This window comes from Jaculus jaculus, chromosome X (genome assembly GCF_020740685.1).
Source record: "Jaculus jaculus isolate mJacJac1 chromosome X, mJacJac1.mat.Y.cur, whole genome shotgun sequence".
NCBI lineage: Eukaryota > Metazoa > Chordata > Mammalia > Rodentia > Dipodidae > Jaculus > Jaculus jaculus.
The window spans coordinates 67,462,781-67,709,600 of NC_059125.1; the positions used below are offsets into that span (position 1 = coordinate 67,462,781).

Consider the following 246,820-nt stretch of genomic DNA (forward strand, 5'->3'; position numbering starts at 1 on the left):
TGAGAAAGGGATGTAGTTAATTTTCTTATGTTAATGAATTTGATTAGTAAAATGGGATTTAATGTTGATTTATGGATTTCATGCATCTCTTAGGAATTTTGACAACCATGAATTTAGCTGATATCTGTTTTTATAATAGTTATTATTTTATAAATGAGTTTGAAGTGTTACATTGAAAGAAAAATTAACAGAGTGAAAAACCATGTGTGGTTAGAAAACTTATAAAACACTTTAAGAAAGGCCAATATGGGAAAACAGAAAATTCCAGGATATGAAGAATTTAAAGACAGTATGTATTAATAATACATAGAAGAGCTGGGTGTGGTGACACATGCTTTCAATCCCAGCACTCAGGAGGCAGGGGTAGGAGGATCACCGTGAGTTCAAGGCCAGCCTGAGACTACATAGTGAATTCCAGGTCAGCCTGGGCTAGTGTGAGACCCTACCTAAATAAAACAAAAACAAAACAACAACAACAACAGGCTGGAGAGATGGCTTAGCAGTTAAGGCACTGCAAAGCCAAAGGGCCCAGGTTCAATTGCTCAGGACGCACATAAGCCAGATGTACAAGGTGGCACATGCATCTGGAGTTCATTTTCAGGGGCTGAAGGCTCTGGAGTTCCCAGCCCCTCTCACTCTCTTTATATCTCTCTGCCTCTTTCTCTCTCTCAAATCAATAAATATTTTTAAAAAACCCAAAAGTAGTAATAATACATTGAAGATCAGAATATGTCCTGGGAAGAAAATATTAGATTAGGACTAAAGAACTACTAGTAAATCTGATTAAAGGAAAAGATGGAACCAATCATACTTCTTATGTAGTTGTGGAAAAATGACCTTCAATGTTGTACATGAGTAACACTAATGACATTACATAGGTTTACTTACAATAAGTAAACACTGTCTAGGTTGTGTTAACTTCATGCCAGCTAAGTAGTACCTGGATATACAGAGTCTAAAATTGGAGTTGACTGCAATAGGGACACCTGAAAGCTTTGGCAAGATGAGATATTATAGGAGAGCAGGGGCACATTGTTATTATTAACAATTTAACGTGTTTTCAGGCCGGGAGTGGTGGCGCATGCCTTTAATCCCAGCACTCAGAATTAAGTAGGAGGATCACTGTGAGTTCGAGGCCACCCTGAGACTACACAGTTAATTCCAGGTCAGCCTGAGCCTGAGCCAGAGTGAGACCCTACCTCAAAAACCCCCCCCCCCAAAAAAATTAATGCGTTTTCTCATTCAATGATCTGTATTTGTCAGTTTTGCAATTCTGCAATGAAATGCTTGAAGTGTTAACTCTATAAAGGGATGAGATTTATTTAGCTCATAGTCTTGAAGGTTCAAAGGTATAATACCTGCACTGGCTCAGTACTGAGAAGGACTGAGACACATCAAGGTGAATGGTAATGATGAAAATCCTTGTTGGAGCAAGAAGATTCCGTATCAATACAGGAAGCAGAGAGATCTAGTTGGGTCTGGGCTTGCTCCATTAATAGCCATCCTCTCATGAGGACTACCAAGGATTCAAAAGAACTACCTCATATATGACCTCCTATTAGGCCTCACCTCTTAAAGATTCCATCACAGTTTCTGAAACTACCACCTGATAGTGAAATCTCCATCGCATGTTCATTTGAAAGTGACACAATGAGAACATATTCAATCCATAGTATACTCTTTTGAGAATAATAAAAGTCAGAAGTGATTACAACCAATGGTCTTTGAGTTCTTGACAATGGTAGTCATACTCAGGAGGAGAAACAAAGAACTTGAATGAATGAAGAAGAGTCTTTTGTTTCTTTTTGAGATTAGGTCTTTCTGTATAGCCCAAGCTGGCCTCAAATTTGTGATCCTTCTGTTTCTGGGATTACAGGCATGTGTCATCATGCTTTGCTAGGAGCCAGACTTTTAGAAATCATCTAGGAAGGGTTAAATGGCCTAACTTGGGCTGGAAAAATTAATAACCATGCCAAAATAACTGTTATCTCATAGCCAGAGAATTAACTGTATTTACTCTATATTATACATTTTTTTGACATATGGCATATTATTCATTCTATAAACAAATTCATAGTGAATACTTTTTAATAGTCTCATTAATTCATGTTAAGAAAAGTACCTGTTGGATACTTCTACCTACCTCTCAAAACCATGTGGAAGGGTAATGACAACACAAAATTAACTCTATTTCTTTTTTTAATTCAAATTTTAATTTTTTTATTGTTTACAACTTCCATAATTGTAAATAATATCCCATGGTAATTCCCTCCCTTCCCCCACTTTCTCCTTTGAAACTCCACTCTCCATCATATCCCCTTCCCCTCCCAATCAGTCTCTCCTTTATTTTGATGTCTTGATCTTTTCTTCCTATTATGATGGTCTGGCGTAGGTGGTGTCAGGCACTGTGAGGTCATGGATATCCAGGCCATTTTGCGTCCGGAGGAGCATGTTGTAAGGAGTCCTACCCTTCCTTTGGCTCTTACATTCTTTCTGCCACCTCTTCTGCAAAGGACCCTGAGCCATGGAAGGCATGATAGAGATATTTCAGTGCTGAGCACTCCTATGTAACTTCTTCTCAGCACCGTGGTGCCTTCTGACCTTGGGATGACTCAGAAGACTCTTTCTCTTGAGCTAGGAAAATAATCTGCCCATATGCATAGTTCATCACAGTTTACAAATAGTCTCACATTCACTATCTTATTTTTACCTCACCAGATTTCTAAGGATGTATTATTTCCATTTTGAAGAGGAAGGAACTGAGGATAAGACAGCCTAAAGAACAGTGAAAGAACTAATATTCTAAGACAGTTCTTTAGACAACAAATTCAGTTTATTGGAATTGTGTTCGTTTGAATTTTAAAAATAATTTGTGATTTAAATCACATTCCTTACTGTACTATACCTTAAAAGCCTAAAATATGTTACACTACTTCAATGTGTATCAATTTCTAAGAATAAGTAAAAAGTGGTCAAAGTAGAAAAAAGTTAATTATGCCTTCCATTATTTGAATAGACTGAAAGAGACAATAAATTCAAATTGGGGGAAAATATGATCAGATTACCAGAGATAAATGAGTCACCTTGATTCTACTTCAGCATGGTGTTGTGAGAAGCAGCAAAGTTCTAGACTAGCTAATCTGTAGATCAGCTTTGTGAACTGGAATGAAGTACACATTTCCTCTATGTGCCTCAGTTTCCCAAGCAGAGAAGTAAGGGGAATGGAAGGCACTAAAGGTGCTATTTTTTTTTTTTTGAGGTAGGGTCTCACTCTAGCCCAGGCTGACCTGGAATTCACTATGTAGTCTCAGATTGGCCTCCAATTCATGGCAATCCTCCTACCTCTGCCCCCTAAGTGTTGGAATTACAGGCGTGTGCCACCACGGCTGGCTTGAAGGTGCTTTTTTCCTTTTTAAATTTTTTGGTTTTTCGAGGTAGGGTTTCACTCTAGCTCAGGCTGATCTGGAATTCACTATGTAGTCTAAGGGTGACCTCAAACTCATGGTGATCTTCCTACCTCTGCCTCTTGAGTGCTGGGATTAAGGGCGAGTACCACCACACCCGGCTTGAAGGTGCTTTTTATAAACAACGTTTTATTGAAACACAGCAACTTTCATTCATTTATGTTCATGGCTGCATTTTCACTACAAAGGCAGAGTCAAGTTGTTGTGACAAAGATGAGTTTCAATATTGATTGATTGGCTCTTTGTAGCAAGCATTTGTTGATCTCTTGACTAAATTACCTTAGATTACCTCCTGTGATATTTTATACAAGTATGAACTTATTGATTACATGATTTATAATTGCACTCTATGTCTAAACTTGCCCTTTCTAATTTCTGCAGGAGCACTTATTTATGCACAATGTGGCATCTAATACCACTAGCAGATAAAGGCTTTGGTCTTCATTTTTCATGACTATAGTGAAGATGACCATCTGTAGAATACTTTTATACATATATATATATATACATATACATACATACATACATATATATATGTGTGTGTATATGTGTATATATATATAATTTATTTATTTGCAAGTAGAGGGAGAGAAAGAGAAAGAGAAAGGCTCAGATAGAGGAAGAATGGGTGCACCAGGGCCTCTAGCCATTGCAAATGAACTCCAGATGCATGCACCACCTTGTGCATCCGGCTTACATGGGTATTGTAGAATCAAACTTGGGTCCTTAAGTTTTACAGGCAAGTGCCTTAACCACTAAGCAATCTCTCCAGCCCAGAATTTTTTTATAATCATCTTATGCTGATTTCTTTAGCATTTTTGAGGTCAGGTTTCCCTTTAGCCTAGGCAGACTTCTGCCTCCCGAATGCTGGGATTAAGGACATGTGCCACTACACCCGGCTTCTTTTACATTAGTTTTTTTTGTTTGTTTGTTTGGTTGGTTTTTCAAGGCAAGTCTCACTCTGGCCTAGGCTGACCTGGAATTCACTATGTAGTCTCAGGGTGGCCTTGAACTTATGGTGATCCTCCTACCTCTGCCTCCCTGGTGCTGGGATTAAAGGCATGTGCCACCAAGCCCGGCCTCTTTTCCATTTTTTTAAAATTATTTTCAAGGAGAGAGAGAATGTGTGCAAATGAGTATGGGCATGCCAGGGCCTCTTGCCACTACATACAAACTCCAAACAGTGCCACTTTATGCATCTGGCCCCCTCTTTTGCATTTTTAAAAATGTTTTTGTTTATTTTTATTTATTTATTTGAGAGTGACAGAGAGGGAGAGAGAGGGAGGGAGGCAGGCAGAGAGCAAGAGAGAGAATGGGCGCGCCAGGGCTTCCAGGCACTGCAAACCAACTCCAGATGCGTGCGCCCCCTTGTGCATCTGGCTAACGTGGGTCCTAGGGAATCGAGCCTCAAACCAGGGTCCTTAGGCTTCACAGGCAAGCGCTTAACCACTAAGCCATCTCTCCAGCCCCTTCTTTTGCATTTTCAATAAATACTTGAGAAAGAAAGAGGGAGAGAGAATGGGAGCGTCCAGGGATTCCAGCCACAGCAAATGAACTCCAGATTCATGTACCACCTTGTGCATCTGGCTTATATGGGTCCTGGGGAGTCGAACCTGGGTCCTTTGGCTTTGCAGGGAAGTGCCTTTAACTGCTAAGCCATCTCTGCAGCCCCTTCTTTTGCAGTTTTTAAGGAAAAGTTCTCACTATGTAACTCTACGTAGCTCAGGCTGGCTTTGAACACATTATAATATTTCTGCCTTAATCTCTCAAGTGCTCTCAAGTACAGGTATGTGCAGCCATGATCTGCTCCTATTAAAAAATTTTGTTTGATTGCTGGAGAGATGGCTTAGTGGTTAAGCGCTTGCCTGTGAAGCCTAAGGACCCCGGTTCGAGGCTCAGTTGCCCAGGTCCCATGTTAGCCAGATGCACAAGGGGGCGCACGCGTCTGGAGTTCGTTTGCAGAGGCTGGAAGCCCTGGCGCGCCCATTCTCTCTCTCCCTCTATCTGTCTTTCTCTCTGTGTCTGTCGCTCTCAAATAAATAAAAAAAATTTGAAGAAAAAAAATTTTTTTTGAGACAAGGTCTGCCCATTATGTAATCCTCAAACTCATGATCCTCTTGTCTCACCATTCTGAAAGCTGGAATTACAGGCATGTACCACCATGCCCAATCATGTGATCATTTAAGCATGGCAAATGAACCTTATGAACTAGTGGCTGGGGACTCCTATAATTAAACCAGGAGAAAACCTGTTTAAGAATTCCAATTTCTTTTTTTTAATTTTTTTTTAATTTATTTATTTGAGAGCGACAGACACAGAGAGAAAGACAGATAGAGGGAGAGAGAGAATGGGCGCGCCAGGGCTTCCAGCCTCTGCAAACGAACTCCAGACACGTGCGCCCCCTTGTGCATCTGGCTAACGTGGGACCTGGGGAACCAAGCCTCGAACAGGGGTCCTTAGGCTTCACAGGCAAGCGCTTAACCACTAAGCCATCTCTCCAGCCCCAATTTCTTAAATAAATACTACTGACAGACTACAGTGTCAGGATACCCAAAATAAATTTGGTATCATGACTTACATACAACACAGGCTATTTCCAATATGACATATCATATGCATTAATAATAATAATAACCTCCCATTTCCCCACAACACTCAATCCCCAGCTAAAGGCAATCAGTAATCTACCTTTTGCCTCTACGGATTTGCATGTTCTGACATTTTGGAAGTATATATAAGTGTGAACTTTTGTGACTCAAATTTTACCTCCCTCCTTCCTTCCCTCCCTCCCTCCTTTCTTCCCTCCTTGTCCATTGCAATAGCAGCAGCACATGGAAGTTGCTGGGGGTATAGATGCCTTATTGAAAAGCAGAAGTGGGCAAAAGATAGGAAGTTTAGAAAGTTTCTTTCATTTCAGAAGGATGGGAACAATCCTGGCTAGTTCTAATAATGGAATGTGAAGGGTGTCTGGTCAGTCAAGGTCCAAATGAGAAGGTGTTAGTCACACAGTTATGGGAGCACTACAGGCCTGGCTATAGTCCCAGGAACGATACAAGCACATAGGGCAGGTTCCCCGAACAGTCCACATGCTTTTAAGTTATATTTACAAAAATATGCATCAACATTTGAAAAGTTCATGAAATTGACACCTATGTATCATGAGCTGCTAGGCTAAAATATTAAATGAGATAAAATTATGTATTTCTCAGCCAGGTGTGGTGGCTCATGCCTTTAGTTCCAGCATTGGGAGGTAGAGGTAGGATCACTGTGAGTTCGAGGCCACCCTGAGACTACATAGTGAATTCCAGGTGACCCTGGGCCAGAGTGAGACCCTACCTTGAAAAACCAAAAATATGTATTTCTCAATTCTTTTCTAAAGAATATAAAGGTTAATATTTTAAAGCAAATATATACCAGTCCCCATTAGCTAAACGCACGAAGAAAGCAAGCAGCCCAGCTTTCCTAATCCCCTACAGGCCTTGAGCCATGAGTGGCCCAGCAACAAGGCAGTGCCCATGGTTGGGGCAAACTGACCCACAGAACAGAATATTGAAGTACAACAGAAAAGAGGTGTCTTTGGCTACAATTTTCGCATTAAACAAAAGAGGCTAATAGAATGGAAACACATAGCTCTGCCAGCCAGGTTGGGTTAAGCAGGGCACAGGTACACCTTGACAGCTGGTTTCAAAAGTGATGGGAACTAAGCATGAGTGCATACCTACATGAGCTGTGCTTCGGCTGTGTCTTGTTTCTTTGATTGAGCATGTTTACAAGGTTAATCAGTGCTGTAGTATGCATTAGCAATCCATTCTTTTTCTATTATCAAATAATTATATGTAAGCGTGGAGCTTCTGGGTCACAGAATAACTGGATTTAATTTTTTTGAGAGACTGTTTACTAAAGCAATTGCACCACTTTTATGTTCGCACCAGCAGTGTATGAGGGTTCCAATTTGATCATATTCTTGCCAATATTCTCATTAGCTGTCTTTTTGATTACAGCCATCCTAGTGAGCATGAAGTGGTATCTCATGATTGTTTTGATTTGCATTTCCCTAACAGTTAATAATACTGAACATTTTTTCATGTATTTATTGGCTATATTTGTATCTTCTTTGGAGAATTTCTACTTAGCTCTTCTTACTATTTTTGTTGGGTGATTTTTTTGTTATAATAGTTATACAATTTTTACATATTCTGGATATAACCCTGTATGGGATATAAGTTACAAATATTATTCTCATTCTAATCCTTCTACTTTCTTGGCAGGATCATTTAAAGCACAGAAGTTAATTTTGATGATTAATAAATGTATTTTCTCTTGTGTAACTTGTACTGTTGGTGTCATGTCCACAAAGTGATCGCTTAACCCAAAGTCACAGAGGTTTGTTCTTATATTTTCTTCTATGCGTTTTGTGTTTTAGTTTTTAACTTAGGTTTATGATCTATGTGGAGAAAAATTTTATATATGGTATGGAGGATAACTTCATTCATTCACATGCATATATTCAGTTGTTCCAGCACCTTTTGTTAAAGAGAATATTCTTTCATCATGGAACAATCTTGGCCATCTTGTCAGAATTCTTAATAAATGTGAGTTTACTTCTGAAGCTAAAATTCTATTCCAGTAACATTTATTTCTAGCCTTATTTCAATGCCATGTATATCTTTGAGGTAAGTTTTATAACAGGGAAGTGAGGGTTCTCCAACTTTGTTTACATTCCCTAATTGGCCTAGCTGGAATACCCAGGACAATATTGAACAGAAATGGTTAAATAGAAAGAGCAAACATTAAAACCAACTTCTACCAAATCAGAGAGCCAGAGCCTCAGAGGCGCCCAACACTTTATCACTGAAGCAGACCAAAAATGAACCCAACATGGCTCAGGGATATTTTGCGGAAGAGGGGGCGGAAAGAATGTCAGAGCCACATGTTGGGTCAGGATATGCAGAGACATTTATCGTACCAATAACTGTGAGCTAACTCCACAATGCATGACCCATATACCTGAACAAGGAGAGGCCAATGGGGAGGGGGTAGGTCATGGATGAGCCTAATAATGGTACCAAACTGACTGTATTTGCTGAATAGAAAACTAATAAAAAAATAAAAATAAAAAAAGAAAGAGCAAACATTCTTGTTCTACTCCTGACTTAGGAACTCAGTATCTATCTAGTCTATCATCAGACAGTATAATGTTAATGTTCCCCCCCTGCCATGATCTTCATCGGCAATGTGAGAGTACTTAATAAGGCTAGTTTTATTCTTTGTCATTACATACAATTCCTATTCCACATGAGTGAGAATATGAAACATTTTTCTTTTCGTCTGGATTATATCTGTAAGTACATCCACATTGTAGCAAATGGTTGGACCTAAATATATGCAATAAAATTTATCTAGAAAAACTCATGGCTTTATTAACTTCCAGTTATTTCATTAACCTATGCTTGAATTTTTATAATTTATGACTGCTTGCTTTGGGCTTAGGTTTTTTTTTTTTTTTCCTAGCTTCATAAAGCGAAAGGTTAAGTTATTGCTTTGAGGTGTTTTATATATATATGCATTTGCTGCTACGAACTTCCCTGGAATAAGAGCTCTGGCTGCATTCCATATATTTTGTTTTCTTTATTCTCAAAGTATCTTACAAAATGTCATTTCTTCTTTGATCTATATTTAATAAAGTATATTGTTTAATTTCAACATGTTTTGAAGTTTTCAAGTTTCTATTATTGATTTCTAATTTCATTCTAATTGTAGTCACAGAATATTCTTTGTATGCTTTCAACTATTTTAAATTCACTGAGGTTTGTTTTATAGCCTATCATATGCCCTATCCAGAAGAATGTTCCTTACATACTTGAGAGGTATGTTTTGCTAGTTTTGAGTGGGATGGTCTGTAGGTCTGTTAGGTCTAGCTGATAAACTTTTAACTTTCTTGTTCCTACTTGTTATTCTATTATTGAATATATGGCTTTGAAGAATCCCACTACTGTTGAATTGTCTACTTCTTTTTCCAGTTGTCAGTTGTTGTTTTATCTGTTTTGATTAGTTCTAAGGTGCCTGCATTTATCTTATCTTCTTGATGCATGGGCCTTTTAATCATTGGGAAATCTGTTTCAGTTCTTTGAGTTTATTGCCTGGTGTTAGTCCAGCCACTCCAACTCTTGTATGGTTGATATTTGCATGGGATATCTTTTCATATCCTTTTGCGTTTAACCTATTTGTAACTTTGAATATAAGTAGCATCTTACAACACAGAGTTGGAATTTTTAAATATGTGTGTCCACATGCATCTGGAGGCCAGTGGACAGCTTTGGATATTCGTTCCTCCAGACAAGCATCCACCTTTTTAGAGACTGGGCCTCTCCTTAATCTGAAACTCACTAAGCTAGACTGGCTGGCCAGTAAGCCCTAGGGATCTGCCTGATTTTGCCTTCCCTGCACGGGGATTACAAACATACTCTACCATACCTAGCATTTTTACATGTGTTCTGGGGATTGAACTTGCAAGGCAGGCACTTTACTGATTGAACTATCTCTCCAGTCCATATTTGAATTTTGTATTTCAACCTAATCTGACAATCTCTACCTTTTTGATCTCATTGTTGAATTCAATAAATATTATTTTTTAAAGTTTTATTTATTTGCAAGCAGAGAGACAGAGAGAGAGGGGGGAGAGAGGGAGAGAATGGGCATCCCAGGGCCTGTAGCCACTGTAAACAAACTCCAGATGCATGTGCCCCTTGTGCATCTGGCTTACATGGGTCCCAGGGAATCAATGGGTTCTTAGGCTTCACAGACAAGTACCTTAACCACTAAACCTTCTGTCCAGCCTTCAATAAATATTATTGAAAAACTAGGTAAACATTTATATTTGAGTTTTTCGATGTCTCATATTTTTCTTCAACTCATTTATTGTACTTTTAAAACTTTAATTAACTTTAATACATATGCATTATTTATCCTCTAATCCCATACCAGCACCCTCCATTTTCCTCATCTCCTATCCTCTCCACCAAACCCCCTCTTCTTTCCAACTATTTCCTCTACAGAAATTTCGCGTAAATGCTTTGTAGTATTGCATTTTGTCCCTTCAATGATTTATTTTTAAGATGGCATCTACCTTTCCTTTTCATATTTCTTGGCAATTTCATACACACCACCTCCAATTCTCCAAATCTTTAATAATGTCTTAAGTGTAATTTTAGTTATTTTCTTAGTAGTTGCTCCAGGATTTCTAATGTGTACTCTCACTCATCAGAATGCACTTCATATTTATACTGAGTACTATGAAACACAGAAAGTATTATTTTATTTTTTGTCTTTTTTGAGGTAGGGTTTTCTCTAGCCCAGGCTGACCTCGAACTCGCTTTGTAGACTCAGGATGGCCTCAAACTCAGTGATCCCCCCTACTTATGCCTCCCACGTGGTGGGATTGAAGGTATTCTCCACCATGCCTGGCTAGAAACTTTCTTTTTTTATAGCTCCTTTACACCCCAGTTTTGTACTGTTTGACATATTATATGTTAAAAATCAATATATCACTATAATCACCACGTTTTTTTTTAAAAAAAGCTGCATGAAATACACATAAGTAGTGTATCAAACTTGTGATGTTAATTTGTGCTATGTAAGACTGACAGCTTTCTTTACTTGTTCATATGGATTTGCGTTATCATCTGGTATCATTTGCTACTCCAAATCATCTTTGTTTTCACCCTGAAAAGGGGATGGTACACACATTTTAAAAACACATTTTATTTATTTATTATTTATTTATTTATTTGAGAGCGACAGACACAGAGAGAAAGACAGATAGAGGGAGAGAGAGAGAGAATGGGCGTGCCAGGGCTTCCAGCCTCTGCAAACGAACTCCAGACGCGTGCACCCCCCTGTGCATCTGGCTAATGTGGGATCTGGGGAACCGAGCCTCGAACCAGGGTCCTTAGGCTTCACAGGCAAGCGCTTAACTGCTAAGCCATCTCTCCAGCCCTTAAAACATATTTTTATTTATTTTATTTATATGAGAGAGAGAGAAAGGCAGGTAGAGTGAGAATGGGTGTGCCAGGGCCTCTAGCCACTGCAAATAAACTCCACACAAATACACCACCTTGTACATCTGGCTTTATGTGGGTAGTGGGGAATAGAACCTGGGTCCTTTGCCTTAACCACTAAGCCACCTCTCTAGCCCTGTTACACACATTTTTATGCAGTTGCTTTTTAAGTCAAGAAAAGAAAGAAGAAACATACAATTATACTATCTTCTGTAAGTACCTATATGATTGTATTTGCTGGTATTCCTCATTTTTCCTATGGACTTGAATTATTATCTGGGCTGCTTACTTTTTTGTATTTCTTGCAGATCTATTAGCACTGAATTTAAGTTTTGTCTTGGAGCACCTTTATTTCATCTCTATTTTTGGATGATAATTTTGCTGAACATAATTCTTGGTTGACAGATTTTATTTCAGAATTTGAGTATATCCTCACTCTGTTTTCTGGCCTTCACTGTTCGTCATGAAACCTTACCTTTAGGAAACCTGAGGCTTCCAGATGTGATGACCACTGTATTCTTGCTGCCCTACTACGGTAGTGCTTATTATTACCCTTCCCCCACATTAGGGCCATACTCTCCTGTTTTCTTGCACATCTAATTCTTTTGTTTTGTTGAAAAGTGCACATTTAACATGGTACCCTAATGGCAGCCATAGATACTGATCTTTTCTTGGGGGATTTGTAGTTTGCCAAATGCACACATCCAGCCTTTTCAGCCCCCAAGTTGGCTGCTCCCAGGAGAGCTCTTCCTGGTTCTCTCTCTCATTTCTCTCTGCTAAATCTCTGGCTGCTCTGCTGTTTTGCTTGTGCTAGTTCTTCCTAGTTGAAATCCATCAAGATTGATATTGCTTTTCATAGTACTCTCACTGATAGAGTTCTCTATGCTCTGTTCTAAATGAACCCAGTACCCACAGGTGAAGGTATGGAGTTCTCTGACCTAATTGCATGTATTTCCCATTGAATAGAAACTCTGTACCACTGAACTGTGCTAGGGAAGGCCAACTTTGAGTGAAATAGTCAACCTATGAACAAACTGGGGAGGAAAACAATCAGTGCCCCATTGTCCTCAGTCTGTATAAGGAACAAAGCTTCTATCTTACTACAGCTGGAATGTATATCCTAAGAATTCATAAATTGGAAACATATTCCCAAAATTCATGTTAATGGTATATTGAAGCGGAGCATTTGGAAGGTAATGGTGGAGTGACTATAATGGAACCAATGGCTATAAGAAACCTGAGTGCTTGCTCTGCGTCAACTTTGTACTATCCTCCACCATGTTATCATACAGCAAAAAGGACCTCACCAGATGTGGGAGCAAATGTCAGCACCATGCTCTAGAACTTCCCAGCTTTCAGAATCATAGGCAGACTTCTATTCTTTATAGGTTACCTTGTCTCAAATATTTTTGTTATAACAATAGAAAATGGGCTAAGACATATATAAGGGGAAAGGGGGCAGGGCAGAAGACAGGAAATGTAGGTAGCTCTCCCTGCCAGAGCAAAACTGTAGCAGCAGATAGGACCTTGAATTAGAGGGAGTCCTACTGACCCCCACTATCTTAATACCACCATACTTCCTCACAGCAGAATGCTCAGGACAGAACTTCTGGGACAGAGCATATGGAGCAGATCATTCCTCAAAGGCCAGTCTCTTACTATTCTTACCAAGACTTAATATACTGTCTTAAGTGTTAAAAGCCCTTAGGAAAAATTTTACAAGCTTTCAATGGATGCCTTTTCTAAAATAAATCTTTAAAAACCAGTTAAACTGTTGCTTTATTTGGGGAGAGGGTCTTCTGAGCTCCTTACCTTGTCATTCTCAAGTCTGACCTTTAATTTCTTTTTTAATGTAACTTTTCAGTGGAAGTGTGGTACAGCATAAAGAGAAATGGACTGGCTATCAGGAGTTAACTTGGCCTCTAGCAAGCTCAGTGGTTTCACTTGAAGCTTGTTGTCCTCATTTATGGAATGAGGAAATTGTATTAAATGACCTTTAAACTCCCTCCAACTCTGAAATCCTATGGTTTTGTGAAACAGGAACACAACAGAAAATCACTAGCAAGCAGCATTTTACTGTAGCTATATGAGAACAGGAAATAAGGAAACAATTTCCTTAAAAAAAGTGTTCCAATCTGTTTTAAATTAGAACACACACTTCATTTCTATCTCTACCTAGCTAATCAAAATGCTAGTTTAATGTATGGTTTGCAGACAAGACATTTCTCCAGCCAAAGGTTTCTTTTTTGATAATTAGAACTGAGAAACTGGGGACAATTGAGAAACTAGCAACCTTTCACTGGTTAGTCATCAAAAATATGACAGTTTAATACTAAATAAAATCACTATAATGTGCTACCATTTAACCTACATTATGAATTCTGCAAATATTTACTTTCTAAAACAATGCTAAGTTTTCTCCTCCTGACTATGGCTACAAGGCCACATTCCCAGAATACCTATTAATTACTTGCATGTATTTTGACCATGTAAGTGACAAAATATCACTTTTCCCTATGTATTGCAAAAGACTTGTTTCAATCAGACACTCATTCCTAGTCACAAAGACATAATGTTTATTCAGTAATGATTATCCACACAGATTGTTGTAAACAATAGAACTGTGTAAGGGCTTTCTTGCCTGAGTTCTTTTGTTTTGATCAGCTTTAATCAGCTTGTTCCATTCAATATTGCGATTTACCATACAGTTTACATTCTAAATCAGTGTACTCAGAGAAGGGACCTCTGTATAATTTAAGAAAACTACAATTACAGATCTATTTAAATGCTTTCAACTGTGGATTCACAACAGAGTATCTATCTTGCAATAAGAGAATTATGAACATATACTGGCAAAAGTTCCTCCTCAGTGATCTTAAGTTATGGACAAAGTGATCCAGAAATAAGAAATCATACAATTTTTAAATACCTGTCCTTTAAAGCAAAAGATATTTTTTAAAACAGCCATCTTCATGAACTGAAATTGTTAAAATTGAAGGGAAATACAAAATATTTATCTTAAGGTATATAAAAAGTACAAATCCCTGCACAGAAAAGGTAAATGCATATCTTGAGTTTGTCTATGTCCAAATGTGAAGGTCTCTGATTACCACAAGTGACCCTGACTTGAGCTGTAAAAAAATTTCCAAATGAGCCCATCTGCTCACTAAGATATTTCCATGTTTAAGAACCTTTGGTAAGGCGTTTGGCCTAGTTTTATGATTCTAAATTACCTTGGCTTCAAGTTAGTTTTTGTAAACTGGGATTCCCTTATGAAGAAAGTAAAAAAAAAAATAACAATCAATCTTTACAATAAAGGGATATTTGAAATAAAACCCTACCATCCTGCTCCATTTTCAGAGCTCAAATTCTAAAACTGTAGCTTATTCATCCCAATACATTAAAAACCTGGCTTTAACACTGATGTACAAATTTATACACATTATCCTTTTGTCCAAGTATATAATAATCATAATGTAAAATTAGTACATTATAATTAAATGCCCTTTTTTCTTGGCATTTTCTATGACTGAATCATACTAGGAAGCTTTTCTTTCATCTTAATCTGCCTATTATTTCCTACTATAGAATGATTTTAATATAATGTGGTTTTAAAAGAAATGTCTGTAAGACTTAGTTATGGCCCTTAAAATAACTGTTTCCCCCCCCCCCCCGCAGGTAATTTAAGTATTTGTTAGCTGAAAATACAGGTTAATGACCACAATGGCCTTGGGACCACCTGCAATCATATGAAAAGAAAATAGCTTCAAGATTTACCCTGAAAATATTCCTACATTCTTGGACTAAATGTTCCCCATATCAGAAAATAACTTGCTTTGAACACTGTTATTCACACTTGGAAAGAATTATTTCTAATAATTATTTCATTCCTATCTGCTTGTTGATGCAACTATGCTCAATCTTTTCCAACAGCATGCGTAAAAAGGTAGGAAGGATTAACAGAGAAGCAAAATTCTACTTAGGTTTAAGCCATATATCCAATAATATTGCTGATTTAGTCAAAGGAAGTGTATTTCCCTCAGAACAGCGGTTAATACCTATGTGTTCAGCATAAGAAAGATCAATAAAACAAAACAAAATAAACCTATTTTGCAGTTGATGATGGCAGATGTCAGTGTTAACTTCAATATGAAAAGCAAGATCCTATATAACTTACTTTGGTACCAAAGACTAGCTCTGAAATACTGGCCTCAGATCAAACTGCCTTTATATAACAACAGGTATTTGCTCAATGTCAACAAAACAAATATTACTATTTCCCATACTAAATTATCAAACACATTAAAACCATAAAGCAATTAAATATGCATTTTAGGATATTTCCTGAGCAATCAAGCCACATTACATATGGCTATGTGGCCTTTCATGAGATTAAACAAGTTTGTCAAATTGTGTGAGTACTATTAAACTAAGTTCCTATTAAAACAAGAACTTTTACTTTTAAGAGACTCACTATATTTCCCAGGCTAACCTTGAACTCCTGGGTTCAAGCAAACTTCCTGGCTCAACCTCTTGAGTTCTGGAACTACAGGTGTCTGGCATAAGAGAGCAACTTTTTAAGTGAACATGTATTATCACTTTAGTATTATTTTTAGGATTTTAAACATTTGCTTTTTTTCCCAGATAAAACTTGATGTATATTACTTAGGCTCCTTGTTATATTAGGTTTGAAGGAACTTATTAAATTATTGAAAAAGGAAGATAAAATCTTACAAAAACAATTCAGAAGAGTCAATGTAGATTGAGTCCTGACCATCTGAAGATTGTATGTACAGATGGAATCCTATTTACCAAACATCTTAAATAATTTTAAGTGGATACTGAGTTTATACACTTGTATGAGCATGTACATATGTGTGCATACATAGCATCATATTTGTTTTTTTATAATTTCAGAGGGAAAAGCCATGCATTTATGATGGAAATATGAAAAGGCCACTAACTTCCTAACTTTTGAAATTACTCCCAGTGTAGCAACACTCAAAATGACAGTTTCTGAGTTTTTAAAGGAAAAATACATAAACTTTGGTCCAGAACAAAAGTAATGACTCATTTTGGTGGAAAAATAAAATTCTGACCACTAGACAAGTGCTACAATGGTGGTTAAAGATAATATTCCATGTCACATGAGAAGTAAAGTATTTCCTCCAAAACCCACATAATTAGAAATATTTCAAGATTTTTAAGTATAGGTTTCTATAAAGTGAAACATCAAACATATAAATACATGTCTATTTCTGACAAGTTCTAACTTTAAGTGTGTTTGCAACCTATTTTTCATATCAATGAAGTACTTTATTTGGAGGGAGTAGAGAGGAGAAACAATCTACATTGTTTTCATTTTCTTTCTTGTTCTTTAATATTTAAAAAAGATACTCTTCCTACAATTGTTTTCAGCTCAAAGAAGGTTTTAAAAAGCTACATAAATTTGGAAACCAATATGATTCATCTGGTTATGGATATCAAATGGATGTCAGACTTCAAAAAAAGTAATGGGTAAAGTCAAATGATTAACAAAAATCATGCACTGAACACAACCAGGGCAGTAACAAGAAAACAATTTGGGGATAATTATACATAATTATAGATAATTCAACAGATTGTGAAAGATGTAAACTCAAATCCTCCTTTAAATATATCTTATTTAACAAGATTATAGCAAATGGGAATGTACGATTTTTGTTTTAATTAAACAAGTATGCCTCAGTGCAAATGTGTATTTCAAAATAAACCAAACCAAAAAGAAGAAAGGAAAATGTCTCATATGACTTAGCAGGAACAGTTTCCACAGCCTTTCACACTGTTGACAATTTCTTCTTGCAGTTTCTTCCTTTCTTCCTCTTTGGAGATATATTCTTTCTTTGCATCCCATTTGGGGTTGTCATGGTTCTGCACACGGCTGCTCTGGGTATGCCACATGTCTGAATAGATACTGCCCGAGTTAGCAAGCAAACTATGGTGGGTACCACGTTCAGCTACCTTACCCTGAAAAGTAAACACAAGATAAACATGGATCAAGGTCATTTAACTAGTAAAATATCTAAAATACATAATAATTGATAAATTAGGATTCTGAGGACTTTCCATTCAAATACTTCTCTTTCCTCATCCAAAGGACCAATGAGAAAATTGAGGTAGAAATGCTTCTATGTTCAGCTGACAAGTCCTAATTTCATAAACACAACATAAAAAATAAAAACATAAAAAATAAAGTATTAAACTTTAATACTTTATTTTTTTTATTTTGAAGTGTAAAAGGGAAAGGTTAAAATGTAAGAAGGGAGTATTTTCTGTATTCAGCAAATATTCAAATCAAAGGCACTGATATTTATATAAGGATTTAAAGGATTTAGAAATAATATCTTGAAATCTTTCTCATTATATATATAACATATATATATATGATATTTATGAAACAAAAAAGACAATGAAAATGAAGTTCATTTCCTCTAGTAGCTCTTTTTGTCAACAATGGCTATTTTCATGTTTGTGGATGTGGGTGCATGTGTGCCCACAATCAGCTGTCTTCCTAAGTTGCTCTCCACCTTATTCTTTGAGACAGGGTCTTTAGCTGAACTCAGAGCTCCTTGATTTGGCTACAGTACCTAGCAGTGAAGCCTAGTGATTCCCTGGCTCCACTTCCACAGTTCTAGGATTACAGGTATGCCTGCCTGGCTTTTTCACATGACGTACTAGGGATTCAAACTCAGGTCCTCATCCTTGTATTGCACTTTACTCACTGAGCCATCTCCCAAACTGAACAATGGCTATTTAACACAGCACTGAATTGATTTAGTATGGATTTCAAACTCCAATCTATAATTAATTTGTGTCCTGACAAATACTACTGAAAATGTTGTCAGAGGGCTGAAGAGATGGCTCAGCAGTTAAGGTACTTGCCTGCCAAACCTAACAACCCGAGTTCAATTCCCCAATACCCACATAAGCCAGATGCACAGAGTAGCACATGCATATGGAGTTCATTTGCAGTGGCTGAGACCTTGGCATGCCTATACTCTCTGACTCTCTATCTCTGCTTGCAAATAAATAAAATTTAAAAATTGTTCTAGATAGTGTGATGAGTATGTCACACATGCTACCTCATTATAGTTAAAGTTCCCATTATTTAAAAATAAAAGTTGGGAGAGAAAAGGAATTTTGTTACTTTTGTTGGTATTCCTGGTGCTAAAACTTTTACAAAACATACCCATTAAGTAAAATAAATTTGTCTGTGCTTATGACTGAATAGTGAATTTATACATATACACATATAAGTGGCTATACTGCTATTTCATTATTTACTAATTTCTTAATAGGGAAACTAGAGAATAGCACTAATTATCTCTACCTATTCTTCACTCTCCTAATATCACTTGTATCACAAATTCTGGTTCAGTGTTAATTATGACTATGTAAGAATTGTGTGCTATCATGAGTACATTATTTCCTGTTGGATTATGCAGGCAGTAAGATTTTTGGGGGTGTGTTTATGTGTATGTACACATGTGTGGATGTAAACTTTGGCTGTTGGTCCTTGCTGTCCTCCTTGTTTGAGCCAACATCTCTCCTTGTTCACTTCTGTGTCTGCCAGGCTAGCTGGCCTGTAAGGTTTGGGGCTTCTCTGTCTCTGAGTCCCATTTTGCCATAGGTGTGTTGGGATTACAGATGCTTACACTGCTGTGTCTTTTTTTTTTTAATATGGGCTCTGGGGATCTGAATGCAGGTTGTAATCAAGCAAGGGCTTTATCAATTGAGCCATCTCCATAGACCAGTACTAGGATTTTATATACATTTTCTCATACAGTATTTTTTTATTCTTTGTAGACTTAGTAATTGTCATCTTTCTATTTACTTAGTTTTCTATGTTACTATTGGAAATCTCTACAAAGGTGAACAATTATATACTGTATGTATGTGTGTCTGTAAAAAAAATGTATACATTGCTTTTGTCAAAGTGCTTGAGAATGAGTTGCAGAAGCCAATAATACTGCATCTCTAAATATTTCATTAGTTCCTAAAACAAGGACGTATTCTTATATGACTGGACTATGACTACCATGCTCAAGACATTTAGGAATGGTATGATTCTCTTACCTAACATATACTTCATTTTCATACTTCATCAAATTGTCCCAGTATTGAACTTTATTGTTTTTGTTCCCCTCTAGGATCCAACCAAGATCAATATATTGACAGTTTATCGAGTCTACTGCAAGGCAGCAAAGGGTTTGGGAGTAACTAGAGTATTGCCTGGATCAACATGCTGAATTTATAATAGCTTTCAAGCTCTTCTCTATGTGACACTGACATTTCTGAAATACCCAGGCCTGCTTTTAAAAAGAATGCCCATCCGTTTGTATTTGTCTAGTTGTTACAGATTATTTGATCCAGGCTAAGATTTTTTTTTTAAGTCAGAAATATGTGATGATGTATTCTCAGTATATCACAGGAGGAATAGGAAAGTCCCTTTGTTCCATTGCCAATATTAAATTTGATTTCATGGTTAAAAGTATCTAAAAGGGTCTCTATTGTGTTTATTTTTATTTATTTATTTGAGAATAAGTGACAGAGAGAGAAAGAGGCAGATATATATAGAGAGAAAATGGGCGCGCCAGGGCTTCCAGCCACTGCAAATGAACTCCAGACACATGCGCCCCCTTGTGCATCCGGCTAACGTGGGTCCTGGGGAATCAAGCCTCGAACCAGGGTCCTTAGGCTTCACAGGCAAGCGCTTAACCACTAAGCCATCTCTCCAGCCCTAAAAGGGTCTCTATTTATGGGTAATTTACCTCTATAAATAATAAGTAACTTATGGGTTTTACTTTCAAGCCAACTGAATATTCTACTCAATAGATTTCACCATATGGCTTTAGTAACCAGTGAAGATTCTTCACAGAATCAATCATTACAATGGTGGTTGCAAAATCTGATTTTATAAATTTACCATTCCTTCTACATACATTAGTTGGTATTCTTCTTAAAAGTCTTTCCCTTTCCCTTTGGCACTTTTTGTTTTAAAAGTATCACTATGGATGCAGAGATTAGTTTTTTATTCAATGTGTTACAACTCATTAGTGTCATTATTCTTTGTGCTGCTCCAATTATCCCAAATTTGGCCAGTGGGAGCCCATTCAAAAATGGTTCCTATGTCCTTATGGCATGTGCTCATTAATTTCCCTGTCCCAGATCAGGAATCAGTTATTTCTCCAAGGAAGCTTGGTTCCTGTTACTGAGAAACAGTAATTTAGGTCCAGAATGTATGTGCCAGGTATATTCATTCCTGGGCTTTCACTACTTCTAGGCCTTTTCAGTGAATAATCATAATACTTTATAAACATCATGAACTCATATTGATAATTTGCTCCAATATAGTATCATGAGATTGATCTTCTTCTTTCGACCATTCTCATTTGTATCTTTCTTCTACATGAGATCTCTGTTCCTAACAGCAATGTATTTCTCACTATATGTTCAGTCTTACATATAAAACAGTTTCAAGCTGGGCATGGTGGTGCATGCCTTTAATCCCAGGATTTGGGAGGCAGAGGTGGGATGATCATCAAGAGTTCGAGGCCATCCTGAGACTACATAGTTAATTCCAGGTCAGCCTGCACAAGAGTGAGACCCTACCTTGAAAAACAAAAAACACACAAAAAAATCACTTTCAAAATAGCTACTCCCATAATACAACCAACAAAATCAATTTCAAATTTTCTTTGGAATATTTGTCCTTATAATACATTCCTGTATGGGTATACAACTGGAGTAATGTGTTTAAAAGTTACCTGGATTGATTCTATTTTGCTGTGTACTTACCAATTTGATATAGAAGCAATTGGCTTTCTGTTTGCATTCAATATTTACTTTTTGCATCCTTGACTTAAGCCATTAAGAGTGCAGGTAGCCAGCTGTTTTAGTTTCTATTTCATCTTTCCTATTTATTTACTTTTGGTTTTTTGAGGTAGGGTCTCACTGTAGCCCAGGCTGACCTGGAACTCACTATGTAGTCTCAGGGTGGCCTTGAACTCACAGGGATCCTACCTCTGCTTCCCTAGTGCTGGGATTAAAGGCATATGCCACCACACCTTATTTCATGTTTCCTATTTTTTAAATAAGCACATTTACATATATTCTCCTCCCAGACTTCCTTGCAAAAAGTGGCATATTATGTAGTGCTTTGCACCCTACATTTTTTCTCATTTAATCATATATTCTGGAAATCATGCTGTTTCTTTTCCTTTTTCTAATAGCACCTGTCTTTATTTTTATAAATGCTATATTTTCCATGAATTCTATAAATAGTACATTTTAAAAGTTTTCTTATGCTCTTTTGCATTGTGCATTTTCTGCGCAGTTCCTCTTACTCTATGCTTGGGAGATCTTCGTTTATTACCTACTAACATAGAAGGCTGGAGCATCAAGAGGCTGATTCTAGAAGCTGTATACATGAGGATGGCCTTAAGTGGTTGGCTTCATCACAGGATAATCATTTGAATACCTGGCCATTTTGCTGTGTCCGCTCATATAAACATCCTTTTAGGGGCTACTTTTGTTTCCCCAGAGAACAATTCTCCTATTATCTGCTGATGAGAGAAGGACTTGTGACAGTAGATATAAATAAGTGGTTGGTAAGTTTCTTAGAACCAATGGTAAGAAAGGCCTGTGGTCCTACCCCTTGGTATGTTTGGGTTCCAGTAAAACCCTCCCTTCCTTATTACTATGCTCTGTGTTCAGGTAATTTCCTGATAAGAAAACTGCTAGCTTCTTGCTAAGATTGGGAAGGGATAAATACCAGATTGCAGTGATGAGCAAGAGTACTGGGAACTGGTCTTTTTTTATTCCATGCTAGCAACTGAATCCAGGGATGCTTCATCAATGCTAGGTAAATGCTATACCACTTCGTGGAAGCTGTATCTCAAGCCCTCTTTTACTTTCTTATTTTGAGACACAGCCTTACTACATTTCCCAAGGTGGCCTTGAATTTGTGATCCTCCTGCTCATCCTCCCAAGTAGCTGGGATTCCAGGATTGAGACACTAAGCTTGGCTTCTAGTTCTTCCTTATATGAACATTAATTTTGCTACATTCAACCTCATGCTCATCTCCTCTTCCCATACCTTGGTGCCTCTAATTCTTGAGCCTTTTCAGAGGTCTATTTGGTGATGTGAATTAGGTGTCCCCCATAAACTTATGTGTTTTGATTGCTTGGTTCCCAGCTGATGGCAGCCTTGCTGGAGGAGGTATGTTTTTGGAAGCAGGCTTAGGGTTGTTATAGCCAGCTCCCCTTTGCTACAGCTGGGCTCACACTCCTGCTGTTGTCATAGTCTGAGTGCCAACAAAGTGATGTCCAGCCTTCGCTCCATCATCTTTCCTCTGCCATCATGGATCTTCCCCTTGAGACTTTATACCAAAATAAATAGCTTTCCTCCCATCAGCTGCTTTTGGTCAGCAACTGCAACAGTCCATAATATAAAGCATGTTCTTTTGTTATTAAGTTTTCTCCATTTTGGCACATCAAAGTATTCTACCACGTCAGCTATGGTAATCTATTTAACTTTGTCTCCATGTTTGTTGATATTTTTGTCCAGTGTTAATTCTTCTCCTAGTATCTTTTTCCTTGTAGATTTATACTTATTTTTTCCTTCACATTCATATTTGGTAAAAGAGAGATGAGATGAACAAGTATGCCCAGTCTTTCATGTTTAGACAGTTATCCCCTACATATGCCACTTTTTAAAAAAGGTTTTTTGTTGTTTATTTTCATTTATTTATTTATTTGAGAGCGACAGAGAGTGAAAGAGGCAGAGAGAGAGAAAGAGAGAGAATGGGCGTGCCAAGGCTTCCAGCCACTGCAAATGGACTCCAGATGCATGTGCGCCCTTGTGCATCTGGCTAACGTGAGTCCTGGGGAATCGAGCCTTGAACAGGGGTCCTTAGGCTTCACAGGCAAGTGCTTAACCACTAAGCCATCTCTTCAGCTCACATATGCCATCTTAACATGAATATTGTAAGCAAACACTGACAGAACGCAGGAGATGACAGGCTAGTACTTGAATCTAAGGTCATATAATTATGTAATTATAGAGCCAACAAATATTAACATTAAGAGAGCTTGTATATACACAGGTGCTATGGTCATTAATAAATTAGCAATAGCAATGTTGTAAACTAACATTTTCTATTAATAAGAAAGGGCTCTGACAACATGATTGCACAGAACTGGAAAAAAGTAAAAAGCAAAAACATTATACTTTATTTCAGGTTCATGAACATTAATGATAGAATGATTTCCCATTGAAGAATTATGGTATAATCATACTGGAAAAATTGGCTTATTTTATAATGAATAGAAACACTTATTAACAATCTAATAGAAAGGCTTAAAGCCACACATATACAAATATAGTATAAATGTTATAGTACTTAACATGCTACAAATAATAAGTTTTAGTGGAATGCCAAAGTACCTTTCAGGCTGAGGATATATAGCTAAATGGTCAAGAATTTGCCTAGCATGCACTAAGTCCCTGGGTTCAATCCCCAGCACAAGAAAAAAAGTCCTTCTTAATAACTCAAAATATAGAAAGAACATAATTGCTTCCTTTCTCTTTACTTTGAAGCTATCAAAATGAGAAAAAGAGTTAAGATGTGACAAAAATAATCAATCTGACATAGAAAACTGAAAAGTATTAGAAATAATCAAGTACTAGTAATGAAGAGAATATATTCTTAAAGAGAGAAGCAAAAGATACAATTTTCAAATCTACTGATCACAATAATGGCTTTCTGATTCTGATAATACACTTGTATAGTAATTCCCTAAAAAGGAAAATGACCATTTTTATTTTACAGTAATTTTCTTTTAGACATTAAGGATACATATACCATTATATAATTGCATCATTGGACAAAGATTCTATTCAGAGAAAAAAACTAATGCAGATAAAAATGTTTTATGTAGGCACCTTTGAAAACTTGCTTCTATCATGAAGGATTAATGCTTTCCTAATCAAATTTGTTTTTAATACCTTAAAAAGATTGAGTCAATAAAATTTATTTCTTCTTAGAAATTTCATGCATTATTTCCTACAGAAGGGGCTAAACCACAATCCACAATCTCATCTACAGAATATAACTTCCATTCTATTATATACTTACATACATACATGTACATGTGTATTTGTGTTTGTGTGTGTGTATATATAAATTATTGGTTGTTGTTGTTTTGTTTTTTGAGGTAGTGTCTCACTCTAGTCTAGGCTGACCTGGAATTCACTCTGTATTCTCATGGTGGCCTCGAACTCATGGTGATCCTCCTACCTCCCGAGTGCTGGAATTAAAGACGTGCACCACCATGCCTGGCTTCAACTTCTATATATTTTATTAGAAGCAATATTTGAATTTCTTGTATCTATAACAATTTCCAATATTCTCCAAATACTACATCTTAAAGTTCAATTCTTACCTGGCTTAAGACAATAATTTCATCTGCATCAACCACTGTTGATAATCTATGTGCAATGAAAATAGAAGTTCTATGCTTGACCACATCCTTCATGGCACCAAGAATAGTCTGAAAGTTTGAGGACAGTGGGAAAGCAAACAAAAAAAATGCAGAACTACCCATTAGACAAATGTAAATTAAAATATTCATACCTTTCCTAAAGGAACATAAAAAAGGCTAATTACTTAATTTTTTATTATGAACATTTTATACACAAACTAAATATGTAAGCAATTGAGCTATAATATTTAAAAGAAGGGGCTGGGTAGATGGCTCAACAGTTAAAGATACTTCCTTGCAGATTCTGATGGCCCATGTTCAATTCCCCAGTACCCATGTAAAGCCAGATGCACAAAGTGGTGCATGCATCTGGAATTCATTTGCTGTGGCAGGAGGTCCTGGCACATCTTCCCTCCCTCCTTCCCTCCCCTCCCCTTCTCTCCCCTCCTTTCCCCTTCCCTCCCCTCCCCTCCTCTCCCCTCCTTTCCCCTCCCCTCCCTTCCCTTCTCCTCTCCTCTCCCCTCTTCTTCCATCTCCTCTCTCCTCCCCTCCCTCCTCTCCTCTCTCTCTCTCTTGCTTTCTATCTTTCTTTCTTTCTCTATCTACCTCTGTCTTTCTGCTTCTCTCTCATTTTAAGATAGGCAAAATGACTCTGAAATAATAGTCTGTGGGAAGGTATGTATTTTCTATTTAAAACAAAAAACAGCAGGCTGGGGAAATGGCTTAGCCATTAAGGTGTTTGACTGCAAAGCCTAAAGACACTGGTTCAATTCCCCAGGACCTATGTAAGCCAGATGTACAAAGGGCACATGCATCTGGAACTCATCTGCGTGGCTGGAGGCCCAGGCATAACCACCGTCTCTTCCTATCTGCCTCTTCCTCTCTCTCTCTCAAATAAATAAATAAAATATTAAAAAAAACAACTAACAAATAGTCAACTCTAAGCATAGCTAGCCGGATGGAGACAGCAGTGTGGACAATGGGGATATATCCATTGGCTTCCCGCAGATATTTCTAAGCATTTCATTTATTAAAGGTATATTATTGAGAACAGATTACTATGTAAAAAAATAAAGACCTTACATTTAATAAGAAGGACTGACAATCTACTACAGGGCCACTCTAAGAGAAACTCCCAACACCTGTGGAGAGCCCTCTTTCTTCCTGTTAGAACTTAAACTGAGTGCTGCTGGGCATTTTTTTAAAGACCCACTAAAATTTACCATATCTTCTGGAACTCTTCTTTGGGGATCCTTAATTGGTTATGTTTTCTGACACATCAATGCTATGTAACTCAAAATCTATTAGACATTTTAACTTGTGTGAGAAGTAACTTGAGGCCTGTACAATACATTTTTAGGTATAAAGTTCTTTTAAGTAGGTCTTTATTGTTCTTTTTTTTTTCTCCAAGGCAGGGTCTCACTCTAGCCCAAGCTGACCTAGAACTTACTCTGTACCACCTGGCTGGTCTCTAACTCTATCTCCAGTGCTGGGATTAAAGGTATGCTCCACCATGTCCGGCTGTCTTATTATTCTTTTGAATGGGGTTAGTCCTACGTATGGTTCACTTTAAACATAACAAATCCTCACATTAACTCACATTGAAATCTAACTGATGAAATGATGAAATAATGGGCCCTAAAATTTAAGCCCATATGCAACTATTGTATCATATACTTTGCAAAACTTAAAGTACACTTGTACTGTACTTTAGGATTATACCATGGACTAAATAAAAAGGTAGGCAAACAGCGGCAACTGACAACATCCTCCTATCATTAGTTGTAGATTAAGGAGATCTGTTCATGAAATTATTATGGCTATGGACTTTTGTATGTAACATAAATATATTATGAAGTATAATATAGTTGCTGTAGTAGTATGACATCAGTTCCAAAATCTTGCTGTTATATGAAACTTCCTGGGAAACAAATGCAAACCAATACCAGTGCTGAGGATTGGCTGTGCCTGACTTGCACCTCAATGAATTGCTCCATGACAAGTGAAAGGCTTTTCTGTGTCAAAAGTGTTACAAACCCTTACATGGTTTGTATTAATGAGTACAAAATGGCAACAGGAGAGGCTAAAACTCTTTTTCTTTATTAGCCTATTAGGAAATTTGTCTTTGTAAGACACAAGGTTAATACATCAACAGCATAATGTATTACCCATTTCCAACAGGAGACATAATTGTGGATAGACTTAACAATGCATTATCTAGTTCAATGCAACAAAGCATTTTTACCATTAACACCTGCTAAATGGAGGAAAAGGGCTATGCATTTTTCTTTATAGCATCTTACTGAAAGTTGTTCAAAATATAAAGAAACTCCAACATTAAAAGAAAAAAGTTAAAGAGCTCCACATTTTCACTGTCACTCACCTCTTCTGTAATTGAATCTAATGAGGAAGTAGCCTCATCATAGAGAATGACTGGGGGGTCCTTTAAAATGGCTCTTGCAATTGCTACTCTCTGCTTCTCTCCTCCTAGCAAAGAAAAAGTTTAGCTTAAGGAAACAATATAAGAATATTTTGTCATCTTTTTAGGCATGTGAATGTGCATGGTGTGTATGCATGTGTGTAGGCACACATATGTACAAGTGTGCATGTACGTATGAAGGCCTGAGGTTGATGCTGGGTGTTCTCCTTGATCACTGTCTACCTTAATTACTGAAGCAGATTTTTCATTTGAACACAGAGCTCGCTCATTTAGATAGTCTAGTTAGACAACTTGCCCTGAAGAATACCCTGTTTCTGCTTTCTGAGTACTGGGATTACAAGTGAGCAGCCAGGCCCACCCTACATTTACATGAGTGCTGGAGATATGAACCATGGTCCTCATGCTTGCGTGGCAAGTACTTTATTCACTAAGCCATCTCCCAAGCCCTGTTTTTAGTATTTCTCCTGATTACAATCATTAAGTTATACCTTCAACATTCACCTATCTTCCTTTTCACTCTTCATTTCAGTGAGCAGTATAGCCCAAGTTCACAGATGATATACTTTGATAAACTATATTCCTTGGAACTAAATGCAATGCCAAAATGTGATTTCATGTCATGTGACATAAATGCAAATGAGGAGAAATATCAACTTTTGATTCTCTATTCTCACCAGATCCAGGATTATATATGTGTGTGTATACATACATACATACATACATACAAACATACATGACTTTATATTATAGATACTTTGCAATGTGCATCAATCTTAGAAAAATTTCAGTATTAGAGAATCCACAAAGCCAAAAACAAATATAATATCTTAGACTGGAATACTTGAAGACATGAAACAATGAATATATAAACTAGTATGAAAGGTACACATTATCAATATTCCTAAGGATTTTTTTGAGAGAAAGCTTTTATTTTCTCAGCATTCTTCAAGGTAGGAGTATATAGTAGATGCCTTTTACCATTCCTTAATTTATTTCTTATAGGCCTCTACCATGGCAGAATTTAAAAACTAAAACAGAGGTCAAGAAAGGTTGTTTAAGGTAACAAACCAAGTTCCAGCACAATCTAGAGTAGATTAGATTTTACTCCAGTTTGATATTCTTCCTATCACAATGTACAAGACCACATTAATTCTTTTTTTAATTAGTTATGGACATACTCAGTATGTAAACAGCATATGTTGGTACCTTCCTTTCCCTCATCCCTGATCCCCCTTCAAGGGACCCTAGTTGTTGGGGATGAAGGACATCCTAATGGGGATTGTGAAGACCACATTAATTCTTGAATATAGAAATAAGTATTTAGGAAGAATTTACATCTTAGATAGTAAAAATATATTAATTAAATATAAAAAAACCTTTTATCACTGGATATCCTATAGGTCTAAGATCATCATTGTTATATACTTTGGAAGTATAGATGAATATGTATACCCTTTTGGCCTCTCTTCTTGTCAATCAAGCATTAACTTATTTGTGTATGAAAAAGACTTATATTTTTCAACTCAGGTAAAATATTCAGGGATAAAAAAAACTCTTCTCATTACCTACTATATTAAGTACTATTTTATTTTTACTTGTTCAATAATTACTACCTTTGACTTCTAAAGAGAGATCCTTATATTAACATTATTAAGTTTAAATTCATAATAGCCACTCCCCTCTGTCTCATAGGATCAAATTCTCTTTTCAAAGCAGTCATACCAGAACTTTCTTCCTGCCCACCTACCAAACCCAAAGAAGAAAGCTCCTAAAAGAAGTACCTCCTAAGAAGAAGGATCAGTTTTGAAAGGCCTCTCACATTTCAAGTATAAACCAAATCAGTTTTAATTCTGTTCAGCAGTATTTTAGAACTTGGAGAAGAACTGTCTGTTTATTCCCAAGTATAATTAACATAAATGCTAAGTAATAAATGGCTCATTTTGAGAGACTGTTGTAAGGCAATGGGTATCAGGTAAAAATAAATTTTCTTTAGTTATTCCAACCTCCACAAGCAGAGAAAGAAGAGGAAAAAAAAAAGCATTAAAAATAGAGTATGGCATAGCTTGCTAAGGCGCCATCATATAGTGATAGGGCTAACCTACATTATATAATCAAATGAGGATCCCTAGGATGAGCCAAATGGACATATAACTTGAAGATGGACTAGTTAATTGAAAGCTACTAATATCAAGAGTAACGACAAACTATAAAGGTAGACTGGAATGATGTAAGCATCTGCTATTCCAAAGTTATGACCAAATAATTTAACTTGGAAATAATTTTTGCTTAAAATATTCTAAAGCTAAATCAAATCTTTCTAAGACACCAAAAATTCCTTGGCAGCAGGTCTGTAGGAGCCTGTACATGGCAAAGACCTAATAAATGTTGAGTAAATGAAGGGGCATGTAATGAAGAGGAATGGGGATTCACTAAAACTCATGCAGGATATACTTCATTCTATTTGTGCCTTACCCTGATTCCAAATATATTTCCTCCCTAAATTAAAGAATAAACATAATATAGGGCTGGAGAGATGACTTAGCAGTTAAGGAGCATGCTTGAAAAGCCAAAGGACCCAGGTTTGTTTCCCCAGGATCCATGTAAACCAGATGCACAAGGTGGTGTATGCATCTGGAATTTATTTGCAGCAGCTAAAGGCCCTTATGTGTCCACTCTATCTGCCTCTTTCCCTCTCTCACACAAATAGAAAAAAGAAAAAAAGAATAAACATAATGTAGGATGCTTGCATAAGTTACATCAATATATAATTTTGAACATCAGACACTAGTATACTTCAAATTATTTAGGGCAAAGAGATTTTAATGAATCTACTAAATATTTCAGTCATCTTAAGGTGATCATTAAATTTCGCATTCTTGCGCTTAAACACTTAAACAGCAACATATTAGCCTCAAAATTTCCTTGACCACTGAGATAACATGGATAAGAAAATGAACAGTCACATGTAAATAGCTGACCACCTTACCTCCAGGATATAATGATGAGAGATATACACTATTCACTACCACATTTTTTTATCCCAACTCTTGCTACTTTTCCTGATGATTAACAATCTTGGCTTTTGTTTAACATGAAGATTTTGGACTAAAAATTAGCATTGCTCTATCTGAGCTTGTATGAGTAATATAAATATCTCAGACAAATTACTTTGAATAAAATATATAAATGGAAAATTTTAAATCTTTGATCACCTGATAACTTGAGTCCTCGTTCCCCTACTTGGGTGTCATATCCATGTGGCATTCGAAGAATTGCATCATGAAGACCAGCTAGTTTTGCTACTGCATGTACTTCTTCAGGTGAAGCATTGATATTTCCATATAAGAGGTTGTAGTAAATGGTATTATGGAAGAGGACTGCATCCTAAAGCAGATTTATATATACATTTGCATATATGTTCATTACAAAAATTTAAAATAATTGTAAAGAGATAAAGATGCAAAGAATAAAAACATCAATTTTATCATTCTATGTCCCTGTGGTCTCACTCCTTGTGAGATAATCATTACATATGATTTTTGTTTTAATTTCAAACTCTTTTCTATGCATTTATATACCTAAACATACGCTTTTCCCATTACAAGGGAACCCAGTGAATGCATATTTCTTTGCAAATTGCTTTTTGTATTTAACATATGCTAGAGATTATCAATGTATCTAACAGGAACATATTTGATTCTTTTAATAGTTTTATATCTCATAGATAATTCATTTCCCTATTAATAAACACTGATATAATTAACAATTTTGTTTGCTACTATTGGAAGAAAACATCATAATGCATATGACTTTATTACCTGAGTATTTATGTGAGAGGGATTCTTAGAAGTAAACTGATGGGCCAAAAGATACTAGGTGCTTTCTATGTGGTATCACTGCTCAACTGTCTTGCAACTGCAATACATGAGTACATTCTCATCAATGGCATGGGGTTGCCAGTTATCCTTATCTGTAGTATCCCTGCCATTTATAATTTTATTTATTGCTATTTTGAGAAATAAAATGTGATTTTTATTTATATTAGCATTTCCTTACTTATGAAATTTTTTGTTATATTTCTAAGACTTTTTTTTTCAAGGTAGGGTGTCACTCTAGTCCAGGCTGACCTGGAATTCACTATGAAGTCTCAGGGTGGCCTCCAACTCACAGTGATCCTCCTACCTCTGCCTCCCAAGTGCTGGGATTAAAGAAGTATGCCACAACACCTGGCTTCTAAGATATTTTTAATTTGCACTTGAAACATGACACAGGTTCACCTTCCCAGTATCCATGTAATGCCAGATGCACAAAGTGACACATGCATGTGGGGTTCATTTGGAAGTGGGAGGCCCTGGTGTGCTCATTCTCTCTCTTTCTTTGCTGTCAAATAAATAAAAATAACATTGCCATAATGAAAATCTCTCCATATACAGACTTGTGTGCTTACAGCTTTAATTTCTTACCAAAATTTCCTAGAGACTGAATTATTAGGAAAAAAAGAGCATAAATACATTTCAGGCACTTCATATATGTTGCTTATCAAGAAAGCCATTTTTTTTTAAAGCTACAGACTTCCACCAGAAAAGCAAAGATATTTTACATAGTTTTATCCAGATTGGATATTATAAATTTTAAAAGCCTTATTAATATAATTGGTAAAAAAGTGTCCTATTGTTCATCTCAATTATACTGTTAATGTTTCCAATAAGAATAAGAATCTTGTTTTTCCTTTGCAAATAAATTGTTTTATTTTTCAAAAGAATGAGGGTAATCAATTCATAGCCCCCCAAAATGGCAGGAATCAACTTAAATGAATGAAGACACTAAGCCCTATGAGGTCACAACCCTAAATACAGTTTATTTAAATACTCTAGGTTTACATTTCTTAACATACAGTTTTACAGTTCATCTATTACAACCATCCAAGATGCATGCTCAAAATTATATGATTCTGGGCCCATAGCACCCTGTAAAATCAGACGTAGGGTCTGGAATTTCAATAATTAGAATTTCAATAATTTCTCTAGATGATTCATACCCAATAAAATTTGGGATTCCAAGTCCAAGACAGAATAAAGGAGAGTGTTAACACATTGAATCACCCAAGGACCTCTTATAAATGGTAATTCATTGCCTAATCACTTTTGTTTTTAAATTTTTGTTAAGGCAGGGTCTCAGTTTGTAGCCCAGATTGGCCTGGAATTTATGCATAGTTGGCCTCAGGCTTGTGGTTATCCTCCTTCCTCAACCTCCTATGTGCTGTGATTATAGGGTTGAGTCATCATGCTCATATTCATCGCTTTCTTACATTTTTTTCTTCTCCTATAGTCTGATCTGTTCTTCCAGAGATTAGATACTTGTTCCAGGACTGGACTGTATAATAAATATTAGCTGTGACTAATATGTATGTCTTGCTATAACCTAAATATTTTCCCTCCCTCTCTTCCTCTCTTTCTTCCAGGGTTAAAAACTACCCCCTTCATTGGCATATATTGACATCTTGGATTCAAACTGTTCTATTTACATAGCTACCAACCTAACAAATGTTCCCAAACTTGCATTTTTCTGTTTTTAAATACCTGAGGCACCACTCCCACTGCTTTCCGAAGGCTTTCCAGGCTCACGTCTTGTATATTTTGACCAGCAACATAAATATTACCTTTTTGAGGCTCATAGAAACGAAACAACAGCCTCACTATTGTGCTTTTCCTGAAATTGGACATGAAGAAAGGTTATTTAGTGTCTGTTGGCATTAGAGAGCCTCCAGTTTAAACCAGGGTACTCATCTCAATAAGAAAAAAAAGCTAGCTGGGTGTGGTGGCACACACCTTTAATCCCAGCACTCGGGAGGCAGAGGTAGGAGGATCACCATGAGTACAAGGCCATCCTGAGACTACATAGTGAATTCCAGGTGAGCCTGGACTAGTGTGAAACCCTACCCTGAAAACCAAAAAGGAAAAAGAAAAAAAGCTATAGCCAGAAATATCAATCAGTATAGTAGAATTTTATAAATATATTACCCACCCTGACCCACTACCTCCTACAATGGCCACTTTCTTTCCTGCAGGAACTTCAAAAGATACTCCATTAAGGACTTTCTGTCCTTCAATGTATTCAAAATGCACATTATCAAAGGCCACCGTAGCTGTCTGTGGTGTTATCTGAAGAGGAAATGCCACTGCGGTGTCCTAGCAGAGAAAAAACAAGAACATCATACAATACTTAGAGTATAACTACGCAATTTCTTTAATTCACAGAGAGAAAAAGAAAGCAATAGGGAGATAAGAGGTCATTTCTAAGCATGTTTAGAATTAAAACTCCTGCATATTTTGGTTGCTGGGAACCTTCTTGGGGTAAAGAATGGTAGGAAGAATAATGGTCCGGAAACAGAGATGGAGTATATGAAGACAGGCAACTATATGTACTATGTCATTACTAATAAAAGTGAATCCAGTGTAAGTGAAAATAGTTTAACACACTGTTTCTTGGTAATATTCTTTGCTAATGTTGTAAGTTTTTAAACATGGGAGTGAAAGCCTTTTAATACACATGCCATGCCCAATTCCTTCAAGACAGAAATTGCTTCCTTAACAAGGTAATGTCAGAATATTCCCCTAGAACAATCCAGTATTAATGAGATGCTGTTCTCTTGAGAAGGTACTATATGGGTTACTTACTTTAATTCGGGTGTCTACCTTGAGTAGAGTAAACAACGTATTCATATCTATGAGAGCTTGTCTGGTCTCTCTATATACAGTTCCCAGAAAGTTAAGGGGTAATGAAAGCTGAAAAAGCAGTCCATTCACCATTACTAGATCTCCAACAGTAAGGGTACCTAATTATGCAATTGGTGGAAGAAAAAAAAAGAGACTTTTAGATGGATGTTATAAACCTTCCCAGCTTAAGACAGAACTTTATAACCTAGTTCTATGACACACTGTTCAAAATATACATAATTAGCAACTATAAGGATGAAAAAACTTCACAGTATATGAAATCATTAGGTAATATAAACAATATGGCATATACACACTATATGTTGTGTAATATAAAAAATGGATTAAGGACTGAAATAAATATATAAATGTCCCCTTTATTCTCCAAGGCAATAGGTATTTTTATAGTATAAATTTTTTTTTTAATTATTTATTGATTTATTTATTTGACAGAGACAGACACAGAGAGAAAGACAGATAGAGGGAGGGAGAGAGAGAGAATGGGCGTGCCAGGGCTTCCAGCCTCTGCAAACGAACTCCAGACGCGTGCGCCCCCTTGTGCATCTGGCTAACGTGGGTCCTGGGGAACCGAGCCTCGAACCGGGGTCTTTAGGCTTCACAGGCAAGCGCTTAACCGCTAAGCCATCTCTCCAGCCCATAGTATAAATTTTTATTAAAAATACATACATTAAAAATTAGAGCAAACTGATTTCATAACTGAGAATAAGCCTCATATTAATGTCACAGTGAATGAATGAATTCTACTTGAGTGAGGACTCTTAAAGAAAAGAGGGACAAACAGTATTTACTTTTTTTGAGGTAGGGTTTCACTGGAGACCAGGTTTACCTCAAACTCACAGCAATCCTCCTACCTCTGCTTCCGAAGTGCTGGGATTAAAGGTGTGTGCCAACACACCTGGCATTATTTACTTTTTAAGGGCTATGTAAATGGAAAAAAAACTGGAAGACAAATTATAGAGTTATTAGTAATTATAAAAATAAGATGGGGGCTGGAGAGATGGCTTAGCGGTTAAGTGCTTGCCTGTGAAGCCTAAGGACCCCGGTTCGAGGCTCAGTTCCCCAGGTCCCACGTTAGCCAGATGCACAAGGGGGCGCACGCGTCTGGAGTTCGTTTGCAGAGGCTGGAAGCCCTGGCGTGCCCATTCTCTCTCTCTCCCTCTGTCTTTCTCTCTGTGTCTGTCACTCTCAAATAAATAAATAAATAATTAAAAAAAATAAGATGGCCTACATTTTGGTCCTTTAGAAAAAACACTTCTATCAGGTCTACAAGAGAAATTATAAATACTAGCTGCTAAACAAAAAAAAGTGCCTCTTCAAAGAATCAGGTTGTAGACCCATAAAATGTATAAACAGTAAGCCCATTCAATGAGTAAACTAGTGCTAACCAAAGGAACTAAAATAATACATCAAGAAAATATATTCTGATATAAAAAACAATACTCCACTGAGCATGGTGGCACATATCTTTAATCCCAGTACTTGGGAGGCAGAGCTAGAAGGATAGCCATGAGTTCAATGCCACTCATGAGACTACACAATGAATTCCAGGTCAGCCTGGGCTACATCAAGACCCTACCTTGAACAACCCCCTCAACAAAAAAACCCTCTAAAATGTTAAAGTGTTTTACTAAGAATCCTTTATAATTAATACAAATATACATATTCATTCCATTGCTCTTTATTTATAAAATCTAATTGAAATAGTTTCTAAATGTGATAACCACAGATCCATTACCTGCTACAATTCCACGACTGGCAAGCACCATTATAGCCGTTAATCCCACACTGAAAATAGCATTTTGGCCAAAGTTTAACATAGCCAGAGTGGAGGTACTTTTCAATGAAGCACTCTCATATGTCTTCAAAAATCCATCATATCTCTGCGCTTCATATTTTTCATTATTAAAATACTATAAAAATATAAAAATAGTAGCTATGAACAAGTATAATTGGAGTGTAGTCTTTTACATGATTAGAATATAATTCATTACACTTCATATACAGAGATATACTTTCATACTGCAAACTCCATAATAAAAAATTGATTTTCAAGGGCTGGAGAGATGGCTTAGATTCAATTCCCTAATACCCACATAAGGCTTGATATACAAAATAGCAAATGCATCTGGAGTTCGCTTACAGTAGTAGGAGGCCCTGGTGCACCCATCTCCCTCTTCCCCACTCCCGCTTGCAAATAAAAAGAAAAGATTTCAGTACATTAGACTATAGCACTATTCCAACTTGCTTGCTTGCTTGCTTTCTCTCTCTCTCTTATTCCAGCTTGCTTGCTTTTCTTTCTTTCTTTCTTTTTTTTTTTTACAATGGACTGTATTCAATATTCATCCAACATTTACTGAAGCCTAGCTACTTGGAACCTAGAACACCTTCCACTACTTATACTTCCTTCACAAAGTCTTTCCCATGGTCCCTTGAATACTCCAGAGTTCCCATTGCCCTCACCACATCAGATTTTCGTGTCCAGACATCTGCATATTAACTTTCACTTTTCTAATAGGTAGTAATTCGAGGAGAACAAAGATTACATCATAATAATTTTTCCCATTGCAGCACTTAGTATCAGGATTTGTACATGAGAGGAATTTACCAATTTGTTAAGTGAAACAATGCAAAAAAAATGAATGAAAAAATTCAGGAAAAGCAGTATGCTAGGTACTCTGATGGATAGAAAAAGAATCAAGAACTTACATTCCAGCTTGATTCGATTAATGTTCATTCACAATCAAGCTACAATAATATGTTTATCATTTAAAAATTAAGTGAGAGGGTAAACTTCTGATACTGACAAACAGAAACTGGGAAGGAAATACAGAACACTTCTGAACAAAAGAAAAACAAAGAAGCATTATTCCATCACACCTACATTTCCTATCCTAACCTGGTGCTCTTTACAGCATCTATTAAATTAAATGACAGAACAAATCTTTGTGCAGTGTGAAAGGCAGACAAAAGTATACTTAAACAGATTACCTTCACAGTTTCATAATTCAGCAGTGAGTCTATAGCAGCGTTACCTGCATCGTTATCTGCTTTGTTCATTTCTATTCTAAATTTAGTTCTGTAAGACAAAGGGAACAAGCATAAATTGTAAGCTATAAACACATAACTAACTTAAGAACCTTGACTGGCTTTTGGGGAATATCATACCTCCAACGTGTAACTGCAACTGTGAATGCTGTATATGCACCAAGTGTTCCTAGGGTTACCAATGCAAACTGGGCACCACATTTGTAATACTGGAAAAAGAAGTTAAGAGAAGAAACAAGAAGCATTCACTATCTTGTCAAAGGGTTTACAACATATAACAGGAAATCCCAGTCAAAAGGTAGATGTAAGAAATATGATAGGGCTGGAGAGCTGGCTTAGTGGTTGAGATGCCTGCCTGTAAACCCAAAGAACCCAGGTTTAATTCCCCAGAACCCATGTAAGCCAGATGCACAAGGTGGTGCATGCATCTAGAGAGTTCATTTGCAGCGGCTGGAGGCCCTGGCACACCCATTCTCTTTCTCTTCACCTGCTTCTCTCTCTCTTGCAAATAAATATATAAAAAATAAAATATTTAAAAATAAATATGATAGCTGAACATGGTGGTACATGTCTTTAATTTCAGCACTTAGGAGGATGAGGTAGGAGGACTGCTGTTGAGTTCAAGGCCAGCTTGAGACTACATAGTGAGTTCCAGGTCAGCTTTGGCTACAATGAGATGCTACCTTGAACAAGCAAAAAAACAAAAAGCATGACACTGGTAAGTTATATATGTCAATAACAAGTAGACATCCAATACGTTAGGCAATCTACTCTAGGTGACAAGAAAAAAGTCAAACTATATTTGCCACAATTACACCTTTATCAAATGCTGATACTAAAATAGTACAATAAGCCTGAAGAAGAATTAATTTATTATCTGAAGTATTAGAGTTGGTGAATAGAAATCTAGGTGTAATCTGATCATATTAATCAAAGGCCATATACAAAATTCTTTGCTAAATAACTTTGCAAGCACTATTCACTACCTCTATGTGTATGAGTAAACAGTTTCTTACAAAAAAAATGTTAACAAATTTAGACATTCTTTGAAGCTTATGGCAAAATAATGAGACAAACTGCGTACTCTTCCTGGTATTTTAGAATTTACTTTCAAACCCATGGGCACTCAATAGCATAACAGCTTCAAATATTCAATTGCTATTAATGAGAATGTAAAGCTTACAATGAAAAATGTACTACTTACCAAAACACTACTGACAAGCATCACCTCGAACATGATGGGGAGAAGATTAAACACTAAAGCACTGAGGACAAAACTGATACCCCTTGTCCCTCTATCAATAGCCTTAGATAAAGCCCCTGTCTGTCTGCTCAGGTGGAAACCCAGATCCAAGTTGTGAAGATGGAGAAATACATTTTTGGCTATTCTTCGGATTGAATTCTGGGCTACTTTGCCAAACACTGCATTTCGAACTTCATTAAAAAAGGCAGCTCCAGCTCTGGAAACACCATCTAATAGGATATTAGAAACAATACAAAAATAGGGTGTTAAACATTAGAATCATGGTATTGGGAAAGTGTCACATTTTCAGAAATTCTTTGTACAATGAATAAAATCAATTTTTATGAGAGAATATTTACAATAAGAGACATCTAGAACTCATCTGTCCTAATGAATAACCTATCATCATAAATCCTATTGTTTTCCCCTAGATTTCAGATGTTGAAAATTTTTTCTAATTAAGATACTTTTAATAAATAATAGTCCATGTGGCCTCATTATGGATAAGTATACAATATCTGTCGATGATTTTAATCTAATAAAATTGTTTTGAATAACAAATAAAAAATAACTGGAATCTTGAAAAGACATGACCCCACTCATGTCTTTCAAATGAAAGCATCCTTTGTAATGTGTGGAGCCACAATACATTCATACTGTATTCTTTTCAAATTTCATATTTCAACAAAAATATTTCAATAAAGAATTAGTGTTCATATCAATAGTAAACAAATTCTATTCAATATCAAATTAGGAAAAAGTAACTTTGTTTACCAGAAAGGTATCTTATAAATTACAGAATATTTCTATTTGAAGTGGTTGTTATAAATTTTACTATCTCATTTCATATTATTGCCTTCTTAAACATAGAAACCATTACTGTTAATCATGGATTTTTTGCAAAGTCAGTCAAGGAATTCTTTTAACAAAACATCAAAAAACTCTCACATAAAATAACAAACATCCAAAATGCTAAGTTGAGTTTGTGTTGAAAAAGTCATCTGTTCAAATACGGTGAAACCTTCTTGAAGAAAGTCAACACCTGTAGATAGATTAAAGAATCACACATACAGCCAATCAGAACTGCTGTTGCCATGGTTGCAACTGTATTTGGTGCCTCACTCAGGTTCAGCATGTTTCCCGACATCTGGTTGAGGTTGTCTACAGCATATTTAAACATGAAGGGAACCACAATATTCAGGGCCTAAAAACATAAAGACATCAATTACCCATTATACATAAAATACTTATTATAAAAGTATAAACATTTCCCATAAATTAGTAATGTTTAGATATTAACCACTTACTGGAATGAAATGATTCCCCCAATAATTCCTTTATAAAGACAAAATCTTTGACACTGCTGGGAGAGCTGTCATTTTAGGATTCTTACATTACACTGGCATGTTAATATTGTTTCCAAGCTATAAGAATTAGTTAATGCTCCTGCTTCCATGAAATCATTCTTGATTGGCCACTCAAAATTACTTTCTGTAATATGAAATCCTTCAGAGCTCATGGTACTTAGCAGCAAGCTGTTTGGCACTGCAGTTGTTTGTATATATATTTTCTTTTTACTATACCCTTGAGGATCTATATTGTATAACTCTTTTTGTTCTATCCATGTAGAGTATAATATTTGGAATACAATAGGTACAAAATAAATATTTTTAGGTAGATATGTTCAAAGAAAAGGTAAACCTGAAACCAAATAACCAAAGGCATCTCAAAGGCTAAAAATCTACAAGTATCTGTGCTTGATTCACTATTTAAAAACACTGGCAGATCTATTTTCATCACAACAAGAGTCTTTGCTCTAATAAAATACAAAATAAACCCCATCATTTAATAGCAAACTAAGCTTTCATAAAACAACCTATTTCTCTATGTGACTACATCAAAAGAATTATAATATGGAAACCATTATTTAAGAATAGGAAGTTTATCAGACTACCAATATATTTTGAAGAATTAAAATTGGGATATAATACAAGTGAAAACAATTCTATAAAGCCTTTAAAACACATAGAAATGACAGCTCTCACTTCATTACTAGGTCATCCATCTTGGTAAACATAAGAATGTGTTGCCAGCTAGTAATAGATATGTAAATCTTAACAGTCAAGATTTTATGGTAAAGTACACAAGAGCTCTTAGCAACCAAGCTTGTGTCCTAACATTAATACAATAGTATTAAACTGTACAGCAGTTGGTGAAATGCTTTTAATAATATGAGATGCACTGCTTAAAACTTTAAAATTTCTATCTTAAAATTTTTTTTTGAGGGATTGGAGAAATGGGTTAGTGGTTAAGGCATTTGCCTGAGAAGCCAAAGGATCCAGGTTCGATTCTGCAGGATCAATGTATGCCAGATAAACAAGGAGCACATGTATCTGGAGTTCATTTTCAGTGGCTAGAAGCCCTGGCATGCCCATTCTCTCCCTGTCTGCCTCTCTTCTATCTCTTACTTTCTGCTTGCAAATAAATAAATAAATTTTTTTAATCTTAAAAAAAAATTCATTGAGGCAAGCCCAACAGACTGCCTTTTTAAAATGCAAGAGTGAGAGAAAGAGAGAGAGAGAGAATGGGCACACCAGGGTCTCCAACCACTGCAATCAAACTCCAGATGTGTGCTCCTCCTTGTGAGCATGTGTGACCTTGCTGCTTGTGTCACTGTGCATCTGGCTTACATGAGACCTGGAGAGTTGAACATAAATCCTTAGGCTTCATAGGCAAGTGCCATAACCACTAAGCAATCTCTCCAGCCCCAAAGTTGCTATCTTTTAAAACATAATTTAATATAGAATACATGAAAGGTCCTAAATGTATAAATTTCTCAACTCTGATTTTCTTGTAATAATACAACCTCAGGCTTTGGCTTCACTTGAAAGGGTCTTCCTTTCCCTCTCTAGTTCTTCACTTTCCAAAGCCTACTTTGAATCCCTTATCCTTCATACTACTTCTGAAACTTGCAACCAAGATGGCCTTCATCTTCTAATGTACTTTTTATATTTAATACCTCAATATTTATGACTTTTATTATATATTTATCCATTTACTTTGTTTGCATATATATGTACATGGATAATACTGTGTAGTTGAGGAACACAGGTATCATGGCATGTCTATTAAGCAGCAGAAGTGAAATTAAATTCCAGGCCTGATACTTGAAGTCAGTTTTTTCTAGTATGTCATAACTGTATTAGCAGCTTACAAGGTGACCCATATATTTTACTTTTTGTACACTAAAGTGAGTACTTTCAAAATACACTGTATAATTTAAAATTGCAAAGTATTACATAAGTAGTTTAAATAAATTTGAGTATATTTCAGATTTTCTATATCGAGGCCACATTTCCTCACCTGTGTTCCACTATACTTTCTTATGTACAAGAAAAAGTGATAACTACAGCTACCATGCATTTCTCTTAGTCATAGTTATAGTGAGTGATGACTGAAATTACTGTATTACCAATTGTTGCAGTTACCTTCTTGTTACTGACAAAAGCACCTAACCAAAAGCAGCTTGTAGTAGGAAAGGCCTTATTTTGGCTTACAGACTTAAGGGGAAACTCCATGATGGAAGGGTAAAATATGCCATGAGCAAAGGCTGGACATTACCTCTTGGACAACATCAGACTGACAATAGCAACAGGAAAAATGCCAAAACACTGACAAGAGGAAACTATCTATAACAACCATAAGTCCACTGTGGTGGTTTGACTCAGGTGTCTCCCATAAACTTAGGTGTTCTGACTACTAGGTTCCCAGCTGATGGAGATTTGGGAATTAACACCTCCTGGAGGGAGTGTATTGTTGGGGGTGGGCTTATGGGTATTAGAGCCAGTTTTCCCTTGCCAGTGTTTCGTACACTGTCCTGTTCCTGTTGTCCACCTAATGTTGACCAAGAGGTGATGTCCACCATTTTTCCCTGCCATCATGAAGCTTTCCCTCAAGTCTGTAAGCCAAAATAAACCTTCCCCCGCCCCCCCGCCACAAACTGCTCTTGGTCAGGTGATTTATGCCAGCAATGTGAACCTGACTGCCACAACACCTCCCTACAATACACCTCAACAAAGTTCCAATTCCCAAATTGCCATCAGATGGGGATAAAACATTCAGAACACACAAGTTCATGGGGGACACCTAAATCAAACTACTATACCAATACAGTATAATTTTAATTCTCAAAAAAACGTTTTTGACCACCCTGAGACTACAGAGTGAATTCTAGGTCAGCCTGGGCTAGAGCAAGACCCTACCATGAAAAACCAAAAGAAACTGTTTTTGGGTTTGGCCAATTTTAGGAACATCCTTGTAAGTATGTAGAGCATATGAATGTCATCTGTCCTATGTTGTTATTGGCAGAAAAAGCCTAGTGCTAAGAACATAGCAGTAACTCTAAATATAACTGAACACTAAGTTTTCCCATTAAAAGTAATGTTAAAAAGGAAAGAAATATACTGTATATATGAAATAAACACACTAATAAAATAAGAAAATTAGATTATGTGCAGATATTTAGTCATATGTGCAGGTTACACTGTCATTGTGATATTTTAGGGGTATGGTGTGGAGAATGCTGGTTTTCCCTAATATTCCAGCTGCATCAAAACAACACTTAAATCAACCCAGATCAAAGAGAATCATTCATTGAACCCGTTTGTTTTGAACTCACAGGAAGTACGTACATGAAGAAACTCACCTACCCTCCAACCAAGTGTCTCTTAATGATACCCTTATATATCTGTAACTAAATATAATACTGGGAAGTAAGGATTAGGGAAATGGCTCTGGGTTAAAGGTGTTTGCTTGCAAAGCCTGCTGGCCAGGGTTCAATTCTCCATTGACCATAATAAGCTGGATGGGTATTTGTAGTGGCAAGAGACCCTAACAACCTACACACACACACACACACACACACACACACACCAAGCAGCTAAACAAAACAAATCTGATAATTAACATTAATATATTACTATTAAACAAAGAACTCAGTTTTCAACATTTATAATCCAAATTCTTGCATATGTAAGTATGATCATTAATGTGGTTCTATGCATTTTATTACCTATCTAGATTCATATTAACACCACCACAATCAAGACACAGAAATACTCCAGCAGCACAGATGAACTCCCTTGTGCTTCTCTGTATTCATTTCCATCCCACCCTGTCCCACTGCACTTCCTGTTCCCTGGTTACCACTAATTTGCTCTTGATTTCTATAGTTTGGTTACTGAAAACACATGTGTAAATAGATGCTGCTTTTAGTTTCACTTAGCACAATGTTACCGAGGCTCATCCACTTTATTGCTGAGCATTATTCAAGGATGTACCAGAATGTATTCAATAATGTACTACCAAAGGACATTTTGGTTGTTTACACTTTGGGAGTATTATGAGTAAAGACGTCATGACCAGTTCCATACAAATGGACTTGAATTTTTATCTTGCTGGGACAAATGTTCTAGAGTCCAGTTGTTAAATCATAGAGAAAGCCTAACATACAACCTTATGAAATTACCAATTACCATGCTCTACCCAGAGTGGCTGTACTGATTTACAATAACCAACAAAATATGAAAGGCCCCTGAATCCTTACAAACATTTGACATTATCACTATAATTTTATTCTGAAGCTACTATAACAGATATGCAGTGACATCTCACTGTGGTATTAATTTACTTTTCCCTAATGGCAATGTTGATGAATAACTTTTAATATGCTTATGTGCCATTTGTATCTCTAGTTATGTTATTTCTATATTTTATAATTTTCCAGTGATTGAGTTTTAAGAATTCCTTATATAATCTAGTATAAGGTCTTCAATGGGTATGTGGTTTGAAAATATTTTTCCAAGTCTATTATTATCTTTTATCCTAGTAAGGGGGTTAAACTCCTACCCTATGTAATCATACTGAAGAGTTTCTTCTGCCAGGAGTTATGTGGGCTGAGAAACTCCTTTCATTCCTGAAATAATGAGGCAACACCCCTGTCCACATGAAGCAGCGCCACAGGAGGCCTACAGAAGATTTAGGGAGAAAAATCTCAGACCTCATAACATAAATCCCAATTATCCAAGTTTAAGACAAAAATTAATTTTCATAACAAGAACCTTATTAAGATAGCAATTTGAGTAAGAATGTGCAAACAGTAGACACTAACACTAGGATAACACATATAGAACTCTCTTACAAGGACTGCAAAATAGTTAAAATAAAAATACCATATGCTGCCGAAATGGACCATGGAGAGACCTAGTTGGAATCCGGGAGGAGAGCCAGTCCCCAGACAATTAGTCCATCTAATATTGGAAAGTGCTACATGAGCTACCAGGGGAAAGTGGCCAACATATGTCCAAGCAATTCAAGGTCTAAGCGACTCAAAAGCAAACAACCTGACGTGATATTCACAGTGCAATAGTGACACACAGCCATGGTGAGTAACCAACTGCTCTTGAATTGGCTAACAGATCCACTCAGTGGAAAGGAAACCATATCTGGAACTGGGAAACAAGTTAGAATCATATCCTGATAATTATTCTGCTTTCCAGTTTCAAGCTCTTACTAGCCTTAGACTATAAGAGGGCTGACACCCTTTTAATTTTCTCTAAATTAATAATGGTTATCCCATTTAACCGATGCTGACTTAATTCTCCACTGGAGAATCTGCTTCTTTTTCAGATGGGAGCTGGACCTGAGGAGATAAATGACCTAGCGCACTCCACCCCAGCCCCAGCTGAAAGCACAGAGGAATTGGGGACATAAGCAAGAGTGCTGCTTTCTTAGTGAATCTGACAACAGCACAAGGGTGATAGAGATAGACACTGAGGACACTCAACAGCTACCAAACCAGAGATCCAGATGTGCCTAAGTGCCCATCACTGAAGTAGACTTAAAATGCTCCCAGCATGGCTCAGGGAATTTTGCAGAAGAGGGGGTGGAAAAATTGTTAGAGCCACAAGTTGTGACATTATGCACAGAGACATTTCCTCTCCCCCCATAGCTGACTGTTGCCCCCATAATGCATGACCCACAATCTCCATGGGGTTGATTTGCATCCGCAATGAAGAAGGCCTCTTTAGAAAAGTGACAGGGAGAAGAGAAAGGATGGTACCAACATGTGATGTTTACATACAAAATATGTCCATATCTAATATAAAAGGAAAAAAGGCCAGTCTGATGGGTTTGCTTCAAACAAAATAAAAAAATAAGTTTTTTAAAAAAAGAAATAGTAAAATTCATTAAGGAAAAAAAAAGTACCTGAAGGAACATTACTGAATATACTTGGAACAAATGAAATGGGGGCAACACATCAATATATGGGGATAGGCAAGGACTTTCTGAAAAAGGACTCAACTAATACAAAAAATAACTCTTAAGAAATGAAAATGAGGATTACATGGAATCAAAAAGCTTCACACCACGAAGAAAATAATTACCAGAGTGAAGAGACAGCCTGAAAATGGAAGACAATCTTTGCTTGCTGTCATTTGACTAGGCATTAACATCTAGATATAAGTAACTTAAATAATTAAATGCTTAAAAATATCCAGATAATCCAACCCAATAAATGGGCAAAAGAAATAAACAGTTCTCTGGGATAAAGAGATGGCTTTGCAGTTATGATGCTTGCCTTCAAAGCCAAAGGACTCAGGTTCAATTCCCCAGGACCAACATAAATCCAGATGCATGAGGTAACACATGTGTCTAGTTTATTTGCAGTGGCTAGAGGTCCTGGTGTCCCCATTCTCTCTCTCTCATCTGCCTTTTTCTTTCATATACACACACACACAAACATCCATATATACATACATATACACACACACAAACATACATACATGCATGCAAACATACATATGTTTGGTGTATCAAGGTAGGGTCTCACTCTAGCACAGGCTGACCTGCAATTTACCATGTAGTCTCAGGGTGGCCTCAAACTCATGGTGATCCTCCTACCTCTGCCTCCCGAGTGCTGGGATTAAAGGTGTGTGCCAACATGCCCCACTATAAACAGTATCTTTTTTAAAAAAGAAATAAACAGGGCTGGAGAGATGGCTTAGCGGTTAAGCGCTTGCCTGTGAAGCCTAAGGACCCCGGTTCGAGGCTCGGTTCCCCAGGTCCCACGTTAGCCAGATGCACAAGGGGGGCGCACGCGTCTGGAGTTTGTTTGCAGAGGCTGGAAGCCCTGGCGCGCCCATTCTCTCTCTCCCTCTATCTGTCTTTCTCTCTGTGTCTGTTGTTCTCAAATAAATAAATAATTAATTTAAAAAAAAGAAATAAACAGGTCTCAAAAAGATAAAGTACAAATGGTCAATTAATATATGAAAAATAAAGCCCCAAGTGCTTAGTTAGCCATCAGGTGTCCGTGGTGCACGCCTTTAATCCCAGCACTTGAGAGGCAGAAGTAGGAGGATTGCCATGAGTTCAGGGCCGGCCTAGAACTAGAGTGAGTTCTAGGTCACCCTGGGATAGAGTAAGACCCTAACTTGACAACAATACAAAACAAAAAACCTATCTTGAGATTCTATAACACCCAAGTTAGAAGAGCTATGATTAAGAAAATATTGTCAAGGATAGAGAATGGGTACAAAGAAGCCTTACATGGTACATGTGGCAATGTAAATTAGTGTATCCACTGTAAAATCAGTATGGAGTGTTGGAGAGATGGGTCAACACTTAAGACACTTGCCTGCAAAGCCTAATGACCCAGCTTCAATTCCCCTGTGGCCACCCAAAGCCAGATAGTGCATATGCAGTTTCAGGCAGTCCTGGTATGCCATTCTCTTCCCCCCCCCTCTCTCTCTCTGCTTCTTTGTTTAATAAATAATTTTGAAAAAACCAGTATGGACATTCCACACAAAACTAAAAATACAACTATCTTATGCTCCAGCTGTACCACTTCTGAGAATATGCCCAGAGGAATTTCCGTTAGCACACAAGAGATACTTGCATACCCATGTTTACTGAGACACTACTCACAACAGGCAAGTAATGTAATCAGCCTAGTTATTCCATCAACAGATTAAGAGAATGGAGTTTTACTCTACCATAAAGAAGAATGAAGCTGGGTGTGGTGGCACACACCTTTAATCCCAGCACTCAGGAGGCAAGAGTTAGGAGGACTGCCATGAGTTTAAGGTTACTCTGAGACAACATAGTGAATTCCAGGTCAGCCTGAGTTAGAATGAGACCCTACCTTGAAAAAAAAAAAAAAACAAGAATGAAGCTGGGTGTGGTGGTATATACCTGTTGCAGTCCGGTTCGCATTGCTGTTAGAAATCTCCCAACCAAGAGTAGCTTCTGGGAAAAAGAGGTTTATTTGGCTTACAGGCTCGAGGGGAAGCTCCACGATGGCAGGGGAAAACGATGGCATGAGCAGAGGGTGGACATCACCCCCTGGCCAACAGAAGATGGACCACAGCAACAGGAGGGTGTGCCAAACATTGGCATGGGGAAACTGGCTATAAAGCCCATAAGCCCGCCCCCAACAATACACTCCCTCCAGGAGGCATTAATTCCCAAATATCCATCAGCTGGGGAGCTAGCATTCGCAACACCTAAGTTTATGGGGGACACCTGAATCAAACCACCACAATACCTTTAATCCCAGCACTAGGAAGGCTAAGGTAGAGGACCCACTGTGAGTTCAAGGCCCACCAGGTGTCACAGAGTAAGATTCAGGTGAGCCTGAGCCCTGCTTTGAAAAAAAAAAAAAAAAAAACAAAGGAGAAAAGGGAGAATAAATTTATTCTATATGTAGGAAAATGGATGGAATTAGATATCATCATGAAATAAGCCAGGCTCAGAAAGACAAACAGCACACATTTTCTATCATATGTGGTACCTATATTTCTCTGTATATGTATGCATACATACTGTGGTAGTTTGAATAGATGGCCCTCAATATATTCAGTGCTTTACTACAGCATGTAATTTAGGTCTGCAACCACCTGCCTGGAGGAGGTGTCACTAGGTTGGATCCAGCCCTAAGATGTGGTGGTGGATTTGAATTTCCAATCAAAAGATATGGAAAGTGTGCCTAGATGGAGTTCCTGAAATGTGCTGTATGGTGTGGCTATTGGCTTATGGCATCTCTCTCTCTCTCTCTGCTTGGACCTGTGAAAGCTGGGCTAGCTTCTTCTGCCATTATGGAACTTCCCCTGGATATGTAAGCTTTAATGAATATCCCTTCCTTCGTAACTGCCTAGTCTGGAAGTTCATCTCAGTGAACCTAAAGCTGTCTACTACAGAAATTGGTACCAGAAGGGAGGTTAGATGAAAATGACCATGTGGATTTTGGTCTTTTGGAACTTTTGTCTTGGAGGAATGGGCATGGACTTCCAACTGAAGTTGCCTTCTGGAGTAGTAAGCCAAGTTTTATGGACTATTTTGATGAGAGTTTGAAAATGTTAAGTTCAGAGAGAACCAAACTTCAAGGCTCAGACTATGAACTTGGAGGCATGCCTTATCAACTTTCTAAGGGGAAGGAAAGACTGCAGAGGACTTTGTTGGAACTGGGATACTGGCATAAGGGCTGGCTGCATTCTGATGCCCAGGCCCAGAGAGTTTGATAAAGGTTAAATTTGTAATGGACTGATGTGCTTAGCTAAAGACACTGGACTGGGACATTTAAGATTTTATGTTGGAAAAATTCAAGCAAGTTAAAATTACCAGCACTGAGACTGGATTTAGGTTAATGAAGCTGCTATTTTCAATACATTAGCAATCCTAAAGAAGATAGCCACCTGCTTTAAATTAAAACAATGGAGAGGATGCCTGAGGAAAGACTGTGAGAAATGCAAACTCTACTGGAAAGAGTTCACTAGAGAAGGAATTTGCTTTTCAAGGTTATGATTTACTTCATCCCTGAATTAAGAATATGGCTGAGTCCTGTTATCTGTTATCTGGTGTTGGTTTTGGAAGCATGAAAAATGCATAGAGTGGTCATAAAGTGCACACTGTCCCAGGAGCTGCTGCAGAGTTGTAGAATGAGGCAGGGCATGATGACCCTGACAGGCTGGAAGAGCCTTTGGAAGATGGACCATGGTTTGCATGGAGACCAGAAAATGTTTTGGATATACTAGGACTGTGCAAGGGCTACCATGAAGTGCATTGTTGGCCTGGGATGGACGTTTTCCCTGGCTACTCTGCCAAGATGGAGGGGTGGAATTGGAAAATCTGGAGACTGTCAGTCTCTGGTTATATTGGACTTGAACTGCAGAAGTTTGATGACTGTTTGATGGTGGTTGAGTTTGCATTGTTCTAGTCTCACCTTGCTATGCATTATACCAGTTGAAAATGTTTTCTCTGTGCCTTTATATATTGAAAGTATATAACTTGTTTGATTTTACAGGACTCATAGCTAAGAGAGGATCTTAAATCTCAGAGGACACTTGGAACTTTGGAACTATGTTAAGTTGGTCAAGATTCTGGGGACCTTTGAAACTGGACTGAATATACTTTACAATGTGTGATGGTTTTAGATCTATTGGGGGCCAGGAGCAGAATGTGGTAGTTTGAATAGATGGGCCCCAATATATTCCGTGTGGGATTTAGGTTTGTAGCCACTTGGCTGGAGAAGATGTTACTGGGCTGGATCCAGCCCTAAGGTATGGTGGTGGATTTGAAATTCCAATCTAAAGATATGCAAAGTGTGCCTAACTGGAGTTCCTGAAATGTGCTGTGAGGCACAGCTTTTGGATTATGGCTTCTCTTTCTCTGCTTGGACCTGTGAAAGCAGGGCCAGCTTCTTCTGACATTATGGAACTTCCTCTGTGCCTGGTCTAGAAGTTCATCTCAGTGAACATGAAGCTGCCTACTATACGCACACATGCGCACACAAATACACACACACACACACACACACGATGAATATACATGCACTCACACATATGAAAGCAGAAGGAAGCTATTTGGGAAATGAAGGGGACCAGTGGAGAGAGGGGAACATGAGAAATTAAAAAGGGAGGAGTGAATTTGGTGAGAAAATATTATACATTTGAATAAAAATATCATTATAAAATGTATCACTTTATATAATGTATACTAATATATTCTTAAAATTAACTGAAGGTAATTCTTCACACATACAAGAAGTGGAAAACATAAGCCAGGCCTGGTGGTGCACACTTTTAATACCAGCACTTGGGAGGCAGAGGTAGGAAGATCCTCATGAGTTTGAGGCCACCCTGAGACTACATAGTGAATTCCAGGTCAGCCTGGACTAGAATGAGACCTTACCTCAAAACCACCCTCCCAAAAAAGGCGTGGGAAGCATAAATGGTAAATATTCATGTAAATATAAAAACCTAGTCTTAACTTATATTCTTTAAATTATATTTGATGGTTAAAGGCAAAAAAATTAATCAATGATTGATTGTATTTAAAATACACATATAATATATGAAACAGCTGTTGACATAAAGAGGGAAGGCAAGGGAATACATAGGATATTAAGGCTTTTTACCTTTTGCTTGAAAGGATATAATACTGAATCTAAATACTGGAAAATATGTATACTATAATCACAGGATCCTCCAAAGTTGTACAGAAATACAATGTAAAGCCTAATAGATAAACTACATTGGAATAGTAAAGCATGTTCAAATACAAAAGTTGGCAGGATAGGTGAAACAAAGTAACAAAATAAATAGGAGTCCTTAAAAAAAATAATAAAATGGTAGACTTGACCCCAAACATATCAATAACAACAATATAATTACTGGTGTATTATATAATAAGCAATACAAATAATTTATTATTAGTGTATCAACGTATTACTAATAAGCAGTGAGAATCCAAAATTTTCCATAAAAGAACAATAACATCCTTCCCTAACAAAAGAAAAAAAGAAAAAAAATTAAGTAAATCTAATTCAGGATCCTTCAATCTCTTGCATTACTGACATTTTAGGTTTGATAATTGTCATGAGAGAAGAAGTGTATCGCAGGATGTTTAGCATTATCACTATTACCCACTGCATCTCAGTAGCAATGTTCCTTCTCCTCAGTTGTGACCAAAATGTCTCTATCCACTTTCAAATTTTAATCCCTTGGGATCAAAATCACATCTGACTGGATAACACTGATTGAATCTAAAAAACAAGGCCTACAGGATGAAAGCTACCAATGCTGATGACATGAATCAAAGACCTAAATAAATGGAGAGACAACCACTGAAGACTCAATAGAGTAAGGATGATAATTATTCCAAACTGTTCTATAGATTTAACAAACTTCCATTCAAACTACCAATAGGAGCTTAGTGTGGTGCCACATGCCTATAATCTTAGCACTCCAGAGGCTAAGTAGAAAGATCATCATGTGTTTGAGTGCAGCCTAGCTACAAAGTAAATTTAAAGTCAGGCTGGGCTAGAGTGAGACTCTACTTAAAAAAAAAAAAAAAAAACCCAAAAAACCAAGATTAATTCTTGGTAAAATGAGAGCATGCTAAGGTAGCCTGGGGGTACAGGGAGAAATTAGTAGAAAAAAAAAACAGCAAAATACACTCTTCTACCAAAAAGTAAAAGTGTATAAGGAATTATCAGCCTCAGCAGAGAAGCAGGAGAGACCCAGAACTTCTACAAAGCAGGCAACCAGCCAGAATTGGCTCCTGCCATGGTGCCAGTCTACACGGCTACCTGGTTCAGCCTGAGCCACAGAAGCAGGAGCCAGGTGAAGGTATTTTCTAACCATAAACTTTTGCCTTCTCACAAAGTCAAAACACGTGAAGAAGACACCAGGGAACAGATGGGCAGCTTGTGAGAAAGAGGAACATGGGGACCAGCTAGGCAGCTCTGGTATAACTTCAGGTACATTCCACAGCCTCCTTTCCCCCAACCACCAATGCCAGGAACATCTGGAGACCTGGGGAAAGGAATTCATCTATATAGCACCCAGTACAGGCGGTCAGAGCAGTGGACCCACCAACTCAGCCAGCCTAGATAAGCCCACAATGCAGTAGAGGGACCTAAGTGGACATGCAGTATAGGTGACACTGAAGCCATCCTAAAAGGTAACAAGGCCTATGCACAACAGGTCAGTACCTGTCACAAAGCTTAGTATATAGGCCTGTATTGGAAGTTCTAATTATACCTAAGATATCAGGGCAGTTATATGTTAGATTTGACTGATGGTCAGCTTTGCCATTCTTTTTCTTTTTGTTTTTTCGAGGTAGGGTCTCATTCTAGCCCAGGCTGACCTGGGATTCACTATGGAGTCTCAGGGTGGCCTCAAACTCACGGTGATCCTCCTACCTCTGCCTCCTGAGTACTGGGATTAAAGGTGTGTACCACCATGCCCTTTTAAGCTTTGTCATTCTTAAGTAAATTGTATTTAGGGGTTGCCCTTTGTTGCTTCTTGTTTTATAGTGCCTTTGTCTTCCTCTGTAATTCTTGGAGGCAGCATCTCACTCGGCCCTAGGCAGACCTGGAACCCTTTACAGAACAGAAATCTCAACCTCCCAGCAGAAAGGATTGAGAGTGTGGGGTAACATACATCCTTGGCGACTTTGTTAGTTTATCTGTTTGTTTCAATACCCACTCTTACATAAATACTCCATACTGGTTTTGATTGAACGTGTATATTGCTAAGTTGAATTTTAGAATTTGCCTGTATTTTCCCCCACCCAGCCTACTAGAATACTTGCATAGCAGGCAAACCCAACACCTAGGGTCACATATGCTATTACTCTGGGACTAATATAAGAGCCACACCTGGCATCTTAACTTCCTACCCTGAATATATACAATGTTAGATTTAGACACCTAAGAATGCTACAGATAATTAGAAAACTCAAATGTCAAATTGAAACAAGATGGAAAAATCTCTACATTATAATACAAGAAGCACAAAAAAAAAATCAAGACAATATAATTCCACCAAAAATTATAAACCCATCAGAAATGACTTCCAGTGGGACTGAGTCACATTAAATGCCTGGCAAAGATTTCAAAGGAATAATTATACCTATGTTCAAAAAAATCAAAGAAGAAAATAAACTCCTGCAGGAGAACACAGAAAACCAACATAATGAAACAAGGATGTCATTACAAGACATGAATAAAGAACTAGAAATACTGAAGAAAAACCAATCAAATACTAGAAATGAAAAACAAAGTATGTCACATAAAAAAAAAAAAACCCAGAAAGCCTCATAAATAGAATGGATGAAAGAGAGAACAGAATATCTAAACAAGAAGACCAGGTGACAGATCACATACAATCTAACAAAGACAAAGACAAACTAATAGGAAGTTATGAATGGGAATTTCAAGACATTCGAGACACTATGAAAAGATCAAATATAAGAATTCAGAGTAGGGCTGGAGAGATGGCTTGGTGTTTAAGCACTTGCCTGTGAAGCCTGAGAACCCCGGTTTGAGGCTTGATTCCCCAGGACCCACAATAGGCAGATGCACAAGGGGGTGTACACGTCTGGAGTTCTTTTGCAATGGCTGGAGGCCCTGGCATGCCCATTCTCTCTCTCTCTCTCTCTCTCTCTTTCCCTCTTTCTCTGTCACTTTCAAATAAATAAATAAAAATAAACAAAAATAAAAATAAAAAAGAATTCAGAGTATAGCAGAAGAAGAAAAAAATTACTCCAAAGGCATAGTAGATATTTTCAACAAAATCATAGAAGAAAATTTCCCCCAAATAGGGAAAGAGATGCCAATGCAGGTACAGAATGTCTTTATAACACCAAACAGACGAAACCAGGAAAGAACCTTGCCTCGCCATAATATAATAAATTAAACTACTAAAAACGCAAACCAAAGAAAATATATTGAAAGCAGTTAGAGAGAAAAATCACGTCACATATAAAGGTAACCTCATCAGGATAACAACAGATTACTCAACACAAACTTTAAAAGCCAGAAGGGCTTGGAATGATGTATTCCAAGTTCTAAAAGACATCAACTATCAACCAAGATTACTTGATCCTGAAAAACTATTTATCCAAATTGACGAACAAACAAGGACAACATTCCACCAAAAAAAATCAGGCTAAAGAAATATATGATGACGACTAAGACAGCTCTACAGAAAATACTTGAAGAAAGGAAAGAACACACATGAGGAAACAGGAAATTATAAACTATACTCAAATAATACTTAATACAAGAGAGTAAAGGATAAACAAAAGAATGGCAAGAATAAGTACATACCTTTCAATAATAACTGTTAATACCAATGGCCTGAATGCTTAAACTAAAAGACAAAGGGCTACACTCCAGATTAAAAGTCAGGATCCCTGTGTTTATTCTCTCCAAGAAACTCACCTCTCCATACAAGACAGACACTATTTTAGGGTGAAAGGATGGAAAATGGTATTTCAAGCAAATGGGCCTAGGAAACAAGCAGGGGTTGTTACCTAATATCTGACAGGATAGACATCATACCAACATTGGGTAGGAAAGATAATGGAGTTCACTTTATATTCATTAAAGGAAAAATTCAACAGGAAAGCATTACAATTCTAAACATATATGCATCTAACATGGGTGCTCACAATTTCATCAAACCAACACTATTAGACTTAAGATTACAGATAACACCAAGCACAATTGTAGTTAGTGACTTCAATACCCCACTCTAATGCATTCACAGGTCATCTAGGTAAAAATAAATAAACAAACAGAGACAATTCTGGATTACATGGTACTGGCACAAAGAAAGATGTGGATCAATGGAACAGAATAGAGGATCCAGATGTAAATCCAGGCACATACAGTCATCTGATTTTTGACATAAATGCCAAAAGCACTTATTGGAGAAAGACAACCTCTTTAACAAATGGTGCTGGGAAAACTGGATATCTACATGTAGATAAATGAAAGTAAGATCCTTATCTCTCTCCATGCACAAGAATCAAGTCCAAATGGATCAAAGGCCTTAATGTCAGACCTAAAACTCTGAAACTGCTAGAGGAAAAAAATAGGAGAAACCCTTCAATATACTGCCATAGGCAATTTATAACCCCAGTAGCTCAGGATATAAAATCTCTAATCAACCACTGGGACTTCATGAAATTAAGAACCTTTTTTTTTTTTTTTTTTTTTTTTTTTTTGGTTTTTCGAGGTAGGGTTATGTTCTAGCCCAGACTGACATGGAATTCACTATGTAGTCTCAACGTGGCCTCAAACTCATGGCAATCCTCCTATCTCTGCCTCCTGAGTGCTGGGATTAAAGGTGTGCACCACCACACCTGGCTTAAAAAGCTTTTGTACAACAAATGACATTGTGAATAAAGCAAAGAGGTAAACTTTAGAATAGGAGAAAATCTTTGCCAGCTATACATCTGATAGAGAATTAATATCCAGGATATACACAGAAATTTTTTAAAAACTAAATATAAAGAAATCAAATAGCCTAATTAAAAAGTGGGCTATGGGGGCTGGAGAGATGGCTTAGTGGTTAAGCGCTCGCCTGCGAAGCCTAAGGACCCCGGTTCGAGGCTCGGTTCCCCAGGTCCCACGTTAGCCAGATGCACAAGGGGGCGCACGCGTCTGGAGTTCGTTTGCAGAGGCTGGAAGCCCTGGCACGCCCATTCTCTCTCTTTCTCCCTCTATCTGTCTTTCTCTGTCGCTCTCAAATAAATAAATAAATAAATTAAAAAAAAAAGTGGGCTATGGAACTACATAGTCTTCAACACAAGAAATACAGTTGTCATATAAGCATTTAGAAAATGGTCTACATCCTTAGCCATCAGAAAAAAATGCAAATTAAAACTACTTTGATATTCCATCTCACTCTTGTCAAAATGACTATCATCAAGAAAATAAATGGCAACTAATGCTCACAAGGATGTGCAAAAAGAGGAACCCTTCTACACTGTTGCTAGGAATGTAAACTGGTAGAGTCATTGTGAAAATCAGTGTGGAGGTACCCAGGACAGCTAAGAAAAGATGTACTATATGACTCTATACCACCACTAGGCATATATCCTAAGGACTTATCTCACTACCTTAGAGATAGTTGCTCAACCATGTTTACTGTTGCTCTATTTACAACAGCTAGGAAGTGAAACCAGCCTAGATGTTCCTCAACTAATGAGTAGATAATGAAGATATGGCACATTTGTACAATGGAGTTCTATTCTATGGTAAAGAAAAATGAAATTTGCATGGAAATGGATGGGTCTGGAAAGGATTACTCTAAGTGAGTTAACCCAGACCTAGAAAGGCAAACATCACATGTCCCCTCTCATATGTGGATTCTAGCTACAAGTGTTTAGACTTATACACAAGCTGGGATAAAAATTGGTAGCAGTGGGCTGGAGAGATGGCTTAGCGATTAAGTGCTTGCTTGTGAAGCGTAATGAACCCAGTTCAAGGCTCAATTCCCCAGGTCCCATGTTAGCTAGATGCATAAGGTGGCACATATGTGTGGAGTTCGTTTGCACTGTCTGGAGGGCCTGGCATGCCCATTCTCTCTCTCTCTCTCTCTCTCTCTGCCTCTTTCTCTCTATATCTGTTGCTCATAAATAAACTTTAAAAAATTAGTAGCAGATCCAGGCATGGTGGTACATGCTTTTAATCCCAGCACTAGGGAGGCAGAGGTAGGAGGATCACCATGAGTTCGAGGCCATCCTGAGACTACATAGTGAATTCCAAGTCAGCCTGGACTAGAATCAGTAGCAGAGGTCAGTAAGCTAGAAAGGGGCTATAAGGGAGGGAGATGAGGGGAAGAATAAGGAGATGATTCCATATATTTAAGTAGATGAACAGATTACTGAGGGTACAATGGCCTAAGTGAGGTCAGGGGAAGAGATTGAGTAAAAGAATGGTGGGGGCAGGGTGAATTACAATTTAAGATGTTATAAATGAATCATATGGAAACCTACTTAAAAAATTTTTTTGGTTTATTTATTTATTTGAGAGTGACAGATACACAGAGAGAAAGAAGCAGAGAGAGAGAGAGAGAGAGAGAGAGAGAGAGAGAGAGAGGGGGGGGGGGGAAAGTGAATGGGCGCACCAGGGCCTCCAGGCACTAACTCCAGATGTGTGCGCCCCCTTATGCATCTGGCTAACGTGGGTCCTGGGGAATCGAGCCTCGAACCGGGGTCCTTAGGCTTCACAGGCAAGCGCTTAACCGCTAAGTCATCTCTCCAGCCCATGGAAACCTACTTTTGAGGATAATGGTGTACCCAGAAGCCCTAGGTTGTTACTAGAAAAATTTCAGTGCTAGAGATGAGATACCTTCCAGTAAGTTGTTAGTCATGGAGGTCCCTGATACCCCCAAAACATTACAGGCCATTGCTGAGGCTCTTGGTTTCCTACCAGGAATAGATGGTAAGACCCTACTACTGAAGACTCGACATGCCTGGGCTACAAAGTCACTGACAAATCAAGCTGGAGCTGAGTTAAATACCTCCTCCTGTAGATAGCTGAGGGAAAGCTGGAAGAAACTGCACTACATGCAGCCCTATGTGAGACAGAAGTCATCAGTGGTGAAAACAGTGGATGTTGCAATCCTTACATTTGGCCAACCAGGCCAAATGACCAATTGGATGCACCAGTGGCATGTTTCTTATGGGGAAACTAACCACTCTATAAGTATCCTGGAAGCCTGTTCCATGGATGGGAATACATGCCTGGTATTGAAAACCTAATCAAAACCATATGGCAGGGGAAGTCATGAGCCCTAGGATTGTAATACCAGCTCTGGTCTGACTAAATGCAATTATTAGGCTCACCAAACTTCCCTGTAAGCACTCTTCTTAATGTTCATACCCATATATTAGTGCTACTCTCACTTGTGGTTAGAAAGCTTTTTATTTTTCAGATGGCAGTTACCACTGAGATGACCCAAGTGGCACCATAGTACTGAAAAGAAGTGATGGAGTAGTGTTTAGCACTGAAACATCTCTATCACACCTTTCAAGGCTCAGGGTCCATTGCAGAATAGATGGCAGAAAGAATGTAAGAGTCACAGGAAGGGTAGGACTACCTACAATGCAATGTTCAGACACAAACTGGATTCAATGACCATGACCTCATAGTGCCAAATATTACCTACACAAGACCCTTATATTAAGAGAAGACAATGACATCAAAATAAAAGAGAGACTAATTGAGATGGGGAAGGGATATGATGGAGAGTGGATTTGTGAAGGGGAAAGTGAGGGAGCGGAGGGAATTACCATAGTCAATAAAAAGTTTTTAAAAACAAAACAAATAAACAACAAAAAAACCCTCAGACTTCTTTGTTGCTATGGGCAAGCTTCTAAAATTTATATGAGGGGCAAGGAAACTAGAATAGCTAAAACAACTGTAAGAGAAAAAATATGGAATTATCATAGTACCTGCCTTTACAACTTGGCTATAAAAAGTAATATAGGGCCGGAGAGATGACTTAACAGTTAACACACTTGTCTGTAAAGCCTAAGGACCCAAGTTTGATTCCCTAGTACCCATATCAGCTAGATGCACATGGTGGTTCATGCATTTAGAGTTCATTTGCAGTGGCTGGAGACACTGCGTGCCCATTCTCTCTCTCTCTCTCTCTCTGCCTCTTTCTCTCTCTCTGTAATAATAAATAAAAATAAAAAAACTACAATAATTGGGGTAGGAAGATTGCTCAATGGTTAAAGACGGTTGCTTGTAAAGCCTGCTGGCTAGGGGTTAACACCCCTGTAAAGCCTGATGCAGAGTGGTGCATACATCTGTGATTCCAATATTGTCACAGCAATGGCAGTTGGATCCAAACCAAGTAGTCCAACATTCCTTTGTAGTCTGACAGTTCATTTGCAGTAGCAAGAGATTCTGTCAAGAATGTGGAATACGGATACCTTGAAGTTGTCTTCTGACCTCCACAGGTGTGCCATGGTACAGGTGCCTTTCATAGTTACATATAAATAAAAAGGCTGTAATATTAAGACATTTTAGAAGTGAAAAATGGAGAGACAAAGACCAGAATAGATCCTTGAAAAAGATACTACATATATAAGTATGATAGAATAATACCTCCTCAAAGCTCTCTGTGTACGCATTTCCAGAACTTATAAGCAGAGTGGACTATGCAGGTGTGATCAAACACAGGATCTTAGATTATGAGTAAACAAAGGATCATAGATTATCTGGGTGAGCTAAGTACAATCACAAGGGTTCATATCAGGGTCAAAGTCAAGAAAGAAAATAGGACAGCCAAAAGGTCAGAGCCAAAGATTAAAGATTCTATTGACTTTGAAGGTGGATAACCAAGAAATGCAAGCAGATTACAGAAGCAGCCAAAAGAGAGGAAACAGTCTCCTGACAGGCATCCACAGAGAGCATAGCTCTGTCAAATACCTTTACATGGAGCCAGCAAAACCTAAATTTGCAATTATGATCATTGGAACTGTAAGATAATAAACTTATGTTAATCTAGTAAATTTATGACAATTTTATGGCAGCAACAGAATACAAAGGGAATTCAATGAGGAAAGCCTCCACCTACATTTCATGGAAAAATTAACCCAACATGAAGTAGAAATCTAAATGTAAGAGGTAAAAATACAAAAACTTTCTAAGGCAACATGGGAAAGAATACTGATGACCTTGAGTAAAGCTGAGTGTAAGGTGGTGCATATATCTGTGATCCCAATGTGCCTATGGCAATGGGAAGCAGACCCAAGAAAATCTGTGAGCCTGCATGCACACGCGTGCACGCGCACATACACACACACATGCACACACACGTGCGCACGCACACACACACACACACAAATTAAAAACAAGGTTTGAATGGGAAGAAAAAATATCTTCAAATGATTTACTTGTGAAAGAATTTTTGTGCAGAATACATAAATAATTCACTAAAGTTAAGCTGGGTGTGGGGGGTCATGCCTATAAATCCAGCACATGGGAAGTTGAGACAGGGGGATTGCAAGTTCAAGGTCAGCATGGGCTACATAATGTGCTCGACCCTTGTCTCAAAAAAAATGGAATGGCAGCTTTAAAGAAATGTGCAGGCCCAGATGGATTCACTAGTACATTTTAGCAGACCTCCAAAGAATTTATACCAATGCTTCTCAAACTATTTTATAAGGTTGGAAAGAAAGGGACACTACCCAACTCATTTTATGAATCAGTACCCAAAATAGATGAAGATACAACAAAGGAAAAAGATAATTACAGAGCAATATCCCTCGTGAGCAAAGATGCAAAAATTTCAACAAAACACTTGCAAACTGAAAGTATAAACATGTCAAAAAGACCATTCACTATGATAAAGTTAAGCTTTTTGTTGTTGTTTGTTTATTCAAGTTAGAGTCACATTGTAGCCCAAGCTGACCCAGAACTCAATTTGTTGCCCCAGGCCAGCCTTAACCTCACAGCAATCCTGCTATCTCAGTATCTGGAATGAAAGGTGTGTACCACCATGCCTAGTGTTAAATTGATTTTTATTCCAGAGAATCAGGAAATATTCAAAATATTCAAATCAATAAATGTAATAATACACCTAGATTAGGACTGCTCTCATCTTTGGTGAGCGAAGCTTATCTTGGTAGTTGGTAGTGACTACTCAGAGACTCAAAAGTCCTCAAAGTGTTAAGAAGTGACAGCTGAGTGCTCAACTCTAAATGAGACTTCTCTACCATGACCTCCAAGACTCAGGGTACATCACAAAAGAGAGGGTAGAAAGAATGTAAGAGCCAGAGGATATAGAGTAGTGCCTTGGATCGCTGTCCTCTGGACATGAAGTGGTCATTGCATTCATGACCTTACCTGCACAATTCTTTGCATAGTATTGGGAAATCGACATTACATCACAGATGCTGGAGGGGGCACACACAAAAGGTGTCAAGCAGAAGTGGGACAAGTTGGAAAGATCAGGTCCAGTGGAAGGGGATAGGAAGAAGGATAAAAGAAGATAACAAGAGGTGACTATGGTCATAATATATTATATACATGTATAAAGATTTTAAATTTTAAAACTGGAATGGGACAGGAAGGGAATGGATAGAATAGGGGGGGGAAAAAAGAAATGACTGAACTCAAGAGGTACCCAAACAGCCATTTAGACATAGACAAAATAGCTGGGCATGGTGGCACATGCCTATAATCCCAGCAGTCTGGAGGCCAAAGTACAAAGACTGTTGTGAGTTCACAGCTAGCCTGAGACTACATAGTGAATTCCAGGTCATCCTAGGATAGAGAGAGACTCTACTTTAACAAACAAAAAAGAAAAAAAAAAAGAAATAGACAAAATACTAGACACAAAAGTGGGTATATAGATGGCCAATTAAGCACATGAAAAGATGTTCAACATCTTTTGCCAATATAGGGAAGTGAGAATTAAAGCCACAAGACATCTCTATACACCTGAAAATACCAAGTGTTGGCGGCCAAGAAGCAAAACTACAACTGACAGGTACTACTGCTGGGAATAAAAAGAATTGCTCTGGAAGATTGGCAGTTGCTTACAAAGGGGAAAATATACTTAATACAAACTAACACACCACTCCAAGTTCTTTATTCTAAAGAAATGTAAACCTAGGCTCACACACACAAAAAATTATGCCCAAGTATTTACAGCAACTATACTTATAATCAATGAAAGATAAAGACCCCAAATGTTCTTGAATGAGTAAATGAACAAAACAACTCTATTATATTCAATCATGGAGCACTACTTAGCAATAAGAAGAAAATGACTAGTATGCTCACTGATTTCAACAAATGAATAGAGGCATTATGTACTATGAGAAAAGTCAGGTCAAAAGGTTATATAAAGCTGGGTGTGGTGGTACACACCTTTAATCCCAGCATTTGGGAGGCAAAGGTAAGAGGATCAATGTGAGTTTGAGGCCACCCTGAGACTACATAGTGAATTCCAAGTCAGCCTGGGCCAGAGTAAGACCCCACCTTGAAAAACCAAAAGAAAAGGTTATATAGGACTAGGAGATGGCTCAGCAGTTAAGGTTCTTGTAGCAAAGCCTGCTTACCCGGGTTTGATTACCCAGTATCCACAGAAAGCCAGATGAACAAATTGGTACCTATATCTAGAGGTCATTTTCATGGGCAAGCAACCCTAGTGCACCCATGCTCTGTGCTCACTTGTGCACTCTCTCTCTATACCCCCCATACATCAATAAATAAATAAATAAATAAAATTAAGGTGCTGTATTAGAAGCTGAGGCTAACTGAAGGCATACAGTTAAAGGAAGACTAAAGCTGTTGCACCACAGGGCCCTTTTGCTCCTGATGACTCCTCCATACACTGACCACCTTTGCTCCACATGCCAGCAAACTTCTGATGAAACCAGATGCCCTCTTCCCCCACTGGAGCTACCACAGCCACCATAGCCAATCAGCCTTAAACGTAAAAGGATTCTGTATGCCACTACAGAGATACTTATACATCAATGTCCATTGCTGCTCTAGTCACAATAGCAAGGAAATTAAGTTGCCTCAAATGTTCACCAACAGATGAATGGATAATGAAAATGTACAATATACAATACAATATAATTTTACTCAAATATAAAGAAAAATGAAAATGAAATCTGCAGGAAAACTGATGGATTGAGAAATTAGTAAGCAAGGCAACCCAGACTCAGAAATATAAACTCTTCCCATACGTGTATTCAAGCTTTTAATGTTTTATATATGTATATGTGTGGGTATGAATGTGGATATAGCTCATGAAACTAGAGAAGATACCATGAGAAAAGGAAAGGAGAAAAGGAGAAGGGAAACACAAAACACGTGACATGAAAGTGGAAAAGAAACTACTAGTAGTAGACAAGTAGAAGGGGGAAAGGGATGAAGGAGTAGGGAGGGAAGACCAGCAAAAAAAATTATGGGCCTGGAGAGATTGCTCAGTGGTTAAAGATTCTTGCTTGCAAAACCTGATGGCCTGGGGTTCAACTCCCCAGTACTCCCATAAAGCCAGATGCACAAAATGTGGTGCATACATTTGGAGTTCATTTTCAATAGCTAGAGACCTTGGAACACCCACTCTTTCTCCTCCACCTGCTTGTAAATAAATAAATAAATTTAATAAAAAAACAAAAACACAAATTATGTTTATAAATGTCATAATGAAGCCCAATAATTTGTATGCTAATTTAAAATATTGTATATGCAAACATGTGGATGTCAGAGGACAACCTCAGGTGTCAGTTCTCACCTTCTACCTTGAGAAAGGATCTCTCTTGTGCTTGCCAACGACTAGCTAGTCAAAGAGATTTGGGATTCTTCTGACTCTGCCATCCATTGCCATAGGTATGTTGGGATTACACACATACATGTGCTCTACTTGACTCTGGCTTTATATGGGTGCTAGGAATACAAAATCCAGTATTCAATCTTGTATAGCAAGATTTTTAACCAGTGAACCATATCCCCATTCCCTAAAAGTGACAGTAGAGTGTTCAGAACTATGTGAGACATCTCTATCACACCCTCCAAAGCTCACAGATCAATGTGGAAGAGGTGTTGGAATAAATATAAGGGCCAAAGGATGGGGAGGAGTATGTTGGAATGATGTCTTCCAGATACAAAGTGGCCATTGCATTCATAACCTCTCAGTGGCTAACACTTCACAAGACTTACAAAAATGACAACATCAGAATAGAAGATGGACTAGTAGGAAGGGAAAAGGGGTTCAGTGGAAGGACAACAAGGGACAAAAAAGGGTGGTGGGAGGGGTTTATGATGAGAGCACATTGTTTGTATGCATGGAGGCTGTCAAAAAAGTATATGTACAAAAGCTTGGCATGGTGGCACACAACCTTAATCCCAGCACTAGGGAGGCCAAGGTTGCAGAATCACTGTAAGTTTGAGGCCAGCCTGAGACTATATAGTGAATTCCAGGTCAGCTTGGGCTACAGCGAGACCCTACCTTGAAAGACCCCCCCCCAATAAAGTTACAGAAAAAGACTTGAGGCCTAGCAGGAGGTAATTAAGACAGGATATGAGAGACATCATCTTTAAAAATGACCAATGTATTTTGTTCAGGACTCTGGTTAGACTCAGAGAGAGCACATCATTATAAACATCAAGCCTATTCCCTGAATCTTTGGTTTCCCATCTCACCATGTGCTCATTCTTCCTCTCCTTTCCCCTCCCCTCCTCTCTTTCTCATTTTCCTGCCAAGATGCCATCCACCATGTTGTTGATACAGCTTGTTTCAGAGCCAAGCAGATGCTAGCATCGTGCACTTAAATCTCCAAAACTGTTAACAAGATAATCTTTTCTTCGTGTGTGAGTATTTTTTAGACCAACAGAAATGGACTAATCTACATGGTATGCTAAAATGAAAAAATTACAGGGAGAAGATAAATCAGTGTCTCCTAGCAGTTAGGGGCCTGGTACTGTATGACTACAAAGGGGTAACCTAGGGGAAAATTTGGGGGTAATGGCACTTTTCTGCATCCTGGCTTGCAGCATATACTTATCTCTGTGTGCTGAAAATCATAGACTGCATGCCAAAAGTAGTCCTTTCTTCTGCATGTTCATTAAAATGAATTTAACAAAGAAAGAGTGTCTCAGGTCACAATAGACTTGGATTCCTAGACAAGCAAAGGATAGTATAAAAATAAGACTAGATGACAGTGTTTCAATCAAAGTTTCATATCTGTTACTTTCCAAAAAGGATAAAATTGGTTATTGTTACTAAATTGCAAACATGTGACAGTACATTTAATAAGGAATTATAATGCAAAATCATTTAAAAGAAATAAAGGGACTTATCCTTCATAAAACTTGCTTCTTTGCCTCTTTAATTTTCAAAGACTGCTTTACTACTAAGAAACTGAATTCTAGGCTGGAGGGATGGCTAAGCGGTTAAGGCAATTGCGTGAAAAGCCAAAGGGCCCAGGTTTGATTGCCCAAGACCCACATAGGCCAGATGTGCAAGGTGGTGCATGCATCTGGAGTTCGTTTCCAGTGGCTGAAAGCCCTGGTGTGGCCATTCTCTCCCTCTCTCTCAAGTAAATAAAATAAATAAATAAAAACTTTAAAAAAGAAAGAAACTGAATTCTGTGGTATATATTGGCTCATGCCTATAATTCCACCACTTGGGAAGCTGTGGCAGAAGAGTTACAGTTTTAAGGCTAGCCTGGGCCTTAAATGAAAATTCATTTAATGGACATAACTAATTAAAGAAAAAGTAAAGTTACGCCGGGCATGGTGGCGCACACCTTTAATCCCAGCACTTGAGAGGCAGAGGTAGGAGGATCACCACGAGTTTGAGGCCACCCTGAGACTACATACTGAATTCCAGGTCAGCCTGAGCTAGAATGAGACCCTACCTGCATTTTTTACATGGGTACTGGGAAATTGAAACCAAGCTGGCAAGCTTTGGAAGCAAGCACTTTTAACCACTAAGCCATTTTCTCAACCCAAATTCCAGATATAATTAGGACTTTTTCCTTTCTGATTATGAAAATATTGACTATGTCATATAAGAAACTCAATCCTTTCAGATTTTTAAATACGTAAACTCTTCAATAATTAATCTTTTTCAGAGTGTCCTCTGTCAACAAGGGATCTACAAGCAGTGCTGCTAAGAATGGTCTAATATTTATGAAAAAGGAAAAGAGAAAAATACTTTTCCTTTGTTAATTGCCTCTCTATTCACAAAAGAACCTGAAGGAGAGAAAGAAAATAAAGACTAAGAACACTAAGGAGAGATTTGATTAGCAGGGCAAAACAATGAGAAAAGAAAGCTGAACAAGGTTCTTACATTTGTGTGTGTGTGTGTGTGTGTGTGTGTGTGTGTGTGTGTGTATGAAGACTATCAGGGTAGTGGTAGGATCCTCACAGAACTGAAGTCTTTATTCTCATTAAGGGGGTAAAAAAACAACAACAAGGCAAACATAAAATTAAAAAAAAAAACAGAGCATTACCTAAACTTACTAAATGGAAATTTTTTATGCTTTATAAAGTTATTAATTTATTAAAATTGGGTTTGAGTAATAAACCACATGTCATTAACAATTTCCATCATATAAAAAATTCTTCTGGCTTGCATATAGTTTACTTTAGTTACTGAAGGGCACACACAATAGAAAATAACCTAATGGGCTGCAGAGATAGCTCAGTGGTTAAAGGCACTTGCTTGTAAACACTGCCAGCTCAGGTTTAATTCGCCGGTACCCATATTAAGCTAGATGCAAAAAGTGGTATATTCGTCTGGAGTTTGTTTGCAGCTCCAAAAGGCCCTAGTGCACCCATTTAGTCTCTTTGCTCCTTTCCTCTGTCCTCCCCCCTTCTCTTTCCCTTCCTTCCTCATTTTGGATACATATATATACCAATTGATTCCACTTCATTCAACATATTTGAATATGGATTCTGACAAAGAACAGCAAGAGGTATGACTAACCTACATGAGTAACAAACACAACGAATACAAGGGCGACATAATATAATATTTGTAGAAAATTTGCTGTTCTTTTAATTTTTTTGTTCATTTTTATTTACTTATTTGAGAGTAACAGAGAGAGGGAGAGAGACAGATAGAGAGAGAATGGGTGCGCCAGGGCTTCCAGCCACTGCAAATGAACTCCAGACGCGTGCGCCCCCTTGTGCACCTGGCTAACGTGGGTCCTGGGGAATCGAGCCTTGAACTGGGGTCCTTAGGCTTCACAGGCAAGGGCTTAACTGCTAAGCCATCTCTCCAGCCCAGAAATTTGCTGTTTTATATAGCACAATAGTTAGTTTAATCAGGAAAATATAAACATAACAAAGATGAGATGTGAACATAAAGAAATTATACTTCATTACCAAGTAACAGACACCTAAAGCACAGTGTAGGCAAATGGAAAACCTATAGGCCATAATATACACAAAAATTTATGTTTGATTTCATACCTGAAGTACACAGACCTGAAATCAAATTGTAGAGCAGGGAAGAGCGACTGAATTGTACAGTCTTACTCTAGTAATTAAATCTAAGAGATATATCTTCTTTGTTTTGTTTTGTTTTGTTTTTCGAGGTAAGAGTCTCATTCTAGCTCAGGCTGACCTGGAATTCACTATGTAATCTCAGGGTGGCCTTGAACTCATAGTGATCCTCCTACCTCTGCCTCAGGAATGCTGGGATTAAATGTGTGCACCACCATGCCTGGCTTAGTTATAGCTTCTTATTTAAGTTCTCTAGGAGATAAAAGTTAGGAATATATCATAATGCTATTTAATAAAAAGCCTCAATGTCTCCAATAAAAGTTATATGATGGTTTACTTCATTAATTTAATGACTTTTATTATACCTTAATATTTTATTTGATGTAAGATTAACTGGTAACATGAGTTATCCTGTCCTACAGGATAGCACTTCTAGTTTCCTGTCTGATACATAAAGAGTGTGGAAATCACTCACATGCTCATAATTTCTAAAAGGTTGAATATTGACAACTTTTCTTGGACCTAATGGAGAACTTAGGGTCACAAGGTAACCTTGCCATTCAAAACCTGGAGAGACAGATGAGTACATCGAATCACAATTTACAAAAGTTACATTTGGTACCAACAAATGACAAGTAGTGACACTTAAAGAGTAGCTAACTATTTGCTGGAGACCGAGAGAGAGCAAACTAGACCACGACATTAGACTCCTGAGAGTTCAAAGTTTTATGAATACTGCCTCTAATGGTAATTATCTTTGTGTTCTTGCGAAAATATCTGAGATAATAAATGAGGAAAGGTTTATTTTGCTCAGAGTTTGGGAGGTTTCAGCCTATGGTTGCTTGATTCCATTGGGTTTTGGCCTGTGGTGATGCATTACATCATGGTGAATATACAAGGTAGAATAAAATCTTCAACTTATAAAGGCTAGGAAGAGAGGAGAAGGAAGAGGTAATGAAGGATCAAGGTCCCAAAATCCCTTTAAAGGCCAAGACACTACAGACCAGAAGATTTCCATATAGGTTCTACCTCTTAGAAAGTTCAACTGCCTTCCAACAGTGCCATGGACTGGGGACCCAGCTTTGAACACATGTGAATTTGAGGGACATTTATCTAAACCATAGCACTTTGCCAGGTTCTAAGGGAAAAATGAGAGGAAAAAATCTCTTTATTATTTCTAGTAGAGAGGGGGAAAAATAAACACTTTTTAGAATATGCTGAATATTCTGTTCTCATTAACAAAGTCTTCCTCTCGAGGGACACTATTGTATCAATACCTAACTGGTTTGAGTTTTATAATCAATCTGGGAGAAGGAAGATAACCATCTCTACCCCCTCTAGTCTTCCTGTCTAACCCAGGGGAGGAGGTAAACGCTGAGAAGCAATTTTTTAGGGTCACATCACAGGGTCAGAAACTCATTTCAAGTCTGAACATAATCATAGGATTACAGAAAGAATCTCCCTACTTCATTTACAACCACATAAATAGAGCTCTTTTAGAATAGCAAGGAATTAAAATTGAGGGGCCTACAAATATGTTATGACACAGATGCTCATACATAAACCTATAAACATATACACAAACTCAAGTAAATAAATACATTAAAAAAATGATGATCCAATGGCAGGCCCCACACACAATGTATTAAAAGAAAATGGAGAAGAAATACGTGTTATACTAACAGTAATCAAAGTTAAGCTGCAATGACTTTATTAATCTTAGACAAAGCAGATTCCAGACAAAGAATAGTAACAGATGTAAGAGGGACATTACATGAGGACAAAGGAGTTGACTTTCCCAAAGCATATACTTAATAAAATATTAAAATGCATGAGGCAAAATTTAATGAACATCAAGAATAAAAACAGATGAATCTTATATTACAGTTGGAAACTTTATACCTTTTCATGAGTAATTGACAGAATGGACCAACAAAACCAGAATACCATATTCTTCTCAAGTTCACACAGTACCTTCACCAAGATAAATCACATTCTAGGCTAAAGGTCATCTTAATATATTTAAGGTAACATATCATGCAAATTATGTTCTCATATAACAATAAAATTAATTTAGAAATAAATAAGAGAAAGATAGCTGCCATACCCCAAACATTAAGCAATTTGTTTATAATAGCACATGGGTCAAAGAAGTCTCAAGAGAAATTTAAAAATGTTTTGAACTACATGAAACACAACTTATCCAAATTTGTGGGACACAGTGAAATAATGCTTAGAGAGAAATTTACTTAACTGAATATATATATATATATATATTAGAAAAGACCTAGACTCAACAATTTAAGCAGATGCTATTAAAGCTAAAATGGTTCCTAAGCTCTACACCAACAATCAGAACCTTTGGAGGAATTATGGAAGACCAAAGTAAAATGGGCTTAGATCAGTCTAAAGTATTCATAAGGCAAAACATGTAATCAGGTTTGAAGAAAAATAAGGAGCCATAGGATGAGAATGTAGCAATCTATGTTTGTACATCAATTACAAAACACTTTCTTTTAAAAAATATTTTTATTTATATGAGAGAGAGAGAGAGAAATAATGTATACGGGCACGCCATGGCCTCCTGTCACTGCATACAAATTCCAGACATATGTACCACTTTGTATGTCTGGCTTTACATGGATACTGGGGAATTGAACCCTGGGTCAGCAGGCATTGCAAGGAAGTGTCTTTAACCACTGAGCCATTTTTCCAGCCCCACAAAACATTTTCAATACTGCTATGAAAATAGGATGGGGGGCTTAGCAATTAAGGTGTTTGCCTGCGAAGCCTAACGACCCAGGTCCGATTCCCCAGTACCCATATAAGCTAGACGCACTAGGTAGTTCATGTGTCTGGAATGCGTTTGCAGTGGTTTGGAGCCCCTGGCACACCCATTCCCCACTCCCCCACTCTCTCTGTGTCAAATAAATAAATACAAAGCTTTAAAAATATAAAAAGAAAGTATGATGGGGATTAATTGGGAAGAATGCTTTTAGTGAGAGGCAGAGAGGGATGAGTGGGTAATTGGGACAGAATAAGATTAAAATATATTTCATATATATTTGAAATTGCCAAGATCAAAAGGTAAAAAGATAAATTTTAAAAGATTTGGAAGAGTGATCACTTTTAAACCAAAGACAGTCTAGAAGCTGAAACATGTTTTTTAGAATGGCTAATGTTGTGCATGCTTCAAATTAATCTATAATATAGTTCTTAATAAAAAGAAAATTGTTTTCGATATGCTTTGAGAGTACAAACAAGCACCTGTCACAATTTCTGTCAACTTCTTCCTTTTATTGACTGAAAAGGAATCAAATACATAGTAAGGATTTTCTGTGTATTCATGTTTGTTCACTTGTAATTAGTTTATAAGAGTTTAGTATGGCCATTTTCATTCTATGGAATCAATTTGTTGACTAAAGACCCAATATTCTTAGCCTTCTAAAATATTTTATTCTCTAAGGACATTGGCTTAAGCTATACATTTCATGCCCTGGTATTGACCTGTCATCCAGCAACAGACATCTGTATTTTTGAAGGACTGGAATTCATTCTAAAAATAAATCTTCACATAAACGTCATTACTTAAGACACTTCTCTTTAGCTAGCCTAATTAGTCATATTCTAACTTGTCCTCTCAAATTCACAAGAAAGTCCAGAAAACCATCTGTCTTTAACTTGTTAGCAAGGTACTTACATTCAGCTAATAATGAATAAAGGCCAATTTGCTAATTTTGCCTTGCATAAGAGCTCAGAATCATCTTTAGCCTTAGAAATTTGTATGTGAATGACAATCCAGCAGTCAGTGCTGTGCTAAAAATGAACATGAAAGCTAAATATTTCAACACTTGCTACCAAATTAGAATTGTAATACTGTTTTCTCTGTTCAGATTAAACAAATACATGTATGGATTCATGATCTGTTGCTACACTGTTTTCTATTTCTGTTCTTTTCCTTGGTGAACACACTAACATGTATTGTTTCAATTATCACCTCTTAATCTCTCCAACCCTGGGCTCTCTCCTGAGCTTGTCTTGCTTGCATTTTATATTATCAAGTGAATTATTTTACCTAGATGCTCTACTAGTAGCTCACACTAACTATGTCCAAGAATGAGGTACGATCTTTATTCTCCAAATCAAGTTTTCTTGACTCATTACCTACTCCTGTTAAAGGAATTATTCCTAATTCTTTGCATCATCTTTAAATCCTATTTCTAATAACCTTAACCATATCTTAACTCACCTTCCAATCTCTCTGGCATCTTTTCCTTCTATAACTTTTCTATCATCATTCTAGTACAAACTATTATTTCTTCTTACCCAGACTATTATATTAGTCTCATAACTAATGGGTAAATATTTGCCAAATGCATGTATGAAATGCATAATATCCCTAGCTTAGGTCTTTCACTACATTAATCCATCTCTGACAATTTAATTCCCTAAAGCACATGTCTAACCTTATTAGTATTCTATTCAACATACAAAGTTCGTATTTTTCACTATTAGTTTATTGTGCTACAGGTAAGGTTTCTTATTAGAAAATTTATCTTTCAAAACTTACTTCTATTTCCTCTGAAACATTTTTCCCCTCACTGAAGCCAATATGGACTATTCACTTATTCATACATACTACATATTCTTTTTAGACCACTGTTTAAACTGTTCCTACATTTACAATAATCCTACTTATCAAAGACTTTTAAGCATGTCATTTCTATACTGGGGAGATGGCTCAGTGGGTAAGAGTGCTTGCTAGTTCAAGCATAAGGACCCGAGTTTGAGCCCCAGAACCCACATGATAATGCACACCTGTAATCCCAGTGATAAAAAGGGTCAGAGCCAGGAAGATTTTTTGGACTCTCTGGTTAGCTAGCCTGACTCAAAAATGGCTTGTATGATCTGAAGGAAGAAATTTGCTTAATTGATATCTGAATACCCTACAGTGTCAAGGATAGTACTTTGCATGTTCTCAATTTATTTTAGGATAGGGAAGAGTGAGTAAATAAAGGGAAACAAGAAATAAGTTCCTTTGTTACAACCAGTGCTCTTGCATCATATACACTGATTGTAGAAATGGAATGCATTAAGCTGAGGCTATCAGGTCCAGAGATACGTCTGATACTACCATATCATTCTGCTCACTGAATAAAATTGTTCAAACTAAATAAGGGTCCTAAAAGTTGTTAGCCCTGTTCCCCTTAAAACATACTATTTATACTACCATGACTAGAAAATGTTGTGTAGCATTTATTATTTATAGCAACAAGACAATTCTCTCATTCTTACCTTTGCACCACCCAAAAACCCTAGGGAAATGACAACTCTAGCTCGTAGATCTGGTCTGTCTTCAGGCCACACATAAGAAAGCATTGCTTTTATGATTTTCCGAGTATCTACTTCCTTTAGCTGTACAGAGAAAACAAAATAGTAACATGTCATTTCAAATGTAACCAAACTTTAGTAATGCAAAAATACATAAAAAACATTTGAAATATCTCATTCTACAATATTGACCTTAAATTCATCATAAAAGTTATATTTGTAATGTTTTCATGAGAAAAAGAAAGCATTTCAATGGCTTTCTAAAACATTACTTATTTCTCTTAAATTTTCTATTTTCACTTTTCTTCATACTGCTAAAAGAACTATTTTAAAGTGGCATGGAAGATGTAAAATACAATATCTATTAAGCTATAAAAATTATACACATATAATTGCATACTACCTATATATACCAGTACCATTATTTGATTGACATATGCTCTCTTGCTAGAATAAAATTTCCATTTCAACAGTAATCTATGTTTTGTAAACACAGTTATTACCCAATACCAAATGCAGTTTCTGACATAGACTAGGTACTTACTTAATACTGAATAATGAACCCATATTTATATATGCAGTAGAAGAGGGACTACATTTGTGGGGGAGTCTAAAAGGAGAGAGGAAGGGAAAGGGAGTACAGTAATAAGGAAAAAGAAGTAAATATCAGACTTTCTTTCATGTGAAATCTAGATTTAAATGTATAAATGAAAGCAGGAAGAGAACTCTTTGGTGGGAGGAAGAATACTAGCATGAGTGGAGATGGGGGGGGGAGTATGGAGCAAACATGAGAAATGTACAGAGATATATGTATATATAATGTGTATATCAGAATGAAAGCTATTATTTTGTATGCTAAATTTAAAAAGTAACAAATATCAATACCTTTATTAACTACTATTTTTGTTCTCTAATATTTTCTCTGCATTTCAGTTTCCTTTTCATTGTGTGGTGTATGTGTATGTGTGCACATTTTTATGCATGTAGGCATATTTGTGTGTGAGGTTACTGTGTATGTATGTGCATATGTATGTGGAGGCCAGAAGCTGATGTCAGGCAGTTTTAATAGAAACAAAATTGGAAATGAAGCAAATTATCAACAATGAATAGTAAGTAGTACAGGGTATTCACACAACAAAATATACACACAATTCACAAACATAATATTAAATGAAGAAAGTAAGAGAAAACACTTTGCTATGGAAAAAAGTATACATATTTATATTTATATTTGTGCCCATACAAATGGACCTGGAAAAAATATACCCCACGAAATGTTAACAACAGTAACTGTGAGAAAAGACCTTTAATATTCCTTATATTTTCTTTAATTCATATATAATAATTAAATATTTAATTCATTTCAAAAGGAGAAAAGTTACACAATTTCAGACTTGCATACCAGAGAATGGGCAAAAATTGCCAACATATAAAAAACCTAGAAAGTACATTACATAATACAGAGTATTTTGATATTATGACCAACCATATAGAGCTCAGTAAAATATTTTGCTAGTGTGTTAGGCAGTTTACTATACAAATAACACAAATATAATTGCTAAACTTGTACTGTAAACAGAAGGACTAACATTCTGAGCTGCTTTAAATGAGTAAGATGACAAAGATATGAAATGTTGAAAGTATAGTTCTTAACATTTATTTTACATACAAACATGCTCTCATAACTGTTAGGACATTTTAAGAAAGGGAACAAGGCAGCAATTTTAAAATTCATTTTTTCAAATGTAATTATTACAAAATAAATAAAATTTAATGCATTACAACACAAACTGGACCATTTAAATCACATTCCCATCTTGTGTGTTTTATCTGCCTTATTTTTCTTGATGGAATAATGTGGAGTAAAGGCTGTTTCCACATATCTTCACAAACACTCTCTTGTCAAAACCTTCTACAACACACCCCAGAATTTTTCAATAAGGACACAGAGAAGTTATGGCTAAGAGCAAGAAAATTATTCTAGTTGGCTTAATAGTGCATAAAATGTCACCACTTCATTTAACAAAATGGGCTTCTGAAGTTGTGTAATCATGCATTATGAGTCCATTAAGCTGTAAAGGACATGACTTCCAGTTAAGAGTTTAGATAAACTATAAAGTTTGAAAAAAATGTTTACTTTTCTTTTTTAAAAAATGGAAACCAAATCACAGAGCCATTTCAGAGCCTGAGGAATATTTTCAAAGAATTTTAAATCAACTTAGTCTTTCTGTACTGAAGTAAAATAAAGTTGGTGACTTACTTAAAGATCCTGAAAGATAATAAATACTTGCAATACCTTCAGTTATTTCATGTTAAATACCCAGTGCTCTTCTTCAAAAATAAGCTGGCTATTTAAAGCTAGAAACAGGGCTAGAGAGATGGCTTAGTGGGTAAGGTGCTTGCCAGCAAAGGACCCAGGTTCGATTTCCCAGTACTCACATAAACCAGATGCACAAGGGTCCATGCATCTGGAGTTTGCAGTATTAGAGGCCCTGGCAAACCCATTTTCTTTTCTCCTCTCTCTTGCTCTCTTTCTCCCCATTTCCACCTGCCTCTTTTTCTCTCTCAAATAAATAAATAAAATATTTTAAAGCTAGAAAGAAATCGCCCACTAGCTTGTGACAGAATTAGTATCACCTTTGTATCAACTACATATTTTTGCCCTGATTCAATTGATACACAATCCCAGTAACAGTATACATACCCCTGTAAGATCACATTCTTTTTTTTTTAATTCTTAATTTATTTATTTGAGAGCGACAGACACAGAGAGAAAGACAGATAGAGGGAGAGAGAGAGAATGGGCGCGTCAGGGCTTCCAGCCTCTGCAAATGAACTCCAGACGCGTGCGCCCCCTTGTGGATCTGGCTAACGTGGGACCTGGGGAACCGAGCCTCGAACCGGGGTCCTTAGGCTTCACAGGCAAGCGCTTAACTGCTAAGCCATCTCTCCAGCCCAAGATCACATTCTTAAAGAAAGGATAGGAAATGCAGGACATCAAAAAGGATGACAATAAATTGAGTAATTTGAAAAATACTATCTGAAGGGTAAGTGCCTAATAGTGTATGGAAAAGACTTCAAGCCAAAATTCCTAAAGTAGTTAATGGATGGTATCTAACAGGTTTTTATTAAGCTTCTCTTATATATAAGGAGGAACTACGAAATTTTTTTAATTTTTCTATTTGTCATTTCTACTATATATATACACATATATACATACACACATACATACTTTTTTTTGAGGTAGAGTCTTGCTCTGTCCTAGGCTGACCTGGAATTCACTCTGTAGTCTCAGGGTGGCCTCGAACTCATAGTGATCCTCCTACCTCTGCCTCCCAAGTGCTGGGATTAAAGGAATGCACCACCATGCCCAGCTTCTCACAATATATTTTTAAAGGTTATTTTAAATCAGAATCACAAAAACAAAACAACATTAATAGTGGAGGCCTGGGTGGGAGGATTATGAGATTGAGGCCAATCTGGACCTCATTATCAAGACACTAGCTCAAAAATATAGTGAAGACTATAACATGACAACAAAAGCTTTATAAAACTGAATGCTGCAGAAAGAGTTTGAATGGGTTTCCAAAGGAATGAGTCTTCTTTCCTCCAATGCTAAGAGAATAGAAACATCTTGGCCTTCTTGTTTTTGTCAAATAGCCTTAAATTTAAAACATGGAACTGAGGCTGAGGCTGAGGCTTTAGCTCAGTGGTAAAGCATTTGCCCAGGATGTTTGAGGCCTCAGTTTTCATTCCCCAGCATAATTTTACAAAAAAGAGGGCTGGAGAATGGCTTAGTGCTTAAAGGTGCTTGCTTGTGAAGCCTAAGGACCCAGATTCGATTCCCTAGTTCCACATAAGCCAGATGCACAATAAATAAAAATATTTTTAAAAACTAATAGAAAAGGAAAGGAAAAAGAAAAAACATGTAAGATTAGAGTTCCCTTGTGGCAATGCTCCCTTAAATAACAACTCCATAATCTGTCCTGTTCCCTGGTGGTCTAGTGGCTAAAATAAAACATGGAAATGCCATTTTAAGCCCGATTACAATGTAAAACTAGTAATATGTTAGTCCAGCAGGTATTTATAAGCTACTTTGGCAAAAATCTCTGGCTCCATTTTCGGGTAACAAAAATCAGGATGCAGGGCTGTAGAGACGGCTTAGCGGCTAAGCGCTTGCCTGTGAAGCTTAAGGACCCCGGATCGAGGCTCTATTCCCCAGGACCCACGTTAGCCAGATGCAAAAGGGGGCACATGCATCTGGAGTTCATTTGCAGTGGTTGGAAGCCCTGGCGCGCGCGCGCTCTCTCTCTCTCTCTCTCTCTCTCCTCTTTCTCTTCCTCTCCCCTTCCTCCCTCCCTCCCTCCCTCTTTCTGTCACTCTCAAATAAATAAATAAAAATACAAAAAAATTAAAAAAATCAGGATGCAAGCCTGGAACCTCTTCCTGCACTCAGTGTCTGCGTCCTTTATTTTGGTTAAGATTCCTGCTTGAAAATAGTCACCACGGAGTATCTGTCTGCATAACCCATCTCATCCCCCTTCAAGGATAAAGGTACAGAGATAAACCACTGACTTAAATCTGCAGTTACTTGGATTGCAAAAAGAGTAAAGCCTGAGAGGACAAACACACAGACACACACCCATAAGGGCAATTACCTATGATAACTAAGGTTATATTCAGGAGTAGAAGTAATCATCTTATAGGAACCAGATTGGTCCCCTGAGGTGATACCAGCTATAACAGCTTCTTACTGGACCAGCTTTCAGGACCAGAACCAAGGCAATAATCACTGAGTACACAAACACATTGACCAGGACTGCTTAGTTATGCATATCTCTTATCCCGTTACCAATTCTTCCTCTATTTAAACCTGAAGCTCTTGTCAGTACCCTGAGGATGAAGTTGGAGTCATTGGATTCCTTTATTTGTAACTCTTTCTAACTCAATGATTAAACCTCCTCCCTACCTCTCCTCATTACTTGTCTCTTTAATAGGCATGAGTATATGGAGAAAAGTGGCCAAGCTTAACTAACTAGGACTGCTGGAGCTGAGACTTTGCCCTGAAACTCCAGTTACATGAGGAATAGAATATTTTAGAAGTATCTTAACTGGTCTGGAGAGATGGCTTAGTGGTTAAGGTGTTTGCCTGCAAAGCCAAAGGACCTCGGTTCGATTCCCCAGGACCCATGTAAACCAGATGCACAAGAAGGGGCATGTGTCTGGAGTTCGTTTGCAGTGGCCAGAGGCCCTGGTGTGCCCATTATCTCTCTCTCAAAAATAAATAAATAAATAAAAGTTATTTTTAAAGGAAATATCTTACCTGCATATTGGAATCAGTCACAATTAAAGGAAAGAAATGGGATCAGGAAAAAAAATACACACACACACACACACACACACACACACACATACACAAAGGTAGCAAATGAATTTTGTATTGGCTCAAAGAGATCTTTGAATAATAAGAAAATTCTGTTGTACTTTCTTTTGTGTGAAATGAGTTTTTAAAAAACATTGAAAGTACCAATCAATAAATTACTGTTAGAAAATATGGTACATAAGCCACAGTGTTTAGCTGTCAAGAACAAGGATCTAGCCAGGTGTGGTGGCACACGCCTTTAATCCCAGCACTTGGGAGGCAGAGGTAGGAGGATCGCTGTGAGTTCAAGGGTAGCCTGAGACGACATTGTGAATTCCAGGTCAGTCCTGGCTAGAGCAAAACCCTACTTTGAAAAACAAACAATAGAAAAACAAAACAAAACCAAAAAAAAAGTGATGTTCTGTCAGTGTCATGAATATAGAGTCAGAAGATGCTATGTTTTCACATATGGGAACAAAAAATTATTTCAAAGCAGAAGCACTAAAAGTGGTTGAAAGGAAGCAGGGAGATGTTTCAAGGGTGGGTGGGCATGAAAAAAAGTTGAAAACTTCAGAGAGCTTTCATAGTTGAAAGTAATGGAAAACCAGAAGGCTCAACAGAAGAAAATAGGCTCCAGAAAAAGAAACTTGACTGATACAGGAAATGATGCTCAATCAATATTTAACCACTTAATTGTTTATTCACAAAAACATGAGGACAAGTTCTTATTAATATTCATGAGGTACACCTAATCCTTGAGCTATTAATTCACCACAAATTTTGACAGATTTTTTTAATATTCACTTAGTTAGTATTAATATATAGTTTCATAAGCTTAATGGAACTGAGCAGGTCAGAAGAAATAATGAAAGAAACATCTACTTGTACAAAGAAAGGCAAAATAGTCCAGTCATAGTACAGTGGGCCCAAAACAAATATAATTATGTGTTGCCTAAGAACAGAAATATATTCTGGGAAATGTGTACCCGGATGATTTTGCTGTATGAATAACCTAGAGTGCACTTACATAAACTAAGGTGGTTTAGCCTTAAGCTGTATGGGATACCACATTGCTCCTAGACTAAAACCTGTACAACATGAATACTGTAAGAAATTCTACCACAGAGCCAGACATGGTGGTGCACACCTTTAATCCCAGCACTTAGGAGGCAGAGGTAGAAGGTTCACTGTGAGTTCAAGGCCACCCCGAGACTACATAGTGAATTCCAGGTCAGCCTGAGCTATAGTAAGACCCTACCTTGAAAGACCCCCCCCCAAAAAAAATAATAGAGACCAATTGTCAGGTGTGGTGGCACACACCTTTAATCCCAGAACTTGGGAGGCAGAGGTAGAAGGACCACCATGAGTTCAAGGCCACCCTGAGACTACATAGTGAATTCCAGGTCAGCTTGGGCTAGAGTGAGGCCCTACCTCGAAAAAACAAAACACAAAAAAAGAAGGAAATTCTACCATAGTACTAACTATGTGTGTCTAAACAAAGAAATGGTATGATGAAGGTATACTATAAAAGATTTTGTTTATGACATACTTGTCTGGGGCACTTGCCATGAATAGAGTTTGCAGGGTTGGAAGTTGCTCTGGAAAAGTCACAGTGAGTAAATGTGAAGGCCTAGGACATTACTGTACCCTACTATAGAATTTATCAATACTCTATCTTTACTTACATAATAAATTTATAGAATTTGTTTTATAATAAATATAAAGAATGTTTCAATAAGTTAATCTTAGCTTATTGTAACATATTTACTTTATAAGCTTTTTAAATTTGTAGAACTTTACTGGCCCTTGTAATCAAACTTGTATGGATTAATGATGAGATGTCCTCCCAAAAGGGTCATGTGGTGAAGGTTTTTAGCTAGGGGTGCTCTTGAGAGGTGACTGAATCATGACAGCATTAACTGAATCAATGGACTGATTCATTTCAAAGCCGAATGTGCTACCAAGAGGCGGGCCTAGCTAAAGGAACTAGATCAGTGGCGGCATGCCTTTGAAAGGGATTCCTTGTCACCAAACTATCCTTTTTCCCTCTCAGCTCTCTGGTTGCCATGAAGTGAACTGTGTTTCCTGCACCATGCTATTCTACTGTGTTATTTGAGCCTTGCCAGAGAATAACTGAGCAGGCTGCTGTTGATGATGATATATTAAAACTGTGAGCCAAAAAAGCATTGTTTAAAATTGCTTCTCCCAGGTATTTTGTCACAGCAATGAAAACAGCATAGGGCTTAAATATTCTTTCTTTATATCCTCATTTGGCAAGCTTTTCTATGTTATTTTAATTTTTTTGCTTTTACTTTTTAAGCTTTCTACATACACAAAATCCAAAAGCACACAAACATACACAGTAACCTAGGCCTACACATGGAAGAAATCAAAGAAAGAAGCATCACTGTCCTCCACCTCTGTATCTCCTACTACTGAAAGGTCTGCAGGCAATGTGTTTAATGCCCATGGAGGTGTCATCTCCCATGGGGACAATGCTGCCTCTGAAATACTTCTTGAAAAGGCCTGTCTGAGGTTCTTCTTGAGGGGTTGACTCCATTTGCTTGGTTTGTTTCTTTTTGTAATTATAGACTTGCTTGTCAGCAGACATATACCATGAACATTCTTCTCTATTAATGAAAACCATTCAATGCTAGAGTTCATGTTTTCAAAATATTAAGGGGCTTGATAAAGTTTACAAAGATCCCTTCACTAGAATTTTCTTGAGGATTATTTTCCTTTTCTCTTGCCTCTTCTTCGGCCATGTGTTCATTAAGGAGAAGATTCTCAGTTCCACTAAGTTCTTAGGGGACCACTACAGTACATATGGACCCTTGCTGACCAAAACCTCATTATAAGGCATGTGATCATACATAAATATAACTGAAAGCACTTCAATCAGTAGGATATAACTGGAAAACCATGAATCATAGTACTTATATGCAACACTGTTCAATATGATAATGTGACTTGCAGGGGAGAAGTTTCATGGTCACATGTATTATAAGAGAACCATAGTTAATAACTTATGGAAAGAGCACAAGAAAAAATTTAAAAATAAGAACATCTGAAAGCAGCTAATGGTAGAAATATCAGTACAACTACACTAATAAGTTAAATATGTATTTTGCTTCTCCGTGAGTAATTTCATTTAAAAATTATTTTAGGAAGCCAGGCGTGGTAACACATGCCTTTAATCCCAGGACTTGGGAGGCAGAGGTAGGAGGATCACTGTGAGTTCAAGGCCACCCTGAGACTATATAGTGAATTCCAGGTCAGTCTGGGCTAGAATGAAACCCTACATTATTTTAGGGCTGAAGGGATAGCTTAATGGTTAAGGTATTTGCCTGCAAAGCCAAAGAACCCAGGTTCAATTCCCCAGGACCCACGTTTGCCAGATGCACAAGGGGGCACACATGTCTGGAGTTTGTTTGCAGTGGCTGGAGGCCCTAGCATGCCCATTCATATTCTCTCTCTCTTTCTCTTTCTCTCTTTCTCTCTCTCTCTCTCTCTCTCTCTCTCTCTCTCTCTCTCTCTCTCTCTCCCCCTCACTCCCTCCCTCCCTCCCTCTCTCTCCCTCTTTCTCTGTCAAATAAATAAATAAAATATATAAAAATTATTTTTAAAATTTTATTTTACTTTAATGCATACACACATACATACACACACATTTACTCCAGGGCCTCTAGCCACTGAAAACAAATGCCAGATGCTTACACTACTTTATTGCAACTGACATACATAGATAGCTTGGGAACTGAACCCAGGATGGTAAACTTTGCAAGCAAGCATCTCTGAACCACTAAGGCATCTTCCCAGCCACTGCTCAGGTGAGTAACTTTCTATTGCTCACCAAAAGTTGCTATGTATGAAACAACAGGTTGTAATCTCTCATACAATTACAGCTGAATGAGCAAAAGTTTTGGCCCAAAGATTTTGTTTCTGTGCCATGTCCCTTTCTCACTCAGTCCACTTCTATGCAATGTAACCCTGCACAATTTCTCAGGACATGATCATAACAGCAAGCTTCTCACACAAACTGCTTCTAGCCCAGTCCAGGCAAATCTCTTTTTCACCCTCACAAGCCAAACCTTACAGTCCATAGTTCTTACTGCATACAGGTCTTTGAACTCTGACCAGAATGGTCCATGCAAGCTATAATTATAGCACTGCAAGGTGTCACTTAGGCCAAGATTTCAAATCCTTCCACATTACGCTTGAAAATCAGTTCCAAAAAGCCAAAAACCACACAGTTAGGTGTTTAGCAGGAATGGCCCTACTCTCAGTACCAATTTTACTGTTGCAGTCAGGTTCGCATTGCTGACAGAAAACACCTGACCAAGAGCAGCTTGTGGGGGAAAAGGATTAATTTGGTTTGTGGACTCCAGGGGAAGCTTCATGATGGCAGGAGAAAATTATGATATGAGCAAAGAGTGGACATCTCCTCCTGGCCAACATTAGATAGACAGCAAAAGCAGGAGAATGAGCCAAACATTGGCAAGGGGAAGCTGGCTATAACGCCCATAAGCCCACCCATAACAATATGCTGCCTCCAGGAGGATTCAAGTCCCAGATTACCATCAGTTGGCAACCTAAGCATTCAGAACACAAGTTTATACCACCACATGGGGCATATCAACGGGGGGGGGGGGGGGGGGGGGGGGGGCAGATCTTGGAGTCTAGCCCTATTGTATGTTAAGGAGAAGACCTGGAGACCAGCTCTAAGGTGTGATGAAAGTAGTTTGGAGATGTGTTTCTGCTTGCTAGTGTTGATGTTTGCTTGCTACAGTTGTTTCTCTCTGCTTGGATCTATCAAAGTAAGCAGCTTCTTCCACGATTGATGGAGTTTCCTCTGGATTTTTTTTAAGCCTGAAATAAGCCTCTGCCTCTCATAAGCTGTGTCTGGTTAGATGTTTATCCCAGGAACAAGGACCTGACTGCAATAGTCAGGAATGAATTTGAATTTATTGTTATTTTTCTCTATACCCCAGGCTTTGTTTTCTAAGCTCTGTTATTATGAAATTTCAATGAAGAGCTTATCCAGTTGTGATTAGGCCCTGAGGAAAAATAGATTACGCTACACATGAGATGAATTTGTACCTGACAGTCCATTTAATAATTTACAATCAAAGTAACTACCAAGCACACTAATGCTCACATTGGCCAGTCAGTGAATTCTTTATTTCAGAAGGAAGTCAAGTTGAGAAATCAAATGAATGAAGATCATAAGGCTGCTTGATGATGTATGAAATCAGAGCTAGAACCAGCTTCCCCATGTCATTCAGGTATTCTTATCCACTGGTCTGTGTATGCACTCATTTTAACAAGCTTGGCGTTTCATTATTTCCCCAGTCTTCCAATTTTAAACACTCCAAGTTGCTGTTTCATTTTTAATTATATAGAGATTAATGTCAAAATTCCCTGATTGCTCTAGCAGGTGCTAATCTCCCCTTTAATACTAGTGGCTTCAGACTGTATCCAACCTTTCTAACATAAAACAGACTTTATCAATACTGTCCGTAGGAAAAAGTAAGTAGTCCTTTCATTAAGTGCTGTGTTGTTTATGTACTTATAAAGTGCTTCTACACAGAGTTAAATGAAGAAGTAAAACATTCTTAGCCCTTTAAAATATAAAGAGTCTATTGTATATCAAATAATTTCTTCATTCATCTATTTTAAAAAAGAGTTTTCAGGGCTGGATAGATGTCTGAACATTAAGGTAGTTGCCTGTGAAGCATAACAGACTCAGGTTTGATTCCTCAGAACCCATGTAGGCCAGGTGCACATGGTGGTGCATGCATCTACAGTTTGTTTGTAGTGGCTGGAGGCCATGGTGTGCCCATTCTCTCTCTCTCTTTCTCATAAATAAAAGTTTTCAAAATTGAAATTACCATTCCTTTTTCATAAAACCTTTATGATAGCCATACTGAATAAACAAATGACTTAAATACATTCTGAAAGCCATTATTAATGCTATTTATAAGAATACACCAGTGGAAGCAAACAAAAAGCAAAGTTGTAAGGATTTCAGTTGGGTTTTAAGGCAGAATCTATTAGTTGTTAGACTGGAATTTATTCCATATGATAGTCTAGATATTTTGTCATCTGTTGCAGTAAGGTTCGCATTGCTGGTAGAATCACCCAACCAAGAGCAGCTTGTGGGAAAAAAGAGGTTTGTCTTGGCTTATAGGCTTGAGTGGAAGCTCCAAGAAAGCAGGGGAAAACAATGGCATGAGTACAGGGTGGACATGACCCCCTGGCCAACATAAGGTAGACCACAGCAACAGGAGGGTGTGCCAAACACTGGCATGGGGAAACTGGCTATAATACCAATAAGCCCGCCCCCAACAATACACTCCCTCCAGGAGACGTTAATTCCCAAATCTCCATCAGCTGGGAATCTAGCATTCAGAACAACTAAGTTTATGGGGGACACTTGAAACAAACCACCACATTCTACTCCTGGCCCCCATAAACTGATATCCATGCATGATGTAAAATACAATGTATTCAGTCCAACTTTAAAAGTCCCCATGATGTTCAAACATCCCCATAATCCAAGATCTTTTAACTGAGCCATAATAACAAAAACTAACCCCATAAAAACCACAATGGCACAGAATAAACATTCATGCAAAAGATGGCATTGGGTAAAGAAATACTCAAGAAATACATGATTTAAACAGGGCAAACACCAAACCCTGTAGCTCCAAGTCTAACAACTCTTGCAAATCTCCAAGTCCAATAATTCTAATGAGCAACAAGCCTCTGGACTTCCAATTCCACCCCTCCAGCGAGGCTACTCACACTTCTAGCAAACTTCATCCGTGGTTGGCAGCTTTCCTTAGCAGCTGTCACGTGGTCCTGGCATCTCCACTGGGTCTCCATTGCAATCTATGGTTCATCCTCATGGCCCCATGGGGTCTCCATGCAGGCAACCAGAAAACCTACTTGATACTGCCCATGGCCATTTCCAAAACATAACACCATGTTACAGACTCAATGACCCTTTCTTTCCAGCATTTCTTATACTCCATAATACCAAGTAGGGTGCCAATTTGTTAATCCATGGGGGGGAGGATAAAGCAGATTTTGAAGAATAGGACACTCCTTGAGCACTCAGGCCCATTCAAAAGAGTTTACATTTTTCCTGTTGCCCCAGTGCAGGTGAGCTGGCCCAATCCCAAAGGTTGTAATCTCTTAATTGCAGCTGAACAGGCAGCAGTTTTGGCCTAAAGATTTCATTTTTTTCTATGCCATATCCCTCCGCTCACACCAGTTCACTTCTATGCAAAGAAACCCTGCACAACTTCTCAGGACATGGGCATAAGAGTAAGCTTCTCACACAAACTGCTGGCTCAGTCCAAGCAAAGCTCTTTCTCACCCTCATAAGCCAAACCTCACAGTTCATAGTTCTTACTGCATTCAGGTCTTTCAACTCTGACTAGAATCAAGCTATACTTAACAAGGCATCTCTGAGTCCAAGGTTTCAAATCCTTCCACATTCCTCTTGAAAATCAACTCCAAAAGGCCAAAGCCACATAGTCAGGTGTCTAACAGCAATCCCACTCCTCAGTACCACTATACTGGTGCAGTCAGGTTCACATTGCTGGTATAAATTGCCAATCAAGAGCATCTTGTGGAAAAAGAGAGGTTTATTTTGGCTTACAGGCTTGCGGGGAAGCTCCATGATGGCAGGGAGAAATGATGGCATGAGCAGAGGATGGACATCACCCCTGGCCAACATCAGATGGACAACAGCAACAGGAGAGTGTGGCAAGACGAACCTGGCTATAACACCCAAAAGCCCGACCCCAGCTATACACTGACTCTAGCAGGCATTAATTCCCAAATCTCCATCAGCTGGGAAGCTAGCATTTAGAACACCTACGTTTATGGGGGACACCTGAAGCCAACCACCATATCATCTAAACAGTTAAATTTTTTGATGGCAAAGACCTTGCTTTGTTCATTGTTATATCTCCCATACTTGGCAGAATGTTTAGCACAAAGCAAGTACATAACATATAAATTTAAATGGATGGATTATGGTAGATAAAGGTATCATAATCTCATACTATAGTAACAGTAACTAATACTTATTGAGTACATCCTATATGCTATTTCCTATTTAGGAGTTTTAACATGATGTGTAGTGTAAACTCATTTAAATCCCTAACAATAGGATAATCAACTCCATTATACAGATGAAGAAACTGAAGCATTCACAAATGTAGTAACTTGCTCAAGGTACATTAAGAAATGATGCATACAGCCTGAGATGCTGTCATACCTAATAGGCATCTTAAGGACTGTACAATAGGGAAGGTGGGGCTGGAGGGGAAGGTAACAGTGGGGGGGCACAAAACTGGATCCAAATGGAACTGGTACCATAAAATCCTATATCGTGAAAGACAGACTAAGAGGTTGAATCTTCATCAGGTCCTTAGAGGTAACACCTAAATCAAAGGGCCCTGGAGAGGGTATGAAGAAGACTAACCTTAATTTTCTCCTGCTTCTTCTCTCTCTCCCTCTTTCTCTCTGTTTTCTTTCCTTCTCTTTTATATTACCCATCTCTTTCTTCCTTCTTTTCCTTTGGCACTGACCTGTAACTCCCAGAACCAGGATGCAGATAACATCCACAACAAGCTGTTGATCAGAAAGACCTATAAGGTTTCGCAAAAGAAGACAGAATTCTGTCAGAGTACTTGATTAATGGTAAGACCCTTCTGCAAAAGATACCATATGCGGTTGGTATGGAACATGGAGAGACCTGATGGGAATCTGGAAGAGAACAAGTCCCCAGTTAGCTTGTATAGTGCCAGAAGATGCTACATGAGCTACTGGGGGAAAATGGGCAGCAACTCGAGGTCTAAGATACTCAACAGCAAACAACCTGACAGGATGCTCACCCAAGTGCAATAGTGGCATACAGCCATGGTAGGTAACCAACTGCTCTTGGATTGGCTAACAGATCCACTCAGTGGAACGGAACCTACAGCTGGAACTGGGAAACAAGTCAGAACCATATCAAAAATACGAGCCCACTCTCCCATATCAAGCTCCCACCATTCTTGGGTTACAAGAGGGCTTACACTTATTAAATTCTCTCTAAAATAATAATGATGATCCTATTTATCCAGTGCTGATTTCACTGTCTATTAGAGAATCTGCTTCTCATTTTCAGATGGATGCAGAACCTGAGGAGAGAATCTGCCCATCTTACCTCACCAGGGCCCCAGCTGGAACCACAGAAGAATTGGGGAAATGAGCAAGAGTGCAACTTTCTTGGTGAACTTGGTATCAGCACAAGGGTGAAAGAGATAGATACAGAAAACACTCAACTCCTACCAAACTAGAAATCCAGAAACATAGAGGCTCCCAAAACCCCATCACTGAAGTAGACCTAAAATGAACCCAACATGGCTCAGGAAAATTCAATGAAGAAGGGGTGAAAATATTGTTAGAACCACAAATTGGGACATTATACACAGAGACATTGCCTCTTTCCTATAACTGATGGCTATCCCCACAATGCATGACCCACAATCCTCATGGGGATAACTGTCATTCCCAACAAGGAGGGTCCCTTGTGGGGCAGGGAAGAGGGTAAGGATACCAACATGTGCTGTTTACATACTGAGTATGTACATAACTAATAAAGAAAAAAGAAGTGATTCATATCCACAGTCTAAGCACAATTCCATAATAACTTTTCTCACTTGGTCTCTAAACTCTATTATTTTATGATTCCATTTAGTTAACAAGACTAAAGGAATATAATGATGGCAGAAGAAAAGGAATAAAGATGTAAGGACTAAAGCTTTGTTATATACTACAGGAAAGAAAACCTTCTCCAAGTTTATATTGTTTCAACTTAAGAGCAGTGAGTACTAATTCTTTACTAGTTAACATATTTTTGGTTGATCATTATTAGCAACTATCCTTAAGTGGCCTAAAAATGAACAAATATCATGTCTAAGATTAACACATGGACAAGTGAATACCACTACTTATCTTAATTTTTACAAATCTGATCAAATGATACTTTGCTATTTCTAAAGACTGACATGAAGTACAGTAACATAAAAAAGTGGAACAAAACCATGACCATCAAATGCTTCAGTTACTTGAAATTGAAGAGCTTCACTAAGAATCACAGATACAGAAATAGAAGCACTGAAATCTTGTCATACCAGTTATCTCCTGCCAATAAAATAACTAGCATTTACTTATGCCTCTACATTTTACAAAGCACTATTGCATAAATTTGAACACCAACTCAGAAAACTTCAATTCTACTTAGTGATAGCCCATGTATACCTAGAGTGAGAGAGACAGGGTCAAACCAAGAGAAGAAAATAAAGGCAAGCTCAGAGAGAAGGACCAGTTGTAGAAAGATGTAACAGTATTCTGATGGTATCTTCACTCACTTAAAAAAGAATACTGCAATATTTTTTTTAAATTTATTGGCTCTACTTTAAGCATGTCTGTAATAAAGTAGATAATTAAATATATCAGGTAGACAGAGGTTTTACCATGAAGCAAAGTGATAGTTTAAGACCTAAGTACATAAAAGGGAAGATATTACTTTTAATACAAAAAGTATTTTTATTTATTTGAGAGGGGGGAGAAAAGGCAGACAGTAAGTAACTAAGTATGGATGCACCAGGGCCTCCTGCTACTGCAAACATACTCCAGACATATGCACCACTTTGTGCATCTGGCTTTATATGGTGTGGAAGTTTGAATGTATGTCCCCTATAGACTCAGGTATTTTATTAAAGCTTATAACTTGGGCCTCCAGCTGCCAGGGTGGATGAGTTATCACTAGAGGTGGATCCTGGAGTCCAGCTAAAAGGGGTATTTAGGGGTAGATCTGAATTCTAACCAAAGGGTGTGGAGAGCAGTCTCAGTTTCAGTGTACTGCTTGCGGTTTGGTTGATTTTCTCTTTGCTTGGGATCTGCCATTGTTGGAACTTCCCTTGGATTTGGATGTTCATCCCAGAAACATGAGGCTGAGCCATCAGGTTTTCAGGCTTTACAAGCAAGCACCTTTAACTGCTAAGCCACTTTTCTAGTCCATGAAAATTATTTTTAAGTATCAAATCTAACTTGTCTTATTTACAATGCTGGGTTACCTAACCAATAAACATAACTAATGTCACTTCAGAGGAATAAAACTTTTAGGACAGACATAGTGGCACAAACCTGTAAACCCAGCACATTTTTACGCCAAGGCAGGAAGATCCTGAGTTTGAAGCTATCTCATAAAACCAAAAACAACAGCAATAAAATATTTTGGTCAATGAATGACATTTTTTTTATACTCAACCATAATTTCTGTTATAAGCCAAAGAAAATCTCATTTTTGTAATAATAATCAATTCATGTTTTTGTTTTTTAACACTGCAAAGCATATACTCAATCAAAACGTGCCAGAATATGATAATCTTAAAAACATTTACCTTCTATGCAAGTACAATCAACAAAAACTTTTAGTTACTTTTCACTCTTTTTTAAGTTAGCACACAAAAATATGTTATTCACTCTTACCCCTTCTTTTGGATCTGTGTGGAGTCCTCCTCCTGCGTGACCATGCCAACATGTTCTCTTTTCTATCAGGGGCCATGCCTGGAGAGCCTAGTTGAAAATGACATCAAGGAGTCTATTTGTTAGCTATCACAGAATTTACAGTGTTTAAAAATCTTTTTTTTTGTTGTTTTTTTTTTTTTGTTTGTTTTTTGAGGTAGGGTCTCACTCTGGCTCAGGCTGACCTGGAATTCACTATGTAGTCTCAGGGTGGCCTCGAACTCTCGGAGATCCTCCTACCTCTGCCTCCCGAGTGCTGGGATTAAAGGCGTGCGCCACCACGCCCGGCTAAAAATCTTTTTTAAACAACCTAATCTAATGAATGTACCCCCAAATTCAAAGACATTGTTTTCAGCCTCACACATTAAATCAAAATACCTTCTGAATTAATCTCAGAACTAAGTTTATGCAAGTAATATTGTGATGTAACAAATACTCAAGTCATTTAAAAGTTGCTTTTGTACAACTGATCCTTTATCTAATTATTCTGGCTCACATATTTATTTAAAAACAAAAGGTATTTTTAATACTTTAAGGTCTGTCTTATGCTCTGGACATTTGCATATATGTATGCTTCTTAAAAATATTAAATAACCTTATTTATTTACTTATTTGAGGGACAGAGAGAAAGAGAAAGAGGCAGATTGAGAAAGAGAAAGAATGGATACAGCAGGGTTTTGAGGCACTGCAAACATGCATCCACACTGGCTTTACGTAGGTACTGGGAAATCAAACCTGGGTCCTTTGGCTTTGTAGGCAAGTGCCTTAACCACTAAGCCATCTCTCTAGCCCCATGTTTGTTTTTCTTATTATATAGTAAAGTTCTTAATATTAGGAATAGCACTTTTTTGTCTTTTTATCTCCTATGGTACATACTCCAGTGTCATGCATATAGGCAATATAGACTTCAAGAACTACTGCATTTGCTTGGGAAATAGACCTATGTATAAATCTCTCAAGTAGCCTTACCTAATATCTTAGCTACTATAAAATTTTTAAAGACTTTAAGATTATTCCAAAAGCTGTAGATAAAATTATTTGGTACAGTATAAGAATTAACAAGACTAGACTGGAGCAATAGCTTAGTGGTTAAGACACTTGCCTGTAAAGCCTAATTAATTACCAAGGTTCAATTCCCCAGGACCCACATAAGCCAGATGCACAAGGTAGCTTATGCATCTGGAGTTTGGTTACAGTGGCTAGAGGCCCTGATGTACCCATTCTCTCTTTCTCTTTCATAAATAAATGAATAAATAAATAAATAAATAAATAAATAAATAAATAAATAAATAAAAACATTATTTAAAAGACTGGGCTAGAGAAGTGGCTATGCAATTAAAAGGCACTTTCGGGCTGGAGAGATGGCTTAGCGGTTAAGCACTTGCCTGTGAAGCCTAAGGACCCCGGTTCGAGGCTCGGTTCCCCAGATCCCACATTAGCCAGATGCACAAGGGGGCGCACGCATCTGGAGTTCGTTGGCAGAGGCTGGTAGCCCTGGCGCGCCCATTCTCTCTCTATTCCTCTATCTGTCTTTCTCTCTGTGTCTGTCGCTCTCAAATAAATAAATTAATTAATTAAAAAATAAAAATAAAAAAAATAAAATAAAAGGCACTTTCATGCAAAGCCTGATAGTGGCCTGGGTTCAAATCCCAAGTATTTCCATGAAACCAGATGGACAGAGTGACACATGTATCTGGAGTTTGTGGTGGCAGGAGGCCCTGGTACATAAATAAATAAAATACTTTTTAAAAAGGAATTTTAAAAAATAACAATTAGAGCTGGGCATGGTGGCACATGCCTTTAATCCTAGCACTCGGGAGGCAGAGGTAGGAGGATTGCCATGCATTCAAGGCCACCCTGAGAACACAGAGTACATTTCAGGTCAGCCTGGACTAGAGTGAGACCCTACCTTAAAAAACCAAAATAAATAAATAAAAAACAATTAGGATTAAAATTTAGGCTACCTGATACTGAAAAAGTTTTCAAAGTGAGACACTACCTCAAACCCTTTGCCAAAAACTCTTAATGAAGTAAACATAGATTTAATGTTATTTTTAATAATGATAACAGTTAATAAGCAAGAGCACAGGGATTTTTGTCCTTTAAATATTTATAAAATTTTATTAGATATAAACACAAATATGTATCAATAATATATAAACCGTAACAGTTTCAGCCCAGAGCTGAGCTATGAAAATGGAATTATAGGCTGGAGAGATGGCCTAGTAGTTAAGAAGCTTGCTGGTGCTGCCTAAGGACCTATGTTCAACTCTCTAGGTCCCATGTAAGCCAGATGCACAAAGTGATGCAAGTGTATAAGGTCATACATGCACACAGGATGGCATATGTGTCTGGAGTTCGACTGCAGTGGCTGAGGCCCTGGCCTGCTAATTCTCTCTCTCTATCTCTCTTACTCTTGCTTTCTGGCATAAAAAAGGCCAGTCTGTTAGATTTGCCTCAAAAAATAAAGAAAAACAAACAAAATGGAATTTATATATAAAGAAAAACTGCCTTCTTGTTCTCACTAGTTGAAACACAAAAAAGTAATTGCCAAAAATGTCATTGGTTTTTAAATCAACAATTTTAAAGAATTTTTAAAAAGGAAAACATTGAAAGGTAATTTTCAGTCTGACAGCATCTCTGACATTTTTTCATCTAAAAGGCTAAGCAACAAGTTTTACCAAGGATACAGGTAAATAGCACACAAGATAATGAGGTTGCCAACAAAGCAAAATACTAAAATATAAATAAATTTAGTGGCACCATGGCCAATGAGAAGACTGAACACATTTCCCCTTTAAAGCTTTAATTTTTTGGTGGGTGTGGTATGCTCACATATGAGTTGGTGCAGGTGTATGTACAGCATGTGTATGTGCATATGGAGGCCAGAAATTGGCTCTGGGTGTCTCACTCAATCACTCTCCATCTTACTTTTTTTTTAAATTTTTTTTTAATTTCTTATTTATTTATTTGAGAGCAACAGACACAGAGAGAAAGACAGATAGAGGGAGAGAGAGAGAATGGACGCGCCAGGGCTTCCAGCCTCTGCAAACGAACTCCAGACGCGTGCGCCCCCTTGTGCATCTGGCTAACGTGGGTCCTGGGGAACCGAGCCTCGAACCGGGGTCCTTAGGCTTCACAGGCACGCGCTTAACTGCTAAGCCATCTCTCCAGCCCTCCATCTTACTTTTTGAGACAATGTCTCTCACTGAATCTAGAGTTCACAGACTATGCTAGACAACCTAGCCATCAAGTCCCCAGGAATTATTCCACCACACTTGGAATTTTATGTGGGTTCTGGGAATATGAACTCAGGTCATCATGCTTATGCAACAAAAACTTTATCCACAAAACCATCTCCCAAGCCCAAATCTTTAATTTCATAGTAGAAAATCTAATTCATGTGTGCAGCCTTAGCACAAATTCAAACAATGTTTTAAGCCTTAATGACAATAATTATTAATCAAGAAGAAAAAATAAAATTCCTAGGTTTAGATGGTCTAATTTTCTACTCTTTTTTAATAAGAGATTTTCACATCTCATTTTAAAGCACTAGGAATTTTGAAAGCTGTCTTTCACTTATATTAGCAATGAAAAATAACCCTCATCAACATGTAAACTTAGCAGCACTTAGCAAGAAACTCCAATAGGAGACTTCAATGGTACTGGGCTACCTTAATATACTTTAAGGTAAAGAAACTTTCCTCTCTTGAAAACTACATTCCATGTACCTGATACAAATTAGGATAAATTTAAGTGTCAACAAGTTGCCATTATATTTATAAAGAGCTTTTTGAAAATATAACTTCATTTGGCACTGATATCAAGAGATGCAGGCAAATTTCTCCCATAGTAGAAAAACACCAAGATTACATTCCCAGTAACAGAAATATACTGTTTTGCCAGTATTTAGGAAAAAAATGAAATGTAAAAGTGTTTAGGAAAAGTAAAATATATATTAAATATGTAGCATAATTTGAGAAATGTTCCATGGGCTTTCACACTTTGCCTATTAGATAGAGAAATATTGGATAAAGCTTACCTTTGTAGCATCTAATAGCTGTCTAGAATTGTCTTTTCTCCATCTCTGCCACATAGCATTTCTTAATGACTCTGGGTTCTATTGAAGAGATAAAGAGGGGACAGTGTTTTAGAATGCAAACTTAATATCCTAAGATTATTTGTTCATAAGCATACATAAAATTCAAAGCTATTGTCAATGCTAGAGAAATGGTATGTCATTAATTTATGCCTAAAAAGACAGAAAAAATAAATTTTGCAAACATGGTATAAAGTACATTATCTTATTCACTAAAGGTATCCAATTGGATTTCTTCATATCCCTCATCTCTCTAGCTTTATCTGTTTATTTTTTTAAAAAATTATTTCTTAAAACCCAAGTATGCATTGCTTCTTTGTTAAAAGGATCTTATAGTCTTTTCAAATATTCCTCTTTTTTGTTTGAGAAAGAAAGAGAGAAAAAGAGAAAGAGAACTGGTGTGTCAGGGCCTCAGCCACTGCAATCAAACTCCAGGCACTTGTGCCACCAGTGAGCACATGCGATCTTGCATTTGCCTTACCTTTGTATGTCTAGCTTAAGTAGGATCTGGAGCTCAAACATGGGTCCTTAGGCTTGCAGGCAAGTGCCTTAACTGCTAAGCCATCTCTCCAGCCCAAATATTCCTTTTGTGTTCTGACTCCCTTTACTGCATTTACTTTCACTCTACCATTTGTCTGTTCTTGCTATAGTCTTAATCTGAATGCTAAATATAGATACTGCTCCAATGTTTAGTAAAAATGCTCACAAGATCAGTTTGATTAAATATTTCTATATAACTAGCTAGTAGATTCCAATAAAAATTTCCCCAGGGTAAGTTTTTCCTTGGTATGTTCCAAAAGTGAAGCTGAAATGAGGCATAATACATAACTTCTCCATTATAGACTTCTGGATAAGGACTAAAAAAGCCAACTCTGTACAACTTGGGATAACAGAAGAATCAGGGTAACAGCAAACTTTATTCCTGAGTTGAAGGAAAAAATAAGCCTAGCTGGGAGTTTTTCCACAAAGCAGAAGTCAGGAGAAGCAAGCCACCAACCAGTGCCCAGCCACAAAATACTACACCAGGCTGGGATGCTGTCAGCGAGGTGCTCTCTCTCCTGGATATATACTCCACAAGAACAGTATGCTACAGAGAGGGGAACTTGGTTGCAGAGTCACAAGGGTCTGGACACACTGTGAGTGAATACACAGCCAGTAAGCTAAAACTGAAACTGAGATTCCCCATGGGGCCCTGGAGTTAATAACCTGAGGAGACACCACTCCAACCAATGCCTGGGCAAGCTATGGGGGAACAGGAAAAGTGAGCTGCTGAACACTGAACAGTCTTGCCAATGGGTGGGAGGAGCAAAGGAGAAGCTACCCAATGACAAAGATAAGTGCAGGCAAGTGGGCTGGGCAGTCCACAACCTTTCTGAGCCTTAGCCATAGAAAGCACAATAAAAAAGAAAGAACAATCACCCAAACAGCAGAGACAAAGTTAAAACTAGAAGGTCTCAAACTGAGACATTTCTGGCAGAAAGAAGAATACCCAATAAAATTATCTGTGCAGAAATGACAAAGTGATTTAATTTGTTTTAATTACTGAGTATAGTGGTTTCAATATAAAATGTCCCCTGTAGACTCATGGGTTTGAATACTTTATTCCCAGCTGGAAATGTTTATCTGGAAGGTTATGGAACCTTTAGGAAGTAGATCCTTGTAGGAGGAAAAGGATCACTGGCAGTGTGCTTGAGGTTTTATAATCCAGCACGGCTTGCTGTTCTTTATGTTCTCATTCATTCATATTATCTCTTTCCCCTCCCTCCCTCCCTCCCTCCCGTCCTTCCAACTTGACAATGTGATACCAGCTTCCTGCACTTGCCATACTTTCCCACCACAATGGACTCTACCCTCTAGAGCTATAAGGCAAAATAAAATTTATCCCTCCCTGCATTGTACTTTAATTACTTGCTTTGTTTCAGCTTTTATCATGCCTGAAAGAATTTCAGGAATGCCTCTTCTTTCTCTGTAACCTACTTTATAATATTTTCTCCATTATTTCTCATACCTCAAACCCATATACTTTCTCTCTCAGTCATACTTTATTGCCCCTTTTCCCATTCCTCTGCATTTCACTGATGAATCATTAGCACACTTAGCTCTACTAAAACAAAAACATAAACTACATTTTCACAATCAACACTCTTCTGCTTCTGTTTTTGGACTTTTAGCAGGAATACATGTGAAGTACACAAGGACGTTCTATTGCAAGTCAACACTGGGACTACTGTCATATTATTGTACCTGTTACTACAGTCAGATTTCCCCTTAAACAGCAGTAGAGTACATAAATCCATATGAAGACAACTCAGCAGGAGGACTCATGTAAAATAAAGGAAACAAACAAAACCAGTGAGGAAAAATAAACAATGGAAAGCACATCTGTCCCTATAGATGCATAAAACACAACTAATAAAACACACTGCAATGACACTTCCACAAGTTTACAACTCCTCAATACCTGAAGCCAAAGTGTCAGAAAAAGACTGCAGGGGCTTATGTTTAAAAAGGATCAATGGTCACATACAGAACTCAAAAAGACACAGGAAGAAATCACTTCAGGATCTAGAAGAGGAAGTCAGCAAAATGGATGAAATGGTCTGCAATTTGGAAGAAAAATTCAAAATCATGAAGGAAAAATTCAACAAAGAAATTGAGACACTAAAAATAACCAAACAAAATGCTGCAAATGAAAAAGCAAATCAATCAATAAAGCGGAAAGTATCACCAACAGACTCAAGCAATAAATTTCAAAGACATATTACAAGGTAGAGACAATAGTACATTTAGACATATAAAAGAATAAATGCAAAAGGGGGCTAGAAAACAGACTGCTCAGTGGTTTAGGCATTTTCTTGTAAAGCCTAAAGTTCTGGGTTCAATTCACCAGTACGCATGGAAAGCCTGAGGCACAGAGTGGTGCATGCATCTGGAGTTTGAAGCAGCAAGAGGCCCTGGCACACCCTTTTTCTCTTTGCTTTCAAATAAATAAACAATAATGTTTTTAAATGACCATGAACAAAATTTTCAATGAGTCTGGGACAAGTTCAAGAGACCAAACTTAAGAAGACACAGGGGAGAAGAACCTGAGATAAAGATTAAGGGCACAGGCAATTCATTCAATGAAATCATAACAGAAAATTTCCTAAAACTAGACAAAGAAATGGCTATACAAACACAAAAGGTTCTTAGAATTCCAAACAGATATGACTAAAAAACCTTTCTACAACGTATCTTAGTCAACATGTCAATAATACAAAGTAAAAAAACAATACAATACATTAAGGTTAAAATGCTAAATCACCTACAAAAGTAAAAACATCCAAGTAACAGGAAATCTTACATCAGCAACCCTAAAGGCCATGGAAGCATGCTATAACAAACGTAAAGCCCTGAAATCAAGTAACTGCCAACCAAGATTGCTATGCCCAAAGTTATTTTTTTAATTGATGAAAAGTATAAGAAAATTTCAAGATAATCACAAACTAAGGCAATTCACAACAACAAAGCCAGCACTGTAGAAAATACCTGAAGAATTACTATAAACAGGAAGAAGAAAATCTCATCCACAGAAAACTGCGATTTTCATGAGAGGAACAGATGAACAAAGGAGATCTGAGAATGAATCTATCATCACAAACTAACCAACAAATTCCTTACACCAGTAGGAGAGGAAGAAAAGGACTATCAATAACCTAGCTGAAAAAAACAAACTGGCAAAAACCACAAGAAACATCAAACCTCTCTCTCTCAATAATAACTTAAAATGCATATGGCTTCAACTTACCATTAAATAGATGCAGACTAGGTAGCTGGATAAAAAATAAGATCCAACCACTTGATGTCTTCAAGACACATAGATCACTGGTAAAGACACCTGCAAATCGACAGTCAAAGGATGGAAATCAACCCACCAAGCAAATAGAAGCTAAAAAGCAAGCTACTGGAGCTATTTGATATCTATCAAATAGACTTCAACTAGAGACTACTTATATCAGGTGTGGTGGCATAAACCTTTAATTCCAGCACTCAGGAGACAGAGTTAGGAGGTTTCCCATGAGTTTGAGGCCACTCTGAGACTCCACAGTGAATTCCAGGTTAGCCTGGGCTACAGCAAAACCCTACATAGAAAAACAAAAAACAAAAAAGACAACTTAAAAGCAATAAAGAAGGCTACTATATGTTAATAAATTGAAGAATTAATCAAGAAGATATTATAGCTGTAAATATTTATGAGGTTTCCAATTTCATGAAACAAAGACTAAAAGCCATGATAAATTAGATAAGGTCCTGAAACATTAGCGGGAGGCATCAATATCCCACTTTGATCTTTAGATAGGTTTCCTAAACCAAAATAATCAACAAAGAAATTTCAGAATTAAATTGTACCATAGAGTAACAGGATTTTGTATCTATAGAATATTCCATTCAATAAATTTGGAATACACTTTTCTCTGTGGCTCACAGAACCTTCTCTAAAATTGATCACATTATGTGTCACAAAGCAAGTCTTAACAAATACAAAAATCAACTGGAATGATTCCTTACACTTTATAAAATTATAGTGAAATAAAACTAAAAATCAGTATAAAGAGTAATCACGTAAATGACACAAATATTGGAGACTGAATAATACACTTGGAACCTGAGAGGAGATTTAAAAATTTTTGTAGTAAGATTAGAACAATAGTACAATTGTCCAGAACCTTTGAAATACAGCTAAGACAGTTCTAAGAAGAAAGTTTATGGCTATGGGTGTTTATATTTAAAAAAATAACAACTTAATGATGTTCCTTGAAGGTTCTAGAAAAAGAACAAGGCAAACTCAAATGTACTACATGGCAAAACAAAAAATAGAGTAGGGTAGAGACCAATAAAATAAAGATTAAAAAATAAAAATAGGGCTGGAGAAGATGTCTTAGCAGTTAAGGCGTCTGCCTGCAAAGCCAAAGGAACACGATTCAATTCCCCAGGACACATGTAAGCTAGCTGCAAAAGGTGGTGCATGCACCTGGAGTTCATTTGTAGTGGCTGGAGGTTCTGGCACACCCATTGTCTTTCTCTCAAATAAATAAATATTTTTAAATAAATAAATAAAAATAAACAATGAGTTAGTTCTTTGTAAAGGACAAGATAGACAAATACTTAGCTAAGCTAACGAGAATATCCAAATTAATAAAATAATAGATAAAGGGGGGGCTGGAGAGATTGCTTAGTGATTAAGGTGCTTGCTGGCAAGGCCAAGGAACCCAGGTTCCATTCCCCAGTACCCATGTAAAGCCAACTACACAAAGTGGTACATACATCTGGAGTTCGTCTGCAGTACCAAGAGGCCCTGGTGTGCCTTCTCATTCTCTCTCTCTCTCTCTCTCTCTCTCCCTTTATCTATCAGTTCCCCTCTCAAATAAATAAAATATTTTTAAATAATTAAAAGGCGAAATGCTTTAACAGACTCCATTGAGATTCTGAGAATGATTAGGGAATAATTTGAAAAAGTATTCCAAATAACTAGGAAATATGGAACAAATGAATAAGTTTACAAATACACATATGACCTACCAATAATAAACCAAAGGACTAAGGATATACCCCAGCAGGAAAGAGGGCTTGCCATACAAGCATGAGAGCCTGCAAAAGCCTGATTGACACTAAACTTAATTCCCTGGCACCCACATAAACAGTTGGATGTGGCCATGCATGCTTATAACCCCAGCCCTGGGGGAAACAGATTAGAAAATTCTGGGGCTCACTTATCAGCTAGTCTAATCAATAAAACAGCAGCTCCAGGTTCAATGAGAGACTCTGTCTCACAGAAACATAAAGATGACAAGCAGAGGAAGACATTCAATATTCTCCTATGATCTCTGCATATTTGCACATGGGACATATGTATCTGCACATACACCACACACACACAGGTAAAATAAACTAAATCAAGAGATATAAACCACTTATACACTCACACAACAAGCAATGAGATTGAAGTAGTAATGAGAAGCCTCCCCACAAATCCTAGAGTGGAAAATTTTACTGCCAAATTCTGCCAAAATTTTAACGATGAAGTAACACTAATACTTCTGATACAATTCCACAAAATATAAAGGAAAAGAACACTACCAATCTCATTCTACAAAGTCAGTGTTACCCCAATATCAGAAGTAAAGACAGAGCAAAAGAGAAAACTCTAGACCAATGTCCACGATAAACATGGACACAAAAATCCTCAAAGAAAAAATTAATTGCAAACCAAACCCAAGAGCACATTAAAAAGATCAAATAACCATGACCAAGTAGGATTCATCCCAGGGATGCAAATTTGATTCAATAAATGCATATAAATACATGTAATACGACATATAAATACTAAATATAAAAACAGAATAATATGATCATTTTGATACACATAGAAAAGGCATTTGACAAAATTCAACATGCCTTCATGAAGCAATTTTTTGAGAAATCAGAACAGAACATACATTGAAATAATAAAGGATATATATGACAAATACCTAGCCAATGGAGAAAAACTAAATCATTTCCTCTAAATTCAGGAATGAGACAAGTGTACTCACTACATCCACTCTTAATATAGTTCTCAAAGCAATAAGAAAAGGACACCAAAAGGATAAAGATAGGAAAGCAAAAATGAAACTACCCATATTTACAGATGGCATTATTCTATATTTAAGTAACGCTACAGACTTTACCAGAAAAGTCTTAGATATACTAAATATTTTCAGTAAAGTTTTAGGGTACAAATCAACAGACAAAAATAAGTAACTTTCACACATTCCAATAATGAACTTGGTGACAAAGAAATAAGGAAAAATATCCCATTCACAATAATTCCAAAAAATAAAAGTATCTAGGAATAATTCTAATCAAGGATATCAAAGACCTCTACAAAAAAAAAAAAAAAAAAAAACAACCTTTAAGGCACTAAAAAATAAATCAACAAAGATACCAGATGTTGGAGAGACTTTCCATGTTTATAGGTTAGTAAGATCAATATTGTAAAATGGCTATATTACTAAAATAATATACAGAGTAACTATAATTCCCATCAAACTTCCAATGACATTCTTTTCAGAACAAGAAAAAAACAACCTAACAATTCATATGGAAACACAAAGACCATGCATAGTGCAGTGCATTTAATGTAAAATGTCCCCGCAAACTCATATGTTTTAATATTTAATACACACTTGGTGACAAAATTAAAGAAGGTTATAGGAGGTATTGCATTGCTGAAGGACATGTGTCAATGGGGGTTGGCCATAATTTGTTACATCTTGCATTCATCACTCTCTACTTCCTCCCTGCTGATGTTATAATGTGATGCCAGTTTCCATGCTTTACTCACCATGAACTTTGGAACTATAATTCAAAAATATACCTTTTCCTTCACTAAGCTGCTTTATATTAGGAGACCATGAGAGAGGAACAAGAGTGATCCTCCTATCTCTGCCTCTCAAATGCTGGAATTAATGGCGTGCACCATCACACACTACCAGACCTGTGTTTAGCTCTAGCTATTTGTGCTTGCTGGCTTAGTAGTGTCTCTCTGCTTGGATATATAGAATTAAGCCAGCCAGCTGCTTCTTCCATTAATGGTGTTTCCCCTGGATTCTCTTAAGCCTGAAATAAGTCATTTCTTCCCAAAGCTGCTTTTGGTCAGATATGTCTATCAAGATGAAGGTAACTATACCACTCATGCTCACATTAGCAAAATACTATGAAAGTGACTATGTTCTTAAAAGTGGTCTACAGAATCCCTATTAACATTCCAACGCCAGAATGGAAAAGACTTCTGGGTAAAATGGTGGCATAGCAGCCATGACAAACCAGCCTGGGAAGGAATTTGAGCAAAACCCCAGCAAAATGTGCTCTTCTGAAAAGTGAAGGAATATAGGTTATCCTTAGACACGGCAGAGAAGCTGGAGAGACCAAGATCCACCAGAAAGGAAGAAAACAGCCATAGTCCAACTGAGGCGCCCGCGATCCATGCTCCACGCACCTGCCCAGCACCACCCCACCAGGTGCGCCAGGCTGCAGCAGCAGACACCAAACAACAGATTTTTCAGCTTCATCAGCCTTCTTGAAAAATTAAGAAATCTGAAGGAAAGACAGCTGAGATCAACTAAAGAGCTACTGAAAGTGCGAGCAACTCCAGAAGTCTACTCTCCCATCCCCCACTATCAGAACCGTGAACTTCTGGCATTCAGCCCCCAGTGGCAGCGCAGCCAGTACAGCTGATCAGAGCTCCAACTCCACAGCACAACACAGAGGGATCACGGTGGGCACTCAGCATTGATGAGATTGGAAGCCACCCCACAAGGTAACGAGGACAAATGAAAAAAAAAAAAAAACAGGTATGTAGGCCTACATTAGAAGAGCTAATCTCTCTTCCTTGTCAGGGCAGATTATTAGTTATATATTCTTGTTTGGCTTTACAATTTTCAAATAATCTGTATTTGGGGGTTGAATATTGTTGCCTTTGATGCTTTCATATTTATAGAGCCTTTGTCTTTTGCTTTTGTCATTATTGGGGATAGGGTCTGATCCAGATCCAGGTTGACCTGAAACCCAATTCAGAACAGAAATCTCTACCTTCCAGCTGACAAGATTAAGGGTGTAGAACAACACACACCCTTAGGGATTTTGGCTTTATAGGACTATCTGTTTGTACTAATCCCCACAATTCCATACTTTGTGCTGGTTTTTATTGATTGGGTATGTTACTCAGTTGAAGTTTACAATAAGCCAGTAAATTATTCCACCGAGTCCACTAGAATACTGGCTTAGCAAGCAAATTTAACACCTAGGATTACTTCTTTGGCTTGACTGGGAGACAAGAGCTAAACCTGGCACCTTGAACTCATATCCTGAGGGTATATAGATAACAAATGTCAACCAAAATTACTTTATCCTACAAATCTATCTATCCAAATTGATGGAGAAATGAGGACATTCCACAACAAAAACTAGGCTAAAGGCTAAAGGAAGGATGACAACTAAACCATCTCTACAGAAAATACTTGAAGGAATTCTTACTGTTGAAGAGAAAGCAAAACACACACAGGAGAAAATGGGGAAAAATAAACCACACTCAAATAACACTGAAGAGAAAGGAACCTTAATATGAGACCTGAAACTGTGAAATTGCTAGAGGAAAAGGTAGAGGAAACACTTCAACATATTGGCATAGGTAATGACTTTCTGAATATAACCCAATTCCTCAGAAAATAAAACCACTAATCAAGTACTGTGATCTCATGAAATTACAAAGCTTTTCTATAGCAAAGGACACTATGAATAGAGCAAAAGAGACAACCTACAGAATGGGAGAAAATCTTTGCCAGCTACACATCTGACAGAGGATTAATATTCAGAATATACAAAGAACTCAAAAAACAGAACAGTAAGCAATCAAACAACCCAATCAAAAAAATGGACTATAGCCAGGTGTGCTGGCACAAGCCTTTAATCCCAGCGTTCGGGAGGCAGAGGTAGGAAGATCACCATGAGTTCAAGGACACCCTGAGACTACATAGTGAATTCTAGGTCAGCCTGAATTAGAGTGAGACCATACCTCAAAAACCCATCCCCCCCAAAAAAATGGGCTATGGAACTAAATAGAGAGTTCTCATCAGAAGAAATATAGATGGCATATAAACATCTAAAAAAGTGTTTTACATCCTTAGCCATTAGGGAAATGCAAATTAAAACTAGCTTGAGATTCCATCTCTCTTCTGTCAAAATGGCTACTATCAAGAAAACAAATGACAATACATGTTGGCAAGAAAGTTGTAAAAAACAACCCTTCTACACTGTTGGTGGTAATGTAATCTGGTACAGCCACTGTGGAAATCAGTGTGGAGGTTCTTGAGACAGCTAAAAATAGGTTTGCCATATGATCCAGCTATAGCACTCCTAGGCATATATCCTAAGGACTCTTCTCACTACCTTAGGGATACTCACACAAACATGTTTACTGCTACTCTATTCACAATAGCTAGGAAATGGAACCAGCCTACATGTCCATCCACAGATGAATGGATAATAAAGATGTGGTACATCTACACAATGGAGTTCTATTCAGCAGAAAAATGAAATCATGAAATTTTCAGGGAAATGGATGGATCTGGAAAGGATTATACTAAGCGAGGCCCAGAAAGCCAAATGTCACATGTTTTCTCTCATATGTGGATCCTAGCTACAAATGTATAGACTTGTGTGTGATCTGGAACCAAAATCAGTAGCAGAGGCCCATAAGCTAGAAAAAGGCTATAAGGAAGGGAGGAGAGGGAAGGTCTTAAGGGGATGAATGTGTGTGTGTGTGTGTGTGTGTGTGTGTGTGTGTGTGTGTGTGTAGAAGAACAGATTACAGGGAGGGGAAAGGCCTAAGTGAGGTCAGGGGAAGAGATTGTATAAAAGAAAGGTGGGGTCATGGACCTTAGGAGTATAAAGCATGCTCTTATCTGGACAAATGCATAAATTACTCTCACCAAATTGCCCTGAAAGCACTACACTTAATGTTCACATTCATGTATTAATGCAACTCTCGCTTCTGGTTAGAGAAGCTTCTCTTTTCAGATGGCAGTGACCACTGGGATGACCCAAAAGGCAACATAGTGCTGAGAAGAAGGGACGAAGGAGTGTCCAGCTCTGAAACATCTCACATCCTCCAAGGCTCAGGGTCCATTGTGGGAGAGATGGTGGAAAGAATGTAAGAGCCAAAGGAAGGGCACCACTCCTTTATATACAACTGTCTGGACAAATTTGGCCTCGATATCCAAGACCTTACAGTGCCTAGCAATACCCACACAGGACCCTCATAATAGGAGAAAAAGATGATGACATCAAATTAAAAGAGAGACTAACAGAGAGAGGAAGGGGATATGATAGAGAGCAAAGTTATGAAGGGGGAAGTGGGGAAGGGAAATAACATGGTTTAAGTATAGAAGTTGTCAATAATATATATATATTCCAATGCCAGTCTTGATATCTTGACAGTAGAATGAAAAAAAAATCCTCAAATTTATATGAAAACACAAAAGACTCCAAATAGCCAATGCATCCCTAAGCAAAAAAAAAAACCCAATGCTGGAGATATCACAACACCTGATTTCAAATTACACTACAAAGCTCCAGTGACAAAGACAACTACCAGAAATACACATTGGAAAAAATATAAAGACTCATCCAGAAATGTGCTAAGAAAACTGGTTATTTAGATGTGAAGAATAAAAACAGTTTATGGAGGAAAGGGTTTACTTCAAGTTTACAGTTTCAAGGGGAAGTTTCACCATGGTGGGAAAAAAAAAAAAAAACATGGCAGAAAAGACAGCTGGGGCATTATATCTCCACACAAAGCAGGAAGGAAATTATCTGAGTGAGCCAGCTCTTAAGACCCAGTATGGCTGGGCTAATCAACCCCAAGGTCCACCCCCCAGCAACATACCACCTCTAGAAAGGCTACATGTTCCAAAGGCTCCACCAGCTGGGGATTAACTAGGAAGTTTAATCTTAAACAGTTGACACTATAGGGGACATTTTACATTCAAACCACCACATAGATGAAACTAAATTATTATGTTAGGTAAAATAAGCCAGATTCAGAAAAAAAAATATATGACATGTTTTCTCTCACATGAAGATCATAGCCTTTAATCTCTATATATGTGTACATATGTACTCATGCAAATACATATGTTTGTATGTATGAATGTACATACATGAGAGGTATAGGTCATGAAAGTGGAAAGGAAAACATGTGAGAGGAATAAGAGCCCTTAAGTAACATGTGTGAAGAAAAAACAAAGGTAAAGGAATACATGTGTCATAAAAGCAGAAAGGGGGACTACTGGTAGGGAGAAGGCAAGCTGAGTAGGGAGACAGGGACAGTCATGGGAAAGAGGGATGAATAAGAGCAAACTATGTATAAAAATTCAATAAAAGAACCCATTACTTTATATGTTCACGTAAAATAACTAATTTGAAAATGGGACAGAATGAAAAAAAATTACTCCATGGTAATACCAGACGGACAAACATCACTTTGAAATAAACAAACTTAATGAGGAAGAAATTGCTTCTTAGATCCAGTGTCTCATAAAGAGCAAGGTATTCCTTCAACTAAGAAAAATATCAACATGAACAAGAGTGCTGCTTTCTTGGTGACCGGGTACCAGCACAAGGGTGAAGAAGATAGACACAGAGAAGAATCAACTCCCACCAAACCAGATATCCAGAGACACTGAGGCTCCCAAGACCTCATCACTGAAGCAGACCTAAAATGAGCCCAATATGGCTCAGGGAAATTTTGGAAGAGGGGGCGGAAAGAATGTCAGAGGCACAGATTGGGTCATTATGCACAGAGACATTGCCTCTTACTGATAACTGATGTTATTCCCAAAATGCACGACCCATATTCCCCAACGAGGAGGGTCCCTACGGAGGGGGGAGGACAGGGAGGAGGCCAACAATGGTACCAACATGACTGTATATACTATGTACATAACTAATAAAAAATTATTGTTTCAAAAAAGAGAAATATATCAATGACTATCTCCACAATGTCATACTAAGCTTCTACTCCATTACATATACTTTCCAGTTGTTTCCTCTATAGTAATTAAATCAAGACATCCCCACTCAATGATGTCCTTCTGGTATTTCATGTTTTCCTCATCTTCTGACCTTATACAAGCTTTACTCCACTTTCCTGTTTTTTTTAATGTACTCCTAATTCAGTAAACTGCACATCAAAGCAAGATTTTGCCAATGTTTGTACATATGATTTTTAATTTAATCTCTTCTGGCTTTTATAATTTGTTCAGTTATTTCCAGTAAAAGCCAATCCATCTTCCTTTCTTTCTTCTCTTTTTATACCTATGTGGGACTGTTGTATAAGATTGTTGGTGATACACTTAAATAAACAGTAAAAACATGTATTTGACAGTGGTACTGTACAAAATAAAAACAATTATCCTCAAATATAAACCTTTGAGGGTAACCACAAAGCCCATTCCAGTATTTCTATATTTCTTTATCCTTCTCTAATCAAACCATTTTTTCTTATACATCAGCATTCAAAGTAAATGTATGATTTTGATTGTCACATTCAAACTGATGTTATAGCATAAAAACAACAATGTTAAAATTATCAAGTAATTCAGACATATAATAAGTTCAGAAGGACTGAAGAGATTGTTCAGTGGTTAAGGCACTTGCCTATATAACCAAAGGACCCATGTTCAATTCTTCAGTACCCACATAAAGCCAGATGCATAAGGTGGCATAAGTATCTGGAGTTTGTTTACAGTGGGTAGAGGCCCTTGCACACCCATTCTCAATCTCTCTTTCTCTCTCTCAAATAAGTAAATAAGCCGGGTGTGGTAGCACATGCCTTTATTCCCAGCACTCGGAAGGCAGAGGTAGGAGGATCGCCATGAGTTCGAGGCCACCCTGAGACTACATAGTGAATTCCAGGTCAGCCTGAACGAGAGTGAGACCCTACCTCGAAAATAAATAAATAAATAAATAAATAAATAAATAAACAAACAAACAAACAATATTTTTATAAGTTCAAAATATATAAGGAACACATGAAATCACTTAGTCAGCCTATGATATATGAGATTAAGACAGACCTCAGTACACTTCTTTATGTCATCTCTTCTGTGTCCCCTAAAGATAACTAGAATTGATTATTCAAAAGATCTTTCAGGGCTAGAGATATGGCTTTCAGGACACATGTAAGCCAGATGCACAAGGTAGCACATACTTCTGGATTTCTTTTGTAGTGGCCGAAGGCCCTTGAATATCCATTCTCTATATACCTGTTTACCCTTTCTTTCTTTCTTTCTTTCTTTTCTTTCTTTCTTTCTTTCTTTCTTTCTTTCTTTCTTTCTTTCTTTCTTTCTCTCTCTCTCTCTTTCTCTCTCTCTCTTTTTTAATTTTTTGTTTATTTTTATTTATTTATTTGAAAGTGACAGAGACAGAAAGAGGCAGATAGAGAGAGAGAAAGAGAAGAGAGAATGGGTGCACCAGGGCCTTCAGCCACTGCAAACAAACTCCAGATGCGTGCATCCCCTTGTGCATCTGGCTAACGTGGGTCCTGGGGAATTGAGCCTTGAACCAGGGTCCTTAGGCTTCATAGGCAAGTGCTTAACTGCTAAGCCATCTCTCCAGCCCTCTTTCTTTCTTTTGTTCTCTCTTTCTCTCTCTCTCTCAAATAAATTAAAATGTAAAAAAAAATCTTTCATTACTAAAGTAAAACTTTTAGTCACAAAGCTGGGGATACCACTCAGTGAGAAGAGTACCTGCTTAGCATACATGAGGCCCTGTGTTCGATTCCTATTATTGCAAAAAACAGACATCATGGTCCATGCCTGTAATCCCAGCATTTAGAAGGCTGAGGCAGAAATATAAGGTGAAGGTCACTGGCAGCTACATAGCACGTTCAAGGCCAGCCTGTGCTACATGAAATCCTGTGGGGGGGAGGCAAGGAATCTCAGTCACATAATGGATTATTGCCTTTCAAGGGTGTAGTAGACAGCTTCAGGTTGCTGAGACAAACCTCCAAACAAAACACATTTATGGAGGAAGGGATATATATTTGAAGCTTACAGATCCAAGACAAGTCTCATAATGGCATAAGAAGTTGGCCTGATCTTACAGGACCAAGCACAGAGAGAAAAAAAAAAAAGCCACACTGCACAGCACACTTCAGGACTCCAGGCAGAACTAGGCACTTTGCATATCTTTAGATTGGAATTTCAAATCTACTACCATACCTTAGGGCTGGACCCTAAGATACCCCCAATGACACCTTCTCTACCCAGGTAGATGGAAATCTAAGAAGTTTTAATAAAACTGAATATATCGGGGCCATCCATTTAAACTACCACAGAGGGCTATTCCTGAAACTGCCACTATTTCTTTCTTTGGAAAATGCTAAGTTCTAAACAGACTTATAAATATTTCTGAAGTGATTCCTTCTAATAAATTAGAGACTAGCTCTACTTTTAAAATCCTAAGGAAAGGGCTTATTGCAAAACACCTTTCTAATCAAACTGGGGGTTGACAAAGAAAATATTATCAATTCTGTGAAACCTGATTTCAAAACTAGAAAGTTGTCGGCGTGGTGGTGCATGCCTTTAATCCCTGCACTAAAGAGACAGCAGTAGGAGGATGGCTGTGAGTTCAAGGACACCCTGAGACTACATAGTGAATTCCAGGCCAGCCTGAGCTAGAGTGAAACCCTACCTCAAAAAAAAAAAAAATAGACAGTTACATTACATGCTCTTCTGGGTCTAGTTCAACTCTAAAATTCTATGATTTTTATGGAATGATATGAAAGACCTGCTTTTATTAACTGGACCACCCTCCCCGTGTATGTGTACACATGCTCACGGTGTGTTCATATTAAGGTGGGTGCACCTATATAGGTGTACTTGTATGTCTGTATTCATGAAGAGGTCAGAGATTGATATAGGTAAGGTGCCTTTCTCTATTGCTCTCTATCTTGTGTTAGGAGACAGGGTCTCTAACTTGAGCATAGAGCTGACCTTCCAAGTGCTAGGATTACAGGTGTCTTCCAAGCTCACCTAGCATTTACATAGGTAGTAGAAGTCCAAACTCTTTTATTAACCAGACTTTTAAGAATTTAACTGAGTAGATTAAAATTTATTCCTTTCATAAATCTAGCATCTGAATTTATTTATAATAACATTCATTCAAAGTCATACATAGCAATAAACCACATATTACTGAAAATAACATGTAATAAATGTGCACAGATGCCAAAGAAATTCAGTATCCAGAAAATGGTCCATGTTAGGAGGGAAGTTAAGTTAGAATGTATATAATAGAAAAGTCTATTTATTTCCTCTAAAAAATAACATTCTGGAAGTACCCCAAAATTAAAGAATCTGTGACTTCTGAACATAATAATGTATGCTCTCATTTAGATCAACAGTATTCATCTATTCATTGAACATTAGTCTTCAATAGTTGCATGAGCATGATGCCTTGCTCTATGAAGACGTTCAGTAAGGATAAGGATTTATAAAATGAATACTAGTAAAACTCCACACATTCACCTAGCAGACAGAACTATCTCATTGTTAATGTCATTAAGTCAAGACAAAATGCAGGAGGGTGACAGAAACATAAGGAAGTGGATTATCCACACTCCTCAAGAAACTGCCCAGCCATTGTCCTTTCCTTGCCTAACAATGTCCCAGGTCTAGGTTTCCTGCCCCCTTACCTACCACCTGTTCACTGTTCTGGTCTCACACCCTAGCTATGAGAAATGGTTAGAAGTTCTTTTCCCTTCCTCACCTTCCCCCAACTGAAGAGCTCTGTATAGCCCATTGCCTGGAATTTCAAGTTGACTATGCTCTGCTCTTGAGAGTCAGTCCTGGCAGCTTGCACTTTTCCTGAATAAAAGCTTCAATCTTTGCCTCAGAGCAGTTTCCGTGGTCGTGGTCACTCCAGAACCTTACAATCAGGACCTAAAAGTTCAACTGAACCTTACTGTTGTTACAATTGCATTCTTTCTTTCATTTATTTTTGTGTGTGGCAGCACTGCATGCTATGGTGCTTATGTGGAAGTGAGGGAATAACTTTTTGGCTCAGCCTTGGCTTACTACCTCCTTTGAGGTATGGTCTCTCTTGATCTTGCTGTTGTTGGTGTTCTTAGATGCTGTGCTAGCTCCAGAATTTCCAGGAAAGTCTTTGACCTCCCATCTAACTATCAGAATGCTGGGATTACAGAGGCCTGCCAAGTCTTTCAGCTTTTTGTGTGGTACTTGGGGATTTACTTTAGGTACTCAGGCTTGAATGAAATGTGCTGTATCTATGGAGCCATTTTCCTAGCCCTTCTATTCTTCCTTTATGGTACAATTCTCAAGAATTTAGTTTCAGGTCTTAATGTTCATAAGGCTTTTATCTATTTTAAGCTGATTCTTTTTAGGGGGGTACATTTAAACTTTTCCTAACACAATTTAATGAAGGCTATACTTTTTGCATTTGTTTGGATGTATATGTTTATTTCTGACCTCTCTAGTCCAATTCCATGTTTTTCTTTTCCATCAGTACCCTTCTGTTTTGATTATACGTTTATAACTTGAAATCAGGAAGTATGATGCCTTTAACTTTATTCTTTCTTCTCAATAGTGCTTTGACCAATCAGTCTTGTATAGTTTCATACAAATTTTAAGACTCATTATTTTTTTCAATTTTAGTGAAAAATGCTACTGGAACTTATGCATGTAAATGTTTGTGCATACAGACATACATGTTTGATGCTAGGAATCAAACTCAGAATACTGCACATGCCAGGCAAGTGCTCTAGCATTAAACTACCTCCCCATTCTGCCACTGGAATTTTGATAGGGATTTCATTAGATCTTTAAATTGTTTTGGGCAGTACTGAATTTTTGATGAAGTTAATCCTTCTAATTGATGAACATACATTTTCATTTATTTATGTCTTTTTCAATTTATCAGTGTTTTAGAATTTTTAGTGTATAGATTTTTCATCTTGTTTAAATTTATTTCTGGTGCTCACTTCAGCAGCACATATACTAAAATTAAATTTATTTGCATTTGTATATATTCACCAGGATCTCTTGCCACTAAATATGAATACCCGTGTAGCTTTATGTGGATGGCTGGGGAGTTGAACCTTCAACTGCTGAGCTATTTCCCCAGCCCTCTATTTTACTCCTTTAAAAATAATATTTATTCATTTATTTATTTATTTATTTGAGAGAGAAACAGGCAGAGAGAAAGAATGGGCATACCAGGGCCTCTAGCCATTGCAAATGAATTCCAGATGCATGTGCCAACTTGTAAATCTGGCTTTACATGTGTGCTGAGGAATCATAAATGGATCCTTTGGCTTTACCAGCAAGCGCCTTAACTGCTAAGCCATCACTCCAGCCCCTATTTTACTCTTTTTGATACTTTGATAACTGATAATATATATTGGTTTTTCAAGGCAGGGTCTCACTCTGGCCCAGGCTGACCTGGGATTCACTATGTAGTCTCAGGGAATAATATTTTCTTGAGTTCCTTTACCATCTAGTAAATATTTTGAGATATATACAGGCACTGTCACAATGATGCACATGGCATTAAAGGATAAATGTGGCTGTGTTCCTATTTGTGGTCAAGGAAATTTGAATTTCATGTGGTTGGAATTAGAATAGTTTTCGTGAAATGTCTCCCATAGGCTCAGGTGTTTTGAGTACTTGTTCTCCAGCTAGTGGCAAGTTGGGAAAATTGTGGAGACTTTGGGAGATGAAGCCTTGCTGGAGGAGGTGTGTCACTGGGGGCAGGCCTCTGGATTTCATAGTCCAACCCACCTTCCCGAGGCAGTTAGTTCATTTATACTACTTTATTCCTGCTGTTCTGGAGATGTAATACCCATCTGTTTGCTCAATTAGGCTTTCTGTGCTTTCTTCTATGTTGAAGCTTCCCTTTGAAATTATAAGGCAAAATAAATGGGTATTTTGTCTCAACAACTAGAATGTATTTGTTGCAATAATTTATCACAATACAGTATTTTTCTTTTCACTATTTTCCCAACCATTAAATATGTTTTAAGCCAGGCGTGGTGGCACACGCCTTTAATCCCAGCACTCAGGAGGCAAAGGTAGGAGGATTGTCATGAGTTCGAGGCCACCCTGAGACTCCATAGTGAATTCCAGGTCAACCTGGGCTAGAGTGAGACCCTACCTCAAAAAAAACAAAAAAAATGTTTTAAGGGCTGGAGGGATGGCTTAGCAGCTAAGGCACATGCCTGTGAAGCCTAAGGACCCGGGTTCAATTCTCCAGGTCCCACATAAGCCAGATGCACATGGTAGCACAAGCATCAGGAGTTCATTGGCAATGGCTAGAGGCCCTGGCATGCCCATTCTCCCTCTCCCTCTCTGTCTCTAAAAAAATGTTTTAAAACATCTTAGCACATAATCCATGCAAATGTAGGAGTAACATGTTAAATTTGCCCCATCTGCTACAGATTATTGAACTCTACTTAATTTCTAAAATCCTTTCAACATCCAACATCACCAAAAGGACCCCTGCCAAAATTTCCACTAGTGAAGAAGAGAAACAAATGAGAACAAAGTCGAATGATAAATATGCATGAAGACACCATAATGAAACCCATTAATGGTAACCTAAAAAATGAAAAAAAATCCCCAATAGCACTATTACAAAAACCACCAACATACAAAAATATGTCCAAATTTCCCCTATTCCTCAAGTACATTCCCTTCTATCTGTCAATTTTCACATCTGTGACACATAACAGCAAACCTTATTAACTAGAAATTCTTCAAAGAGTTTTGAATGCTTACTTAAGCAACTTCTGTGAAGTTTCCTTGGTCCCAATCACATGAGGTCATTTATCAGGATATTTTGTCAACATGAAAATAAATCACTACTTTTCACATTTTAGCTAAGTACTGTGAGAATCTAAGTGGCTTCCTAAGAGAGGATAACAAAAGAATTACAAGACAGGGACTGGGAATGTAGCCTAGTTGATAAGAGTGCTTGCCTAGCATGCACGAAGCCTTAGATTCAATTCCTAGCACCACATAAATGGGGTGTGATGGTACATGTAATATCAGCATTCAGGAGAATGAGGCATGAAGATCAAAAAAAAATTACAATATCCATGACCTCACCATGCCTGACACTACCTACACAAGACCATCATAAGAGGAGGAAAAGATCAGGACATCAAAATGAAAGAGAGACTGATTGAGATGGGGAGGAGATATGATGGAGAATGGAATTTCAAAGGGGAAAGTGGGGGGGGAGGGAGGATATTACCATGGGATATTTTTTATAAGCATGGAAAATCTTAATAAAAATTGAGAAAAAAATTACAAAGTAGTTTTCAATTAAAACAAATGACTAAAAGCTGGGTGTGGTGGCACAGGCCTTTAATCCCAGCACTCGGAAGGCAGAGGTAGGAGGATCATCATGTGTTTGTGTTCGAGGCCACTCTGAGACTATATAGTGAATTCTACGTTAGCCTAAGCTACAGTGAGACCCTGCCTTGAAAAACAACAAGAAGAAAAAGACTAAGCTGGGGGTGTACCTCAGGGTGTAACAGTTACCTAGCATGTAAATTACCCTGTATTCAATTACTAGAACTACACAGAAGAAAAGAAGACAAAGGAAAAATGACTGAATATTATAAACTGCAGAACCACCTTCAATTAAATAATGGAACTAGGGGACAAACACAAGCTCTTAGAGTAAGAGTGAATTTACTAAGGACACATTTAATAATTATTATTTCATTCACTGGCTAAGCACCCAAGAACTTTCAATGGTTAGTATTAGTCTCTCAGGACTCCTAAGATTCCTAGCTGTACTGTAGGTTTATGCATAGAATGGAGACATTATCACGCAATTCCCTCTGTAGTTGAAATGCTGAGATACTGTGAAAAAAAAGAATATTGAATTGAACCTATATCGGTGACTTTGCAGTTTCAGCTTTAGGTAATGCAATAGCCTTCCTCTTTGTGTTTACTATTGTATACTTGGGAGAAAACCCTCAAGCATATTTCTAACTCTCAGGTCCAGAGCTGGGCAATTTCAATCAGTGATAGACCTGCCATTTTGTTTAGTTACATTTTTCCATAGATGCTCATTTATAGTTGTTGTTTTCTATGGATGTATCAGATTGCTATTAATGACTAAATTACCTGGAAAATTACCCTAAATTCATAGAAGACAGCACTTTCATTTATTTCAGTAATTCTATAAGACTTACTATTACAGATCACTTCCAAAACATCTTGGTTTTCTTTATAAGTATTTCAGCAAAGGCTGATAAAAGGCAATCTTTTGTTAGGAAATTCATGATATAATTTACTTATAACAGAGATGCAGACTAAAAGAATATTGATGTAAACACAAATCCAAGCCCAGGGCTTACAAATGATACCTAGTGAGTCCTTGCTTAGGACTAGAAAGAAAAAGGTGTATTAAAGAAAATGCTTGGTTTTGTGAATCCTTTTAGCTTATCTACACTCAGTCTCTTTCTAGCATGCTAAAAGCTCATTTCAACTATGAGGAGGTAAACACAGGCACTGCAGATAATTTCTGATAGCAATCTGCCACTCTTCTCAACACAGTGACTTCTCCCTCACTTTGCTAACCCTTTTTTGTTTTTCCCTTTGTATATGTTCATTGATTTCTCTTTTTCTTCTGCCTGGTTTTTAATTGTTAGTTTCATATTGCTAATGGAACTCAAACCCAAGAAGGTTGCTAACCCCTATTCCATTATCTCCTCACAGTCTAATTGCACAGGGTGATGATACAAAATACAACTGTACATTTCTGATGACACTATTATTGCCCAAAGCAGCTGAATCAGCTCCTCAAATAAAACAAAAATGGGGAATTTTTTCAAAAGATATGGAAACTCACCCTCACATCACATAAACAGAAAAAAGTCTTAATTTTGCTTCCTCTCATTTTCCTATAGCTCTACTTAAGCCCTGAAAACCTGTCAGGTTTTTTTCTAAAAATATCCACTCTTCTTTTCAACTCACTTCAAAAATTCCAAAATGTGACCATAATTCATACAATAGTTAGAACACTTGTTTTCACATATTTCCAGGAAGAAAACTGACAGTTTTCCCTAGGAGAATTAAAAAAAATTTTTTTTCATTTATTTGCAAGCAGGGAGAGAGAGAGAAAGAGGCGGAGCGCCAAGGCCTCTAGCAACTGCAAATGAACTCTAGCTGCTGCAAACGAATTCCAGATGCATGTGCCACTTTGTGCATCTAGCTCTTTGTGGGTACTGGGAAACCAAACCTGGGTCATTAGGTTTTGCAGGTAAGTCCGTAACCATTGAGCCATCTCTCCAGCCTCTCCCTAGGAGCATTTTAAAAGCTATGTTTTTAGAGCTACCTTGAAGAGAAGCACCTAGAGCCTTCAAGTCACTCCAGAATGTTTCAAGGGTAAACAAACCTTGCTCTAAATTGTCCTACCAATCTTCTCAAATGGTGCTCACTGCTGCAATACAGAATGTGTTTTACAGCTGGAGAGATGCTCTGGTTAAGCGCTTGCCTGTGAAGTAAGGACCCCGGTTCAAGGCTCGATTCCCCAGGACCCACGTTAGCCAGATGCACAAGGGAGCGCATGCATCTGGAGTTCGTTTGCAGTGGCTGGAGGCCCTGGTGTGCCCATTCCTCCCCACCACCGTTGCTCTCAATTATTAATTAATTAATTAAAAAAACAGAATGTGTTTCATTCTATACATTGTATATAGCAAAAATTTCTAAATACATGATCCTTATGCTTAGAAGTTTATGGCCTAAAATTGACAGATACAGAAATAAATGTTAGAACAAGACAAATATTATGAGATAGTATCTTGTCTGCCTTACCACCACTATTTATTCTTTTAAAAAATTGAAGTTAATTCACATATAGAAAGTCCATGGATGGACAACCTAGTTAGTATTTTATCACTTTTCACAGTTTTAACTTGGTCTTGGCTTACTACAGTATTTTTATTAGCCTTTTGGTAAGAACAAGAGTGGTCACTATCATTCAGCACATATTTCATTGCTAGCCTAATGCCCAACACTACATTATCTCATTTCATTCTCACTACAATCATCAAAGGCAGGAGTAGCTTTTATTATTACATTTTCCCATTTTACAGTTAAGAAACTGAAGCTGAAAAGTTGTCATGTTTAAGGTTACGCAATTAGCAAGTGGTACAGGGGAGATGGAGATATCTATTCCAAACACTAACAATTCTAATAGTATTAGCAATTTCACTGGATCTGGAGAATTTACTAACTGTCATCTTGCAGATCAACAATCTGGAAACAATAGGATAATTTTTCTGCTAACAAGGAACACATCATCTTGTTTCTTTTTCTTTGATACTAACAGTGTGAGTTTGAGACCATAGCAAATCCCAGGTCAGCCTGGGCTACAGTGAGGCCCTACCTCACAAAAAAAACATAGGCATGATGTCACCACAAGTAATAGTACTTTCAAAAATCATCCCTCCATGTGGTGATTTGGATCAGATGTCCCGCATAAACTCATTTGTTTTGTATAATTAGTCATCAGTTGGTGGCAACTTGGGAAGTGTAAACTTGTTGGAGAATGTGTGTTACTGGGGGTAGGCTTAGAACTGTCACAGCTAGCTCCCACTAGCCAGAGTTTGGATCATTTTCCTGCTGCTGTGTTCCACCTGCTGTTGTCAAGGAGGTGATGTTCAGCCTCTGCTCATGCCATGCCTTCCCCTGTCATCATGAAGCTTCCCCACTAGACTGAAGCCAAAATAAATCCTTTCCTCCCATCAGCAACTTTAGTCAGGTGCTTTATCCTAAACATGGAAGTAACTTCAATATTCCACTAAATCAATGATGAAGCTTGCAAAAACTCCCAAATAAAAATCAATGTTGAGGACTTCCGGTTAAGATGGCTGCATAAGAACCATGTCAAAGCAGCATAGGGGAGAAAAAGCCAAATAAAAACATCAAAATACACTCTTCTACTAAAAAGTGAGGTGTATAAGAAATTACCAACTGTAGCAGAGAAGTAGGAGAGATTCAGAGCATCTAGAGCCCACAGAAGCAGGCAGAAGTGGCTCCAGCAGCACCAGAACCAGGTCTGTGTGACCACAAGCGCAAGGCTTGGTCTAAGCCTCAGGGGAATCAGGTGAGAGGATTCTCACTCACACCAGCCTGCTCGTAAACTCAAGAAACGTGAAGGGAAGATGGTAGAGACCAATGGAGCAGCTAGTGAGGAAGAGGATGACAAGGACCAGCAGGAGAACTTCAGCCGCCATCCACAGCCTCCCCCACTGCCAGCACAAACACCAGCAAGCACCAGAGACCTGGGGAAGGGAGCTCATGTACAAAAGCACCCAGCACAGGTCATCAGAGCAGCAACCTAGAGACCCAGCCAACCTACCTGAACCCATGGATCAGCAAAGAGGAACCCAACCAGGAGCTCAACATAACTGAGATCAAAACCATCCCAAAAGGTAACTGGCATTACACCAGGTCAATACCTGCTAAATAAGCCTGGTATATAGGCTTGAATTGGAAGTGCTAATTGCACCTTCCATGTCAGGGTAAGTTATATGTTAAATCTGATGGATGGTCCGGATTTTCCATCCTTGAATAAACTATATTTGGGGCATGTCATTTGTTGCTTCCTGATTTACAATGCCTTTGTTTCCTCTTCCATCGTTCATTAGGGAAGGTCTCACTTTGTCACAAGCTGACTTAGAACCCTCTACAGACCAGAAATCTTAGCCTCCCAGGGATTGTGATTTTGTTAGAGGATCTGGTTGTCATAATACCTACTCTTGCACAATAATCTATGCTTTTTGTCATTGACTATGTACATTGTTTAATTAAATTTTAGAATCTGCCTGTATTTTGTTCCACTTAGCCTACTTGAATACTCTCATAGCAGGCAAACCCAATACCTATGGTCTCTTTTGGGGCTACTCTGAGAATCTTACGAGCCACACCTAACACCTTAAGCCCCAAACCCTGAAGATATATAATATCAGATTGATTGATACATCTAATAATACTGTAGATAATTAGAAAATCCAAGCATTAAATTAATCCAAGATGTAAAAATCGCTACATTATAATACAAGAAACACAAAAAAATCAAGACAATATAAATCTACCAAAAAGTATTAATGCATCAGAAATGACTTCCAGGGAGACTGATTTAGAGGAACTACCTGAGAAAGATTTCAAAAGAATGATTATAAATATGTTCAAAGAAATAAAAGAGGAAATCAAAGGAATGAAAGAGGAAATCAAAGGGATCAAAGAAGACACAGGAAACCAATTTAATGAAATAAGGAGGTCAATACAAGACATAAATAAATAGAAATAGAAATAATCAAAGTATGAAAGGGAATTTCAAGATATTTGGGACACTATGAAAAGACCAAACATGAGAATTCAGGGTAGGGGTGAAGGAGAATTTCACTCCAAAGGCATATCAGGCATTTTTAACACAATCATAGATGAAAACTAACCCAAATTGGGAAAGAGATGCCAATGCAGATACAGGAAGCCTTTAGAACACCAAACAGACAAAATCTGGAAGAAATCTCTCCTCTCCATATTATAATTAAACTACCAAACATACCAGCCAAATAAAATATATTGAAAGCAGTTATAAAAATCAAGTACATACAAAGACAAGCACATCAGGATCACAGCAGATTACTCAACACAAACTTTCAAAGCCAGAAGGGCTTGGAATGATGTGTTCAAAGTTCTGAAAGATAGCAACTGTCAACCAAGGTTACTTTATCCTGTAAAGCTATCCATTCAAATAGATTGAGAAATAAGGACATTCCACAACAAAAGAAGGCTAACGGAATTATTTGAAGACAAAACCAGCTCTAAAGAAAATACCTGAGCCGGGCATGGTGGCGCACGCCTTTAATCCCAGCACTTGGGAGGCAGAGGTAGGAGGATCACCATGAGTTCAAGGCCACCCTGAGACTACAGAGTTAATTCCAGAGTGAGACCCTACCTCGAAAAACCAAAAAAAAAAGAAAGAAAAAAGAAAATACCTGACAGGATCCTCCATGCTGAAGTGAAAGAAAAGCACACACATAAGGAACCTGGAAAAAATAAACGATACTCACTTACTAGTTAATAAAAGAGAGCAAAGGTAAAACCAGAAGAACTACAAAACTTTTGGTTAAAGAAGCTTCTCTTTTCAAGTGGAAGTGACCACTGGGGCAACTCAAAACTCACCAAAATGCTGAGAAGACAACAGTGGAATGTTCAGCACTGAGACATCTCTATCACACCTTCCAAGGTTCAGAAACCATTGTACAAGAGGTGGTGGAAGAATGTAAGAAGAGCCAAAGGAAGGGGGAGGACTGCTTACAATACTGTCTTCCAGACACAAAGTAGCCTTGATGTCATGACCTAACAGTGGCTGATGCTACCTACACAAGACATGCATGACAGGAGGAAAAATGATGACATCAAACTAGAAGAGCAGTAGGGAGTAGTTTGAAAAAAGAAGGCAGTGAAGGGGGAATTTGGGAGGGGGAAAAATGAAGGTGGCGGGAGGGGACTTGTGAGCATGTTATATTGTCTATATGTATGGAACCTATCAACAAGATTTTTTTAAATTTTTTGTTCATTTTTATTTATTTATTTGAGTGTGACAGAGAGAGAGAGAGAGAGAGAGAGAGAGAGAGAGAGAGAGAGAGAGAGAGAGAGAGAGAATGGGCGCACCAGGGCTTCCAGCCTCTGCAAACAAACTCCAGACGCATGCGCCCCCTTGTGCATCTGGCTAATGTGGGTCCTGGGGAATCAAGCCTTGAACTGGGGTCCTTAGGTTTCACAGGCAAGTGCTTAACCGCTAAGCTATCTCTCCAGCCCAAGATTTTTTTAAGAAGAGAAAAAACAAACAAAAAATAAAACCCCCAGGAGCTCCAGGTTCAGTGAGAGGCTCTATCTCAGTAAAATAAGGTAGGCTAGAGTCAGAGGATACCTCATGTCTTCCCCTGACCTCCACATAAGTGTGTACATCTGCATGCACACACATGCACACACCACATACTATACACACAACCAAAAATACATTTTTCCCAATTTCCACTCAAGTTAACACTTCTTCCTTTAATCCTGAATATTCCAAAAGTACCTAAGAACAGGTTGTTTTAACTATTAACATTAATCAGCTTCCTAGATGGATATAGAAGGCACTGCATAGTTGGGCCCACACCTACCTACCTCCCGTCTTAATCTTGTCACACCTTATCCCATACATCCTAATCAATATACATTTTTAGTACCTATGTTTCCCTCTGCCTGGAATGCTTGCCATTTTCTTCTATGATCATTCAGATCTTAGCTCAACACCACTACCTCAGGAAGGCTTTCCTAAATTCCTAGATCAGGTCAAATATTAGCAAGTATCATGAAGTATGCATCGTCTAATATAGCACCTGTTACTTTTCCAATATTGCATTGTTTGTTTAGGTACTAGGGGATTAAACCACGGGTCTTATATATGCTAGAATACTTAGCCACAACACTAGCCCTAATCTTATTTTTCGGTCATCACTTCATGTCTATATTTCTATCTCCTCATCCATCAGGTCCATGAAAAAAAGAACCAAACCTGTTTCCCATATAATATCCAGTTGACCACATTTCTTAGGTACTTTGCGAGTATTTGTCAAGGAAATAGTTAAAGAACAAATAACAAATCTGAAGTATTTAGCTATTCTCTTTCAAAAGTGGTTCTACTTCTCAACTTTTCAGTTGGTTTCAAATAATAGAGAGAAAACTTTGCGACACTGTTTTATAATAATAAAGAACCACAGAAAAATTAGGGAATGACAGTTTCACCTATTTTTGAATTCCTGTTGGGGATTTTATCTCAGTAGCCCTTGGGTCAAATTTCCAAGAAGAGTTGAGCCAGGGTTAGTCTGCTTAAAAAACCTGAGTTCAGGGCTGGAGATATGGCTTAGTGGTTAAGCACTTGCCTGTGAAGCCTAAGGACCCCGGTTCGAGGCTCAATTCCCCAGGACCCATGTTAGCCAGATGCACAAGGGGGTGCATGCATCTGGAGTTCGTTTGCAGTGGCAGGAGACCCGGGCAAGCCCATTCTCTCTCTCTCTTTCTGTCTCTCTCTCTGCCTCTTTCTCTCTCTGTCACTCTCAAATAAATAAAAATAAACTGAATTCAAAAATCTTAAAATGATACAGTAATATCAACATTCTATCCAAAGTTAGGAGTACTTGGTTCTTTTGACCCTGGTTAATTCATTATCTCACTATGCTATCTGCTATATGATTCATCAGTTTCTCAATTATAATATTAGTAAAACAGAATAGATTACTCCTACTGTCTTCTCTAATGCAAGACCAATAAATTTATGATTCTATGTATAATTACTTCTTGTACTTAAAAAAGCAACTGTCTTTGCTGGCAATTAAAACACTAGTTAACAAGCCATTGAAAATGCCATCCAAATAAACAAAATTTACTTAAATGAAGTTTGGATAGAACACAACATTTGGCTTCCCAATATAACTATCACTGAAATCTGTGTTTTATTCACTAAGGTTCTATTTTTAAGTAGAATTTTTACATGAAGGTCTTCTGCAATTTCAAATTTAGTAAAAAAGTAACCTTAATAAAATAAACTACATTGCATAATTACACATTTTCATTCCTTTTAATGAATTAAATATATTATAACATTATGACCTATGACTAATAACCTGAAAACCATGTTAGCATTAAAAATGCATTACTTACTAGTCACAGACTTTTTCTATCATAAGTGCCAATCTAAATTACTAAAGTATAAAAGTTAAAGGGCTTTACAAAACATGGTATACTAATAGCTAAGACAGAGATAGGCTAAAATATAATAATGTAGGGTCATTTAATAGTACATAATTAAGTTTAGTTATAAAACAAAAACTCTTGGATTTATCTCTAGAAAGCAAGGATGGCTCAACAATGAAAATACACAGCATATATTAATGAAGGAAAGATAACCACATGATCATCTCAATTCATGTAAAAAACTCATTTGACAAAATTCAACACCCTTTCATGATAAAAAAAATCTAAAATATTAGTAGAAAAAATCAACCTCAACATAATAGAATTGATATAACCCCACAGAAAACACACACAATAGTGAAAGAATGAAACATTTTCATGTAAGATCATGAGTAATAACACCATTTCTTAGTATTTGTATTTAATACCATATTGGATGTCCTAGCCACAGGCTGCCATATTTAGAATGGAAGAAGTAAAATTATCTATGACTTTCATTTTTGTTTTTGAGGCAGGGTCTCACTCTACCCCCGGATGATATCAAACTCAGTCTACAACCCAGGATAAAAAATCTGAGGGAACTCCCCAGGCTACTGAGGTTGACAATATGGAGCCTTCTAAGACCTCTCAATGCAGACGTATTCATTTTTGGTTGAGAAGGTCTTTTTGCAGTTGGTGGTAACTACTTAGGAGACTCAAAACTCATCATAGTGCTGAAAATAAACTGAGTGTTGAATGTTCAGTGCTAAAAAGGACATCCCTTTTCAAGGAACACTATGGAAGAGGGGTGGAAAGAATGTAAGAGCCAGAAGATAGGGATGAATGCTTTGGAACACTGTCTTCCAGACATGACGTTGTTGATACATTCATGAATGCACAGCAACTATAACTACCTGCGCAAGATCTGCACAATAGTGGATCCATCAACATTCCATCATGGATGGTTGATGGTTATGAACAAAATATATACATGTTTGAAATTTGTCAATAAAATATAGATATTGCTGGGCATGATGGCATATGCCTTTAATCTCAGTACTTGGGGAGCAGAGGTAGGAGCATCACCATGAGTTTGAGGCCACCCTGAGACTACAGAATGAATTCCAGGTCATCCTGGGCTAGAACAAGACTCTACCTTTACAAACCAAGGCCAAGTGTGGTAGCACATGCCTTTAGCCCCAGCACTTGGATATAGAAGTAGGAGAATCTCTTTGAGTTCGAGGCCAGCCTGGGACCAGAGTGAGTTCTAGAGGTCAGCCTGAGTTACAGTGAGACCCAACCTCAAAAACAATAACAAATTATATATATATATGTAAACACATACATATATACATACATACATACATACATATATATATATACATACACATACATACATACACATACATACATACACATACATACATACATATATAAAATTATGGAGATTTTCAATTAAATTTAAAACATAAATAAATAAATAAAACTCTAAAACTACACTAAGATATCACTTAACTAGGGTAGCTATACTGAAAAAGAAAACCAGGGCTAGAGAGATAGCTTAGCAGTTAAAGCACTTGTCTTCAAAGCCAAAGGACTGAGGGTCAATTCTCCAGAACGCATGTAAAGCCAACCAGATGCACAAAGTGATACATATGTCTGGAGTTTGTTTACAGTGGCTAGAGGCCCTAGCAAGCCTATTCTCTCTCTCTCTCTCTCTCTCTCTTTCATAAATAAAGAAAACCAAGCACCCATCAAAAACATAGGAAATAAGAAGTGCTGCCAAGGGGTTAGAAAAATTAGATCCTTCATTCAAGGTGGTTTGACTACTGTGGAAAACAATTTGTCAGTGTCTGAATAAAATAAATATAAAATTTCCATATGACCCTGTAATTCGACTCTGAGATATGTGCCCAAAAGAATGAAAAACAGCACTCAAAAAACTACTAGAAATCCTTGTTTATAATAGCAACACTCACAAAAAACAAAAAGGCTTAAAACAGGGCTGGAGAGATGGCTTAGCGGTTAAGTGCTTGCCTATGAAGCCTAAGGACCCCAGTTTGAGTCTCGATTCCCCAGGACCCATGTTAGCCAGATGCACAAGGGGGCACATGCATCTGGAATTCGTCTGCAGTGGCTGGAAGCCCTGGCGTGCTCATTCTCTCTCTCTCTCTCTCTCTCTCTGCCTCTTTCTCTGACTGTCACTTTCAAATAAATAAATAAAAATAAACCAAAAAAAATTTAAAAAGGTTTAAAACAATGCAAAGGTCTCTACCAGAAAAATGGATTTAAGCATTGTGGTATAGATAATTATGTAACTTGGTTGCAGAATGCTGGCCTACCATCCCCAAGACTGGTTACAATCTCTATGGCTACAAAAAATTAAGTAAAATATGAAATGTCGCTTAATAAGAAAAAATAAAATAATGCAGCCACAAAATAGTTGAGCCTCTGAAACACTGTGCTAAGTATAAGGGATGGTAATACTAAATATCACATATTGTATGATTTCATTTGTGTGAACTATATGGAACAGATACATTTATACAGACTGGTTGCTAGGGGAAAATAGGAAGAAACTGTTCAAGAGATTAAAGAGACTGACTTTAGAGTAATGGAAATGTTTTGTAACTAGTCAGAGGTGTTGGTTGTTGCACAGTGTAAATTTACTAAATGTTACTAATTTTTCACTTTAAAACTGGTAAATTTTATACTACATAAATCTCACCTCAGTACTATAATCATCCTGATAGGAATGAAGATATTCTAAAGAGACACTTGTTCCAATTCCTTCTGCTATCAAACTATTGAGACAAGGCATCCCAAAAAATTGGAATTTCCCTAAAACTCTCATGCTGGGATAAGGAAAAGTCTGGGTAACTGGTACCTTGCTGAGGGGGAGCTTGTCTCTCAGGAAGGGATTTTGCACAGTTCTGACAACTTGTCAGACCACCTTGCAAGAAAGACAGAACCCAACCAATGATAATGGGTAGGACCACACCTTGACCATGATTGCTTAGTTATATATACCTCTTGCTCTCATGTCATGTATACTTCATGTCAGAGATCCCAAAGAGGGATTTGGGGCTGACAGCCACTGGACCTCTTTGTTTTTCTTCCCAATGTGGCCACATTGAAAAAATCTTTTTTTTTCTGTTTTTCTATTAATTTGGCTCTTCACTATTAATTTGGCTCTTTTGATTGACCTACTGAGGATAAGGGTCCAAGCCGAGTTTCTCAGGGCTGTGAGAGCTCAGGCTTTGACCCTAACAACTCTGGTAACAATTCTAACTTTTTTTGTGCATGTGTACATATATACATATGAGAGAGAGAGAGATTGAAAGAGCCTCTTGCTACTACAAACAAACTGCAAAATAGAATCTAGGCCATCAGACTTTATAAGCAAGCACCTTTAACCACTGACCCATCTCTCCAGCCCCCATTATAACTTTTAAAACAGTTGTCTATGACAGAATTATATCTATCAAGGGCATTTAATTATAAGTAATGAATGAGGAGCTGGAGAGATGGCTTAGCAGTTATTGTACTTGCTTGCAAAGCCTAAGAACCCAGGCTCAATTCCCCAGTGTCCACATAAGCCAGATACACAAGGTAGCACAAGCATCTGGAGCTTGTTTATAGTAGCTAAAGGCCTGGGAGCACCCATTCTCTTTCTCTATCTGCCTCTTCCTCTCTTTATCTCTTTCACTCTTCCTCTCTCAAATAAATAAGTACATAAAACATTTAAAAAAAGAAGAAGTAACAGGGCTGGAAAGATGGTTTAGTGGTTAAGGCACCTGCCTGCGTAGCCTAAGAACCCAGGTTCGATACTCCATGTCCCATGTAAGTCAGATGTACACGGTGGCACATGCATCTGGAATTCATTTGTAGTGGCCAGAGGCCCTGCCATGCCCATTCTATTTCTCTCTTTATCCTTATCTCTGTGCCTGATAATAAATAAAAATAAATTTAAAAAAAGAAGTAACAAAATGTTTGGCATATACTTCTGAAGATACAAAGTTTATCAAACTAATAATTCCATTTTCTACAAACACTGTTTTAGAAGATAACATTCTTACTTCCCTTTAGATTCAATAGTTTCTTGAGTATTATATAAAATTAATGGTCAACACTGCTAACTGTAAAGTTTATTGATTTTATTATTGCGACCAGGAAATACATTTCTTTGTGGTTAGTAGCAATCTCCAGAATTTAAGAAGTGACTATGTTTAGTCAGAGCCAGGCATGATGGTACATAATGTAATTCTAACACTAGAAGCAGGAGTTCGAGTCCAGCCTGAATTACACAGTGAGGTCCAGACTAGCTTGCACTACATGAAACCTGTATCAAAAATAAATAAATAAGTAAGTAAATAATAAAATACAGGCAGGCATGGTTGTGCATGCCTGTAATCCCAGCACTCTGGAGGCACAGGCAGAAAGATTAGATCAAGGCTTAATTCAGCTTCATAGAGAGTTCGAAGTCTAGGCTACATGAGAATGTCTCAAATATATCAAAAATATATAATAGGGCTGGAGGGATGGCTTAGCGGTTAAGGCATCTGCCTGCAAAGCCTAAAGACCTAGGTTTGATACCCCAGGACACCCATTAGCCAGATGCTCAAGGAGCCACATGCGTCTGGAGTTTGTTTGCAGTGGCTGGAGGCCCTGATGCGCCCATTCATAGTCTCTCTCCTTCTCTATCAAATAAATACGTAAATTAATTAATTATATATATATATAAACACATATACTAACATAGCAAGCAGATCTTTGTTTTATAAACACTATTTTCCAATAAAGTGTAAAGTTCCTGACTGAGAAGGGCGGATTTCAGGGCTAGGGAATAGAAAACTTAAACCTAAAATTTCGTGTGGTACCAGAAAGCAAAGAAGTGCTTGGGGAAGCTGGGCATGGTGGTGAATGCCTTTAGTCCCAGCACTTGGGAAGCTGAGCTGGAAGGACCTCTGTGAGTTCAAGGCCAGCCTGCGGCTACAAAATAAGTTCTAGGTTAGTGTAGGCTAGAATGGAACCTTGCATCTAAAAGAACAACAACAACAAGTATTTGGTGGGGCTGAAGAAATAGCTCAGCAGTTAAGGTGCTTGCCTGTGAAGCCTAAGGACCCATGTTTGATCTCTCTCCAGATCCTATGTAAGCCAGACACACAAAAGTGACACAAGTGCAAATTCACACATGTACACTAGGTAGTACAAGTGTCTAGAGTTTGATTGCAATGACTGAGGCCCTGGCACACCAATTCTCTCCCCCCTCTCTCCCTTCCTCTCTCTCTTTCTAAAAAACTGTGTTTGGGGGCTGGAGAGATGGCTTAGCGGTTAAGCTCTTGCCTGTGAAGCCTAAGGACCCCGGCTCGAGGCTCGATTCCCCAGGATCCACGTTAGCCAGATGCACAAGGGGCGCACACATCTGAAGTTCGTCTGCAGTGGCTGGAGGCCCTGGCGTGCCCATTCTCTCTCTCTCTCTCTATCTGCCTCTTTCTCTGTCTGTCACTCTCAAATAATAAAAATAATAAACAAAAAAATGGTTAACTTCTAAAAAAAATGTGTTTGGGGGAAGGGAGAGACAGGGGCATAACTAAAAGATATAGGAGCCAAACTTACGGAGATCCTAATGAGCCAAAACTGGAATAACCAAGCAAAATAAATACTGAGAATGTTGAATGACAACCTACAGACTATATCTTAACATCTGTGGGTCCATTATAACATAAATAAAGAAATGACAATTAAATAGGAAAAGGGGATAGCACTTCTTTACAGAAGAATTCCAATTAACAAATGTAGGAGTGAGAGAAATAGAAAAATGTAATTAGGCAAACAACAAAGTAATAATTGCTGTAGACAAGATCCACTGATGCATGCTAAAATTTGCTGGTGAAACTTAAGGGATAAACATAATATTTGTATATTTAAAGAATCTCCTCCAAGGTGTTTTTAATCACAAAGATGAAACAGTAGTTATTAGTGGAGAAACCCAACATATGCTATGTTAAACAAAAAAGTATCACCAGTAATAAGATATAGCAATAGCACATGTCCTTGGTATGATGCACTGAGGTCACTTCATAATTTCAGCCTTACTACTGACATTATAATATGGCTTCTACCTCTGTATCACCATTAAAAGTTTTTTTTATCACTAATACTAATTGAGCTAGTAATTGCCAAATTAAAACCACTTTACATGTTCATCTTATATATACTCTGTGGCTGTGGCATAACAGTACTAATGGTTCTCACCTTTTTATTTATTTATTTATTTGCTTATTTGTTTGTCTGAAAGAGAGAGAGAAAGTGAGGTAGAGAGAGACAAACATAGAGAGAGCAAATATGGGTGCACCAGGGCCTCCTGCCTCTGCAAACAAACTCCAGATGCATATGCAACTTCGTACATCTGGCTTTACATGGATACTGGGGAATCTAACCAGAGTCATCAGGTTTTATAAGAAAGCACCTTTAATCACTGAGCCCTGATTCTCACCTTTCTGAAACCCTTTCTGTCTAGCCTCTAACATATCAAAGTTCTCCAATTCTTTAACCTCTCTGCCACTGCTCATTTTTCTTATGTCATCCCCTTTTTAGATATTGGTGGTTTCAAGAGTTTGTTCCTTAGGCCTTTGCTTTTTTTCCTCATCCTATAGTCTCTATAAGGTATCTACTATGACTATAAAAACAAACAGTCCCCAGAATGACTCTTTAACTTAAGCTTAGACTTTTTTTTGTTTTGTTTCGTTTTTTTGAGGTAGGGTATCATTCTAATTGAGGCTGACCTGGAATTCACTGGGCAGTCTCAGGGTGGCCTCAAACTCACGGCAATGCTCCTACTTCTGTCTCCCGAGTTTTGGGATTAAAGGTGTGTGTCAACATGCCTGGCTGATTTTTTATTATTATTTATTTTATGAGAGAGAAAGAGAGAGAGAGAATTGGTACACTAGGGCCTTTAGCCACCGCAATTAAACCCCAGATGCTTGTGACACCTTGTATGCATATGTGACCTCGTGCATCTGGCTTACATGGGTTCTGCAGATTTGAACTTGTGTCCTTAGGCTACATAGGTAAGCACCTTAACCACTAAGGCATCTCTCCAGCCCAAGCCTAGACTTTTACTTTAGTGTCTAATTCAACATTAAAGTCCACAGAACTCAAACTGAACTTGTTTATTTTCTCCATCTTATCTAACTCTCTAATTGCTCCTTCTATATTAATTAATAACATTATTTATCCACCTAGCTAAGTCAGATATTTGACAGCTATTCTCTATTGCTTGTTGTCTTCTTTACCCTCTCCTTCAAACTACTTGGTAACCTGTCATCTTTAGACCCTAAAGATCTCTATTACCACTATCATAGCCCACATTAAGGTCATCATACCTTGTATGTATTACTATAACCTCCTATGTTCCTTCCAAACAAAAGTTCCCATACCTTCATACAATCTTGTCTATCCTCTAAACTAAAACATTATCTACTATCCTTGTTCTAAAATACTCCTTTCCCATGCAGCCTTCAGGCTAACATATGCCTATAAATTTTCAATACTCATTTACAAATTCATCACCTGGTAAATTATCCCTGTCCTCTCAAACTGAAGACCTGGGTTGTAGTTGAGTTCTCTGACTGATTACTTGGAATACAACTGGACCGCTTAAGAAAAATTAAAAACATAAGCAACCATGATAGCCTAATCATATGAGCTGTCCATTACCAAGGTTTGTATTTTATTACAGAAACATGATAAGCTAACTAAATAGCAATGGCAACATTTAAAGAAATACAACTCACAAAGATGGGCTACACCTTATGTGCAAAGTGCTAGCATAGCTGTCTTGATTTCTGTCTAAGTTTTTCTCTATTTCAGTTAGCACATTTGTTAACTAACAACAAATCCAACAAGAGAGGTTAAAAGAGCAAAGACTTTAGGCAACAGATTTTAGAAAAGTAAAGGCGAAAAATTTTTAATATCTTTTTAACAGGTCTGGGGAGATGGTTCAGCTCCCTAAGTGAGGGTATCACAAGTGTACCATGGTTCTCACCCCCAGGTCCAGACCTTTGGAAGTAAGATTTTGCTAGGGGGAGAATGTGGCCCTAAAGTAAGTAGCTATGAATCTCTTCTCAGAAGAAATTACAATAAAGGGGCTGAGGTTGTAAATCAATTGACAGAAATGCTAGCCTAGCATGCATGAGACCATGGGTCAGATCCCTATCATGGCATAAACAGGGTGTGGTGGGATGACTGTAATCTCAGCACTAAGGAAATGGAGGCAGAATGATCAGAAATTCAAGGCCATCTCAGGCTACATAATAAACTGGAGACCAGCCTGTGATAAAAGAGATCTTGTCTCAAAAACAAACAAAACCAATAAAGCCTTACTAAAAGGCAATTAGGAAGAGACTGGACATAGAATCTAAACTATAGGAAAGCTGACTCACGCCAGAGAGAAAAAGAAAACTAGGAAGAAGCCTTCCTGGAGTAAAAAAAAAAAAAAAAAAAATCTCCAGCACTGCCCTCAATAACCATCCCTTCAAAGGAACATTATTTTGATTGCTTTATTCTGTATAACAATTTATGCTGCAGAGCATGTTGAAAAAAACAGTATGATCTGTTAGCAATTACTGCAGCATAACTGGGAAAGAGATTCTTGCCCAAACTATTATCATCTTAGAGTGACTGACTGTAGGCATAGTAAAGGCAGTGCCCTCCCCCAAGCAATGTCAGAGGCTTAACATAGGGGCGGGCAGCAACAGGGTAGAAACAGCACTAAAATAACCACCTAGTCTCTAAAACAAACAAGCAAATAATAAGCCCAAGGAGGGAGGGACCAGTACCCAGAGTTGCTGTAACGTATTGTCTGAAGTGTCCAGCTTAAAAAAAAAAGTGTGACACATGCAAAAGAATAGTAAATTATGACCTAACAAAAAGCAGTCAAGAAAAAAAATCTATGGATTTGAACAGATGTTGCATTTAAGAGTCCTTCAAACAATCACTATAAATATGTTCAAAGACTAAAGAAAGCCATGTTTAAAAGTGTGATGACAATGTCTCATTACAGAATATCAATAAACAGAAATTACTTTTTTTAAAAAAGGGAACAGAAATACTAGAGTTGTAAAGTATAATACATGAATTCATTAGAGGGGCTAAACAGCAGACTTTAAGTGGCAGATGATTTAGTAAATGCAGAGATAAATCAATAAAGTTTATGCAATATGAATAAGGGTGAAAGTGAAAAAATGAACACAGCCCCCCCCCAAAATACAGGGCATTATTATGCATGTCAGTATATGTATTGCAAGTGTACCAGAAATAGGAGAAAGCAGAAAAACTATTTGGGGAAATAATAGCTGAAAACTTCCAAAGTGAATTAACAGGGGCAGCAATGTGCATATCAAGGAAGCTCAACAAGTAGGAGAAAAACAAAAAGACCCACAAACACAAAATAGTAAAAATACTGAAATCCAAAAACAAGGGGAAACTTTCAAAAGGAAATGGTTCTTACTAACAAAGGAACCCCAAGATTAAAAGATTTCTTAGCAGGAATAATGAAAGAGAGAGGGTTAACATATTTAAATATGCTCAAAGGAAACAAAAAACTTTAAGCAAAAATACTATTTAAAAACAAAAGTGAAATAGGGGTTTAAAAAAGCATAGAAGTGGAGTTCCCTACACAGTGTGTGGGCAGGTGTGCAGGCTGGAGTGAGTAGGCCTTCACTGCATGGTCAGTGTGTGGGAAGGCACGGCAGTCTGGAGTGAGTAGGCCGGACCCATTTCTGGTCCCCTCCCACAGCCTGGATCTGAGTTCCTTGCACAGTCAGTGTGTGGGTGGGCACAGTGGTTTGAGTGAGTAGGCTAGACCCATTAAAGGTCTCCTTCCACAGCCTGGTTCTGAATTCCCTGCATGGTCCTGTGTGGGCAGGCATGGCGGTCTGGAGTGAGTAGGCTGGACCCATATCTGGGCTACTCACACCTCATATCAGGTGTGAGTTCCTAGCAAGATCAGTGTGTGGGTGGGCACACCGGTCTGGAGTGAATAGGCCAAACCCATTTCTGCCCCCTCCTACCTCCCAGGTCTGAGTTCCGTGTGTGGGCAGGTGCAGGGCCCTGGAGTGAGTAGGCCCGACCCACTTCTGGTCAACTCCCACAGCCTGGGTCTGAGTTCCCTGCTTGGCCAATGTGTGGGTGGACCAGTGGTCTTGAGTGAGTAGGCCAGACCCATTTGTAGTTCCCTCCCACAGCCAGGATGTGAGTTCTTTGAGCTGACAGTGTGTGGGCAGGCGTGGTGGTCTGGAGTGAGTAGGCTGTACCCATTTATGGTTCCCTCCCACTGCCCAGGTCTACGTATGCATCTGCAGTTTGTTTGCTGTGGCTGGAGGCCCTGGCATGCCCATTCTCTCTCTATCTATCTACCTCTTCCTCTGTCTGTCTGTCACTCTCATATAAATTTTTAAAAAAATAAAGAAAACACAGCATGATATGGTAGTTAGCCTGCCTTTAATCCCAGCACTCGGGAGGCAGAGGTAGGAGGATCACCATGAGTTCCAGACACTCCATAGTCAGTTGCATTACTGATAAAAAGCAAAGATAGGGCTGGAGAGATGGCTATAGAGAGGCCCTACCTCAAAGAAAGGAAAAAAGAAAGAAAAGAAAACCCATATAATAAAAGAGTATATTTGTAAACTATCTATCTGATAAGGAACTTGTATCCAGAATATACAAGAAATTTTTATAATTCAATAATAAAACATTCCTGGACTGGAGGTGTAACTGAGTGGTAGAGTATGATAACTTAAATATGTACAAGTTCAATCCTTAGCACAGGAAAAAAATCCAATAGCTCAAATAAAAATAGTCAAAGGACCAGGTGTGGTGGCACGCACCTTTAATCCCAGCACTTGGGAGACAGAGGTAAGTGGATCACCAGGAGTTTGAAGACAGAGAGAAAGAGAGAGGGAGGGAGGGAGGCAGGGAGGGAGGGAGGGAGAGTGTCTAATAGTGAATTCCAGGTCAGCCTGGGCTAGAGTGAAACCCTACCTCAAGAAAGCAACAAAGAAAAAAAAAACTCAAAGGGTACCAGATGTGGTGGCATGCCTTTAATCCCAGCACTGGGGAAGCAGAGGTAGGAGGACTGCTGTGAGTTTGAGGCCAGCCTGAGACTACATAGTGAATTCCAGGTAAGCCTGGGCTAGAGTGAGACCCTACCTCAAAAAAAAAATACTCTAAGGGGAATGAATAAACATTTCTCCAAAGAAGCACATGGAAAGATACTCTATTTTTAGTCATAAAGAAAATAAAAACAAAACCAGGTAATACTATCTCACACAGAATCTGAAAGGAGGGAGGGAAGAAAGGGGGGATGAGAACAAATCAGTGTGGTAGTTACTTTATAATTTAAACATAAAGCTACTATATGTTTTGGAAATTCTACTTCTAGAGAAATATGAAATATATATACATAAAATAAATAAAAACTTAAGTCCACACAAAAACTTACAGATTTATACTTATAGCACTTTTTGACTTTTTACCTCTTGAACTTCCTGCTCTGTAAGTACCCCTCCTCTCAGCCCAGTTCTGCTGAGATGGGGGACCCCTATTCCCACATGGGCTTTCTAACCCCTTCTGCCTCCCACATAGCAGGAGGTCTCTGTAAATTTTTTCTCCTTTCTTCTTTAAATCTAAGAAAGTCTCTTCAACTCAAAAAAAAATATTTGTAGAAGCATTACTGTTAAAAAGCAAAGATAGGGCTGGAAAGATGGCTTAGCAGTTAAGGTACATGCCTGCGAAGCCTAAGGATACAGGTTCGATTCTCCAGGTCCCACATAAGCCAGATGCAAATGGTGGCGCCTGCATCTGGAGTTCATTTGCAGTGGCTGGGAGCCCTGGCACGCCCATTCTCTCTCTCTCCCTCTCTCCCTCTCTCTCTCTCTCTCTCTCTCCCTCCTTCTCTCCCTCCCTCCCTCCCTCCCTCTCTCCCTCTTTCTTTCTGTCAAATAAATAAAAATAAAATTTAAAAAAAGGAAAGATAAAATCAGTCCAAATGTGTATCAATTAATGAATGCATGCAGAAAATCTGGCAAATACATACCATCAACTATTACTTGGCTACAGTAAGAAATGAAGTGACTGCACATGCCATAATATGGATAAAACTTGGAAACATAGTAGTAAGTGAAAGAAACCAATCAAGCTGAGTGTAGTAGTGCAAGCAATGAATCCCAGCACTAAGGAGACTGAAGTAGGAAGATCACTGTGAGTTTAAGGCCAGCCTGGAACTACACTGAGATATAAGTCGGCCTGGGCTAGAGAGAGACTGTACCTCAAAAAAAGCAGCCAATCCCCAAAATATCACAAATTATGTAATTCCATTCATAGGAGATGTCTAGAGTAGGCAAATATAAACAGAATGAACATGAACTAGTGGTTACTCAGGACTAAACAGCAGAGCAGATAGATAACACAAAGATAACAAAGGGTAGTATATTTCCTTTTAAAATGATAAAAATATAAAATTGAATATGGCATATATCATTGACTATGTTAAATTCCACTGAATTACAATTTTAAATGAGTGAATTATATGGGATGTAAATTATATCTCAAAAAGATGCTACAAAACCAACGAACAAAAGGGTATGATCAGTGTTTGGATCCATATAATCAAAGACTCATCAAACTCAGTCAGGTATAAGGTACTGAAGAAAAAGTACATGATGTCTCAGGCTATTTAAATATTAACAAAATAAAGCCAAGTTTTAATTCAAAATGTGTGACCTAGGGCTAAAGCTCAGTGGTAGAGCACTTGCCTTGCATGTAAAAGGGCCTAGGCTCAAACCCCAGCACTTAAAAAATAACTTCATGGCATCATGGTGCTGGAAAGAAGTAACCGGAGTGCTCAGTGCTGCAATACCTCTATCACAACTTCCATGGCTCAGGGTCTATTGCAGAAGACGTGGGGGAAAGAATGTAAGAGCCAAAGGAAGAGTAGGACTCCTTACAACGTGCTCCCCCCAGACCAATATGGCCTGGATATCCATGACCTCACACTACCTACATAAGACCATCATAATAGTAGAAAAAGATTATGACATCAAAATAAAAGAGAGACTGATTGAGAGGGGGAGGGGATATGATGGAGAATGGAGTTTCAAAGGGGAACGTAGGGGAAGGGAGGGCATTACCTTGGGATATTTTTTATAATCATGGAAGTTGTTAATAAAAAACATTTAAAAATTAAAAAAAAACTTCATAATGAAGATGCGGCACATTTATTTTATATATATATTTTTTACTGACAACTTCATGATTGTAAACAATATCCCAGGGTAATGCCCTCCCTCCCTCCACTTTTCCCTTTGAAACTCCACTCAGCAGTAAAGAAAAATGAAATTATGAAATTTGCAGGAAAATGGATGGATCTGGTAAGGATTATACTTAGCCAGGTAACCCAGGCCCAGAAAGCCAAACGTCCTATGTTCTCTCTCATATGTGGATCCTAGCTACAAATGATTGGACTTCTATGTGAATAGGAATAAAACTCAGCAGCAGAGGCCAGTAAGATAGAAAGGAGATATAAAGGGATAGAAAGGGTGGGAGGGAGGACTTAATAGGATGGTATTGTGCATATGTAAATAGAAGAAAAGATTAATGGGGGTGAAAAGGCCTAAGTGAGGACAGGGGAAGAGATTGAATAGAAGAAAGGTAGAGAGCTGGCTAATCAAAATCTAAGAGGATATAAATAAGTCATATGGAAACCTACTTTTTTGGACAATGGAACACTCAGAAGCCACAAATTGTTACTAAAAGTTTTTCAGTGCCAGGTATACCTCCAGTGAGTTGTTGGCCTAGGAGGTCTCTGATGCCCCCAAAACATTACAGGCCATTGCCGAGGCCCTTGGCTTCCCACCAGGAATAGATGGTAAGACCCAATTGCTAAAGCCTCCACATATTTGAGCTGAAGGGTCACTGAGAAATCCTGCTGGAGCTGAGCTGAAAACCTCCTCCATGTAGATCAACTGACAGAAAACTGGAAAAAACCACACTGCATGCAGTCCAATGGAAGAGAGAGAAATCACCAGTGAAGATACTCAACAGTGGACACTGCAAGCCTTAAATCTGGCCAGCCAGGCCAAATGAGCCAATGGGTGCAATAGTAGCACATCTGTAATGGAGTTAACCTACCATTCTCTAAATTGACTACAGGCCTGCTCCATGGGAGGGAATACATCCCTGATACTGAAAGCCTACAAAAGGGATAGTCATGAGCCCTAGAGGTGTAACGTCTGCTGGTGTCTGACTAAATGTATATACTATGCTCACCAAACTGCCCAGTAAGCACTTCTCTTAATGTTCATACCCATATATTAATGCTACTTTCACTTTTGGTTAAAGAATCTTCTCTTTTCAGATGGCAGTGACCTTGGATGATTCAGAAGGCACCATAGTGCTGAGAAGAAGTGACAGGAGTGCTCAGTACTGCAATATCTCTATCACAGCTTCCAAGGCTCAGGCTCTATGTGGAAGAGGTGGCAGAAAGAATATAAGAGCCAAAGGAAGGGTAGGACTCCTAACAACATGCTCCACCCAGACACAAAATGGCCTGGATATCCATGACCTCACAGTGCTTGACACTACCAACATAAGACCATTATAAATTGGAAGAAAAGATCATGACATCAAAATAAAAGAGAGACTGATTGAGAGGGGGAGGGGATATGATGGAGAGCAGAGTTTCAAAGGGAAAAGTGGGGAGAGGGAGGGAATTACCATGGGATATTGTTTACAATTATGGAAGTAGTCAATAAAAAATTTAAATTTAAAAAAGCTTCATAAACTGTTTTAATATTATATAATGTAATAGAGTAGCAGTTATGTAATAAATCATACAATTTCAGTCTTATTTAAAATTCTACAATTTGGGGGCTATAGAGATGGATTAGTAGTTAAAGGTATTTGCTTGCAAATCCTGACACTCCAAACTCAATTCTCCAGTACCCATGTAAAGATATACAAACGTGTACATGCACCTGGAGTTCGGTTTCAGTGGCAAAAGGGCCTATCATGCCCATTCCCTCCATTTCTCATTCCCTCTCATTCTCTCTCTCTATAAACAAATAAATAAAAATATTTTTAAATTCTCTGATTTTAAATTATAGATATGTGTCTTTATAAGTCAACATATATTGAGTGTTTATAGTGTCTTTCAGGGTTCAATTTACCCTTCTAAAATATGTGAACCAAAGAATGCAATAAAAATTAAAAGGGCTAATATATTCTCTATAGTAACATTGCCTAGTTGAACTGCCAGTGTCTATGGAAAACAATTTCACTATGCTATCAGTAGGTACTATCAATATATATATTGAGCCCTTGAAATGTAGCTAATACAGGTGAATAATTATTTTTTAATTTAATTGTCATTTTAATGTTCACATCAAGCTATTGGTTGCAACTCTAGGGCATGATGCAAAAATATATTTTACAGTTCACCCCAATAATCACATTCATGTAGGAATGTATGCATATACCCAGACGTTCATAAAATAATATTTTCTTGGAGAGAAGGGAAGTGTTAATCAAAATTAATGGTGTTATGAATGAGACATATGGAAAGGTACTTCTTCACTGGGCTGGAGATATAGCTTAGTGGTTAAGGCACTTGCCTGCAAAGCCAAAGGACCCAGGTTCGATTCCCCAGGACTCACATAAGCCAAATGCACAAGGTAGCACATGCATTTGCAGTTCATGTGCAATGGCTGGAAGCCCTAGCATACACATTCTCTTCCTCTTACCTCCTCCCCTCCCACTTTCTTCAAATAAATAAAAATAAAATATAAGAAATGTTTTTTGCCGGGCATGGTGGCACACACCTTTAATCCCAGGACTCAGGAGGCAGAGGTAGGAAGATCGCCATGAGTTCGAGACCACCCTGAGACTCCATAGTGAATTCCAGGTCAGCCTGAGGTAGAATGAGACCCTACCTTGAAAAAACAAAAAAAAAGTTTATATATATATATATATATATATATATATATATATATATATATATATATATATATATGCATGCCTGTGTGTGTGTGTGTGTGTGTGTGTGTTAAAAAAAGAGAACTTACACTCAGGAGGCACAGTTAGGAGGATCACCATGAGCTCGAGGCTACCCTGAGACTACATAGTGAATTCTAGGTCAGCCTGAGGTAAAGTGAGACCCTACCTCAAAAAAACAAAAGAGAGAGAGAGATAACTTAGGCAGAAGTACCCTGTGGGGATGGATAATGCTACAAAAGCCATAGATTATTTCAGTGTCAAGGATGGGATACTTTCCAATGACTTCTTGGTCAGTGAGGCTCCTGTTGCTCTTCAAACAATACATGCTATTGCTATTGCCAAGACTCTTGGATGCCCACCAGAACTAGATGGTAGTACCCTATTTCAAAAGACACCACATAACTGCAAGACACTGAGAAATCAAGCTACAGCTGAGCTGGTAATCTCCTCCCTGTAGACTATCATAGTGCTATAAAGTGTTATGTAGCCTGCTGGGGAAGAAAAATCATCAACAGGCTTACCTAGCAAGCAGTATTGGCTAGGCAGGCAAAATGTGCCAACTGGTGTAATGTCTGTTAGACAGGAAATAGATGTTCTCTGATTGGATTTGAAGGCCACTCCACAGAAATTCATATCTGATACTGAAAACCTAGTCAAAAGCCTAAGGCTGAGAAGGTCATAAGCCCTTGGGGGAAGTTACTACTGCTGTTTGGCTAAATGAATATATTTTAGTTTTATTTATGCATTTGAGATGGGGGGGACAGATGGACAGAGAGAGAAAGAGGCAGACTGAGAAACAAAGAAAAAGAGGCAGGCAGAGAGGATGAATTCAGGACCTTTAGCCATTGCAAACAAACTCAAGACACATGCATCTGGCTTTACATGGGTACTGGGAAATAGAACCCAGATCATCAGGCTTTGCAAGCCAAGTATCTTTGACCATTAAGCCATCTCTCCAGCCCCCTAAATGCATAGTTATGCCCACCAAACTGTCCTCTAAATATTTTCATTTATGCTCATATATTAATGTTATTCTCACTTTTGGGTAGGGAAGCTAAAAACTCATTAAAGTGCTGAGAAGAAGTGACAGAAGAAGGTTCAGCACTGAGAGACATCTTTATCACACCCTCCAAGGCTCACAGACCATTACAGACGTGGAAGAAGGAATATAAGAGTCAAAGAGAGGAAAAAGTGCTTTGCAATACTCTCTTCCAGGCATAAAGTGTCCATGGTATATTCATGACCTCACAGTGGTTGGTGCTACCTACACAAGACCTGCATAATATGAGGACAAAAAAAAAAGATGACATCAGGGCTGAAGAGGTCGCTTAGGGTTAAGACACTTGCCTGCAAGGCCAAAGACCCCAGGTTGGATTCCCCAGGACCCACATAAGCCAAATTCACAAGGTGGTTCATGCATCTGGAGTTCATTTACAGCTGCTGGAGGCCTTGGCGCATCCATTCTCCCCATCCCCTTCTCTCAGTGCCTCTCTCTCAAATAAATAGATAAAAATAAAATATACTTAAAAGATGACATCAGAGTGCTCACTGTAACACCATGGAACCTATAAAAGATGACATCAAGATATAAGAGTAGAGTACTTGGAAAGAAAAAGGGGTTCAGTGGAGAGAGGACTTAGAAGGGGAGACAAAGGAGAGTGGTGGGAGGGGATTATAATCAGCATGTGTGTTGTAATGGGGGTTGTAAATAAAAAGTTTTAAAACACTGCCATGTGTGGTGGTGCATGCCTTTCATCACAGCACTGGGGAGGCAAAGATGGAGGATTGCTGTGAGTTCAAAGCCAACCTGAGACTACAGAGTGAATTCCGGGTCAACCTGGGCTACAGCAAGACCTTATCTCAAGAAAAGGTGTAAAACATAATACCTTACTACATAAAAAGTACTAGAAGAACTGGACAGATGGCTCCAGTGGTTAAAGGTGCTTGCCTGAAAAGCCTGGGGACCTGAGCTCAATTCCCTAGTACCCACATAAAGCCAGATGCACAAAGTGGTACATGCATTTGGAGTTTGCTTGTAGTGGCAGAAGGTGCTGGCCTGCCCATCCCTTTTCTCATTCCCTTTCTCCTTCTCCCTCTCTATCTGCTTGCAAATAAATAAATAAAAATATATTTTAAAAAATACTAGAGGGAGCCAGGCATGGTGGTGCATGCCTTTAATCCCAGCACTCAGGAGGCAGAGGTAGGAGGACTGCCAAGAGTTCGAGGCCAACATGAGACTACATAGTTAATTCCAGGTCAGCCTGGACCAGAGTGAGACCCTACCTCAAAAGACCAAAAAAAAAAAATTACTAGAGGGCTGGAGAGATGGGTCAGCAGTTGGTTAAAGGCACTTGTTTGCAAAGCCTGACGTTCCAAGTTCAGTTCCCCAGTTCCCAAGTAAAGTCAGAAGCACAAAGTAACACATGCACCTAAAGTTCACTTCCAGTGGCATGAGGTCCTAGTGCCCATATTCATTCATTCACTCATTCATCTATTCTCTCCCTCATAAATAAATATTTTTAAAAGTACTAGAGCTTTTCTTCTGCCTAACTTTCATCTAAACAAGTGCTGATTTACTCCCCTAACACCATTCTATAACATTACACTATAGTTCCTTTCAGCTCTAAAATATTATGCTATATACTAATGACAAATGTTTGGGGTGATGGCCATGCAAATTACTGTGGTCATTATAAACTCTATATATCCATAAGATAACACACTATATCCCACAAATACATAATTATATGTAAAATTAAAATACTGTTAACTTTAAAAATTGTGCAATTCTTGTCACCTTATGCCTGTAATTCCAGTTGAGGCAGGAGAATCATGAGTTAAAGGCTAGTGTAGGTTACAAATAAGGCCTTGTCTCACAAAAAAAAAAAAAAAACAAAAAACTGCCATCCTTGAAAGCATAAGTGCATGTTTCTCCTAACTCCTTATTATCTAACACATGGTTTTTGAATTTAGAAGTGGAGGTTAAATACAAGTTGACGATCAAAATTTAGGGAACGGTTTACTTCTCAAACAATACTAACAATATATCAAGGTGATGCTGAGGAACAAGTAGGGCAATTAAACTTTTCATCAATATGTGGGAAACAAAAAAGACACACTTAAATGAAGTAACTACAGAAAGTTTCTCAAAAATAAACTGTTCTTGAATGAAAGGTAATTATAAACACCAATATTCAGAGGCACCATAACCACTGCTAAATTCCTAACTTAAGGAAACGCAATTTTAAGGCTTCCAAAGTGACACAGAACACAACTGAATAGTCAGATCAAAAGAAAACTAATTTACATATTAATTTGGAGTGGTCTACATTTTGGAGAGAGATAATTACGGTTTTACCTATCAGGGAAGGAATATGCCTGTCAGCAAGGGAGTTAACACAATTCAGTTTGCTACTTCTTTATAGGTAGCGTGTTGTCATCTTAAAATGCCCTCCAAAATGCTACTCGCAACTGAGTCAAATCTGAACTTCAGGCAATGTGTACCAAACTCCATGGTTAACTTCCGATAATAGCCCCATCTTCCCTACACTTAGAAATACACGGGGAGAGGCAGTGAGTGGGACGCAAATCCTAACAACGCTCCCGCTACCTTCTGCCCCGAGCCTCCCGTTCCAGTCCCCTTTGCCGTCCACAAGTGTTTTTCTTCATCTCGCCCTCAAATAACTAATTTCTTTCACTCATGACTGCCTTAAGTTAGCCCGAACAATCGTTCGTCTTGGTGCTCTCTATGACCCGAGGTCGTGAGGGCAACCTTTCCCCTCTTAGGTCCCCTTGTCCTTCACTCCACTATCCCAAGTGAACCGCAGCACACCTGGTAGGTCCGAACGGTTCCTGAGGCGCCGCGTTGATGTGACCTCCATTGCGGACCTGAGCAGCAGATAGTGACTAGAGGCCGGGTCAGGAGCGTAGAATGCTTGTGCTTTTCGAAAGCAGCCGCCGCGGCTGCCCAACGCCAAGAATGTATCGCGAGCAGCGCCATCTTGAGCGAGGAAAGAGGAACCGAGAGAGGAGGATTGTGGGAAACTGGAGGCCTGAGGAGGCTTTCTCTCCCCTCCCCCGCCTTTTCCTCCTGTCAGACACGGAAAACAGCTTGTTGTGAAGATGCTGGTGCCTCGGAGTAGCGCCTTTTTTTTTTCTCCCCGCCCCCCCAGGGACTGGGCTTTGTTTTCCTTACATAGCACGGAATTATCAGAATACCATTTGTCTTGCTCTCTTTTCCTAAAGTTGCTAGTTAAGTGTAGATTTCAGATAATGAATTATTTCTTGATGTAAGTATGAAAACTGCATTTGGTAAATAAAATAACCCTATCTTGTCTGTCATTCAATATTCTTATTGCCTCCAATTCAATGTCACACTCCACTCTTTCCGTTTTCCCCCATGCATAAGCCCGTCTCCCACTCCATGAGCTCTAACATTAAAGTACAGACATCAATTTCCCCTGGGAGGACGCTTCATCAGTGACAATCAATGCCTCTCTTGTAAACGCTTTTGCTGATTGTTCCCTTTTGAAGCACTTTTCCTTTGGTCTTTGCTTCTGGGACAGGTGCACATACATACACAGACACATAAACATACCCATATGCGCACACACAGTTTTTTGAAATTTCATTTTTATTTATTTATTTATTTGAGAGAGAAAGAGAGGCAGATAGAGAAACAAAGAGAGAATGGGTGCACCAGGGCCTCCAGCCACTGCAATGAACTCCAGACGCAAGTGAAACCTTGTGTATCTGCCTTATGTGGGTCCTGGGGAATCAAACCTAGGTCTTTTGGCTTTGCAAGCAAATGCCTTAACAATTAAACCATCTCTCTACCCACCCACCCCCCACCGCACACACACATATACATTTTTTTTACTCTGCCAATTTATCTCCCTTTGGTTTCTGCGGTCCCCAATTGAAAAACAACTAGATTGGTTGATGAATGGCAAGTAAACACATTATGTAATAGAGAAGTTTTTATTCTGTTGTCACTACTATAATCAAACCAAATATTGTCAAACTATGTCTATGGTTATCTGAGAACTAGAATTTCCAAGTATATGCCAGGAGTGGTGGTGCACATCTTTAAACCCAGCACTTGGGAGGCAGAGGTAGGAGGATTACTATGAGTTCAAGGCCAGCCAAAAATTAAAAAAAATATATGTGTAGACTATAAATATTACCTGAAACCCTGGAATCAGTCTGGGAGTTGCTTTATATTCATTTATGCATTCTCAAACCCTTTTCACAAGACAGGCAAGCAATTATGATCTTCTTACATAGAAGCTTTATGAACTAATGATAAGTCAGATGAAAAAAGATAAAGAGTTAGCTTTACCTTGTTCCAAGATTCATATTAAACTTCAGGTTCCCAGGAAGAGGAAATTTCAGCTAATTACTGAAAATAGAATAAGTTTCAAATTGGAAATGTCCCCATGTAAAGACAAAGACAATATTAAAAGCAAGAAGACATAAGAAAACATTTTCCAGAGAGTGAATTGCAATATAGGAGGAAATGAGCTAAGTTGAGCAGAGAGGCCTGATGAAGAGGAGCCTATTTTAATTTATTTTATTCTAAGAAGTCAATGCTTTACACTGCAGCTGTTAAATGGTTTTAATCAGGAGAGTAAAATGATCAAATTTGTATGCCCATTAAATAGCCCTGATTTAAGTGGAAAAGTTGGATTGTAGGGAGTTCAGATTGGAGTGCAGAAAGTAATGCTACAACTCAGTCATAAAATAAAGGTCTGAATGTTGTAGTAGAAGTAGGAGTAGATCAACTCAATTCCAAGGGTAGTAAGGAGGAACATTTGACAGACCTTGGTGGCTAGTTGGATCTTTCTATCCTTTTTTTTTTTTTTTTTTTTTTTTTTGGTAGGGTCTCACTCTAGCCCAGCTTGACCTGGAATGCACTATGTAGTTTCAGGGTAGCTTTGAACTCATGGCGATCCTCCTACCTCTGCCTCCCGAGTGCTGGAATTAAAAGTGTGCCACCACGCCTGGCAAGATGTTTCTATCTTTTTAACACAGATAATAGATCAGTAATAGCCTCCTTCATTAATGACTACATTATCATCTCTAAATATATGTATTCAGGCTGGGCATGGTGGCACACGCTTTTAATCCCAGCACTTGGGAGGCAGAGGTAGGTGGGTCACCGTGAGTTCAAGGCCAACCTAAGATTATATAGTGAATTCCAGGTCAGCCTGGACTAGAGTGAGACCCTACCTCGAAAAAACTAAAAATATGTATATATATTCAGCATCCTTCCTATGTTAGAAACAATCTGTATCAGAAAAATCCTAGAGACTACCAATTATTTCTATCTCCGATGAATGTTGTCACTGAATATTATGACCATAAAAGACATTGTTGAGTGAGACTCATTTTTTTCAAATGTAAGAACCCATGTAATAAATAGTTTGTAAGAATTTTTTATTTATGTATTTATTTATTTATTTGAGGGGGTGAGAGAGAGAAAGAGGGACAGACAGGGAAAGAGAGAGAGAGAGAGAATGGGCACACCAGGCCTCCAGTCACTGAAAACAAACTCCAGATGCATGAGTTACCTTGTGCATCTGGCTTACGTAGGTCCTGGGTAATCAAGCCTCAAACTGTGGTCCTTAGGCTTCACAGGCAAGCACTTAACTGCTAAGCCATCTCTCCAGCTCCTGCTCAATCTTTTTAAATTAAATTTTGTGTGTGTGTGTGTGTGTGTGTGTGTGTGTGTGCATGTTCAGGTGGGAATGTGGGCATGTATATGCAATGGCACACATGCAGAGGTCAGAGAACAACCTCAGATGTCAGTGCTCACCTTCTACCTTCTTTCAGGCAGGGTCTCAAGACCCCAGCTTTTTCCAGGCTAGCTGGCTATCAAGTGTCCAGAGTCTCCTGTCTCTGCTGCCTATGTCACCAAAAGGGCACCGGAATTACAGATGAAACAACCTCTGGTGAATAGACCTAAGGGAAGCCATGTTAGGCCCTTCAGCCATCTTGACATTCTCAAGGTACCTTGAGAGAGTAAAGATTTAACACAGAGCAGTAACTGCAAGCCTGGGGCATGATTGCAGTAAAGACATCTGAGGTTAGTCTTGCCCTGAGGTCAAGGTGGCCTGGTACTACACACAAGCTTCATCTGGTGTTTGGTCTTGCCCTTATCTGGAGCGCCCTCTGCCCAAGTTGTGCTTTTGTAAATTGTGCTTGCTTGCTCTTGAAAAAGATAATTGGGGTGGAGGGATGACTGAAGAGTGAAGGGTTGCTCATTGTAAAGGAATGTGGTTTTTGCCTTTAAAAACTCATTGTAAAAGTAGCACGGGGCTGGTCTATTCCTTGCTGTGAGAGGACAGATGCCAGTCAGCTTAATAAACACACTACTTTTTAATTTTTATTCAGGTGGTCTTCTGTTCATTTCTGGTCTGGAACTCGCTACACAGATGCACTACAGCTTTGACAATCCTGGGGATTTGAACTTGGGTCATCATACTTGTGTAGCAAATGCTATCGACTGAACCATCTCTCCAGCCTCACCTTGGACTGCTGTAAGCTAATCCAATAAATTCTCTTTTTAAATTCAATTCATTCTATCGCTTCTGTTCATCTAGAGAACCCTAACTAATACACTGAACTATAGATGATGTCTCAAAATCTGCAGTTTTATTACCTATAGGGACTTTTAATCTGGGGTAACAGTCGTGAGGTCCTTGAATCAAGTCAATGAGTTTTTACAGAGTTTTCACTGTAAATAAGTTCCTTTAATTAAAAATATCTGAGGGCTAGGGATATGGCTCAGTGAGTAAGAGTGCTTGCTGTGCAAGCATGAGGGCTTGAGTTTGATAGCCAACACCCACATAAAAATCTAGGCGTGGCTATACACATCTGTAACCCCAGATGAGGGGTGACAGAGAAAGGATTGCTAGATCTCCTTAATCAATCAGACTAGCCAAAGAAAAACACACCTGACATTCTTGTAGACTCAGGATGTGCGTATTTGCACATACAAATACAAATACTACATAAATACGCAAAAATGTGAATAATGTTGGAATACCCAAGTAGCTATACTCTTATGAGCTAAAGAGGAGCAAACATTTATTTATCAAATAAATAAAGTTTCCACTGTATTTAGAAATATAACCTGAAGCAAGAGTTGTGCATTAATGAGGAACAGTGGTAATAAACAAGCCAACTTGGCCTGCAGCAATGTGACATATCCATGCCTGACATAAAAAGACTAAGACACACATGATAAAAAGCTGCTATAAATATAGCTGCTGCAGCCATAGATCACATGATAGCACTTTATGCAGTAATTATACCTAATTGTGTATAGCATTTTATAATTTATAAAGTGCTTTTTCATTCCTTATCTTATTTAATCCTCATCAACACTGGAGGATAGGTATTATTTATAACCTCCCCATATTTATGAGAAAACAGACTTGACAGAGCTAATGGGATGGAGACTAAATCTAGGCTTAACAATTCTAAGTACAGTGTTCTTCTCACCTAACTACACTTAAAATTTAGAAGAAATACTCGTGTGTTTTAGGAAGGTTACCACGGCCTTTTTGTTTCTGGAAAACATCAGACTTTATTCTCACTTCAGGATTTTTGCACTTGCTTTCCTTTCTATTGGGAGCATCTTTCCTGTAGATTTGTTGATAACTAATTTTTTCTTGCTCTCCAAGTTTCAACTCAAATATCATTGGCTTAGAGAAGCTTTCTAAGAGCACCTTATCTAAAGACCCCAACTGCGCTATTTCCCTTAAAATCTTGCTGTTCAAACTGTGCTTGGTGGAACATGCCTGTAATTCCACCTACTAACAAGGCTCCAGCAGGAGGGTTGTAAATTAAAGGCCTGCTAGGGTAATTTAAAGAGACCCTGTCTCAAAATACAAAGTAAGGAGAAAAGTACTAGGAATGTCTTTAGGGTTAAAGTGCTTCCCTAGCATGTGCAGTGCCTTATGTTCGATCCCTAGCATTACATTAAAGAAAATAATAATGAAGAAGAGGATCATTCATTTTTTGTTTGCTATGTGTGGTGGCTCACACTTGTCATCCCAGCACTAGGGAGGATGAGGCAGAAAGATCACCATGAGTTTCAGGCCAGCCTGAGTTATATAGTGTGTTCCAGGACAGTGTAAGCTACAGAGACTCTTACTCAAACCTTCCCTCAATCTTGTTATTCAGAGTACAGTTCATGGATCATCAGCACTGGTATCAGAATCTCAGGCCTCATACCCAATTCAAAGGCTCAAATTCTGGAACTAAGATTTTTTAGGTTATTTGCATATACATTAAAATATGAGAAGTATTTTATCACTATGATGTGGCTTCGATTTTTTAAATTATTTATTTATTTGAGAGAGAGAGAATATGTGCACACCAGGGCCTCTAGCCACTGCAAATGAACTCCAGATGCGTGTGCCACCTTGTGCATCTGGCTTATGTGGGTACTGGGGAATTGAATCTGGGACCTTAGACTTCACAGGCAAGTGACTTAACTGCTAAGCCATCTCTCCAGCCCAGATTTTTTTTTACATAACGTATTTATTTGGGGTGTGTGCACATGCCATGGCACACATGTAGAGGTCAGAGGACGACTTCTAGGTGTCTGTGCTCCACCTTCTTTGAGACAGGTTCTCATGCTGCTGCAAACAAACTATCAGATGGTAAACAAATGTCAGACTAGCTAGTTCTTGAGCTTCTGATTCTTCTTTTGTCATAGGCTGTGCCACTTTGCATCTGGCTTTGAATGCATGCCTGGGAATTGAACCTAAGCCACTGGGCTTTGCAAGCAAGTGCCTTTAACCACTGAATCATCTCTCTAGAACCATATAGGTTGTTTTTATAATATTTGTTAAGTATAAAAACAGATAATAAGCCGGGCGTGGTGGCGCACGCCTTTAATCCTAGCACTTGGGAGGCAGAGGTAGGAGGATCGCTGTGAGTTCGAGGCCACCCTGAGACTACAGAGTGAATTCCAGGTAAGCCTGGACTACAGTGAAACCCTACCTCGAAAATCCAAAAAAAAAAAAAAATAGATAATAAAATTCACCAGTCATGCTGGCTCATGCCTATAATTCCAGCACTTTTGAAGGTAAGTCATGTAAGAGGATTTAGTTCAAGACCAGCCTGGGCTAAAGTGAGAACCTGCCTCAAAAAAAACTGGGCTGGAGAGATGGCTTAGCAATTAAGGTGCTTGCCTGAAATACCAACGGACCTTGGTTCAGTTCCCTAGGACCCACATAAGCCAGATGCACAAGGCAGCGCATGCATCTGGAATTCGTTTGCAGTGGCTGGAGGCCCATGTGCACCCATTCTCTCTCTCCCCCAAATAAATAAATTTAATTTAATTTACTTACAAACAAAAACCTGCCCTGTGTGTTGATGAATGCTTTTGATCCCAGCATTCAGAAGGCAGAGGTAAGAGGATCTGTGAGTTTGAGGCCAGCCTGAAACTACAAAGTGAGTTCCAGGTCAGCCTGGGCCAGAGTGAGATCCTCGAAAATAAAACAAAAGAAAACAAAACAAAAAACCAAACCCTCTTTCAGCTTTTGTGTATGTATGTGGTACCAGGGATTGAACCCAGGGCCTTACTAGACAAGTACTCTGCCAACAAGCCACATCACCAGCCTTTATGTGAAGTTGTAGTTATTTTTATTCAACTTAGAGGTTGAAGATTTTAATAAATTTTGCTGCGTATATTATAGGAAGGAAAATCTTTTGCAACTATATAAATGAGCTGGTTCATTGGCCTGTTACACAAAATAATCATATCTTAATCCTTCTTATGTATGACAATAACACCTATTAATTATTGAATGCTTAATCCATAACAGGACTTGCTACATGCTGTACATACATGATCTCATATAATCCTTTCTAATGTATAAAGTAGAACAATATTAAAATGACCTTTTGTCTGCATAGCAAAACTGGACTGTCAGAAGTGAGGAACTTGCTCAAGGTTGCAATTGCTCATCCAGTAAGCAGAAAAACCATAACTCAAACCTAAGCCTTACCACAGTCTGGGCTGCTCACTAAACTGTGCAGTCTTTGTGTGTGTAAGTATCAGCCGTAGAGATTACTAGGTACAACAAATATGCTTCTACTCACAGACAATGGGCATATTGTAAAGCTATAGTCCAAGTTTTGTTATGGGTTTTTATTTATTTATTTTTTTAGTTTTTATTTCTTTATTTGAGAGAAAGAGAGAGGATGGGCATACCAGGGCCTCCAGCCACTGCAAATCAACTCCATACGCATGCATCACCTTCTGCAGCTGGCTTATGTGGGTCCTGGGGAATCAAACCTGAGTCTTTTGGCTTTGCAGGCAAGCACCTTATCCACTAAGCAATCTCTCCAGCCCAGGTTTTTATTTTATGAAGCAGAGTCTCACTATGGATTCCAACCTGGCCTGGAATTCATCATCTTCCTGTCTCTGCCTTGGTATGTGCCACCATGCCCAGCTATGAGCAGTATTTTTCTTGATATAAAATGATCTTAGGGGATGGAGCAGATTGCTCAACAGAGAAAGGATTTCACTTGCAATGCCTGCTGACTTGGGTGCAATTTTCCAGCTAGCCATGTTAAGCTAGATGGGCATTTGTTTGCAGAGGCTGATACCCTGATGTGTGTGTGTGCACGTGTGTGCACATGTGCACATTTGATAGGCTTGGGTATGACAATAGTCTTTAATAAACTGAACCTGATGGATGTTAGATTATTGATATAATGTCTGTAAGATCCCTATGACCATATCAACCCCTAATTCTGTGATTTCTTTCTAGTAAGAAGTAGCATTTCCTTTATGTATTGTGAGGCTCTCAAGGAGAATCAGTTTATTTTGGCTTGTGCATGTGTGTGTATACACATGTGTGTGAAGATGTGCACACCTTGTGCCCATGTGAGCAGAGGCCCAAAGATAATGTCAGGTGTCCTCTATCACATTGTTTCCTTGAGACAGAGTCTCTCACTGAGTCTGGAGCTGTCCCTTTCAGTCATATTGGCTTACCAGCACACCCCAGCAGTTCTCTAGTCTCTGATCCCCAACAGTATCAGTGTTATAGGTATGTGTGGCCACACCCAGATTTTTAAATTTTTTAAAATACATTTTATGTATTTGAGAGAGAAAGAAACACAGAGAGAATGGGCACACTAGGGCCTCCAGCCATGGTAAACAAACTCCAGAGTGCCACTTTGTGCCTCTGCCTTATGTGAGTCCTGGGGAATCGCACCAGGGCCCTTTGGCTTTGCAGGCAAACATCTTAACTTCTAAGCCATCTCTCCAACCCCAAAACATGTGTGCTGGGATCTGAACTTGAGTCTTCATGCCTGTAAGGCAGGCACTCTATCCACTGAGCTGTCGTCACTCACCACACCCAGATTTTTTTTATGTGGGTGATGAGGATTGAAATCAGGTCATCTCAGGCCCTCAGAATCAAAACTTTTAAAACTCTATTATTACCCTGACAACTTAAATAGTTATGAAACTGTATTAATAACCATGGAGAAGTACATTGATACATTTATGGATGTTGTAATATGAAAATATCACCAAGACCTATTCACTTTCTGTTGCTGCCTTACAAACTGGTACAAACTTAACGACTAAAAATCTATCCATCTATAATATATACATGTGTATGTATGTATGTATGTGCACATATATATATATATATATATATATATATATATATATATATATATGTATGTATGTATGTATTTGATTTTTGAGGTAAGGTCTCACACTAGCTCAGGCTGACCTGGAATTCACTATGTAGTCTCAGGGTGACCTCAAACTCACAGTGATCCCCCTGCCTCTGCCTCCTGAGTGCTGGGATTAAAGGTGTGCGCCACAATGCCCAGCTTACCATATTTTTATTATCTCAGATTTTCTATAGGTAAGGAATCTAAGAACAGATGAACTGAATTTTTAAATCAGATCTCACCAAGATAAAAAAAAGGTGTCATCCAGGGTCTGAGTATCATAGTATCAGTATCATAGGAAACTTAAAGGACCCCTTCCAAGGTCACTGATTTTGGGCAAATCTCAATTACTGGCAGTTGTAGTTCTGAAATTCTTTATTGTTTTCTTGATGGTGAGGAGTGAGAACTGCTCTTAGCTTCTAGCAGAATTCTAGAATCTTTGTCATATGACGCCCTTCCCAGACAGTTGACAACTTGTTTGCTTCTCCAAAGCCAGCAAGACTATCTTTTTTTTTTTTTTTTTTTTTTTGAGGTAAGGTCTCACTCTAGCTCAAGTTGACCTGGAATTCACTATATTCTCAGGGTGGCCTCGAACTCACGGCCACAATCCTCCTACCTCTGCCTCCCGAGTGCTGAGATTAAAGGCATGCACCACTTTGCCCGGCAAGACTGTCTCTTTTGCTTTGAACCTTTCTCTCAGAAAATGCCCAAATTCTTTTTTGTTTTTGAGGTAGGGTCTCACTCTGGCCCAGCCTGACCTGGAATTCACTATGTGTTCCCAGGCGGCCTCAAGCTCTCCTATCTCTGCCTCCCGAATGCAGGGATTAAAGGCATGCATTACCACACCTGGCTTCAAATTCTTTTTTAAAAGGCTTGTCTGATTAGGTAAAGCCCACTGAGGATAATGTCTCTCTTGATTAATTTAAAGTTAATTGGTTAAGGCCAGACGTGGTGGTGCATGCCTTCAATCCCAGCACTTGTGATGCAGAGGTAGGAGGATTGCTGTGAGTTCAAGGCCACCCTGAAACTACGGTTAATTCCAGGTCAGCCTGAGCTAGGCCTCGACAAACCAATAAAATAAAATAAAATAAATTCGTTAGGAACCTTAATTGCACAGGTAAATTTGTTTCACCTTTGCCAATCAAATCAGGAAAATGACATCCTATTGTACTTATAAATTCTACCCATATTAGAGGGAAAGTTATACAGGCACATACACTAGGGTTTAGGGATCATGGGAGTGATCTTACAGGGTTTCCTATAACAAAAACTTATCGTCCGAGATCAAGTTACCAGAGACATATGTCCACTCCAAACAAAAGGGATACAAAGGACTTCTAGGTAAGATGGCATCACAGTAGCCATTCCAAAGCTGTCTGGGGAGGGAAATAAACAGAAAAACACCAAAATAAATACACTCTTCTACTGAAAAGTGGAGGTATGTAAGTTGTCATCAAACACAGCAGAGAAGCAGGAGCAACTTTCTTCCAGAAAGGAAGAAATGGGTCATAATCCCACCGACGTACCAGCAGCCTTGGTCCATGCCCAGCCAGTTGGCTGGTACCGAGCTGAAGGAGCAGAAGCTGAGGGGAGGGATTTGCCATTCACATCAGACTACTTGCAAAGTCAAGAAACCTGAAGGAGAAGACAGCAGGGACTAGCTGAGAAGCTGCTGAAGGAGAACACAAACAGGACCAGATAAGCAACTCTTGTTCAACTCCAAGTACCCTGCACAGTCTCCTACCCCAAACCATCAGTGCTGTGAACCTCTGGAGAACTCATTTACCCCCGGCCACATGAATGCACAGCAGATCAGAACATGAGATCCAAAGCACAATAGTCAGGGATCGAGGTGGGCACTCAGCATTGGTGAGATTGGAAACCATCCCAACATCCCCACTTAAACAAAGGCAGATACATAGGCCTGCACTAGAAGTGCTGATTTCTCTTTCCATGTCAGGGGAGGATATATATTACATATTCTTTGCTGGCTTTTCCTATTGCAAATAAGCTGTATTTTAGGGTGAACTATTCTTGCCTTTGATGTTTCCTGATTCATAGGGCCCTTGTCATTTTCTTCTGTCAGTATTGGGGTCAGGGTCTTACTAAGGCCCAGGCTGACCTGTAACTCATTTCAAATGAGAAATCTCAACTTCCCAGTTGACAGAACTAAGGCTAAGGGGCAACACACACCCTTAGGGACTTTGACCTTAGTAGATTTTCTGTTTGTTTTACTCCCCACTACTGCATAAATGCTTTGTGGTGGGATTGAATGTGTATATTGCTCAGTTTGATTTTAGAATTTGCCAATGAATTAATCCACCCAGTATGCTAGAACACTTGAATAGCAGGCAAACTCAACATCTAGGGTCATTCCTGATGTTTACTTGGAGTATAAGAGCTACACTTCACACCTTGAACTCCTACCCTGAAGACACACAAAGTTAGATTTACATGGCTAAGAAAACTGCCAATAATTAGAAAATCTAAGCATCAAATTAACTCAAAATTTGAAAGTCTCTACATTACAATAGTAGAACACAAAAACTAAAGACAATACAATCCCACCAAAAATTATAAATACATCAGAAATGACTGCCAGTGAGACTGTTTAGATCAAATGCCTGACAAAGATTTTTTTAAAAAAAAGATTATTTCTATACTCAAAGAAACCAAAGAAGAAATCAAAGGAATCAAAGATGATAAGAAACTCATGAAGAAAAACACAGGAAACCCACTTAATGAAATAAGAAGGCCAATATAAGACATGAGTAAGGAAATAAAAATAATGAAAAAATACCAGTCAGAAATATTAGAAATGAAAAACAGATTAAGTCAAATGGAAAACTCTGTAGAAAGTCTCACAAGTAGAATGGATCAAGGAGAGGAAAGAAGATTTAAACTAGAAGACCAGGTGGCAAATTTAACACAGTCCAACAAAGAGAAAGAAAAACTAATAGAGGGGTATGAATGGGAATTTCAAGACATGTGAGACACTATGGAGAGACCAAACATAAGAATTCAGGGTATAGTAGAAGGAGAAGAATTTTATTCCAAAGGCAAGGCAGATATTTTCAACAACCTCATAGAAGAAAATTTCCCCTAACTAGGGAAAGTGATATCAATGCAGATACAAGAAGCCTTTAGAATGCCAAACAGTCAAAATCAGGGAAGAACCTCTCACTGTCATATGGGGGATATAAGAGAGGGAGGAGAGGGTAGGACTTAAGGGAATGGTATTGTATATATATGTAAGTAGAAAAGCAGGTTACTGGGTGTAGAGAGGCCTTAATGAGGTCATAGGAAGAGATTAAGAAAAGGAAGGGTAGGGGGAGGGTTAATCAAAATCTAAGAGGACATGAATAAGTCACATGAAAACCTATGTTTTTGGACAATGGTGTATCCAGAAGCCACGGATTATTACTAGAAAATTTTCAGTGTCAGGGATGGGATACCTTTCAGTGAGTTATTGGCCAGGGAGTTCCCTGATGCCCCCAAAACATTATGGGCCATTGCCAAGTCTCTTGGTTTCCCACCAGGAATAGATGACAAGAACCTATTGCTGAAGAAATCACATGTTTAGGCTGCAAGGTCACTAAGAAATCTTGCTGGAGCTGAGCTGAAAACCTCCTCCCTATAGACCAGCTGACAGAAAGCTGGAAAAATGCTATGCTGTATGTAGCTTCATGTGAGAGAGAAATCATCAGTGGAGATAAACAACTATGGACACTGCAAGTCTTAAATTGGGCCTGATAGGCCAAATGAAACACGTGTGCAATAGTGGCATGCCTATTATGGGAGAAACCAGCCACTCTCTATCCACTCCATGGGAGGGAACACATGCCTAATACTGAAAACCTATGATGGGGGAAGTCATGAGCCTTAGGGTTGTAACACCTGCTGGTATCTAGCTAAATACATAGATTATGCTCGCCAAACTGGTAAGCACTTTTCTTAATTGTTCATACCCACATTAATGCTACTCTCACTTTTGGTTACAGAAGCTTCTCTTTTCAGATGGCAATGACCTCTGGGATGACAGAAAAGTCACCATAGTGCTGAGAAGTGACAGAGGAATACTCAGCACTGAAACATCTCTATCACACCTTTCAAGGCTCAGGGTCCATTGTGGAACAGTTTGCTGGAAGAATGTAAGCGCCACATGAAGGATAGGACTACTTACAGTGCACTCTTCCAGACACAAAATGGCCAGTATATCCATGACCTCACAGTGCTTGGCTTCTCCTACACAAGTCTAGTATAATAGCAGGAAAAGATGATGACATCAAAATAAAAGAGAGACTGATTGAGAGGGGGAGAGGGTATGATAGAGAGTGGAGTTGTGAAGAGTAAAGTGGGGGGAGGGAATTATCATGGTTTATTGTCTATAATTACGGAAATTGTCAATAAAGAAACCACCAGGCATGGTGTCACATGCCTTGAATCCCAGCACTCTGGAGACAGCAGTAGGAGGATTGCAGTGAGTTCAAGGCCACCCTGAGACTACATAGTGAATTCCAGGTCATCCTGGGCCAGAGTGAGACCCTACCTTGAAAAACCAAACTAATAATAATAATAATAATAATAATAATAATAATAATAATAACCATACATGAGGGCTAGAGTGATGGTTTAGCTGCTAAGGGTGCTTGCTTGCAGATTCTGATGGTCTGTTTTCTATTCTCTAGTACTCACACGAAGCCAGATGCACAAAAGGCACATGTGTGTAGAGTTCTTTTTTTTTTTTAAATTTTATTTATTTATTTGAGAGTGACAGACACAGAGAGAAAGACAGATAGAGGGAGACAGAGAGAATGGGCACGCCAGGGCTTCCAGCCTCTGCAAACGAACTCCAGATGCGTGCGCCCCCTTGTGCATCTGGCTAACGTGGGACCTGGGGAACCGAGCCTCGAACCGGGGTCCTTAGGCTTCACAGGCTAGCGCTTAACCGCTAAGCCATCACTCCAGCCCGAGTTCATTTTCAGTAGCAAGACCTAGCATGCCCATTCATACTCATTCTCTCTCACTCTCATTGCAGCACATGCCTTTGATCCCAGCACTTGGGAGGCAGAGGTAGCAGGATTGCCATGAGTTCAAGGCCACCCTGAGACTACATAGTAAATTCCAGGTCAGCCTGGGCTACAGCAAGTCCTTACCTTGAAAAACCAATACATATATATTTAAACCCATTCATTAGCCAGTCACAGTGGCACATGGCTTTATCCCAGTACTTGGGAGGCTGAGGCAGGAAGATCACTTGTCAGTTTGAGGCCAGCTGAGACTACATAGTAAATTCCAGGTCAGCTTGGGCTAGAGCAAGGTCCTATCTCAAAAAAAAAAAAACACATTAATATTCATAATAGCCAAAAATAAGAAAAAATTCATAATATTAAAAGATGAGTATACATAATATCCCAAAGGGGAAAACAACCTGAATGTCCATGTACTGGTAATTGGATAAACAAAGTATTGTGTAGTCATACAGTGAAGTATTATTCAGCCATACAAAAGTATGAAGTATTGTTATGTGTTACAAGATAGATGGACCTTGAGAACATTATGCTAAATAAGATCTAAAAGACCATGTATTACATGATACATGGTATGCAATGGTTAGAATAAGCAAATATATAAAGACTGTACAATAATTGTTAGCTAGGTCTGGAGTAATGAGGTGATAAAAATGTTCTAAACGTGACTATGATGAGGATTGCACAACTTGATGAACATACTATAAACCTACAAAACATTGAATTATACATTTTTTTAGTGTTTAAATATTTTATTTTTCATTTATTTGAGAGAAAGAGAGGGAATGGGTGCGCCAGGGGCCTTCAGCCACTGCAGACAAACTCCATATGAATGCACCATCTTGTGCATCTGGCTTACATGAGTATTGGAGAATTGAACCTGGGTCCTTTGGCTTTGCAGACAAGTGTCTTCTTTTTTTTTTTTTAAAATTTTTATTTATTTATTTGAGAGTGACAGACACAGAGAGAAAGACAGATAGAGGGAGAGAGAAAGAATGGGCACGCCAGGGCTTCCAGCCTCTGCAAACGAACTCCAGACGCGTGCGCCCCCTTGTGCATCTGGCTAACGTGGGACCTGGGGAACCGAGCCTTGAACCGGGGTCCTTAGGCTTCACAGGCAAGCGCTTAACCGCTAAGCCATCTCTCCAGCCCGACAAGTGTCTTCTTAACCACTAAGCCATTTCTCCAGCCCCCGTCTTTTAGGTTTTGTTGTTGTTTTGAGGCAGGGTCTCACTCTAGCTCAGGCTGACCTGGAATTCACTATGTATCTCAGGGTGGCCTTGAACTCATGGTGATCCTTCTACCTCTTCCTACCTCTGCCTCCCAAGTGTTGGGATTAAAGGTGTGAGCGACCATACCTGGCTCATTTTTAGGTTTTTTTTTTCTGACAACTTTCATAAATGTAAACAATACACCATGATTCCCCTCTCACAATCCTCCTTTTCCCTCTCCCAACTCCCCACTCCACTGAATCCCTTCTTCTTTCCAACTAGTCTCTCTCCTGATTTGATATCATCACTTTTTCCTTCTATTATACAGGTTTTGTGTAGATAGCATCAGCCACTGTGATGTCATGAATAGCATGGTCATTTTGTGTCTGGAAGACAGTACTATAGCACTCCTCCCCTTCCTTTTGTTCTTACAATCTTTCCACTGCCTCTTCTGCAATGGACTCTAAGCTTTGCTGAGTGTAACGGTGATGTCTCACTTAGTGCTGAACACTCCACTGTCACATCTCTGCACTTTGGTGAGTTTTGAGTAACTCCTGTGGTCATCACCATCTGAAAAGAGAAGGTTCTCTAACCAAAAGTCAGAATAGCATTAATATATGAGCATAAACATAAACATTTAGAGGGCAGTTTGGTGGGCATAATATGTCCATTTAGCCAGAGAGCAGCAGTAGTTTCTTCAATAGGACTTATGAACACCTAAGCCACAGGCTTTTGATTAGGTTTTCGGTACCAGGCTGGAATTCCCAAACCCAAATCCAGTTCTCAAATCCAATCAAAGAGCAGTTGTTTTCCCCCATAACAAACATGCCACCATTTCACCAGGTGGTACATTTGGCCAACAGCTATGGTTTTTCAATACTTGAAATAGATCATTCTAAGACCTTCTGACTTTTTGCATTTTCATTGAAAAATAGGCTATTATTCTGGTGTGCCTGCCTTTATATGTGATGAGATGTTTTTTCTGTGGCATTTGTTCTGTGTATTTAGTGTTTGGCTATAATATAATACAGAGAGTTTCTTTTCTGGCCCTGTCTATTTGGTGGTCTCTAGTTTTCTTTTGTCTTTACTTGGTTTTGGTATTAAGGTAATACTTGCTTTGTAAAAGGAGTTGTTACTTTTTTCTGTTTTATGGAATAGTTTGAGACACACTGGTGTTAGTTCTTCTGTGAAGATCTTAATTTTTATTTTATTTAATTTTAATTCACCAGTGAATCCATCTGGGCCTGGAATTTTTTAGTTGGGAGACTTTTTTGTAGCTACTTGCATCTCATTGCATGGTATAGATCTGTCAAAATGATTTATATCATCTAGAAATCTGTCAAAATGATTTATATCTAGAAATTTAACCATTTCTTTTTTTTAATTTATTTTTTATTTTTTTAAAATTTATTTATTTGAGAGCAACAGACACAGAGAGAAAGACAGATAGAGGGAGAGAGAGAATGGGCGCGCCAGGGCTTCCAGCCTCTACAAACGAACTCCAGACGCGTGTGCCCCCTTGTGCATCTGGCTAACGTGGGACCTGGGGAACCGAGCCTCGAACTGGGGTCCTTAGGCTTCACAGGCAAGTGCTTAACCGCTAAGCCATCTCTCCAGCCCAACCATTTCTTTTTGATGTTCCAATTTATTAGTGTGTATGTTCTTCATGTATCTCCTTATGATTTTCTGAATTTCATTGGTATCTGCTTTAATGGTGACTTTTTCATTTCTAATTTTATTAATTTGGGTCTCTTCTCTCTTTCTTTTGGTGAGATTTACTATGGGTGTATCAGTCTTGTTTACTTTACAAAGAACTAACTGTTTCATTGATTTGTTATAAGTTTTGTTTCTATTTCATTAATATCTCTCATCATTATTTTTTTCTGTCTACTAAATTTTGGTTTGTCAGGTTCTCCATTTTCTAAAGTCTTAAATTATAGCTTTAAGTTATTTATTTGTAGCTTCTTTAATCACTAAATATAAGCACTTAAAGTTATAAATTTCCCTTTTAGGACTGCTTTCATTTTATTCCACATGTATTGATATGTTTTATGTCATAATCAGCACCATGCTGCTGGGATGAACTTCCAAGCAAGTCACAGTTTGTGGGAGTAAGGGTTTTATTTCAGGCTTATGGAACAAGGGGAAGTTCCATAATGACAAAATAGGCTCACCCCCATTTGCAGATCCAAGTAGAAAGAGAAGATTGCACCACTAGCGCCACCAAAAGCAAGCCCCAAATCAACAGCTAGGAACCCCAGGCAGAGCACAAGCACTCTGCATTCCTTTAGTCTGGAAACAGATCCACCCCCAGTAACACCTTAGGGCTGGACCCCAGGACCTACCCACAGTGATACTTCTCCTTCCAGGTGGCTGGAAATTCAACTTACAAGCTTTATTAAACTCCTGAGTCTATTAGAGGACATAAATTCAAACTACCATATTGTGTTTTCATTAGAATTTGATTTTGGGATTTTTTTAGTTATGTCTTCATTTCTTCAATGGCCCATTTATCATTCAGTAGTATTCTATAGTCTTTCTTGCTATTGATTTGTAGTTTAATCCCACTGTGATTAGATGGAGTACAAGGAATTATTTTGATTTTTCTATATTTGTTAAGATTTACTTTGGGTCCTCATATATGGTCTGTGTTAGAGACTGCTTGATGTGCTGCTGAAATGAACGTGTATTCTGCAACATTTAGATGGAGAATTCTGTTGATGTCTGTTAAGTCCATTTGTTCATTTGTTCTTTTTTTTTTTTTTTTTTTTTTGAGGTAGGGTCTCACTCTAGCCCAGGCTGACCTAGAATTCACTTTGGAGTCTCAGGGTGGCCTCGAACTCATGGCAATCCTCCTACCTCTGCCTCCCAAGTGTTGGGATTAAAGGCGTGCACCACCACACCCGACCCATTTGTTCTTTGATGTCATTTAATTCAGATGTTTTTTTCTGTTTATTTATTTATTTTGCTGGAATGACCTGTCAATTGGTGAGTGTGGTACTGAAATCACCCACTAAATTGTGTTTTGGATTATCTGTGATCTTACATATAGTAATGTTTCTTTAATCAAACTTGGTGTACACATGTTCAGTGCATATATGTTTAGGATTGTAATGTCCTCTCATTGGATTATTTCCTTAATTGCTTTAATGTGACCTATGTTATCTCTTCCAACTAATGTTGGTTTGAACTCTATCCTGTCAGATATTACAAGAGCAAGCCTTGAAATACAATTTTACATCCTATCATCCTAAGGTAGTGTCTGGATTTTAGGGAGAGGTGAGTTTCCTGGAGTCAACAAACGGAAGGATTCTTCTACCTTTTAATCAAGTCTGAAAGTCTATGTCTTTTTGTCTGGGATATTGAAACTGTTGATATTAGAGTTATTGATGAAAAGTGTGTACTTATTACTGTCATTCTTCCTACTTCTATAGTACTTGCTGTTTTGTTATTCTCTTGCTTTAAATATTATTTAAACATGGTTTATTCTTTCCTGTAATCTCATGTATGTGCCTTTCTTTCTCTTCAGTCTGAAGGATCTCCTCAAGGATTTCCTATACAGCTATCTTAATGATTATATATTCCTTTAGCCTGTTTTTATTATAGAAAGTTCATTTTTTCCTTCAATTATGATGGATATCTTTGCTGAATATAGTAGTATGGGTTGGCAGCTATTGTCTTTCAGAACTTGGAATACATTCTTCCAAGCTCTTTTAGCCTTGAAAGTTTGTGTTGAGTAATTTTCTATTATCCTAATATTTCTCTCTGTTTCCAATGCATTTGCTTTGATTTGTGTGTTTAGTAATTTAATTATAATATTCTGAGGAGAGTTTATTTCTGGTCTTGTCTGTTTGGGGTTCTAAATGCCTCTTGTATCTATATTGGCATCTCTTTCCATATTTGGGGGAAAAACTTCTTCTATAATTTTGTTAAAAATACTATGTGTTTAGATTGAAATTATTCTCCTTCTACTATGCCCTGAACTCTTAAGTTTGATCTCTTTATAGTGTCCTGAATGTCTTGAAGTTTCTATTCATACCTTCCTATTAGTTTGTCTTTCACTTTGTTGGAATGTTCTATATGTCCTACCTTGTCTTTTATCTAGCTCAGATGTTCTGTCCTCTCCTTGATCTATTGTATTGGTGGAACTTTCTACAGAGATTTTTTTAAAAAACAATTTTATTTATTTATTTATTTATTTCAGAGAGATATATAGAAATAGGCAGGGAGAGAAAGAGAGAGAGAGAGAGAATGGGTGCACTAAGGCCTCCAGCCACTGCAAATGAACTCCAGATGCTTGTGCCCCCTTGTGCATTTGGCATACATGGGTCCTGGGGAGTCAAACCTGGGTTTTTTGGCTTTGCAGGCCAGTGCCTTAACTGCTAAGCCATCTCTCCATCCCCCAGATTTTTATTTTAATTTCGCTTACTCTATTTTTCATTTCTAGTATTTTTGATTGTTATTTCTCCAGTATTTCTAGTTCCTTATTCATATCTTGTATTGACCTCCTTATTTCATTAAGTTGGTTTCCAGTGTTCTCTTTCAATCATTTATTTTCTTCTCTGATTCTTTTGATTTCTTTGCATATACTTATGATCATTCTTATGAATTCCCTGTCTGGAATTTCATCTAATTTGGTCTCAGTGGAGGTCATTTCTGTTTGATTTATAATTTTTGGAGGAATTATCTTTTATTGATTTTTTGTGTGTCTTATAACATTCCATAGAGATTATTGCATCCCAAGTTGTTTCAATGCCTGGGTTTTTTAGTTATCTGTGATATTCATAGAAATGTAAATCAGCAGTTATATCTTCAAGGTAGGAGCTCAAGGTGCCAAATGTGGCTTCTATATTACTTTCAGAGTAAGAGGAGGAGTGACTCAAGCTGTTAGCTGTACCTGATATGCAAATGTTCTAGTATCAAATTAATGACAATATTCCTTTTGATTTTAATAATTACTGGTGGGTAAAAGAACAAGGCTGGTATAATAATGCTAGGGTTTTATTTACTTAGAAGTGAGAGCAGTGTAGGGTGGTTTAGTGTGAGGGTTAGTATTAACTATGAATAAGATGAGGTGGCACAAATATCAGAAAGAGGGAAGTTAGGGTACTGTTAGTTTCCATAGGTTTTAGAGGGTATGGGGGTTATCGAGTTATGGAGAACAAATAGGAGTTAGAAAGAAACAATGTGAAAAGGGGGTTGGGAAGAGAGGAAACAGAAACAAGTTGTGTGCAAGAAGAGTGGCAGAAAGATTGTAATAGTAGGCTTGGTGGAGAAAAGTACAGAAAAATCCTAAAATCCAACTGAACAATATACAAATACAAACAAAACTTGAATGTAATATTTATGCATGAGTGGGGATTAAAACAAACTAATAAACTAACAAAACCAAAGGCTCTAACTAAAGGCTGGGCTTTAGTCCTGACAACTGGGAGGCTGAGATTCCTGGACTGCCATGGGTTCCATGTCAGCCTGGGCCAGAATAAGATCCTATCCCAAAGAAAGAAGAAAAATGGCACTATAAATTAAGAAATAGCATGGCTGGGGGATGGAGAGTTGGATTAATGGTTAAGGTGCTCACCTGTGAAGCCTAAGGACTCATGTTTTACTCTCCAGGTCCCACATAAGCCAGATTCACAGTGACACAAGTGCACAATGTCGCACATGTGCACAAGGGAGAGCATGCAACTGAACTTTGATTGCAATAACTGGAAACCTTGGCATGCCAATTATCTCTCTCTTTTCCCCTCTCTCACAAAAAAGGTCAGTCTGTTGGGTTGGCCTAAAAAAAACCCCAAAAGAGATGGCTTAGTGGTTAAGGTGTTTGTCTACAATGCTGCACAAAGTGGTGCATGTGTCTGGACTTTGCTTGCAGAAGCTAGAGGCCATGGCATGTCCATTCTCTCTCCCTCTCTCTTTCTCCCTCTGCCAAGATGGTGGAACATGCCTTCCATCTCATCACTCAGGAGGCTGAGATAGGAGAGGATCACTGTGCATTCCAGGGCAGCCTGAGACTAATCAGTGAATTCCAGGTCAGTCTGCTAGTGTGAGACCCTACCTCGATTAACCAAAAAATAAGCTGGGCGTTGTGGCACACGCCTTTAATCGCAGCACTTGAGAGGCAGAGGTAGGTGGATCGCCATGAGTTTGAGGCCACCCTGAGATTACATAGTGAATTCCAGGCCAGCCTGGGATAGAGTGAGGCTTTACCTCGAAAAACAAAACAAAACAAAATAAATAAATAAATTTTAAGAAATATCAGAAATGACAGAAATTAACCCTAAAACACAACTTATTTAAAACTAGCAAAGTAGACTATACATTAGAGCTAACACATCAGTATTTTTTTCTTAGAGTGCTAGGTTTTCAATTATTTCCCTCCCTGGGATTTTTTTCTTTACCAACCTGCTTGATATGGAAATACATTTAGCACTTCCAGTACAAAGCTATATTCCTGGCTTTGATATATGTATCCCCTAGAGTAATACAGCTGAGTTACCTTTGGGGGTGACTTTCTACCTCACCCACATTGACTGTGAAGTGAGTCTCTGTTTTGTACACTGTGGGCTAGACTCAGTTGTTTAGGTCAGTCTGGTCTTCAGATTAACTGTGCTGACTGCCCAGGTGGGTTGAGGTTGCTCTTGGTGTCCTGAGATAACCAGTGGTTCCTGGTCCTGGCATATGAGGGAGGAGATGGTGTGGAAGGCTGTCTGAAGTTGTTCTGGAACTACTCAGCTGGACCATGTTGTCTTCTCCTTCAGGTCTTTTGATTTTATAAGGCTAGTTTGAGTGGGGGAATCCCTTCCCCATAGATTAACTCTTGCTGGCTGTGGCAGGACACAAAGAGTAGTTTTTCCTTGCAGCTCCTGGCTGGAGTCTAATCTTCGCTGGGTGTATGGTGGCTAGAAGCACCTAGCCTCTTTCTCTGCAGGGATCTCACCTGGGTTAGTAATTCCTTCCACACCTTCACTTTTTTCGTAGACAAGTGTATTGTGTGCTATCTTTGCCCCCCAGGTTACTTTTGGCAAGGATCCTATTCCATCATCTTAACTGGAAGCTTCTACACGTTTTTATTCTTTGAAATAGGGTCTCAGTATAGCCCAAGCTAGCCTGGAATTCATTCTGTAGTCCCAGGCTGATCTCAAACCCACCAACCCTACTACCTCTGCTCCCAAGTGCTGGCATTAAAGGTATGTGCTACCATGTGCAGCTACACTTTTTTTGAGACAAGCTCACATGTAGCCAAGGTTAGTCTTGAACACCCTTTGTAGTTAGGGATGACCTTGAACTTCTGAGCTTCCTTCCTCTACCTCCCATGTGCTAGAATTATAAGCATACAGACCACACCTGGCTTAAATTTAATATTTATTAAATAAGAAAATATTATAAACCCATTCATTTTTTTAATGACATGTCAGCTCTTTTTACTTTAAAATGCTTTGACATAAATATACTTTACTATTTTTTATCTCACTTTTCTTTTTAATATTATACTGTAAGCATTTTAACATGTCAATGACATGACTGTCAGACTTTTCCTTTGTGATTTCATCTTCTGCTTCAAATTTTAGAGATTTGCAATCCCCAAAGGTTCTTCCTAATTTTAATTAGATAAAACATTTCTTTGAGTACCTTGTTGCTTATTCTTTCATTGATGCTTGCTTTAAACATTTTGTGGTATAGGCAGACTCCAGGATAGATCTTACTTTTAAGCATTCAGCCCTTGTTTATCTCTTACATATAAAAGGATCAGATGAAGGGCAATGATATTTCAATTTATAAGTAAAGGTTAAAGGAATTGAGCTTGTTTAGGTTTGAGACTGGATTAGTTGATTGATGTGGGGGAGAAGGATTGAGGAATTTTAAATAAAATCTTCAAATAGATGAAAGGATAGGTAGTATTGAGCTAATGTTTTCCATTTCTATTTGACGCTCAAAGAGAATGGACATGCTAGGACAAGAAGGATTTAGTCTTCAAAATGTAAAGTATACACAAATCTAAGAATTAATATAACAGATGCTATTATCAAGAGAGCCTTGAAAAGAATTAAAGTGATCTTTTCTTGAGTGAAAAGCTGCAGGGTCATATTAATTTTTAAAATTTGTATAGCATTTTCTAGTTTATAAAAACAATTCTTTATTATTATTATTATTAGTTATTTTCTTCCATGTAATTATTTTATTTGAACCTCACAGAAACTATAAATTAGGCATTGTAACTATTTAAAGATAGTATAATAGTCACTTATAACCATTTTACTATAAAGAGACTGTTTGAATTATCAAACACCAAAAAGTTAGCAGTACAAAGAAATACAACTGTGTTATTTAAATAGCTGTATTTAGATATAATTCCAAATGATATAATTCACCCATTAAAGTACATAATCTAGTGGAGTCTGGAGCTGTAACTCAGTAGAGTGCCTGCCTACCATAAGGAAGTCCTGGGTTTGATCTCTAGCACTGCATAAAACTGTGGAGGTAGAGGCAGGAGGACCAGAAGTTTAAGGTCATCCTCAATATATTAAAATGATAAAAAATTTCACATATCAGGGCTGAGAAGTGTACTCAGTGGTTAAAGGCAATTGTTTGCCTGCTGTCTTGGGTTCAATTTCTCAGTATCCACTTAAAGCCAGATGTACAACATGGTGTAGATGTCTGGAGTCCATTCACACTGGTATACCTATACTCTCTGACTGTTCTCCTCTCTCTCTCTCTATTCCTCTGAAATAAATTAAATATTTTATAACTTTCACATATCATGGAAAATTACTGAAACATAATTCATCCTGTACTGTGATTCTAGAGACAGATTAAGGTTAGTAGTATTGGGGTGAAAAACGACCACCATTCTAATACATAATCAATAAAAGACATCTTTTAAGATTTTATTTTATTTTTATTTGAGAGCAAGAGAGAATGGGCATGCCAAGGCCTTTAAAATTAATATTTATTATTTATTTATTAACTTGAGAAAAGGAGTGAGAAAGAGAGAGAGGGAGGAAGAGAGGATAGGAGTGTCAGGGTCTTTAGCCACTGCAAACTTCAGATGTAAGCATCGTCTTGTGCATCTGACTTACATGAGTCTTGGGGAACTGAACCTGAGTCCTTTGGCTTTGCAGGCAAGTGCCTTAACTGCTAATCCATCTCTCTAGCCCATGCCAGGACCTTTTGCTGCTGCAAAACAACTCAAGACACATGTGCCACTTTGTGCATCTGTCTTTATGTGGGCATTGGGGAATTGAACCCAGGCCAGCAGATTTTGATAGCAAGCACCTTTAACTGCTGAGCCATCTTCCCAGCCCAAAGACATCTTAAGTTGAGGATTTTGAATATAATATTGTTCTTTCAGCACTAAAAGCAGAATATTTTTCATCAAATTAGAATGGATGGTCCTTCCTATACATACACCAGAGTTAGGGCAAAACCCTGGCTTCAGGGAGTCCAAAAGGACTAGGGTCAGCCATACATCCTGAGAAGTCAATTAAAGACACATGGCAAAGGCAACATAGAAGACTTATTAAAAGTGTTGCATGGGGCTGGGTGTGGTGGCGCACACTTTTTTATCCCAGCACATGGGAGGCAGAGGTAGGAGGATCACTATGACTTCAAGGCTACCCTGAGACTACCAAGTGAATTCCAGGTCAGCCTGGACTTCATTGAAACTCTACCTCAAAAAACAAATGCAAAAACAAAATTAAAATGAATAAATAAAAAGAAAAGAAAAAGAAAAAAATTGTTGCATGCCAGCTATAGTGGCACATACCTTTAATCTTAGTATTCAGGAGGCAGAGGCAGGAGGATTGCAGTGAGTTTGAGACCAGCCTGAGACTACATAGTGAATTCCAGGTCATGCTGAGCTAGAGAGCTATCCTACCTCAAAAAAAAAAAAAAAGTGTTGCAGTTATCTTCTTGCTGCTTGGGTAAAACACCCAACCAGAAGCAGCTTATGGGAGGAAAGTTGTTTATTTTTGTTTAAAGTCTTGAAGAGACAGACAATGATCAAAGGGAGAACCATGGCATGAGGAGAAGGTGGACATCACCTCTACCACAGCAGGTAGAAACATAAGCAGCAGAGTGTGTTGAACACTGGCAAGGGGAAGCTTGCTATAACACCCATAAGCTCGCCCCTGACAATATACCTCCTCCAGCAAGGCTCCAATTTCCAAATTGCCACTAGCTGGGGACTTAGGATTGAGAACAAAAGAGTTTAAATGGGGACACCTAATTCAAACCCTCACAGACAGTGTGACCACACTGGGACAGGCAGAGATCTACTGAATTAAAATCTGTCTTAAAAGTGCTTGCTGGGCTGGAGGGATGACATAGTGGGTAAGGCATTTGCCTGCAAAGCCAAAGGACCCAGGTTTGATTTCTCAGGACCCACATTAGCCAGATGCACAATGGGGCACACGTGTCTGGAGTTCGTTTGCAGTGGCTGGAAGCCCTGGTGTGCCCATACTGTCTCTCTCTTTCCCTCTTTCTCTGTCAAATAAATAAATATCAAAAAAATTTTAAAGTGGTTGCTGCATTCTCAGTATTACAAAGGACAGAGAAAGAGGTTTCCTTAGTAGTAGGGAACATCTGATCTGGTCATGGTCTTCTGGCTGATCCACAACACAGACTATCATCTCAGGATGGATCAGGCAGAGCTATGTTTGCGCCTAGAAGGTCATAGTTGCTTAGTAGATAGTTTTGGTCCTTTATCTTAAGATATTCATTGATAAATCCTGTTGTACTTGGGATCTAAGATAACTATAGAGGAAAAGTGACCCAAGAGAACTCCAGTGAAAGGAAGTGAAACAAGATAGAGTTAGTAACATAATGGAGGTAGCTGGGTCCATGATCAAGCCTGTGTTCAAATCCTCACTGTCAGTCCATCAGTCCATTTCAGTGGGAGATGGAGTCAAATGTAGGGCCCATTACACTTCTACTTGTAGTTATAATCTTGCAATAATATTGTCTAGAATGGGTTTCTTTTGCCTCATAGCTTATAATAATTAAAATTAACATGATGGTTTAACCTTTCTACTCTTTTCTCTCTATATTAAACTCTTCCTTCCTGCTTCTTCTCTATTCACTGGTTACCAAATGTGATGGTTAACCTTGTCAATGTAATGGGATTTGGAATCACCATGGAAACAAAATTTCTATGTGCCCCAACAAGGGATTTAATAGATTAGTTAAATGAAATGGGAAGACTCACTTTAACTGGACAGGGACATTTCATAGTCAGGGGGCCTTGGACTGGTTAAAAAAAAAGACATGGGTTGGACTAAATTTTACTAGATCTGTTTCATACACCGTCCAGCTCTTCTGCACTGGGGTGCAGAAAGAATGCTGAATCTTCAAAGTAGGGGGCCTGAATGCTGAAAAGGTTTCCTGCTCTTCAAACTCAGCTTTATTTTCTTCTGGATTAACAGATTGGTAGCCTGGTTGGTACTATGGAGTATAACAAATGCAAGAAAGAGAATGTATTTGGATTTGCAATAGTTTTATTTTTTTGGACATGACCATGGACAATGTGAAGCAGAGCTGTTGGAAATCGATGGTGGAGTCATGAGGATAAACTGTGAGTTACAGTGGAGACCCCAGAACTTTTTGGAAGATCAGGGCTATGAGATAGCCACCAAGGAGAGCTTCCAGCTTGGGATGGATTTTGTTCCCCAGGCTGTGAGCTTCCCAGCTGGAGGGGAATAACTAGAACTCCAGACTTCCTCACTGGTTAGTTGTTGGACTTGGAGCTATAGCACTTGATTGTTTCCCCTGTTTTTTTCGATCTTGTATAGGTTCAATCTTTCCTTGTTATGCACAGTGACATCTGTTGCAGTATACATACTTACTCTGTGCTATTATCAGTTTTCTTTTAAATACTTTTTTAGTTTTATTTATTTATTTGTGTGTGTGAGACAGAGGGGAGAGAGGAAAATAGAGAGAATGGGTTCCCCAGGGCCTCCAGCCACTGCAGATGAACTCCAGATGCATGCACCACCTTGTGAATATGGCCTATGTGGGTCCTGGAGAATCACACCTGGGTCCTTTGTCTTTGCAGGTAAGTTTCTTAACCACTAAGCCATCTCTTCAGCCCAGGTTTTTTTTTTTTTTTACAGTCTATGAGTTAAAAGACCTTGGACTATGGAGGTATTTGATTAGTACTAGGATTGATAAAAACTATGGGGACTTTAAAAAATATTTATTTATTTATTTGAAAGAGAGAGAGCGAGAAGCAGATAGAGAAAGAATGGGCATGCCAGGGCCTCTAGCCACTGCAAACAAACTCCAGATGCATGTACCACCATGTGCATCTGGCTTACGTGGGTCCTGGGGGAATCAAACCTGTGTCCTTGAGCTTTGCAGCAACAGGAGAGTGTGCCAAACATTGGCAAGGGAAAACTGGCTATAATACCCATAAGCCTGCCCCAAACAATATACTGCCCTCAGGAGGCATTAATTCCCAAATCTCCATCAAGTGGGAACCTACCATTCAGAACATCTAAGTTTATGGGGAACACTTGAATCAAACCATCACAATCAGCAATGACTAGAAGTTCACAAATATAAATCTTCTCATCTCCAGGTTAAAAATAAAACAGGGCTGGAGGGGTGGCTTAGCAGTTAAGCCATTTGCCTACAAAGTAGGTTCAACTCCCCAGGACTCACATTAGCCAGGTGCATAAGGATGTGCACATGTCTGTAATTTGTTTGCAGTGGCAGGAACCCTTGTCACACCCATTCTCTCTCTCTCCCTGTCCCTTTCTCTGTCAAATAAACAAAAATAATATATTTTAAAAATAAATAAATCCTTGACTTAGTCATATTCTTATATTGAATTTTATTTATATTATCATTTTGTGCATCTAGTATTTTTTGAGGCAAAGTCTGACTATATGGCTTACTCTGTCTTCAAACTCAATTCTTCCACCTCAGTCTCCAAGGTACTGGGATTATAGGCGTGTGTCACCACATTTGGCTTGCATTTCATATTTTCTATCTTTGTGTGCATGGTAATATGTGTAGATGTGTGTGTTAGACACATGTAAACCAGAAGACAACCTTAGGTCTCATTCCTCAATTGCATCTGCCTTTTATGTTGCAGTCTCTCATTGGTTTGGAGATTTCATGTAGGCTAGACTGATTGGCCTGAGAACCTGAGGGATCCACCTAGCTCAACCTCCCCAGTTCTGGGGTTACAAACACATGCCATCCTCTATCCCCTTGTTGTTCATTTTTTTTTTTTGAGGTAGGGTCTCACTCTAGCCCAGGCTGACCTGGAATTCACTAAGGAGTCTCAGAGTGGCTTTGAACTCACGGCAATCCTCCTACCTCTGCCTCCCGAGTGCTGGGATTAAAGGCATGTGCCACCATGCCCGACTATTGTTGTTCATTTTTAAAAAATATTTTATTTATCTCATTTTCAAGAGAGAGAGTGGGCATGCCAGGGCATCTACCCAGTGCCAATGAACTCCAGATGTGTGTACCACCTTGTGCATCAGGTTTATATGGGTTCTGGGGAAATAGAACCTGCATCCTTAGGCTTTGCAGGCAAGTACCATAACTGCTAAACCATCTCACTAGCTTTTTCTTCATCAAACTTGGGACCTCATGCTTGCAAGGCAAGCACTTTACTAAGATAACTATTGAATTAGCACAATTAGCATTTTTTTAAATCAACACTGTTTATGTGAGGGAGATCCAGATTGTTGTGTTACTTGTATTACCTATTTTATTGGCATGTACTATTTCTTTGTAGGAATATACCCATATGTTTATTTATATTACTATCAATGAACATTTGGATTGTTTCAAGGTTGGGGTTATTGTAAATAATCCCTTAATCCTTTGATGTACATATGCATATATTTCTGTTGTGACTAGACCCAGAAGTACAATTGCTAATTCATGTATCCTCCTCAGTAACTGATGTTGCACATGTTTTTCATGTTGAACATTCTGTTCATGTGCAACAGATATCAAAATGATATTACTAAGCTGGGCGTGGTGGCGCATGCCTTTAATCCCAGCACTCGGGAGGCAGAGGTAGGAGGATTACCATGAGTTCGAGGCCACCCTGAGACTACATAGTGAATTCCAGGTCAGCCTGAGTTAAAGTGAAACCCTACCTCGAAAAACAAAAACAAAACAAAAAAATTATATTACTACCCTTTAATTTTTTAATTTGAACTTTATGTAATTGAGCAATTTTAATACATATCAGAAATTGGGGTATCCTCTTGTGACATGCTTTTTCATTGTTATATTACTTTTTTCATTATTACAACAAATGCCTGAAGAAACAAAGGATAGGTTTATCTCAAGTTATACTTCAAGGAGATATAGGCCATCTTGGTGGGGGAAGGCATGGTAGTAGGAGCTGGTGACATTCAATCCAGAGTTAGAAAGTAGAGAAAGAGATGATTGCTTGTGCTCAGCTATCTTTCTCCTTTTTATTCATCACAAGGTATATAATGTTGTCCATAGTTAGTGAGGATCTTCTTATCTCAATTGATTGAATATGGAAACTCCCTTGTACATATGCCCAGAGATTTGTTTCCATGGTGATTCTAAATCCTATTAAATTGACAAACAAAATTAATGATCACAACTTGGCACCTAAATATATGACTTTAAATTATAACATTCCACTCTTTGTCTCCATAGGCTCATTGTAATCTCATAACGCAAATGCATCTGTCCTACTTCAAAATTCCCCCAAATCTTTAAGAGTTCCAGCATTGTTCAAAAGTGTAAATATAGTCTCTTCTGAGATCCAGGCAAACTCTTGTGAGTCCCTATCACATCAAAAAACAAGTTGTATATTTTCAATGTGCAATGGCACAGAGTAAACATTCTCATTCCAAAAAGGAAGAATGGGGGCACTGCAATGAGAGATCAAAGTCTAAAACCCAACAGGGAAATCTCCTAATCTTTCTGCTGGTGTTGGGGACTCATGAAGGAATCATATGGGCTCCAAAGGGCTTGGGTAGCTCCACCCCTCCAGCTCTGCTACCTGTAGTACACATAGCCTCTCTCTTGGGGTAGATCCACTATGACCGCAGCTTTCCTTGGCAGACATCCCATGGTTCTGGCATCTTTAAAATTGTGGGGTCTTCATTGAAATTTAGAGTTTATCTTCATAGCTTTATGCAGTGGCCCCTTAGGGCCTCCTAGTAGGGACTCTGAACCTGCCAGACATTGCCTAACCTCAGCATTTTTTCTCGATCTTGTAGAGATCGACTTGTAGAGAAAGACTCCATGACCCCTTAAATCTTTCATTTTTGATGCCTCCAAAATCAGTGCTGTATGGATAATGTTGCCAAGTTCTGCTGCCAGGTTGAGATATAGCCTGCCTTGAACCTCAACTTTAACAGCCTCTGTATGCCTTCCAGGTTCACCTTGGTGAAGTACTTCATGATATGATTGAGTTGGAGCAGGGAACCCTTTGAGTTTAGGCTATCTTTCTTCAAATGAATTTGTATTTTCATAAGATAGAGTCCCTATAATTGGGATCTTGCCCTCAGGGTATCTTTACTATTATCCCATTGCAGTGCAGGAGGTTTTTCTTCAATGATGCTGATTTTTATAACAAGTACAGCTGCTTCCTGGGTTGTATCATCCTATTTTGATGTTTCATCTGCCAAATATATTAGTACATTACTTTTGAATTCAATCTTATTCATGTTCTCAGGGCAGGGGCAGAATGCAACCAAATTATTTGTCAGAATATCACATGAGTACCCCCTAGTCCACTTTCTGGTAGTTTTGTTTCCTACTGAAGCCTCATGAGATTGGTCTCCATTGTCCACGGCTCTCTCAGCATTCTTGACTTCCAAATTCCCATCAGAATGACCCATTAAGCTCTGCTTGCAAAATTTTAAGGCTTCTTTAGTTTAAAGTTCCAAACCCTTTCACAAACTGCTTCCAAATTCCTACAAACCTCATGGCCAGGTTAAGGTTAAGAGTATTATTTTTTAATAATTATATTAATATATCTACCATTTATTGAGCTCTTTTGTTATACTAAATAGGTGGCATGATCACATGAGCAGACCCACCAACTCTATGGGTAGATATCTCACAGGTAATGCAATCAAGCTTCAGAGAAGCTAAGCAAAATAACCTCATACCTGACAGGAAGTAGTCTAGCAAACACTCAAACCCAAATCTACTTTATTCACAGGTCTGTGTTTTTAACCACTAGGCTCTGCTACATGAGGATATAGAGTTTATTTTGTAAGCAATGGGAGGTCAATTGAGCAGGAAAGTGATTATATTTACCTCATTAGGAAACTAACTGGCAACAATGGGAAGAGAGACTAGAGAAAAAAGAAACCGGTAATTAAGCTATGGAAAGCAGTTTGGTTAAGAGATGATGATGACAGACTGAATAAAAGTAGTAGTAGAGGAAATGAGAAGGAAGGGGCAGGTTTAATATTTTCAGGATACATTGAACAAAATTTGGTGATTGCTCAGTTAGGAATTGTGAAAGAAAGCAAGGAGATTTCTAATCATAATGACTGAGAAGATGATAGCATATTTAATCATGAGAGAGGACATAGAAGGATAGACCTTGGTGGTGCATGGATTAAAGAAGCATGGAAAGAGGCAATGAACTTGATCTGGCACATATTTCAGTGTAGGGTATGGCAGAGCACATATACAGACACTGGAACCTGAAGTAGCATAATCATTTTTAAAAAACATACAAGACTGCAGAATTTCAATCATATAAACTTCTTCACTTAAGTCAAAACAACAGGTCATTTATTTTCCTTGGCATTTTAAACTATGAAGGGCAACTATGTCACGACTGCCACAATCTAAAGGGCCCCACATTCATCAGCTTCTAGTTGCATGCAAATGATTTCAGTGTCACACAATCCTCAATACAATTCCTAGTGTCCGGAAATACATTCCTCAAATGTTGGTAATGATATTGATGATGATGAGTTTGAATTTTAATATCTCCATGGGTTTTAGAAGCTTTAAACAAATACAGTACTTGTTATTTTAAAATATCACTTCAAGTTTCCCCCTTAATAATGTACTATATAATACCTTGTCTAAGAGTACTGGAGATGTTTGTAATTAATACAATTAAACACAAAGACAAACCACCTAAATGAGATCATGCACAATATATTTGAGGAAGTAGAGTGACTTATGACTGAGATGAAAGGTAAATGAGTACATTAAGTCTATGGAGAATTTTAATGACCAAGAAAGAAAGACTATTGACTTATAGAATAAAATAGTCCTAAGTAAATGAATAAAAATGTAAGTTACATGCTACAAATCAATCATTATAGTAGCAAGAAATCTTAGTCTTTTAAACATCAGATTTTTCTTTTCTTGTATCATTTAAAAATATTTTTATTTATTTGCCAGCAGAGAGAGATAAAGAGAAGAGATATAATCAAAGAGAATGGGTGTGCCAGGTCATCCAGCCGCTGCAAATTAACTCCAGATGCATGCACCACTGAATGGATCTGTCTTTAAGTGCGTACTGGGGAATTGAACCCAGGTTAGTAGGCTTTGCAAGCAACCTCATTTAACCACTGAGTTATCTTTCTAGCCCCTCTTATATCATTTTATATTGAGACATGTTTTATATAACTTAGAATTTGCCATTTTAAAGTATATTCTTCAGTAATTTTTAGTATGTTCCATATGTTGTGAGATAATTACCATTAATCCTAGAATTTTCCCAGCATCCTAAAAATAAAGCCCATGTCTATTTTTTTAATATTTATTTATTTATTTACTTGAGAGCGATAGACAGAGAGAGAAAGAGGCAGATAGGGAGAGAGAGAATGGTTGCACCAGGGCCTCCAGCCACTGCAACGATCTCCAGATGCGTGCGCCCCCTTGTGCATCTGGCTTACATGGGACCTGGGGAATCGAGCCTTGAACCGGGGTCCTTAGGCTTCACAGGCAAGTGTTTAACTGCTAAGCCATCTCTCCAGCCCAAAGCCCTTATCTATTAACAGATAGTCCTAATTCTTCACTTGGTCATGTCCTGAAAACTACTAATCTCCATGGAGTTGCCTGATCTTGACATTGCATATAAATGGAATTACATGCTATTTGGTGGTTTTCATCTTGTATATTTCCAATACTGTAATATTTTCAAGGCTCATAAATGTAGCATGTAATAGAATTCCATTCTACTTTATTAAAATATTTATTTTATTAAAATATTTATTAATAGCACATTTTGCTTATATTTTCATTAGCTGGTAGACATTTGAGTTCTTTCATGTTGTGTGCAAGCTTTCATATATCAATTGCATTTATCTGAGGTATATACTTAGCAATAAACTTGTTGGTTCATATGGTAATTCTATGATCCACTTATTTACTTATTTGTTTGAGAGAGAGATTGAGAGAGAGAAAAAGAGATAAAGAGGCAGATGGAGAGGGAGAATGGACTCACTAGGGCCCAAAGCCACTGCAAACTAACTCCAGATGTGTGTACCACCTTATGCATCTGGCTTTACATGGGTACTGGGGACTCAAATGGAGGTCTGTGGGCTTGCAGGCAAGTGCCTTAACTATTGAGCAATCATTCCACCCCTATATTCAACTTTTTGAAGAAGAAAATTGTTTTCTACAATGACTGAGTCACTTTACAGTCCCTCCAGCAATATATGAGGGTTCAAATTTCTTTATATCCTAGAAAACACTTATTATCCATTATAGCTATTATAATTGCTCTATTGGATATGAATTAGTATCTCATTGTGGTTTGAATTTCCATGTCCTCATGACTCCTGGTGTTGAACATCTTTTCTATGCATATTATCTATTTGTATGTCTTTGAAGAAATGTCTATTGAAATCTTTGGATAATTTTTTAGTTGTTTAAATTTTACTCTTTATAATAGAGAGAGAGAGAAAAATCAGCCGCATCAGGGCCTCTAGCCATTGGAAACGAACTTCAGATGCATGTACCACCTTGTGCATCTGGCTTATGTGGGTCCTGGGGAATTGAATTTGGGTCCTTAGGCTTCAAAGGTAAGTGCCTTAGCCTCTAAGTAATCTTTCTATCTCCTGGATAATTTTTAATTGTATTGTTTGCCTTTTTATAGTTGAGTTGTGAAGCTCTTCATCCTGCACAGTAGACTCTTAACAGATATATACTTTGTATTTTTTATTATAGCCATGTAATACCTTTTCATTTTCTTCATGGTGTCATTTGAAATAAAAGAAAGTTTTAATCTTGAGGAAGTCTAATTTGCTTATTTATTTATTTACCTTGAGACAGTGTATCACTGTTGCCTGCACTGGTTTTGAAATTCTGGACTAAAACAACCTTGTTTCATCCTCCTGAGTAGCTGGGACTACCAGGCATAATCATCCCAGTTTGGCTTTTTCTTTGATTACTTGTATTATTAATATTCTATCTAAAATTCACCTAATCCAAGGTCATGCATACTTTTGTCTCTGTTTCCCTTTAAGAGTTTTATACTGTTGCTATTATATTTAGATCTTTCGTCCATTTTGAGTTAGTATTTGTGAGGTAGAGATCTCAAGTCAATCATTTTAATTTTATTCTTTTTTTTTTGCTTTGGTTCTGGAAATTTTTATTTTATTTTTAATTTTTATTAGCATTTTCCATGATTATAAAAAAATTCCCTCCCTCCCCCACCCACACTTTCCCCTTTGAAATTCCATTCTCCATCATATTACCTCCCCATCTCAATCATTGTACTTACATATATACAATATCAACCTATTAAGTACCCTCCTCCCTTCCTTTCTCTTCCTTTTATGTCTCCTTTTTAACTTACTGGCCTCTGCTAGTAAGTACTTTCATTCTCACGCAGAAGCCCAATCATCTGTAGCTAGGATCCACATATGAGAGAGAATATGTGGCGCTTGGCTTTCTGGGCCTGGGTTACCTCACTTAGTATAATCCTTTCCAGGTCCATCCATTCTTCTGCAAATTTCATAACTTCATTTTTCTTTACTGCTGAGTAGAACTCCATTGTATAAATGTGTCACATCTTCATTATCCACTCATCAGTTGAGGGACATCTAGACTGGTTCCATTTCCCAGCTATTATAAATTGAGCATGGTTGAGCACGTACTTTTAAAGAAATGAGATGATTCCTTCGGATATATGCCTAGGAGTGCTATAGCTGGGTCATATGGTAGATCAATCTTTAGCTGTTTTAGGAACCTCCACACTGATTACCACAATGGATGGACCAGATTGCATTCCCACCAGCAGTGTAGAAGGGTTCCTCTTTTTCCACATCCCTGCCAACATTTATGATCATTTGTTTTCATGATGGTGGTCAATCTGACAGGAGTGAGATGGAATCTCAATGTAGTTTTAATCTGCATTTCCCTGATGACTAGTGACGTAGAACCTATTTTTAGATGCTTATCTGTCATTTGTATTTCTTCCTTTCAGAATGCTCTATTTAGTTAGCTCCATAGCCCATTTTTTGATTGGCTCATTTGATTCCTTATTATTTAACTTTTTGAGTTCTTTGTATATCCTAGATATTAATCCTCTATCAGATATATAGCGGGTGAAGATTTTTTCCCATTCTGTACGTTGCATCTTTGCTTTTTTCACTGTGTCCTTTGCAGTGCAAACTCTTTGTAATTTCATGAGGTCCCAGTGATTAATCTGTGGTTTTATTGCCTGAGCAATTGGGGTTGTATTCAGAAAGTCTTTGCCAAGACCAACATGTTGAAGGGTTTCCCTTCCTTTTTCTTAAGCAGTTTTAGAGTTTCAGGTCTGATGTTAAGGTCTTTAATCCATTTGGACTTAATTCTTGTGTGCATGGCGAGAGAGAAGAATATATTTTCATCCTTCTGCATCCAGTTTTCCCAAAACCATTTGCTGAAGAGGCTGTCTTTTCTCCAATGGGTATTTTTGGCATTTTTATCGAATATCAGGTGGCTATAGCTACTTGAGCTTACATCTGGGTCCTCTATTCTGTTCCACTGATCTACAAGTCTGTTTTTGTGCCAGTACCATGCTGTTTTTGTTACTATGGCTCTGTAGTATAGGTTAAAATCAGGTATGGTGATACCACCAGCCTTATTTTTGTCACTCAGTATTATTTTAGATATTCGAGTTTTTTTGTGATTCCAAATGAATTTTTGGATTTTGTTTTCTATATACATGCTTTTGGAATTTTGATAGGGATTGCATTAAATGAGTAGATTGCTTTTGGTAAGATTGCCATATTCACAATATTGATACTTCCAATCCAGGAACAAGGGATGTTTTTCCAATTTCTAGTGTCTTCTGCAATTTCTCGCTTGAGTGTTTTAAAGTTCTCATTGTAGAGATTCTTTACTTCCTTGGTTAGGTTTATTCCAAGGTGCTTTATTTTATTTTATTTTTTTGATACAATTGTGAATGGGAGTGATTCTCTGATTTCATCCTCTGTGTGTTTGTTGTTAGCATATATGAAAGCTACTGATTTCTGTGTATTTATTTTGTATCCTGCTACATGGCTGTAGGTTTTGATCAGCTCTAACAGTTTGCTAGTAGAGTCTTTAGGATCCTTTATGTATAGAATTATGTCATCTGCAAATAATGATAACTTGATCTCTTCCTTTCCAATTTGTATCTCTTTTATGTGTGTCTCTTGCCTTATTGCTATGGCTAAGACTTCTAAAACTATATTAAATAAAAGTGGGGACAGGGGACACCCTTGTCTTGTTCCTGATTTTAGTGGAAAAGCTTCCAGTTTTTCCCCATTTAGTAATATGTTGGCTTTAGGCTTGTCATAAATAGCTTTTATTATATTGAGATATGTTCCTTCTATTCCCAGTCTCTGTAGGACTTTTATCATGAAGGGATGTTGGATTTTGTCAAATGCTTTCTCTGCATCTAATGAGATGATCATGTGATTTTTGTCCTTCAAACCATTTATATAATGTATTACATTTATAGATTTGCATATATTGAACCATCCCTGCATCTCTGGGATAAAGCTTACTTGGTCAGGGTGAATGATCTTTTTGATATACTCTTGGATTCTGTTTGCCAATATTTTGTTGAGAATTTTTGCATCTATGTTCATGAGGGAGATTGGTCTGTAATTTTCTTTTTTTGTTCTATCTTTGCCTGGTTTTGGTATCAGGGTGATGCTGGCCTCATAGAAGGAGTTTGGTAGAATTCCTTCTTTTTCTATTTCCTGGAAAAGCTTAAGAAGCAATGGTGTTAGCTCTTCCTTAAAAGTCTGGTAAAATTCAGCAGTGAATCTATCTGGGCCTGGGCTTTTTTTAGTTGGGAGGTTATTGATAAATGTTCGGATCACCACGTTTGCTATAGGTCTATTTAAGTGATTAATCTCATTTTGATTTAATTTAGGTAGGTCATATAAATCAAGGAAATCATCCATTTCTTTCAGATTTTCATACTTTGTGGAGTATATGCTTTTATAGTATGCCCCTATGATTTTTTGAATTTCTATGGAATCTGTTGTGATGTTACATTTTTCATCTTTGATTTTATTAATTTGTGTCTCTTCTCTTTCTTTTGGTCAGATTTGCTAAGGTTTTATCAATCTTGTTTATCCTTTCAAAGAACCAACTCTTTTTTTCATTAATTCTTTGGATTGTTTTTTTCATTTCTATTTCATTAATTTCTGCCCTAATCTTTATTATTTCTTCCCATCTACTGATTTTTGGTTTGCCTTGTTCTTCTTTTTCCAAGGCTTTAAAGTGAAGCATTAGGTCGTTTACTTGCAACTTTTCTAATTTCTTTCTTTTTTTTTTTTTTTTTTTTTTTGGTTTTTCGAGGTAGGGTCTCACTCTGGTCCAGGCTGACCTGGAATTAACTCTGTAGTCTCAGGGTGGCCTTGAACTCACGGTGATCCTCCTACCTCTGCCTCCCGAGTGCTGGGATTAAAGGCGTGCGCCACCATGCCCGGCGTAATTTCTTAATATAGACACTTAAGGCTATAAATTTACCTCTTAGAACTGCCTTCATTGTGTCCCAGAGGTTTTGATATGTTGTGTTCTCATTATCGTTTGACTCTATACATTTTTTGATTTCCTTATTGATTTCTTCACTGACCCATTCATCATTTAGTAGTGTATTGTTTAGTTTCCATGATTTTGTGTATGCTCTATAGCCTTTCTTGTTTCTGATTTGTAGTTTAATTCCATTGTGGTCAGATAGAATGCAAGGAATTATTTCAATTTTCCTGACTTTGTTAAGATTTGCTTGGTGTCCTAATATATGGTCTATTTTAGAGAATGTTCTATGTGCTACTGAAAAGAATGTATATTCTGCAGACTTTGGATGAAATGTCCTGTATATATCTGTTAGGTCCATTCCTTCTATGACCTCATTTAGTCCAGATACCTCTCTGTTTATTTTTTCATGGGATGACTTGTCAATTGATGAAAGTGTTTGGTGTTATCTGTGAACTTAGTTCTAATAGTGTTTGTTTGATGAGTTTGGGAGCCCCCATGTTAGGTGCATTTATGTTTGGGATTGTAATGTCCTCCTGTTGGAGTATGCCCTTAATCAATATAAAGTGACCTTCCTTATCTTTCTTGACTAACATTGGACTGAAGTCTACCTTGTCCGATATTAGGATAGCAACCCCTGCTTGTTTTCTAGGCCCATTTGCTTGAAACACTGTCTTCCAACCTTTCACTCTAAGATAATGTCTATCCTTTGTAGAAAGGTGAGTTTCTTGGAGACAACAAATTGTAGTATCCTGCTTTTTAACCCAGTCTGAAAACCTATGTCTTTTCGTTGGGGCATTGAGGCCAAAGATATTAGGAGATATTATTGAAAAGTGTGTATTTATGTTTGCCATTTTTTTTTGTGTGTGTGGTTCCGGTTCTACCTGTGCTCTCTTCTGTTAACTAGTATTTGAGTATTGCTTTTTCTAGGTTCCTTTTATGTGTGCTTTTCCTTTTCTTCAGCATGGAGGATTCTATCAAGTATTTTCTGTAGAGCTGGTTTTGTCTTCAAATACTCCTTTAACCTGCTTTTGTCATGGAATGTCCTTATTTCTCTGTCTATTTGAATGGATAGCTTTGCAGGATAAAGTAACCTTGGATGACAGTTGTTATCTTTCAGAACTTGGAATATATCACTCCAAGCCCTTGTGGCTTTAAAAGTTTGTGTTGAATAATCTGCTCTAATCCTGGTGGGCTTGCCTTTGTAGATAACTTGATTTTTCTCTCTAACTGCTTTCAATATTTTTTCTTTGGTTTGTGTGTTTGGAAGTCTGATTTTAATATGGTGAGGAGAGGTTCTTGCCAGGTTTTGTCTGGCTGGGGTTCTAAAGGCTTCCTGTATCTGCATTGGCACCTCTTTCCCAATTTGGGGGAAATTTTCTTCTATGATTTTGTTTAAGACACCTACTATGCCTTTGGAGTGGAATTCTTCTCCTTCTACTATGCCCTGAATTCTTATATTGGATCTTTTCATAGTGTCCCGAATATCTTGAAATTCCCACTCATACTTTTCTATAAGTTTGCCTTTCTCTTTATTGGACTGTGTTAGATCTACCACCTGGTCTTCTAGTTTAGATATTCTGTCCTCTCCTTCATCCATTCTACTGGTGCGATTTTCTACAGAGTTGTTCATTTTGTTAACTGTGTTCTTCATTGCTAGTAATTCTGACTGGTTTTTCTTTATTATTTCTATTTCCTTATTTATGTCTTGTATTGCCTTCTTTATTTCATTAAATCGGTGTCCTGCGTCTTCTTTGATTCCTTTGAGTTCCTCTTTGAGTTCCTCTTTGACTCCTTTGATTTGTTCTCTGACTTCTTTGAGCATATTTACAATCATTCTTTTGAAATCTTTCTCGGGCATTTCCTCTAATTCGTTCTCACTGGAGGTCATTTCTGATGCATTAATACTTTTTAGGTGGATTTATACCATCTTGCTTTTTAGTGTTTCTTGTGTTATAATGTATATATTTTTGCATCTTGGATTAAGTTAATGCTTGGATTTTCTAGCTAACTGGGTATTCTTAGCTGTATCAATTGATTTGATGTTATATATTTTCAAGGTAGGAGCTTAAGGTGTTAGGTGTGGCTCTTAAGACTCTCAGAGTATCTACAAAGGTGCTCCTAGGGGTTGAGTTTCCCTGCTATGGGAGTATTCAAGTAGGCTGAGTGGAATAAAATACAGGTAGATTCTAAAAGTTAACTAAACACTGTACACATTCAATCAAAATCAGCCCCAAGTATGTATGCAAGAGTAGTTATTATAACAACCAGATCCTGTATCAACAAAGAGGTTAAGATTTCTGGTCTGTTGAGGGATCCAAGTCAGCTTGTGACCAAGTGAGACCCTTCCCTGGTGCAATCCCAGTTAACTTGGATGATTTTGGTCCCAGTCAAGTTGCTGCCTAGGTTGTCGGGCTGCTGTTCTGATTTCTGGAGCTGGGCATTGGCTTTTCCTGTGGGGCAAACCGAGCCTGGCAACTGTGGCCCTGCAGATCAGCACACCTGCTGCTGGAACTGCTGCTGCTAAGGCTGCCTCTACTGGGTCTGTTGCCGCTGCTGCTGAAGATGCTGTGGCTAGGTCCTCCACTACTGCTGCCTCTGCTGCTCCTGCTGTAGCTGCTACTGCTGGAGCCTCTGCTGCTGCTCAAGCTGCTGCTGCTGGGCCCACTGCCACTACTGCCACTGAAGGTGTTGCTGCTGGGTCTGCTGCTGCTGCCGCTACTGGATCTGCTGCTGCTGGGGCCGCTGTTACCAGTGCGAGAGCCACTGATGTCACTGCTGGACTCTGCTCCAGCTTGGATCCTATTGTTGGCTCAAGTGGTGGAGCCGGGTCCCGGGACCGCTGCTCTGTTTGCTGAAGCTGGGCTCAGGCGGTGGGAGAGGGGAGCGAGCTGCAACTGCTCTAGTTCTCCTCGCTGTTCCACGTGTTCTTCTACCTCCTGGTCTGCTCCTCCATTGCTCACCGCCACTCTCCCTTCACCTTTCCTGAGTTGCAGAGAGTTCCGGTGTGAGTGGAAGCACCCCACACCTGGCTTTTCCTGCAGCTGGAGCCAAGTCTGGCGGCTTTCTGGTGCATGGCCACCACCACCGCGGCGGTTGGCGGAGCTGCCGGGGCTGCTTTTGTCGGCATGTGCGGGACTCTGGATGCTCTGGATCTCTTCTACTTCTCCGCTGCTGCTTCAATTTCCTATACACCTCACTTTTTAGTAAAAGTGTGTATTTTGTTGGTTTTTTTTGGGTATTTTTTCCCCCTAGGCTGCTTTGGCGTGGTACCTACACCACCATCTTAACCGGAAGTCTCTCAAGTCATTGATTTTTTATCTAAAGAGCTTGTTTTTCATTATCATTTGTTGAAATTATTTACCTATTTAATGGCATTGACATCCCTATTGAATATAATTTATCATAAATGATTTGTTTCTGGTCTCTCATATATTCCACTAGCCTTTATGTTTACCTTTATGCTAGTATCTCATTGATTTGATTGTTGTAGTCTTGGATTAAATGTAAGAAATTAGAATATATAAATCTTCCAACTTCATTGTTTCTAAAGATTGTTTTGAATATTCTGTGTCCTTTGCAATTTCATATGAATTTTATGATCATCTTTTTATATTTAAGAGAATATTAACATTTCTAATCCATGATCAGTGGATGTCTTTTTCATTTATTTTTAAAACTTTTTTCAACATATAACATATTTTAAATATGTGATTGTTTAATCACTAAATTTTTTTCTGAGGATTATGAAGTGCTTTCTTAGTATGCATCAAGCCCTATGTTTGCTCCCAACATCACATATAACCAGGTGTAGTGGCACATGCCTGTAATTCCAGCATTCCAGAGGTGGAGGCATGAGGATCATAAGTTCAAGGTCCACCTCTACTGCAAAACTAGCTAAAGGCCTGATCTACATGATACTTTGTCTCATAAAAAATAATCTAAAATTTATAAAGGGCTTTCCAACAGATCCATGTCTGGGACCTATCCCATGGGTACCTGGGTGATAGGTGCTACAGGTGGGAACCTGAAGGGGACCATGCTGGTGGAGCCCCTTCCTTCCCTGGTAAATTTCAAGGTAAAAGTTAATGTGGTTACTGATGGCTATGAACAAATACAGCTTTTATCCCAGGTGTGCGATTTTGAGGACTGAGACAATAGAGCTTAATCTTTTAGAATAAAGGAACTCCTATTGAAAAGTCTATATTTTACATAGTAAAAATGTAAGTCCCCAGATGGATTAAAGAGATATTTAATATAGTAGACATTGGTGCAAACATTTACATCCAGTCAGGTTGATGAGTTACAAATGGACCCTACCACTGAGAAATCAAGATGCCAGTCTACTATGGGGAATTGTAGAGAATGAATTAATACAAGAGTGCTGTGATTATACACAACCAAGACAGGGTTCTTTCAACATGGATTCCACAAGATGAATGATTCTTACCCAGCACAAATGGACAGTGGATTTGACTTATTAAAGGCTTTTTTTGTGTCATGTATGTTTTTTACATTTGGAGATGATGGCACATTAATATATATGCTACTTTGCATGTTTGGCATTTCTTGCCCTTTAATGCAACCTGATAGAATGTTAACTGCAATAAGGTTTCTAAAGCTTAAAAAATAAGGAATTAGGCAAATTTCATTATATATTTACAAATGATAAATCAAAGGTAAGGGACAGGAAAGATGGGTCAGTGGTAAAGCTGCTTGCTTACAAAGCTACCTGGCCCATGTTCAATTCCCACATAAAGCCAGATGCAAAATTTGGTGTAAACGTCTTACATTCATTTGCAACTTGTTTTCAATGGTAAGAGAACTTAGAACATGTGTGCATGTACACATACTCACACGTGGAAATAAATACATGTTTTTAATAAATATTTTTGTAATATTTTATTTATTTACAAGCAGAGAAAGAGAGAGAGAAAGAAGAAAGGCAGGCAGAGAGAATGGGCACGCTAGAGCCTCTAGCCACTGCAAATGGACTCCAGATGCATGTACCACTTTGTGTATCTGGTTTTGTGTGGGTAATGGAGAATCTTAGGCTTTGCAGGCAAGTGCTTTGACTGCTGAGCCATCTCTTCAACCCTTAAAGAATTTTTTAGGAAGAGGAATCAGAGAAAAATTGCTAACTCCAAGGTTCGGAATCCCTATTTTTAGCAGCACATTGGCTTTGTATATTGGTATTTTTTTGAACCTTTCTGATGAAAACTAATATTTTTGGATAGATGCATCAGGGAGTTTATGGTAGTTTGATTCAGGTGCCCCCCCCCATAACCTTAGGTGTTCTGAATGCTAGGTTCCCAACTGAGGGAAAATTGGGAATTAACAGCACTTAGAGGCAGTGTATTGTTGGCCAGGGCATGATGTCCACTCTCTGCTCAGGTCGTCATTTTCCCTGCCATCACGGAGTTTCCCCCTCCAGCCTGTAAGCCAAAATAAGCCTCTTTTTTTCCCACAAGCTGATCTTGATTGGGTGATTTCTACCAGCAATGCAAACTTCACTGCAACAGATTTCAAAAAGATATTGAAAAATAACAAGAAAAGTAAGTGATGAAAGGAAAAACAAAACAAAACAAAACAAAAAACAAGAGTGGGGCTGGAGAGATGGCTTAGTGGTTAAGCGCTTGCCGGTGAAGCCGAAGGACCCTGGTTCGAGGCTCGATTCCCCAGGACCCACGTTAGCCAGATGCACAAGGGGGCGCATGCATCTGGAATTCGTCTGCAGTGGCTGGAAGCCCTGGCGTGTCCATTCTGTCTCTCTCCCTCTGCCTCTTTCTCTGTCAGTCACTCTCAAATAAATAAATAAAAATAAACCAAAAATAAAAATAAAAAATCAAGAGTGGTGTGGTAGTTTGAATGATTATCCACCAATAGACTCATGTGATTTTATTAAAACTTGTAACTTGGATTTCCAGCTGTCTGGCTGGAAGTAGTGTCACTGGGGGAAGATCTTGGGGTGTAGCCCTAAGGTGTGTTTGGGGGCAGACCAGTGTGAGATCTGGTGGCCGATGCTGTTTGCTGCTCATTTTGTGCTTACTTGTGGTGCTGGCTTGGTACTGTGAAAGGAAGCCAGCTTCTTCAACCATTATGGAATTTCCCTTGGATCTGTAAGCATCAAATAAATCCCTTCCACAAACTGTATCTGTTTGGAGGTTCATCCCAGCAACATGGAGCTGACTGCAACAGGTGGAGAATAAAATACTGATAATAACTTTTACAATGAGTGCATTTGCTGTCCCCCGTTAAACTTGGCTTCAATTTTCAGTCTGCTGGGATGGAAAAGATAGGAGAAAAAAATATAAAGATTTATCTAAAATGAAAATGAGAAGATCCATTGAAAGTTGAGATCCTACTGGCTATACTACTGAGGAACAGTGAACCAGAAGCAAACCAATCTCCCTTCATACTTATTGAACATGGGCAGATTACCTCAAACATTGACACAGAATGTAAAAAACAAAATATCTCCTAAGATTTATTAAGCAAACGTCAGTTACTACATGAAAATTTACATTAATTTATTATTTAAAATACCTGAAATCATGAATTTTGTGTGGTAATATTGAATACAAACTTCTCTAGAGACATTTTTATCTTATGATTTAATCAATACAGACAAAATTCTAGTTCCAAGAAATATGAATTTATAGTTAAAAAGCTATAGACATTTAAGAACATATGACAATATGAATGACAAGAAGAAAATATAGGCAGAAAATAAAATCCATGAAGAGTTCAGTCAGATATGGGAATTATCAGATACAGAATTTGAAGCAATGTAATGTTTGAAGAAATACAAAAATCAGAGCTGGGCATGGTGGCACACGCCTTTAATCCTAACACTTGGGAGGCAGAGGTAGGAGGATCACAGAGAGTCTGAGGCCACCCTGAGACTGCACAGTGAATTTCAGGTCAGCCTGAGCTAGAGTGAAACCCTACCTTGAGCCCCCCCTCCAAAAAAAGGAAATACAAAAATCAACATATTAATAAAGAGCAAGAGTCTACAAAGCCTGCCCAATTCAACTTAAATATATCAAAAATGTTTAGAAATTAAAAACTTTAATAATTGAAATAACAAAGTAAAAGCAATTCAGTAGCCTCTGAAGTCTTTCTGACCAATAACTCACTTTGAAGTGTCTTATCACTGGAATTTATAATTAATGACTTATGTCTTCTAGGAAAGGCTTAACATCATAAGTAGAATAAAATCATCTGTAAAAACTCATCAGCTATGTTCTCATAGGAGATTTGTTCAGTGATTCACATGCGTAAATTTGAAATTCATGTAAAAACAATGTATATTTTACACATAAAATGATTAAATCATGAAAAATGCACCTATCTGCAAGGCTAGGATCAAACTTTACAATGAAAGCAAGAGTATCATGAATAGTATATGCATTATTAGCTGAGTACTCAAAATTGGCTAATTTAGAGAAGGAAAATGAGAGACAATTTTGCTATTGGGTGGTCTCAAAATGATTTTTTTTAATCATTTCATTTCTATACATCATGTAATTAAAAGAGTTTAGTGAAGTAATCCTGCTAGTTTTAGCCATAGTATTGTAAAAGTAGATAATGGTTCCTTGAGCCTAGCCAGACATTGTGGCACATGACTTTAATCTCAAAACTCAGAGTTGGAGGCAGGAGGATTAAGAGCTCAAGATCAGCTTGGGCTATATGCCCAGACCCTATCTCACAAAACAAAAAAACAAAAAAACTAAAAAACTAAACCTAACCAAAACAAAAGAATGCTATTTTAAAAGAGAACTGAGTCATGGAATCCTTTATTTACTGAAAAATACAACTTTGTCCAAAGTATGTAATGATGCCATTTCTGAATCATGGGATTTCAATTATCAACTGTGTTTCTTTTCTTTAGATACATGAAATATATTTATTCTGAAATTGCTTTGGCAGCTGTACACCCTGCAAAATCTTAAATTATGTGCCCCTGTCAAGTAAGAATCTTTTGGCTATTCCAAGGAAATTAGAGTCAAGTAGTTTCAAAGAACAGTCAGGCAAATAAAGAAAAACATAATATTTGAGGGTCTTCTATTCAAAAGTCTTAACCAATAAATATAAATGAATATAAATGAAGTGCTGTTATGATATTATCAGCTTGAAAAACTAAGTAGCCTTATGGATGTTTCTATTTAAGAAGTAATTCCAGCCAGGTGTGATGGCACACATCTGTAATACCAGTACTTAGGAGGCTGAGTCAAGAGTATTGCTAGGAGCTCAAGGCCATCTTGGGCTACAGAGTAAAACCCTACTCCCAAAAATGATTTCCATCTCTATTTTAAATAGAGTTTAAATAGAGAAATTCTGAAGACTGATGTGGGGGTACACACCTGCAATGTCAGCCCTCAGGATTGTGAGGAAAGAGGATTGGAAGTTCAAGGCCAGCATAGGCTACATAGTTTAGACCTCATCCAAAACAAAACAAAAAATTTGTCAGCATCCTTTTTGATAGCAGAATGCTAGAGTTATTGTGTTTTATTAGAGGGAAATATTCAGAAGTCCCAAGTATTTAGTTACTATTTTATTCCTGACACCAATACTGTTTTAGATCACTTGGCAATATTAGTTGCCATTTAATTTCACCAGCAAGTATTATTTATACTTTTACAGGGTATCTTGAATATTTGACAATGTTTTTATACAAAGTAGGTTTTCATAGTAATGTATTCTTTTATCTACAAGATCTTCCACTTTCATAGATTAAGAGGACATGATATTATTATTTAAGGAGACACAGGTATATTTGGATGTTTGTCTCCAGAGCCTATCACAAAAAACATATCCATAATATAAACAGAAATGACAAAAAAGCAATGAAGTAATGTCACTTTTAATTTAACAGTCACTACTAAATTGAATCCTGGCCAAATATATTTCTTTTTATTTCTTCACTTCTTTTAACACATACCTAATATGGCAGTAGCACAGCATAGTAGATAGAAAATGCCCAATTAGTAAACTAATTATTTGTCTTCAAGTCCAAGCTCTCTGTGACCTTGGATCGTTGTTTCACCTTTTGGAGACACAACTACCTCATCTGTAAACTAAGCAGTTAACTTTAAGAGTCCTTTCCAGCCCTAACAACCTGGATTTTTTTTTAAAGTAAGCTCTCATTCTAGCCCAGGCTGACCTGGAATTCACTATGTATTCTCAGGATGGCTTTGAACTCACAGTGAACCTCTGCCTCCCAAGTGGTGGGATTAAAGGTGGCTCCACCACACCTGGTCAACCTTGATTTTATTATGACATGCATTTTTAAAAATGTTTTATTTATTTATTTTTAGGGAGAGAGAGAGAAAGAGAGAGAGAGGCAGAGAATGGATGCATCAGAGACTCCAGCCACTGCAAATGAACTCCAGATGCATGCACCACTTTGTGCATCTGGCTTACATGGGTACTGGGGAATCAAGCCTGGGTCCTTAGGCTTTGCAGGCAAACACCTTAACCACTAAGCCATCTCTCCAGCTTTTCTTTTCATATTTCTATGGTGTTTGTGATATACTTAGCAATCAGTAGGTTGAAAGAATGGAAGTATGTTCAGGACATCTCAGGTAAATTGCCTCACTTTGGTTGGATTATAGTGAGTGCACTAAATGAATATCATTAGAAAATATGCTATAACAATGTAAACTCCAATGATGATCTCAATCATTGGATAACATGGATAGTAATATGCATTTAGAGTTTTTTAGATGGCTTTGGGTTGGTAACAGTGGGTAGTGTTGGCAGTGTTCATAGCAATATCGCTTAAAGATTAATATGATGGGCTAGGTGCAAAAAAATCTGGAATGCATGACTTTATCCACCTGTGTCATTTATCCATAGCTTGATAGCATCTATCACTATAATACATACTCATTGTGGCCATTGTGTTATATAGTGCAAAGTGGCTCCAAAAAGTATTTTCAATGCCTCAAACTTCATTCCACATACCAGAAACACAGAATATTATAACTCTTGATTATTTCATGGAAATTCAGTTTCTTTGTAATATCAAGGAGAAAGAGAATGACCATAATCAAAGACATTCATATGTGTCCAGACAGGTTGTTAGACAGGGCAGAAGGCAATTATGCAGTTATTTGCATGGCATCATGGAGTTACCACTGACTTATTTCTTTTATCCACCAAATGCTTGTAATCATTAAAGCCTCTGAGCCTTTAGAATCAAACAGAGTGGATATAACATAACTTTATAGTTTAGATTCTTTGAATTCCATCATGTCACATGAGCAGGAAAGATTTAAACATAACAGGTCTGAGGCTGTAGTATTTTAGAAAGTTCTGCTTACAAGGCTGTACCTTGGCTTATATCTGACAGCTTAGATTTAAGTGTACAGCAATTTCCTCCAAATTGAAACATTCCCTCCTGTGGGGGAGGAAGGAAGCTCAGCAGACTCAGGAAGTCACCAAGTCTGGGGAAAAGGGTTACAAGACCCTATTAGAAAGATATATAAAGGGTAAACAAATGCTTGGGAGAGAGACTCGCTGACCAGCCTAGCTGCCTGCAGGCTGTGCAGTGAGCTCCAGAAATGGACTTCTGGGTGTCATCACCTATGCTTGGGCTGGCTTTTCATTGATGCACCTGCCTTTGAGCCATCCACTGCAACTTTAAGCAACTCCTCACCTTCCTCTGTAAGTAACCCAAATAAGCTTAGATTCTAGAGTTTCATTACCCTATGGAACCTCACCCCAATAAACTCATTGGCTTACCAAAAGTGGTTTGGGTACAACCATACTTGTGTCTTCCATCTGTGCCCTATCTGGGGTGAATAGACTCCCCAGGGGGAAAGCTCCCAGATTTCAAGTGGGTGTCTATCATTCATTGATGAGAGTGGATTACCTTGTTTAAGCTGTACCAAGATGGGCATAACAGCTGCCTCCCTTCTGGTGGATTAGAATTTTGGTACATGGTAGGCAGTGGGTATCTATAACCAGCCCCCAAGATGAATCTTTGACACTCAGTCTCTAATAGGCTTCGTTGTTGATACTTCACATGTGTGGTCACAATCTAATACTGAAAGAATCAAACACATCATATACAAATCTACTTGAAGACTCTTGGAAGCGTGTGTCTGGTTTTCTCCAGATTTCACTCCATGCACTTTCCCCCTGATACTTTTGCTCTGTATTATATTGCTATTATAAATGTCAGCCATAAATACAACTATGTTTTGAGTCCTGTGAATCCTTCTACCTAATCATTGATCCTGTGGGTGGTTTGTGGACCCTTATGCATTGTACTATTTTTACACTCTGAAATCCTTGTGTGTTTGTTAGGATTAAAAAATATGTGAACTCTGAATCATTTTTATATTGAGATGTACCCATCTATTATATACCCATAATTGAGATAATTATATACTGCATTAAAATTTTGAATCAAACAACAGTGAACTGAAAAATGTTCTGGCGATATTCCTCACATTTTAAAAAGCTTTCCAAAGTAAAAATATTTCATTTTAATTCCTTAGTTACTAATGATATTGAAGATCTTATTTAAGTCTGCTAATCCATTCTTCCTTTTTACATCCACTTATCCTATTTTTTTTGCCTGGAATTTCTCCACTAGCTTAAAGATCCTAGGTAGTTCAGTTCTAGAGTCATTTGATGTTTCTGTACTTTGGATGACTATTATTCAATATAATCTACACAACAGTTTTTTTTTTCTTTATAGTACTTGTTCTTATTTCATGCATGTAACTTGTAAATCCAAGAACATCATACTTGGTGCCTAAACTTTTTCATAATATGCCTCTCATTTTCAATAGATAAACAGCATCTATACATACTGGGAGAGTGCCATGTGATATTTCAATGCGTAATGATTTGATTAGGGTATTTGGAATAACCATCACCTCAGAGATTTATCACTATGCAAAGATTATGCTAATCTTCTCTGTATTGTTTCCATCTTAGTATATGTGTTGCCAAAGTGAGCATAATGTAAGTATTTCATGTCATGAATTATATTTTATTTATATTTTATATTATTAATTATATTTTATTTTATTTAAAAAAATAAATATATTTTATTTTATTTCATCTCCTCCACACCAAAATCTAGCATGTAATTGAAAATATGTTTAATAATTATTAACTGATTAACCTGTGTGGTTAATGTATTTTTGATTGTGAGACTAATGAAGGTAATTGCAGAAATCCAACCTCTGCCTTCAGTCTTACACAGAAGCCATACTACAGCTCTAATTCCTACAGTGTGAATCTTACCTGCCATAGCTTTCCAAATTTGTATCTGTCTTAATGCATTCAGAATTACAGGGCAATGATTATTACAGCAGATTCTACATAGAACAACGTGCATGATTGCAGCCTTGTACTTGATGGCAAATTGTAGCTGATTGTTTTGTTCTGCATTGGAGTAGGGAAGTAGGCAGTAAAAACCAATTTGATGCTGACTGCTGCTTCTGAAGCTTTGTTATACTTCAAGTGCCTTCAACATTTATGGCTCTGGCAGACAGTCAAGAGACATACAGCATTTTGTTTCACTCCATGAAAAGGGGGGGTTCAAATTTGTTTCTTCAGACTCTGCTGCAGCTACTGAACAGAAGATGTGCCTTTTTTCAGGTCCAGATAAAAATATCTTGCTTAATTTTATGACTGCTTTGAGTTGTGGTTTTCATGAAGCATTCATGTTAAATAAAAAATGTAGAAGTCAATCATGAAACTCAAAAATTTGCTTTTATATTTGTCATAAATATGATGAAACTCAACAGTGACTAGAGGAGGTATATCCTATTAAAGGACAATGGTGTGTTTTTAATGATTTCTGAATAGGTTGCCTATGTGGATTCCCTTGATCACAATGAGTCACATAATGAATTCAATTTTATCCAACTTCCAGTCTTAGTACTGGAAAATCCCAAATTCCAATGGCATTTATTTATTTATTTATTTGCATAAAATATATAATTTGAATACCTTTAAAAACAACAGTAGCAGACTGGGAATACAGCTCAGTGGTAGAGTAGTTGTCTAGCATGCATGATGCCCAGGGTTCTTGTTGTAACCATGGCCTTATTGTAACATAAAAGAAGGGCTTTCTTTTATAGTATTCTTTGAAATGCAGAATATCAGGTCACACATCACAATATTGCAAAAGGTAATGTTGCAATATAGATGGTTCACAATAAACAATAAGTGCTTGCTGATGGCGTCTTGTCTAGTGGCTGATTTGCAAACCTGTCTCTGTACATTCAGAGTCAAGAAAGATTCTAGTACTGTTCTGTGGTTACCTGTCTAGAACTGGAAGACTTGAGGAGAAGACTTTCCCTCAGCTTAGAGTTACCCTGGAAGATTCTGTTTCCGCAAGTGAGAAAATCATATGGATTGGTGTTTTTGTTTTTTTATCGAAGTAGGAGTTTGTATTTCTTCAAATATAGTCTCCAAATTTGTCATGAAATATTTATAATAAAAATGATATTGTAAAATAAGATATATATATATATATATATATATATATATATATTTGCCACATTAGGTATATTTGGAAATTTAAATTTTTTTTATTTATTTGAGAGCGACAGACAGAGAAAGATGGAGGTGGGGGGAAAAGAGAGAGAGAGAATGGGCGCACCAGGGCTTCCAGCCACTGCAAACAAACTCCAGATGCGTGCGCCCCCTTGTGCATCTGGCTAACATGGGTCCTGGGGAATCGAGCCTCAAACCGGGGTCCTTAGGCTTCACAGGCAAGCGCTTAACTACTAAGTCATCTCTCCAGCCCTATTTGGAAATTTTAAAAAATATTTTTAATTTATTCATTCAGTTGAGAGAGAGAGAGAGATAGAAAGAGAAAGTGGGCATGTCAGGGCTTTAGCCACTGGAAACGGACTCCAGATGCATGCACCACCTTGTGCATCTGACTTTATGTGAGTACTGGGGAATCAAACTTGGGTCCTGTGGCTTTGCAGGCAAGAGCCTTAAATGCTAAGCCATCTTTCTAGCCTTATATTTTAAAATTTAATCCTGTCAATGACTGTGTGTTATAGATAGCATTATTAACCTATTTTAAAGATGAGGAAACTGAGGTACAGAAGGCTATTTAAACTTCTTAGAGTAGATGTCTCCTCAACTTTATACTATAGCTAGATTAATAGTTCTGTTTAATTAGAACAACATATTTGAAAAAAATGCACTTCTCTGTTTTACTCATTTAATCATGTATAGATATTGAGACCACATGACAATAAAGAAATTACCACTATTTACTTGATGACAGTATGTCCTAAATTTGAGGTAAAGTATATAGGAGGAAATTAGCAGCCTCCTGTAGAGCTTGCTTTGTCAGAACCGAACACACAAAGTGTTAGAATAGAAAAGGCAAATGTCAGACTATTTCTCACAATCGTACTTCTCAAGCAGGAGGCGGAACCTGACCTCCCAAGCTACTGATTATAGGATTTACAAAGAAGAAATGGGTCCTCTCTCAGGCACAGATTCCCACTTAATTTAGACCTTGGAGATGGTGATAAATATGATAACAATGTAGTTAAGTGTACAGAGTCCAGAATGAGATTAAAATGAATTCAAATCCCAATGTCATTTCTAACTGCTTCTCTCCCCTGTGTCCCTAGACCCACTGTCATAATTTCATGTTTGTTAACATATTCAACTTTATTGTTTTATAATTATGTAATTATAATTATAATAAAAATTCACATATAGATTTTATACCTTGTACTGAAACCTGAACATGTTATCTAGACTTCATTTCTCGAAGCAAGTTTCTTCCTCTATAAAGGTGAGGGAAGAAACAGATAAATATGATACTTGTCACATCAAACTGTTAAGGAAGATTTTTGAGATATGATGCATGTAAAATGATTGGCCTGGCAAAATACACAAATTTTCTTATTAAGAAATGATACTTGGGGGCTGGAGAGATGGCTCAATGGTTAAGGTGTTTTCTTGCAAAGCCTAATGACCCAGGTTCAGTTTCCCAGATACACAAATAAAGCCAGATACACAAGGTGGTACATGCATCTGGAGTATGGTTGCAGTGGCTGGAGACCCTAGTATGCCCATTTTCTCTCTTTCTCTGTCTCTTTTCTCTCTGCTTACAAATAAATAAATAAATTTTAAATTTTATTTTTTAAAAAATATTTATTTATTTATTTATTTATTTACTTGAGAGCGACAGACACAGAGAGAAAGACAGATAGAGGGGGAGAGAGAGAATGGGCGCGCCAGGGCTTCCAGCCTCTGCAAATGAACTCCAGACGCGTGCGCCCCCTTGTGCATCTGGCTAAGGTGGGACCTGGGGAACCGAGCCTTGAACCGGGGTCCTTAGTCTTCACAGGCAAGCGCTTAACCGCTAAGCCATCTCTCCAGCCCAAATTTTATTTTTGAGAGAGAGAGACAGGGAGAGGAAGAAAAGGTAGAGAAAGAGAGAGAGAGAGAGAGAGGGAGAATGGGCATGCCAGGGCCTTTCAGCTGCTATGAAGGAACTCCAGACGTACGTGCTCCCTTGTGTGCATGTGTGACATTGCATGCTTGTGTCACTTTTGTGTCTGGCTATACGTGGGATCTGGAGATTCAAACAAGGTCCTAAGGCTTCACAGGCAAACACCTTAACTGCTAAGCCATCTCTCCTGCCTTATTTTTTTTTTTTTGGCCTTTTTTTGAGGTACGTCTCTTTCTAGCCCAGGCTGACCTGAAATTCCGTATGTAGGCTCAGGGTAGCCTCGAACTCATAGCAATCCTCCTACTTCTGCCTCTCAAGTGCTGGGATTAAAGGCATATGCCATGATGCCCAACTAAATATTTTGTTTTTCATGGAGGAGGGGATATTTATTTAATCTTACAGATCCAGGGGAAGTTCTATAATGGCAGAAGAAGCTGGCTTACTTTCATAGGCCTGAGCAGGGAAAGAAACCAACACCATCAACAGCACCACAAAACAAGCACACTCCAGGAACTCCAGGCAGAACTTTAGCACTTTGCATATTTTTACATTGGAAGTCCAAATCCACCACCTCACCTTGGGTCTTGTCCTTAAGATCCAGTAGTGATGGCTCCTCCAGCCAGGCGGCTGCAGATCTAAATTACACACATTGATAAAATCCAGAATATGTTGAGGGCCATCCATTCAAACTACCACATTCCACCCCTGGACCCCAATAGAATCATAACCATCTTACACTAAATATTGTCATTCAAAGGTCCCCACAGTCTTTACCAACTTAAGATAGTTCCAAAGTCTTAAGTCTCACCTGATCATCTCTTAGGTGTGAGTCCTGTAAAATCAAAAAAATTATATGTTTTTAACACATAAAAGCATGGAGTAAACATTTTCAACTACTATAAAGGATAGCAAGGAGACACTGGAACAATGCAGACTCAATAACCATCAAGCAAACATCAAACGTCTTCAGTTCAACTCTTATATCATAACCAGTGATTGATAGTCCTTGGATTTTCTAATTCTGAACCTCCAGCTGGGTTGAATAGCCAGAGAAAACTTCAATTCTAGGCCAGAAGCACTCAATGGTAGCACTTTCACTGTCCTAGTATATCCAAAACATCTTTGGGTCTCCATGCAAAGCACAGTCTATCTTCTAATGGCTTTGTCAGCCTCAGGGTCATCATGCCCTGCCTACATTCCACATCTCAGCAATGGCTCTGGGGACCATGTGTACTTTATGACCACTCTACATATTTTTTATGCTTCTGAAACCAATACCAGGTGTGTGCCAGGCTCCTCCCCAGGCAGGTAGTGCTGAGGGAAGGACCAGGCCTGCTGGTTCCTCCCAAGGGGTTGAGGAGGAATATGAGCGTACGATGATTCAGAAACCTCTTCTGGCCACCGGAGAAAAACCACACTGAGTTGGGAGTCTTTTCGAAGCAGGAACTCACAAAAAACTCGCTTTATTACTATGAGCAGTTGTCTATATCATGTTGGGGACGAAGGCGGGGATTTTAGGATGGGGGAAGAGGTAAGGGCCAATAGTAAACTGTAACTATTGAAATGGTAATCACAATTGCCACAGGGAAGTGGCAGGCCAGAAGCCATTAGGCGTCTTGCTGAGTCCTAGCTGGCCAGAGACAGGTCGACAAACTTTAGCTAGGCTCAGGAAGTTCCACTAGGCCTCACGCCTGGGCCTTTCAGGGCCCAACAGGTGTGCAGGACACAGCCATATTCCTAATTCAGGGATGAAATAAATCATAATATTGAAAAGCAGGTTCCTTCTCCAGTCAACTCTTTCCAAAAGAATTTGCATTTATATTATAGTCTTTTCTTAGGCATTCTTTCCATTGTTTCAACGTAATGCAGTTGGGCCATCTTCCTTAGGACTGCTAATGTGTTTGACAGTAGCAGCTTCAGCAACCTAAAACCATTCTCTGTGCCAGTAAAATTTTAACTTGGTTGAGTTTTTCCATCTTAAAATCTTAAATCTCTCAGTCCCATATCTTTAGCAAAGCACATAAGTTGATTACAAACTTAACCTTGATCAAACTCTCTGGGCCTGGGCAGCAGAATGCAGCCAACCCTTATAAGCCAGTAGCCTAATTTCAACAAGGCTTTCTGCAGTCTTTCCTTCTCCTTAGAAAGCTTATAAGACAAGCCTCCAAGTTCAATTTTTTCTGCACTTAGCATTTTCAAACTCTCATCATAATAGTCCATAATACTTGGCTTACCACTCCAGAAGGCATCTTCAGCTGAAAGTACCAAGTCCATGCCCATTCCTCCAAAACAAAAGCTCCAAAACCCAAAATCCACATGTTCAGATTCATCTCAGCCTACTCCTTGGAACCAACTCTGTAGCAGACAGCCACAGGCCACTGAGATGAACTTCCCAGCCAGACATAGTCATGGAAGAAGGGATATTTATTGAAGCTTACAGATCCATGGGAAGTTCCATAATGGCAGGAAAAGCTGGCTCACTTTCACAGGACTGAGCAGAGAAAGGAATCAAGACCATCACCAACACCACAAAACAAGCACACCTTAGGAACTCCAAGCAGAACTCAAGCATTTTGCATATCTTTAGATTGGAATTCCAAATGCACCACCTCACATTAGGGCTGGACCTTAAGATCCACCCACTGACAGCTCCTCCAGCTAAGTGGCTGCAGATCTAAATTATAAACTTTAATAATATCCTGAATATATTAAGGGCCATCCACTCAAACTGTTATACCATGTAAGCAGATGCACAAGGTAGCACATGTGTCTAGAGTTCATTTGCAGTGGCTAGAGGCCCTAGCATACCTATTCTCTCTCTATCTTCCTGTCTCTCTCTGTCTCTCTCTAACAGGGTACTTGGGGTCCAGGAAAGTCCTTGAACCCCAAACCCTAGGTTCATTTCTAATTTTAATAAAAGAATTGAATAAAAAAGACTGAGAAGGATAATTATTTAATTATATTTATTGAGAAAAACACAGAGCCCAGGAAAGGCATCCATGTGGCTAGAGATCCCACATGGAGGGCCTGAAAACACTTTGGAAGGAAAGAGAAAAGAAAGTTCAAGGAGCGTTGTGGGGAGTTGGAGAGGTAAAGGAGCCCATGTGGAGAGTAAAGCCTTGGGGGATGTCCTGGCTGGGTCTGGGCAAAACCAGCCCAGGCCCAGCTGAGGCTAAAACTCACCCACAGCTGGAAGTTCCCAAGTGGTTAGCAATATTTTTTTTTTAAAGTAATGACATTCAAGGCTGGAGAGATGGCTCAGGTTTAAGGGGCTTGCTTGCAAAGCCTGACAGCCTGGGTTCAAGGGTTCAGTTCTACAGTGGCCATGTACGGCAGATGAGAAAAGTGTTTCATGTATCTGGAGTTTGTTTACAGTGGCTCATACATCTGGAGTTTGTTTACAGTGGCAAGAGGCCCCGGTGCACCCTATTCTCTTTCTGTGTTTGCACATAAATAAATAAATTGTTTTGAGTTTTGCAAGGTAGGGACACACTCTAGCTCAGGCCTGGAACTTTGTCTTCTCATGAACTCACAGTGATGTTCCTACGTCTGCCTCCTGAGTGCTAGGATTAAAGGCATGTGCCATCATGCCTGGCTAGTTAAAATATTTTTTTTTTAAAAGGAATGATATTATTTTGGATGTGGAGATGGATCAGTGGATAAAGTACTTGCCATGCAAGCATAAGTACCCAAATTCAAATCCTTAGAACCCAAATAAAGCAGGTGCTGTAGCACAAACATCTGTAATCCCAGCACGTCTATGGTGAGAAGGAAGCAGAGACAGGAGAGTCATGCAGAAGCTCACAAGCCAGCCAGCCTGGTGAACACGGCAGTAAACCACAAGAGACCCTGCCCCAAACAAGTTATAACATGAGGACCTACACCTAAATTTGATTTCTGACCTTCATATGGATGCTGCTGCATTGACTTTAACATGATTACCATAGTAAGTGCATGTGCATGTGTATGTGAGTGTGTGCATACACAAGCATGCATACACACACACACACACACACACACACACACACACACACACACACGGTATTCCAAATAGAAAATATAAACAAAGGTTTGCTATTAAGTACATGGGGGTAAACAGAAACAGATAAGACTAGAAAGGATTCAATATGGTTGAAAGGCTTAGAAAGTCATACTAAAGAATTAGATTGGGAGTGCACCTTTACCATTGAGCTATGCCCCTAGCCCAGAGTACTTACTTCAAAATGGAAAAACAAATCAATTCTTTTAGGGAGTCTGAATTCACAGTGTTTACCTAGACCCACTGTCAGAATTTTTTATGTTTGTTAACATGTTCAATTTTATTGCTTCATAATTATGTGACTATAATTACAATAAAAATTCACATTTAGATTTTATACCTTGTACTGAAACCTGAACGTGTTATCTATTAGACTTGACAGTGAATCTACAATTATGGGAGAACAATCACTGTTACTTTGACATTCCAAATTGTTCCCCAGAGTCAGACAATGCAGAATAGTAAAAGTCAAATGAAAGCAGTGTTTGGAGAGAAGGTTGATTTATGAAGGGGATAAGTTATGAAATTATAACTTAGTTCCCAATTCTTCAGAGCTCAGGAATGCTGGCACTTGAGGCCAGAGCATTCTAAAACTGGGGAGTCAATCTAAGGAATACTAAGACAGGATAGAATAAGGAAGGAGGAAGTGGAAAATACACAAACCCCGGAAGAAGCAGTGAGTTGAAAGCCAGATGAACAAATAGACAAGGAGCTAAAACTGTATATGAGGCTAAAACTTATGTAAACTTGGAAAGGAACAGTCTTTCGAAATGTGTGGTAATTGACCCCAGAAGTTAAGGGCAGGACCAGTCACAATAGTTTTAATTCAGGATGGTATGAAAAAGTGGCTGAATCTGAAGTTCTGTTACAGAAGAAGATGAGTGGAAGATTACTTATAGGCCCTAAATAAACTATGAGATTATAAAAAATTAAAGGTCTGGCCTCATGTTTGAACTGAAGGGACTTATAGAAGGAATTTTAACTCACAGGAAATGATTGAATACGGTTTTCCCTGAGAATTAGGACTATTTCAATTGTTATGCCATGAAAGGTTTTACCAAATAGTAAGCCAATGCCATTCAGATCTGAGTTCCCCCTCCTTCTTGACACTATCCTGAAGAAAGAATAAAAGAACACACCAGTCAAGTTTTTACTGATGATTTTTGAAATGATATAGGCACAATAGGGAAATACCTAAGTAAATCACAGTACATCCAACTCATGTAATTCCATAAAGCATAAAAAGAGATAAAAGAGAACTGAGGGCTTAGTGGTTAAGGCACTTGCAGCAAAGCCAAAAGGACCCAGGTTTGTTTCCCCAGTACCCAGATAAAGCTAGAGGCACAAGGTGTGTATATGTCTGGAGTACATTTGTAGTGGCTAGAGGCCCTGGCATGCTTGCTCTCTCTCCCTCTCTCTCTCTTTCAAATAATTAAAAATGAACATTTGTAAAAAGAAAAATTATGGAAACCTACTTTTTTGGGCAATGGAACACTCATGAGCCATAGATTGTTACTAGAAAATTTTCAGTGCCAGGGATGGATACCTTCCAGTGAGTTGTTGGCCAGGGAGGTCTCTCATGCCTCCAAAACATTATAGGCCACTGCCAAGGCCCTTGGTTTCCCACCAGGAATAGATGGTAAGACCCTATTGCTGAAGACTCCACATACTTGGGCTGCAAGGCCACTGAGAAATCCTGCTGGAACTGAGCTTAAAACCTCCTCTATGTACACCAGCTGGAACAAGCCATTCTACATGTAGTTCAATGGGAGAGAGAAAAATCACCAGTGAAGGTACTCAACAGTGGACACTGTAAGCCTTATATTTGGCCAGCAAGGCCAAATGAGCCAATGGATGCCATAGTGGCATGTCTGTTATGGGGGGAACCAACCACCCTCTAATTTGACTAGAGGCCCGCTCCATGGGAGGGAATACATCCCTGATACTGAAAACCTACAACAAGGGTAGTCATGAGTCCTCGGGGTGTAATGTCTGCTGCTGTCTGGCTAAATGTATATACTATGCTCACAAAACTGCCCAGTAAACACTTCTTTTAATGTTCATATCCATATATTAATGCTACTCTCACTTTTGGTTGGAGAACCTTCTCTTTTCAGATGGCAGCGACCTTGGGATAACTCAGAAGGCACCATGGTGCTGAGAAGAAGTGACACAGGAGTGCTCAGAGTCCATTGTGGAGGATGTGGTTGAAAGAATATAAGAGCCAAAGAAAGGATAGGATTCCTTACAACGTGCTCCTCCAGACACAAAATGACCTGGATATCCATGACCTTATAGTGCCTGACACTATGTACACCAGACCATCATAACAGGAGGAAAAGATCATGACATCAAAATAACAGAGAGACTAATGGAGAGGGGATATGATGGAGAGTGGAGTTTCAAAGGGGAAAGTGGAGGGAGGGAATTACTATGGAATATTGTTTACAATTATGGAAGTTTTCAGTAAAAAATAATAAAATTTAAAAAAGAAAATGAATGAAAATGAAAAATTAAACTTGAGCTGGGCGTGGTGGTCCACACCTTTAATCCAAGCACTTGGGAGGCTGAAGTAGGAGGATTGCCATGAGCTCAAGGCCACCCCGAGTCCACAGTGAATTCCAGGTCAGCTTGGGCTAGAGTGAGACTCTCCCTTGAAAACCCCCCTAAAAACCAACCAACCAAATAAACAACAACAAAAAAACCTAAACTTGAATAAAGGGAAAAATAGCATATTCCAGTTGCACATGTGTAAGTACATCTTTAGCATTTCATTGTCAGGGGGCTGGAGAGATGGCTTAGTGGTTAATCACTTGCCTGTGAAGCCTAAGGACCCTGGTTTGAGGCTCGATTCCCCAGGACCCACGTTAGCCAGATGCACAAGGGGGTGCACATGCCTGAAGTTTGTTTACAGTGGCTGGAGGCCCTGTTGTGCCCATTCACTCTCTCTCTCTCTCTCTCTCTCTCTCTCTCTCTCTCTGTCTGCCTGCCTTTCTTGCTCTGTCTGTCACTCTGAAATAAATGAATAAAAAATGAACAAAAGAAATTCATTGTCAGAGATCAGAAAAAACATTGAGAAATAGAAACTGTATTGGTTCAGTAGAGATATAGATTTTTTTATTTGTTTTTCAGAGTAGTGTTTCACTGTAGTCCTGGCTGACCTGGAATTCACTATATAGTCTCATGGTGGCCTTGAATTCACAGCAATTCTCCTACCTCTGCTTCCTGAGTGCTGGGATTAAAGGGGTGCACCACCACACTGGGCAAGATATAGAATTTTTAATGGAAGTTTACACCATTTTCTTTAATACAATGGTCTTTTTCATGTTCAAGGGTAATGAATGCTTATGGAAAAAGTTTAAACAATAAATTATTGTGGAAAGGAAAAAGTAAGTGTTACCTAATACAGCGTTCATGCATACTCACTTGCATATATCCCTGTATATAATGGGAAGATGAGACCAGATCCAAGTTTTGAACAATTCTTCATGATTGCACCATTCTCTTTTTCTGGCTGATATCATACAATAACTTCAACTCTTGACTATGTTTTACTTGTTTGTTTTAAGACAGCAGCTGGTAGGTATTGCAGGCTGGCCTAGGACTTCTGTCCTCCTGCCTTCATCCTCCCAAGTACTGAGATTACAACTGTGCCCCACCACACTCAGTTCAAATATGCCTTAATGATCTTGTATCCTTATCTAAGCCCAGCTTTTGTTCTTAAACTTCAGGTCTCTGTATCCACATGCTAACCACACAATTTGAAAATTTTGGATATACCATGGGCTCCAAAAATTTTAGCATCATTCCATGTCCTGAATTTGTTGTACTTCCTTATTTCCTACTTTCACTAATAGTGATGTAACTAGTTCTTTTCTTCCATCTTCACTGTACTTGTCCTCATCCAGATTATCATTCTCTCCTACCTGGAGTCTCCACTTAACCTGAATGTCTATAAATTATGTTTCAAGCTAAACCAGTCACTTTATCATCTCTGGGACTATATTTTTTGCAGTTCTCAGTCTCTAAGCCAACTATACAGCTTCTAAGTTTCTTAACTATATAATTCCCATAAGCAGGGGATTTCTCCCTCAGAACCAGCCCAGCATGTCTGGGATGAAACCTACTTGGTCATAATGTGTCATCTTCTTAATGTGTTCTTAAATTCTACTTACAAGTATTGTGTAGAGAATTGTTGTATCTATGTTCAGCATGAAAATTAATCTGTGATTATCTTTTTTGTTGTTTCTTTTTCCAGGTATGGTTTCAGGATAATATTGGCTTTATAGAATGGGTTCTTTCTCTTTCTATTTTGTGAAACAACTTGAGAAGAGCTGGCAATAGGTCTTCCATAAAAGTTTGATTGAAACTAGCTGTCTGTATAACTAGTCTTGGATTTTCTTTATATTTTATTTATTTGAGAGAGGGGAGGAAGAGAGAGAGAGACAGATAGAGAAAATGTGTATGCAAGGGCCTTCTAGATACTGCAAACGAACTCCAGACACATGCACCACCTTGCGCATATGGCATTATGTGGGTACTGGGGAATCAAACCTGGTTCCTTTGGCTTTACGGCATGTGCCTTAACTGCTAAGCCATCTCTCCAGCCCATGGTCTTGGATATGTTATAGACAGCTCCATGTTTCTGGAATATCCAAAACAGATATAGTTTATAGGAGAAAGGGTTTATTTCAGTATACAGATCCAAGGAGAAGAAGCTGATTCCCATTCATAAATCCAAGCACAGAATCAACACCAAATAGCCAGCACTGCCAAAAAGCCAGCACAAATGGACCTCTCTGAATAATTTTGGTTTAGGACTTCAAATCTACCCCCAGACACACCTTAGGCTGGAACCCATAACCTGGCCCAAAGTGACACCTCTGCCAGCCACACATCCGGAAATCCAAGTTACAAGCTTTAATAAACATCTGAATCTTTGGGGGATATACATTCAAACTACCGCAGGATTTTAAATTACTGCTTCAATCTCATTGTTTGTTATGGATCTGTTTAAATTGATATTATTAATTATTATTTTGGTTTTTTGAGGTAGGATCTCACTCTGGACCAGGCTGACCTGGAATTCGTTATGTAGTCTCAAGGTAGCCTCAAACTCATAGTGATCCTCCTACCTCTGCCTCCGGAGTGCTGGGATTAAAGGTGTGTACCACCATGCCAACCTGCTTAAATTACTTTTATCTCCCGACTTTAAGCTTAGCATTTAGAAATTTATACATTTCATCTAGGTTTTCAAACTTTTTTGAATATAGGCTTTCATAACACTTGCTAATGATCTACAGGATTTCCTTGATATCTGTTATAATCACTCTTCCTTAATTTTTGGGGGTCTTCACTCTTTAATTTGACTAGCAGATTGTCAATCTTGTTAACCTTTTCAAAAATCAACTCTATGGTTGATGTTATATATTGTTCTTTTAGTTTGCATTTCATTAATTTTTGCCTTGATGTTATTTACTTCTTGGTATCTCTTAGGTTTGGGTGCATGACATATTGTCTTTTTCTAGCACTTTAAATTGCATCATTATACTGTTTGTGTCTCTTGGAATTTTTTAAATCATTTACTTATCTATTTGAGAGAGTGAAAGCACACAGAGAGAATATGTGCACCAGGGCCTCTCGCCACTGCAAACAAACTCCAAACATATGCGTCTCCTTGTGCATCTGGCTTTATGTAGGTACTGGAGAATCATACCTGGGTCCTTTGGCTTTGCTGGCAAGCACCTTAACAACTAAGCCATCTCTCCAGTCATTATTGGAATTTTTAATGAGTGCATTTATGGCTATAAACTTTCCTCTTAGTATTGCCTTGATTGTATCCTTGATCTGGTAGGTTGTGTTATACTTTTAATTAATTTCTAGAAAACTTTTCATTTCCTCCCTGATTTTTTCAGTGACTCACTGTTCACTCAAGAGTCTCCAAGTATTTATGTAGTTTCTCTTGCTCTTGCTTTCTAGTTTTATCCTATTGTGTTGTGATAGGCTACAGTGAATTACCTCATGTTTTTGGTATTTGTTAAGACTTGCTTTGTGGTCCTTGAGGTGGTCAATTTTGGAGAAGCTTCCACATACGAACAAAAATATTTGTTCTCTATGTCTTGGAATATTGTATAGGCATTTGTTAAATTCAGCTGGTCCATGGTATGTTTAACTCTAAAATATCTTTGCTGACTTTTAGGTTGAAGGATCTGTCTAAATGTGTGTATGGGGAATAAAAGTCTATGACTATATTGTATCTGGATTTATGTAACCTTTTATGCCATTTAGTACATGTTTTATGAACTTGGAATCCCCAATATTTAGTGCATAAGTGTTTACCATTATTATATCTTCTTGATGAATTGTTCTCTTTACTAATGTGTAGTATCATTCCTTGTTTCTTTTGATTAGTTTTGGTTTGGGGTTTGGAGTCTACTTTATCAGATATACGAATAGAAACTCCTACTTGTTTTTTGTTTCCATTTGCTTGATAGGTTGTTTTCCATCCTTTGATATTCACTTTAAGGATGTTTTGCTAGCTATGTGATTATCTTGAAGATTATAAATAGTTGGATCTAGGTTTACAATCCAGCCAATCTGTGTCTTTTTGTTGGTGATTTGAGGATATATATATATATCGGCCATTAAATGGGCATTTCAGAGCCTCTTGCCACTGTAAAATAAAAAAAAAAAAAACTCCAAAAGCAAGTGTCACTTTGTGCATCTGGTTTTGTATGTGTACCATGGGTCCATACATTTAAACCATCATATTTTGTCCCTGGCCCCTGTTGATTTATGATTATCTCACCATGCAAATTGCATTTAGATTAACTTTAAAGGTCCTGTAGTCTTTATCAACTTTAATATTATTCAAAAGTCCCATGTCTCACTTGAGATTGAAGACGATCTCTTAACTGTAAGCCCTGTAAAGTTAAAACACAACCCTATGGGTAGGAGGAAATGTCTTTGTGTATCATGACCCAACATGTTGCTCTGACCTTCTAACCTCACAATGCATGACCCATATACCCCAACAAGGAAGGTCCAGGTGGAGGGGGGAGGACAGTGAGGAGGCTAGCAATGGTACCAACTTGACTGTATTCACTGAGTACAAAACTAATAAAAAAGTATTAAACATAAAAAACCCTACATACATTCTAATACACAATGGAACAGAGTAAGCATTCCAATTGTAAAAAGGCTTAACAAGGAGAGACTGAACCAATACAAATAAATAACCATCAGGTAAACAGCAAACATTTGTAGTTCAAGTCCCACATCCGTAACTAGTATTGACAGTCTCTCAATTTTGTAATTCCACCCCTCTAGCTGGGCTGAGTAGCCCAGGGCAAACTTTCATCCTGACTTCTGGAGCACCTCACTTCCAGTGTTGCTGGTCTTCTGACTGCAGTGGTGAGTGAGCTGTGCTGAGCCTGGTGACAGCAGATGAAAGCATCCCCTTGCTGAGAGCCCCAGTGATGGCCGATGGCTGCTCCCTGGAGGGGCACCCTGCTGATGCTCCTGGCATCACAGCCATAGCCCTGGTGAAGGGCTTGGAAGAGGACAATGTCCTGGAGCAGTGGCTCCTACTGCATGTAGTCCAGGGCCAGGTAGGGGTCGGGAACTACAGCTATCTGTGGTTTAACCAAGAGGGAAAGATCATTCTCAATATGCAAAGCCTGAGAGGTGATATAGACCTGTGAACCTGTACTGTGAGACAGTGCCCTGCACCCCAGCTTCGATGAATATGAGCTTCAGTTTGTCACCTGTGGCCAGGACATGGTCTCTATACCAGCCCACTTCCAGCACCCTGTAGGGATAGGCATCTATGCACATCCATCACATCTCTAGAGTAACTTTGAGATGTGGGTATACTATGACAGAACAGTTGATCAGTACCCTTTGGGAGAGATCCCACAGGTGCCAGTCAGAAACAAGCTTATGCTCCCCAGAAGGTGCCCTAAGAGGAGGAGTTGGTCTTCTTGATGACACTGATAAGCATTTTGAAGCTAGCACTTGAAATTCTCTTCTGATTGCTTGAGCATACCCTGGAGGACAGTGCCTTTAATCCGTTAGGGCAACTAGTCTGCTGTGAACCTTGGTACTTTACCTGGTGAAATTATGGTTGCCTTTTCTAGACCAGGGATGGAAAAATAAAGCCATACAAATATTACTTCAGTTACTCCCCAAGTAGGAAACACAAGAAAGCACAGTATTTGCTTTATAGATCAAAATTCCTGTGAAAGGAATATGCTCAATAAAATATTTAAACACATTTTGATTAGTCAGGTAAATAAAAAGGTTATTGCAGTATCAGATTATATCAATGGAAATAGATCTGCTGCAGATCGGATCAAAGGCTGACCACTTTTAGAATTTTACTTTAGACATTTTAATCAAGTTCAGCATGTCAGGCTTTCCAGAGGTACTACAACCAAGTCAGAAATACAGGCTATTCCCAGAGCCTGTGCCCACAGCAGGAACATGGTACTTGCTACCCAAGCATCTCTTTCTGGCTGGGTGACAGGCATGTACAAACATTGTTGCTGTGTCAGTTTGTGACACTCCTCAAGATTCAATTGTACAGAGTCTTAGGACAGTGATGTTTTCATCAGCTTGGGCTGGTGAGAACTCTGGTCATCAAGTAATTTTGTGATGCTGCTTTGGGTAAGCCAGAAACCACCACCACAGATCAAGATGATGGTAATTTTCAGGCTCAGGGAAGAATAAATAGTTCAAGTTAGCTTGCTAAATATTTCTGCCGAGTTCTTGGAGAAAGAAAAATCCCTATGAGATTAAAAAAATTCTTTTGGGAAATGAACTATTTCTTTGCCTGGACTTATTTTCCAGGGTAGGACTGAGTGATAATGAAATAAATATACTTGCAGATTTAGTCAGAATTAGTTTTTTTAAAGTTTTATTGGCATAAAAATGAAAATGTAAGTAAATTTGCACCAAGTTTCCAAACATTAGGGTCAATGCTGTTTTTCCCCCTTCTGCCCACTTTCCTGGGTGTTAGGGTAGCTTTTTGACAACAGTCACAAATCCAGTGACTTAGGAGAAAAATTGTTAGTTAATATGGAGTGGAATTTTATTTTTTTACAGGACTGAGTATTAAACCATCTAAACTCCTTCCTTGGCTCTCAATAATGATAGCTCTAGGGAATTTCAGTGGAGAGGACCCTTGCATAATCAGTAGAACCAATATTATATGAAACTCAGTGCATGGGCAGGGTGATAGAGGATGCTATACAATCATTTGCACCATTGAAAAACTATTGTAAATCTTCCTACAATTGAACAAAATCATGCTCCTAAAGGCTCAACAATTCCTAACAAAACCTGTTGCTGAACTTGGCCTTTTTTTATTAGCCTTTATTTATTTATTTATTTATTTCTTCATTTTTTACTGCTCTAACACTGTTCAGTTCTGGTAAACAATGGTGTACTATGACAGCACTTTAAAACTAGCATTAACTAAATTACTAAAGGACCTTCAGCAATTATTTAAGTCTATGTGATTCCCAGAAAACGTAGTTTTATGGAGTATTCTACTGTGTTAACTATGCAAGTAAGTTCTAAAATTACATAATTACCCATGTAACGTTTCAGTACAATGGCTGTGATTTGCTCTGACCCTGTGTCATCCTAAAGTTACCTGGAATTGTGCTGCCTTACCCTATAGAAATATCATCTAGTATGAATAAAAGCATAGCTGTCCTTTTGTTAAATTTGTAAATTCCTGATGATAAAAAAAAAACATTGAAAAAAGTGCCTTTTATCCCAAGCCAACTGCACTTCATGATAGCCATTGTACAGTCCTGGTATAGCAAAACAACATCAACAACAAAAAAAAACCAAAAAACTTTGGGTCTACACTGTAAATTACGATCCATCTTCACAGCTCCATACAATGGCCTTATTTGGCCTCCAATACAGAGACCTCACCCTGTTTCACATCTAAGCAACAGCCTGGTACTATGTTCACATCCAATGACCTGCTTTTGTGCATTTTTATGCTTCCCAAAACCATTACCAGGTATGCAGCATTACTGCCAAATTTTTAAATCTAAGGGGCAATACACCTTAACCTTGGAATATATGCCTTTATAATAATTATTCCTTCAGGTCACTGCCTTGTAAAAAGAATTTGTATTCCACTTAAAGGAATACAGGGGCTGGAGAGATGGCTTAGTGTTTAAGGTACATGCCTGTGAAGCCTACGGACCCATGTTCGACTTTCCAGATCCCATGTCAGCCAGATGCACAAGGTGATGCAAGCACAAGATCGTACATGTACAAAAAGTGGCACATGCATCTGGAATTCAAATGCAGTGGCTAGAGGACCTGGTATGCCAATTCTCTCTCTCTTTTTCTCTCATTCACTCTCTCTCTTAAGAAAACATTAAAAAAAAAAAGGAAGAAGAGCTGGAGAGACACCTTAGCAGTTAAGGCACTTGTCTGAGAAGCCTAAGGACCCAGGTTCAAGATGGAACATGTGCCTGGAGCTCATTTGCAGTGGCTAAAGGCCCTGGAATGCCCATTCTCTCTCTCTCTTTTTCTTCCCCCTTTCTCTCTCTTTCTCAAATAAATAAATAAAATATTTTCAAGAAAGGAAGAAATACAAATGTGCAATACACACTTAAAGAGTTGTTCACCATCTTTAGTCATCAGAGAAATGCAAATCAAAACAACTTTGAAATGGCATCTTACTCCAGTCAGGATGGCATTCATCAAAAACAGTAAAAGACAACAAATGCTGGTGAGGCTATGGGGAAAGAGGAAAGTTCATCCACTGCTGGTGGGAATGTAAACTTGTACAGTTAATATAGAAATCAGTATGGAGATTCCTGAAAAAATAGATGAACATAGTTCTACCATTTGGTCTAGCTATAACACTCCTGGGCATGTACCCAACGACAATACTCTTACTACAGAGATACATGCATAGCTATGTTTGTTGCTGCTCTATTCACAATAACTAAAATTTGAAATCAGCCCAGATGCCAGTCAACTGATAAGTGAATAATGAAAATGTGGTACATACATACAATAAAATGCTACACAGTGGTGAGGAAAAATGAAATGATAAAATTTGCAAGTAAATTGATAGAGTTGGAAAAAAAATCATTCTAAGTGAGGTCACTCAGGCACCAAAAGGCAAATGCATATTCTCTGTCATATGCAGTTTTTAACTGGGATAAACTGGAGATAAGTGTAACCAGCAGTAAGTATTAGGAAAATGGACATAAAACTAGAATGAGACAAAGAGAAAGGAAAAATAGGGCAGGAAGAGTGGAGGAAATACTCAACAGGCTAGGTAAGGGACAGAATAGAGGGGATGGGAGAGTATTGGAGGGGTAGGGGGTAGAGAGGGTAAGGAAATGAATTACATATAACTTAAGAGAACATGAATCAGTTCCATAGATACCCTCCTTCTGGACACCATTCTACATGATACAACCACCAATAAAGGGGGAGGGAGGTTGCTCTGGACAGAAGTACCCTATAGAAGGTAGATAAAGCATAACTCTAAAACCAGAGGCTCTGGCTTGTTAATCCTAGGCACAGAACTGAGTTAGCCTCCACAGTGAGCTGTTGGTCAGGGACACCCATGAGGTCCTCAGATGCAGGCCGTAACATTTGATTACCTGCCAAAAGTAAAAGGTAAGACCCTATTGCTGAAGACACCACAGGCTGTGGTCATAGGACATTGAAATACCACACTGAAACTGAGAAGGAAACTAGTTCTCTCCTGGTTAGCTCTCATAGTAATGGAAAACACTATGGAAATTACTGGGGGACAGTGGTCACTAATAGCATGAATATTCAGGGGACTCTGCAAGCTACAAAATCGATCAGCCGGGCAAGAAGTACACACTTGTGCAATAGTGGCAATGGCCTTTGCGAGTAACCAACTGTTCTCTGATTAGACTTGAGGCCCATCCAGAGGGGAAGAACTCATATCTGGTATTGGAAAACAAATCAGATGGCCAGGAAACTCATAGATTCCAGATAGTAGCCCCACTGCTTTATGAATAAAAAGAGTGCACTCCCACATCAAAATCTCTCTCAAGTAACTATGCATATCCCCTTTAACCCAAGCTACTCTCACATTACTGCATAGTACCAGGTGGGCTACCAACCTGTTAATCCAGGGGGAAATAAAGCCTAATTTTAAGAGTAGGACAGCCCTTTAATGTTCAGGTTCTCTACTTTCAAGAGCCAGCATTCTTTTTACTGCTCTAATGCAGAACAGCTGGCTCAATTTCAGTGGTGGTGATTTCTCAGATAATTGCAGGTGAACATGCACTGTTTCCATCCTGAGCCTTTCATTTCCTTCTTTGCAATAACATTCTGCTCACACAAGTACATTTTTATGCAACACAGCTCTGCACACATTCTCAGGGAACAGGTAGGCAGAATGTAGCAAGCCTTTCACCCAAACTGCTTCTAGACCAGTCCAAAGTCCTTTCTTTCCCTCATAAACCAAACTTCACAGTTCACAGTCCTTAACATGTTCAGGTCTTTCAAGTCTGACTAAAATACATCAAGCTGTACTTACAGAACTGCAAGGCATCCCTTAGGCCAAAGTTTCAAATGTGGTAGTTTGACTGTATGGCCCCATAGACTCAAGAGTTTTCCTGCTCATCAAGGTCCACTTTATTTCCCCTCTGGATTAACAAATTGGTAGCCTATTTCATAATATGGAGTGTAACACATTCAGGAAAGAGAGGGCCATTGGATTTGCAACATGGTTTTGTTTTTTGAAAGTGGTCATAGGCAATGTGGGGCAGGATTGTTAGAATTCCTTGCATGAAGACCCAAAGAAGCCATGGGAAAGAACTATGGATTGCAGAGGAGACTCGGTGGAGATGCTAGTACTGTGGGATGGATGCCAATGAGAGCTGCTGGCTTGGGATGTTGCCCCCAGCTGTGAGTAGCCTAGTTGGAAGGGCAGAATTGGAATTCAAGAGACTAGTTAGAGATGTTGGACTTGGAGCTATGGAACTTGATGTTGCCCTGTTTGTTTTAAAACTTGAATTGGTTCAATCTTTCTTTTGCTATACCCAGTGACATCTTTTGTAGTGTGAATTTTTATTCTGTGCTATTATTTTTTATTTTAATTTTATTTTTTGTTTTGCAGCTAATAGTTAAGAGACCTTGGACTGTATGTATGCTCAACCAGTATTGGGATTAATAAAAATTCTGGAAATTTTTAATGTTGTATTGAATGCATTGCATTTTACATCATGGATGGTTAAATCAGTTTATGGGGTCCAGGGGCCAAATGCAATGGTTCAAATTAGGTGTACTGCATAAATACATGTATTCTTCTAGGTCTCCAGATGGTGGAAATTTGGAAATTGGGACCTTTTGTAGGTTGTTTGTTTTAAGTAGGAAGGGGATTAGTTGGGAAGAATAGGAGAGGCATAAGAGAGGATAATATGGGGTTAATATGATCAAAACATATCATATACATGCATGAAATGATAAATAATAAAATGGGTTTAAAAATGTTATCCTGGGGGCTGGAGAAATGGCTTAGCAGTTAAGCACTTGCTTGTGAAGCCTAAGGACACTGCTTCAAGGCTCAACTCTCCAGGACCCACGTAAGCCAGATCACAAGGTGGTGCATGCATCTGGCATTTGTTTGCAGTGGCTGGGGGCCCTGGTGCCCCCATTCTGTCTGTCTCTCTGCCTATTTGTATGTTGCTCTCAAATAAATAAAATCAAACAAAGTAAATTAAAAAATGTTATCCTGGGGCTGAAGAGATTTCTGAGTGGTTAAAGGTGATCCTATGCTCCCAGCACCGAAGTAGAGATGGACATGCCTATGTCAATAAGAAGCAGAGCCAAGGGAATCCCAAAGCTCCTAAGACCAGCTAGACTGGCCTTCCCAGCAACAAACAAGATGAGAGAGAGAGAGAAAGACTGTCTTAAAGAAAGTAGAAGGAGAGTATAGACACCCCAAGGTTGTCATCTGACCTCTGAATATGCGCACACACACACACACACACACACACACACAGGGAGAGAGAGAGAGAGAGAGAGAGAGGGAGAGGGAGAGGAAGAAGATAATTTAGAAGTCAGCTGAATTCAGTGAATTCACTAATTTATTTTTTAGAGGACAATCTATAAATCAAATTCAATTATTTATTTTAAATCCCTTCTTTTTCACATTTTAATTTTTTAAATTTTTATTTATTTATGAGAGAGAGAATGGGCATGCCAGGGCCTCTAGCCACTGCAAATGAACTCCAGACTTGTGGGTTCCTGGGTCCTTGCTCCAGGGCCATCTGCAGTCCCCCGAAGGTGCCCAGACAACCGGAGTGGACGAGTACACGAACATAAAAGACTTTCGGGAGATATTTTGGTTGTACAGTTCTCTTAGTTTATTGTCAGGAAAACGGGTTTATAAGCATTTGAGGGCAGGGGGAGGGCCCTAAGGGGATTGGACCTAAAAAGTTCCTTGGTGATGCCTAATTAGCATATGGGGACATTCATTCCAGCTCATAGGCAATGGTGGTGGGGGAGGGGGTTCCAGTGATCTAGGGCCTCAGGGGGATGGGCTGTGTGAAGGTGCTGGCTGATAAGAAGTTTCCTAGGCAAATGGCCCAAGGTCACAGGGCTATGGGCAAAGCCTAAGTTCAGGTGTGCTGGGCTTGGAGAGGGAGTGGCTTCCTGTATCCCGGGGTGGGGAGGGTCCTCAGACATGCCTGGAAACTCAGGCACCTCTCCAGAAGGCTCCAGCCTGTGCCTGGCAGTGCCATACACAGACTCATGTTCCATCATGTGCTTCTTGGGTACTGGGGATTCAAACCCACGTCCTTAGGCCTTGCAGATAAGCGCCTTAACTGCTAAGCCATTTCTCCAGCCACCTCACCCCCCCAATCTCTTCTTCCTTATACTGGTATGCAACTTCCATCCCCAGCATGCTTCCCAGAGACATTTTTCTCATACCCTTCCAATGTGAGCAACAACCATAATATTCACAATTTTGGAGTTTAAAAGCTAGCAAAATTATTCACATAAGCCTTTCATCCAATAAACTTATTCAAAACTCTTAGCACCCTGAATATAATTCCTGAACCTGATCCTGGTCTCTGGAGTTCCTGAGGAATTAAATAGATCAGGTGTAATCAATCTTTAGCAATGAGAGGCTTCCCATAGTTCCTTCGCATGTGGACTTCATTGTATTTTGGTATCCATCCTTGAAGCTAGCCAGAGAGAATAAACATAGGCAGTAAAAGTAAAATTATTCAAAATAATTATGGTAGTAACATCTCATCACCTTTACCATATTCTATTGGGTAGAGGGAATTTATAGATCATGCTCACAGTTGAAGGAAGGGAATTACACAAGGTTATGAACTTTAGGAGGCAGAGATCACAACACAATCCTAGGATTTATTTGTCACAAGCACTATGTAGTTGTAAAAAATGAGTGAAGAGGCTGACTTTGTATGATTTGTAGCACATACTGTTAAGTGAAGGAAACATGAAAAAGAATATGTGTTGTATTTTACATTTTACAAAAGTGAAGGAAATATTAGAACATCGGTATTTATTTACTCATTTGTGCAAAAAGTACAAGAAGGATAGAACAAAAACTAAAGATATTTGTTATGTGCATAGGGCAGTTGTGAAAAGTGTCTACAGAATAGGAAAATGTGTAGGAAAAAATGAGAAAGGAGTAGCCCTTGTCAGCATATGCCTGTTTGTATAATTTTGATACTTAGTAACATAGTGACATTTTACATGCTTCAAAATTAAATAATCAAAATCATGGCTGTGGGTACAACTCAGTTAGTAGAGTACTTGCCTAGCATGTGTGAAGCGCTGAGTTCAATCCCTAGCAGTGCATAAACCAAGTGTAGTAGTGCACACTTGTTATCCCAGACCTAGGGAGGTGGAGGCAGGAGTATCAAAAGTTCTTGGCTATGTAAGTTCAAGATTAGTCTAGGCTACAAGAAACCTTGTTTAGAAAATAATTTAAAGTAGTTATAAGTTAAAACCAACTATATTGAAGGTAAGGGCAGGGCAATTATTTTAAATGGAATACAAACAGTAAAAATGCATATACTTATACTAAAAAATGTATAATATACATGTATAGCTGAAGCAGGTGAGAAAGGAAAGAATTAATGTGAGTGTTATGACATAAAATGTGTTTCCTAATGAAGATGCATTGAAGCACTTACTTCAGTATCTCAGAATGCATCTCTGCTTTGAATTACAGATAATCAAGTTAAAATGAGGCCATTATATTGGGCCCCAATCTAATATGACCTATACCCTTATAAAAAGGGGAAGCTAAACCTAGAGATAGACATGCACAGAAGGCAGTTGATTTGAAGGGAGAATATTATGTGGAAATGAAGGAAGAGATTGGAGTGATATATCTATAAGCTAAAGATTGACAGTAAACCAAAAGCTAGAAGAAAGGCAGAGAATAGAATCTATTTCATAGCCCTTAGAAGGAATAAACTTTGCCAACTTGTTTATCTTAGATTTTTTATTACCTGAAATAATTTATTTAAAGGTCCAAGAGAAAAAAGTGAAAAGATTATTAATAGAATAAGCATAAAATAGTTTTTATAAATACCAGCAAGAAGTTTTTAAAATTACACTGGGTAAAATGACTTTGATAAGAAAAAATAGCAATAACAATAAAATTATAGATACTAAGTAGTAAAACTAGCAAGTAATGTGGAAAACTACAAAACTGCAAGTTACTCATCTTTACTGAAGGACATGACAGATTCAAAGGTAGGAATTTATACCATTTTGGGGGGGTTTCGAGGTAGGGTCTCACTGTACCCCAGGCTAATCTGAAATTCAGTATGTAGTCTCAGGGTGGCCTTGAACTTCACAGCGATCCTCCTACCTCTGCCTCCCAAGTGCTGAGATTAAAGGCGTGCACCATCACGCCTGGCTTTATACCATGTTTTTTATTAGTTATGGACATAGTCGGTATATAAACAGCACATTTTTGTACCATCCTTTCCCTCATCTGTGCTCCCCTACAAAGGGACCCTCCTCTTGGGGATGTAGGTCATCCCCATGAGGGTTGTGGGAAGTGCATTGTGGGGGCGGCCATCAGTTACGGGGAAGAGGCAACATCGCTGTGCATACTGTCCCACCTTGTGGCTCTAGCAATCTTTCCACTCCCTCTTCCATGAAATTCCCTGAACCATGTTGGGTTCATTTTAAGTCTACTTCAATGACTGTCTCTTAGGAGCCTCTGGATCTCTGGTTTGGTAGGTGAAGAATGTCCTCAGTGTCTATCTCCTTCACCCTTTTAAACTTCATAACTGTGAGACTATCTAGTTTTTGTTGTTGTTGTTGTTGTTTTGGTTTGGTTTGGTTTTTCAAGGTCCGGTCTCACTCTAGCCCAGGCTGACCTGGAATTCACTCTGTCATCTCAGGGTGGCCTCGAGCTCATGACGATCCACCTACCTCTGCCTCCCAAGTGCTGGGATTAAAGGCATGTGCCACCATGCCCGGCTACATCTAGTTTTTATTACTTTCTTTCAGCATCCATAGAAAACTAATACAATAGGAATAGTTTGACTATATATTGTAACGTTAAGGAAAAAGTCTTAAAGAAAGGGGATGAATGCTTACAATAGTGTCTTCCAGACCCAAAGTGGCCCTGGTTTTCATGACATCACAGTGGCTGATGCTGCCTACAGAAGACCTGCATAATAGGAGGGGAAAATGATGACATTAAAATTGTAGAGAAGGGAGCCTGTGTCTGGCTCTAGCTCTCCACAGCCATTATAGTACATTGAGCTCCATAGAGACAGCGTTGGGGCAAGTGAGAGCCGGAGGGGCAACTGGGAGTCTCTTGGTGCCTTGTTGAGGAAAACTCAGCTAAAGATGGGCAAAGGAGACCCTAAGAAGCTGGGAGGCAACATGTCATCATATGCATTCTTTGTGCAAACCTGCCAGGAGGAACACAAGAAGAAACATCCAGATGCTTTCATCAACTTCTCGGAGTTCTCTAAGAAGTGCTCAGAGAGGTGAAAGACCATGTCTGCTAAAGAAAAAGGAAAGTTTGAAGACATGGCTGAGGCTGACAAGGCGCCCTTGAGGCCTCCTTCTGCCTTCTTCCTGCTCTGTTCTGAATATCGCCCCCAAATTGAAGGAGAACACCTGCCTATCCATTGGTGATGTTGCAAAGAATCTGGAAGAGATGTGGCACGACACTGCTGCAGATGACAAGCAGCCTTCTGAAAAGAAAGCTGCCAAGCTGAGGGAAAAGCATGAAAAGGACATGGCTGCCTACAGAGCTAAAGAAAATCCTGATGCAGCAGAAAAAAAAAAAAAAAGAGTTGTCAAGGCTGAAAAGAGCAAGAAAAAGAAGGAAGAAGAGGAAGATGAAGAAGATGATGACTTAAATTGGTTCTTGTCTATAAAGCACTTAACCCCCCTGTGTACAACTCACTCCTTTTAAAGAAAAAAATTGAAATGTAAGTCTGTGTACGATTTGTTTTTAAACAATAGCATATAATTTTTTGTATAGTTAACACACTACAAAATGTGTCTTTAGTTTATTATTTTTTCTTTTTTTAAACATTTTTTGTTCATTTTTATTTATTTATTTGAGAGTGACAGAGAGAGAGGGGGAGAGACCAATATAGAATGGGCGCGCCAGGGCTTCCAGCCACTGCAAATGAACTCCAGATGCGTGCGCCCCCTTGTGCATCTGGCTAACGTGGGTCCTGGGGAATCGAGCCTCGAACTGGGGTCCTTAGGCTTCACAGGCAAGCACTTAACCACTAAGCCATCTCTCCAGCCCCCAAATGTGTCTTTAGATAGCCCTGTTCTGGTGGTATTTACAATAGCCACTAACCTTGCCTGGTACAGTATGAGGGTTGTAAATTGGCATGGAAAGTTAAAGCAGGTTCTTGTTAGTGCATATCACAAATTAGTTATATATGGGAATGGAAGGTTTTTTTTCATCTTCAGTTGTCTTTGATGCAACTTATATGAAATGTTGTTCTGTTAACTGAATACCACTCTGAAATTGCAAAATAATTGCAGCCTTTTTTGACATTCTGAATGCTTTTAAGTAAATACATTTTTTTTTATTAGTATAGTTGTCCTTTTCATAGGTCTGAGATTTTTCTTCTTGAGGGGAAGCTAGTGTCTTGCTTTTGCCCATTTTGGGTCACTTGGTTTATTGCACTGTTTATCTTTTCATATGGTCAGGCTAAGTAAATTACTACACACCGCGCATATCAAGATGGGGGTAATAAAAAGTTTAAAAACATTTTCACCCATAACTGAAACTCCAAAATCTTGATCAATGGATGAGAGTTCACATATCCCACTAAAGTTTACAACATGAAGTGTAACCAATTGTTTTCATAATATGGGATGATTAGAATCAAAAATTTGAAAGTCTGTCTTTGAAGGAATAATAGACAAGTATGCTCTAACCTTTGAATGAGGACTCTGTATTCTTTAATTCCCATTACCATGTAATGGCAGCTATATTTTAAAGTTCACACATGAAAGAAGACCTGAGAATGTATCCCCAAAAAAGTGAGCTTGAAATACAAGGCTGCCATATTAAACTTTTTGTTGACATTAGTCCCAGGGAAGGCTATGAAAGTACTGGCTATACACTTTCCCGTTTGTCTAAATATGGATTTCTCAGGAAATGAGGCTCTTAGAAATATTTTTAATTAGTTGGGCTACCTTTGAAAATTATGTCACATTTAAAATTACAGTAGGATATATTTTCCTATATTGTGATTTTCCCTTTAATAAATCAGGCATGAGGAAGAAAGACAAACTTCACATCTTTGCACCAGTTACCCGATTGATTTTATTTTTCTTTCCAAAACTCAAAGTCACTCATTTGAGTCATGTTTATCTCCTTTTCAGTTTAAGGGACAATTTGACGAATTTTGTGGTTTTGAGATTATCATTCTCTTAAAATGCCAGTGTTAAAATAGCATTCTTGTAATTTTATATGCTTTTGTGATGGAGTGCTGTTTTGTTATATAATTTTGACTTGGATTCTTTCCATTTGCATTTGTTTATGTAATTTTAGGAGGAATACTGAACATCTGAGTCCTAGATGATACTAATAAACTAATAATTGCAGAGGTTTAAAAAATAGTAGAGAAGACTGGCCATGATGATGCACTCCTTTAGCCCAAGCACTCGAGAGGCAGAGGTAGGAGGATTGCTGTGAGTGTGAGGCCATCCTGAGACTATATAGTGAATTCCAGGTCAGCCTGAGCTAGCGTGAGACCTTACCTCGAAAAACCAAGCAAAAACAAACAAAATAGAAGAAATATTCATTGGAAAGAAAAATTTAATGGAGGGGGGATTTGGGAGAGGAAAAGGGAACGTAGTGGGAGGGATCAGGATCGTGATATATTGTTTACTTTATGAAAGTTGTCAATAAAATGTTTAAAAAATAAGCTGGAGAGTGAGGAAGATTTTGCAAAAAGAAAAAGTCTTAGGCATAATACTATACTTTACTTTGTAAATTTGTCTCTCTCAAGGGTGAGAGTTGACAATTTTGAGAATATTTCACATTCAGAATTGACAAAATATACTAACAGGTTATAGACAATAATGGCCAAATCTTTCACAGTTAAGAGAAAGATGTTACAATTACAGAGAGACAGAAAGTTAGAAGGAGTCAAAGCACTGGACTGGAACTGGAGGTACCAGTGTGGTCTCATGTTCCTTAGGTTAATTTAAATAGAGCTGGATATAGAAGTGAATATAGGGGTGTTTGCATGGTAGTATAAATATCCATATTTTCTGACTGTCCACAGACAGGGCCTAGAAGCAATTAAATTGCAATAGCAGCAAGCACATCTACAGCCAAAAATCTTGGCTTCAAAACTTCAATAAGTAACGTTTGGGGTGATTGTGCAGTGGTTAAAGGCACTTGCTTGCAAAGCCTCCCAACCCACATTTGATTTCTTCATACCCATATAAAGCCAAACATAGAAACACAAAGTTGTGAATGCAGCTGGCATTCATTTACAGCAGCAAGAGTTCCTGGCACATGTATATTTTCTCTTTCTCTCATTCTCTCTCCCTTAAATAAATAAATAAAAAATATTTTAAATCAATACCTCATGCCATTAGGATCTCAAATTAGATACAATAACAGAAATCTGACATTCAAAGAAGTACTGGTAAAACTGAAATAACACAAAATGAGTTAGGCTCCTTAGAGAAGTGCTTGATTCCAGGATTGGGGAGGAAAAGTACAAAGGTAGCCTTACACATTTTGTGGTGCCAGCAAGTAAGGACATATTTGACATAGGATAGAAGCATATTGAAAGAAGAAGGAGCCAACTTGAGAGTTCTTTTTATCTTATTTATTTATTTATTTAACAGATAAAGAGGGATAGAAAGAGAATGGACATACCAGGGTCTCCAGACACAGCAAATCAACTCCAGACATGTGCACCCCCTTGTGCATCTGGCTAACGTGGGTCCTGGGGAATTGAACCTAGGTTCTTTGGCTTTGCAGGCAAATGCCTTAACTGATAAGCCATCCCTCCAGCCCTGAGAGTTCTTATGGCCAGCATTGGAACAATGTCAGCAACAAAATTCATAATTGTAGTATTGAGGTAAAGTAAATACATGTAAGTGCAAAAGAAAATGAATTTAAAAAGGAAGGAAGGGAGAGCCCTTCTTGAAAGAATTTCAATTAACAAATGTAAAAGAAAGGAAATTTCTGTATTCTTCACAATACCTAAGAAATGGATCTGGCCTACATGTCCATCAACAGATAATAAAGAAAATATAGTACATATGCACATTGAAATTTTATTCATCTGCAACGAGTAAAAATGAAATCATGTCATTTGCAGGAAAATTGGAGGAAATATACCAACTTCATGTGGATATCACATAATACAATGCAATCACTTCTGTGGTATTTTTGCAAAAACATCTATTCAGGGCTGGAGAGATGGCTCACAGGTTAATGTACTTGCCTGCAAAACCTAGTGATACGGTTTTGGCTCCCCAGTACCTATGTGAAGCCAGATGCACAAAGTGACACATGCATCTGGAGTTTGTTTCCAGTGGCCAGAGGCTCTGGTGAGTCCATTCTCTCTCTCCATCTGCCTCTCTCTGTCTCACACACACACACACACAAATAAATAAATTGTTTTAAACCTGAAAAAAATCTCTTCAAGAGAAAATATTCTATGTACTCAAATTGATAGTCTACAAAATAATGGTCAAGTACTTAAAAGTGTCAAGGCTATTAAATATGAACAAATTATATCCCAATAAAAAAGTTTAAGAATTATTCTTTTCAGGAGGCTTTCCCATTACTTAGCAGGCATACTGAAAGGGAGTAGTGTCACCAGGAGAAAGGCTAATATATAATAATCCCTTGATATATGTTACTTCACTATACTTTCCCAAGTGCCATGAAACAGAGTATTACTCACAAAATACAATTTAAAAAGGAGTCAAAGACAGATTAGGTGATTTGGGGATTTTTCATTGAGTATGGAAAGGTGTGGCCACTAGCAGCCTACTTCTCTTCCTGATTACAAGTAGAACTTCTCCGTGAAGAGAATGCAGAAACCTACTACCCCAAAACTCTGAAAACAAAGTTTTTATGAAGTCAAGGAGGGCTGGAGAGGGGGCTTAGTGGTTAAGGCACTTGCCTGCAAAGCCTAAGGACTCATACTTGACTCTCCAGGTCCCACATAAGCCAGATGCACAAGGTGACACATGCATACAAAGTCAAGTATGTGCACAAGATGGCATACACCTCCCTGAGTTTGATTACAGTGCCTGGAGGCCCTGGTGTGCCAATTCTCTCTCTCTCTCTCACTCTCATAAAAAAGAAAGTCTGTTAGACTTTCCTCAAAAAAGTCAAGGAAATGTGTAATGCAACAGTAGTCTAGATAAGTAATATTTCAACAAAAGACCATATTTCTGGTCAAAGAAAATTGGAAAAGGAGCTCTGTGGGTCAAAAAGATGAAGGGAAATGGAGTTGAGGTAGTCAGACAAGAAAAGGATCCTTTAATTCTACTACAGACCACTCCTCCTGTTACTTTCTCTTATTTATCTTCCTCATCCCCCTCCACTCAACTCTTTTTTCCAACTAGTCCTTCTTCTAATTTGATGTCTTTTCTGCCCTCCATCCATAATGGAATGCTAATGGGCCCAATATTGTGCAGAAGGTCTTCACAATCATAGGTTCACTGCACATACTTGAGAAAGAGCTAAAGCAGCTCAGCAAAGGTTTTGAAAGTGGGGCAGTATTAAGCCATGATCCAAGTTGCAGAATAACTCATGTGTGATTGATATATATTATATATATAAATATATAAGGCAGAACTGTAGCAGCATAAGAAACACTGAAAACTGAACTGAGATAGAGCCATGTTCAAAGAATAGAAGACAGAATTTGTGGTATATGTACGTCTGCTTTGAGTTTATGCTAAAAGAATGAGAAGAAAATAACATTCTCTGCAGAATTCTAACAAAAGCATCAATACAACACAACATTTAAAAAGATAAGGGTATAATGTGAAAGGATTCAGAATAAAAAGAATCTGGAAAATATGACAATTTTTAATAGAAAAGATAATGTAATCCATGCCAATGCTGAGATGACCCAAATGTTGGATGATCAGACTATGAAGCAGAAGATGTAACTGTGCTCCATGAGGGAAAGTTAAACACGCTTTTAATGATAGAAAATACAAGTTCTCAGCTGAGAAATGGAGCTGACAAAATCCATGGATCAATCTCCAATAGCAAATAAACTGAGAATGGTAGCACATATCTATAGTCTTAGCACTTGGGAGAGGGATCCCAGAGGATCAGGATTTCAAGGCCATCCATGGCTGCATAGTGAGTTTCACTCTAGCCTGGGCTACATAAAACCTCATCTCTAAACAAACAAAAAATAAGAAGGAATCCACAAACTCTGGAAAATTAAAAGAAAGCAGGGATGGAGAGATAGCTTAACAGTTAAGGCACTTGCCTGCAAGTCCTAAGGACCCAGTTTCAACTCACCAGAACCCTCATAAGCCAGTGACACATGTGCACAAGGTCACGCATGAACACAAGGTGGAACATACATCTGGAGTTCAATTGCAGTGGATAGAGGCACCCAGAAAGCCAATTCTCAATTCTCTTTCTACCCACTTTTTTTTTTTTTAACGAAAGCAGTGCTGGGCATGGTGGCACATGCCTCTAATCTTAGCATTTGGGAGCCAGAGGTATGAGAATCGCTGTGAGTTTGAGGCCACCCTGAGGATAGATACAAAGTGAATTCTAGGTCAGTATGGGTAGACAGACCCTACCTTGAAAAACCAAAAGAAAACAAAATAGAATAATAAGAAGAAAGCAGTGATTGACAGCAGATCTGTTTTAAAAGAAACACCAGGGCTTGAGGGATGACTTATCAGTTAAGGCGTTTGCCTGCAAAGCCAAAGGACCCAGCTTCTATTCCCTAGGACCCATGTTAGCCAGATGCACAAGAGGGTGCACACATCTGGAGTCCATTTGTAATGGCTGGAAGCCCTGGCACACCCATTCTCTCTCTCCCTCTCTCTTTCTCTGTCAAATAAATAAATAAATATAAAATATTTAAAAAAAGAAACATCAAAGCAAGATATTCAGGTTAAATGGACATTATCCAACAGAGTTCAGACATCAAGGAAGAGCAAAGAAATTCCAAATACCTAAGAAAGTACAAAACAACATTAGAATCAGTGTAAGTGGACTGGAGAGACTGTTTAGAGGTTAAGGTGCTTGCCTACAAAGCCAAAGGAGCCAGATTCGATTCCCCAGGCCCCACATAAGCCAGATGTATAGGGTGACACATGCATCTAGAGTTCATTTGCAAAGGTGGGATGGCCTGGTATGCCCATTGTCTCCATCTCTCTGCCCCTCTCTCTCCTTCTCTCTCTCAAATAAATAAATAATTTAAAAAGAAAAAGGTGTAAGTGAAGAAAAAGAAATGCTTTCTTATTCTTAGTTGATCTGACAGATAGCAGTTTGCTCAAAATAATAATGTACTATAATTTACATATATGTATATATCCCTATATATTATTATGTTTTATTGATATGACTGAAAAATGATACCAGGAAAGGGAGAGAAGGACTCACATTATTTCATTTTGGAAAGAGAATCATGGGGCTGGGGAGATCATTCAGTGGTTAAAGGCCTTGCTTATAAAGCCTGCCCAGCCTGGATTTGAGTCTGCAGAACTGACATAAAGTCTGGTGCACAAACTGGTACATGCATTTGGAGGTCATTTGCAGAGGCAAGAGGCCCTTGTATGCCCATTCTCTCCCCCACTCACCATCTCTCCTCACAAATAAATAAATAAAATTATAAAAAAGAAAAATAATAAAAATCGCCCAACTAAAACAAGTTCAGGCCCAGATGGATTGACTGGTGAATTTTTCCAGACCTTCATGGAAAAACTAACACCAATGCTTCTCAAACTTTTCCATAAAATAGAAAAGGAAGTAATCCTATCAAACTCCTTCTACAAAGCCAACATTACCCTAATACCAAAACCAGACAAAGATAGGACAAGCAAAGAAAATTACAGACAAATCTCCCTCATGAACATAAATGCAAAAGTTCTCAGAAAAAAATACTGGCAAAAAGAATGCAAAAAATGTATCAGAAACATCATTCATCCCAACCAAGTAGGCTTTATTCCAGAGATGCAGGGATGGTTAAACATATGCAAATCGATAAATGTAATACATTATATAAAGGGAATGCAGACTTTACATGATCATCTCATTAGATGCAGAAAAAGCATTTGACAAAATCTAACATCCCTTCATGATAAAAGTACTACAGAAACTGGGAAGAGAAGGAACATATTTCAACATAATAAAGACTATTTATGACAAACCTACAGCTAACATAATACTAAATGGAGAAAAACTTGAAGCTTTTCCACTAAAATCAGGAACAAGAAAAGGGTGTTCATGTTCCCACTGGTATTTTATATAGTACTGGAAGTCTTAGCCATAGCAATAAAGTAAGAGACACACATAAAAGGGATAAAAATTATAAATAAGAGATCAAATTATCATTATTTACAAATGATATAATTCTGTACATTCCTATATGGTACAATTCCTATGTGCTAGCAACAAACATGCAGAGGATGAAATCAAGAGTCATTCCCATTCACAATTGCATCAAAAAAAGTACCTTGAAATAAACCTAACCAAATAAGTGAAGGATCTTTACAATGAAAGCTTTAAAACACTCAAGTGAGAAATTGCAGAAGACACTAGGAAATGGAAAGACATCCCATGCTCTTGGATTAGAAGAATCAACATTGTGGAAATGACAATCTTACTAATAGCAATCTACACATTCAATGCAACCCGCATTAAAATTCCAGTGGCATTCTTAATGGAAATAGGAAAACCAATCCTAAAATTCATTTGGAAAAAAAGTCTCAAATATCTAACACAATTTTGAGCAAAAAATTAGGCTGGTCATATCACTATGCCTGATTTTAACCTATATTACAGAGCCATAGTAACTAACAAAAAGAGCATGGTACTGGCACAAAACAGATGGATAGATCAGTGGAACAGAATAGAGAACCCAGACGTAAGTCTGGGTAGCTACAGCCACATGATCTTCGGCAAAAATGCCAAAGATACTCATTGGAGAAAAGACAGCCTCTTCAACAAATGGTACTGGGAAAACTGGATATGTATCTTTAACAGGATAAAAATAGATCTTTATCTCTCTCTATGCATAAGAATTAAGTCCAAATGGATTAAAGACCTTAATATCAGACTCAAAACTGCTAGAGAAAACAGTAGAGGAAACCTTTCCACACATTGGTATTGGCAAAGACTTTCTGAATATAACCTCAGTTGCTCAGGAAATAAAATCATTGATCAACCTCTGGGACCCCATGAAATTACAAAATATTTGTACAGTAAAGGACACTATAAATAGAGCAAAGAGGCAACCTACAGAATGGGAGAAAATTGTTGCCAGCTATACATCTGACAGAGGATTAATATCCAGGATACAAAACGAACTCAAAGAACTAAATAATAAGAAATCAAATAAGTCAATTAAAAATTGGGTATGGAGCTAACAGTGAGTTCTCAAAAGAATAAATATAGATGGCATAAAAACATCTGAAAAAAAATGTTCTACATCCCTAGCTGTGGTGGTTTGACTCAGGTGTTCCCCATAAACTTAGGTGTTCTGAATTCTAGGTTCCCAGCTGATGGAGATTTGGGAATTAATGCCTCCTGGATGCAGTGTATTGTTGGGAGCAGGCTTATTGGTGTTACAGCCAGCTTCCCCATGCCAATGTTTGGCACAATCTCCTGTTGCTGTTGTCTACCTAATGTTTGCCAGGGTGTGATGACCACCCTCTGCTCATGCCATTGTTTTTCCCTGCCATCATGGAGCTTCCCCTTGAGTCTGTAAGCCAAAATAAACCATTTTTCCCAAAAGCTGCTCTTGGTCAGGTGATTATACTCACAATGCAAATCTGACTACAACAGTGAAGTTGCTACCCAAGAGTGGTGTCATTTGCTGCTAGACACCTGCCTGTTTGGCTTTGGGCCTTTTGGAGCTGATTTTCAAGAGGAATGTGGAAGGATTTGAAACATTGTTCTAAGAGACAACTTGCAGTGCAGTAAGTACAGCTTGATGGACTATTCTGGTCAGAGTTGAAAGACCTGAATACAGTAAGAACTATGGACTGTGAGGTTTGGCTTATGACGGTGTAAAGGAGCTTTGCCTGGACTGAGCTAGAAGCAGTTTGTGTGAGGGGCTTGCTGTTATGGCCATGTCCTGACTTGTGCAAGGCTGCATTGTGTAGAAATGGACTAGTGTGAACAGAGTGATATAGCACAGAAATGAAATCTTTAGGTTGAAACTTCTGCCTGTTCAGCTATAATTATATGTGAGATTACAACCTTTGAGACTAGGCCAGCTAACCTTCACTGGGGCAACACGAAAAATGTAGACTCTTTTGAAGGGGCCTGATTGCTCAAGGAGTGTCCTATTCTTCAAAGTCTACTTTATTACCCCCTGGATTAACAAATTTGCACCCCACTTGGTATTATGTAGTATAAGAAGTACAGGAAAATGAGGGCCATTGAATTTGCAACATGGTTTTGTGTTTTAGAAATGGCCATGGGTAGTGTAAAGCAGGCTTGCTGTATGCCTGCTTGGAGATGCCATGGGGCCATGAGGATGAACCATGGGTTGCAATGGAAACCCAGTGGAGATGCTGGGACCACGTGATAGCTGCCAAGGAGTGCTGCCATCCCTGGATGAAGTTTTCCAGGACTATGAGTAGCCTAGCTGGAGGGGCAGAATTGGAACTCCTGAGAATTGTTGGTGGTTAGAATTATCAGACTTGGAGATTTGACACTGAATAGAATTGCTGAAATTGGAGCTATAGAGTTTGATATTTGCCCTGTTTAAATCTTGTATTGGTTGAATAATTCTTTGCTATGCCCAAATCTGTCTTTTGCAGTGTGAATGTTTAGTCTGTGCCATTATATTTTTTTTTGGGGGGGGTATTATGGATCAGTTAAAAGACCTTGGACTATGGGAATGTTTGAACATCATTAGGATCAATAAAAATTATGGACACTGTTAAAGTTGTACTCAATGCATTGCATTTTATATCATGGATGGTTATTAGTTTATGGAGGCAAGGGACAAAATGTGGTGGTTTGATTCAGGTGCCTCCCATAAATTTAGGTGTTCTGAATGCTAGGTTCTAAGCTGATGGAGATATGGGAACTAATACTGTGTGGAGGCAGTGTATTGTTGGGGCAGGATTACAGGTATTATAGCCAGTTTCCCTTTGCCAGTGTTTAGCACACTGTCCTGTTCCTGTTGTCTACCTGATGTTGGCCAGGACATGATGTCCATACTCTTGCTCATGTCATTGTTTTCCCCTGCCATCATGGAGCTTCCCCTTGAGTCTGTAAGCCAAATTAAACCCTGTTTTCCCAAAAGCTGCTCTTGGTCATGTGATTTCTGCCAGCAATGTGAACCTGACTGCAACACTAGCCATCAGGGAAATGCAGATTAAAACTACATTGAGATTCCATTTCACTCCTGTCAGAATGGCCACCATCATGAAAACAAATGACCATAAATACTGGTAAGGATGTGGAAAAAGTGGAATGCTTCTACACAGCTGGTCGGAATGCAATCTGGTCCAGCCATTGTGGAAATCAGTGTGGAGGTTCCTGAGACAGCTAAAAATAGATCTACCACATGACCCTGCTATAGCACTCCTAGGCATATAACCTAAGGACTCATCTCACTATCTTAGAGATACATGCTCAACCATGTTTATTGCCACTCTCTTCATAATAGCTAGGAAATGGAAGCAGCATACATATTCCTCTACTGATGAGTGGATAATAAAGATGTGGCACATTTATACAATGGAGTTCTAATCAGCAGTAAAGAAAAATGAAATTACGAAATTTGAAAAAAAAAATGGATGGATCTGGAAAGGATTATACTTAGTCAGGTAACCCAGGCCCAGAAAGCCAAACATCACATGCTCTCTCTCATATGTGTATCCTAGCTACTAATGATTGGACTTGTATGTGAATAGGAATAAAACTCAGTAGCAGAAGCCAATAAGCTAGAAAGGGGATATAAAGGGAATAGAAAGGCAGAGAAGAGAGACTTATCAGGAAACTATTGTATATACGTAAGTAGATGAACAAATTAAGGGGGGGTGAAAAGGCTTAAGTGGGGTCAGGGTGAGATTGAGTAAAGGAAAGGTGGAGAGAGGGCTAATCAAAATCTAAGAAGATATTAATAAGTCATATGGAAACCTACTTTTGTGGACAATGCAACACCCAGAAGCCATAGATTGTTACTAGAAAATTTTCAGTGCCAGGGATGAGATACCTTCCAGTGAGGTGTTGGCCAGGGAGGTCCCTGATGCCCCCAAAATATTACAGGCCATTGCTGAGGCCCTTGGTTTTCCACCAAGAATAGATGGTAAGACCCTATTGCTTTAGACTTCACATACTTGGGCTGCAGGGTCACTGAGAAATCCTGCTAGAGCTGAGCTGAGAACCTCCTCCATGTAGACCAGGTGACAGAAAGCTGGAAAAAGCTATATTGCATGCAGTTCCATGATACAGAGAGGAATCACCAGTGTAGATACTCACTGCAAGCCATAAATTTGGCCAGCCAGGCCAAATGAGTTCATGTGTGCAATAGTGGCATGTTTGTTATGGGGGAAACCAACTGCTCTCTAATTGAACTGCAGTCCTGCTCCATGGGAAGAAATGCATACCTGATACTAAAAACCTATAACAGGAATAGTCATGAGATTTAGGGGTGTAAAAATCTGCTGGTATCAGGCTAAATGTATATACTATGCTGACCAAACATCCTGGTAAGCACTTCTCTTAATGTTCATACCCATATGTTAATGCTACTCTCACTTTTGGTTAGAGAAGCTTCTCTTTTCAGATGGTGGCAAACTTTAGATGACTCAGAAAGCACTATGGCCCTCTGAAGTGACAGAGGAGTGCTCTGTACTGAAATATCTCTATCACATCTTCCAAGGCTCAGGGTCCATTGAGGAAGAGGTGGTGGAAAAAATGTAAGAGCCAAAGGAAGAGTAGGACCCCTTACAAAATGTTCCTCCAGCCCCCCCCGAAAAAATAGCCTAGATATCCATGACCTCATGGTTCCTAACACTACTTACACAAGACCATCATAATAGGAGGAAAAGATCATGACATCACAATAAAAGAGAGACTGATTGAGAAGGGGAAGGGATATGATGGTCGTTGGAGTTGCAAAGTGGAGGGAGGGAGGGAATTAACATGGGTATTGTCTATAATTATGGAAGTCATCAATAAAAATATATGTTTAATTAAACAAAAAAAACTAGAAAAAAAGAAAGGGAGTTATATTCATAATGTGACAATGGGCTTGGATGGGGATGGGAATGCAGCTCAGTGGTACAGCATTTGTCTAGCAGGTACAAGGCCCTGAATCCCATTTATAGTACCACAAAAAGAATGCGGACTAAGATTAGTTGTATATTTACATTTCAAACTCAACCACTAGCAATTTAAAAAAATATATTTTATTTATTTACATATTTGGGAGAGAAAGAGGCAGATATATATAGAGAGAATAGGCATGTTAGGGCCTTTAGTCATGCAAATGAACTCCAGATGCATGTGCCACCTTGTGCATCTGGCTTATGTGGGTACTAAGGAATTGAACCTGGATCCTTAGGCTTTGCAGGCAAGTAAGTGCCTTAACCAGTAACCCACCTCTTCAGTCTGTATCATCTTCTTTCTGTTTGTTTGCTTCTTTTCAAGGTAGAGTCTCACTCTAGTCCACGCTGACCTGGAATTCATTATGTAGTCTCACAGTGGCCTTGAACTTGCAGTGATCCTCCTACCTCTGTCTCATAAGTGCTGGGATTAAAGGTATGAACTACCATGTCCAGCCAATTTTTTTAATAAAATGAGTTATAACTGATGTTTTTAAGCCAGACAAAACAAAATCATTTAGATGTTCAGTTTAAACTATAAAATGCAGAAAAAGTGTAGAAGACAAATGTCGCAGTCAGGTTCACATTGCTGGCAGAAATCACCCAAGCAAGAGCAGCTGTGGGGGAAAAGGGTTTATTTTGGCTTAGAGGCTTGAGGGGAAGCTCCATGAAGGCAGGGAGAAAGGATGACATGAGCAGAGGGTGGACATCACCTCCTGGCCAACATAAGGTGGACAACAGGAATAGGAGAGTGTGTCAAACACTGGCAAGGGGAAACTGGCTACAATACCCATAAGCCTGCTCCCAACAATACACTGCCTCTAGGAGGCATTAATTCCCAAATCTCTATCAGCTGAGAACCTAGCATTCAGAACACCTAAGTTTGTGGGGGACACCTGAATCAAAACACCACAAGCAAGCATAAAATCCATTGATAAATAGAAAACAGTAATAAATACAACACATATTAACTTAGCTATATCAATAATCACCTAAATGTGGATGATCAGCATATACCACTTAAAGGCAGGATCCATAAAACGAGAGCTAGTATATATAATCTACAAGAAACTCAACTAACAAATACACATATAAACAGAAAATAAATGGGTGAAAAAAAATATACCAGTCTAACAAAAATCAAAAGAAAATAGGAGTAGCTACATCAATTTCAGATAGATCAGATTTGAAAGCAAGGAGAATTGTTAAGGATAAAGAGGGCCATTAAATAATGATAAAGGGTCACTTCTCCAGGAAAACATAACTGTGTTGTGTTCCTTAAAATGGAACTTCAAATACTAGGGGCAGAAAGAAGTGGAACTACAAGAAGAAATACATGAGTCCACTATTAAATTTGGGGAACTTTTGTTTTGTTTTGTTTGAGATAGGGTCTCACTTTTGCCCAGATTGACCTGGAATTCACTATGTAGTCTCAGAGTAGCCTTGAACTCATAGTGATCCTCCTACCTCTGCCTTCCAGGTGCTGGGATTAAAGGTGTGCGCCACCACACTCGGCTCTATAGTTGGGGACTTTAATACACCTCTGCATCAGTTCCCTCCTCATTGCTGAGACAAAATACCTAACAAAAAATTGATTAAAGAGAAAAGGGGGTCATCACAACAGGAAAGGCATGATGGAAAGAGCTGGTCACATTCAGTACAGCCGTAAGGAAGCAGAGCAGAATCATGAATGCTGAATGCTCATGTAGTTTTCTCCTTTATATGTACTTCAAGAAACTAGCCCATGAAATAGTGCTGCACACAGCTAGGGTGGGTCCATCTCAACATAAACCCTAACCAAGAAAATCCCTCCCAGACATGACCATAGTTTTGTTTCCATGGTGATTGTAAATTTTGTTATGTTGACAACCAGAGATTAACCACTACAGCCTCTATTAGCAACATACAAATCCAGCAAGAAGATAATTAAGATAGCTAAACTCATTGAACACTTGATGAAATAGATCTAATTGTCATCTATAGGATACTTCCTCCAACAATAACCAACCAATTACATATTGTTCCCAAATTCATGTAATTCACCAATATAAATGACATTCTAGACTGGGTTTGTAGTTCAGTGGTGGGGCACCTGCTTAGCATGTGCAAGGCTCTGAATTCAATCCTTAGCACCTAAAAGAATTGTAGAACAAAACAAACATGCACAAGATCATAACAAATTAAATGTCTCATGAAAATAGATGTGATCCTCAATAAAATATTGTTAATTCAAAGCTAGTCATGTGTAAACTGAATTACAAACTATGACCAAATGGGTCTTATTCAACAAAGATTCACATGAACTTTGAGGAGGAAAACTCTCTAACTCACATGAAGGTAGTAAGAATGCCAGGACTCTTAAATATATGAAAATAAATTAGTGTAATTTATCATATTCATAAATAAGGACAAATAATATTTTTATTTGAGGAAAGAAAAGCATTTTACTAAATTCAACAAATTTACTACAAAAATTCCCGAGTTTATGAACAGAAGAGAACTTCAATCTGATAAAGATAATGTACAACTGACATGCATTTGATAAGATGTCTCTTACCCCTCATCCCACATAGTATTGGAAGTCTTAGAGATGGCTTAGTTGTTAAGGTGCTTGTCTGCAAAGCCAAAGGACTTAGGTTTGACTCCCCAGTATTCATGTAAAGCCAGATGCACAGTGTGGCTCAAGTATCTGGACCCTGGCATATCCAAGCTCTTCCGCCTCTTTTTCTCTCTCTCAAATAAATAAAAATATTTTTAAAATATTTTTTAAATATTTTAAAAGGGCCTTCTCCTACTTCTCTGTACAGATCTCACTTGGCTTAATAAGTTCAATTATATATCTGTCTCCTGCAAAAAATAAATTAATAAAAAGAACATATTGTGTGTTATCTTGCCACTATTCTTTCCCTGATTTCATTACTGAGGCCCTTAATCCACCCCTGTAGCTTTCAAGTCCTTGTTGCTGGATCAAAATTCCTAACAAAAATTAATTTAAGGGAGGAAGGGATTGATATGGGAAACTGGGGTGTCTTTGAGAGAGCTACAGCCTTTCTTGGCTCTTGGATGGGCTTTAACCCAGAAGGTAGGGTACCAGACCATGATGATCACACAAAATTTCTACCCAACTTGGAAGGCAGAGATAGGATTGCTGTGAGTTTGAAGCCAGTCTGGGCCTACGGAGTGAGTTCCAGGTCAGCCTAGGCAAGAGAAGAAAGATTCTACCTTGAAAAAGACAAAACTTCCATTGAGTCCATGGCCTTCAGGTTCTTATAAAGAATTGAAATCCACAGAGCAGAGGGTAAAGATTAAAGCTATTTTATTAGATTATGGGTAGAATTTAAGGGAAAGAAAGAAGACAAAGCTCCTGTATACCAGGAATGGTTTTGTGGAAATGGAGTAGCTCAATGACCCCCAACTGGGGTCTTTTCTAGGTTCTGAATAGCAGCGAAATTGACCAGCCCCAAGGCCAGGTTTCTACATAGGAGATCAGGGTTAATTCTCCCAGGAATCTTAATCCTTCAGGACAACAGACTATTCTAGGAAAGAAATTCCTAGACTCTGATTAAGTTTTAAGGAAAAACAGACATCTAGGGACAAAACTCCTTTAGGAAAAAAAAGATAAGGAGAAGCCAGATCCTTCTTTAGTAAAGTGGAGACTGCAAGGATAGACTCAAGGACATTCCTCACTTTTATTTAACGGTCCCTGTCACACCTAAATTACATCAGGCTTATTTTGACTTACAGTTTCATGTCAGGGAAGGCATGGGTGGCAGGACCTTGAGGCAGCTAGTCACATTCAGTCCACACTGATGAAACAGAAACCACTGAATACTGCTGCTCTTTTACGTAGTCCAGGACTCCAGCCCATGGAATAGTACCATCAATAGTTATGGTGGGTTTTCCCCCCTCAATTAATCTAATCTAGAAAATCCCTAATAGATATGCCAAGAGATTTGTTTCCATGCTGATTCTAGTTTTTAACATTTTTCTTTATTTATTTGAGAAAGAGAGGGACGAAGAAAGAAGGAGAGAAGGAGTGAAAGAGAGAGAAATAGTGGGCATACCGGGGCCTCTTGTAACTGTAAATGAATTCCAGATGCATGTACCACTTTGTGCATCTGGCTTTACATAGGTACTGGGGAATTGAACCTGGTCCAGCAGGCTTCACAAGTAAGTGCATCTAACCATTTACCCATCTCTCCAGCCCTCTATTTGATTCTAAATCCTCTCAAACCTGCAATCAGAGATTAATCATCACAGTCATTTTACCCATATGTCAGAGGGTAAAACGTGCTTTGTTTCTGTAACAGATAGATGACGTTAAGTGGTTTTCATCATCAAGTTACTTGTTTTAGCCCAAATTTACAGAATTACTCCAAATTATAACAAATATAATAAGTAAATATGAAACTTAAATCATGGTTCTGTATCATTCAAAATACTTTTCTTTTTTTAGAAAAAAATTCTTTTAATGAACAGAATATACAAAATATTTCTGTATCTTATGGGTTGGCAAAAATGTTTCTCCAATTTATCAGTTACAGGTACTAGGTAAATATTATTTTTACCTTGTGGCTTTGGTAATTTTTCACAAAATGTGGATCAAAAAATTAGTGTCAAGTGGGTCTAGTAATGACACTTTGATTCTATTCATGTCAAGATCATTTGGGAATAATTCATTCATAGCAAGTCAAGATGATGAAGCAGTTCTGATTCTTCTGTATCCTATGCATTGGTCTGACACTTACATAAATGTGCATGTAGTACAATGAGCCATGAAGATATAATGTTAAAAAAAAAAAAAGATCTTTATCCTTGAAGGGCACATAGTCTGTTTAAGTATTGACACTTCAGGCAAGCCTGAAACAACATTTTGAGAAATTTGGAAAGTTGTGTTGGCCAGCATCCTTTAGCCATTTGCTTTAAGACATCATTGCATGCACATCATTCTGGCATGCCCATGCATGATAACATACAATAGTGATAAGGACAGGGAGGACTCACATTTACTGAGTGTGCTCAATTTACTGAGATCTGACATGTGAAGTTTGTTTAATTCTTATAAGAAACCTGTAAGGTAGGAAAAGTTACATAATTTTCAATTTTTGATGAGGAAAAGGAGTATTGCAAAAATGATCTGTTTACCCTATTTGGAAGGCATTGAGAAATAAAATCCAGCTGTAACTACAGAGCCCTTTTATTTCTGCTTTTACAAATTGTGAAGCTGGTAATGGAAAATACGAGTCATAATGTTAGAGTCCAGGTAGCCTCTGGTTGCAAATCAGAGTATGCTGCAAATAGTTCAGAAATGAGGCGTGTCTTCAGATGGGTGGAGCAGCCAGAGAATGCTACAATGTTAGCTAGGGGGTTCTATAGGGAATTGTAATCCTACATTTGAGTTTTTCTCTTGAATATTTACAGGATTTTCTCAAAGAACTGGCCTTTTCTTTTATTGTTTTCTCTATTATTTTTTAGTTTTCAATTACATTCATTTCTGCTGCTATCTTTATTAGTTCTTTCGTTCTGCTTCCTTTGGCTTATATTCCCTTTTCCCCACTTTGTTTTGAATTAGGAACTCAAATTAGTGCTTTGAGAGTTTTTACCTTTTCTAATGTAATCATTTAGCTCTATCCATCTTCCTCTCGGCACTATTAGGTTGTATCCCACACATTTTGATAGGCTGCCATTTCCATTTTCATTCTAATCTTTGTTATTTTAAAAAGTTTTTTGGTCATATCTCACACACTATAAAATTCACCCCTCTCGGGCTGGAGAGATGGCTTAGCTGTTAAGTGCTTGCCTGTGAAGCCTAAGGACCCCGGTTTGAGGCTTGGTTCCCCAGGTTCCACGTTAGCCAGATGCACAAGGGGGTGCACACGTCTGGAGTTCGTTTGCAGAGGCTGGAAGCCCTGGCGCGCCCATTCTCTCTCTCTCCCTCTATCTGTCTTTCTCTCTGTGTCTGTCGCTCTCAAATAAATAAATTAATTAATTAAAAAAAATTCACCCCTCTAAAATGAGCAATTAAATGACTCTAGTGTATTGACAAAGTTGTGTAGTCATTACCACTATGTAATTCCAAAATATTTTCATCTCCCCTCAAAGAAGCTTCCTAAGTATTAGATCTAGGAGGGTTTCATAAGATCATTGGGAAGCTGTACTTCAAGGGGATTATGGGATTCTGGTCTCTTCTTTCTTCTTACTTTCTCCTTCACGTTTCAGCAATGAGATGTGTGGATTTGTTCCACTACATGCTCCTGCCATGATGTACTGCCATGGACCCAAAGCAATAGGGCCAGCTGATCATGGACCGAAACATATTATAGACATAGCAAAACATAATGCTTCATAATATTTGTATAATTTCTTCTTAAATTCATTAGGAGAATAAAGGAGGCTGGAGACATGGCTCAGTGGTTAAGGTGTTTGCTTGCTTTGCAAAGCCTGCTGTCCTGGGTTTGATTCCCCAATAGCCACTTAAAGCCAAATGCACAGAGTGGAGCATGTGTCTGGTGTTCATTTGCAGTGGCAAGAGGCCCTGGCATGCCCATGGTCTCTCTCTCTCTATCTTTCTCTCTAAAATAAATAAAAATATTTTTTGAAAAGAGAAGAAAGGAGAAAGTGAACTATTAGTATACATATTGCAGTTACATAATTACCTTACTGGAGATTTTCGTTATTTTTATGGCCTTGAATTACTGTTTGAAGTCGGTTGCTTTCAGCTTTATGAATTTCCATTAGTTTTTCATTATGACATTTTAATAAATCTGTATAGTGTACGTTCATCACATTTACCCCCACTATTCTCTTGTCCCCCGTTCTCCCTTCCACTAGTCCTTTATTTCCCAAATAGTATCCTTCTATGTGTGTGTATGTATGTGTATATATATATATCTCCTTTATTCATATGAAAGAAAACATGCAAGTTTGTGTCTGAGAATTATTTTACTTGACATTATAGTCCCCAATTCTATTCATTTCCCTGCAAATAATGTTATTCTTTCTATGGCTGAATAAAACTCCATTATGCATATATATTCCATTTTCTTTACCCATTCATCAGTTGGTGGGCACTTAAGCCAATTCAGTAACTGAACAATTGTGAATAATACCACAATAAACAAGTACCATATTCATTTACATCAGCTTTGGTTAAAATAAGGTCACTGGTTGACAGTTTGCTGTTTGAAAACTTTGAATTTGCTACCCCACATCTTTTGGCCTACGTTGTTTCGGCTGTGAAGCCAGCTGCTAATGTAACTGGGAATCCTCATCAGTGACGTTGTGGTTTTCTTTCACCATCTTAAGATGGTATCATCTTTGATTTTCAGCATTTTTACTATACTGCATCTGTTTCCGATGACCTTACTTTTTTATTGTGCCTACTGGATGTGTTGCTTATTGTGTGGGGGAGTTTTTGGCCATCATTTCTTCAATTTTTTTTAAGTCTTTCAAGGTAGGGTTTCACTCTGGTCCAGGCTGACCTGGAATTCACTATGTATGGGCTAGAACTCACAGCAATCCTCCTACCTCTGGCATACAAATGCTGGGATTAAAGGCATGCACCACCCTGCCCGGCTTTCAAATATTTTTTTTTCTTGTCCTTTCTCTGCTTTCTTGTTTATACTCATTATATATGTTTATGTAATTAATGACCTCCACATTTCTTTGTGATTTTTTAATTGTCTTCATTTTTTCTCTGTTGTTCAATATATGTTATATTTATCAGTATTTCTCTAAGGTCATTAATTCTTTATTTTCCTGCTAGTTAAAATTTACAGTTGAGTCCTTCTAGGTGCCAGGTCTCTTGCCTCTGCGAACAAAGTTCCCAGACGCATGTGCCACTTTGTCTGTCTGGCTTTCTGTGAGGACTAGGGAATCAAACCCAGACTGTCAGGTTTTGCAAGCAAGCACCTTAATCACTGAGCCATCTCTCCAGCCCCCATGTGTCAGGACTTTTGAAGCAGGTCTTATAACTTCATTTTAATGAATCAAAGCTAGAATGCATTTCATTAATCTTGTCAATCCTGATCAATGATAAGTATGTCTGGCACTGCAATTTGCAAAGTAGAAGTTTAACCAACTGCAGCATTATCTCTTTCCTTTTAAATTTCTTTTTGACAGCTTAAAATATCAGGTTCACATAGGAAATTTGATAATAAGTTTATTTGGAATTGTGTTTCTTTCTGTGACAGATTACATGCCTATGGTAACAGACTCCAAGAGAGAGATTTTGACATGGGAAGTTTATTGGAGAATGTTCTCAAGAAGAACATCTGAGAAGGAATAAAAGGAACAGGATTGAATAGAAGGAGAAGCTTCAACAAAGGACTCAGTGAACAGAATGAGACATTCTGGGATTGGAATGGATCTTCAGAGACATTTCAAACTGAGGCAAGGTATGTAAGTTACTTTATTTGTTGCTGTAACTAAATCTATGATAGGAAGTAATTTAAAGGAGCAAAGGTTTGTTTCGACTTGTGGTTCAGGAGTATAGTGTATCATGGTGCAAAAGGCATGGTGGTAGGAACTGTCTGTGGTCGTGGGGAGGCTGTTTGCTTACAAACAGAAAAGGGGGAAATATTGGCACCAAGCTGTCTTCATTTTTTCCTCTTATATTTAGTCCTGGAGCCCATCCCATATGATAATGCCTGTATTTATTTGATCTACTCTGTTAAAATCCTCACAGACATACCCAGCAGTGCACCTCATTTATGCTCTAAGTGCTTATTATGCCAATCAGGTTGGCAATTAAAATTAACCATCACACAAGGGCATTGTTCTTTCTTTGTATCTGCATATGGATGCAGCCAACCCCTGAGGAATAGAAGGGGCATGGAACATTGAACAAAGCACACCGCTTAGCCTAAAACAATTCTTAAGGAGGAAATTAGTTGTGAATCTTGAAAAGTCACATTCCACGTAGCATAGAAATTAGTGTTAAAGTTCTTCATGGAAAATGAAGGAGGCACTATAACAGTGTCCATTGTACTTTCCTTCCTTTAGATTCACCTTTCCCCTCTTCCCTACAACATGTTCAGAGAGTTTCTGTCATTCATTTCATGCTTTACCTATCATGTACTATTAAACCTGTCACAGTACTCAAATGAACCATGATTGCTTTCTTTTTGGTTTTGAAATACGGAATTTGTTGATGATTAAAGTAGCAAGAAATGAGGGTGACTGACCAGAAACTGTAAACTGGGAGCTGTAATACTTCAGTTCTTAAACATACCAATTTTACAGGTTCACTTTTTATTTGGTATACTCCTTTACAGAAGAACTGTCTGCCTTAGGTTAGGGGTATAGCTCAGTGGTAGACTGCTTAGCACACACAAGACCCTGAGTTCAAGTCCCAGCGAAGACAGAGAGAGAAAGAGAGAGAGAGAGAGAGAGAGAGAGAGAGAAAGAGAGAGAGAGAGAGAAGAGAGAAAGAATGAGAACTGAACCAGCCTTGATGCACATCAAGAGATGAATGGACAATAAAAACGTGGTAATACAATGGAATTTTACTGAGCAGTAATGAAAAATGAAATTATGAAAGTTATAGGAAAATGGATGAATCTGAAAAAATTCTTGAGTGATGTAACTCAAACTCAGAAAGGCCAAAGCCATATGTTCTCTCTTATATGCGGAAACTAGCTTTGTGTGTGTGTGTGTGTGTGTGTGTGTGTGTGTGTGTGTGTGTGTGTGTAAATGGGGACAAATGTGGGTAAAGCCTAAGGAGCTAGAAAGATGACCAAGAAAGGGTAAGAACAGACAACCAGGAAGAGGGAGGGCAAAAGGACACATGTGACATGTAAACAGACAGGTAGGGGAGGATACAAGAGGGGACAGGTAGAATGGGGGAGATGAGGAGGGAGGAGAATTAACTAAAACAACTTGTATTTGAAAATGTCATAATGATACTTAAAACTCTGCTAATTAAAAAAAAAATCATCTGTCTGTCTTGTCCCATATACCTTCTAAGGAATTATTTAGTATATTCAGGGGAAGAGTTTTAACATTTTTGTTTATTTTTTCCCATTTTGACATTGTATAGTTAATGAATGACTGGAACGTGTCAAGACCTAATCAGGGTCTATACAATGTTAGCATGTAAAAAAAAAAACCCAGAAAGATGGTGATTAATGGTGAAGAAGAAGGGTATTAATGGGAGGAGAGGGGATAAGAGAGGGTAATTGGCAGAAATAAACTCAAAATACATAATATACATGTATGAAAATGTCAAAAAAGCATGAAAATAAGATAGGAAACCCTGAATGAGTAGAAGATGCCAAGGCCTAATCAGGGTTTCCTATCTTATTTTCATGCTTTTTAAAAACTCACTGGATTAAATTAGGATTGCTGGCATTATCATGGGTGGAAGTTAATTTACCATGGAATGGGCAACTTACCAGTGGCTACACCACAGATGAACATGACTTCTCTCTCAGTGACCATTAGCTGTTATTAGTTGCTCTGGGAGCCTCATGGGCCCTCCCCCATTGATGGTGATTTACTGATAGGCTCAATCTTTTGCAGGAAATCACAGCTGTTGTGAGTTCAGTAACTGTAATGGCCATGTCATGTTCAGAAGACAGCATTCCACAGCTCTCCTCCCCGTCCTCTTGCTCTTACATTCTTTTTGCGCCTTCTTCCGAGAGGTTCCCTGAACTTTGGAGAAAGTGGTATAGATGTCCTGTTTGAGGCTAAGCTGTATTCTTGCCAGTTTTGCTAGCTATGCATCTTTGCATTAATAGCTGCTGATTGTCTTAAGAATCTTCTGTAATAGAGGTTTTTAAGGGCTGGAGAGATGGCTTAGCGGTTAAGCGCTTGCCTGTGAAGCCTAAGGACCCCGGTTCGAGGCTCGGTTCCCCAGGTCCCACGTTAGCCAGATGCACAAGGGGGCGCACGCGTCTGGAGTTTGTTTGCAGAGGCTGGAAGCCCTGGCGCGCCCATTCTCTCTCTCTCCCTCAATCTGTCTTTCTCTCTGTCTGTCGCTCTCAAATAAAAATTAAAAAAAAAATAGAGGTTTTTAAAGCAGTAAAAATCTATAGAAACAGATATAGATATTTAGAAGATATGCTGCCACTTTAGCATAACCATAGTAGTAGGTTCCCACCTATAGCCTGTCTCTAGCCATAGACTTTTGGTCAGGCTTATAATAGCATACATGAAATTCCTCTGTGGAGTGAGCCTCAAATCCATCCAGAAAGTGGTTGTACTCTCATGGCATTCATGCCACTCTTACACCAGTTGGCATATCTTGTGAGGCAGGCTGGTTGTGAAATACTCGGGGTACACATCTAGGTAACACTGCTAATGGCTTTTCTACCTCAGCCACTTCTATAGCACTCCAGGGAAGGCTTTGTACTCAAGACTAATAACTTCCAAAGACTGGACATACAGAGTTGAAAAGTAATATATTTTTGAAATCCTGAAATTTGTGACAATGTGAGTTAATTTGGACAGTATATTACATGAAATGAAACAGACATAGAAAGGTAAGCATCCAATTTTTAGAAAGTTGAATTCAAGGAGCCAGAGTAAAAAAAAAAAAAAAAAAAAAAAAAAAAAAGGAAAGAAACCAGACAAGAATGGAGATTTCTGGGCGTGTGGTGGAATGAGATGGTAGTCAAAAGGCATAAATTTTCAGTTATAAAATGAATGAGTTCTGAGATGTGTTTAACTTTTTTTTGTTGGTTTTTTGAGGTAGTGTCTCACTCTAGCTCAAGCTGACCTGGAATTCACTACGTAGTCTCAGGGTCGTCTTGAATTTATGGCAATCCTCCTACTTCTGTCTCCCAAATGCTGGGATTAAAGGCATGTGCCACGATGCCCAGCTCTGTTTAGCATTAAAAAAAAATATTTATTTGTTTATTTTATTTCAGAGAGAGAGAGAGACTGAATGAATGAATGAATGGGCATGCTAGGGCCTCCAGGCACTGCAAGAAAATTCCAGATACATTCACCACCTTGTGCATCTGGCTTTATGTGGGTACTGGGGAATCAAACCTGGGTCCTTTGATTTTGCTGGCAAGTGCCTTAAGTGTTAAGCCATATCTCCAGCTTTGATTGGCTTAACATTTAATCACTAATTTAACCCTTTTTTTTTTTTTTTTTTTTTTTTGGTTTTTCGAGGTAGGGTTTTCCTCTAGCTCAGGCTGACCTGGAATTCACTATGTAGCCTCAGGGTGGCCTCGCATTCACAGCGATCCTCCTACTTCTGCCTCCTGAGTACTGGGACTAAAGGCGAGCGCCACCACGCCTGGCTTAATTTAACCTTTTAATTTAATTTTAATCGCTATAATATTTTACTGTGTACTTGACATTTGCTATAGAGTAGACATTTTGAGGGAGAAAGAGGAATTATAGGAATTAAGATCAGGTATTATTACATAGCTCAGGTTGGCTTGGAATTCACTAAGTATTCCAGGCTGGCTTCAAATTTTGCACTCTACCTCAGTCTCCTCAATGTTTGGATAACATCTGTGCTATAACAATAAGACCCTGTTTCAAGAAAATAAAGAATTAAGGTAATGTAAACAACTGAAAGATGATACAGATATTCATTTAGAAAGAAAAATGAATCACATTTCTTGTTCAATGTTTATCCTTTTAAATAATATATTTTAGTTTATAAGAAATTTAAAGTTACAATGAAATGAATCATGAAAACATCATGAAAGACAACTTGAAATAAGATTATGAAGCTGGGCATGGTGGTGCATGCCTCTAATCCCAGCACTAGGAAGACTGAGATAGGAGGATTACTTTGAGTTTGAGGGCAGTCTGGGGCTACTGCGTGAGTTCCAGATCAGCCTGGGCTAGAATGAGATCTAGCTTCAAGAACCCCTCCTCCCAAAAAAGAAAGAAAGAAGATTTGGACAGTTCAAACACACACACTGCCAAAGAGTTCAACAGAGGAATATATATATCATTAGCTCAGGCGCTCAGGGTGGACTTGAACTCCAGATCTTCCTTCCTCTACCTCTAAGTGTGAGGAGTATAGGTATATACCACCCCATATAGCTAGGACTAAATATTAATAGTCTAGAGAGATGGTTCAATGGTTAAAAGAACTTGCTTGCAAAGCCTGATGGCCCCAGTTTGATTCCCTAGGACCCATGCAAATCCAGATGCACAAAGTAGCACACGTGTCTGCAGTGGCAGCAGGCCCTGACGTGACTATTCTCTCCCTCCCTCTCTCGCTTTCTCCTATCTCGCAAATAAATAAATAAATGTTAAAAAAGAAAATTATACCCAGATTCCTTAACTCAGTTATGTAGTCCAATTTTGGTTCCTAGATCTAGTAGTACAAATAAATTGTGGTCCACAATAGAGTATAACTTGGAATAATCTGAGACTCTCCTTTGTAGAAATAGTCAGGCTAAGATGATCAAATTTAGGTTTGAATGCCTCCTCCTGCACTTACTAACTGTGTGACATTATCAAATGAATCAAGCTCTCTAGGTCTTAGTTTTCTTATCTGTAAAATGGGCATTATGATAAGACTTATATCTTAAGGTCATTAGAAAGTTTAGATGAGATAATTAAAGCATACTGCATGGGAAATTGAGTTTAATATACATCCTCTTTTGTCTTCTCTCAATTTCACTACTTTGATGTGACTTTAATTTAGGTTCTCAAGTCTTATCTCACCTGTATAACAGGAATTATGCTGAGCCTAGTTACTTACATGTCAAAAGAGATAAGCTATATAAAAGCATTTTGAGAACATACTACATAGATATCATGTGAAGGATTCCTATTAGTACATGGAATTGGTTTGTTGTTTCCTATAATTTTTAGGCATCATCTCAAATTTTGAGCTCAAAACCTAAAATGAAGTAATATCCATGATTACAGGAGAATTTTTCATCTTTTGTTTTTATCATTTTACTTATCATACTTAAAAGGTTTGTGTTTGTAGTGTGTGGTGTATATACACTTTTGTGTGTGCTCATGCAAATCTGCATGTCCCACACACATGTGGGCCAAGACCAGACTAGAACATGGGATATCCTTATCTGTCTCTGTTCCACTTTGGTTCCTTGAGATGTAGTCTGTCACTCAACCTGGAGCTGCCATTGTGGTCATACTGGCTAACCAGTGAGCCCCAGTGATTCCCTTGTCTCTACCCCACTCAGAACTAGGGTTACAGGTAAGCATGGCCACAATCCAGCTTTTTACATGGCTGCTGGGGATCAAACCCAGGTTTTCACGCTCGCAAAACAAGTGTTAGCCACTGAACCGTCTCCCCAGCCCTCAGTTTTTGTTTCTTATGCCTTCTACTGTCATCAAAAAGTGAAGCTGGGTGTAGTGGTGCACATTTTTATAGCACTTGGGAGGTAGATGTAGGAGTATCACAATGAGTTCGAGGCCACCCTGAGAGTACATAGTGAATTCCAGGTCAGCCTGGACTAGAGTGAAACCCTACCTTGAAAAACCAAAAAAAAAAAAAAAAAAAAAAGTGGTAAACAAGAAATCCAAATTTAAAGTTGTCAATTATGCTGTTACTATGTATGGAGAAGGTTTGCACACTGCCTAACATTATCTTTTCCTTTTTAAAGATCCAGGCCACCGGGCTGCGAAAAATGCTCAGTGGTTAAAGGCACCTGCTTGTTTGTGCAACTTGCCAGTTTGGGTTTGATTTTCCAGCATCCACGTAAAGTCAGGCACACAAGGTGGTGTCTGGAGTTCGTTTACACTGGTATACCCATATTCTCTTTGTGTCTCAAATAAATAAATTTTTTAAAAATATGTTTTGTCATTTTTATTTCGTTATTTGAGAGTGACAGAGAGAGAGGGAGAGAAAGAGACAGATAGAAAGGGAATGGGCACACCAGGGCTTCCAGCCACTGCAAACAAACTCCAGATGCGCGCGCCCCCTTGTGCATCTGGCTAACGTGGGTCCTGGGGAATGGAGCCTCGAACCGGGGTCCTTAGGCTTCACAGGCAAGCGCTTAACCACTAAGCCATCTCTCCAGCCCATCAAATAAATAAAAATTTTTTAAAAGGGCTGAAGAGATGGCTTAGCAGTTAAGGCACATGCCTGCAAAGCCTAAGGACCCTGGTTCAATTCTTCAGCTCCAACGTAAGCCAGATGTACAAGGTGGTGCAAGTGTCTGGAGTTCGTTTGCAGTGACTAGAGGCGCCCATTCTCTCTCTCTCTCTCTTTGTGTGTCTAATAAATAAATAAATTAATTAATTAATAAAAAAATTTTAAAAGATCCAGGTCATCCCTTGCCTCTGTACCATTAGAAAATTAGAAAATTTCAAGACATTTTTCAGAGAAAAGTTATATTTGCCATGGACATGTTTGGCCCATTTAAAAAAAAAAAAACTAAGGATGCCAAATTTTCTTCATCTTCCAGATCTAGTCTAATGAAATTTGGCTCCCATGATTGGGATTTTGGCTACTGGTGGCCATGGTGAGCAGAGGCCTGGCTAGGAAGCCATTGGCTAATTGCTAAACTTGCATGACCCACGGGTTGCTCTTTGTGTTTTTGAGGTAAGCTATCAGAAACACTTCATGAGACCCTAGTCCTCAGTGCCTTTTGTGAGACATGGGTAACTTAGCCTTTGGCTTCCCGTCTCTGCTCTGTCCATGGCCTCACCCCTCCTGATTGTTTAGGTCTTGCCCATGTCATTGCCTATTGTGACAATCACTGTTGAAAGTGGCTTTCCAGTTAAAAACACACATGGAAGCCTGACATTCTCAAAATGAACACTTCAGTTTTTTTTTTGGGGGGGGGGCTAGTGGTCTTAGCAGCAGCCTAAGGATCATGCACTTGGTAGCTTAAAGTGTCTTAGGAAGAAAAGAGAAATGTCAAGACATTTTTAATACTCAGCAATCTACTTTTCAGTTAAAAAGTCACTAATTTTAGTGTCTTTACATACACCACAGAAAAATGCTCAACATTAACCTGTAGACTGTGTTAAATGTTAATGTTTTGGGTAACATTTTGAAGACAACTACATTACACATGGCCTTTCTTCAGGAAAAGTATCATCAGTAGTCAATCATGGACTCCAATGCTGCTACACATACAACTCAAGTGCTGGAATATTTTTCTAGTTTGTTTTCCCAATTATCTTGCAAATCAGTGCTCAATTAGTTTTATAACTGAAAAGCTGCACATTTTTCATAGTACCAATTAGTTTCACCTGTAGTTTGGATTTCTGTATTAAAATGTAGCTGCATTATCAACCCTTTAAAAAAAAAGACATTAAAGGAAAATTTAATGT

The 246,820-nt window shown here is 38.4% G+C and overlaps 1 protein-coding gene and 2 pseudogenes across 2 annotated transcripts; 2 read left to right on the top strand and 1 right to left on the bottom strand.

Moving 5' to 3' along the window:
* Nucleotides 1-14,073: 14,073 nt before the first annotated feature.
* Nucleotides 14,074-142,148, bottom strand: Abcb7 (ATP binding cassette subfamily B member 7). 2 transcript variants are annotated; one of them, XM_045140418.1, is made up of 17 exons: nt 141,972-142,148; nt 119,356-119,406; nt 93,678-93,755; nt 89,600-89,686; nt 72,646-72,765; nt 39,582-39,714; nt 38,472-38,740; nt 37,388-37,476; nt 37,211-37,298; nt 35,958-36,132; nt 34,163-34,320; nt 33,510-33,673; nt 33,065-33,194; nt 30,698-30,869; nt 27,429-27,532; nt 25,007-25,114; nt 14,074-17,527 (listed from the first exon to the last, which is right to left on the bottom strand). In XM_045140418.1, exons 1-17 carry the CDS (start codon nt 142,137-142,139, stop codon nt 17,312-17,314), a joined length of 2,310 nt encoding a protein of 769 aa, XP_044996353.1. In that variant the 5' UTR covers nt 142,140-142,148; the 3' UTR covers nt 14,074-17,311. The 2 variants fall into 2 exon arrangements, with proteins under 2 accessions (XP_044996353.1, XP_004667043.3); XM_004666986.3 differs by lacking the exon at nt 119,356-119,406.
* A 64,880-nt stretch (nt 142,149-207,028) lies between these two features.
* Nucleotides 207,029-207,576, top strand: LOC101614433 (annotated as a pseudogene).
* Nucleotides 207,577-217,429: 9,853 nt separating this feature from the next.
* On the top strand, nt 217,430-218,006 carry LOC123456536 (annotated as a pseudogene).
* The last annotated feature ends 28,814 nt before the right edge of the window (nt 218,007-246,820 follow it).

Bases quoted from the DNA above. Each gene is read 5' to 3' on its own strand.
- Abcb7 (XM_045140418.1), bottom strand. From the start codon at position 142,139: ATGGCGCTGCTCGCGATACATTCTTGGCGTTGGGCAGCCGCGGCGGCT. The intron at 37,477-38,471 runs GTAAGTAGTACA...TTCTTTTTCCAG, and splicing joins TGCTTGTCAGTAGTGTTTTG to TATTACAAATGTGGTGCCCA. The intron at 27,533-30,697 runs GTGATCAAAGAT...TTTCTTTGCTAG, and splicing joins ACGAGGACTCAAGTTATCAG to GAGGAGAGAAGCAGAGAGTA.